General features: G+C 43.3%; 10 protein-coding genes across 22 annotated transcripts; 7 read left to right on the forward strand and 3 right to left on the reverse strand.

Moving 5' to 3' along the window:
- The first annotated feature begins 5,225 nt into the window (after window positions 1-5,225).
- Window positions 5,226-10,472, forward strand: LOC148097328 (uncharacterized). 3 transcript variants are annotated; one of them, XM_087832609.1, is made up of 4 exons: window positions 5,226-5,553; window positions 7,551-7,901; window positions 9,504-9,806; window positions 10,323-10,472. In XM_087832609.1, exons 1-4 carry the CDS (start codon window positions 5,382-5,384, stop codon window positions 10,367-10,369), a joined length of 873 nt encoding a protein of 290 aa, XP_087688735.1. In that variant the 5' UTR covers window positions 5,226-5,381; the 3' UTR covers window positions 10,370-10,472. The 3 variants fall into 3 exon arrangements, with proteins under 3 accessions (XP_087688735.1, XP_087688737.1, XP_087688734.1); XM_087832611.1 differs by lacking the exon at window positions 10,323-10,472 and adding an exon at window positions 10,055-10,311; XM_087832608.1 differs by lacking the exon at window positions 10,323-10,472 and having other exon boundaries at window positions 9,504-10,311.
- Window positions 10,473-10,895: 423 nt separating this feature from the next.
- ift57 (intraflagellar transport 57 homolog (Chlamydomonas)) lies at window positions 10,896-15,430 on the forward strand. The gene is made up of 11 exons (XM_006804591.3): window positions 10,896-11,390; window positions 11,906-12,080; window positions 12,242-12,360; window positions 12,453-12,543; window positions 12,856-12,924; window positions 13,025-13,147; window positions 13,383-13,454; window positions 13,767-13,898; window positions 14,036-14,098; window positions 14,324-14,390; window positions 14,480-15,430. Exons 1-11 carry the CDS (start codon window positions 11,236-11,238, stop codon window positions 14,659-14,661), a joined length of 1,248 nt encoding a protein of 415 aa, XP_006804654.1. The 5' UTR covers window positions 10,896-11,235; the 3' UTR covers window positions 14,662-15,430.
- Window positions 15,431-15,606: 176 nt separating this feature from the next.
- Window positions 15,607-30,580, forward strand: tmem71 (transmembrane protein 71). The gene is made up of 11 exons (XM_087832612.1): window positions 15,607-15,812; window positions 18,804-18,872; window positions 20,008-20,066; window positions 20,471-20,513; window positions 20,605-20,814; window positions 22,692-22,942; window positions 23,023-23,217; window positions 23,445-23,511; window positions 24,069-24,130; window positions 26,148-26,197; window positions 26,287-30,580. The coding sequence occupies exons 3-11, from the start codon at window positions 20,036-20,038 to the stop codon at window positions 26,308-26,310; spliced, it is 933 nt and encodes a 310-aa protein (XP_087688738.1). The 5' UTR covers window positions 15,607-15,812; window positions 18,804-18,872; window positions 20,008-20,035; the 3' UTR covers window positions 26,311-30,580.
- A 1,910-nt stretch (window positions 30,581-32,490) lies between these two features.
- LOC148097329 (uncharacterized) lies at window positions 32,491-35,634 on the reverse strand. 2 transcript variants are annotated; one of them, XM_087832552.1, is made up of 4 exons: window positions 35,201-35,634; window positions 34,299-34,396; window positions 34,136-34,214; window positions 32,491-33,978 (listed from the first exon to the last, which is right to left on the reverse strand). In XM_087832552.1, the coding sequence occupies exons 1-4, from the start codon at window positions 35,490-35,492 to the stop codon at window positions 33,152-33,154; spliced, it is 1,296 nt and encodes a 431-aa protein (XP_087688678.1). In that variant the 5' UTR covers window positions 35,493-35,634; the 3' UTR covers window positions 32,491-33,151. The 2 variants fall into 2 exon arrangements, with proteins under 2 accessions (XP_087688678.1, XP_087688677.1); XM_087832551.1 differs by having other exon boundaries at window positions 34,136-34,217.
- A 2,205-nt stretch (window positions 35,635-37,839) lies between these two features.
- On the reverse strand, window positions 37,840-41,541 carry LOC102793218 (uncharacterized). The gene is made up of 3 exons (XM_087832549.1): window positions 41,052-41,541; window positions 40,095-40,155; window positions 37,840-39,074 (listed from the first exon to the last, which is right to left on the reverse strand). The coding sequence occupies exons 1-3, from the start codon at window positions 41,400-41,402 to the stop codon at window positions 38,128-38,130; spliced, it is 1,359 nt and encodes a 452-aa protein (XP_087688675.1). The 5' UTR covers window positions 41,403-41,541; the 3' UTR covers window positions 37,840-38,127.
- Window positions 41,542-45,275: 3,734 nt separating this feature from the next.
- LOC102782815 (uncharacterized) lies at window positions 45,276-50,751 on the reverse strand. Its single transcript, XM_087832550.1, has 4 exons — window positions 49,914-50,751; window positions 48,667-48,782; window positions 47,925-48,051; window positions 45,276-46,809 (listed from the first exon to the last, which is right to left on the reverse strand). Exons 1-4 carry the CDS (start codon window positions 50,173-50,175, stop codon window positions 45,971-45,973), a joined length of 1,344 nt encoding a protein of 447 aa, XP_087688676.1. The 5' UTR covers window positions 50,176-50,751; the 3' UTR covers window positions 45,276-45,970.
- A 180-nt stretch (window positions 50,752-50,931) lies between these two features.
- On the forward strand, window positions 50,932-84,385 carry dnaaf11 (dynein axonemal assembly factor 11). Of its 3 annotated transcripts, none has more exons than XM_087832547.1 (12): window positions 50,932-51,028; window positions 52,241-52,408; window positions 52,709-52,786; window positions 52,884-53,056; window positions 53,373-53,593; window positions 54,272-54,436; window positions 66,649-66,726; window positions 67,763-67,828; window positions 68,318-68,387; window positions 73,681-73,776; window positions 74,199-74,293; window positions 83,973-84,385. In XM_087832547.1, the coding sequence occupies exons 1-12, from the start codon at window positions 51,019-51,021 to the stop codon at window positions 84,157-84,159; spliced, it is 1,407 nt and encodes a 468-aa protein (XP_087688673.1). In that variant the 5' UTR covers window positions 50,932-51,018; the 3' UTR covers window positions 84,160-84,385. The 3 variants fall into 3 exon arrangements, with proteins under 3 accessions (XP_087688673.1, XP_087688674.1, XP_087688672.1); XM_087832548.1 differs by having other exon boundaries at window positions 50,939-51,028; window positions 54,269-54,436; XM_087832546.1 differs by lacking the exon at window positions 50,932-51,028 and having other exon boundaries at window positions 51,269-52,408; window positions 54,269-54,436.
- A 13,647-nt stretch (window positions 84,386-98,032) lies between these two features.
- kcnq3 (potassium voltage-gated channel, KQT-like subfamily, member 3) lies at window positions 98,033-216,144 on the forward strand. Its single transcript, XM_087831232.1, has 16 exons — window positions 98,033-98,197; window positions 98,633-99,080; window positions 188,579-188,669; window positions 189,448-189,574; window positions 190,724-190,896; window positions 191,273-191,446; window positions 192,115-192,225; window positions 193,788-193,883; window positions 194,011-194,105; window positions 194,461-194,487; window positions 200,725-200,924; window positions 201,015-201,120; window positions 205,031-205,162; window positions 205,251-205,346; window positions 205,479-205,566; window positions 207,418-216,144. The coding sequence occupies exons 2-16, from the start codon at window positions 98,767-98,769 to the stop codon at window positions 208,093-208,095; spliced, it is 2,508 nt and encodes an 835-aa protein (XP_087687358.1). The 5' UTR covers window positions 98,033-98,197; window positions 98,633-98,766; the 3' UTR covers window positions 208,096-216,144.
- A 6,428-nt stretch (window positions 216,145-222,572) lies between these two features.
- hhla1 (HHLA1 neighbor of OC90) lies at window positions 222,573-244,823 on the forward strand. Its single transcript, XM_087832070.1, has 14 exons — window positions 222,573-222,663; window positions 222,743-222,799; window positions 224,078-224,158; window positions 225,386-225,469; window positions 226,191-226,274; window positions 226,355-226,438; window positions 226,519-226,575; window positions 227,588-227,668; window positions 227,805-227,831; window positions 227,942-228,031; window positions 230,114-230,656; window positions 235,226-235,382; window positions 236,535-236,617; window positions 244,552-244,823. Exons 1-14 carry the CDS (start codon window positions 222,573-222,575, stop codon window positions 244,593-244,595), a joined length of 1,563 nt encoding a protein of 520 aa, XP_087688196.1. The 3' UTR covers window positions 244,596-244,823.
- Window positions 244,824-246,483: 1,660 nt separating this feature from the next.
- Window positions 246,484-275,496, forward strand: oc90 (otoconin 90). Of its 8 annotated transcripts, none has more exons than XM_087832556.1 (22): window positions 246,484-246,601; window positions 250,807-250,858; window positions 251,149-251,202; window positions 252,071-252,245; window positions 254,185-254,294; window positions 254,564-254,695; window positions 254,888-254,968; window positions 257,192-257,239; window positions 257,884-257,949; window positions 258,534-258,632; window positions 258,715-258,780; window positions 258,964-259,053; window positions 260,286-260,492; window positions 261,080-261,193; window positions 261,313-261,387; window positions 266,075-266,239; window positions 268,652-268,912; window positions 271,645-271,743; window positions 271,825-271,999; window positions 272,209-272,315; window positions 272,731-272,995; window positions 274,786-275,496. In XM_087832556.1, the coding sequence occupies exons 1-22, from the start codon at window positions 246,566-246,568 to the stop codon at window positions 275,108-275,110; spliced, it is 2,802 nt and encodes a 933-aa protein (XP_087688682.1). In that variant the 5' UTR covers window positions 246,484-246,565; the 3' UTR covers window positions 275,111-275,496. The 8 variants fall into 8 exon arrangements, with proteins under 8 accessions (XP_087688682.1, XP_087688683.1, XP_087688685.1 ...); XM_087832557.1 differs by having other exon boundaries at window positions 271,828-271,999; XM_087832559.1 differs by having other exon boundaries at window positions 261,080-261,184.
- The last annotated feature ends 4,847 nt before the right edge of the window (window positions 275,497-280,343 follow it).

Genomic DNA, 280,343 nt, shown 5'->3' on the forward strand with positions numbered 1-280,343 from the left:
CTCTAGGAACAACAAGTAGGCCTGCAGAGCGGGAGCGAAGTGCTCTAATAGGGTGATATGGTACTACAAGGTCATTAAGATAAGATGGGGCCTGATTATTTAAGACCTTGTATGTGAGGAGCAGGATTTTGAATTCAATTCTGGATTTTTCTGGACAACATCACTTCACATCCGTGATGGAAATCTCTGTTCCACCACATCCTGAAGGAGCTGACGGAGACCTGGTGCCTGCGGAGGCTGAACTCCCTGGAAACCAGTCGGAGATGATTTGAACAGGCGTCGTGTCATCCTGCACGGTAAAATGATTACAGATGAAATCATTAGAAACCGTCTCCAGCTGCAACATTAACGTGATATACTCACGAATAATTATGTAACAGTAAAATATGACTTTTGGATACTTTAAGTTCATTTTGTGCTGCTTATTGAGCAGAATTTCGAGCGTACAGGCTGCACATTTCTCCTCTGCAGTTATTTCAGAACTGGCTGCGAGCGCTGAAGGCTGAAACCCAAACGAGCTGCTAAGAAATCTCTGTTTACTAAAATAAGTCTTCATTAGAGCAGCTGTTTAATGTCAGGGAGGTGCAGCTCAAGGTAAACAGACAGCATTCGCATGAGAGGGAAGAAAAACCTGCAGCCCAACGTGAGGTGACAGGTAGAGATGCCTTACAAGGTCAGACAAATCACCCTCAGGACCCTGACAACCGCATCAGCCCCCACGCAGTCATTTACTGCAGTCACCTATCACCCTTTTACATAATATGCAGTGAAGTAATGACGCTGGGATAGTGGTTATTTCTGAGCAGAAAGGCACAAATAGGCTTTCTGAATGACGTCCGGCAGGCTGATAAGCTTCATGCTGGCCCTCAGGCGAGTCATTACCGCCTCGCTCGGGTTAAGCCACGGATCCACCTCTGCCTCTCCTCCCAATTACTCCTCCATCCAGTGCTGGCAAACCCAGAGGAGGAGGCCAGGCTGACATGCTGCCTGGCTGCAGAGGGCCTCTAATCACACCAGAGCAGAGGTGAAGCCTGTGCAAACACTCCTGTTCTGGAGGAGATTCATTATAACTGCAGCTCAGAGGCTCCGGACAATTAAGTGCTGAGGTTAATTTTCCATATGATTCTGAATTTAGCGGCAGTTAATTAATCAGAAATTGCTGAATTAATCATTTGATCATTTACAGGCGTGATTCTTATACAGAAACTCTTTAAAGTGACTAAAACCTGCAGCCATTCAAATAAGACTGTATAAAAAAGATGAACTACTGTGGGTTGTATTCCTGGAGCCAGAGCGACCACGTTTACACAGAGCTGCTCATTAGTGCTAATTAACAGACTAATGAAACTCAAGGCAGTGGTAGTGAAGCACATGCAGCCACCTGTCAATCAAAGTGACCATGAGGCCTGTTACAAAGTTAGTACTTGACAAAATCCCCACTGTACTGTTGCTAGGCAGGAAGTTATCCACAGAGACATAAACTGTTCTTTTATCAGCTGTGAACGTCGGTGTTTATGGGCACCGACTCACTGCTGGAGCCTCAAGTGGATGTTAGAGGAACTGCAGCTTTTACATGTTTCAGGTTTCTGATTGGTCAGAACTTCATGAAGGCTTAAAGGCGCGAGTATCGCCGCTGGACTGTGGTGGGTTATTTTAAGGCTTTTTAATTCTGTTTTAATTTTTCTTTACTGAGCTTATTCAACTATTTTAATCCTTAGAGTCATTTAATTATGTTAAACTTTTTACATGCTTTTAACTATAACTTATTTAGATTGTCTGTGAAGGTTCTCAGTCATCCAGGTCATCGTAGTCAAAGGAGCTTGCAAAGAAAAGCGTCTGGACTTCTTTAAGTTACTTGAAGACGTTTCACCTCTCATCCGAGAAGCTTCTTCAGTTCTAAGGTCAAATGGTGGAGAGTCCCAGATATAAACCTAGTGGGAGTTTCCCCCCACAGAGGGACAAAAGGACCCCCTGATGATCCTCTAATCGCCTGAGTCAAGGTGTGAAACTGGGTGTGGGTCCCAATCAGCCAGAGTTTCGGGTGAGCTCATTGTGAAACCTGGCCCCACCTTATCATGTGATTTCCTGAGGTCAGATGGCCCAGGATGTGAGTGGGCGTTAAGGCGTCTGGGAAGGGATCTCAAAACTGGATTATAGATGGCAGACAGTTGGTGTCGTAAACCACCGCCTCTGTTCAAAGATGGTCGCTCACAGTGGACATAGATGCTTCTTTCACTCCTCCTTCAAACCATCTGTCCTCTCTGTCCAAAATGTGAATGTTGGCATCCTCAAAGAGTGACCTTTGACCTTAAGATGCAGATGGACAGCTGAGTCTTGTCCTGTGGAGGTGGCTCTTCTGTGTTGTGCCATGCACTTGTGAAGTGGCTGTTTGTCTCTCCAATGTAGAGGTCTGGGCATTCCTTGCTGCTGTACAGCAAACACCACATTGTTAAGTCTGTGTTTTGGCGTTTTGTCTTTCGGGTGAACCAGTTTTTGTCTGAGTGTGTTGCTGGGTCTGAAGTACACCGGGATGTCATGCTTGGAGAAAACCCTCCTGAGTTTCTCTGATACACCGGCTACATAGGGGATGACAATGTTGTTGCGTCTGTCCTTCTTATCCTCCCTCGCTGGTGTCTGATCTTCTTTTCTGTGCCTCTTTGCTGACTTTAAGAAAGCCACACGTTTTGAGTGCTTCCTTTACATGTGTGTGTTCCTTCTTTTTCCCTTCAGGCTTAGAGGGAACATGTTCTGCCCGGTGGTGTAGGGTCCTGATTACTCCAAGTTTGTGTTCCAGAGGGTGATGGAGTCAAACAGGAGGTACTGGTCCGTGTGTGTGGGCTTCCGGTAAACTTCGATGTTGAGGTTGCCATTCTCTTCAATGTGCACAGCGCATTAGATTTTTTTTAAAATAATAAATAAAAAAATATTTTTTTATTTATACAGCACCTTTCAAGACAGAATCACAAAGTGCTGCACATAAAATTACAAGTCATAAAAAGATTTAAAAAGAGAAAATAAAACAGGCAAAAAATTAACCAAAAGCAGTTTTAAAAAGGTTTTGAGTTGTTTTTTAAAAGCAGCTGCTGAGTCCACAGTTCTTAATGTTTGGGGGAGAGAGTCCACAGTCTCGGGGCCACAGTGGCAAAAGCTTTGTCACCCTTAGTCCTCCTCTTAGTATTTTTTATAGCAAGTAAGCCCTGATCAGATGACCTCAAAGACCTGCTGGGACATCGGGCTGTAGCAGATCAGAGATGTAGGCTGGTGCCAGTCCGTGCACAGCTCTGTAGGTCAAGACCAGGATCTTAAAATGGACTCTAAATTCAACAGGAAGCTGAGATAACAACGGTGTCACATGTGAGTATTTGGAGGATTTTGTCAAAAGCCTCGCTGCAGCGTTTTGCACAACCTGCAGACGATCCAGAGAACCTTTGCTTAGACACATAAAGAGCGAGTTACAATAATCCAAGCATGACGAAATAAAAGCATGTATAGCAATCTCCAGTTCAGAGCGAGATAAAACCGGGCTTAGCCACATTTCTTAAATGATAAAAACAAGACCGAACCAGAGATTTCACATGCCCATCCGATGTGAGACTCGAGTCAAAGGTGACACCTAAACTCCTGATAGAGGATTTAACATAAAGTGAGAGAGGACCGAGGGCTTCTCTCTTATGAGTGAAGAAATACATTTCTCTCTCTAAAAATGTATTTGATTTTTGGGGGGATTAAAATTGTACATTTTTGCATTTTCACGCTTTGTATTAGTAGCTGATTTTTTATTTACATTACTTTTATTTTTTTATTCATGTTACTTTTTTATTCTTTTATTGCATTTTTATTTATTTACCATCAGCTCAGTCATATATTGCTTTCTTATTATTTGTTTTGTCATATTGAATTAATTTACAGGTTGTGTTTAATGTTTAATGGCTTTTTTTCTGATCTCATCCTTTAAACCGAAACAGAAATAAGCTCCAGATGTTTGCATGAATAAGTCAGGATGCAGGAATGTTTTTACCCGAAATTTGTTGTAGGAGAAATTTTGAGTTTATTCAATCATGCTTTTAAAATGTAAAATGCTGAATTTTAATGAAAGGATAAAGGAGCTACATAAATCTGCCTGATTTTACTTTCCTCTGATTTCCACAGAAATGTAAGAACCTCACACTTTGTCTTCAGCACTGAACACATCTGTGGGACGTGGGTATTGTTTGTACACTCGTATTGTATCCCATCAGAATAAACACCGGCCCCTCTGTGTTGCAGGGTTTTATTCCTCAGGTCGATGGCGTGAAGCTGCGGCTCGCTGAGCGTCATCAGCGATGCAGCAGGCAGTCAGCACGCCTGTCCATCAAACCCGGTCACCGGGGAGCTCCACCTGTGTGCTGCTGACAGACAGGGAGCAGCATGCAGATGAAACAAACGCCCCCTCTCTCTCCACGCTCTGCCTGCTGCCCCACAGGGAGCGAGGCGGTATGAATTATTCACACACAAACACACACATAAGGTGCTCCACTGCAGAAGGTCACAAGGTTTTTAGAGTTTAATATTTATAACGTAGGAACGAAATTTTTATTATTCAACAGATTTTATAAACGAATAATAAAGTAATAATAAAATATTTTAACATTCATAGTCACTATATAATAATAAAGACCAGAAAATGCAGCATTTATTACATCATAGATAAACTGTAAAATAACAGAAACATTTTTATTTTTTTTAAACTATGCATTGATTTTCCTGCGCTCCCAGCCCTCACTGAGCGAGAGGTGAGGTTCATCCTGGACAGGTGACAGAGACAGGCTAACTTACACTCACCAGTTAACCCATGCACAGCTTACAAGTGTGGGAGGAAGCCAGAGAGAACATGTTAGAACCAGGAACCTGGTCCCAGTCACAATCAGAATAAAGAGGGTGTTCTCAGCAACAATAGGCCGTACTTCCTTAAGACGGCACAATGATACAGCTCATCTAATGAGACTTGCTGTCCACCTGTGATTGTTTTACAGCTGTTCAGTTTGCCACAGTAAGGCTGAGATGTTAAAAACAAGGATCTTTTGAATCAAAATGACTTAAACTCTCTCCAAACCTCCAAAGCCTCTTAACATCCTAGCAAGAAATGATCTCTGACTGGAGAAACACTATGACCTGTTAATGAAAGTTTGTTTTCGCCTGGAACTAAAACCGGCCGGTAGGGGGCGATAACGAACGTTTATGTCAGTTTTTCTGACAGCAGGGAGCAACCCCCCACCCCCTAAAAAAATTAAAATAAATAAAAATCCAAATCCAGAAGAAGAAGAACCTCCATTGAGTAGTTGTACTGGTAGAGCCAGCGCAGTGTCTTACTGTAGGTGGAAATTTCACCTGTTGAAGCAGCAATGGCTTCAATTCATCATCTGAGAGAGTTTATCAGGGACAGACTGACGGCTGCTGCTGAAGATATCTTCTCAGAGTTTGAAAAAACCATCGTCCAGTACGAGGAGAAGATGGAGCGTCAGCGCGAACTGCAGGACGTCACCTGGAAGCCGGCGTTAAAGCTCCAGCGGACAGGTGAGTCAGACTGCGCGACTGGAGTGTGTTTGAACCCAGAGAGAGAGAGAGAGAGGGGTGGAGAGCTAACGGCCAGCAGCGGGCGGGCAGAGAGGCTAACGGACGACCTGAGAGCGCGAAGAACAAACTAGAAGCTCGTGTCAGGCACGCATATGTACGGCAGCGTCACCAGAACACGTTACTGTACGAAAAAAAGGCTCGTTATTGATTTTTGTTCTTTCAAAATTTTCCCGCCGTTTGTTGAAAAATCCGTTAAAGTGAACGGGAAGGCCAGAGTAACCAGACACACAAGTTTAATGAAAAACATCAGCTTCCACCTGCCCACGCACGCACAATTTTCCCTCTACAGCCACCATTTTACAATCAAATCGTAGGAAAATGTTTTCTTTCCAACAACGTCTCCATCAAAGCCAACAGATGTATGCTTTCTTAGACTGGAGGCGTTTAAACAAGTGGAGTGCTTTCCCAATGCCCAGTTAACGACTGATAATTTCATGAAGGTTTTTAGAGAAAACGCAGAACAACCTGTTTTTCTCTCGCTCCCCCGGCCACACTTTTAACACCAGGCCTACTAACATTTACATCAGTGTAGAACAGCTTCTTGGGCTTCTCACACTTTTTAAATCAGCCTGACATGATTTATTGTTTGGATTTTATGAGTCGTTTTGTCATAGCAGTACCAAACCCATTTCACAGGCAGTTGGCCTATGCCATCACCATGGCAACACAACAGCGCTCCTCTGACACAGGTGCATGTCATTATCTGATTGGCTGATTTGGCTCTGCTCCCTGTCTTTCGGTGATTGGCTGAAATATTTATCCTGTTTCACCTCAAATCACTGGGCAGCTGATGAAGTACGTCATGTGTGCCACTTTTATAGGTACACCTGCTTCCTCGGTCACTTTATTAAGTACACCAGTGCACAGGGTCACTATTTTGGGGATACTCCTGGCAACTTTACTAGGAACATCCATTGCCACTTTATTAGGTATAGTACTGTGCTAGCCAACCACTTTTTAGGGCCCATCTTCTTTCAACTTTTGTACCCAACCTGCTTATCTCCAATCTTTCAGCAGCAAGCTACAGACCATGTCCAGCACCAGCAACAATCCTGCTGCAGATTCTCCAGAAATTCTTGTATTTACATTTAGAGCTCTAAATGAACAAGCTTCCGACTGTTTATCTCACTTTCTTATGAAACATGATGCTGCTCACAGTCTTTGTTCCTCCTTTGAGTCGGAGTCCAGCCTCTGGGACCACTGCTCTGGAACAATCTCCCACTGTATGGACTCAGTTAAAAGTCTTTTTGCTTCGCGAGGTTTTCTGTTGTGCTTCTCATTGATATAATAGTTATCTGTTTTCTTGGTTTTGCATTCCTGTTAACTGTATTTCTCGTTGTTTTTAATGATTGTGTTGTGCAGCATTAGTGACTCCGTGTCTGTGAAAACACTTTATTAATAGTTACTTACTGTTTCATAACTAAATATTGGTAATTAGTGTATCTGCAGTTAATACTGTGGATCCGTTGGGGTGAGCCATATGTCTAAATGTCCAAGTCATGATCCAAACATGGTCATCATAAACCGAAGAACATTTTTTACATCTATTCTGGAAACATAATGTGTGTGCTGGCTTTGTTGACTGCTTGGTAACACAAATATCTAGACAGTGCACTTAGGCACGGAAGAAATGACCTGCTGAAGTTCAAACAGAGATACTATTAGCATGAGGAAGAGACCTGGATGGTCTGACTGTTTCACAACTCCAGATCTGCATCTCTAAATACACAAAAGCTTGACCTTAATTGAGATGAACTACAGCAGCAGAAAAGCACACCAGGTGGTGTTGTGATGATATAGGAGATATTTTCTTGGCACACTTTAGGCCTTTTAAGACCAACAGGGCATTTTTAGGCACCATCACTTATGTAATGTACAGTAGATGTTTTTTCTGCCCTTACATTAGCAACCTGTGTTTCTGTTCTTTGTCCCAGCAGATCTTGCACAGCAGCACGTCGGCGTTCAGACGGAGATTTTCACAGACCAGCAGGTTTGTGACCAGGAGAGAAATTCCAGTCGGGGCCAGGAAGACCTGAAGGCTCCACAGATTAAAGTGGAAGAAAAGGAAGTCTTCATCAATCAGGAAGGAGGGCAGTTTGCACTGAAGCAGGAGAATGATGCCATTATGATGACACCAACTTGTGAAGAAAGTGAACCACAACCAAAAAGTGACCGGCCCCTCTCTAACAGTTCTGATATTTTCATGTTTGTTAATTCCACATCCAAAGAAACATTCGAAGTTATTAATAAGAGCACCTGGAACCCCGTGGTGAAGATCTACAGGATAGGTGCGTCTTTTTAACACCACAACAAAAACATACACATAGATGTAAATCAGATAGGCTAACGGGGCTAACACAGCTAACTCTGAGTGCTAATAGCATCAGACTTTTTCAATCAATCTGTCAATCAATCAAGGCTTTATTCGCCACGTGCAGGTTGCCCTGCAGTGAAATAGGACACACACAACACAGACATCACATGGGGATACAGGTCGGAGATCGGTAGCGTTACAGAAAAACACTGAAATATACACTACAATGGGAAAGTACAAGAGGAAAAAAAGAGACCTCTACTCATGCTGGGCTCCTGGGAGGATAGCATGAGAACAGGAAACAAAAAAACTCCTCTGCACAAAAAGAAGCACATAAATATCCACAACACAACATTATGGAACACGTGACAAGCCACAGGGTCGGGTGGGGGGTGAGGAGTAATCCGAAGCAAACACAGCAGCCATCCTGCCCAGCGCTACCATTCCAGCGCGGGCTCAGACCCGCCGTGTTCCCAGGAGGGAACAAGCATCGAAGGCATTTGGAAAGGGAGGGGGGATGCATGGAATGGGAAGGAATAGACTAAACACGTTATCAGGGTGTTTTTGTCAGCTCCAGCCTTGCGACCGCAGCTGGCACTGAAGGGGTATCCGTTTTAGAGAACAGACTGTGAGAGAGTGTTCCAGGGAAAAGTAATACAAAAAAACACGAGACTAGACAAGGACATAAGAGGCTAAGCAGGGAAGCTAAGGGAGAGGAGGAGAAAAGTGTGACCGCCTTCGTCAAGAGCAAGAGCAGAAAAAAAAAAGTTTGAAGGGGTTAAGTTTGAAATAAAATCTATCTGATTATTAGAACACCAACTGACCTCTTTACCATCAGGAAAGCCAACAACGAGCTAGACTCTGTAATTTGTACTTCTGCATCCACACAAATACTTGTTTGTTTCTACTAATTCTAAAAAAAACCCTGTTATTTTTAGTCATAATGGTGAGAGTTAAACACCATGTCTTATTCTGAGTCAGAGTTTGGCGTAAGCAACATGAAAGCATGGATCCATCCTGCCTTTTATTGGTGGGTCAGGCTGTTGGTGGTGTGAAGGTGTGGGGGATATTTTCTTGGCACACTTTGGGCTTCTCAGTAGCAGCTGAGCATCGATTAAACACCACAGCCTACCTGAGGACTGACGCTGACCCAGTCTGTCCCTTTATCAGCTCAGTGTGCTGATGTGATGTAAAAATGGACCAAAATCTAATAAAGACTTAAAGGAGTTCTGAAGGCGAAAGGCGGTTAGCAGGGTGTAACTAATGAAGTGGCAGGTAAGTATGTTTGCAGACGTGCTCCTAAATAGTCACATGCGTCCAGTTTTAATCTCAGATATGAGTGAAACGCTTGCGCTGTTGAGTTCTGCATGACTGACTTCTTCCTCTTCAGCCTGTTTGCTTCATGTGTTGAATCATAAACATGATCGGTGGAAACAGGTTAACAGCCCAGCAGCTACCTAACAAGTTACCTGACATATTTACTTAGTGGCCATCATCGTGTCATACCTGTAACAGTATACCTGCTCGTGAGAAGTTTTCCGTCATCTCATTAGTAACCTGTGGTTTGTTCCTGCAGATTTGCCACAGCAGCGTGTCTGTGATGGCATGGAGGTTCTCACAGACCAGCAGGTCTTTAACCAGGAATGGAACTTCAGCCCAGACCAGAAGGACCCGGAGCCTCCACAGATCACAGAGGAGCAGGCAGCAGTCGCTCTCAGTCACCAGGGAGAGCAGCTCGTACAGAACGAGGAGACTGACGCTGTTACGGTTCAGCCATGTTTGGGTCCTCCTGCCCATGAGCAGCCTAACACGGCTCCTGTTAAAGTCATTGATCTCAGCACAGATTCTGATTTGGCTCTGAAAACCAAAACCTTCACAGGTGAGAAGCTGTATCTCTGCAACACCTGTGGAAAAACACTGAAAACCGTGTCCTCATTTAAAAGGCATAACGCCAGTCACACAGGGGAGAGACCGTGCACTCGTAACAGCTGTGGGAGAAAATCTAAAGGCTTGAGAGCTTTAAAAACGCACGTGAAAACACAGCTGATCACAAGCTCGTGTGTAACACCGGTGGGAAAAGGTACAAAAAGGAAATAACATTAAAACTTCACATGCAATGTCACACAGGTAAGAAGACAAAGGCCTGAAACATCTGCTGGAAAAACTGCCCGTGAAACGAGGCTTGATGGGAAAAAGTACGAATTTGTACAGGTTCACATGTGAGATGGTTCAATAAAATTTGGTTTTGTTCTGTGTGAGGCTGCATGGTCATTTCTAGGCTGTGAAATTTCACATCCATGTCATGAATAATGCATATTATTAATCTAACAAGGTAAATTAATGATATGCACAAGAACTGCAGTGGGGGCTCTCTCACCCTTTGTCACCCCATTAGGGGCCTTCCTCCCTCCGCCTCCTGCTGGGATGGGCGGATGTCGCTGAGATGTGTGGCCTTTGGTACGCTTGGGGGCTCGGATCGATCTCTGTCTGCCTCTGGCTCCTGGGATGTTATTGCAGTTTCCCACCCTCATTATCAAGTACATTTGTGACAAAGACACTCACTCTCACTCACTCTCTGTCTCTCACACACCACGAGAAGATTGATAATTTATGTAGCTGCGTATTTTCTCCTTTTTGTGTTCCAGGTGCAGCAGTTGGCGATATATTGTGCATTTCTATCCTTTTATTACATATCCTATTCTTCCCCCACGCTGCCTTAGACACTGTCATACTGTACACCACATACAATAAAATAACTCAAAAATATAGAAATTAACAAAGAAACAGATGAAAGATATACATTAACAAGAGGAGCCTATAGAGAATTTATAGAGGTGGTTTTGAAAAAGCAAAATGTGTTTGGCACCAGATTGTGTGTGTGTGTGTGTGTGTTCAGTTTAGGGGGAGCTTTTAATCTTTGGATATTGGAAATACCGTTTTAAGCACACACTCCAGCCTGCGGGGGTCGCTGTTGCGATGTTTTCTAGCCGACACAAAGAAGCGAGCTAATCTAACGGCAGCATCTAACGCGGCACTGAGAGGATTCAGACTCATTTTATACACCTTTTCTCCAAACTGTGGATATTGATACAGCTTATAAAAGAACTGTGACCAACGACTGAGTTTAAACCAGTGTTTAAAATGTTATGACGAAGTCGCTATCTGCTAACGTCAGCTAGCCGCTTAGCTGGTTAGCTTTCGGTTGCCTGACAACAGAAGCCAAACAAACACCGCTAGCAGGTTAGCAGTGCTAATCTGCTAAAGGTGCTAGGTTTTTACATTTTCCACGCAAACGTGAAACTTGCAGGATGGCTGAGGACGGCAGACGCGGCGACGAGGAGGACCGAGGGCCCGGAGCGGCTTACCGGGGGGTCGCAGTGATGGAGAGCCTGCTGGAGAAGCTGAATGCACTCAACTATGAGGAGGAGGTTCTGGGCAAACACAACATGAAGAACCTGTCCAGGTGAGAAGCGCATAGTTCGGATGTAAGTACGGTGTCCTTTTTAGGATTTAGAAGCAGAAAAAAACAATCGAAGTGTGTAACTAGTAGTAACTAGTCACACGTTTACAAAAATATAATGAGATAAAAACACAGACACGTCCTAAAGCTAAGTGATTGTGTTGTTCATTCATCCCTCTGGTTGGAGGAGAGTGATGGAGTTCAAGGATGATGTTGAGGGTTTGTGTGGCCTTGGCATTGTACTGTACTGTCAAAGCTCTGAGCCACTGAAGCAAGGATGAGGATAAGAGTGCTCTTCTGCTATTGATTCATTTGTTGGGACAATGCAGCGTTTCAGTTCTTGATCTTTATTCTGTTATTTTCTGTTGATTGATCGATCAACCCAGACAAAGTATTGCATAAGAATAAAATGAAATCCAGGCTTGTTTTCAGTGTTTGTGCTGATTTGATTTTTGCACTGATTTGATTTTTGCACAGTGAAGGAAAACCCTTCAGTCCCCTCTGCTTTCTCCGTGCAGGCATTACTTCGTCTCCAGTCCATACCTGGCGTCTAACCCCGGCGAGCAGTTCTACATGTTCACCATCATCGCAGCGTGGCTCATCAATGTGGCGGGGAGGCCGTTTACCGAGCCGCAGGAGTACGACGAACCCAACGCCACCGTGTCCAACATCCTGGCAGAACTGCGGGCCTTTGTGAGTCACACAGAAAGAGTTTAGAAGCTGGAAATGAGCTTTGGTATGTCTGGAGTTAGTTTGTTTGTGCTGTGATAAATCTGACCGATTGTGTGAAGGCGGGAGCTTCCGTTAAACAAGAAGAGTTTGACGCTTTTTAAAGTTCCTCCTCTGTTTTTCAGGGTGTTAAGGTGGACTTCCCGCCCTCCAAACTGAAGTCGGGCTCAGGCGAGTACGTCTGCTTCGTGCTGGACCGACTGGCTGAGGAGGCGCTCAGGAGGAGAGGCTTCACCTTCAGGAAGTATGCCGTCTGTTTTCTTCTTTTCGTCAGGCTGCTTTTGTTGCTTCTGTGTTTATAGAAGTTTGTTTTACTTCTTTCTGTCTCTGTTTCAGGACAAACTACCCATCAGAAAACACAGAAGAAGAGTCTGTGGTGGAGGACGACGCCGAGCTCACGCTCAGCAAAGTGGAGGAGGAGCTGATCGTAGGTGTTCGTCTAACTTCCTCTTCTTTTCCGTTCGGCACACTTACAGGATGAATCTGTTTTTACTGCGGTGGTTTCCTGCACCTCTGTCAGAGATCACCAAACACTGAGAGGAAATCAGGGAACAGATTTCAAAATAAAACATCCTCACACTTTTATTTTAAAAACATTTTATTACAAAATATTTCCCTCGTTTTATAAAGTCCATCACACTTTAGAGCAGAAGTCATAATCGAGTATATTGTCATGACCATGTTTTGGGTCGAGCCATGAATCGTCTTCACATCTCATGATTGTTTTCTGTGTGACCAGGATGAAGGAGACGAGGAGGAGGAGAACGTGATGGACCTGGAGGCTCTGAAGTTACGAAGCACTCACACTGTGAGATCACCTCAGAATAAGATTACATCATAATTTCCACTTTCACGCTCTCGCGTTCGCTCCGAGCTTTGAACTCGCCGCGGCGTCTGTTTTCTGGCAGGAAGCTGAGACGTCCTCCAAACCCGACGAGATCCTGGAGTCGACGGTCGACGCGACGGAGTGGAACCTGGAGGTGGAGCGAGTCCTGCCGCAGCTCAAAGTCACCATCAGGACCGACAACAAGGTAGGCGCTCGCCTGGCGCTCGCCTGAGGTGTCGGAGCTTCCGCCAGATGTGAGATGAAGTGAAAGACGCTTCACTCTGCCGGCGCTTCACACTCGTCCAGAGTGATCGTAACAAGCTTTTGTTTCTGTATGAATGACTGAAGGCTTTGAAGGTTACCTGCAGTTTCCCAGCATGCTCTCTGGTTGGCTGTCAGTGTTAGTGGCTCTCACTCTCTGGTCTGTGTTGGTCCTGCAGGACTGGAGGGTCCACGTGGACCAGATGCACCAGCACAGAGACGGGATCCAGTCCTCACTCAAGGAGGCCAAGGTGCGTTCACTGACCCGCTTCATCATCATGTCATGTCCTCCCTGCAGCCTCTCACTGTCATCGGACGGGACGAACAAGAAGTATTATTTTATTTCAGTCACACATAAAGAATATTATCAATCGGCCAGCTTTAATTAAATGAACTAAATCAAACAAGAAGAAGAAACAGATGTTTCCATGTTCAGCGAATCTGCCGTTAACCACAGAGACGAACATCCTGAGGACTGTTTCAATAATTCTGGAGAAAGATGAAAACAAAATAAGTTCATGGAGTGAAACTAAACATGACGTCATTCTTCGTCGTCTCTGCAGAGTCACCTGGACAAGCTGCAGGAGGACATCGGGAAGACGCTGGAGAAGGTGAGCAGCAGAGAGAAGTACATCAACAACCAGCTGGAGCATCTGATCCAGGAGTACCGCAGCGCCCAGGCCAAACTCAGCAAGGTAAACCCGGAGCTGAACGTTCCTGATTCGTTCACGTCATCGCGACGCGTTTGAGTTCACGTTAATTCCAGTTTGAAACTGTCTCAATGTCAGAATGTGTGGAAACAGTCAGTTCAGTAACTCCTGTCATCCTTCAGGCCAGAGAGCGCTACCAGCAGGCCAGCGGAGGAGTGACGGAGAGAACCAGAGTGCTGGCCGAGGTCAGTGAACGCACCATGCATTCACTTTTATAATTAAACAAATAAAAGCGTCAAAGCACAAACAAACATGGAGGAAGAGACCCATCAGTAACCAGTCTGAGCTAATCGCGTAACAACGTCAGTGTTGACTTGGATTGCTTTTAATTAAATATTTGTCTTATTTTGAAATGATGACAGCCTGTATTGTTCTTGTGTTTTAATTTGAAATTCTTCTGTTTGTTTCAGATCAGCGAGGAGCTGGAGAAGGTGAAGCAGGAGATGGAGGAGAAAGGCAGCAGCATGTCTGACGGAGGTGAGGTGAATCTGGTCACAGTGCTCGGTTTTGACTCCGGCGCTGCCGCAGTGCTGACCTCTCTTCTTCTTCTTCTTCTGCTTTTGCAGCTCCGGTGGTGAAAATCAAGCAGAGCCTGACGAAGCTGAAGCAGGAGATCATTCAGATGGACGTGCGGATCGGCGTGGTGGAGCACACGCTGCTTCAGGCCAAACTCAAGGAGAAGTCCAACATGACACGAGACATGCACGCCACCAACATCCCCGAGCCCGCCGCCGGGCTGTTCGCCTAGCGCAGCAGCCTAGACCCGAAAAACCCGGCGAGGTCCGACTCCTCTAAAAGGACCTGAAAGGCTCAGGAAGCTGAAAAATGTCTTCACATCTATTTATAACCAACATATTTTTCCATTTCCTGTAATGGATGTTTTTATGTCTTTCAGGGATTTTTATAAACTTAAAGAATTTCTCTGTTAAGCTCAATGATTCAAATCCATTAATCAGATTGACCACCAGATGGCGCCAGAGTTGCAGATAAAGGGCTTGTTATTGAACTTTTAAAAGCATAGTTTTTATTTTTCTACTAAATATTGTAAACACTAAATAAAACCTTAAAAAACAGAAAATCAACCATTTTGACTCCAGGGAATTTTATTTCATCAGCAGCGGCTGATTAAGGATAAACAGGAAGTTGTGTTTTGGACCTTCAACATAAAACACCTTCACATTAGAATACTTTAAACGTTTCCTGATGAAAGCTGGAACATTTACTGAATAATAAATGTAAGTTTAGGAAACTTTTTATTTATATTGAACTAAACTCTGCGTTTCTCTCTTCACCTGTTTGTCTCTAAATGAGGCTGAAAATTAGAAACCAACTGCACACTGTCCCGGATCTCCTGTCCTGTTTGTGGATGTTTTATCAAACCGATGTTTCAAATAATGAGCCCAAAGCTCAGACTGCAAACTCAAACACACAAACCTTTTTTCTTTTTTTAACTTGTAGACCTGTCAGGCACACAGAAGCCCCACCGACTGTTTTTGTGAGCCAATCAGAAGAAAGTTATCTGAAAGGTTGGACGCTAAAGCAGCTGGCTTCTACACAGAGATCCTCGTGGACATAAAGAAGAAAAGAAAAACCTGCACGAATATATGTTTTATTCAGTAATCATCAGTTTTGCGTAGTTACTTTAAATATTTTTGTTTCGCTTGGTGCTTTTACTTTGAAAACCATACGTGTTTTAATTTGACAGCAGCTGCTGCTTCCTGCGGGTGGGCGAGGCAGAGTGACAGCTGCGAGCTGCAGACTTGTTTTTATCCTCCTGGAGACGAAATGTGAAGGTTTCAAAGCGAAAGTCTAGAAGAAAAAATACGCAAAGGAAAAACGAAAAAGGTTCAGCGACCGGAAGAAGATTTTTCTGGACAAAAAAAGGAGGAAAAGTGATCGGTGAGTTGAGCTTCAGTCCCGTTAGTTTCTCTTTGTCTGTTTTCTGCTGCTGATCCGACTTAAAACACACAAACAAACTCAAACAGCCGTTTTTTAACGGGCTGGATATTTATGCAAACTTTAATTTCATCCTAAAAGAAAATAAATAAAAATAAACTTGTTTATGTTTATAAAGCTTCTTTTATAATTTCTTTTTATTTACACGATAATAAAAACTGTAATTCCGTTTTCAGTATTATGTGTATCAGAGTAAAATAACACCACAGATATTTTATGAATGATCAGATCACGTGGGAAAACCGCGGAGATCAAAGTGTTTACAGGATATTCTGAAGAATTCGGATCATTTTAAACCAGCAAAGTGTGAAAAAATCTTAAATAATAACCGAACAGCTCAAAGTTATTGTTACAGGAATATGACACAGAAATACTCAACAATGAGGACGAGCAGTGATGAAGCTCGAGCTCATTGTTGTTCCTCGTTATTAACGAAACTAAACAAAAATCCTCAGATTCACATGAAAAGTGATTTTAGAGCTGAAACAGCAAATTGAAGAAGTCTGAGTGTCTGAAGGTGGAAAATGGTTTCTTCCGTTTTTGACGCGTTTTCCTCCAACATCAGCAGCTCCAGCACAGACCAGCCTGCTGCTGCAAGGCATGCTGGGAAACACGGGATGGGAAGAATCCATAAAGGGGGCACAGAGGGGGGATTCAGTTATTATTAAATAATTTAGATTATCTTTAGTCTCAATACAGAAACAGGAACATCCACATAACAGCTGAAGCCTTTTTTTGTATACTTTATTGATCCCCGTGGAGAAATTCCTCTCTGCATTTAACCCACTCACTTAGTGAAGCAGTGGGCAGCCATTGGCTGCTCGGGGTACCTTGTTCAGGGGTACCTCAGGGGAATCGAAACCTCGCCCTCCGATCATGGGGACACCACTCTACTTACTGAGCTATTCCTGCCCCTAATGTTAATATTTACTTTTATTAGATCACCATGAAGTAAATATTATATATTATTATTTTAAATGATGCATCAGAAGCACTTTTACAGGAGAGACCAACCTGCTGCTGCAGCGACAGGAAAATATCAGAAACACAAAATACGACGTAAAATCAAACAAAAGAAGGAAAAACGTTCACAGAAGTCAAATGTAGAGAATCATCTTTTTTTAGTGAATGTACTCATAACTGTCCTGATTGAAAACAGTTGAAACTCCAAAGTGAAAAAGAAGAAAAGAAACAAACAGTCACATCTGAAAAGCTGCGACCATCAAATGTTCTTTCATTAAAAATCTCTCTGGTTCTTAAAAAACGATGAAAGCAGTTCAATAAACATCTGCGCTTTCAGCAAAAAGTTGCAGCAGGCAGTTTTCTGATCACACAGAAATCCCAGAAAGAGTTCAGAGGTGCATGAGTTCACAGACTGTCGTCCAAACCTCTCCTCCTGTTTTCAGTCAACATAAACTGAAATAAACATAATTATTTATTTTTGACTTGTTCTGTTTAAACAAACATGCATCCGTGTTTGTTTTCTCTGTCTAAACTCAGCAGAGCAGGAAGGACGACGTGAAAATCAAAGATGCTCCTTTACTCACGCGGCTCGCCACAGCAGCCGCCGCATGTTTGATCTGGCAGCGTTTTGTCCTTCCTGACACAAACCCAGAGGGATCGATCGTAACACAAATCATTATTCCGAGATATTTCCAGATCGGATCATGTAGTTTGACATAAACAGTCTGTCTTTATCTCGGTTTGTACTGAAGCCTCATGGGGAAAAAAGTCATTTTTACTTTTTCCCAGAACAGGAAAAATCTTTTATTTGACTGTTTTTGTTCCTGTCAGGCAGAAGTCGTAAACAACAGAAATAATAAAATGTAAACGCTGCTGTCCAGAGGATAAACATAGAGTCCGAGGCCCACGGCAGGCCCACCAGAGCCTGCAGCCCGGCCCACTCGCAGCTTTGCAGCTGTGCAAGAGCTGTGCAGGAGGAACGTTTAAAATCCTTCAGAGGCTGAAGCAGCATCAGGTTATTGTTTTACTCACAGGCATTACCCAATGTGCACCGCTTAAAGCGCCACGAAGGCGCCACGGCTGAAAAATCTTTGTGACATCACACTGACCGAACGCAGAAAAAAACAGAGTAAAATTTTTAAAAAACATATTTTTCCTCCTCAGTTTCAGGGATGGACAGAAGCATTTTAAATCCGTTTAAACGGTCCAGAGGGGCCTGTTTTTATTGGTTTACAGGTGCTCAGCTGTGCTGTATGTGGCTGCTAGCATCATGGACTGAGAAGAGTTTGACACCCTGTGATAAACTCTTCAGATTATAATCTGCAGGTTTACAGAAAAAGTTGAAAAACATCAGAAATCTTTGGGATGTTTGCGCTGACGTGTAGCAGATGAGGAGTGTTTCTTCTTCCCTCCGAGCTCACGCCGCTTCCTTCTCTTGTTTTGTTTTTGGAGAGCTGAATCATCGAGTCTCGCTGCTGAGTGGACGTTAACCGGACGCCAGACGGGTTTTCTTTTGAATCTTGAGGAGGAGCAGAGAAAGGCGAGCCCCAGGCTCCTCCTCATCTATTCGCTGTGACACAGAGCGCCTCTGTTCACTGCCCAACAGTCTGTGTGTTCAAATCACTCGGCCTGCTGATGACTCCTCTTCATCAGATCCCCCGGGCCTTCATCCTCGTCTCTTGTTGTGTTCTTTTCTCATCCTGCCACGAAGGCTCGTTGTCCATGAAACACGATGTGGGATCCAAATGTGATGATGTGCTTCAGTTTGTGCAGAAGCCTTCGTCCCTCAGAGCTTCCTGTTAAACCATCACACTCACCGGCTCTTTGTCTCTCGTACAGAGACGATAGTGTATACAAACTCGTTTCCTGTTTGCGTGTGTGCACGTGTGCGTGTGTGTGTGTCGGTCAGCTGACGAAGGGTTAACAGGAAGCGTGAGCTCAGAGTCACAGCGTCTGTTTTTCTTTCTGCAGTCTGCTCTCAGGCTGCGCCTCTGCAGGATGTGAGAGAAGCGCTGCAGAGAACAAAGAGCAACTTTAAAGGTAAGGCCTAAAAACAGCCTGTTATAAATATCCTGATCAGTCTGGATTAGATTAGCTCAGATTAGCTCCAGTTAATCCCTCGAGTGCTCAGACTTGCTGAGGAGGATTTTAAAGAGCTGAAGTCACAGAAAGAAAAACAAGATTTCTTTTGGATTTTCTAGATTTTTCTTCTCGTTGGGAGTCAAACCAGCAAAAAATGAGTCGACTAATAAAAACTGTGTGTAAAAGTCTGAGAAATGTCTGTGAGCTCCAGCTCAGATACACAACAACAACTTCCTTTATGAACACACTGTGGTTTACTCAGACTCTCACACGCACAAAATCCTGCAGCTAGAAATACTCACTACACCACCGAGTGCAGATTAATCCACCGCTGAAAATAGACCCCAACAACAGGAACTTTAAATAGAGACAGAGGAAAGATCAAATGTGCTTTTTTATCCCAAAAGTTTGGAAATTCCTGTAAAAACAATAAACACAAGTCAGAGTAGCTCAGACAAATACAATAAAATAAAAGTTCAATAAAGATTACACGAAGAAAGGATCTCAGTTAAAAAGAAACAACAATTCAATTCAGTTTTATTTATAAAGCCCTGAATCACAACAGTTTCCTGTTAAATCTAATAAAGTGAATTATGTTAAAATTTTAATACAAATAAAATCACTATAATTTTTTTTAAATCAATAAAATTAAAAAAAAGAAGAAGAAAATGATAAAGTAAATGATAAATACTATTGTAACATATATCATAAAATAAGTAAGTATATATATGTTTTGCATAAACACAAAAAAAGGGAAAAGTTAACGTAATAATATGAAGTTTAAAAAGTAAAAAAATCTGATAAATGTTAAAATAAGTATCGTTTTTAATAAGATCCAATAAAACGTGATGTAAAAAGTGTCTCTATAGAGTAAAACCAGAATAAATTCACTAAATCACAATAAAAATAATAACAGTGTCTCGCTGAAAGAGCAGCTGTCAGCTGACGGCGTTCAGTGTGAGACTGGTCCGAGGTCAGGAGGGTTGGAGAGGCGCTCTCTCTGCTGGTTTTGGCCTTTCATCGAAAAGATTTGTTAGAACAACATCTGCCTGTTTCTCACCGACAGCTGTTTGGTTTCTCATGTGCTCCGCAGATCCTCGGACGCCGCTCTGCAGACAAACATGGCTCTGTTCTTCTCCGGCGCCGTCACAAGTACGTCACCGACATCACCGACCACGTTCACCAACACTTTATTTTTATTCTGGGACTTTATTACGACATTGTAGCAAATTTTCTTTGTGCCTATTCGAACTGTTCGAACTGTTATGGATGTGAAAAACGATCAGAAACCAAACTAAAGCTTTTAGCGACTCCACAGATCTGATTTGAGCTCCTCAGACGAGCTCCGTGCAGCACTTTGCTGCCCGTCTGTCACATTCCTGCTCGGCTTTTATCTTCATCGAGTCCTCTGAGCAGATTTACCCAGGAATGCCCTGTGCCTCTTCATGCTGATAAAAGTCGTCTGTATTTAGAAACCACTGTGTGTGTGTGTGTGTGTGTGTGTGTGTGTGTGTGTGTGTGTGTGTGTGTGTCTGATGGTCTTTTCTGCCGCTCAGGTTCTCCAGTCAAGCGAAGGTTGAGGAACAGTCACTGTCAGAGGTAAAAGCATCGTTTATTTCCTGTTTCTGATGAACGTGTGAAGTCTCAGCAGGAGGAGTTTGAAAAGCCTTCGCTGGTCTCTCTCCTGCAGCCTCGACGTGTCTCTGCTCTCTCCCGACTCCTCCTACATCTGCTACACCTCAGCGCACGGCAGCGAGCCCTGCTGCTGCCGCCGCTCGCCACGCCTCCTCACCAATGGATACTATGACGTGACCGAGGACAGCTTCTCCTGGGACGGCGAGGGCAACGTGTCACTGACGCCCTGCAAAACCAGCGTCTCCTACAAGGAGAACCTGCACAGGTGAGAGCGGCAGGTAGACCAGGAGGCTGCCATTTATTTAGACGGTTTTTACCTGAGATCTGGAAGCAGAAAAAACTTTGTTTCAGCGAGCTCGCTCGTTCCACGTTTATGCACAAGTAAAAGTTGTGACTTTTATTTTGAAAGCGAACTATCTCAATTTCCTGTTTGTGTCACACTTCTTGAAGTTTTACCAACGCTCAGCTCGTAGTTGGAGTGTATTTACAGACAATGCAACACTACAGTCGGTCACTTTCATTCAAACTACAACCGCAGCAAGATGCTAGCAACCGTAGCCAGTAGGGGAATGCACGTTTTCCCTAACAACAGTTGGTTGCCAGGTTGTCACTGACCAGTCTGTGTTACTGGGGCTTTAACAGCCATTTTCCCAGCGACTGTCATTAACCTCCAGCAACCACTCACAACCGGTTGGGGATTTTATTCTTTATGAATCGTGGTTGCCAAACGGTTGCAGACCAGTCTCTAGGCCTGTGTGACCAGGTTTTATTCATTGATCCGACTCTGCTACCACAGAGTAGCTCGTCTAACTTTACGGACGCTACAAACATCACTGTTGTTTGGTTTTCTGTTTTTATTTACCTCCAAAGTGAAATCAGAGCTGTGCCTTTACATGCAAACTAGCAAGCTAACCTCCTGCTATCTCAAACTTGGCTGAACTCGTAAATCTTCTTTTTTGTGAACACCTGGATGTTAAACTTTATTGAAACACATGGATGAACAGTCCCAACAGCTTTTTGGGATTGTGGAAATCTGGACTGTGTTTAGCTCAAACTCTGCCTCAGAGTTAGTTTGATTTTATTAACCAAAGGAGAGTTTATACCAAGAAATGCAGCCTGCGTTTACTGCATTTTACAGCATCACAAGAAGTTTAATGTTGCTAACGTTTTTGTTACCAAAGACTGAGAAAAAGTCTTTTTACATGTTTTTTTTGGAGAATATGATCGATGACATCAGCTGCAATTACAGAGCTGAGAGAACCGGACGCCAAACGCTTTGTGACATTCGCCAAACGCTTAACAAAGTTTGGAAAAACCTTTGTTCCATAACATTTTCCTCCCTTTGGTCCACACTCAGGATTATTTTACATCAGCAACAGGAACATAACATCTCGTGGTCGTACAAATGTGTGACAGCTGTTAAACACACACACACCTCTTTAAAGCGGTGAGCTCACCTCCAACAGCCAATCAGAGTGAGCCGTTCGGCACATGTCGGGTAGGTTTTAAAGCTGTAAATACTTCAGACCTGACATCAGCTGCTCTCGGGGACCAGGGTGTGTGATGTCATTGATCACTGTTGCTAGGAGACCCCATGTTATTGAACACTTCATCAACATGAGAAAAGCGTCTTTGTTCTGTTACATGAACTCTGTGTTCACAGGTGGAGCCTTGATGTGTTTGCAGAGTTCATCTCTTAATAACAACTAAAAGTCTTATTTTACTTTAAAATTCGATTAAATGTTGTTCCTGACGTTTATTTCCTGGTGTGCAGTCAGACAGAGCGGGCCGCTGCGCTCAGATTTGGTCACTTCCTGTTGTTTCTAATCACATTGTGGTTATTTTTGTCAGGCTGTGGTCATTCTCCGAGGAAGTGTTTCCACACTCGAGTTGCTTTTGGTCACTTTCTGCACTTTAACCCACTTTGTTGGGTTTGAGGTTTTTTGTTGGGGGTCTCGTTCTTTAGCTCTTTGTGGATTTCTTTGTTTCACTTTGATGTTGTTTTATGTCATTTTGTTCATCTTTTCTGTGCAAAGAGACACAAATTTCTCAAAATGACAAAAAACAAAGTTCAAAATAACTCGGAACATGCCGAAGGACCTCAAACCCACACACGTGTCTGAACACTCATTTTTCCTTCAGGGTTTTCCGGCGCAGGCGGCGACCTCGCAGCTCGCTGGTTCGCCTGCTGAGCGATGTCACGGAGAGCTGCCAGTCGTGGCTCGATGAGAAAGTCTTCAGAGGTGTTTTCGGGACAGGGAACAACTGGAACCAGAAGCAGGAAGTTGACCTGGACTGGTCCAGGAGCAGCCCCGATGGTCCGGCCTGTCTGGACGAGTCCTGGTCACCGTTCAACAGCACTGAGCTGGAGGAGAGCCGCGCCTTCACGTACGGTGGGTAACCGGCTGCTTAAAGGGCGAGTACGCTCAAGTTAACTTGGACAACAATGAACAATGATTTTTTTTTCTTTCAGACTCCACTGAGGTCCCGACTCCTCCCGACAAAGAAGCCCCGCCTCCAAATCTCCTGATCCACGAGGAGATTTGCTCTGAGATCTGTCAGTCAAAGGAGCGTTTCACCCAGTCGCTGGGCAGCCTCTCCGAAGTCCCGCCTCCTTCACCTTTCTACACCAACACCTGCTGCTGTCAGGCGTCACCTGAGCCCACAGGTGAGCCGCAGGGTCTCTGACGTCAGAGGCCTGCAGAGACTCGTAGCAGCCTGCTCAGATCCAGTCTGAATCTCTGTTTTCACTCATCTCACTCGACTTTAATGCTGAAGGAAAAACATTTGATGATTTTTATCTGCAGAAACCACCAAAGACACAAAACGAACACCCACGATCTCCACAAGCTCGACCTCTGTTCGCCTCACCTGTTATTCTTCTTTCTGTTTCAGGGTTCACGATGAAGGCCCTCCTCCTTCTCGTCTTCACCGTCTTCATCTTCACAGCTCTGTACTCGGGGTGAGACCTCAGTTCCTAATTTAGTTTTTTCAGAGCACTTTGATTGTTTGATCAGCATGAACCAAGAAAATCTCTTTAAGTCTCCCAGAAAATCTTCCTGAAGCCGATCGAGGATCTGAAAATGCCTCGTCTGTCCGTTCAGTTTAGTTTAGAAAGCTGCAGCAGCTAAATGCATCATAGAAGCAGAAACACAATTTATTTATTAAGGGTTCTAAAAAGTGCATAAAAGTTAAAAACGTGTTTGTTCCTCTTATTTCTGAGTGAGGGGCGCTGCACACTCATCAACCAATGAGAATATCCCATTTTATGTCCTTAAAATAAAAGTGTCAAAATAAGATGCATCTTTTTAAACTAGTGACTGAGCCTATAACATGGTCACAGCTTTCCCACAGTTTTCTAAGTAAGTGTCGCCCCCTGGTGGCCTTTAAAAAGAATACGCTCAACACTGGCTTCATGTTTCAGACCTGAAGCTGCCTCCATGTTTTGTCCCGCCTACAGAAACGGCGTGATCTTTCTGTGTGGAAGTGCCGATGTGTTCAAAGACCGTTGTTTTGCAGGTGTCTGTGGTGGAGTGCGACTGTCACGTCGACCGTCTTCATGATGATCACAACATGTATGCGTGAGTATCACCGACATTCCTGTTCAGAGATTAAAGATCTTTTGTCTTCGGGTAACAGAAACTCAGTCAAAGGTCCAGCTGTGACTCGTGAATTATTCAGTTTGCAGAAGTTTATTTGGCCCTCAGTGCAAATCCCTGTTTTACAGTCACACTGGTGTGAATGGAGCCGCTCTTCATCACTACAGGCTGTCTTTAAACAGAAATAAGACGTTTGTCTCCCTCTGCTGGCAGTGAGAGTCATTACTTTACTTGGATGTTTCCGCTGTACTTCCAGCTCCCTGCTTTGGCTGTTTTTTGTAATTAATGAGAAAGTTGTTTTTAAATGCTGCTTGAAAACTGCAGCTCACTATTTGTTTCAACCACTGCTGTTGGAGCACGAGTGATACCAGTTTGGCCCAGTTTGGCCTTTTAACTTAAACTGGTTATAAAGACAAAGTCTTCAAATATTCACATTTAACTTGTTTATGACAAGCTGGTAATTACAGCTTCAGACCTTCGTTCTTTTCCCAAATACCAGCTTTAAGTAGAGCTGGGCGACAGAACGATAACGATATGTGTTGCGAAATAACTTTTTCTCGATAGAAAAATTAAACTATTGCGATAGGCCTCATCTCTCTTGGCCTCTTAAAAAAAGAAAGAACAGCCAATCCAAATTAAGTAGCGCAGAGCCGAACCAATCACAGCCGCAGCGTCACGTCACGTGACTTGTTACATGCAGCACAAGTGCCAAGCCGGCGCCGCACATGTGTATTTGTTTGGGAAGCAGCCGCCGTGCCGCCCGGGTAATGGAGGAAATGAGTGTGCTGACTAGAGAAAAATCAACCGAGAACGTGACTGAAGGTTACCGAAGAGAAAACAGATGATGGTTCCAACGCCGGAGAGATTGTCGAACGGTAGAGCCACAGAAGTTCGGTAGTGTGAAGGTATTTCGGCTATTTCAAGTCAAACAGAGTAGCGCGCACTGTAAATTGTGCCGAAAGCAAGTCTGGAAATACAATAAACCGGTGCAAGCTCAATCTCTGACTGGAAGCGCTAATTCGTCATTCGGCTTTTGTCAGACTAAAGTAACTGTTAAAACTGTTTGAAAAGCTCAGCTATACAACAAGGAGAGATTGAGAATTTCCTTTTAGTTCTCAGTTTATTTGATATTGACAAAAGTTAGTCAATTTTGTCTGTTCTTCTGTAAAACAAACTAATATTTATTTTTAGAATTAATATTTTGTTTCTAAGTGGAATTGACAATTTAGTAGTTTTGTTTGTTCTATTTTGAAACTTAAACGCTTTAGCGGCTGCCTTTTGTGTAGTTTGCAATATTTGCCTTTATTTATCTGAAACAGTCTCATGTTCCTTAAGTACATCTACCCTGTTGAACTTATTATGGGAAATAAATATTTAAATCAAAACAAGCTGCTGATTATTTCACATTTTACTTGTGAGCAACGGCACATTTAAATCTTACAAATATAGTTATTTGACTTATATCGTGATATATCGTTATCGCCTGAAATGAAAAAAACATATAATGATATGAAAAAATCTTATATCGCCCAGCTCCAGCTTTAAGTGTTTAAAATTTGTAAATAAATGTATCAGCTGATTGATAAGAGGCGTCCCACAGACTGAAGCAAAGGACAGACGACTACATTTCTCTACAACTGTATTATTTTTTATTATATAAAATGATCAGTTTGTCTTCCAAAAAAAGCCGAAACGACTGCAACTTGTTCAAAATCCAGAGAGACGAATGCAGTTTGTTAGCGATATTAATACTAGCAGTTATAAAAACCAGCTTATGGTAAATCATTACAGTGTTGTTTGGGTTACATCGCTTACTTTTGGGGTCTTAAAAACACCATTGTCCTGTAATAAACCGAATGAATCCTATTGATTATAATATGAACTAATAAAAGTAAATCTGGTGCAGTTTTGCTCTGCAGCTACTTTTAATCTGCCAGCAGAGCACGAATCTGATTTTGTTTTTGTGATTTTAACACGTCACTGCTCTCGTTTCTTTCAGTCCTGACAAAGTCGGGCCCGCTGGGCGAGTGGAGGAGGGCGAAGACGGAGGTGAGTCTGAAATCAGAAACTTGGTTTCTCACATTTGAGCCGCAGAGGAGACAAACGAGTTTTAACGGCTGCCACTGATTCGGTTTCAGGACATCACGTCGAGAAACGAGTGAGGAAACGCGTCTGGAGAACCTGAAGGAGGAGAAGGCGAAAAGGTCGGACGGGACTCAGCAGAAACGTTAGATTCTGACTATTATTTCACTTTATGTTTGCATGTGAGGTGCACAAAATAATCTGAGCTCCAGAAAACATTTTAGAGCAAACATTTCTCCTTTTAAAACAAAAATCACTCCTTAAAAGAGGTTTTTGTATTCACATTTTTAAAAATGTGTCATCTTTACATTGAAATGTACACGCAGAGCAGGAGGCTGCTTCGTGCTTTTAGTCAGATTTAAGCCATGAAAAAAAGTTGTTATTAAAGTGTTGGAGCTCAGTGGCACATGTTAGTAGTTTAGCAGCTTAGAAAGCTAAAAACATTCATATCAACTCAAAATGTAGCCGATGTATTTTAGGAGTGTCTTCTTTCTTTGGTTTGTAGGTGATCTTGGCTTTTTTGAGCGTTCCAAAGTGACCAAACGTCGGACGTTTAATGTCTGCAAAACATTTTCAGGGTTAAAGGGCAAAAATAAATAAAAATAAGAGCTGTGACTTTTTATAAAAACCAAATGCACAAAAATCACCTGGAGGCTATAAAAGTGCCATTTTTTCCCTCCAGAATAAACAGAACGAAGAGTTTTACTACAAAATAAAATACCCACAAACACAGTGAGTATTTTCACATTAAAGTTCAGCTCAGATTTTATTGTGAAAGCTGGATTCCTGATCATTTTACTGGTACAAAATACTTTCTTACATCTATAAAATCATCGCCAGGTTTAATTTGCTGACATTGCTTGATGACAGGTCAGTGGGCGGGGCCATAGTGTCCAGTAAATCATCCTGATTGATCACAGTCAGATAAATGGGAGCTTATGAAACCAGCAGAGGCCGTTAAAGCAAACAGACCTCCAGAAGGTCCTCTCAATTCTCTGCCGGACTCTCAAACAGCTAACAATCATCTACTTTAAGAATCTTCTCAGGACTGTTTTGAGCAGGGGTGTCCAACTCCAAGCCTCAAGGGCCGGTGTCCTGCAGGTTTCAGATTTCACCCTGGGTCAACAAACCTGAATCAAATGATTAGTTCATTAGCAGGCCTCTGGACAACTTCAAGACATGTTGAGGAGGTCATTTAGCCAATTAGATCAGCTGTGTTGGATCAAGGACGCATCTAAATCCTGCAGGACTCCGGCCCGTGATGCCTGGAGTTCCCCACCCCGGGTTTAGAACATCTTTAGCTGGATGAAGAATGTCGAGAACAATATTGAGGCTTCTGGGCTTTTTATAAACCAATAAGTTCCTTGGATGCCTGCTCAGACCTCCACAAGAACTCCTGAATCCTCCTGAAGCACTTTGAATCTGCTGCCTTCCAAACCTTCCTTGGACAAGAACCATCTCATAGCATAGAGACACATTTCCAGGATCTGGCTTACATCATTAAAATGCATCCGTACCGGTATTGGGCCGTTGTGCTAAAAGACACCAGCTCAGGTCCGTTGCACAGATCCGGTCCAGAACTTAAGATGGATCTAGCCTGAATCCGGGCCAAATATATTTGATCTGGGTTATTTAGGTAACAGTAGTGTCCATTATGCATTTGCTGATCTCTTGGCCACTAGAAACCATGTGAGGTTGTTACAGAAGGAAAATTCTCACATTTAATTTGCAGTAAACGCTTGAAAATTGTGTGTATTTAATGTTAAAGAGCTATTTTCAGATAGTTATTCTCTGCAGCATTTTGTGGTAAAACTCTTCCGCTGTTAGGTGCCTTCAATCAGCCAGCAGTGCTCACATGCTGATAATAATAAAGGGAACCCTGAGATGCTGTTGAAACGCACTGACAGATGTTGAACGGAGACAGAAAGGTGAGAAACGCAGATAAAGTTCAAACATTCTGCCTTTGAGTGGTTTCTTTCACTGCGTTTGTTTTTGTCTGATTCTTCGGAGACTTTAATGTGGTACAAACGTAATCCGTACAGGTCGAAGGTCAAATGTGTTATTTATGACCTGGTTACACAAACACATATAAAGCTCTTATTTTTAAAAGCAAATCTGCCTTTATAAGGAGCAATAATTCCAGAAAATGGAAGAAACAATAAGCTGGGAGAACGTTTGTGGATTTGGGAGAGATCTCTTAAAGTCAAAATACTCGCTGTAGAAGCTTTGTAAGAAAACCAAGTACTGTAGCGCTTTACGAGATGTTTTGTCTTATAAAGTTTTTAAAAATTAAATCATGTTTGGGCCTCAAACTACGCCAAGAGTGAAGAAGGAGGAGATGATCTCTGCTTTGGGTCCTCCAGCAGCACAAATCAGCTCCTCTGGTGTGAAGCCGAAATGTTTGAGTGATAAAGTTTGTGGAAACTGACTAGCGGAGCAGAGAAATGTTTAACTCTTCATGTTCAGATCATTTGAAGCCTTTAGGATAAAAAAAGAAAACAACAAACCTCATCATGCTGGGTTATGTCACATGGGAGCTGCATTAGCTAATAGAAATGTGATTCTAACGTGTACGTGAACATCTGGGTTTTAGATATAACTGGAAAACTGAGACCTAATCCTGAAAACTATCGAGATCAGACTATTATCTAGTCTGTTAGTTAAAGTAGTTAAACACCAATCTAAGGTGTAGATCCACACCTAGATTGCTATAATAAGACTCCGGCTGTGAATTTTTCACTAATGCTAGCAAGCCATAAACACTGGAATCTTTTCCACTGACAACGTTCCTCATGTGACGTGAACTCGGCATCGCATCTGTAGCATGAAGGGTTAAAACAGTCACACCAGATGAGGCACAGAAACCCAACAAAAACAGCCCCCAAAATAGCCACGTTGTTTTACTTTTGTCTAAGATCTGGTTAAAATCTGGATAAAGAGTAAAAGCAAAGTTGGCATCAAATTTTTAGTTCATGTTTCACTTTTCAACAAAATCTCAAGGTTTTTTAATGCCTGCAATAACGTTTACAACAGTTATTTTCGACTTGGTGGGACGTTAACAGCATAACTGCGGTGAATCCTAAAAGACGCTAAGCTAACAGCTAGTACTCTTATCAGCCAGGAAATGCTAAAGCTAACAGCCCTCTTTTACAATTTATATTATATAATTGATAAAGGTAAATAAAACTATAACTAGATACAGACAAACTAGCTAGTTTCGAGAACAGACAGTTGTAATGTTTATAAAGTTAATAAGCTATGGTAGTCCTCCTTTTTAGCTAATCACGCACTTAGCGTTCATCGCTAATTGCTACCAGCACAACTAAGGGAGCCAAAGTTTCAAGGTGTTCAGCTCTGGTGTGACTGAATTTTTGTGGTTAACTCTCTCCCTGTCTTCATAAATCAGGAATTATTGTTAATTAATCCAAGTGCCAAATTTGTTTAAAGATAACATTACAGGTGATGTATTACCACATGTACTTTATCAATGAACAGCAATCAATATGTCGTACTGATATTTTTAATACTGCTCTGCTCAACTTTGAATTTAAAGCTGCGCTTAATACTTTTTGTATAAGAACCGTGGATCAAATGATCAATGAAATCTTTGTAATGTTAAAGGTTTTGCTTTTAATGTTGTAAATTCCACCATTTAGCTTCTTCTAAATCCTAGTTTTGGCTTTATGGTCAAAAATCTATATTTTCCAGGTGGTGGAGGAGACCAAAACAGAGCTAAAAATGCAACTCCAGAGATTGTTTCTCTGTGTCTGCCCCCTGTTGGCCAAATATCAGTCAGTGCAGCTTTAAATAAACAAAGTTCATGTTTTTAATGGTGTTCTTCTAAATATAAAATTTAGAGTAAAAGACAGAAAAATCCTGAGGAGGAAAATAATTTAAATAGATTTAAAGACAAATTTTACATTCTGTGTGGAGCAGCTACTAAATATGGAGTTACTGTTAATGTAAATAGTTTTGTAATTTCTATAGACTGCACTTATTTTCAAATGTGGAATTCTTGTAACAGCACTTTTTTTTTTTAAATTGTATTTCATCGTACTTTAAGTCTCTGGAAGTTAAACTGTAAAATTTCACCTTAAACAATTCAAATTTAATTTGAACTTCAAGCAAAGGAACAAATTCTGAATGTATACATGTGAATCAGTGTGAAATCAGATGAAATGATCCTTATTTCTTACAGTGTGGATCGCTGTGTTTCAGTCTGCAAATCAGCCTTTGGCCTGTTGGTGGCGCTGTGCTTTGAGAATGAACTTTTACAGTATTTGGGATTTTGTCAGCTATATTTAGTCTCGGCTAAGGTGAATGTTTATGATCCATTAAACTATATTATAAAGACAAACTGTGTATCTGTATTTTTCTTGTTTTAAATGGATTTAAATTGACGGTCATGGATTTCAGGTGTGAGTAGTCAGTTAACACCTGTTCAACAGCTGAAACTCGTCACTCGGGTGATTCCTTTTGCACATAAAGTGTTGAGTCTTCATTGTTGTGTGTTTTAATGTGTTTAGACTGAACCTGAAGCTGCAAGCAAAGCCCGAATACCTGAGAACTGTCAGAGAAACAGCTAAGAAATAAAACTCACAAGCAGGAATCCATCATCTTCCACAGATCTCATCAAATCTACTCGTGTCCATCCATGCTCTAAGTTTAAATCAATTTGAGAACTTTCGTGGGTTCTCAAGTTAACTTAAATCGGTCTAACCTTTTTTCTTTTTTAATGGCTCCAACAGGAAGTGGCCATGAGCTGCAGCTGCTCAGCAAAACATGGAAAACTTGGGGATCGTGTGATGGTCCGATTGGCAGCTTCTGAAAGTGATTCGGGCTTTTTAGTTTTTGTTAATGATTACATCGATGGTGAATGAACTCAGATTTCTTCAGTATCACTGGCTGGACCTTCACCCTGCAGCGAGCCTGAAATCCTAATCAAACAAGCTGCTACCTTAAGGTGAACGTAGTGTTAATATAGTCAAAACGTTTGTGCTTTCTTTTTTGGCTCTTAATGGGACCAACATTTATTAAGATTTTGGTCCCAGTTTTGTCATGTTAAAACTGAGACGCCTAAAGGATCAAATTTCAAGTGATCAGAATAGTTTAAAACAAACAGAGCGCTCTGATTTTAGCAGCTGCTTTTATTAAAAATGATAAAAAAGGAAGTTTGTTCAGCGTTTCTTCAGTTACACGTCAGTCACAATGAAACTCGATGTACAGTCATAAACATTTGTTACCTTCACGCAACCACAGGCTAGTTTCACACATGAACGTTGGATAAAACACCTGCTACTGAAAAACCACAAGACTTGTGAAGGATTATTTTCAGTCCCTGCCCGGTGACACCATGACCACTGAAATTTGAAACAGGAAGTAGAGGTTCCACAGAAAGGTCACCAACCTGACACGTCGCTAACACAGACACAGAGAACCATTGACATTCACAGCTATGGGCTCTTTAGATTCTCCAATAACTGAACGTCTTTGGATTGTTGGGGGAAGCCACGCAGAAAGCTCAGGTGTTGGAGCTGATCTCAGGATCTGTAGCCTCTTTAATCGCTCACAAGTTCAGGGAAAGACTATTGTTTACTTGGCCTGTTGTATCTAAACTTCACTCAACAGTCGGCGACCTCTGGACGTCACATGGGCGGCAGTTTAGAGATGGAGGTGAGGAGCTCCACCTAGATCTACTGTTCCTACATCTGAGGAGGTGACACAATCGGCATGCCTCCTCGGCACCAGAGGATCCAGAGGAAATCAGAAATTCACTTGATATTTATCCTGGGAGCGTCTCAGGAAGAGCTGGAAACCATTGCTGGAGAAACAGTCTCAGGTGCTCTCCTTAGCTTGCTACCACTTTGACCCAACTTCAAATGACACAGTGGGATGGATTTTTTCTTCAATGTAAATGTTTAATGGAAGTTTTAGGATAAAATTGCTTCAAAACTGTATTTATTTAGTTTAAACGAGTTCCCGGCCCAGCCAGGAGGCTGTGGCGCCCACTTTGGATTCACTTGTTAAAACAGTTTTGAGTTTAAATCAAACATCACCATCCACTAAAAACGTTTCCCCTACAGTTCAAAGTCTTTTTCCCCTCATGGAAGTTTCATTTGCTCTTGGCTGTTACCTTTTTCAGTTCAGGATCTTTTGAGTAGTTCTTTCTCTGCAGACGTGACCAGACTTCAGTATCCATCCACTTTATCCAAACAGAGCTGTTAGCTTTGGATTTTGTGGATTTGCTTTGTTTTTACTGGCAGAGTGCGACAGCTCCTCGGGCTTTATTTGGGTTCAGCAACTTTACAAAGACTGAAACTTCTGAAAGTACGATTACATTTTGGTTTTAGGTTAGTAAGCATGGACACAGTTAACTGAAGCTGAGTTTTAATTAAACATGACAACCTTGACGCCCAAGACAAATACTTGATGGACACAAAGCCCTTCCTTCTGTTACCTGGGGTCAAAGGTCAGAGTTTAGACAGAGAAGCAGATGCCTCCAGCTCCTCTGGGGGGACACTGAGGAGCTAAAGACTCATTTATTTAGACTGGCTTTTAACTAGATTTGTGCTGTATGATCGATTGTGTTGTTTTATGTACATAGTTCTTATCTGGTGAAGAGTGCTAGATAAAGTTATTATTAATATGAAGACCTAATCTGTCAGGTGTGTCCTCACCTGGGAAGAAGAGCAGACTAAGAGCGACTCAGAAGTCTGATTAAAACTGGAAGCAGAGGCCTGAAATCGAGCCGATCCCGGCGGCCAAACTGTCTGCTGCTCCAATGAAACGCGTAGAAACGTACGCAGGTGATCCAAGAACATCTGTTTTGTGTTCAAACATACACGACACATTTTTACAGTAGGTCACGTGTTTCTGAGACGACCTCACTGCAGATATCTGCAACGCCGCTTCTCCCAGCTGTCACTGCACGGCGCCAAACCGTTTCTCCCCTGCGTGGAGCGTGATGTGGCGCCGCAGGTGGCTGCCTGATATGAACGTCTTGTTGCAGTACGAACACCTGAACTGTTTGCAGTCCGTGTGGACGGTCATGTGGACCTTCAGCGACCCCGACTGGGCAAAACGTTTGCCACAGTGGACGCAGCCGTAGCGTTTCTCGCCCGTGTGGACGCTCTGGTGGCGTTTGAGGTTGCTGGAGTCTGAGAAGCGTTTACCGCAGAGCTCGCAGACGAACGGTTTCTCGCCGGTGTGGACCCTCATGTGGGTTTTGAGGTTCTTGAGGCAGGCGAGCTTTTTCCCGCAGCAGTTACAGACGAACGACTTTCCCCCGCCATCCTCGCCTCTGTGGCTTGCCGCTCTGCTGATGGCATCCTGTCTCCACCCGCCCCTCCGGATGAAGGAGCGATGTGCTCCTGGCGTCTCCTTCCTAACAGGAAGCTCGTCTGCAGGCACCGCCCTCTGCTGGCTGCTCTGGAAACCTGCAGGTCGCTCTGCTGCAGACAGACTCGCCTTGCTGAGCGGGAAGGTGAAGCTGCCACCTGAATTGGACGCCGATGAGCAGCCGGCCTCCGCTCCCGGAGGATTTTGGGTGGTGTGGGAGCCATGCTGAAGCTGCGGCTCAAATATCAAACAGTCGTAGCTGCTGGTTTCTGACCTCTGGGTGTTCTGGACAGAGGTGGAGGTAGAGCTGACTTCCCCGCTCGTCCACGAGATGCCACCATCGTTTGCTGCTTCCTGTTTGATTGCAGCTTCTGCCTCCACCTGTCCCTCGTCATTGTGACAGAAACTTTCTGGAGATAAAAAGCAGAAAGAGTTGTAGCCTCTTAAACAGCTTAAACTGGACACCATCGCGGTTTAGATCTGTTCTGTATGAGCCAGCTACAAACTAAAAAGACTACACTGAGTCAAACAGGAAGTAAAAGGCTCTCTTCAGGTTCTTATACTCACTGTCCGGCTCAGACTGGGACCAGGATACGCAGTCATCGTCCTCCACTTTGATCACAGCAGCTGTGGTAACATCTGCAGGCTGCTGGATTTGGAGGAGAGAGGTTAAACAATGAAGAGTGAGGGAGGAAATCCTGCTGATGCTCCTCCCACCTTTTCTACTCACCGTACTCTGTGTGGTTTCCTGTCTCGGCTCTGCAGGCGAGTTGTGGTCTCTGCACTGAGGCATCGCCTGATTGGACACTCTGGACAAGACTACCTCACCTGCAGGAAGTGAGTGAGGATGGCGTTTAAAGTTCTGAATCATGTACAGCTGTAAATGTTTTTTTTTTTCTGTGCATTGCTGCGGTTTTATTGTCCTTTATGTCCTTTTTCTTCTGCAAATTGATCTACATCAGTTCTTTAAGATGTAGTTCTACTGGGTTTTGGGTCCAGCGAGCGTGGGGACCAATCAGTGATATCAATTCCTTCATCTTCCAGGAAGCGCCTGCATACTCATCGCATGAGGCCGGGGATTGTCGTGCACCAGGAGGAACCCAGGACCCGCTACTTCAGTACAGGCTGTGACAGCGGGTCCATGGATTGCATCCCGTTACCTAGCAGCAGTCAGGGTGCCGTTGGCTAGCCAGTAGACATCTGTGCATCCCTCAATGCCTCCCAATACCATCACTGACCTACCTAAATTTTGGCACAAAACCTTTTCACGTCTATCACGTGTGCTCAGGGTGAGCCTGCATCTGCCAAATCAGGTATTCTATGGCTGGAGGTGTTTTACTTCCTGTGCACACTCTGCAGGTAGGGCACGGGGATCGCCTCATACTATCAGAAGTGCTACTGACCTCTAAAACTAATGGAAAAAGTCAGAAAAAATAATAAACATAAAACATTTCTTTTTGTACTCTACCTGTTGTTTATTTCATTGACACCGAAGCAGCAGGAAATGGTTAACAACCCGTCTGTTACCAAACTGACCGCGTCACTCTGGTCAAAAAGTTTTCCTTTCGTTTTTACAGTGTAGTTGCTGTGAATTTAGAAGTTAACGGTCGGTTACCTGTCACGGTCGGTTACCTGTCGCGGTCGCGTTCCTCTTCAGTTCGGCTCGTGCGCGGCCGCTCGCGTGGAGCACCGCGCTGCCGCTGGCGGTAACCGCGGCTCGCAGTGCGGTCGCTCGGGCGGCCCGCAGCTCCATGAGGCGCAGTTTCCTCCGCAGCACCTCGTTTTCTTTGCGGCTCCGCGAGATCTCCAGCTGCAGCACCGAGTAGCCGCTGTCCACGAGCTCGCAGATCTCCGCCACGGCCGTGTTGGCCAGCACCTCCATGATGGAGGCGAGCTGCGCGTGGAAGGCGGCCGCGGGGGACATTGTCCAATCCAGCGCGTGCGTGTATCCGAAGCAGAACGATCCACACCGCGGGCTCGAGGCAGGACCTTGGACTCCACCGTTAGCTTACCTGAATGTAGCCGCTCACCTGATGTGCGCTCTCCGATACAGACCAGGAAGTGATGGCGGGGGCTGGAATTAATCCACAGTGCGCATGTGCAAAGTATCATTTTACTGTTTCAAGCAAATTTCAGGTATGAAAACGTCCCAATAACTCCTCGTTTGATTGTCCTTCTTAGGGAGATGAAACCTGTATCAACTCACGTTTATATTTTATTTTAAAATTTATTTTATTTGTTGTTTTTGAGAGTCTCTTGTTCGTTATAAAAAGAAGAAAAGAAAAAAAGAAATGTATGTTTTTCTACCAGAGCCGGTGTTCTAGTCTTTTTGCTCCGGTACCGCCTTCCCCATTTTAATAAGCGTGTCTAACCATCAAATGTAAATGAATATAGTAATTATTTAAGAGTAAAAGCTATATTAAACAAATACATGTGTGAAAATGTGATTTTAAAAACAAGCTTTTCTGTATAAAATCACAAAATCAAACCAAATCAACCAGTAGTCTAATTTCCTGCTCACTGATAAAGCCATAAATATTTATTCCTACAAATTGTTTTTACAAAGAAGAAGGAAAAAACAAAACAAGCGATAACGAGGTTCTCAAGCCTGAAATGGTTAGTAGAGAAGTTCTCTGGATTTAAATACCTAAATATACTTTGTTTTAAAAATAGTTTTAATGTGAGAAAATGAAGGCAGACTGTGAAGAAATGACACGTTGTGTATTGTGTTGCAGAGATATCGACTCAAACTGAACTGTACTTTCATGTGGCATCACTTTGTACCACAACATTGTGCCTGCAGTCAGTGAACTTTTATTTAACCACATAATGAAAAACATATTCTTATTTACAATGACAGTCTGGGAAAACCGCACAAACATTGCACCTTGCTGTGAAGGCTTTTGATAGTTTCTGCAAATCCTGATCCACATTGAACAAACTCATTATTATTTACACATGAAATAAGATGCAAAACACTTTTTAACCATTTTATTACCCAAACATTAGACAAACTGTCATTCAACATAAACCGTATCAACAATACTTTCTGTGAAACAACTTCCAATATGTGCAGCAGACTTTGTAACAGCACAGCTTTTAACTGATGAACATGCTGCTCTTATTTTAGCTAAAAAGCCAAAAAAATGTGTGTAACAGCTTCCTGGAACCTTTTTCTTTTGTCCAACAAACGCAGAAATGTTAACAAGAAAACAGAAAATTATGAACTTAGAAACCCTAAATATTATAAGTGGTTGTTTAAATTATTCAGAATGAGATGTTTTTTATCTGTTTGGGTGTTGCTGCACGTGCAGATGTAGCTACATGTCAACACAAAGATTAGCTTGGTAATACTACTCCATGTAAACACATTAATCAATACAAACCTGGCTTATGGATGAGCACGTGTAACATGCCTTGTGATTCTTGTTAGAAAGGTTTCTTTCTGTGTCGCTCACGTGTCCTGTTCATGTCTGTTAAAATAACTCAAATTGTCAGTATTTAAGGTAAAAGGAGCTGAACTTAGTGATGTGGTGACAATTTAAGCAGCTTTTAGGGTTTAAAAAAAAAAAAAAAAAAAGCATTTTGGAGTACAAGGAAAAATTGCAGTTCCTCTGATGTCCACCGGAGGCTACTTCAACAGTGAGTCAGGCTGCAGTTACCGTAGCAGCCTGTAAACATGTTTTGATGTTTACAGGCTGCTACGGTAACTGCTACAAATATGGTTCTAGTCTCTATTGACCGTTTGAAGACTAAGAGCAGCATGGGGGGTGAAATATTTCAAATCTGTTAAGGCTTTAAGTTAAGGACGTGGACAGTGTTACAAGACGGATGTAGCCGACGTGACTTCACCTCTAGCAGACTCATGTCCTGGATAATTTTTAGAATGATCCAAATCTAGAAAACTAACTCGGTTTTATTGAAAATGAGCGACTGGGCCTATAAGTCGTTAGGGATGTCTTTACAGAGGTCAGGTCACAGGGCAGTTTCCACACAGACTTCTACAGGACCAGGCAGCTACCGCCCCCTGGTGGCATCTTAAAAATGCAGGTTAAGGCACTTCTGCATTAGCTGATAACTTTGCACGCTACCCTATAATCTAAATATGGTCACTTCCAGTTTCAAAAAGCGGAGCCTGTAGTGATGGCGCAGTTTCCATGTCCATCTTTTATATACAGTCCCAGTACCATCACGGCCAATTCATGTTTGTAGCGACTGCCGAGCTTTTTCTTATGCACAAGAGACGTCACCCGAAATAAAGACAACAGGGCTGATATAAAAAAGATCTTAACTGGTTTTTACAGGCAGATTTTAGAGATAAGATGCATCAGATTCAGTAGCTGAACGACATGTGGGCCAATCACAGAGACGCAGACACGTGAAGCACGTTAGATAAACTATGGACAGATTTGATCTCTTATGTTTTGAGATGTTAGAGTGAAAGAATAAAAGATGATAAATTTAAGTAATAATTTAAGTTATAAAAATAGTCATATTAGCTGATGGAAGCACAAAATAAATGTTTTTTTAAATGTTCGTAAAAACCAGCATTTGGGCATTTAGGGGTCGCTCGGGACGTTCGGGTGACACTTCTTCATGTGCAACTTGAGGCTGTATTTGACGATGAAGCTCCGGGAGCAGAGCCTGCAGGCGTACGGCCGCTCGCCCGTGTGAACGCTCAGGTGCGACTTCAGGTGAGCCGACTGGGTGAACTTCTTGCCGCACTGCTCACAGCTGAACGGCCTCTCGCCCGTGTGGATGCGCATGTGGACCTCCAGGTTCTGCGACGTGGCGTACGTCTTGTTGCAGAGGGAGCACACGAAACGCTTCCCTCTGCCTCCCGCGCTCGGCTGCCCGTTGCAGAGCTGCGGCCGCCCCGCCTGGTCCCTGTAGAGGGCAAAGTTCATGACATCGCCGCCGTCTTCGTACTCGAAGGCAGAGCTGCTGGCTTCGGACAGCTGGCAGTCTGTGGGGGTCGAGCCGGAGACGCTGAGCACCTTCAGCCCAAAGGCGTCGCCATCCGCGTTTCCGTCTTGGTGAAACGCAGTAAAAGTCATCTGACCCTTTGACTGTTTGGGCCACCCTGGGTCGACGGTCAGATCGAGGTCTGCCTGGTTTGACGGAGACTCGATCAGAGCGCCGCTGCTAAAATAAACCGGCCTGTTGGCGTTCGAAGGAACCAGCGAGCACTCCTGAACCAGATGAATGTCGGGGTCCATCTGTGACGAGTACGACACAGCAGATTCGCCAGGTTCCATCTCGACCTCGTCGTCAAGCTGCTCGGGACATCCCGGCTCACGATCGGGAGAGTCCAGAGTGTAGACGGACACGGTCTTCTGCGTCCCTGCTGTCAGGTCGGATGTTTTCTGTGCCAGCTGCTCAGACGATGACCTATTCTCCGTCTCCAAGCTTTCACGCCAGCGCCGCTTTGTGCGCCGGCTGATGGGAGTCGATGTGATGCCCTCTCTGGCTGCAGGCGCCACCCCATCAGCTGTTAACTTAGTACCTAAGAAATTATAATATAAGTTTTCATGATAAGATTCAATGCTGTGAAATGTTGAGCATCAGAACATCACGTTCTCATCCCAAAACCTAACATACAACAATATGTTACACTTTCAGAAACATGAGAACTGTTTGGAATGAATCTACAGATGTACACTAACTAACAAGATTAAGGTTGTGGTTAGGTTTAGGGCTGGAATACATGGCTGGAACGTGTGTTAACACAGGGAGCTTCGTTCTGTTGGATTGGATCCACAATCCGACACGTATTACAGGAACGCTCCTATGGGAAACCTCGGGACAAATTGTCGGTATGCTACACGTTGGTAATGAGAACGATCTCATCAGGACAAATTAGATGAATATCAGCTGTGGATGATGAGCCCGGAGTATTCTTGATGTTGTTGATGATGTGCCGTTTTTAATTTTTTTGTAAGTATTATTTATTTTTCTAATTTAATGATTTTCCTCCCTGAGAATGACATTTTTATTTTTAGGAAGTTGAGAAATCACTCATGCCTTAACTGACAAAGAAAGACTCCCATCCTCGTTCTCACAGCGCCAAATCCAGCTCATTAATCTAACTCTGATATCAGAGCAGTGCATGGTGTAAACTGATACATGTCATACATTTTAAAGGAGACAGAAAAATTAAAGAGGAAAAATGAAAGGAAAGAAGTGAAGTGACCAGATATCACTCCTTAATTCTTTTTTTCCTAATAGAGCATTATAGAAACCCGTAGCCATGACGACTACACTCTGGTTGGTAATTTATTGATGTGTTTCTTTACTAATGATTGTTTGTTCCCTGCGGTGCGTTCGAGTGCAGCAGATTTTTTATTACTTTGGAATTAAATTTTGAAGTTTGGGTGTAAATAACCGTAACGCTACAGCTCTGCAGAAAGTTTTACAGAGACGTTTCTGCTTTTTTCTCTCTGTTTTAAATTGTTCTGGAGCATGAACACAACCTTAATCATTGTTAATAAACACACAAAAGATTTGCCGCAGGTCGTTTACTCACCTTCCTCAAAGACGTCGTTACTGTCCGAGTCCTCGTCTTTAATCAGCACCACTTCTGGAAGCTGCAGACGCAAAAGACAACATTAAAAGGAGACGATTAAAATACAGTTTTTATAGAAACACAAACTAAAGAAGAATAAATGTTTCTGGAGTCCTGATTGGCTGACTTATCATTGGGATTCATTTAAACTTCAGTATCTCAAATCTTCAGTTAGAGATCATGCTCTCTCTCAAACTGCCCTCAGGCTTCAGGCCTGATGACAAAACAAACACGTCAGGCTGCACTGAGCATGTGCAGAGATAAGACCGTTTTCTCCTTTTGTTTGGAAAAGAAAGTTTGATGGCATAAACCTGTTTGTAAAAGTGAAATTAAATCTGTGGAAAACACTTCTTTTTAAGTGCTGATTAACTGTAAGGATGAACTCGAGGTTTATACATTTTGGTTTTAATTCAAGTGAAATAAATGAAAACTTTTAAACTAGTTTTAACTTTAAATTATTTCCAAAACTATTCTGATTATTACTGCAGTAATTATTAATAAATTATCCTCATTTCAGAGAATTTTCAGATTTGGGCGATTTAAAAAGAACACATGTTGTAAATATCTTCCATTTATTGTCAGATTAGATAAAACATTGAGTTAAATATTTAAGCATTGGCACAAAATATCAATAAATTAAACGATCATCTGAGTTGTTTTGAATACTGATTGCAGATTGATTCAGTTCATTTTATTAGTCATTATTGTTTATAACAAATACCTGTATTTGTGATTACATACACGAAAGTTTCCGGGACATTTCTTAGGTAATTATGTCATTCAGACAAAATGTTATTTATTCCGTTTTGTGAGCCGACTGTATTACACTTCCGGCTCTAACCTGCGGTTGTTATCATTGCTCTCTGATGTCTGCCTGTTCCCGGGCTTCAGGTTGATTCAGACCCGCAGAGTGCTCACCTCGTCCCGCACCGCTCCAGCCGCGGCTCCTCGTCCGTCACCTTCCCGCTGCTGCTGCGTTGTTCCCGACTGCTGCGTAGCCTCCGCCGCCGGTGAGACCTCCGGTCCATCCGCATCCGCAGCCTCCCTTCCTCCTCCTCCCCCGCTGCTCCCCCGGACCACGATTGACTCGATGAGGTGTAGCTTCTTCTTCAGGTCCTCGTTCTCCTTGTGGCTCCGGGTGATCTCCAGTTGCAGCACCGCATAGCCTTCATCCACCACCTCGCAGATCTCCGCCACCGCCGCTTTGGTCAGCGCGGCCATGATGACGGAGAGCTGCTCGTGGAGAGCTTTGCTGCTTAAACCGGACATCCCGACGAACCAACGGAACCCGAACCGGACCACACGGAGCCGCAAGGTGGGCGCAATGTAGCCGCGAGTGGAACCTGTTTGGACTTTCAACCGTCGGCAAGAGAAAAAAGAGAAAACGGTTCCTGCAACACTTCACTTCCGGAACAACACCGCTGCCTTCAGAATAAGAGCCTGTTGTTATCCACAGAACTACATTAAGAACGCCGTCAGTGAGCGACTGCTAACGGCAAGAAAACAGAACAGAGCATGCGTAATTAAACATTGCTAAGGGTTTAATGTAAAAATAGAAAAAAAGTGCGTTTTCAGGCTGTTAAAATAGTACAAGTGAAAAGGTTTAAATAAATAAGAAAAAACTGTCTATAATGGTAACAATGAAAAGTGCGGATTAAATAAAATAATAAAACTATTATTTGTAATAATAATAATAATGTAATTGTAATAATGTAAAGCTAAGTCGGTAGGAAAAAGAAAATATACAATAGACTTTTTAAAAAATTCAGATAGTAAATTGGACAAAATAATCATCAAAAATTAAAAAAATTAAAGCTGCAAGCAGCGTTATGAGGGTCTTTGCACCCCGGCATGTCGAGCCACGCCAAACACCTACAACCAGCACGTCCGATCTGATGTCACATTGATGGAATTCATGCATTTAACCACCAGCTAACATTTCATCTCATTCAATCATGATTACAGTCGTCCCACTAGGTGGCGCTCTAACCATTACTGACAAATGACATACCAAACATTTCCGAGCTCGAGTCTCATCATGCCTGCGACGTTTGGGAGAGATTGGACATGGTGTTTTTGAGTGACAGCAGAGTACTGCTTTTTGGCGAGTGATTCAAACTCTAAGTGCTGCCATGACCACCCCGTTTCCCTGAACGGAAAAAGCTTCGCAATTTAACATCACAAAGGTCTTTAGATGCCACGCACTGCAGATCATTCCAATCTGACGAAATCCCTTAGAGGAGTTCGTCAAAGTACGGTGCCTGAAAAGAGGGGAAAATGTCGCCAAAATTACACATTAATTTTAAAATGGCTGACTTCCTGTTGGATTTGGGATATTGCTCCAAGAGACTTTTTTGTACATCTTGATATCTTCCATAAGCTTACCAGGTTTGAGACTCATACATAAAACACAGAGTAGGGGCTGATGATTTGAAATTTTGTAGGGGGCGCTGTGGAGCCATTTTGCGCTATTCAATGAAAAGGATCAAATAACAAGATAGCCCTGATCAGATTGGAGGGGTGCGCCAAATTTCAACACTTTTTAAGCTTTCCAAGCCCCTCAAAAGCCACTTCATCTTTCATGGTGAACTGCGTTGCCACCAGGGTGCGCCGTTCAGTTTAAAGTCACAATTGACTGACCAAAGATGAAGCTTATACGACCAAATCCCAAGGAGGAGTTCGCAAACGTTCGAGGCATGGAAATGGCAAAATTAGAGCCAAAATGTCATCTTCACGTCCAAATGGCGGACTTCCTGTTGGGTTCGCGTCAATGGGCCCACAGACTTTTTTGTTCGTCTTGGCATGGTACACATGTGCCAAATTTCATACATGTAGCTCAAACGATGTGGTCGTAGGGCTGCATTTAACAAGGCATAGGTGGCGCTCTAGAGCCATTTCCCAGTGCTCATATGTAAAACCATTAAAATACAAAATTTTTCACCAGACCTGGCATGTGTGCAAAATTTCATGAGTTTTTGAGCATGTTTAGGCCCTCAAAAAGGCTCTTGTTTTGCCTGAATAATAATAATAATAAGAAGAAGAAGAAGAAGAAGAAATGGAGCAGATACAATAGGGCCTTCGCACTCTCAGTGCTCGGGCCCTAAATAGATAAAATTCTTTTGAAATAACAAAAATGCAAAATGACACTGACACAAACTCATAAAAATAGAATAACTAACTATAAATATAAAGATTCAAAGTAAAACTGGAAAATGTATGAACTCAAACTATAAGATCTAATAGAAGAGGCTGGATTTTAATCATCTTTAATTTATTGTACCATTCCTTGTATTTATATTTTAGTCTTTAGACATGTTCATGAAGACTCTGCTTTTCATCCAAGAGGCCTCTTCAGTTCTAAGATAACCGGCTGTGTTTCCCGGGTGTTTAACCCCTCGTCGGTTCTCTGCCCTTCAAGGTTTACCTGAGGGTGACCTGTTGAGCATCCACCATCATGCTGAGGTCACCTGAGGCAAGATGTGAGCGCGGGTTGATGATTCAGCTGTACAGCTGCATTTAAAGGAGGAAGCCAGCGTTCACATTTTGCAGTTTCAGAGGAGTGAAGGAGGTCAAGTGTCCACTGTGATCCACCATCACTGAACGGGATTGGTCGCTTAGGACATCGGCTCTCAGGACACGACAAGCGTTTCCTCAGGTGACCTCAACAGCTCAGGACTCCGAGTCCATTTGGGTTGACCCTATCCTCAGTGGCTGAGAACCTGCAGACGTATTTATATTGTTTATCATTTTGTTTTTTTTCACTTGTGTAAATATGAGAAAGAATAGAAGCCAATTAAGATTCAAGTAAATGCGATATAAACAGAACAGGCGTAGGACTGTAAACATAAACAAACTGATATTCTGTTTGCTGTTCAGATCCTTGAAGCATTTTGAAAACGAATGATATTTTTGCTGAACTGCTTTGAGGCGTGTGTGTGTGTGTGTGTGTGCGCGCCACTGTGTGAATAATTTAAAGACAGATTCTGGTTGTTTTTATTAGAAGCTGCAGGCTGAGCTGTGGAGCTGTCAGTTTGAACGGAGAGCACGGTTCAGACTCCAAACACACAACAAAGAGAAAACGCTGTCCTCTGATTGGCTGCCAGGTGTCGCCTCAGAAAGCAGAACTCCAGGTGTGTTAACCTGCAGGTAAATCAGGGATCGTTTAGTTTTCCTAAAGTAATGAAGACAAAATGAAATCACAATAAAATGATTTATTTGACCTTTGACTTACATTTATCTCAATTTTGACTTTTTAATTTGTTTTTATTAAATGTTTGTAATATTCTTAACATTATTTACTGTTTCACTTCATTTTGGTTTTATAGTTTTTAATGGTGAAATTCTTCAGTTTTAACATCTCATCATTTTCATCTAATGTAAATATGTCATTATATTTTTTAAACTATCTTTTGATTTACTTTTGAATGTCATCGTGCTTTTTCGTGATACTCACATCTTATTTTGAAAAACAGAATTTTTATGTTTTCACTTTAAAAAAAAATTCTCATTATTTTATCATCTTTAATTTATTCTCAATTTCAAAACAATCTTTTACAAAGTTTCATAATTTAGACATTTTAAGACAAATAATGTCTTAAAATTTCAACTTTGTAGTTTTGAGTTTTTTTATGTTAAACTGAACTTTTTTCTTGTCATAATTTTGACATTTTTCTCTAATATTTAATGTTCTCAGGATCTAGAATTTAAAGTTTTTCTCACATTTCAGATGCTTTTTGCATAATTTTGACATCTTATAATTGAACTTCTTTTCTGTGCTCACATTGACTTTTAATTTTCTTATAATTTGTACTTTATACATATTTTTATAACTGGAAATAATCAGTTTTTCTAGTCTCACTGACCCCTCAAAGCACTTGAAAATTGAATTATTTTCTAATTTTAACACATTATTATACATTATAAACTTATATTAAGTTATGAGATCAGACTGAGAATTCCTAATCGATCGACTGAACTAAACAGCAACTGTATTTTTGTGGTTCTTTCTCTGATGGATCTTTTTTTATGTCCACCTTAAAACACCGTCGTTAACAGATGACCATCACGTCCAAAATATGAATGTTCTTGCTTCCCTCAGATTTTGCACCTGAAACACGAGCAAAGCAAAGAAAATGATCAATGTGAGAGCGCACACTTTTATTTCCAGATATACGCCAAACAAAGAATATTCACATGCTCCATCCAAACGCCGGTTCTTGATCTTGAAAACAATCAAAGGGAACCTGAAACAGGGTCGTGTGTGTTTGTAAGAAATGAAGGATCAGGTCAGAGGGCCTCGTTTAATACAGAGGCACATGGTTACAAACAGGTAAGGCCTGAAAGACGACAGCAGTCAGAGCTATTGATCAGGTCTGTTCACCGATCAGCCACAACATTAGAACCAGCTCGTGCTGCCACGGGTGCAGCGGGTGGAGGTCCTCAGTGTTTTGTGGAACTTTAAGAAGAGTTTGCAGACAGAAGTAGACGATGAGTGAAGAAGCAGGTGTGAAGCGGATAAGTTAGATTTTGACGGTGACTGATCCACAGTGAACAGTTCCAGGGTTTCTCCTGTGTTTCCTTTGTTTTTACTCTGTTGCTTGGCTCCTCCCATGTCGTTCCTCCACCTTCAGGCTGGTCAGATGGCAACAATAATTATTCTCGTTTCTAGAAATGTGCTGCGAGCTGAACAGCCGCTGTAATCAGAGCGTACACGATGGTATTTATTCAGGGAAGCCTGTCAGGAGTGTTTAATGTTTTGGCTGATCAGTGGATATAAAATCAGTTTCCAATCAAATGTCTTGAACTGAGTAACAGCAGCGAGTTCTCCGGTAACCGGGTTAAAAGACCGCGACCGCCTGCTCGCCTTGATGGTGCTTCTGCTGGTGGATCCTCAGGTTCTGCTTCCCGGCGAATCTCTTCCCGCAGTGCTCGCAGGCGAACGGCCGCTCCCCGGTGTGCACGCTCTGGTGCGTCTTCAGGTGACCCGACTGCGTGAAGCGCTTCCCGCACTGAGCGCAGCTGTACGGTCGCTCACCGGTGTGGACGCGCACGTGCGTCTCCAGACTCCGGGAGGACGTGAAGCACTTGCCGCAGTAGCTGCAGACGAAGCGGCGGTCCCTGCTGTAGCGGTTGAGCTCTAGAGCGTCCAGTCTGGAGCCACCGAGCGCCAGCGCCAAAGGGAAACCGCCGGCATTTAAGTCAGACGGTTTGTCCATGAGCGTGGGACGCTGGTCCGGCTTCAGGTACGGCCGGTGAGGGACGGGCACCATGCTCGGCAGGCCCTGATTGGTCCATGATGAGCACAGATCCAGCTCTGAGTCAAAAGGCAGTGAACTAATCAGGGAGACGCCACGCTTCAGCTCCGAGGTCCCGGGCAGCGAGGCCGGACTTCCTCCTGACTCAAGCAGGAACGACTTCCTGCTGTGAGCCACAGACACAACGCGGTCTTCCGACTCCGACTCCAAGTCAAACACGATGTCCGAGGAGCAGCTTTCGACGCCCCCTGCGGGCCGCGGGGAACCGGGCGTGCTGCGGGACTCGTGATGCGCGAGTTGCTCTGAGATTGCGTTATTATTCTGGTCCCACGGCCGAAGGTCGGCGCAGGTTGTGTTTGAGATCCTCAACCGAGGCGCGCCCTGCTCGCTGTCCTCCGTGTCTGATGTCGGCACCTCGGTCCCTGCAGACACACAGAGGAAAACTGAAGTTCAAACGGAGCAGGTCAGGAATCTCAGGAATGTCCGCCTCCCCTGCAGCAGCGCTGCAGACCACGCCCCGCCACACACATTAACCTGGTAAAATACATATTTAAGCTGAATTTTGCAAATATCTATTTTACTTTTTTTAGCAGCATAGTATTTTTTTTTCCAATTATTTTTTAAAAGTCAGGTCAAGGTATGAGGGCGGCTCACAACAGTTTTTATTTGCTGGATCGTTTTAGTTCAGCTTTGCTTTTGTTATGTTTCTTTAAGAGTTCAAAATGTGTTAATTACATAAATAAAATGTATTTTTCTCTGTAGCACTTCATGGATTTCATAAGCAACACACCTTAGTTGTTCACACAAAGCATAAAGGTAAAAAAACAGTATATACAGTGTTATCTTCATTGTAGATGTCATAAAGTATTTGCGTCTCCCAGAGTTTTTGTTTGGGTGGAAACCGAGTCCAAATGGCTCTTTGAGTGTTAAAGGTTGCTGACCCCTGGTATAAACAGTCTGTGGCTGTTACTTAATACTCATATTTACATTTCTAATTATTTAATTTATTTCATTTTCTGATCATTTTTAAATTTAGAATTTATTTAATCTACTTATGTTTAATTTCTTTCAGCTGTAAAACTGAATTTCCCAACTTTAGGATAAATAAAGTAGATTTTATCCTTGAGGTAAAATAAATACATAAATAAAGTCTTGAAAAACAAATAAAAAAAATAATTACAATTTTATTTTTCATTCATCAGAGGAAAAAAAGCCCATCCATTTACTGCTGGCCTGGCCCCTCGCTCTTATTTTGAAAGTTTAAACTGACTGGACTGCAGTTGGTTTGATCTGATTTTGTTTCTGCTGCTTTTATTTGGTGGAACTTTGCTGCTAGTTTAAAATATTCACTTATTGATTGTTTTTTTTTTACTGTAAAGATTTGACACGTGAGTTTTAGCATTTTTAAAGAAGGAACTCTGTGATTGTTGCTCTTAAATAATAATGCAATTAAACTAAATCAATAGACACACTTAACATCCACACAGTATCTCTGAGCCTCCACCTGGAATCAAATACATTTTGCTGGTTTGCTCACCGTCCTCACTGATAAGCAGCTCGTCTGTTGTGGCGAGGTCAGATTCAGCTTCCTCTTTTGGTGTTTCCTGTTTTATCAGAACAACATCCTGTTCACTTGTCTCCTCTGCAGCTGCTGTCGAACCGTCCTGACAGTTAGAAAAAGCAGAGCTGTAGTAAATGTTTGTGACAGTGACACATCTTCTGCTGTTCAGAGGAAAAAAGTCAACGCTGTGCAGAAAACCGGCCTTTTGTCCGGAGATGTTCTTCCTGCTGTTTTGTCTTTGATGTCTCAGGGAGACTTTGTTTCCTCGGTCTGTTTCCTCTGATTCAGGGAGACCTGCTAAGTGTGGCCTGATTACGCTGAAAGCTTTTTAGCGACTTTTCACATTCATGAAAAAAGGTTTTTCTCTAAATATCCAAACTCACTCCATTTTCATCTTTTTATCAAAATCTCTGCAAACTTTATTACACTTTAGACCTTTTCATTATTTTTTTGATGATTTATTTTAGAGGAAAACTTTAGTGCAGCTGACGTCATTTAGTTCAGCCGTTTGTTTTCAAATCATTCAGAGGGAAACAGAAAGCTTCACTGAGCTTACTGCTGAGATTTTAATTCTAATTTGATTAAAAAAACGACGCTACGAGGCAAAAACGCTTCTGAAAATTAAAAAGGAAGCCCCTCCTCGTGTTACACATTAACATCACATCGTTATTTGACCGTGATCGGGTCTGCTCAGAGCTGACGTGGTGGGAAATCTCACCTCTGTGTTTGCAGGACTCGCCTCCGCTGTCACCTCCAGCACCGCGACACGTGCACATCGTCTGAGGTTTGACGCCTTCGGCTGCTTGGCGCTGACTCCAGCGGGCGAGGCGTGATCTGAGAGAATTTTAAAAAACACCACAAACACAAAAAAAAGGTCTTTAAGTGAATCAGGAGACCGAGAAACACAAAACACAGGATCCACTCCTGTCTCCGTTTTGTGCTGATTTTAAAACTGTGAGGAATTTAAAACTTTAAAGGTTTTAAAGTCACATGACTGCGATTGAATGCTGCATCTTTCAGACCAAACATTGCACACGCAGAGAACTTAAACTTAATTAATCTTTTTAAGGGATTTGAATGAGACAGTGGCTCTGTAGTTATCAGGTTATTTAATAAGATGAAATATTCTCTATTTATCCCAGGAGCTGGGAACTTCTAACAAAGCAGCTAAAATGTTAAACAACAGTGGAAAAGATCAATGAATCACAAATATGACAAAACAATAACAAAAAGAAGCTCAATTAAATAAAAGATGAAATAAAAGAGGTCAATACCTGAAAAAAATACAGTAAAAAAGTGAACAAACATCTTTTATACTTGTTTTATACTGGGTCAAATTGGTTTTATAAGGCTTTATAACTGTTTATACAGGTTTCATACTAGGTTTAACTGGTTTTATTCTGGGTTTATAATGGGTTTATAACTGGTCAGCTGCTGGTTGAATCATCAAACAGCAGCTCCAACTCCCAGCTTAGCCCCCCAAATATCAAAGTCAGTAATTTTGGTAGCGTTAAAAATAAAGTCGTTTAATAAAATCCACCTTTAAATCTCAAGATCGTTTCTGTTTTTCTAGTTATGACTCGTATTTTCTGCGTCTTTTATACCATCTCTTTATTTCGGCTGATGGAAGCAGCTGGAAAGTTTGGTTCATTCAAAGTGGGACTGGTAAACGCATTATCAGTGCTTGGTTTACAGTGAAAACACCCGAATAAAGTGTACACCGAGTGCAGTGCTGACTTTGATTTATAAGCCGAATTTATACATGACTATTGGAAAACATCACGCGGAGACAAAAGTGTCTGAATCTTTGACAGGGCAGTGAAAAAACGCCTTTTAAACTGTTTTTCAATGGAGCTTGGTTCACGTCGCTCTGAAACGCGCTGTGAGCCGGAACACAGGATGTCTCGCGCTCGAAACATCACCGGGGTCATTGACCTGCAGATGACCGAAAGCCTGAAAACTCACCCGGGGTGAAATCCAGCAGCCTCTCGCAGCCCTCCTCCTCCTCCAGCACGGCGGCGCTGCCCCGGTGACCCCGGGCGATGATGGACTCAATTAGCTCCAGTTTCCTCCGCAGCGCCTCATTCTCCTTGTGACTGCGGGTGATCTCCAGCCGCAGCACCGCGTAGCTGTCGTCCACCAGCTCGCAGATCTCCGCCACCGCTGCTTTGGTCAGCGCCTCCATGATGGACGTCAGCTGAGAGTGAAACCCCGTATAGCTCGTCATGTTCAGCCACCGAGAAACGACACCAGCCGCCGAACCGCGAATTAAATCGACATTAACAAACGCTGTGGACTCAGCAGAGGAGCGACGGCCCGCCCGTTTTCACGCTGAGAAAGGGTTTTTTTCAAACCCGGTGAAAAATAGGATGGATGCTGCGGAGCACCGACCGTTTTTGTTTGGAACGGATCCGTAGTCTCTTTAGCAACTTCCGCCAGAACTTTCAAAATAAAAGATCAAGATCTAGCCGTGCTAGGTTCAAGTATACATTATAAATACCAATTTCCGCTTAAATATATTACCTTTGATATAATTGTTGGATTCCTTTTCGTATTTTTAGATAATCTTTTTATTCAAACATAGTTAATGTATATTTGTGTCTTTAAATATTTTAAATGTTCCAGTTTTAACAATATACATATTAGCTATTGCTCTTTGACATTATGCCCCAGTATGTCTTTGTACTACGATTAGATATCAACTGAGGTTGAACATAGTGCTGTAAATCATCATCGCAGCCTTACTTTACCCAGGTAAGTAATTAACAACACGTGTTTTTTTTTTTTAGTTACAGTCGAAGAGCCTAGCAAAATGCCTCTTCAGATAATTAAAGTAACCACATTTCAAAGTTAAACAGCAGCACACATCTGAAAAGATCTCAGCATTCCTATTCGTGAATGTCCGCGCCTCTGTCGTGTCAGTCTTAAAGTCAGCATAGGGCAATTTCAAAAAGCACTGTCAACAATGTAACTTCATTTAGTCCGTTTGGAGTGGTGCATTTTACCACAGCACTCGAACGCAGCAGCTGCTGTTTGGTTTCCATGGCAACGGTTGGCCACAGCTAGGACGATGGTTTACAGTAAGTGAAAAAAATAGAGGCAAAAATACACCATTTGTTGTTTCAATGTTCATAACTGACAGTATAACCGATTTCGTGGCCTGTCCGTGAACTTGTGTTGTTTTAAAACCCGCTTTGAACCGGTTTGTGCCGGGTATGAACTCACGGGACGGTCACGGCGGTGAAATTCAAGTTAGCATGTTGTTAGAAAACTTATTTAGTATTTCCAGAGTGTTAGTCTGTGTTAGTAGAAACAGTTCAGTTCTCTGAATGATTCAAAATATATATTCATCTGTCTGTCAGCAGTTCGAGTATTTGTATACCGTGATAGTTTGAAGACACTTAAAGGAGACTAGAAATATATTTCAGAATGACAGAGAGTTTTTTAATTATGTTCTGGGTTTCTCAAACATCACAGGTGCATGTTTACAGGGAACTAGAGCAGGTATCAAGATTGTGATACTGGGTTAAAAGTTGATTTGGTTGCAGCTTAAATGTGTTTTTCTAACCCTGAAAGTTTCTGATGAATCTAAAAAAAATTAGATTTTTTTTTAAAAATGAAAAAGTCCCAAATTTCAGCCCACTCTTATGTACTCTAAGGGCCTGTCAATCGTTAAATATCCATAACTCGAAGTTAAATCTTTGAATAAATTTATTATACAAAAATCAGCTGACTCTGAGGGGGGTCAGGTGGATTTTTCTTTCCAGATTAAGATCCTCTTTACTTTGACTACATTGCTAAATTAAATATAGTGTTATTTTTATGGTGCTAAAAATAAGAAGTTTATTTATGTGGGACAGGATTGCTCTGAGTTTTCGTGTTTTAAAAAGTACTTTAAGCCACGTGACTTAACAGGCACGCTTTAACTTAACTTGAATTTATGAAAAAAGAATTCTGTTTTTGTACATTTAAGCTTTGAACACTTTTTTGGCCATGAAACTAAAGACATCCTAATTATTAAAAAAAAAAACCCTGACTATTTCAGGTCATCAGGATCCTGTTTTTAACCGACTTAAAACCAAGTTTAACAACACACATGACTATTTAGTTTTATTTTTCTAATTAGCATCTACTATAAATTAGTATTGATTGAATAATTTGTGATTAGAGATTGAGCAAAGCAGGTTAAACCAGCCTGCAGCATTGATTCTCCCCAACACCTCCTGACCTGCTGAGAAGACGTTTTTATTAGAAATGGCTTCAGATGACGTTCAAAGGGAAATCTGTTTCAGTCACAGAGGATTTGATCCGCCGGCGCGCCGAGCACAATGAGTGTGAGATCTTCTCCCTGGAGGAAGTTTCTCTGCATCAGCAGGACATCGAGAGGATCGAACACCTCGACAGGTGGTGCAAGGAGCTGAGGATCCTCTACCTGCAGAACAACCTCATCCCCAGGATCGGTGAGACGGGCCTCAGTGTGGGTAGAACCCTTTGAAGAAAGAAATGACTGCATTTTAGTGTTGGCTTGGTCTATTTACTGAAATATCACCAGTTATTATGAAAGTCAGGTCTTGAGAACAGTTGTGGTATTTATGTTTGGGCCACTACTACTTGGGCGGAGTTTAGCTGACATCAGTCAGATGTTAGATGTGCTGTCACATCATCTTACCAAGGAAAACATTCACACAGATGCTTTTGTTCTCAAAAGTCATCAGCTGCCTCTACAGGAACTTTGTGATTTTGTGTTTTTGTTCGTTTAGAAAATGTTGGCCGACTGAAGAAGCTGGAGTACTTGAATCTGGCCTTGAACAACATTGAAGTCATTGAAAACCTTGAAGGTCAGTGCATAGCGTATGTACGGGCTTTAATTCAGCGCTTGTTTTTCTGTAAACATGTAAACATGTCGCCTTTCTGTTCCCACTTCCCGCTCATCAGGCTGTGAGAGCCTGCAGAAACTGGACCTGACGGTGAACTTCGTGGGCCGCCTGAGCAGCGTGGAGTCCCTGAGACACAACATCCACCTCCGAGAGCTGTTTCTGGTGGGGAATCCCTGCACGCAGTTCGAGGGCTACAGGCAGTTTGTGGTGGCTGCACTGCCTCAGCTCAAGGTAACGTCTGAGGTGGATCCTCGTCTACATCCAGAGAGGTGGAGGCTGCTGTTATTTGTTTGGGTTTTCTTATTTTTTTACTTATGATTGAGGCAGCTGAGCTCCGTATGGAAGATTCTGATGACAAAGTATTTGATGAAAAAGTGTGTGCAGAGCTGAGAACACTTCAGTGAAAGCAACAGCCAGTGAAGCTCCAGGAGAAAAACGTGTGACAGTCGTTTAAAGACCACTGAAAGCAGTTTGGTCGTCAGGCTGTGAGCTTAAACCCTGATGGAGGTTCAGAGTTTGAGTCCCAGCTCTCGCTCTGTGTCCTCAGAGTCTGGACAGGACGGAAATCAGCCGGTCAGAACGAATCCAAGCCTCGCAGGGTCTGGAGGAGGCAAGGAGGCGCGTCGCTGAGCAGGAGCAGGAATACCTGAGGAGGAGAGCTGAGGAGAAAGAGGAGGCGAGGAGGAAGGAAGCAGGAGTTGAGGAGGAAAAGAAGGAGAGGAAACCAGGCTTTGACGGCCGCTGGTACACCGACATCAACAACACAGTGTGAGTGAGAAGATAAATCGTTACTCTTGTACAGAAAGTTTCTGAGATGCTGCAATTCCAAACTGCAGTGAGACAAGATTTCACTTTTTATTAACGTCCCTGCTAATACGCTTGATTATGTTGAACAAATCTGGTCTCACACAGCAGAATATTCAAGTTAAGTAAGTGAAATTGTTAAAATCAGGAGGAAAAAAAGGGACAAATATGTTTGCTGTGTGGACTAGATTTGGCTTATGAGCCTCTAATTGGAACCAGTCACTCTCACTGTCACTGCTTTACACTTAGAGATTTGTTTTGGAAGATGCTGATTTTTGAGGCTCAGACTGCAAACACTGTGTCTCCTTCAGTTTCCTGGTCCCTGAGGCGGACTAAAGCCCTCTGACGAGGATGTCACGTATGTAGAGGCGCTCTAGGCGGTCAGAGGTGTTGCTAGCTGCGATAGAGAGCGTGAAAAGTAACAATAAGTGATGATAACATCTTAAAGTCTTTCTAAACCTATAGGGAGTCAAGCTCCAGGACCTTTACTGTCAGTGTGCAGCCACAGCAAAATTACTGTTATGGAATCTTCACGTGATCCATAGCAACACTTACAGGTCACCCTGATGAGTTCAGGTGATCGAAGAGTCTAAACTGTCTTTACAAACTCAGTGATGACCTAAGACCTTCTGGTTTCAGCTGTCCAGAGTCAGAGAAGGAGAACCAGGAGTTGAACGAGAACCCAAAGAACCCGGAGGAGGATGAGGAGCAAAGGGAGCGCGAGTTCTGGCACACACCGTGCAGCTTCACCCCCGAATCTCGTCTGGAGGCTTACCGGCACCTGGAGAAGAGGCGGGCCAAGGAGAAGTAAGTGCCGTGAGATCTGAGCACCACACTGACTTATTTACTAAACTGTTGTAATGAACTCGCTGGTTAATCAGGCTGTATGAAATAATGAGGTCAGTAAGGCCCAGACAACAAATATGTGCCCTGTACAGCTACAAACTTCTGGGGGGGAGTGCATGGAAGAAAAAAACACTCTAAATTAATCTTCATTAATCAAAAACATTTACTTGTGTGATGTAAAACACATGCTCACTTTAATATGGTGTTTTTTGGTTGCAATTCACTAGTTCAGCCACCAGATGTCTCTATAATCACACCTGAAAACTCCACAGCAGCCGATCCCAAACGGTGGGATTTCTGTGCCGGTCAGAGATTACTATTTGTCTGACTGGCTTAAATTAGAGGCGTGGCTTATATTTAGAGGTGTGGCCCTTGTGTTTGACAGGTATGCTGAGTGTAGCTGCTGGGTGTCTGGTAGGCCTCAGGTCTGCTTTTGTGCACTTTTTGTAATTACCCTCATGCGCACGTTTTAACTGAAACTTTCACCATTAGGGGGCAGCACTTTGCTTTGTGTTGTGTGCCACTGTTTTTAACTCTTCTTTTTCAGCCGTTCCCGTTTTCATCAAGACATTTTCTTTTTCATGTTACTCTGTTAGAAAAGAGCGTGCTATTAACAGTGTTGGGGAGTAACGGAATACATGTACCGCCGTTACGTATTTAAAATACAAAATATGAGTAACTGTATTCCGTTACAGTTACAGTTTAAAAAGGTGGTATTTAGAATACAGTTACTTTGTTGAAATAAATGGATTACACGGCGGTACTTCCCTGTTTCATATTGTGGCGGGTCAGGACTGTTTGGGTTTTGTTTGACAGCTACGTTCTGTTGTTCCAGGTGGCAGCGTTACTGTTGCCATGGTTACAGGGTGACGCTCTCTCTCTCTGCGTGTTTCCTGGGTGAGAGAGGCCTTTTTGTTGTTGTTGTGCTAAGCTAACAGGCAGAATGCTACAGGTATAGCTCTAAAGAATGTAGCATCATAGGCAGTGTAGTCCGTGCTGCAGGGAGAATGGACTGCCATACCCGTTATGTGTCTGTGAGCGAGGGAGGGAGAAAAAGGAAAAGTACGAGCTGTCATCGAGCAAAAACGGGAGCTGGAAGCATGTAAATATAATAATAACCACTGCAGCCAAGAAGAGAGCCTGACGAGCCCAGTTGTAAGTAAGCTATTAAGACTCGACTGTACACCGTGTTCGTGTTTTCCTCCAAAAACAATAAGTTCTGTTGGAGCAGCCTTTCAACACCTCTCTCTGTCTCTGCTAGCAAAGTTGACCCAGACAACAAAGTAAAGCTAGTTTTCAGCTACGAGCCGACACAGAACCCACCGTATTAGCCAGAGGTCACTTTACTACGGTTCGGAGCCGCGGACCTTCAGTAACAGTAATAAATCACAGCAATAGTACATTCATGTAGTTGTAAACAGCATGATAATATATTAAGTAATCCAAAGTATTCAGAATACGTTACTCTCATTGAGTAACGTTACAAAATACATTTTGGGGCATGTAATCTGTAATGGAATACATTTTAAAAGTAACCTTCCCAACACTGGCTATTAATGACTTTCCTCTTTAAATAAAGGTTATACTGACTCGCTGCACCACCTTGTGGTACAAAGTAAAACTATAAAACAAGTACAGCCTGGCCTTAGTTCAGCTTCAGGCAATCTCTCTTCAGCACAATACAGAAAAGCTTTGAACAAAAGTCGTAAAGTCATAGCTGTTGTTTCTTCATATCCTTTTGAAGCTTTTAAATATTAAATTAATCACAGAAGTTTCACAATAAACATATTTAATGTGATTATCTAGTTTCCTGTGCAGTTAATGGTGCTAACAGACCATCATCCTAGTATTCTGTCAGGAGTGTGTGATGCACCTGTGCAGGCTGTAGACGCAGCTGGTTGCTCAAGCTGATAATTTAGCTGTTCCGACCTCGTGTCCAAATATCATCACTTCCAGCTAAAAAACGCTAATGTAGACGCTTCAAGATGGGTGATGCCACGATGGCTCCGCCCATCATTTATAAAGACTTACTAAAACCTTAAAACAGGTGGAAGAGTACAGCTGTCTGGAATGCAGCTGCTGTCCACAAACTTTTGGCTGTGTTGTCTTTTTTTCTGTGATGTTGACTTTGTTAGCCGTTTCACCAGGACAACACTTAATGTATTTTGAGTCGAGGATGGCGTGAAGCAGCATGAATCAGAGATAAATACATTGGCTGACGGGCAGGATGAGTCTGCGGTCCAGCTCGGACCGTCGGGTTAATGAGGAGCTCTCAGACGAACAAAGTGTTCTGTACCTGAGGCGAGGCGGTGGCGTAGGAGAGACGAGCGAGTTCAGGCGGTCAGGGAGGATTTTGTTCTGTTGTGTTTGTGACGAATGACTCGGCCAGTGAGCTCGAAGGTGCCAATAATCCTGAGTGATTTACATCCAGGTGTCAGAGTGGGACTGACTGATGAGACTCAGTGGCGACTGTTTACTGAAATCTATCTAAAAATACCGACCCTGAAGCCCCGAAGCCTAAATATCCAACAATCAGGCGTTAGAGGAAGAATATTCTAACTAAAGAAGTTTGTACAGTCTGCAGTGTCACAGCTTCTGATCTGTGCTGCTGCACATTTAAAACTGCAGCTGGAGGAAGAATGAACAAAGAAGAAAAAACCCGAATTCAAACACGAAGACACTTTAACATCTACAGCAAAGTGTGCAGTGGAGTTAATAAAGAGAAACAGGAAGCTGCACTTTCACTGAACTGTTAGCATGTTCGCGAAATTAGCAGGTTTATATTACAGGTTATGTGTAATGTTGCTGACTTTAATGAACACTTTCTAAACTGATGGATTATATACTTTTTTTAATTCAAGCGCTGACTTTTGGTCCTCTGAACATCTAATTTAAATAAACTCTTTGAGTTAAAGCTGAAAGTCTGCACTTCAGTCTTATCCTGAAGAGGAAACAACATGAAAAACGTCTGTCCAGATATTTATGGACCTAACTGCATGAATGTAGATGTTTGATGTCATTTACAAACGATAAGGAGCATTTAGAGTCTAAAATGTCCAGTTTTCCAGTAAATTATTAAGTTTTAGGGATTCATATATTCTGTATGTAAAGCATAGACTGTGTTTACACTGTATACTCGGTCTGTGAAGGTCAAGCTGCCCAGCTGCCACACACTCTGCAGACTAATGACTCACACTAAAGACATAACTGGGGCATTTTGAGGGGTTTCAGGGCAGATTTGTTGCTGACGTGTTCGCGGTTTTGATGTCGTGGATGTTGTTGATGTCAGACGGCTGTAGAGCGCGAGCCGGTGGTTCGTCACGTCAGTCGTGTGGGTGAAATGACGGCGGTTTGAGTCCCGTCAGTTTCAGAGCTGACAGCACAGAAAAATTAACTGTGTGAATACTGAGCTTCCTTTTGTTCTGCTTTAACTTCCTGTTTATAGATTTTATTCTTTATATGATATAATATATTATATATATTTATATATGTGTGAACATGGACCAGAGCTACGGTGGCCCCGAGAGGTCAAATGTACTGGAACTTAAGAAAACACCAGCAAACAGAAAAATACTTCAAAAGCAGACAAAACACAAACGAAATAGAAAAAAACAACAAAGTGACGATGAAAAACATGAAGGATGGAGACACTGACGATTCATCAGTGTAAAGTAAGAAGAAGCTGCAAGGTTGTGTGTGTTTTAATCACGTGATTCATATAATACTGTGTTTACTATTAGCTGTTTACTGTTAGCCTGTCGCTCATGGAGACGGTCCGACACGTTTTTGTCTCCCCAAAAACACTTCTGCTGTGTTTTGTGTGATTTTGCAGCATTTTAGTGTTTGCTGGTGTTTTTTTTTAAGTTGCAATGGATTTGACCTCTCAGGGCCACCGTACAGCACACTTTTTAAACACACTGCGGACAAATTAAAGTTGCAGCTCTCTCTGTTTGCTGTTAGATTAAGGCTTCAGACTAACTGCTGATAATGGCAGAGGCGTGCTTGTAAAGGGACTTTGATTTCAGGCACCTGTGTTAATCTGATGAGCTGTGATTAGCTGATTGTACTCGAACTCTCTTTAAAATATAGCTGCTGACTGTTTCCTTTGCAGTGGTCCGACTCGTCTTCTGCTTGTACACCAATCAGATTACAGCGCTGGTCTGTCATGAGTCTAATTATTTTGCTGTAATTAGTGCTCACCTGTAAGGTGACCCTCTTACCAGGGTGTTAATTGAGTATGTGTAGTGTGTTAAACATCTGCTTCTCAAAGTGTCTATGTCTTAAACACACACACACACACACACACACACACACACACACACACACACACACACACACAGAGTTTCCCTGTCAGTATGCTGATATCAGCCTGCAGCTGTGAGGTTTCCCTCACTGAGAGCAGCCCGGTCAGAGGCCCAGAAATGCTGATTATTTCAGTTTACAGTGAACGCTCCTCTGTGGGAGAAAAATGGTGCAGATTAGCTGGAAAATCACAGATTTTTGTGACCGTGTGTGGTTTGTGTTGCACTTTTTACGACTTCATTACAGCTTTGTGAGTTTTTTGCAGCCAGGTTGATGTCTTCCATGTGAGAGAGCGGCGGCAGTCACAGTCTGCTAGCACCAAAGCAGTAGGACGGAGGTTTTCAGTGCAGCATCGCGTTCCCCTTTGTGACTAACTTTACTCTCCGGACTGCCAGCAACCTTCAGCAACCACTCTCAGGTAGTCAGCAAATACACATCAGTTTGTAGACTGGAGGTTGCCAGCTGGTCTCCACGCCTGTCTCCCTGTGAAGACCCTGGACGGGGCTAATATGTGCTGGAGAGCTTGTGTCTCAGCTGGATTGGGAACAGGATATTTGTCATCCTAGAAAAATCAGAGGAGGTGGCTGAGGAGAGTAAAATCTGTCCATGTCTGAATAGAGATAAGCAGAATAAAATGGATGAATTGATGGTAATAAACACTTGGATCTGTGTGATGTCACTGAGAGCGGATATCCCTAATATGGTAATCTGAGGCACACAGCTCCGCCTACTTTTAGTTTGTGTCTTCTTTTAAGGATATAGACACTTTAATGATGTTTTCATTCAGTGCCTCTGTGTTTAAAAAGATTGTCCTGTCTGTCCCCTGTGGAGCGTTCACCTTCCTCAGGTCCTTGCAGTGTCCTTGGGTGAAGGTTGAATTCCTCTCTTTTCCTTCCTGTTTGCAGTCATTTGAAGATCGTCGTGGTTTGAGGAATATCATTTTCATTCTCGCTCTTCTGTGTTTCCATGATTCGGTCTTGTGGAGGCAGAACTGTAGCTGTGATTAGAGACCATCCAGATAAACTTGACATGTAACAGACGTGCAGAATAATAAACACACAAAACCTGCTCCTCTGGGGTCGCTCCGAGCTTCCAGTTCACAGGGCGATGAACCCTGCTGCAGGCTCTGAATATTAAATCACCACCTCTGGTCACCAGGAAACATTCAGCGTCTCTTAGAGGACAGAAGGCCAAAAAAGCTCCAGTGTTTCTATTTGTCCACCTGTTCATTACAGTTAATATGCACGTAAACATGTTTGTCACATGGTCATTCCTCCAACTTTGTTCTCTTCGTTTACTTTGAAGTGACGATGTGAAAAAATGCAGATGTTACAATGACAGTGTGTCTTTTTCATTCTTTGGAGTGTTTCAGAGATATAAGTCAGGATTACTGCCAATAAAATAACTCTTCCAGCCAGCATCATCAGCAGGATTTAAATTCATAGTATGCTCGTTACCCCCGAGATCTTCAGCCTCGTAAAGAGATGGAGGAGCTCAGCGCTGGCATTAGATCTGTGCAGATGCTGCTATGACAGCCTCCGTGGTTCAAGTTAGCAGAGCCTTTAATCCTTACATCACTGTGCTTATTTTTATAAAGCCTTAAAGATGAAAAGTACTTTTTGTTTGCTAATTTCTGAGCTATTTAATCACTAAATAAGATGCAAAATAAGCACTGATGTATAGGGCTGCCACAAACGATTATTTTGATAGTCGACTAGTCACCGATTATTTTTGCGATTAGTCGACTAATCAGATCATCATCCATTGGACGTAAAACGTACAGCTTATTGCACCAGCAGCATCTGCTCTTATATAACTATCATTAGCTTACAGCTTTAAGTGTTTAAGGTATGTGCTAACTAAAAATAAAGACAAGATGATAGTTTATTAAATTTTAATGACATTTGCAGATTGTTTCAATGGAGTTTAATCTGCTTGACGTTTATTCAGCTGTGTAAAAACTATAACTTTAATCTCAGCCAAACCGATTTACTCAGGAACAAATAAAATACTGAAAAAAGCCAAACAATAACATTTTTAAGTTATCTAAGTGACTTATATATCATGTTTAACCTGAGTAGCGAAAGACGGCGGTGGGTTTGAAGCCGGGAGTCCGGTGTTCTCACGGCTCTAGTGAGCCTAGCCCCCGGCTAGCTATCGAGCTAGTGGGTAACAGACGTCTCCGAAAACGTCGGAGCGCTTTTGAAAATATGTGGTGTCTTGATAAACTGAGCAGATATTTGAGGTTTACACAGCTACATTCTCAACTGAAAATATGTTAAACGTTTATTTTGTGACCCAGAAAGAATAATAAGAGTAATATTAAAACTAACTAGCTGCCGCCATTGTTGGAAACTGAGCTGGGCTGCGCTATGAATTCTGGGACCAGTGTTGCCAACTCCTCAGTAAGGAAAATCGCTATTGGCTGTCCTAAAAGTCGCTAGAAGTCGCTAAATGACGTCATCACCTAATTTGCATAATTGGTCATGCTAACGTAATTGTAATCTATGTTGTTGGAGAGAGAAATAACATCGTGAAAGACACATAACGTGAGTAAAAAACGTCCTAAATGCAGTTAGAATTTATTTAGAACTACAAATTAAATTTCTTTTAGCAATTATTGTTTTTTTAATGTCACAATTCCAACCCTGCTCCTTTACCCGGGCTTGGACCGGTAAAATTGACCCGAAATAGGCACTCTGGTGGAGTTACTTTGTGTGTGTGTGTGTTTATAAGTAGTTTTAAACCTTGTGATCCACAAAACAGCATAAGAGTAAAAGAATAAAAGAAGAACTGACTGTGTTACAGCACCCGCTGCTTCTTGAGAGTAAAAGCGATATGCGCTTTCACGTCTTTTTTTTAGCGACTTTTTGTAGAAAAAAAGTCGCTAGGGGGTCTGAAAACTCGCTAAATATAGCGACAAAGTCGCTAAGTTGGCAACACTGTCTGGGACAGCTTCCTCTTCTTCGGGGTTTAACGGCAGCTGGCATCCTTGTACATGCAGTGCTGCCATCTTCTGTTTCAGTCCGTTATTACACTCTTAAATCCTACTACTTATTCCTGCGTCTTTTGTGATCTTACAAAGCTTCAAACGACGTCGACTATTAAATCAGTCGTCGACGATTTTGATAGTCGACTAATAGTGACAGCCCTACTGATGCAGCACCTCATGTAATCTGAGAAACAGACAGGCTCTGTGGATTCTTATCAACATAAAATAAAAGCTTTTCTATCCAGTGAGAGAAACTGTGAGGTCTTACTGGATAATAAGTTCCAGTTTTTCTGAAAATCTTATCAATAATTTCCTCTGTGATCTTAAACAAAGAGCTGGGTGTCGTTTCCAGGCGGCACAGAAACATCAGACTTTGTGTTTCAGTAAAACTTGAGTTCTGTCGTCGTGGCTCCTGTGACGTAAACAGAGGAGAATATATCTCAGGATAAAACGAGGTTCCACAGCACTGAGGCTGGTCCAGGATCAGTGGATGCTGTAATAAATTGGCTGTTTGCACTGCGAGGCCTGACACATCAGCTTTACTTGGTCATTTTTCCTCTTCAGGCAAAGGTTTAAAAAACCTTTCTATTCACCATCCGCTCGTCTCGCTGACCTGTGGACGCAGCGCTGACTCACAGCGTTTAGCTTTCATAACACCTCGAGCCACAGAGTCACAAACAGCTGAGCTGTGTATGACGAACACTGTGGAAGTGTCCCGCTGCTTAATCTCTGCCCACGGGAAACGCCTCACATCAGCCCAGAGGTGTTTCAGCGCGTCGGGCTTCTGTCACATCCTCGCCTCTTCATTTGTTACGTGAGATGTTAAATCTGCACAGTCTTGAAATGTATGCCGATAAATATAATCGAGACGGTTGGATTTAGAAGATGTGAGGTTACACCTGTGGTGTGATACAGGTGATGGTCCACCTACTTGTCCACATTACAGCAGCATCCCTGGCCAGCACGCTGTCCAAGCAGAAAATCAGGTTGACACGGCGTTGCCGTTTTTATCGCCTCCTCACGCACGGCTGTCAGAGCGCGCTGACTTGATGCGTGCAGTCGGGCCGTCACCGGATTGTCAGGAAAGATGAATTTCCTGGTCCTGAGGTGGATTCTGCGATAAGGTCAGCCGGGAGACGGGCCCACGTTAAATGACTGCTCTGTTCGTCTGAGAGGAGGGAAAACACCACACAGAGATGCTGCCTGGCTGGTGTTTATTCACGACAGTATAGACAGCCCTCAGTTTGTTATTGACCCTCTTTTAGCCTCTTTCATCTCCTCCAACTCCACAGGGAACGAGACCGCTAAATGTTTTCTGCTACAAGCAGTTCACTGTCAGGCTTTTCTACCTGATGCAGGTCAAATGACGACTTCAGAGCAGTTAAAGTGAACAAAACAGTGATGCTGAAACCAGATATCTAAGATCACTGTTGTCTTTTGTTCACAGAGTAAAGCAGTAGAGTAACGACACTGTGTCTGCGTTTAGTTTGCTCCAAATAAGAAAACACAAACACCTAAACGTTCATTTTACAGTTCAAACCTCAAACTGAACACATCCAACCATCCGTCCGTCCGTCTTTTTCCACTTCCAACGAATTTGAATTCAATTCAGTTTTATTCATATGGTGATAAATGACAACAGTCAGCTCAGGTGCTTTATATTCTAAGGAGCGACCCAACAATTTAAAGTTACCTTAAAATATAGATCTGCTTTAGCTGTATTTGATGGAAAGCTGTTGTGTAATCGTGGTCTCTGGCTCTCACAGCTCCTCTGTGATGGATGACTTTGCCCGTGTGCTGTGTGTCACTGTAACAGCAGCAAACAGATGTTGGGTTCAGAGGTGCTGCAGTACCTTACTCCTCGTGGGGACTGCAGCTGTGAATCCGGCATGGATTTGGACTTCTCTGCGGGCTGCACGGCTAACTGAGCGCTGTCTGAACAGATCGCCCTCAGCTCTGGAACTGTCAGCTCTGACGTCTCCATCACTCTGCTGTTTGACAGATGCACCCTTAAAAAGATAGAAGTTACGGGTTTACAGCTCAGGCAGCCACACTGGGACCTTGACGAGTCGACAGTATCTGGCATTGAGGGAAAAGCTGCCGTTTGAACGGAAAGTGATGGAGATGCTCATTCTGTTTGGATAATTTCTGTCAGCCTCACCTCAGACTAACACCAACACATCCAGGAAGTGACTGAAATATGAAGAAAGCAGTCATCACTTTGGACTCCAGTGGAAGTCAGAGTCCCGCGTCATTAAACCCCGACTGATGCTGAAGGAAAGCCCAACATGAAGCTCTTAGAGTCTAAAATCATCACTTTCACACTCACTTTGAACCATTTAGGGATCCTGAGTGGAAGCAGTTTGTGGACCAGAAACAATCAGATGGGCCAAACCAGTAAAACTGTCTAATCAGCTATAAAAACAAACCAAGAAGATAAAGCCTCCATTTATAAAACTAACAGTTAGAGCACTGTCACAGAGGCAGCATTCACCCTGTCTCTGTATATTCACACATTTCAAGGACCTGCTAAGCACTTCCAGGAGCTCTTTGAAGTCTGCGTGACCCATGTGACGACCTCGCCTTCTGAACCCGCTGATTCGACTCTTACAATTCGAGGGCCGTCACACAGATGACCACGAGGCTTCTCCACAGCTTCACTTAGACTCATTATCGCTCGCTCCAGCCAACCACTCCAATAAAAACCATGACCTGACACCCTCCGGTTCAGCACATCGAAGCCTCCTCAAGCACGCCGTCGCCCCTCTCTCCTTGGCTGATGTACGGCTGCGGAGGTCACGGCGGCCGACCCTCTGCAGAGCGCTAAACACTCACCCACCTGGACTGCTGACAGGTTCATCTGCTGCTCGGTGGGCCTAATAGACGGGCTGATATGAGGTGTGTGTTTCCCCGTCAGCGCTCGTGTCGCCGTCTGCTTCTCGCAGCTAATTGAGCGACCGGTTGTGCGGCAGATGGTGATGAGAGCACACCGAAGCGACGACTCTGTGACTTTTCTCAGTCTTTAGTTTTTCCACATCCAGCCAAACAGTCCTCAAACTCTGTCATTTAAACAGAAAGAAAGGTGATAGATTTGAATGTGGCTGTATTACATCCTTATTACAGCTCTAGTTTTACTTAAATTAACCAACTAGTATTTATGTTACTGACCACTTTCAGTAGTTTCTTTTTTTTAAAACATTATTTATATTTTAAGCAGGCTAATGCATTTAATTTGTTATATGTAACTAATGGTATCATTTCTTTATTCATATATGTGTAAAACTAACATTTTCCTCTGCCATAATTTCAGCTTCCGACCTTTATTTGTAATTTTAGCTTACAGCTACTGTTAAGCTACACTTAGCAAACGTTTTTACAGCTAGCAAAACATTTAGCTAATAATTTCCAATTTTTTATGTTTCATTTGGTGATGGTTTTAGCTAGCTGTTTAAGTGTTTAGCTATTTCATTTCTTTATTCATATATGTGTAAAACTAACATTTTCTGCCATAATTTCAGCTTCCAACCTTTATTTGTAATTTTAGCTTACAGCTACTGTTAAGCTACACTTAGCAAACGCTTGTACTGCTAGCAAAACATTTAGCTAATAATTTCCAATTTTTTATGTTTCATTTGGTGATGGTTTTAGCTAGCTGTTTAAGTGTTTAGCTATTTCATTTCTTTATTCATATATGTGTAAAACTAACATTTTCCTCTACCATAATTTCAGCTTCCAACCTTTATTTGTAATTTTAGCTTACAGCTACTGTTAAGCTACACTTAGCAAACGGTTTTACTGCTAGCAAAACATTTAGCTGATAATTTCCAATTTTTTATGTTTCATTTGGTGATGGTTTTAGCTAGCTGTTTAAGTGTTTAGCTATTTCATTTCTTTATCCGTATTTTTAACTGGCAAATTCAACTTATGCGCTTTTTCACAATCTTATGTAGTTATTTAAAATTTTTATACTTTATGTTTAGCCGCTAATTTAATTTCTTTATTCATATTTTTAACTTCCATAATAATTTCCACTTTTATTTATAATTTTGATGAGCTATAACCGATGTTAATCTGATATTTCTGTATGAAGCTAAAAGTTTTGTTTCAGTTTTCAGGACAAGTGAAGTGAATAATTTGTTAGCAAGCACCTTTTTTTAAAATCACACTTTTAGAGCTTTTATATCATACCTTGGGGTGGCTGTAGCTCAGGTGGCAGAGCGGATCAGCCACTAACCAGAAGGTCGGTGGTTCAATCCCAGGCTGCTCCAGTCTGCATGCCAAATATCCTTGGGCAAGATACTAACCCCATGTTGCTCTCTGATGCATCCATCGGAGTGTGAATGTGTATGAATGTTAGCTACTTAGCACTTAAACTTAGAAGTGAATGGGTGTGATTGGGTGAATGAATTAGCTGTATAAAGCGCTTTGAGTGCTCGGACAGAGTAGAAAAGCGCTATATAAGAACCAGTCCATTTACCATACCTGTTTGAACCGTTCATTCTTTTGCCCTTTTATAATGCAGCTACCACTTTTTGGCTCACGCCTCTTCAGGCTCACTCAGATTAATCTGTAGTTTCTTTTTTTTGTTGTTGTTGTTTTTCAGATTATTCCACATAATCTTGCTTGGTGTTGAACCTGCAGGGGTTCTTCACCCTGTGTTAGGCAGGTTAAACTACGTTCATACTGACTTCATGGCTTTCAGCCTACGCAAACACACTCCATTACACGTTATATTTCTTTTTCTAACGATGCTCCTGGAGGGGAGGGCAATCTTTGATCTCCAACGTACTATGACTCCAGGTGCTGTCACCTGTAAGTCCACTGTTTGAACACCCTGACTTCATTTGTGATCTGCTCACACTGCGCTGTTTCTCTGCAGGGGGAAGGAGAAGGAGCCGAAGGCCCCGAGGACGCTGATCACTGCTGACGGACGAGTCTTGAATATCAATGAGCCCAAGTACGAAACAGAAGCAGGTTTTGCATCCTCACCGTGATGGCATGTTTGTTGCAGCAATACATGACAACTTCAAGATTTGTGGTGCTGCATAGATGATTGGGATCAGATCTTTAAGTATAACATTTTAAAGCCCCGACTGATCAACAGGTTAAATTTGTATTTTGGAAACGATTATAAAGGAAAGAGCTGCAGGTCCACAGTTTCTATACAGTTCTTCTTCATATCTGTCATGTTTTTACTTTGGCTCAGTGAGGCAGGTGAAAACTTATCAGGTGCTTTATCTGGTCCACTTCCTGTCATCCTGTTGGGGAAAAACATGAACGCTTGCAGGCAACCCGCTCCTTCTCCATTATCCAAACGGTTTATATCATGAGCAAGGCCACAGGGGTCGAGGCCTTAAAGCGCGCCTGATTTCATTTGTAATCTGAGCTGAGGACACACTCGGGTCAGGAATATATGCTTTATGTGATATATCACCTTACTGCAGCGGGGCGACAGCACGCCGTGCTTCACTGCAGCCCGACTCGTAGCAGCCAGCTCAGTAAAGATGTACCCGAGTGGCCGGGAACGTCACATGCTGCAGACACAAGTTCAAGCCATAAAATAATGTGAGTTTGACCAACCTCACCGTCAGGGTTGTCTCACAACATCCAACTTCAGAGCAAAAAGAAACACATTTACAGCCTACTGCAAAAAAAACCAACAGTTTGGGTCTCCACAGCTAATTTTCTCCTTTTTAAGCCCGCATGGTTTTAACTAAATACCCTGTTTGGATTTTAAGTTGATGTCTGTATCGCAGCTAGAATCACAGGACTGGAAGGCACCAACAGGAAGTCTGCTGATCGGACTTTATCTTCAGTCGTCTGTCACTTATGGCTCCAAAAATGAACATCGTGGTGACAAAAACTCTCTTTGAGCTTTCATAATAATTTATACAGTCTGTGGAGGCACCGTGTCGATAGCAGTGTTTACATTAAGAATCAGTGTCATGTGTCCTGGTTTGAACATCTGGATTGTTGCTCTGTGTTGTTAACAGGCTGGATTTCTGTCTAACAGAAGATGAAGAAAACAACACGATTATCTTGGACCTGGAAGTTTACAGGTAGGAGCACAAACTCTCTGCAGCTTCATTTATCAAAATTAAAAACGAATCATGTCTTAAACAGGGGTTCAAATGGACTGAGCGAACAGACCTGTGTTTATCAATCCATATTTAATGGTGAGACGCAGAGTTACTCTCAGTTTTGTCAAATAATATTGAACCTTAGAAATCGATAAAGGAAAAAGCTGTACCTCGTTTTATTTTGAAATATAACTTCTTGCTGTAAATGAGATCTGTGTCTGGTCACGGTTTGTCTTCGTGTGTGTTGTGTAGCTGGTTTCTGTCTAATGTGGTGGCTGTTTGCACCAAATCCGATTTACCGCAGCCACATCGAGTCAAATTGATTTAAACTGTGGTCGGACCTCACGTTGGGAAACCATCACGGTGCTTCTTTCACAGAGGATGTCCGACCAAAACTCTCCACCTGATCAGCTGATCAGCGTCTGTACCTGTCTGTGTTTATGATGACTGACCTTCCTCTTCTCACAGACACATGGACACGTCTTTGATCGATGTGGACGTTCAGCCGTCGTACGCCAGAGTCAGCGTCAAGGGAAAGGTGCGCTGTAAAGCTTTTATTTTTATACTCAGATTAACTGGTGACCTTTCAGATTAGGTGATGCCTAATTTGAAGTTTAGCCTGTGCGTAGTTTTGGCTGCACACTCTGAACTTTACAACAAATTAATTTGGGGCTTTTTCCATCATAAAGGGCAGCAGCAGCCACTTAGAGTCAGTCATTGAGTCTTTGTCAGCTTGTTAAGTTTGTTGTTCAGACCCTCACTCACCATCGTTTCCATCATCCAGATAGTCACAGTCACAGTTACGTTCACCTTACTCGTACCTGATTGGACACTTTTTCCCGTCAGAGCTGTCTGAATACTTCGTGGCGTAGATTCGTCAAAGAGCTGGAAACGTTCCTCAAACATTTTGGTTCATATTTTTGTGACGGCATCACAAAGTTTCTCCAGATTTGTCAGCTGCACATCCTTAAAGTGAATGTCTCGTTCCACCACAGCCCTACACTGCTCTGTTGGGCTGAGACGTGGTGACTGTGGAGGCCATGTGACTACTGTGAGACAGTCAAAGAGAGATGCTTTCAGCTTGAGCATAAAAATAGCCCCCACCTCACGACACCAGCAGCAGCCTGAGCCTTTCATACGAGGCAGGTTGGAGCTTTGCTTTCATGCTGTTGGCACCAAAAATCGAGATTCATCACATTCAGAAACGAATAAGAAAATGATTCAGTGCAGTGAAAACATTTCACAGCCAACTCAGTACAATGTGAAATTTTTACCTGGACAAGTGTAAGAGAATCTTATCTGTCCAAACTCTGCTGTGCATCTTAAAACCAAAGAACAGTGAATAATAATAGTAAATATTCAGAAGCAGCTCTTTGTGCACAGTTCTTGGTCGGTGCCTCTTAGATTGGTCGTTTTTTCCCATGTTTGTCATCATATTTAATGTTCATGTTTCTGTGTTTTTGTGTCTTGGTCACTTCCTGTTCGAAGGATAGATTCTGACGTGACTTCCTGTCTTTGTCTTTGCTCCTACACCTGCTGCTGTTTTCACCTCGATCTTCAGTCAGACCTCTGAGTCTTTGTCTTTCCTCTGGTTGTTCACTTTTGTTTGTTACCGGCTCGTGTCCTCAGAGCTCCAGACTCCACTTTCATTCTCCTCTCATTCACACTGGAAGCAGGCCAGTTTAACCACAGACTGCTGCTGTCAGCCAGTGAAGGTCCTTGTGCTCAAGGGCACTGCGACAGTAGTTCTTGATGAAGATTTTCCTAAACGTATTTCCGTGTTGCTCTGGGATTCAAACCTGTGAATTTTGAAGGCTCTAGGAGCACAAACAGGAACAAATCAGCAAATCGTTTCCCGTGTTGCTGAGTTGAGGTAACTGTGCACATGTTACTTGCAGTTTGAGGTGTTTGTACTTACTGCAGATATCTGTTGGCCTCTAAAGTTTACAGGAAACACTTACCAAGCAGTATGTCCTGCATAGTGCAGCTCTGATTTCTCACAGTGAGGAGTTCAGAGACTGCAGGCAGCAGCAGACTCGCTGCAGGCCGACACCAAACTGTAGCAGCTCCCCTTTCAGCAGCACCACAAAGCCAGAGAAGGTCTGAGATGAATGCACATGTTTCTGTCTGCAAACAGAAACTAAGAAGTTTTCAAATTCATTCGCTGATGAAAAATATGAGAACTGAGAAGTTGGTGCTTCTAAAATCTGTGTGTATGTTTACAGTAGCTTCATATTTTGACATTGAGGTGACTGGCAGAGGTAGCGTAAGTGTAAGTGTGCAACATGTTTTTACTAAACCAGAGTAACACAGCTATTTACATTAAAAATCTACAATGTTTTTAAGGTTAAGTGTTGGGCGTGTGGGCCCAAGCACATAGTTTACATACAGAGCTTTAAGGTTGGTAATAACTCTCAGTGCTTCACCACAGACCCAGCATATGAAAGCATTGAAGATGCACATGTATAAATAACATGTTCATAATCCATCACTGCCACGAAAGTGCAAGAAAGAAGTTTCGTTTTCATCTCAAAGGACAGACCGACTTTCATTTACCAGTTGAATGTGACCTGAAGAAGAGGGTCATCGGTATTAATTCCTAAATACAAAGAGAGTTCTGAAAAAGTTGGAACGTAAATAAAAACAAACTTCAATAATATCCAGGATTGTTTATATATGTAAACATATATAACATACATCAAATATAGCAGTGGCCCTGGAACCGAACCCTGTGGCACACCTGTAGTTATATTAAGCATGCTAATGTAAAACAAAGGAAGAAGAATAAAAACAGGAAGACAAATGTTAAAAATACAGGTAGCATGTAAAACTGTAAAGGTGTGTGGCCCATATCATCATGTAACACATGGTGCAGTGAGGAGCTCACCCAGCTGCTATAAAGTAGTAAAAGTGAGACTTCTGACCAAACCTCCTCGAGCTCTTCTCTTTTTCTCTTTTTTTTCCGCTGTGTTTTGAAACACTGCCTGTTAATGCAGAGATCTGTCTGCAGCGTGGAGGATGTACGGACGACTGACTGCTGTGATGTTGCTTGTTGGGAGCAGCGGGAACGTGTGATAGATGGAGGAGCAGATTCACAGAACATAACAGGCCTCCAGAATCTGCTGAATCATCAAACCTATGTGACGTCGGCATTTTTGGAAAGAGTGCTCTGTTCAAGCACACACCTTTACGATCAGTAATCAGTCGAGTCTCCTGCAGCAGAAGCGGAGCCGCTGCAGCCCTGCTGGAGGTTTCCTGCAGTCTGACAGGTTTATTGTGACAGGAGCCCCCGTCCTGCGCATCCACCGCATTTTCTCCCAAGTGTTCCAAAGCTGCTAATTTATTTATGTTTTTAGGAATTGATTTCTGAGGGAAACAGTTACTGCACATGTATTCAGTCATATGAACAACAGCATTTGTTCAGTTCATTGAGATTTGAGTGAATTCATTTATGCACAGCTCAGGCTGTCTGGACTCTGACTGGGTCATTGCAACACTCTGATTCTTTTCTTTGTAGACTTGCTGCTGTGCTTGTGATCATGCCGTGATGCATGACTCACTTTGAGCCGAGCTTCATATTTGACTCTTTAATCCTTTGGCATACAGAGGAGTTCATGGTCAACTCTGTGACTGCGAGGTGCTCGAGTCATCAGCCTCCTCCACCATGCCGACAGTCTGTCCTGATAACTGTTTGGTTTCCGAACATCTCCACTTTGTCTCGTCTCTTGTGGTTTTTTCAGATGCAGCTTCACAAACCTAATCTGTGCTGACATGTTGATTTTAAAGAGAAGAGGCTTTCTCCCTGTAACCCTTTTTCTGTACTGCCATGAACTCTTAACATGCAGAGTTCTCGGGTTTCTGCTGTTTCTTCGAGCATTGCACGCTCTAACCTTGATAGTAGTTTATTCCAGTTCTGTTTATTCCAGCAATCCTTTCCTGTGAAAGTAGTAAAGATGTACGTTAGTGAGCTGACCATGAACACCTCAATGACCTGAACCAACATTTTAAAAAAGGGCCAAGACTCCTCCACAGAGACGTGAGCACTAGGGATGGGTATCGTTTAGGTTTTATCCGATACCGGTGCCAAACCGGTACTTTTGAAACGGTGCCAGTGCTTAAAGAATGGAGAACACAAAATTGGTCCAAAAACCTCTCATGTTCAGCTGTTTTTTTGTAAAAAGATAACAATGTTAGACTTTTCTGCAGCTATGGGGCATATATGGTATCACTCTTGGCTGGAAGCAGCTTAAACAATGGAAAAAACACAAACTTTGTCCAAAAACCTCTCATGTTTAACTGTTTTCCACTTTTTCTTTGGTCATTTTAGCCTTTTTGTCCAGGGTGAAGGGAGTATCTGCCATCAAACAAGAAGACAGCCGCATGTAGCTATGATGATGTTTGCTAGTTCACCTTACATGCATTAATGTAATAACGTGGTTAGCCTACTCAACGTAAATTACACACGAACAACATTAAGCTACTCACGCAGAGAAGAACGGCTGCTGCTGCATCATCATCCTCATCATTTCTGCTACACTGGCAGGGCTACGGCTACACCTGCAGTAGATGTGCTCGGTGTGAGGTCTCGCAGCAAGCTATCAAATACGGCGCATTTCTCGGCTTTAAAAAAAACGCTATGCGTCGCCAGGTGTTTCATCAGATTTGAGGTGTTACCTCCTTTGACAGCATCACAGTATCAGCTTAAAGCACTTGTTGCAGCTGCTGAGTTTGCATCTTTTGCTGTGAAGTACAGCCAGACTTTTGACCGCTTCGCCTTGGGCATTTTTAATCTGTAGCTCTGCTCTAAAAGAACGTACGTACCTGGACCCGCCTACTATCCTCGGAAACGTAAAATGATTGGCTAGAATCTAAAGTGTATCACAGCTCAGGAAAAAATAAAGCACCAAAATGTGCGCTGCTTTTCGGTCTGGTTACTACCGTTTATGTCAGATGGCACCGGATACCGGTACCCATCCCTAGTGAGCACTGATCACATCACTGTCAGTACTGAAAAAGAGAAGTTAAAGTCATTCCTGCTGCAGGTGCGGTGGACTCAGTTTTTCTCACGGCTGCAGAGAGTCCTGTGAAGACTTTTCTCACGTCTTCAGGGAAGACTGTTTACAACTGCAGCCGTCGTTTTCAGCCGCAGATGTTGCTGCTTTGCATTGACTTCTGCTGCTTTAATCCTGGTTAAACAGCTGTTTCACCACACGATGAACTTTCTCCCCTCATGAATTCTGAGCCCTGCAGCTTCTGAGTTCTTCTTCTCGCTGCCAGACTCCTGAATGTCATGGCTGCACTTCAAGCTGTTACAGTGTTTATGGATGGCTGTTGTGTGCCAGAGGTCGTCCTGATTGGACGGGCGGGGTGATTTACGCAGTGATACATCAGTCCGGGCTTTTAAAATTCGTTTTTAATACGAACTCGTTGAGAAGAGCGGGGAGAATTGACTGGAGGAGCCATCTGTGAGGAGTGTATATCACATCAGACACGTCTCACACTCTGCAGCTGAAGAGTTTTCCTCCTCAGTGTGGCTTTCCTCACATTCCCCTCATAATCAAATTGAATTAAATGAAAAAAAGTCCAATTTTATGCCCGATTTGTCGTCCCACACGCTTGATTCTGGTTTCCACAGGCTTCCTCTCCTGTGATTGATCGCCGCCGTTCTGTTTTGGAGCTATTCTGGTCACTCTCTCTCGAGTCCTTTCTGGAAAGCGTACCTATAAAAAGACCCACTAATGATTAAAGTCATTTGACACGTTGGGATGGCGTCGGTGCCAGATCAGCGCATTAATCTTACTAATTAAAGTTGTGAATAATTTACTCTGCAGATATTTCAGGTGGTTCTGCCGGCCGAAGTGAAGCCCGACAGCTCGACGGCTCAGAGGTCCCAAACCACCGGACACCTCCTCCTGACAATGCCCAGGGTACGTACAGGTACACGTCACACCTGAGCCAGGTACGGGACGCTGCAGCAGGAAGAGGTTAAAAGGCTGCTGCAAAACTTCACAGAGAACTTTTGAGATGTTTTCTGAAAGGTTGGGACGCTTTGTAAAAAGTCAGATTACAGTGATGTTACAGTTTGAGTGCTGATGATTGACTGTGTGTGGACCTACGACTGTTCTTTTTTCACTTCCTCTGAAGATCAGCCGTGTTAAACTCAGAGTTTTAATAAAGAAACTCTTTACTGCGTCTGTAAGAAGAGAAACAGGTGCTGATGCTGCAGCATCGCAGCAGCTGCTGCTATTAATCCTCCATATGGCTGTTAAATCCTGCAGCAGAGCGCCTGTAAAGAGTTCAGAAACCAAAGACTGAAAGCTGATTGCGTCGTCTTTTTCTTCTTTTTCAGGCTGAAGGTGAAATCAAAGTGACGAAGACCGTCCCACGTCCACCCAGAGCGCGTCAGAACAGACGCAGCGGCGGCTTATCGGAGGATAATCAAAGGTAGCTTCATCGCACAGACTCATGATCACACATCCACACAGGAAACAAATATTAACCTCCAGTTTCTTTTTAATAATCTTTATGATGATTGAAGAAAGCAAATGCAAGGATGGAATAAAACATTAGAGATAAAGAGACGTAACTTTAAGCACCGCGACAGATGAAAACAGAAATTCAACCTTTAACCTTTGGTGTAAAGTGCAGCGCACATCAGCGTTTCACAAACTGAGGCCACGCTGGGGTGAAGTACTCCTGTGAAGGTAAGTTAGTATTTTTAGAGCACGTTTGAAAAACACCTTTAAGAACCAAAGTACGTCAAACGGCTCAACATGAAGGGCAACAAGAGACCAAGTACTGAACATGTGCACGGTGGTGTCTGCAGGCTCGTGTTTACACGTGACTTTATTAAACATCAAGTAAAAGAAGAGATTTACCAAACAGCTCCTCCAAAATAAAACATGTTTATCATCGGTGAAAGGTCTGGACTGTGCTGTTATAATAACTGCAGGATGCCTTTTAGCTTCCTGATGGAAATAAAAACATTATTGTCTTAGTTTTGCTGTGTGACTGTCCAAAGATTTCGATTACCATTAAACCAGATGCTAAAGATTCTCAGCAGCCGACTCAGTTTGCGAGTGTCAGAAGGTCTAATAGGCAGGTTTATCTGTCTGTCATCAGCATAGAAATGAATCACAGCTGACAGAAAGGCAATTCAATTCAGTTTTATTTATATAGCACCAAATCACAACAAAAGTCGCCTCAAGGCGCTTCATAGATACAGAGAAAAACCCAACAATCATATGACCCCCTATGAGCAGCACTTTGGCGACAGTGGGAAGGAAAAACTCCATTTTAACAGGAAGAAACCTCCGGCAGAACCAGGCTCAGGGAGGGGCGGGGCCATGTGCTGCGACCGGTTGGGGTGAGAGAAGGAAGACAGGACAGCAGACTGACCTCCTTTTGTCCTGTCTTTCTTCCTTCACCCCAAACAGTGGCCGCCCCTCCCTGAGCCTGGTTCTGCAGGTAGTTTCTTCCTGTTGAAAGGGAGTTTTTCCTTCCCACTGTCGCCAAGTGCTTGCTGATACACTGTATTGAGGTTTTCTCTTTAATATTGTGAGATCTTTACTTTGAGCACCTTGAAGGAACTGTTTGATTTGTGATTTGATGATTAAGTGAAATTTAACTGGGCATTAGTTTCTTAAACTGCAGGAATAATGTTATATTCTATTTGTGATGGTAATAGATGATAAACATAAAGAGGTGCAGACTGCAGGCTGGTTTGTGTTTGTGTGAATGAAGTCGAGCATTGTTGGCTGTGGTGTTAGTCTGAGTGCGGCCTTGAGTTTAAAACGCACATATTTAAACACCTCTGGCTCATCAGGCCCCCGTTGTCCTGATTACAGACGCCTGTTGTATTTTAAACACTGAGCGTGACTCATTTTATCAGCCGCGTTCATGACGGCGCTCTCCCTGCTCGATGACCGTGTGCTGGGCGGAGATAACCTTGACCCACACGGCATCATTACACTGTGAGGAAGCGAGGAAGAGGATTCTCCACAGTGAAACGTGTCTGTGCTGCTGGGCTCAAATCAGCAAGCAGCTGCTGCAGACCACCAAACTGTGAATGTGACCCAAATCCCTCTCTGAGAGAAAAGAACAATTACAATTATTTTTGGTTGAATTGAAACCATTTTTGTCCTTTGAAGCACTTGGAGCTGGTTTGGCTCCCCGTTCTGGTGACACACCGCTGTTACACTTTTTAATCATTTTATATAAAGTTGAAGGAACAAACCTGAGTCAGTAAACACCTTTTTCATATCTTGGTCTTTCTTGTCTCTATTTAAAAGCCTCCAGCTGCCCTCGGACAGCATCTGCATTCCCCTCCTGTGTTTCTGTCAGACAGTTGGAGACCCTGAACTGTGTTTGTGCTGTTTTCATGCAGTTTCTATTAAATAATATGACTGTTGCAGACTGTTTGAGAAGCTTGTGCTTCAGTAAAAATCACGATCATATACATCAGGAGGAGAGCGGGTGTATTTTTACTTTCAGTGTATGAAAGAGGTGTGGTCACAGCTGAAATATACACACCTACAACTACAGATACAAGGTTTGTATTCAGATGTTTCAGTTCTTTAAGGTGATTAAAAATTCTGCCCTTCAGTGTTTGTGTGAGATTTAAAAATGAGGAGATGTGCAAACTGAGGAATGAGGCTCCAACAGAGCAAGATGGCCATAAAGGTCCAAAATGTGTGTAGATCATCTTTTATATACAGTCTATGTTCTGGTCAAAGCTGTGAATTTGTAAACGTGCAACTTTAAGAGTCAGGAGAGAAGATTTGGAGTCTTTGTGTTTGTCTCATCTTCTCATCTTCAGCTCCTCTTCCTCTGTGAGGTGATGAAGCTCTCACTGAGGTTGAGCTCAGCTTCACCTCTTTATCTGCATGCTCTCTCTGCATGCCTGGAGGTGTGCTCTTCACCACCATCATCATCATCATTACTGCTTTATGACAGAGAGCTGCTTCCTGTCCTTCATCTGTCCCCATCAAACTCCATAAAGAGTCCCAGTGCAGTCCTGGACTCTCGATATAAATGCTAAGGTGACAGGTGAGCTCCGCTGCTTCCTGCTGACTTATTGCATCGTTTCGATATGATAAGGCGTGACCTTTGACCCCTGGGCCTGTAGATTCTGTATTCTGCCTTGGGTGTGCGTGGAAATTGATCTAAAGGCCCTGATCGGGTTTGAAATGGATTTTCTTGATGGCACGAAGCAGCACTAAGTGTAAAATAGACTCAGACATAATCTCAGACCCTCGGCTCACAGCGCCATTGATAAGTGGATCTGAAAGGTTAAAGGTCAAGGTCAGCTGGAAAGCCCAGTCAGGTTGTTATAATAAACTCTATGAGGTTACATTTATTGCAGATAAACAGAATTAAAACAAATTTTTATCTCCCCTCAAAAATGAAGTAATCAGTCTAACAGCTGCTAAATTACTGTTTGTTTCCCAAAATCCAAAGTTCTGACTTCCGATCACGTAAAGCAGAAAAATGTAAACTCTTGATAATTCTCCACCTAATTTGGCAAATAAAATTCAAACATTTTAGGCACCCCAGTAAAGTCTGTGACCTTTGACCCGACATTTTCTTTTCTTATTGTTCTCTTTCTTTCATTACAGTTTTTACTGTATTTCCTTTCCTATCATTGAACCCATAAATGGTGAATCTGGACTGTTACCAACTGAACTGGGTCCATCAAAGCCCCAAAAATCAAAGTCTGGAAATTTCTAGATCAGTATTTGGGAGGTTTTTAATATTTAGGGTTGTTTATTCTCTTTCACATCCAGGCTGAGATCGTACCTGCACTGATGCAGAGGCTGACAGTGTCATGAAACGCTGTGTGGCAGGCAGGAGATGAGGACTCAAAGTGCAGGACTCACAGACTCAGGCAAAGAACTCAAAATCACAGCTTTATTTGCTGGTCACACAAAAACGAGCATACAAAGTAAACTAAGCTAAACTGGGAAACAATGAACTAAAACTCACAGGGCGATCCACACAGCAAGAGGGACGACACGACACTGACTCAGAGAAACACAGGGCTTAAATACACCGGGAAGTAACGAGGGGAATGGGACACAGAAGGAGAGCACAGCTGGGAGAAATCAGGACTGACGAGACAAGGAAGCAAAGTAGGATACACTCACATGAGACACAGACCTTCAAAGTAAAACAGGAATTAGCACAGACGCAAACTAGACTAGGGGAGACAGAGCAACTAAGAAACACAGACAACACCAACAACAAAGAGACACAGAGGGCAGCTAGTAAATACTCAACTAAACAGAATACAAGAAAACCGAACTAAGACACTAAAGAATAAGCTGGGACAACAAAGAGAACTGAGAACATAATACAAAAAACTCAGAGGCACAAGAAACTTAAAACCCAGGACCGTGACAGACAGCTCTCTGATTTAATCTCATTCCTAATTTTCTATTGAAATTTGTCTGTTTTCCATATTTGAAAAGAGGACCGTCAGCTGATCATAACTCACGTTAATCATTTTATTAAAAAAACAAAATTAAAATAAAGGCTGTTTGCGCACAGCGGACTCCAGACTCTTCTAAATGTGACACAGTTTTCATTTCAGTGAGTCAGATCTCTGTCGGAAAAAAGAGTTCTGGATTAAAGGTTGTTCCTCTAAATCAACCTAATCTTTTAATGAAACCTCTCGGGGCACTATGCGCCCATATCTACATGACATGGACCTCCACAGCCGATAGGTGGGCATATTAAAGTAGATCGACCTTCACATCCAGCTCTCTTTTCAGCACAACCGACCGTCTGTCGCTCTCATCCTTCATTATTCCACGACTCTAAGATATTCGAACCTCTCCACACAGAGCTGCTCAGAACATCATGGACACTTCTGCAGTACCACCTCCAGCCGAAACATTTCCGTCCCACATTACATTTACCTTTGTAGTTCAGCACAAGGCTTTTAAAAACTGACTGTAATGTGTGTTTGCAAGCGATCCATTAAAGCCTTTGAATCTGCACTCAGGTTTAAATCATATTTTTGTCTTATCAAAAAAGTCCACATCAGGAAGAAGCTCGCTATCTGCGCATTAACCTCGTCTCTCTGCGTCCACGTGACTCGTTTAGCCCGGTTCTTATCTTAGCGTGAGCCGCTGGGGTTCAGATCAGACCCGTGACATCACCTCACATCCACTCCAAAACCTAATCCTCTGTGGATTGGTGGCCACAGACACTGAACAGAACCTGCTGATGTTGTTACTGTGGCTGAGTACAACTCGATTACATCCCCATTACCGAACTGAGAGTGATAACCCTGCAGGAACTCTGTCCGATAAAAGCTTAGTCATAGTTATTTTCCTGCAGACTTTATCAGCACTCAGGTTACTCTGAGAGCTCATGAACTTCCAAAGTTTCCTGCATTTCTACTCGGGTCTGCAGTATTCACATCTATAAACACTGTGCTGAGGCGTAACGAGGTCTAAACAAATTTGAGGCACACGGTGAGGCGCTGAATGGAAGCCAAACTTGAAAAATACGAAGCCTTGTTTACAGAATCCGACTGGAGATGGATTGGTTTGAGTCCCTCTGTGATCAGTCAAGATATCACAGTATCAGACAGTCCCCTATCGACGTGGCATTGGTGGGGAGGAAGAGCTCCCTTCTAACAGGAAGAATAAAGTGGCAGAACCAAAGTGAGGTGCAGGCAGCACTGGTTGGGAGTCGGCTGGGTCAAAAAAAGCAGAGTTAAAAAATGAGGGAAAAAGCCAAACTAAAAATATTCCAACACGACACAAAACAGCCGACAGCTCTGAGTCCAAATGCAGATTCACTGGGCGTCGATAATGGAGCTGTTATTTCCCAGCAGCTGCTGTGGCTGGTACGTCACTGCTGCAGGATGTTGTGCATGTGGAGCTAAGCAAAGGGGAACTGTAAATTCTTCCACATTATGATCATATTTTTCCAGGTTTGGTTGTTGATGGACTCTGGAAACATCCTGTCCTTACAAACCTGTTTGACCACAATATCAAATGTACTAAACATTCATTTCTGAAATTCGACACGCTTGCTTCCTCTGTCCGAGGTTTTCCTGACGCCGTGTGTTTTCTCTACAGTCCTCTGGCAGCTTTATTCCCCTCTTAATAAACAGGCGGGAGAATGCAGAGAGTAATGAAGGGGCTCCTCTTCCTCCTCCTGCGTCCTTCTGATGTTTGTCAGCTGCTGTGCAGAAGATTAAATTATAGTAGCAACGCTCTTCCTGGAAGATTTTACTAAAAGGAAGCCTAATTATTGGAAGAGCATACTCTCCACAGTGTGGACTGGATGAAGAGGAGACCAGGATTTGGGTTAGTTTGTGGTATTTTTCTTTAAGACATTGAGATTGTGTCTTTTAATCTTTCTGCTTTCAGTTTAACATTTATTTGTAGGTATTATAGCGCGGTGGTTAGCACTGCTGCCTCAGTAAGAAAGCCCTGAGTTCAATTCCACCATCAGGCCGGGCTCTTTCTGTGTGGAGTTTGCATGTTCTCCCCGTGTATACGTGGGTTCTCCAGCTTCCTCCCACAGTCCAAAGACAGTTAGTGTGGATCGGTTAACTGGAAACTCTGACTTGCCCATAGGCGTGAATGTGAGAGCGAATGGTTGTCTGTGTGCTACAAAATACAGAACTAGTTATGAAAAACAGAATTTTTACTTTGCAACAGTCTCACAAATAATGCAATTCAATTTTATTTCATCCATATAGCACCAAATAACAGCAACAGCTGACTGGAGGGGCTTTCTGTTGTAAGGTAAAGACCGAACAGTAATACAGCAAAACCCCCAAAATCAGACAATCCCCTACGAGCAAGCACCTGGCAACAGTGGGAAGGAAGAACCCCCTTTTTAACAGGAAGAAACCAGTGGCAGGTCGGGGAGGGGCGGCCATCTGCTGTGACTGATCGAGGAGGACGGGAGGAGAAAAGGCACAATGTCTTCTACTTCACATTTAAGCAGGGTGATTCCTCTGTGCACTCAGCAGCACAGCAGCCATGGCTAGGACTTTTATTGTGAAAGGGAGAAAAAAAATCAATTTGTGCACACACGAGTGGAACAATTTAGCATCAACTGGTATGTCAGATTAACCCAGTTGTTGTTTGTCATCGTGCGTCTGCGTCCCCACGGTGACGTGTTACATCGCGGTTAATTCGACAAACACAATCAGAGAAACCCCCGGAGACGGTTTGCTGCTCACAGCACATCTGACCGTGAAGCCGGCGTCCTATAAATCGATCTGATGGGTTAATGGACTTGATTGTTGTGAGACGGAGGAGACGAGTTCAGAGGAGGAGCTTGATGGTAACAGATAACGTGGAAAATTGACCCCCGGAGATGAATTTATGGATGCTTGAGTAACAACACTGAACACAACCGTAAACAATGAACACGTGAAGTCAGTTTGTTTCCACAGAATATTTCTGATACACAATGAACAAAATTCCAAATATTACAGTAAACTGGTGACTGATTGTAACCAACTCAAGTAAAGTTGAACCAATAAAATAGGTGAAAAAAGGTGAAATGAAAAAAATCATTCAGGCGTTAATCGATTGAGGATGTTAACAGCCGGGAGACCCTGTGTTGGGTTCTCTTTAGGCCCTGGAAACGTCTCGTTTAGGGTCAGAAGAAGACCGTGATCAGGGTAATAGCGCCCCCTCACAGCTGTTATCCTACTCACAGATACACGAGGAGCCGGGAGTAATCTGGGACATCAGGACACTTTGTTTATCGTGAGCCACACCAGCAGTTTCAACAAAGCGCCACTTATTAACTCTCCGGGTCTGAGACTCATAGCAGAGGTAGATATGATATTAATCTTCTACAGCCAAGGTATTAAACTCTTAAATTTGCATCCGCACAGGTCGGCCAAAAGGAAAATGTTTGTCCTCTGGACACATTAGACATGTTGGAGATGACCACTTGTTTCAGCAGGAGCGAGGCTCTGTGTGATCTAAGACCTAAACTGTGTATTTGCATATCGTCAGAGATTATTTACAGTCTGGGGGTTTATTAACTGAGCGTCACGTGCACTTTGCACCATCGATCACATCTGCGCGAGCTCTCGTATTGATGTTTTACATTAAATCTGGGAACCTGAGTGTTTCTGCGCAGCATCAGCACCAACGATGGCTGATTTATTCTCCTGTTCTCATGAAGCTTCTCAGAGCTGCTGCTGCTGATTCTGAGAACTCTGATATTTTCTGTGAATTTCTCCTCGCGGTGAGGAAAACTATCCTGAGAAAGAGAGAAGTTAATCACAGAGAACTCAGAGGTCAGAACCAGGAGGTAGGAGGACTTTTAGAGTTTCTTTAGCAGACGTGAAGGTAGCTGATGAACTGTCACGTGCTCGATCATCGGGGATGATGGTGGTCTGTCCCAACTGCACATACGCATCACCCTCACTTTAATCCTGATAGTGGCTGGTGCTTCGTTTCTTGGTACAGTCAGGAGTTTTTTCTGCTATCGTTCTTATTTTCTTGCTTTTTGGTGGATTTACCTGCCGGTCAGCAGCCACACAGATGAAAACTACCAGCGTGGGAACAGCAGCGACTGCTCAGGTGAACCAGCTTTCAAACAGCTTGAAGGTTGAACTGATTCTTTGAGGAAATCATTTTCTTTTTGTACGTTTCATAAACTCTACATTTTACTCACCTTCCTGCGTCCATTTTCACTAAGATTTAAATCTAAATCCAAATGTTGAGCATCTTAAAACCATGTTCAGGGTTTTCCGATATTCACTAAAATGACTCCAGACTTACTCTGACTTCCTGTAAGACTCCCGTGGATATTGCTGGAGAATCCTAATGTTGGAGACAAATCCTTTTCATCCACCAGCAGCTCTGTGATTACAGTCTGAGCTTCGCCCTTTTTATTAATGACTTCAGTCGCTGTTTCTCCGTCACCACCTTATCTCTGTACGAGAGGTGAACGTGTTTCCTGACACAGAGAAACAGGGAACGTCAGTTTGTGTAACTGTGAAGCTGGAAACTTTCTTCAACTAAATGAGGAGAAGACTGAAGTTCTTGTTTGTACATAGTGTTATGGAAAACTTGGGTCCACTTGCTACATTTGCAAAACCGTCTATCAGGAGCCTTGGTGTTAGTATGGACTCAGCTCTGACTTTGGATGCTCATGTAAAATCTCTGGTTCGCTCCTGTTTTTATCACTTGAGAAACATTGCTAAGCTGAGTCCCGTTGTATCGCGCTCCGAATTAGAAATTGTCATTCATGCATTTGTTTCATCTCGTCTGGACTATTGTAACTCTTTGTTTACTTGTTTATGTAAAGCCTCTTTGGAGCATCTGCAAGTTCAGAACGCTGCTGCAAAGCTTCTCCACGTCACACCCCTGCTGATCCAGCTGCACTGGCTCCTCGTTAAATTCAGAATCCAGTTTAAGCACCAACATATCTAAGTGAACTTTTACATCCATACATTCCCAGCAGGTCCCTGAGGTCATGTGACCAGGGCTTGCTTGCTGTCCAACACACGAGGCTGAAAACAAAAGGCGACAAAGCTTTTGTGACTGTGGCCCCCAGATTGTGGAACTCTCTCCCTTTGAGCCTGAGATCTGTGGACTCAGTGGTCGCTTTTAAAAAACAGCTAAAAACTCTTTTTAAACTTGCTTTTGGTTGATTTTGATTTTTAAGTTTTAGCTTCTGTGAAGCACTTTGTGGTTTTTATCTTGAAAGGTGCTGTATAAATAAAGTTTTACTTACTTTACTGTGTGTGTGAACATTTCTACACTCACACACTGCATGGATCAAATGTCAGGAGCTGCTGGGCCTCAGAAACATCCCGTGAAGCTCCTGGTGTGCCGTGTTTGTGCTGATGTTAATGGAGCTCTGCAGGGATTCATTATAATAACCGTTCTCACAGCTGATCCAGGGAAGAGAGCATCTCAACAGCTGAGCAGCACAGTTAAATTCATTGACCATCCTCTGATAAATGTTTGTAGAGGCTGTGGGACCAGCTGCTTGTTTCCAGTTCTGTTGTTTATTTAATGTATTAATGAAGGAGGCCCGAGGCGCTCTCTTTCTCTACACCTGTGTCTTTCACGAAGCTCTCTTACTTATTTAAGACCTTCATAATTCTCCTTTATCTCCACAGGAAAAATAACGTTCCTGAGAGGCTCGAAGTCGACCCGAGCAAGCGCACAGCCGTCGACCTCGCCAACATCGTGCCACGCCAGATCGCCAAAGAAGGGCCGATGGAAGCATCCAGACCGCCACCAGCCGCCGAGGATCACTTCTCTGAAGGGTTCGTGGACGACCCTGATGTCCCCCCACTCATATAAGAGCACGAGGATGAGCTTATGTAACACTCAGACTGTATGATAGAAACAAAGACGGGATATTTCCTTTAAACGGACCTTTAGATTTCCTCTGACCTGCAGATGTGTGCAAATGAACCACTGCAGAGTTCCTGATGTCTCAGCGTTTAATAAATGACCTTAAACACATATTAATGACACCTGGACATGAAATGTAATTAAAGCTGTGAAGAGGCAGCTTTCTCTCAAACTCTCTGCTCGTTACTGCAGCAGGGCGAGGCCGAAACGCTGGCACAGCTTTACTGAAGCAACGCAGCATCACACTTCCTCACTACGAACATCGTCGTCTAATTCTGCGTCTCCTTTGAAACGATGCATTTGTTAAAAGCCAGCCCCGTTAGGAGGGTCGAACAGAGACGCCGCTGCTGGTCTCCCTCGAACCCTCGTGTAGATTTCAGCCTGAACATCAATCGTCTGAGTTCTGCCTGTGGCCTGGTTGCCGTCTTGGCTGCCGTTGTGCGTTGCCCTGCTGTGTTTTCTCTTTTGCGAGCTCAGAAACTTGCTCGCTCTCTGCGCCCGGCTTTGATCAGAGAGCCTCTGCTTCGTGCCCAGAGGACGCCGGTCCAGGCATATGAAGCTTGTTCATCTCTCCTTGAAGTCTCCTGGGTCTCTGCTTTCCTCTGAGTTGTCACCCCAAAAAGCTCGGAGGTCACGACTCCTCCTCCTCCTCCTCCTCCTCCTCTGAGCGCCGTTACAGCCGCAGCGCCTTGAGAACTCATTTTGGCGTTGGACCATTTTTCCTCCCGACAGCCTCGCTCGTCTTTTATCATCCAGCCTTCTATATTTGGACCCGGTGGCTCGAGCCAGCTGGGAGATTTGGATGTTTGTGGAGCGGCTGCAGGAGGAAAAGCCTCTGTGATGCCATCTTCGATTTGAGTTTTTAATATAAGGACTCATTGTTGTTCAAACACATGTAAACTGCAGCGAACAGACGCCTTTAATGAGCCTCCTGGACCACAGTCGCCATACTTAATCATAGGTTTCGCTTTTATTTCAGTTCAAACTGAAAGTTTTTTATGTTTAGGTAACGATGTAATGGATTTCTTATTAAAACAAGTAACTAATCTAACTCAGTTTCTTCCTGAAGTGAAAACATAAATATGTTTACTGGGTTTCCCTCCAGCCAATCATCATCCTCTAATGAAATCTTTCACGCTGCTGTTTAAACATTGAAACACGACAGCTTGGAAAGTTTCCACATTATTTTCCTTTGACCCAGATCTGCGGTCTGTGCTGCACTCACGTCGGCTTCGCTTCATTAATTATTGATCAATGAGCTTCCCTCTCTGTCGCGTGGCCGTGCAGACGCTTTCTGTTTGCGCTCACTGTTTTTTTCCCGCGTGATGAAACAAACCAGCACCGCCGCCGGCCTCTGAAATACGCCCTCGAGGTTCAGGTCACTGGGAGAGTTTTGCGCGTCAGTGGGAAATGCTCCATTAGTCCCATTTAACAGCTCGTTTAGCTCCTCGTCGTTATCGCGGCTGAAGCGTTTCAGTGTTTCTGCCTCTCCTGACTCAGGTGTGTTGTGGTTAGCTGGTGTTCGATTGGTGGATGCTTCCTCCGTGATGGAGGTCTGAGGCAGCGGTCGGCTTCTTTCCTCTGTCTGTATCATTGCTGCTGCTGCCTGAGCGTGTTCAGGCTGTTATCCGTCATCTCTGCAGGTAAAGGTGTTCCTTTGACTTCCCTTTTCTCTATTTTACTCTCATTTGGAGCAGAATTTGTAAATGATTAAAATGAAATCTGAAACTAACGAATGGCATCATAAACTCATGTGGAGAGAGTTCACAGAGGTCATAAATCACGGGAGAAATCAGGTCATTTCAATTTTTAATGCTTGCCCTTCATTGTCCAGCCAGAAGAGTCGCCCCCTGCTGGCCATTAGAAAGAGTGCAGGTTAAGGATTTTCATGAGGTTGTTGTCATCAAAGTGAGAAATAGATGGAGATGGATCAATAGCCTGATAGACCACTGTAAAGATGCTGGAAAAGACAAAATGCCAAATAATCAGGCCCCATCTTATCTTAAAGACCTCGTAGTACCACATGACCTCATCAGAGCTCTTCGCTCTCACACTGCAGGTTTACTTGTTGTATTTAAAGTAGGATGGGAGGCAGAGCCTTCATTTTTCACCTCTTCTGTGGAACCAGCTTCCAGTTTGGATTCAGGAGACAGACACTATCTCTACTTTTAAGATTAGGCTTCAAACTTTCCTTTTTGCTAGTTCGGGCTGGACCAGGTGACCCTGAAGCATCCCTGTGGTTATGCTGCTACAGGCTCAGGCTGCTGGAGGACTACCCATGATGCACTGAGCTCTTCTTCTTAATAATTCTTCCTCTTAATAACCTCAATAATTAAAGTACATTAAAGCTGTGCTGTTATAATAAAGTAAATGTACTAAGTTACATCACTGAGTCGGTCACATTGGTTCACGTTGTTCGGTGCATGAAGCGGGGCGGGCTGTGGGGCGGGCTGTGGGGCAGGTTGTTGTTTTTTAGTCTTACAATCTGAATTATGAGCTCGTGCAGCGCTGGATTGTTTGTGACAGCAGTAATTGTTTTTTTACTGAGCAGATGGTTTTTAGTCCTGCAGATGTCAGAGCTGCAGATTATAGTCAGTGTCTGTGTTTAGTGTTGACCTGTGGAGTATATATATGTTTGAGAAGAGAGTTGTTTTTAGCTTTCACCTCCTCTGCCTGCCTGAACCTCCCTCCTGTTTAAACAATCCGACCAGAACCAGAATGAACCAGATTTTCTTGCCGTCTGATTAAATTCAGAGACACAAGAACTCGTTTCTTATCTGTCCGAGCTCCATCGATTTTTGTCTGTTGCCATGACAGCGGATGGTCCCGCTCGTTTTGTGAAAGCAGCACCGCCTCATCGCTTCGACCCGGGTCAGACGGTACTGACTCGTAACGCTCGCCGTTTCCTTTCAGTCCGAGCCATCAGACTTCCGATCACGCTCGTCTCTGAGCGTGAAGAAAAGCCTCCAGTTATTTTTATTCGTCTCCTCAGGTTTTCTTCTTTTTCCTGTATTTTATAAGTGCTACATGTCAGGTTTCAGCATTTCAGCCTCTCTGAACTCTCTGCTGCCGAGTCCGCTCAGTGCTTCGTCGGTGATGTTATCACGTTTCTCCTTTCACAGGCCGTAAATAACAAATACAATACAGGAAGAAGAGTTTACAGCCAGAAAAATCAGATATTCTGGCACAAATGTGCCACAGATCCCCCTTATATGGCAGATGTCAGGTGTGTTTATAGCACATATACACTTTTTTGGTATATGTGTCCAACTGCTCGTTAACACTAATATCTACTCAGCCGGTCACATGGCTGTGTGTTTGGGTATAGGGGCATGATCAAGACGACCTGCTGAAGCTCTCACTGGGACGTTCCCACAACCATCTCTAACAGCCCCCCGAAAAAAGGGGGAAATACCCAGTGAGCAGCAATCACCCCGAGCCTGTTGGTATCCTTTATTTATCCAGGTAAAGTCTCACTGAGATGAATCTCTAACTCAAATATTTAGATGTTACATCCATGCTGAGGAGCATCTCTGAACAGGCAACACATCAAACCTTGAAGCGTGGGTTAGGGTTAGAGGCCCACAGTGGAGGAACACCCTGCAGGTGGTTGCATCTCAGCTTAATTACTCCATCCAGTCACTCTGCGGGGTTACGTCCTCGCCGTGCGGCTGCACGCAGAGCCCGGGGACCCAGTGAGGAGACTGGATGGTTTTATGTGGCACTGGTCTGAGAAGACATTGGTCTTTCCTTCTTTGGGTTCCCTCCCTCTTCACCTTCTTTCCTCTCTGGGATGAATAATTTACTGGTTTCCTCCCTCTCGCCATCTCTGCGCTGCAGCGAAGGGCTGATGCAGAGCGGCGATGCTCGCTCTGCAGCCAGTGGGAAGCTCTTTATTATCCCGTGAACGTCAAAGAAGGACTCTTATGAAACTCTCCTCACGGGAATTGTTGTCCATAAAGTGGACTTCCACACTTTTCCTTATTTCCAGTCATACGTGTGCTGTTCCAGGGGTGGATGCTCACATCAAACATGGTCCAAATTTCAATTATTGAGGTTACATTTTGTACCTGTACCTGTTCTTACCTTCTGTTCGTGGGGGGCAGCCAATCAGAAGACAGCTTCCTTGAAGGAGGAGGAGCTAACTGAGCTTCTTTCAGGCAGAGAGCTGCTTTGATGGATCCAAAATAATCTCAGGAGCAGCTGCAGGTGGAGCCTTCGTCTGATGGGCTCCTCTGGGTGGAGGAGCTGCGTTGTGTCCTCCACACTCAGAGGCCACGCGGTGATTTATTGGATTTATGCTGAGTCGTGAATCTCCTGGACCGCGACTGAAGCTCGGGGCCGACAGACAAAGTCGTTTTTCACGGCGGTTTGATTCACGACGACCTCAACTGAGCGAGCACTGAATCACAGGGCGGCCTCACGTGTTCGCATCACGGAGGTTAACACACGCCAGAGCACCATCACCTCTCGTGGACGGAGGCGCGTGCAGTCGGTTTTATTACTTAGTGACATTTAATTTATGTGCTAATGAAAAGTCTACAGCACATCCCTCACGGATACAGCGGCGCTTAAAAGGATGATTGTCTGCTGGTGGGAGCCCGCTCCTCCCAGCCCCGAAACAAACTGGGTCACAGAGCTCGTGGAAACTTTATCAGCAGCAAAACGAAGCGAGACATCAAAGTCGAGAAAATCTATTCTGTGAGACACGTTTAAAGTCTCATTTTGATCTCTTAGAAAGCCAGACGGCAGCTTTTAGTTACAGCTGATTGGTTTATTAAAGGTGGGCGTGGCCACGCGTTGGTTCAGAACTGGTTCAGTTTCCTGCACTCTGAAGCCGTGAACGCTCAACATCAGTGCCGCCGACTGCAGCTGTTGGCCGAGAACACCCAACCCCACCCTGTGGGTGAAGCACAGGCCTGCATCAGGAGCATGTCCACAAAGAGATGAGTGCACTGTGGTTATAAAGAGATGGAGATGGTCACATTTAAACGATGCTCAGCTGCTTCTAAGAAGGCCAAGAAAATATCTCCACAACTTTGCAGCACCAGCCTGAACCGCAGAGATGATGAAGTTACTAACAATCCCAGTTCTTCTGAAAATAACCTAAATAAATTTATCCATCCATCCATCTTCCTCCGCTTTATCCGAGGCCGGGTCGCGGGGGCAGCAGCCCGAAGAGGAGACATGGGCCCATCCTCCCGGATGATCTGATATCGTCGTGTTGGTGTTGTTCCCAGATCATCATGAAAATGTTGTTCCAGGTTCAACATTGCAAGTGACCAATCACATTATTGTGACGTTATTCTTTTGCGCACCAACCCATTCGTGCATTTATGAAATTCCAATGTTGCAAGGACAATATCAATTCTGCTTAGCGTTTATTAAAGGGTTAGGGTCCGTTGATCGGCGGACAAAGGCGGTTTCTCGCAGCTTAAGTACAGTTTTTTGTTTTACGCCGGTTTTTCCCGAAGTCGCAAAAGTATGACATCACAACATTCTGATTGGTCACTTGCAATGTTGATCCTGGAACAACCTTTAGTATGATGATCTGGGAACAACACCAACACGAGGATATCAGATCGTGCCATCCTCCTGCAGGCCCACCACCCGCAGGAGGCGCCATAGGGGTCGGGTGCATTGTGTGCCGGGTGATTTTCCCAATATGTGTATTAACCTCCAAACTGCAGTTCCTGTGATCTCCACTTGAGGCAGTGAGTCAGACCCGCACAGTTAAATTGACCAACTTTACAGCAGAAATAAACGTTTTTTGGTCAGTAATTTAAAACAACAACAGTCATCATTGTCCACATAAAGCTAAATAAAGTGACTCTGCTCAGTCCCCCCCCCCCCTGCACATCATGCAGCTATAACACAGCAGCCTGTAACACCTTCAATTATTCAGCAGCTGGATTTCTGACAAACGCCTTGCTCAGCGTCGCCGTGGGTGGCCCGAGGTCTGCGAAGGCCCGAGCATATGATCCACATCATCTTCATCACACCAGTCAGCGAGCCCTCGCGTCCTGTGGAGGGGGACCGCTCCATCAGGGTGGAAATACTTCATCAGCGAGGACAGAGGCCATCACTCAGGACGCCATGCCAGCAAAAAAACCCTCTCACTGCACAGGTCACCCGTTCAAGGCTTTTCCTTTAATTTGTCACCGCTCCACAGAGACAGACTGTGAACGTACAGTTTTCCTTATTTATGACAGAAGTCTGAAGAAGAGTGGGATTGACCCGACTTCCTCTGTTGATAAAAGCGAGCAGTTTGAAACGGTGACGTGGCTTTTCAGCTTTCAGCCTGCGGCGTGCTCCATCGCTGTTAGAGGTGTTTTCATGGAGGACGTGGGAGGAAAGAAGACGTAACAGGTCCATTCTGGAGGTCTCTGTGGGCCCGAATGCTGTGCGGCTCCGCCTCAGTGCCTGCAGCTCTCAGGCATGAAAGCTGAGGGGAGGGTGCAGAATAAAACACAGAAGAACGCCTGCTGCACCTGACAGGTGACGAGTCCAAGACCCCGGAGGACGGCGGAGACGTGGAGCGCACGAGGACGTTTCATATCAGGTTTGTCGTGAAATGCAAGCTGCTCATCTGGAAACAGCCTCAGCGTGTTTCTGGATTCAGCTCAATTATTTTGACTGTAAACAGGCAGATGTTCACCAGGCTGTGACTCGTTACAGCGTTACTGCTCAGAAAGTCTGAGCTTCAGTTTCCACAGTTAAACTTTTATTTTAGTCTGTTCGCGATTCATTAGCAGGTGTCTGTCTGAGCCAACTGTACTCTTTATGCCCAAGCTAGTGTCAGCTGATAACTCCGCCCACCCGTCCAGATATGGTCAGTGTGTCACCGCCAACTGCAGACTTCCTGTCATGCATTAAAATTGTGCAGCCTCATCTTGTGTGTTCAGATTCAGGTTCGTGGACCCAAAATGAGGATTTTCTGCTTCTAAAGCACAACAAAAGTCCACATTTGGAGGCAGCTTTCCTGGTTTCTATGGCGACGTGTCTCTACTGGATATCAAAGGATCTTAAAATTGTCTGCTGTTAAGATACTTTTCTTACAAACTCCACTGACTGACGTGAAGCGGTGACAGTAAAGTTACTGCTGCCCGAGATCCGTGCATTATGTTCACCTCAGTATCACATCTGCATCACATCTGTGTCACATCTGCATCACACACAATACATGTTTGCTCTCAGCTTGACGTTTATTTCTTGCGTAGCAGTAACTCTAACTCCGTCTTTGAGTGTGTTTAAATGTTGAAATGTACAATACTGATGGTTGGTACAGGTCTGGACATGCTTTATCTTTCACTATTTCCTGTATTTGATAAGAAGAGTGAAAACTCGCAGCAAGAAAACATCAATGACAAAAAGAGGCAGAGCTGAAGGTGCTCAGATGCATCAGAGGGACAGCTCAGGTGGAGAGGTGAGGCTGATATGTTTGGACATGTGCAGAGGAGGGAGAGCGGAGGCTGCTGGACAAAGGATGATGAAGATGGAGTTGGAGGAGAAGAGTTTTTATTAAACTTGTCTCAGATAATCAGAAGCATTCACCCCAGACTTTCAACCACTGCAGTACACGCTGATAGAAATATCTAAAGTGACTTTTACAGTAACAGTTTTTATTATTACATCTATTAAACATTATGAAATGCTCCTCTACATAATGTGTAACACTAGAGAAAATATTTTTATTTTAAATCCTGAAATCTGCAGGATCTGCAAATTGTTTCTTTAACTGCAGCAGGTGTGGAGTTTATTTGTTGAGGACTTTTATTGTGAAATGCAGGAACAGGAAGAAGGCTTTTTCACATGAGTGCAGAAAAATCTGAGTTTCTAATCTGGTTCCAACGATGTGATGTAGCAGCAGCCACAACGCTCACATCTGGACCTGTGACATCACTGCAGCTATGTCCATCTTCTACATACAGTCTGTGTGTGGAGCCATGTTTAAAGCGACACATCTGCGTTTTATTTTACTTTAAACGATGCGTCCAAACATTCGTGCTGCAGGGCGCTTCAGCAGAAGGTTCCCACCATGCTGCTGCATCATCACAGTAACTCCAGCTGTCAGCCCGCAGGACGGATGGTCTCTGCTCGGGGATGGCGTGCTATTCTGAGCCTGTAAAATTACACGGATGACAAATCTTCTTCCATTCACGGACGCAAGTATTGATCGGAGCCTTCGTCCATCACCAGACACCTCACACCCACAAACTGACACTCGCAGGGAGCTCCTGGCTGTGAACAGGAGGTCACAGGTTTGAATCCCGCAGGCAGGAGAAGCTTCTGAAAAGGCCTCGCTGTTTCCTGAAGAAGATTAGAGCAAAGAGGCCGTAATTCACTTCACTGGAGGGTTTAATGGAGTTGAAAGCTAAAAAAAGGAAAGACCATCAGGAAAATCCATTTTCTTCTAAGCTTTATGGTCTGATTCCCATCTGTCCACGCGGAGCAGGGAAGCAGCGGGCCGTCCTGGACAGCTGCAGTCAAATTATTGCTTTTTCAATTACAGACTCGTTCGGCCGGTTTTCATACAGATAATTAGTCAAATCCGACGACCGTTACCAATTAAGCAGAAATACTAAAGGCCACCAAGACGTGCAATCAATCTATTTTAAGATTGCTCTGTTCTTCTGGGTAAATCCTGTTAGCCTTTGTGTGGTCGAACACAGGACTCCTTCCTGGAAAGAGCGGCTCTGACTTGCACATCCACATTTCCACTGCAGATATTTCCAGGATCCGAGCCTTGGTCGTGTGTCTGCGTTAGTGCACGTGCAGGCTGATGCATCAAACAGCCGAACTGCGTCATCGGAGTTCACATTTCCTGCTCATTTCATGATCATCACGTCAAATGACCTGAAAGAGTCTGAACGCCGCAGAGCTCTGACTTTGTGCTCTTTGAAGGCAACAACGAGACGTGTGTTGTGTTCTCAAGCTTACGGCTCTGTAGTGGACAACAAGTAACAACTACAACCTAAAAATCATAAAATAATTTAAATCAAAGATTTCTTAGAAACAACATTTAAACCAGAGATGTGGAAACAAGTTTCACTGGTAAATCCTGAGAAACCTGAATATAGGAAAAAGAAGCAGTTTCAGCAGCGTGCCCGTGTGTTTGCACGTGACGCAGTGATGCTGCTGCAGGAAATGAGAGAAATCTCAGCACGACTCTCTGGGCATCAAATTTTAGAAATGACAGAAAGGTTTTGTTCATTCACAGAAGACGTCCTTTATACTGTGACAACAGCAGGTAGAAAAACAAATCATTGAATCGCTTATTTAAAATAGTATGAGGACGAGGTCTGTGTCTGTAGGAAAAGTTGTAAAAATGTAGGAAATTGCCGTTAAAAGTCCAAAATTTCTGCCCTCCTTCAAATTTCCAACACCGTCCATCCTGATTGGATGCTTTGCCGGGCTGATTCTGGCTCCCGAGCCTTATGTTTGACACCCCAGAAGATGTTTTTTTGTTTCTTGTTAGTTTTCTTGTGTCAGTGTTGTATTTTAGTTTCTCCTGCTTTTACTTTGAAGGTCAGGAGTAGCTCTTTATCCCAGATGCAGTCCCGCCATTGCTGGATTGTCTGTTTTGTGTTTCCACCACTGACAATAAATAAATGAATAAAAGAATAATTGCCAGTGTAACAGGGTCATAAATCATTGTTATAATCACACAAAATGTGTCCTAAACCCCCAAACTGTTCCTTTTATACCTGACTTTTAGGACCTCCAAGCCTGTAGTTATTATCAGTTAGAGCCCCTCCTCATTCTTTTCTTCTTCTTCTTTGGTGCAATCCTATAAATACAGTGTACCCCTTTTGCCTCTCCCCTTTTCTACAATTCCCCTGTGGGAGAGGTGGGTGTCATTTCTTTCCAACACTTTAAAACACACATATAATGCATATTTAGCCACCTGGATGTTTCTGATTGTGATTTTAGTTCAATTATTGTCATTATTAAGCCTGTTTTTGTTAGATGTTATAAGTGTGTAGTATGTGTGTATCATAAATGGGTTTTAGGCGCCATAAATGCTAGCATGAATATATACTCCTTGCTAGCTTGGAAGTTGTGGTGGGTTGAGCTAACCCTCTTCCCCACTGTTTGTATTTGGTCGTAGGAGCTGGAGTGGGCAAATTATTTACTTGGAGGTCTTTCTTTCTTTTACCTTTGTTATCAGACACAACGCAGAATCACACCGGTTACACCAGGCGTAGCCAAGTTTTTATCTCAGAGAACTTGACATTTCTAATGACTTTTTCAACTTCAACTTATTTTCTCAGAATTTTCAGCTGGACGTCAAAATTCTGGGATATGAAACGTATGGATGAATTCACTCGTCCTTGTCTTCATCACTTCATCCAGCCTTCCTGCTTCCACCTTATGCACTTCTGTGTTTCTTTCTTGTGTAGTCCAGGCCGTGCTCATCAGCGTGTAAATAAACCTCAGTCCTTGTTTTGTAGTTTTGCATGCAGTTAATCGTAACAGTGTAAACGTGGCTCCTGCATTAGTGGTGCCTTCACACATGTACAAGTTGACCTGAACGACAAAGTGATGTCTGAGGTATCAAAGTGTCCTCTTGTTATCACCTCTTCTCACTTATTATGTCCTCAGGCCAAACCTGCAGCTTTATATATTTTAGAAGTGGATCCATGTGGGACCAGAATCATTAATATTCAACACTGACGCCTGCTTCTGCTTTCAGAGGAACTTCTCAGCTTTTCTGCAAAGAAATGTAAAAATCTGAGACGAGTCAGCAGATTCGCGGCGTCGGTGATGTGCAGAGAATCTCAGAGTAGACAGCGGGAGACGGCGGAGGCTGAGCTGCAGAGCCGATGACACATATGGACGTTCACGCGCTCCTTCAAACACCTGAAAATCTTTCTGAATCGGCCTTTGTGATAAAATAAGCTCACAGTGTAAAAAAACGATGCGCGTTCTCACACAGGAAGGTGACTAAGCTCATAAAACACTCTGCTCATGCGTTCTGATTGGTTAGTTAAGGATTCAGGACAGGAAGCCTTGTGAAGATTAAAATGTTCACTCATCTGCTCACCATGAGAAACGAGTCCCTACCTTTGTTTCATCCACTTTTGCTTATTGCTAAAGCTTTTATTTTGGAATCAGGCTATGCTGTAGCTTCACTTAAACTCTGGAACTGTCTGCTCCTTCAAATTAAGACGTCACCAACATCTTTAAACCTGCGTAAAGACACAGCTGCTCTGTTTTATTCCATTCAGCTGTGCCGCACTCGTGCTGTTTTTATATGTGCTTATGAATAACCTGACCTGACACGACTTCCCTGGATGGCGCCTCTTTTAAAAACAGAAGAGAAACTTCCACGTGTGCAGAAGAAGCAGCTGGTTGTGGGGGCTGAAGGCGATGCTCTCAGGAAGCTGCTGCTACAAACTCTCTGCAGCTGCTGACTTCATGCTTCAAATTACAATGGCAGATGCTGTAAAGCAGCTAATGGTGCCGTAACATATCGCCGACTCACAGAAAGGTGTTTTATTATGATAGGATCTGCCGCCGTGCGGCCTCGTGAACACTCTGTGGTTCTCTTTCGGTGCTGTTTAAGATCCAGCACACATTTCAAAAGGTTTGAGAATCAATCATCAAGAAGCTTTACTAACAGGAGGTTAGAGCATTTAAGGTGAGAAGTGGTCAAGGAGAGGGATCCAAATCAGGAGAGATGGAAGCAGAAGAAAATCCAAAAGGCATCCACAGCTGGGCAGCCAGGGAAGGCAGAAAGTCCAACACAAGCCGAGAACACAGAAGAAGCACAGGAGCGGCGGCTCCAACACTAAACAACTACACTGAGAGCGAGTGTGTGAAGTGAGACAGGTGGAACAGGAACAAATCAGAAGGTAAAACGGATTTCAAAATAAAACAGGAAGTGTTCCTGGTGACTTATTACGTTCTTCAGTAACAAATCACGCTGTGTAGCTGCACGGCATCGTGCATTGTGAACGATGAGCGTTAAACTCCAAACAGATGGTGGAGAAGAAAAACACTTAAAATGAAAATGATGTTAAATATGAAAATATCAACACTACAATAGATGTTCACATAGTTTTAAAATACGGCAAATTAACATTGAAAAAAGCGCATTGTTGTACATTACAAATAATACACACTGTTCTACAGTTCATAACAACTATTTTAATAAAATAATAAAACAACACCTCATCCAGCAGGCCACCACCTCCACTGCCTCCTTTCAATGTGGAGCAGGCTGCAGTCTGAGCCCCTCCTCACTCTGAGGAGCTCATCCACCTTCACAGGAAGCTAATTTCTGCCACTTACATTTAATCTCGCTCTTTTGCCTTTTAAAATACAGAGCAGGAACAGGTCTAACAAAAAGATGCTCCCTACATGTTTCTACAGCAATGTCGGAGCTGCAGCGCCATCTGGTGGCAGGTGGTTACATTGCATTTAGGACACAACAACTTTGGCATTTGGGCATCAGTTTAAATATTAATTTGATTGCATGACTAATACATCAGGTTCTGACCGGGGACAAAAGGACGGTTAGTTTCTAGTCGACTAGTTGTGCACATCACTAGAAACTCAACATCACAACAGGAGAAAAGAAGGAAGACGGAGATGAGAGATAATGAGGGAAGAGGAAATGGGCGGGGCCTAAACACAGCTGATCGTTATTAAGATAACCACAGCGCAGGCTACCAAAATAACACAGGAAATAAGACAGCCTGCCTAACACAGAGGAACAAAAGGAAACGCAATAATGTCTAAGAACAGCAAACTAACAAATCAAAGATCACCTGAAATGTAAGAGCTGGATAATAAAACACGACTGTCTCCAGTTTTTTATGTTCTTATTGTGTTTCCCGGTGGTTCTTGTTTACATTTGTCTTAAAACCACTGAGTGTTTTCTCAGTGTGAACGCTTTGATGGAAAAGGTGAATTTGATCGCTCTTACCTCCCTCTGTGCTCTTTCAGCATTAGCTCATCAGCTTGTGGCTTTTAGCGTCTCTGTGAGATTGTTTTAGGTCTTTGTGGTGATTTGGCTTCAGCAGGTGGTTGTTTTTGCTTCACTTTGAAGACTTTTTTTTTTTTTAGTTTTCAAGATTTAAACTGATTTGCTGTGTTTTTTGCTTCGTTGGTTAATTTATTATTATTATTTTTTAGTTATTTTTGTCTCCTTGTGGATTTTTGTTCTCTTTGGACTCAGTTTTGTGGGTTTGTTGCTTCTCTCTGCTTGTTTTCTGCGTCCTTTCATTCTTTTATCTATCAGGCAGCGCCTCTGACCCCTCCTGGCCTCTGCGCTGAAACACGGAAAACAACAGCTGACGCGCTATCGCAGCCATACGGGAGATTTTAAAGACACTTCATTCTGATTTTATTGAATTTTTACAAAAAGTCCAACTTCTAGAAAACGTAAACCCATAAAGCAAAGGTCAGTGGTGAGATTTGCGCTTTAAATGATGTTTCTGAAGAATCTGAAGTCCGCTCCGTGTTTCCTGTTGTTTAACCCTTTAAGGAGCGGAAGCGTCGTCTTTATGTAACTCTGTTTTTCTGTTTTGCCTCTGAAATAAAGAGCCAGTTTCCCTGCACATGCATGTGCGCACAGGCGCGTGCACTTCTACATGACTGTGCAGATTGTCGTGCGCGCGTCTGCATCTACCTGTGTTTACAGGCGCGTTTCCCTCCTGAATACGCGAAGGTGGACGCTTTCTTGAGCGCGTGCACGTATGCATGCCTGGATGTGTGAGTGCGCGCGCTCGGGGCGTTTGCGTTGCTGCTGCTGAAAGCCTCCCTCTCTCTCCCTCTCTCTCCCTCATCTTCCTCCCTGCTGCTTCTCCTCCGCTTCAGTTTCAGTATCGACCTCCTTCGCGCAGCATCTCTGCTCTTCATCCTCCGTCTCCATCCTCCCCCTCTTCCTCCTCCTCCGCCTCAGCACCGCTTCCTCTGCAGGTGGATGGAGGCTGGGAGCCCCGGAGACAGAAGCCATGGCCGGGATGCGCTGCCGGTAGGGCTCGGTGGTGTTAGCGCGCTCTGCTTTCCCGTGTGTGTGTGTGTGTCGCCAGGTCTTTGTCTATCCCGTGTGTGTGTGTGTGTTTATGGGGGAGTGCTGGCTGTTTGGGAAGTGGGCAATTGTTGCTCTATTTGACAGATTATTGATTGACGGGACCGCCCGGTGTGATCAGGTGTGTTTGCGCCTCGTGTCGCGTTACACGGAGACTGTGTTGCCGGGAAAACGCGCTGTTTTTGCGCATTAGTGGGTTTATATCCCACTCCGCGTCGGCCTCACCTCTCCGTGTGTTCTCGTGGTGATCAGCGCGTGCATGTTATGCGCGGTTTTTACGCACATTGTCCTCGCGCTGCTGTACCAGATGCCGATGCTCTCCCGTAGTAACGCTCCGTTTCTGTCTCCTCTCCCTCCATCACTCCTCCCGTTCTCCAGTCACACTGCTGAGCACCTCCCTTCGCGCCGGGGACCACATCCTTAAATGACCCGCGGCTGAGGAGAGGGGGGTGTCTCCGGATCCAGCGCCCGGATCATGGCATGCTGCCCACACCGGGCATCCAGCACTGACCATGGGGCTCCGGTCCAGGACCGTCGTTAGCGGCTCGGACGAGCAGAAGAAGCCCTCCGGCGCTCCTCCCGGGGACTTACTGGACCAAAGCACCACAGGAGCGGACAAGGATGGCGCCCTGCTGCTGGTGGCTCCGGGCCGGGATGACTACAAGCGGAGCTCCCAGGGCATCGGCATTGGGCTGCTGGCCAAGACCCCCCTGAACTACGCCCGGCCGGCCAAGAGGAATAACATCCGCAAGAGGAAGATCCAGAACCTGATCTACGACGCGCTGGAGAGGCCGAGAGGATGGGCGCTGCTCTACCACGCGTTCGTGTGAGTATCTGAATGAGGAGAGAGAGCCTCCCCTCGACTCTCCGTTCGCACTTTGTTTCAGCAGTTTTCAGGCTTTAATGAAGCTGGTGAGGCTGTAACTTAATTTTGCTGCTGGAAATGAAAAGCTTCCTCTTGTATGTCGCTGTAGCTGCTGGTTATGTAAGCGCTCCGCAGGCTTCAGCTGCTGGATCGTTTCTCTGGTGTGTGTGTGTGAGAGGTTTCACCTGTGCAGGTATCCTGTTTGGTGGATGGGTTTAAATCTCCTCTGAAACCACTTAAACCCACAAGAGTTACATAAGTGGAGCTCCAGCAGGTGGCTGATGGTGCTGAAGTGTGTTACCAAACTCTGAGCTCGCTGTGAGCGGAGGACTCGGTCAGTGATGGTCCGAGTGACCGTTTCCCGTGCAGTGTTGGACTTTTCTGCACAACTTACAAAAACATAATCACGATTATTCAATTCAGTTTTAAAATTCAGATCACAATAAAACAAAACAAAACTGCATAAATGAATAAATGAGACTGGATTTTGATTTGTGATGGAAATATTTTTATTTATGTAAAAACACAAAAACCAGGCAGCAGGTGAGTCATAGTGCTGCTGAGCAGGTGTGCTGAAAAGACGGCCGACAGTCGGACCGATTCCTGTCCAGAGAAAAGATCCCAGCGTGCACAGAGGCCTCAGCATTAGGGATGGGTACCGGTACCGGTATCATTACGGTTCTGACATAATCGGTAGTAACCAGACCGAAAAGCAGCGCACATTTTGCTGCTTTATTTTAAGTATGGTTATTTACGTAAGGTGAACTAGCAAACACCATCATAGCTACATGCAGCTGTCTTCTTGTTTGATGGCAGATACTCCCTTCACCCTGGACAAAAAGGCTAAAATGACCAAAGAAAAAGTGGAAAACAGCTAAACATGAGAGGTTTTTGGACAAAGTTTGTGTTTTTTCCATTGTTTAAGCTGCTTCCAGCCAAGAGTGATACCATATATGCCCCATAGCTGCAGAAAAGGCTAACATTGTTATCTTCTTACAAAAAAACAGCTGAACATGAGAGGTTTTTGGACCAATTTTGTGTTCTCCATTCTTTAAGCACCGGCACCGTTTCAAAAGTACTGGTTTGGCACCGGTATCGGATAAAACCTAAACAATACCCATCCCTACTCAGCATCCTGCGGCTTCTGAGGCGGCGAGGCTCGTTGGTTTGAAGACATGGACACAGATTTGTTTTTCATAACAGATTTGAAGCTAATATCTTTCAGGAGGTAGCTTCACATCTGCAGCCAGATGTGCAGACTCTTCAGAGGGGATGTGTCACCGTGGCAACTAAGAAAAGGTGAAAACCACTGTAGATTAACGGTCTCTGGGATCTTTCTCTAAATCTGAGCAACTAGTTTAATTTTCTAACCATAACCAACTGGTTTTATTGCCCAAACATAACCAAACCATTACTCTTAATGATGATTAATAGCAGATCAATCAATAATCTAAATCTGTCCCAGGGGGGAGTTGAATTGAGGTCTCTGGTGTGAGTGGCGAGATGATTCCCTCCACTGCTGAAGTGCAGATTCAGCTGTTGCAGCTCGTGGAGAGGCAGCAGCTGCATGAACTCTGTTCTCGTCCTCCTGCTTTAAGAGGCGTCTTTGGTTTTAAAGCACTTCCTGTAGTTTTGAAATCGCTCCGATGTGACGAATCTGATTCTTGCTGGGACTCGACTTTGAGTCAAGAATCTACTACATTACAAAACATCCACATAGACCCTTTCATGTTGTTCCTGCTGAGTCAATGTGACAAAGGTGTAACTTTTGTGTTTGCCTGCTGCCGGTGTGGGGGTCAGAGGTCAGAGTTCTGTGTGACATCACGCCGATCAGGGAATAACCCGATTAAATGTGGACACGCTGACTTGATCAAGTCCTGGATCGGACAGGTGTAAATGTGTTTCTGCGTTTTGGGTCTGTTGCAAACATATTTTTGTGTTTTGAGGTCAAAAAGGTATTTTACCGTCATTGAGCTGCGATCGAAACCTGAAACGTCGGCTCAAATTTTTGTTTGGTCTGCAAACATTTCCAGGAAAACTGTTGGATCTCCTTCTTTTTGTCCTCCTGCACACGGTGTGAAGAATGCTGCTGACTGAGATCACAATAGTGCGTGATGGTCATTTAAACTCCCAACTCAAAGGACTCAGAAGATGAATTTAATTTATGTCTAAAACTGCGTTAACAAGCTTGTGAAACCAACCTTGCAGTGCTGCCTCTGTTTGACTTCACTGCAGGTTTTCGTCGTGGTCACGTCTTCAGGCTTTTATGTTGCCAGTTTGAAATGATTACAGGTTTTACTTTTCAAATTTGCATCACTTTGGGCGAAAAGCGACCACCCCGCTTCCTAACCTGTAACAAAGTGATCTTTGTTGTGTTTCGATCACATGGCTGTGCTGATCCGGGTTAATCTCACCACTGTAATGGGAAGGCTGGTGTAAGAGTCTCGCTTGCTCTTCATTCGTAAGCGCAGCTCTGTTTGAATCTCATTGTACTGCAGTCGGCACCTCCATAAGAAGGAATTTGTATTTTCAAAGCTGAGGTCTTAAACTCGTCTTTATGAGCCTGTGAAACATCAGAAAATGTGTTTTATTCATTAATAATCTGTTTACAGTCAAGAAGCAAACGGATGGTTTAGTTCTTGTTAAATCCTTCAGCAGCAGACGACTGAGGCGGTTACTTTAGCTTCTCAGGTAAATGTTGCCACACTTGGAGCTGCAGATGCTTCCTGGGAAATCTCCAGATTCCCGAGCAGCAGGAAGCTTCTACATGAATAACCTAATGCTGAGTTGTGGCTGTTTTCAGGTTGCGTAACAGCGTCCACGAGCTGTAAAAAGGGCCTCGTTTTAGTTTGGGTGAAGGTTTCACCTCACCTGAATCCAGTCGAAGCTGACTGTAATAAATATTCTGCATTTCTCGGAGCTGTCGACCTTTTCTTTGCTCCTTGTTTGGACACACTTCAGCTCTTGGGTCTCACGGATGCTGACAGAACGACAGATGATCGCAGCTCCAGGAAAACACCTTTTGTTTGTTCTCACAATTCACCGTTGTTCCGAACGAGAGCTTTTATTTAGCAGCCAGAGGTGCAAACTCAACAGCTGCAGCCACAAACAACAAGAAAGCACCGGCTGGTTTCTTCTTCCTATTGTTTATTTGGCCAAGATTACCTGATGGATCAGTGAAGAAATGACTCATTCTCTTATTTATTCTCGTAGCTGATGTGAATAAAAAATATTAATATTTGGGGCTAAAATATTCACTAGAAGTCCAGGTTGCCCTAATTTAACAATATGAAACATGATTTTATTCCTGCTGACTTTCTATTACATAATCCTTCATTAAAGGATCTTAACCCTCTGGTGTGCTCAGACAGATGGTCCTGGCTGAGAGTCTGAACTCAGGGGGAACCCGTCCTCCTGACTCCAGTTTGTTTTTGCTACTATGTGATAAAACAAGAGACTGACTCGTGGCGAATCTCGTGGTCGACTGGCAGGACGCGTGCTTTCCCAGCAACACGACATATGCATCTCCCAATATGGCCGCTCCATATGGGCGGCTGGTGTCAGAGCAGGAAGTGACGTGTGAAAAAGGAAAGAAGGGGAGCTCTGGTGTTGCGGGTGGTGTGACAGGAAGTGGTGAATACAGAAACGGTGGACTGAAACATGCGACATGTGACTTTACATAAATGTGAAGACTCATCAAAGGGGCAGTTTGAAATTTCAGGAGTAAGAATAATCCAGGTGTTTGGGATTATTGTACAAAGTAAACAACAATCAGATGTCTCTCCAGTGACTCGGTCATCTTGCAGAGAGGCTCCGCCTCCTCCCTCCTGGTCCGTAGCTGCAGTCCTCGTTATGCTGCAGACGGTTGGATCAAAACACTCGCTGCAAGCCTGAGATTTCCATGTGAAGCTCCGTGTGTTGGAAACCAACACGTTGTCCCGCTGTCACGAACATGGACTACATCACCATGACGATAAAGCCACCAGTGAAAATAGTTCCCAGCATCCTTTTCTTCCTTTAACCAGCTGCTTGACATTCAGGAACCTTGAACGTTTGTAAATGTGGGACTGGCTCTGCATGTTGGAGTTGTTGATGTCAAATGAAGCTCATAAATTAGAAAGCGAGGAAACTTTGCCTGCAGCGAGTCGCAGATGAAGGAAATATTGGTTTCAGTTCAGGTCACCAGATCGATTTCGTTCGATTTCACGTGTCGAACTTTGATGAAACAAAACTTGTTTTCATGTGTTTGATCAGCTGACTGATCCATGACTCTGGTGGCCTTCAGCCCTGCAGACAGGCCGATGTCATGGAGGGTATCCATGGTAACTGTGGTGAAACCCGCAAACTTGTGCTCGACCAAAACGCTCTGTGTAATGAGATACCAATAGAACTACATTAGAATAGGATTCTGTTAGATTTCCTGCCGTATTTGGGGGAAACTGTCTTCTTTCATCCAATCAACAGAAAAGGAAAAAAGGAATTTACCTGGCGTGACATTAAAACCTAAATTTTATTCAGTGCTGGAAAAACGACTCACTCACGTCATTTAAAAAAACCCATAAACATGTTCTCTGTAACAGTCGGCCATTTTTGATGTTCACTGGTCTCTGTTGTTAGTTGATGTTGGGAATGTGGCAGCGTAATAGATGATGTGTAAGACGGATTCAGCTTCCGAAAAAGGATCTGAGAGTGAAAAACTCAATCTATCATGGGAATCCCCCGGCAGCCTACATCTATTGCAGCATAACTAAGGGAGGATTCAGGGTCACCTGGTCCAGCCCTAACTATATGCTTTAGCAAAAAAGTTCAAAACAAGTCAAGTTTGAACCTGGGACTCTCCAACATTTAGTTTTAGATCTAACGAAGGTTCTCAGAGGAGAGGTGAAAGGTCTTCAAGGAACTTAAAGAATTCCAGCTGCTTTCTTTCAAAGCTCATCAGACTACCATGACCTGGATGACTGGGAACCCTTTTTTCTCATTCACTGTGTGCAGTCCCTCTGGAGTCATCCCTGTTGGAACTTGTCAGTAGCAAAGGCCTGAAAGTACAAAAATGAATACTGAAGAGGGCTTAAAAACATTCCTGCTTGAATTGGAAGGGCGATTTAAGTCTATCCTTTCAGAGTTCCAGAGTTAAGCGCAGGCTTCCTGTGGCTCGTTGGTCTAGGCGTATGATTCTCGCTTTGGGTGCGAGAGGTCCGGACGAGCCCCCTTCACATCTCAAGCTCTTAGCTTCATGGAATTCTTTGGCAAGTTACATTTCTTCCGGGGCATTGTAAATGTGTTGTGTGCCAAACCTTTCAATGTGATCTGTGACACCAATTTCCATCCATCCATCCATCTTCATCCGCTTTATCCGGGGCCGGGTCGTGGGGGCAGCAGCCTAAGCAAAGAGGCCCAGACCTCCCTCTCCCCAGCCACCTCCTCCAGCTCATCCGGGGGAACACCAAGGCGTTCCCAGGCCAGCCGAGAGATATAATCTCTCCAGCGTGTCCTGGGTCTGCCCCGGGGCCTCCTCCCGGTGGGACATGCCTGGAACACCTCGCCCAGGAGGCGCCCAGGGGGCATCCTTACCAGATGCCCAAACCACCTCAGCTGGCTCCTTTCGATGTGGAGCAGCAGCGGCTCTACTCTGAGCCCCTCCCGGATGGCCGAACTTCTCACCCTATCTCTAAGGGAGATGCCAGCCACCCTTCGGAGGAAGCTCATTTCCGCCGCTTGTATCCGTGATCTCGTCCTTTTGGTCACTACCCACAGCTCGTGGCCATAGGTGAGGGTAGGGACGTAGATTGACCAGTAAATTGAGAGCTTCGCTTTTACACTCAGCTCCCTCTTCACCACGACGGACCGGTGCAGCGTCTGCATTACTGCAGCTGCAGCCCCAATCCGTCTGTCGATCTCCGGCTCCCTTCTCCCATCACTCGCGAACAAGACCCCGAGATACTTGAACTCCTCCACTTGGGGCAGGACCTCATCCCCGACCCGGAGTGGGCACTCCACCCTTTTCCGGCTGAGAACCATGGCCTCAGATCAGTGACACCAATTTGTCTTTCTAAAATAACGTTTTTGATTTTGTGAAGGAGTCACTCTCATGACTCATTGAGTGATGCCATTGACTGCACAGTCCCTTTCATGCAATCTGTATATGTCACATTTTGAGATTGCCTTGGAAACCTTACTGGGCAGGTACTAAAAAATACATGTTACCAGGTACTATCACCTAATGGAAACTCTAAAGATCGAACTGAGTCAAGTTAAGCCAAGCTAGGTAGGTGCAAGTGGAAAACGGCTATTAGAGATCACAAAGTCTGATTGAAATTGAGGCCATTCAATTTCGGTGTAAAGTCTCATAATGGTTTTACCCGAAACCTCTGCTGATAATTACCCACGCCTTTTTTCACACCTTGGCTCATGTGATGTGTTTCATAGTTGGTCAACGACCCTGTGATTGCAGAAGGTAAAACAGCCGTGAGCCCCTCTGGAAACACCTTCCTGAGGAGTTTATGGTCCTAATCCCTCATTTCAGGTCATATTTAGTCATTCTGGCTGGTTAGCCAATCAGCATGTGGCTTCATAATCAGCTTCTCCCCTCACTCATCATACCCGGACTTCCAAACGCTAAGATGGCGATTTTGAAACGCTCGTTTTTACAGACCGATAGGTGATGTCACTGCGAGTGCATCTATGGGGCGGATACGAATGGCGACGAGGCGACCAGCACAATCGTTTAATGCGAATGTGTCACAGATGTCGACCAGCTGCTGGTTTAAAGCTCTGCCGCAGCTCACCGGGTGTTAAGTGTCTTGCTCAAGGGCACTTCAGCTGTTGGGGCTGACAGCAGGGGAAGCATTACTCACACACTTCACCCACAGATTCTGATGCATAGGCAACACTTCAACGTGACACATGTATGGGGAAGTGGGACGAGGATTAAAGAGCAGAAGCAGATGGATGGACTGCGATAAAGAAAGAGGGGAAAACGCAGACACGAAGAGGAGGATCCGCTGTCGGAAAACCACAAAAACACTCAGAATTCGACCTGCTTGGGACGTTGCGTTTAGTCGTGTCCTGGAAAAACTTGTTGTGGCAGGTCTGGTAACAGAAAAACAAACATTTATTAATTTTATGTCAAACTGCAACACATTCAGGTTTAACACGTTATGCACGACTGTAGCCGTTGGTGTCTAATGTTGTTGTCTAAGCTTCGCTCATGTAAACACTGCAGCCTGACGTCACCACTCGATTACCTGCAGAACTTTCCAAGCTTGATGGAAAATGGTGCCTTTGTCCTTCCATGTAAAGGAAGAGTTTTGTCTCCTACAAACAGTCTGAGTAATGTTAACATGCAGAACCGTGCAAAGGTTTTAGACTCACACCAACCCGAGAAGCATCAGGTTCTCCAAAATAACCAAGTCTGAAAACAAGTCAAAATAAAGATGGAAAATAATCTCAACCAAGTCTGGTACCTATTCCAAAACAAGTCCTTTAACCAAGGTGAGAATAAGACGGAAAAAGAAACTAAACAAGACCCAGCTAAGGTGGAGTCCAATTATAAACAAGGTCTGAACTTAAGTTCAATTCAATTTTATTTATATAGCCTCAAGGCGCTTCATAGATACAGAGAAAAACCCAACAATCATATGACCCCCTATGAGCAGCACTTTGGCGACAGTGGGAAGGAAAAACTCCCTTTTAACAGGAAGAAACCTCCAGCAGAACCAGGCTCAGGGAGGGGCGGGGCCATCTGCTGTGATTGGTTGGGGTGAGAGAAGGAAGACAGGATAAAGACATGCTGTGGAAGAGAGACAGAGGTTAATAACAGATATGATTCAATGCAGAGAGGTCTGTTAACACATAGTGAGTGAGAAAGGTGACTGGAAAGGAAAAACTCAATGCATCATGGGAATCCCCGGCAGCCTACGTCTATTGCAGCATAACTAAGGGAGGATTCAGGGTCACCTGGTCCAGCCCTAACTATATACTTTAGCAAAAAAGTTCAAAACAAGCCGAGTTTGAAAACAATCTAAAATAAAATCAACATGAAATCTAGTTCAGCGGTCCCCAACCTTTTTTGCGCCACGGACCGGTTTATGCCCGACAACATTTTCACGGACCGGCCTTTAAGGTGTCTGATAAATACAACAAAATAAAACTAGTACCGGTACCGAAAAAAATGTATTCATAACACACATGAAAAGACCCAGGAAAACCGAGTAAATGATAAAAACGATAACAAAATAACGCCGAAAACCGATAAAAAACATACATTTCACACCTGAGCCTCAACTTTCACGGACTGGTACCGGTCTGAGGCCCGGGGGTTGGGGACCGCTGCTCTAGTTTGAAAATTTGAAAGCAGATTTGAAACATTTAAATCCAAAACACCTGAAACCAGTTTGAAACAAGTCTAAACTGAGCTTGAAACCAGACTTAAACCAGAGCAAAGCCGGACGTGTGGCGTGTTTGGGAGGAAGCTCTAAACCAGCTCAGCACTCTAACCTGTTTGTAGATCACTGGGCTGTTGTCCGGACAAATATTGATCTGATTTCAGTTATTGACGAGTGAAAGCTAATCGTGGCTCATCTCTGGACTAAATGCTGAACGTGACTCAGGTCCTTGTTTCTGCCTCTGGAGGCGACACTGTGAGCAAAGGTTGCAGCATCGGACCGCAGCTACCATCACAGAGCTGAAGTGATGTAATACCCAAATTTTGGTTTCCATAACAACGCAGTGGAGAGAGTGAAATCGGATCCAGAGTGGAGGCTGCGAGCCCGGGCGAGCGAGCATGTGTGAAAGCAGAGAAAGAGAGCGAGGGAAAGGCGAGATGTTCGACATCAGCAGCTTTGGTGGCAGGTCGGCGGTGATCTTTGGCCTCGGCCTGCCAGGAGGGCTCCGTCCCACAATGCACTGCTGTATGCATCTTTCTGTTTGATGCCATGCTCGCTCTCTCACTCTCTCTCTTCACTTCTCCTGGATTTTGATGTTTTCTTTTACTGGAAAAGCAACGACAGCAGCAGCGTCTGTGGGTGGAAATCATCTCATCGTGCTGTCAGTGTTTGATTTTCATGCTTTCATATCGAAGGATCACACGCCGCTCTGCAGGTGGAGGCCATCTTGCAGCCCTCCTCCTCTAAACTCTGTCAAAACCGTGTAAACGAAACGAGCAGCTGATCCGACTGCTGCAGTTTAGACCAGGATGATGGACGCAAAGGAGTTTTCACATATTAGGAGAACTTGTGGGCTGCTTTTCTGCTCCAGCTCATCCAAAACCTCGTCTGTGTTTCCGTTTCCTGACGCTGAGCCGTTTCCCTGCTTTTCAGTCGAGCAGCTCTCACAAAGCTGAAAACCACTCAGTGTCACATTAAACTAGTGTTTACTATCATTTTCTCATACAGATGTTTTCAAACTGACTCAAACCTGAAACTAGGCTCCGAATCAAGTCTGAACAAAGTTTAGAAAGAAGTTTGAACCTCGGAGCTTGAAAAACCTTTAATTTGAATAAAATACTATGTGACACACAGCTTACACCGTAGATGGTTAAATGGGTGATGCGTTCTCCAGCTCGGCTGATTTGTGTCAGACTGAAACAAAAGGAAGATGACGAGTTTCCATCTAAATCTTCCCTGATTTTTGCTGAACGTGCAAAAGCTATTTTTACCCTGGCAGGAAACTGCCGTGCATAATTATCTGAAACCTCAGCAAATTACTGTCTGAATCCAGGCCAAACGAGATTAATGTCGCACTTTATTGGCACATCGGTCTCTCCCGGTGCAGCCGCCGTCCTCGGTCCTTCGTCAGAGTGAAATCTCATGTTTTAGTAAAGACATCCACAGGCAGAGATGTTTGCACAACGAGTGAAACGTCCTTGTAGAGGGGAATAAACGCACCACTGCTCGTCATTCATCTTCTTAAAATGCTGTAGGTTGGGACCAGATCAGGTTTAATTAGTCGTGCTGTAGTTTTAGTGCTTTTATTTTGGTCGCAGATCAAAGTTCTGTGCAGGAAAGCTGTGACCCGGGAAAGACTCCAAGGCTGATTAGAAAAATCTTCAGCAAATTCTGATTTGAGAAAGCTTTCCATCAATCTGCTCAACCAACAGGAGGTCGTGATGAAGTCCACAGTGTGTATTTACAGTAAACAGCAAGCGTGATTGGCTGTAAAGACGTCACATGACACCAGCTGCGTAAACACAGATGGAAGATTCATACTTTACCATCCGGCATACTTTTATTAATATTTATAGATAAATTCAACCGGCTGGAAACACAGGAAGTTGCGAACTGCGAGAGCAGACCAACACGCCACGAACAACTCGAACAAGAGACACGCCCTCGCTGTTAGCGTCCTCGTGATACGGTGCACTGCTGCTGACGGGTGGTGTCGTTATCATAGCTTGGCCTGTTGTCACTGAACACATTTATTTGTGTATTTTCATGTTAATTCATTCGTCTTCAGAGAAGTAGAACAGGACTGAATGCTTGGCTGCCGGGTCCGTGGCGTCCGCGTCCACAACACGGTCAAATCCAGGCTTCAGGGAGCAGCGGAAAGTAGCCTGATACTAGGGGTGCAAAATTCACGGTTCGGTTCGGTACTTTGGTGTCACGGTTTGATATTTTTTCGATACAAAAAAAAATGTTCATGCCTTTTTAATTTGTCATTTATTAAAATTATAAATATATATTTTAACTAAAAAGTACAGTTTTTAAATGTAATGTTGCTGAAACAACAAAATAATAATAAAAATAAATCTGATTGAGAAATCACTCATCTTTGGAAAAGAGAGTTTATTACAGAGAAATGTCTCTTTCCAAAATAAAAGCTATACTATACGCTTCTTCTGGGCTATATTCTCAGCAGCATATTAAACATATCAAGTCCCCATAAGGAGAATCATGTGCTAACGGCTGTCTAAATGACTCGGCTAAAGTTTGTAGCATGCGTGCTTGTTGTTTTTGTCTGCTTCCACTTGTCTTTGCACGAGGATGATGTCGGAGTAAATGTGCAGTCATATTCGTTGTGTTCCCACTAGTGCTGTCAGCGTTAATCTGAAATGACGTTAACGCCACAACACGGCAAATCTCCGTTAACGAGCTACTACAGATTGCCCCGTGCGTGGGGCTGGACGGCCAACACGCTAACGAGCTAACTGCGCTAACGAGCTAACTGCGCTAACGAGCTAACTGCGCTAACGCAGTAGTTCCCACCAATGTAATTGAGCATTGCGTGGCACATCCAACATACTGTTTTACTTTAGTCCATGACGCGCTTACCTTCAGGGTCATACGTCACATGAAGACCAAAATAGTTCCAAACGCCAGATCTGAATGAGGGTGGGGGAGGTTCAATTTGCCATGTTGCAAGGAGAGCTTAACTTCTGTCTGCTAGCTTGCGCTGCGCTCAGTGAATCTGCGTTCGACTACTCCGCCTAGGCTGCACTGTCGAGCGCAGATCCACTGAGCTCTCAACACAGACAGCATCGTCAGAAGAAAAGTTGATAAAATAAATTAAAAATGTTGTATTGTTCGATACATATGCGTACCGAACCGAAAGCACTGTATCGAACGGTTCAATATCGATAAGAGTATCGTTGCACCCCTACCTGATACATCAGTTTTTACAGTCGTGCTGGTTTCCTCCTCTCAGTGTGAGTGCACCTCCTTTTACTGCTCCTCACACGAGTCTGGGTGGAGCTATCAAGAAGCAGATGAAGGTGGTGGAGTAAATGCTGCAGTTCCTGCAGTAAAAGCTTCCATTAGGGGGCGACAGAGAGCAACAGTTTGCAGACACTCAGAGAAAAGCTGCTGTTGTGGCTAACATGCATGGTGATGTAAACCAGCGGTCCCCAACCCCCGGGCCTCGGACCGGTACCGGTCCGTGAGTCGTTTGGTACCGGGCCGCGAGAGTTGAGGCTCAGGTGTGAAATGTATAGTTTTCAGGGTTTTTATCGGTTTCAGGTGTTATTTTGTTATAGTTTTTATCGTTTACTCGGTTTTCCTGGGTCTTTTCACGTGTGTTATGAATAAATCTTCTTTTTCCAGTACCGGTACTAGTTTTATTTTTTTGTATTTATCCGCGACACCTTAAAGGCCGGTCCGTGAAAATATTGTTGGGCATAAACCGGTCCGTGGCGCAAAAAAGGTTGGAGACCGCTGACGTAAACGACACATTCTACATCTGATCCTGCTCGTTGAGTCGGGATAGACTGATATTGTGGGATCGCTGCGTATCAATTCCCGGTCTGTTCCTCACAGTCAGGACGCTGGGAAAACGTTGGATTAATGCATTCCTACGTCAGTCACCAGAAACGACCTGAACAGGTTTAAGAAAAGATGGCGGCTTGAGTTTAAACACGCCCCTTTTACACGACGTCACTGATCCATGATGTCAAACAGCATCTGTTCTCTTTAATTCTCTTACTGTCTTTGAATCAGTGACGAGTGTTTTCATCGAGTACGTGCGACCTTTTAACGGTTGGTGTGGACCCGTGGGTTAAACCGCCCCGATCAGACGCTCGCTGGCTGAAGCGAGTGGAGTCAGAGACTGTGCGGATAATTAGTGGTGACGAGCGCTCATTAGCAATCAGCAACTCCAAACAGCAGTCACAGCAGACTCCACGGGGTGATTCAGTCATGGCAGACGCATCAGGCGAGCTTCTTTTTAAAGCTCGTCTGCAGCTTTGGTGCTTGTTTGGAGCGAGAGGCTCGGCGCTGCGATCTGAGTGGATTTATGATCTTTTCAGCATCAGGATTCGATAAAGTGTCAGCTGGCAGTTTGAGCCCACAAACTGGTTCCTTTATGGAGGCCGCGGCGCCTCTCGTCCTGTGACCCGTTTAAACCAACCTCGCTTCCTGCGTGCAGTCAATCTGCCAACATCACATGTTGATGACTTTTACCTCGAGCACCGAACACTCGTCGTTTTTACTGATGTTTTCACGCAGGTGGACGGAGCTGACGTGAGAAACGGTGCAGCGATGTATAAATAGGCCCCGCCCCCACACTTACACGTGTGATCCATTTCCAGACCGCATGTTTATTAAACTGCGCTCCTCAGAAAGGTCTGAATCTCCAGAGTTTCTGTGGGAGCAGCCACATCAGTCCAGATGTTCCTGAGAAAACATCTGGACTTTGGAGATTCCTTTTAAGAAATATTTAAAAATCAGACTTTGAACTATTTTCCCAGCCGCCAGGAAGCAAATCTGCTGTGTGAGTCTTTGTTTGACCAGGAAGTGAAACTCTTGAGGTGAAGAATCTCTTTCATGAGACAGGAGTTCTCCTGAGTTTGGGGAAATCATGCAAACTGCACACAGAGGGACCCTGCATGGGTTCAAACTAGAGCAGGGCGATATAAGATTTTTTCATATCACGATATGTTTCAGGCGATAACGATATATATCACGATATAAGCCAAATAACTATATTTGTAAGATTTAAATGTGCCGTTGCTCACAAGTAAAATGTGAAATAATCAGCAGCTTGTTTTGATTTAAATATTTATTTCCCACAATAAGTTCAACAGAGTAGATGTACTTAAGGAACATGAGACTTTTTCAGATAAATAAAGGCAAATATTGCAAACTACACAAAAGGTAGCCGCTAAAGCGTTTAAGTGTCAAAATAGAACAAACAAAAACAGACTAAATTGTCAATTCCACTTAGAAACAAAATATTAATTCTAAAAATAAATCTTAGTTTGTTTTACAGAAGAACAGAAAAATTAACTAACTTTTGTCAATATCAAATAAACTGAGAACTAAAAGGAAATTCTCAATCTCTCCTTGTTGTATAGCTGAGCTTTTCAAACAGTTTAACAGTTACTTTAGTCTGACAAAAGCCGAATGATGAATTAGCGCTTCCAGTCAGAGACTGAGCATGCGCCGCTTTATTGTATTTCCAGACTTGCTTTCGGCACATTTACAGTGCGCGCTACTCTGTTTTTGTCAGACTTGAAATAGCCGAAATACCTTCACACTACAGAACTTCTATGGCTCTTCCGTTCGACAATCTCTCCGGCGTTGGAACCATCATCTGTTTTCTCTTCGGTAACCTTCGGTCACGCTCTCGGTTGATTTTTCTCTAGTCGGCACACTCATTTCCTCCATTACCCGGGCGGCACGGCGGCTGGCTGCTTCCCAAACAAATACACATGTGCGGCTTGGCACTTGTGCTGCACGTAACAAGTCACGTGACGCTGCGGCTGTGATTGGTTCGGTTCTGCGCTACTTAATTTGGATTGGCTGTTCTTTTTCTTTTTTTTTAAGAGGACAAGAGAGATGAGAATCGCAATAGTTAAATTTTTCTATCGAGAAAAAGTTATTTCGCAACACATATCGTTATCGTTCTATCGCCCAGCTCTAGTTCAAACCCTCTCACTGTGAGACCACAGGGCCAACACTTTGACCTGAATCACTCAATCCGCTCAGTCGCTGATCCTGCTGCCGTCCCCGCTGAGGTCCAAACAGTAGTTTTGGGGGTTAGTGTCAGGACGTCTTTAACTCTGTAGATTAAAATCATTTTGTTTTGTTTTCATATTGAATTCAAACCTGTTTTGAGGTAAACCCACAGTTTGCCTTCATATCCATTAAAACAAGGTTGTTTTGGGTGTAATGATGGAAGCAGCGAGGTGGGGGGAGAATCATCTCCAGCAGTCTCACAGGGACATAATGACCCGACCAGGCTCGACGTCTTTGACGACAAGTCGATGGGTTTTGATTGGGAGATGGTGGCGTGCACTTTGACTCCGAGGTCGATTTGCCGCTGACAGAGGCGACGACTCGGATCGTTTCTGCTCCTCTTCGTTCGTTTCCACCGAAGAGTCTGATCTTCACCGGTTTGACAGACGTCGTCCATCAAACCAGCCGCGCGTGTCTAATGCATCACTTCCTGCGAATCAAGAAGAGGTTTTATCAGCGAACGGGAAATGACTTCCACAGAAGTCCATTTATTTGTCTCCTGATTTTAAGATGAACTGCTATTGATCTGGATCTAAGAGGCTAAAAGCATCTTCACATCTCACGACTCAAATTATTTATGTTTCACTTGTGTTTTAATGGCAGATTGAACATGTTGTTGCTTTCAGAGCAGCGTCGTTTCATGGGAAATCACACATTTTACTTTTCTTTCAGTATTTTTTTTCCAGCATTTCTGAGGCTGCTCAGAACAAGTTAGAGCTTGTGAAAGTTCTGCGTGCCGGGCTCATCGTCCGGCCCTGATGCCTTCTGGGAAACAGCAGTGATATGTGCACATGTTCCTCAAAGTTTGCACAAATGTTCTCTAAGTTCTCCAGATGTTTCTCCAGGACGGATGGATGGTCTGTTTGCAGTTTCGTTGACAGCTCGTGGAATAATATGAAGGATTGTTTTAACAATCATGTGTTCAGGTTCAGTCAAGCTGCAGTTTGAAGAGCGTCTTCAGGGCCTGGAAGAGTTGGTCTGTGTGCCGTGGACTCAAAACGTGGGTGAAAAGGAGGCTTTAGCTTGTTTGGAGCAGCCGCCCGTCCCGCGTGCTGATACGACCCAAAGTGCACAGTGACATCGTGCACAGTGACATCGTGCACAGTGACATTGTGCACTTCTGCTAAGGAAACTATGAACCAGCTGCTACTGTGACTTGAAATTATGACCGACCCCAGGCTTCTCTGAGAGGCTGGAACGTGAAAGGTCAGATTTTGCATGGCGCCATTAAAAACACTGAAGTTATTGTATAACAAACATGAACTGATTGCGAGGGTTTGGCTGATTTGGCAGGATGAACGGCGTCTTTGTTGCTGCTCGTTTAGGTCACTGTTCAGGCGATTCAATTCAATTTTATTTATATAGCGCCAAATCACAACAAAAGTCGCCTCAAGGCGCTTCATAGATACAGAGAAAAACCCAACAATCATATGACCCCCTATGAGCAAGCACTTTGGCGACAGTGGGAAGGAAAAACTCCCTTTTAACAGGAAGAAACCTCCGGCAGAACCAGGCTCAGGGAGGGGCGGGGCCATCTGCTGTGATTGGTTGGGGTGAGAGAAGGAAGACAGGATAGTTCAGGCGATTCATGTTTCACGCCCTCGTAGTTAAGTGTTAACGTGTTTGAAGTTTGTGTGGGGGCTGCGAGATGTTCACTGACAGTTAATAAAGTAGGATTTTCATGATTTACATCCAAACATAAACAAGACCTCAGTGTCTTAATTCACGTATTGGATTCGCTCTGTGGAGGCTGTTTGTGTTCAGGGTTTCCTAATGCACTCTGTGGTTGTGGTCATCTAGTGTAATGATATTTATGTCAGACAGATGTTGGAGCAGAGCGAGCGCCGTGCAGCCCGGAGACGAAATGTAAGATCGAGGTTCTCTAAACTCCACATTTAATCAAACGTTGAGTCTGAAAAGTGCAAAAAATGTCAAGAAATGTTATTTTTAGATTTCATTTTTGTTGCTACCATGTGGCCAAAAAGAATCATTATATTAATATTTATGTCTCTTTTCTTCTACAAGAGCTTTTTAATATGTGGAGAAGGAAACAAACTCACAGCCCAACGCCTCTGAAACGGGACGTGAGCGGGAACACGACAGGTCTGCTCCTACCTGCGCTCGTGTCCTGTCATCATGATGTCACTAAGAACTTCACCGTTTCTCTGAGATCATTTGTTTCATCGTCAGTTTGTTTCTCTGCAGAACAAAGAATATCAGCGAGCCGAGCTGGAGGGTTTTGAGCCTTTGTGCCAGAAACGCCACTGAACTATTGATCAAGCGATCGATGGCTTCAGCTCTGGGTGGATGTTACCTGGATGTAGCTCGTTTGTCTGAAAACATCAAAGAGGAAGGATCACTGATCAGCTGGTGTAGATCACATGACTGCTTTAAACTGAGGATTCGCCACCAGTTTCATGTAAATCTGAATCTTTATTATCCAACATGTCCTGATGAGTGGACAGTTCATGGGCAGCTGTGGGGGAAAAAACACCTCCACCTACAGGAAACATGTTTCCCGGTGGAGAATCAGGAGGTCACGAACATAATGAAGCCTTCAGGTGTTGTTTAAGGTGCTAACACAGCAGGAAGGCTCTGGAGTGAATGTCAGGGTTCACTTGGTGCCACATAGCTCACTACATGCTGCTTTTTACTCTTTAAGAACACAACAAAGGAAAAAACAATAACTTTTGAAGGAGGAACGCATCTGAGCATGCTCAGAGCACCCCCAGTATTTGTTCAGATGGCGCCTCGGAGAAAAGAAATAAGAAAATAAAGAAATCTGTCAATCTCACAGTGTCAGCGAGTGCACGACTGCAGAGCTTTAATCTCTGTTTCTTTGGGGCGATTGTGGCTCAAGAGTTGGGAGTTCGCCTTGTAATCGGAAGGTTGCCGGTTCGAGCCCCGGCTCGGACAGTCTCGGTCGTTGTGTCCTTGGGCAAGACACTTCACCCGTTGGTCAGAGGGCCCGGTGGCGCCAGTGTCCGGCAGCCTCGCCTCTGTCAGTGCGCCCCAGGATGGCTGTGGCTACAATGTAGCTGCCATCACCAGTGTGTGAATGTGTGTGTGACTCAGTGTGTAAAGCGCTTTGGGGTCCTTAGGGACGAGTAAAGCGCTTTACAAATACAGGCAATTTTCCATTTCAACAGGATGAAACAGGACGGCTTTGAAATGATTCTGATTAAACAGGATTTAACATGGATTATATTTTGATTTAATCTGTTAATAAACCCAAAGAGAATAAAAACGCTCTGTTATGGTCCCTAAATCCACGACACAAAGCAAACTAACACGGCTGCAGTTCAACAAACTTAATAATAAAAATTATGATTACTCACAAAGAACAATCACGAATAGAAGAAGAAGACGAAGAAGACGAAGATGACCAGGAGGCAGGCACACAAAGGGCCGACGGAGCCCCGCGACGTTTGCTGCTGTGGCCCATAAATCATGGAAGGAGTGCGGCTCAATATTTCATCACTTTAAAGATTAGTGCCAGAGGCAGCTTTGATTATTCTTTTTTAAACCTCCTTTATTTTTGTCTTTGGTTTTAAAATTTTATTCCAGTTTTTTTCTGTTTCTTTTTGTTGCATTTGTGTTTTTCTGTGTCGTTGCTGAATTTTACATGAAAGCACTTTGTTGCTCGACTCGTGGTTCATGCACAGAAAGTCGGTGCTGATGAAGACGAGGGCTTTGCAGGGGGCTCGTCTCCATCGGCACGGTGACTCCACCGTCTTCAGCAGGTTAACCTGATGCTGAGATCTCTGGCTGCACGTGCACACGGCTTTGTTTGGACAGAACTCTGTGGGGATGCATGCTTTCACCCTTTCAGGTGATGGTACCATCTGCCAAGAGGGCAAAGGTGAACGGGCAGCAGGTGTCCATCTTTAGGGAGCTCCGAACAGCCGAGAACTTATGACATCACCCACCTTGCTCTGTTCACAGCAAGGCCATCGGCATCAGCCGCTGATGCTCAACGAGGGCGAAGGGTTTGTCTGTGAAGCTTTAAGGTGTCTATGAATGGACACGGCATGGGAGGCACACAGCGCAGGTTTCTGTGCACCATCGGAGGCCTCCATCAGAGGTCTGATGGAGGCCTCCGATGGACCTCCGTCGGGCCGCTGCAGATGAAACCCCTCGTCGTGCTCTGACGGGTGGCTCAGGCTCAGATTCTGCCTCTGATGTCACATTTGCGTCACGTCAACAATGGCCCCTCTCATCGGTGACTCAGCGTCCGGACCATTTCCGATCCACCGATTCCACGTTTCCGTGACGATACTGTGGCAATTCAGCTTGTTGTCTTCCTCTTGAGCACAATTACACCAAACACTGGAGCAAATTGAATTTCCCTGCTGTTATCAGTGCTTGTACATTTCTCTGCAGCCCCTCGTTGGAGGCTCTCGCTCTGCCACGCTTTATTACTTCCCCTCGCTCTCTCTCCATCCCTCGGACCCAGACGGCGGTAATGTTTGTGGTGCCCGGCGGCTCCAGCGTCCCCCGAGGCTGTTCGCTTCGGGCTGCAGCCGCTTCAGAACGATACCTTCAGGTTTCATTTACGTCAGGCTGTGCAGCAGAACGCTTTAATCTTCAGGTCTGAGCTGGAGTCAAGTTTTTCAGATCAAAGTGTATGAAGTCAGCGCGCCTGTGCTCTCTGACAGTCTGCAGCCGCGTTTCTGTGGATCTGCTTAAAGGCTGTCAGGATGCTGCACAATCACATGTTTTTGCTGTGACGCTCCAAAGTGATTCATTTTCATGTTGTTCACATTTTGATCTTCTGATGATTTCTTGTCCAAAGCTTAACAAACATCCAAACAAACCACTGCTGTGTTTGACGAGGAGACATGTGACACTCCACCCACAGTCTGTCCTGAAGCCTTTTACTGGATTTAAACTCAATTTGTTGCTACAAAGCGATCAGTTTCTCACCATTTTGCATCCCTTTGTAGTCATTTTCTCTCTCTTTGTGGTCCCTTTGGATCTTGCATATATTTTCAGTGACGTTGCATCATTTGAGAGTCAGTTCTCATCCGTTTGGGATCATTTTGCATCCCTTTTGTCTTCTTGTGGTCACCTCGTGCCTCTATGGGGCTCTTGTGCCAAATGATGGATGCAAAATGAATCTTGCATGTCTTTTCAGACATTATTTGACATTCATTTTTCATCCATTTGGTTATTTTTTTGATGAATAGAAATCATGTAGGGGTCCAACAGCCTCTTATTGGAGCCCTGTTGTCATTGTGAGCCTTTCCGTGCTCATTTTGAATCAGTTCTTTTGCATTTATTAGTTTTTCTGCCCTTTTTAATTGTTTGACAGTTGTATATTCATGTCCCTGTGTTGCATCTTAATGCTTTTTGTTTACATTTTTCATCTCTGTGTCTTTCTCATGTCTCTCTCAAGTCATTTTGCATCCCGCTGCAGTCATTTTGCATCCCACTGCGGTCATTGTGTATCCCTTTGCATGCAAAATGCATCTAGCATCTCTGTCTTTCACAGCCTCTGAAACGAGACTCATTAAGCATGTTTTCTTTCCCGCTGTGCTCATTTTGTCTCACTTTGTGGTAATTTGATGCCTTTTTGGGTTATTTTTCATCTCTGTTGACATTTTCAGTCATCTCTTTGAGCTTTCTGTGCCTCTTCAGTTATTTTGTGGTAATTTCCTGTCGTGTAACGATGGTTTTGGTTTAGTGAAACAGTCCGTTTGCTGTTGGAGGAGTCTACTGCTCTCTGAGGCCACGTCGGTGACGAAGGTGACCAGATACAAGCGGAGGCGTTTCACGTTTACGATCCCTCGGAGTGATTCAGTGCAGTTTAGCAGGTGGTTAACGAGGGTTTCTCTCCTCATTTGTCTCCGTGGTGACGGGTGTAGTTTACAGCTTCAGCAGGGGATGCTGGGTAATGGTAATAATGATTTCACCGGGTGTAATTTAGATGAAGCATTGCTCGTGGTTTTATTGTTCACTGGTTCGACTCGTGCGGAGAATTTTTAGGCGATGGGTGATTAAAACAGGGCGATGTCGGGGAAACGCGCAGCTCCATGAATCTTCTTAATGCGATCATCGACTGTGGTTGTGCGTGTTTATTAACAGATGGTGACCTCACAGTGAGCAGCATCAGAGACCAATGGGAGCATTAAACTCCACAAGTTTGCTCAGTTTGTCTTTTTGGGGTGAAAATGATCAAACTGTGGCAGCAGTGAGCGAGCACGCTGGATATTTAGCTGCTGGAGTGTCGGGTACACGCGGCGCTCCCAGTCAGACGGAGCCGACTGCAGCTGAGGTTCAGTGTTGGACTTTATTCATCTTTAATGCATCAGAAGGAGCGCTGCGAACTCTCTCGTGCTCATTTTGCCAGAACCAGACGCTCCTCCTGGTTGGTTTCCAGAAAAATTCATTTTGTCACAACATATAAATAAAAAGCTGCTTCAGACATTCGTGCCTGTTTCTGTTCATCTCATTTAAAAGTCCAGCGTGTCTGAACGGCGCCTCCGGGAGCCCCCGCCCCCTCACAGCAGCCCCGAGACTTCAGCCGTTTTGCATTGTTTGACCACGATTGTGTTTATTTTGGACATTTTGCGTCCCTGCGTAGTAATTCTGTCACTTCTTCATGTCTGTGAACTGTTGCTGTGTCATTTCAGTCACTCTGGTTAGTTTGTGTTTCTTTGTAGTCGTGTTTAGTTTTTCTGTGGTCGTTTTCTGCCTTTTATGATCTCTGTGGAAACTTATCATCTCTTAGGTCCATTTAACATAAATTTGGGTGATTTTGCATCTTATGCATTATTTTTCCCTCTCAACATTTTTAATGATGTCTCTCTTTGTTGTATTTGTGAGCATTTTGCACTTTTGAGTCCGTTTGTATTCTGTGTATTTGTTTGTCATATATCTGCACCATCATTTAAAATAGTTTCTTCTAACCCTCTGTGATCAGAGTCCCTCTCTTTGTCTGTCTCTGCTGTGATTGGATGAGAGCTGGGTACGCGTCAGACAAGTCACTCGTCTTTCTCAGGAACGTTTTTCATTTCATTTTTCTTCGCAGCTCTTTTCAATAACGTCTCATCTTGTGGTTATTACACGTCGCTTTGCGTCCCTTTGAGCTCACGTTGAGTTTTTCTTTGTCACTTTGGGGTGATTCCTTATCTGTGGTGGTTTTGTTGGGTTATCTTGAGTTTGTTCTGGAGAGTTTTTCTGTGTGTTTGTTGTTGTTACTCTTGAGTCTTAGTTCTGATGAATATCTTTGACTGGGTTTTATCATTATTCTGCTGTTCATGTCTCTTTGTATGCTGTTGCTAAGTCGTTGTCATTATATTAGGTGCTGTTGTGTTACTTCCTGTTTTATTTGATTCGTCCTTTGTGTCTCGTGCGTTGTCCTTGGTTTTACTTCCTTTGTCTCATGATGAATGATCAGTTTCACCTGTACCCTGGTTTCTGCAGCGGGCTCTCCTGTGTGTCCGTTTAAGTTTAAGATGCTAAAACATCAGAGTGTTTCTGAGTCATCTCACTTAAACTGTGACCTTCTTAGACTGATCTGAGTTTTCACGTCTTTTTGGTAATAATGTGGCTCACATTGAGAAGTGTTTTGTTCGTTAATCACAGGATTTGTGAAGACATTGAAGCAAAAACTGCAACGAGCTGAAAACGGAGGCTGTGTACGTGCATCTTTTGTTGTTGTTTTGCACCTTCAGATGTTTGTTTGACCTCTGAGGATTAGAAGATGCTCAGGAGGTCCTCTCAGAAACACATTAAAGGTCCCAATGATGCAACTTTAACTCAGCTGATATTCAGACGTTTAATTGTTCCAAATGCAGAAGAAGAAACAACGGTTTCTGTTTATCACTGCAGCTGCTGGCGGGTTAATCTGATATCTGACACACACACACACACACACACACACACACACACACACACACACACACACACACACACACACACACACACACACACACACACACACAGGGATCGATGGCTGCAGGCAGAGCGGTCGGACCCTGAGGAGGATGATCTTACCGGGAGGAGAAAGCGTAGTCGGACTCTGTAAAGGGAAACCCCGTCTCAATCCCACAATCCCTTTCTGCAGTGCTGCTGCTGAATACCAGACCTCCATGAACCCCTGCGCGTTAACACCCTGCAGTAAAGCCGGGGGGTCGTGGTGAGCGAGTCATTAGTGTCTGTAATTTCAGTCCCGCCTGAATCTGCCATGTCAGTGATTTTCACAGACTACCTGAGTCCTCCGGCCTCGCCAGCGTCCCGTAACACGACGGGAACAGTAACCTGCCCCCCACCCACCCCCACGCTGACATTTGTCTGTTTGCTGCTGCAGCAGTTTGTCCCGTGGATCCTTTTTACAAACGGCATTAAAGCGGTTTTAACGTCAAAGTGAGAGCATGAGAATCGCTTTTTTTTTTCTTTGTTAGTCTGAGAACAAAGATGATGACGGGGCAAACCGCTGTAGGGTCGAAGAGTTCAGGGGACGTTCGTCTTTTTTTTTTTCACCACATGAGACAAGCTGGTCGTTTAAATCCATATTAAACTGGAAAAAGCCGTGTTAGTTGCCACCTACTGCAGGTCAGAGGTCAACGAGTCTTCTAAAGGGTCCAAACTGAGGCTGTAATCAGAGTCGGAGTCAGGAAGTGAGACAGAGAGGTTTGATAAATTCAGAGTTTCTTCATTTCTGACTGTCCAGAAATCTAAGAAACGTCGGTGCCATCCAAACAGCAGTTTGTGACCTTTAATCGATTGATTTGTGCGTCTGGATACAAATTCTGTTTTGTTGTTTTTGTCCCTGAACATGAATTTTCATCAGTCTAGTCTCTCTGATCTGTCCTGATTCACGTCCACGTACACAAAATCAATATATTTCACTTTTAAAGGGCAAAAAATAAAAAGTCAACTTTGGGTTTTGGAGCCAGTCGGAGTGACGTCTTTACCTGTTGCTGGTTTGAACAGTTTTATTACATCAAACTTCAATGAGCGTGTCTTTAAGTGCAAACAAACCTCCATGAAGCCTCAGGCTGCAGAAGCTGCACGTTTTTAGGGTTTCTGGGGAATCGCAGTAATTAACTGTACAGCCACAGGATGTAGAATACAATCAGGATCTGCTAACAGGTCATTCAGCTGCATTTAATGTCACAGTATGTAAAATGTAAATGAAAAAAACAGGAAACACTGGTTTTCCTGGTCGTGTTTCCATCGTCCTGCATTTCCACCACCGCACAAATCTGTCCCCAAGAACTTCATTTGCTTTGGATTACAATTAAAACAGCTGTAATTGTTACTGGAGGGGTGAGAACGAGTCTGTCTGCTGTGAACTGGATTACAATCACTGCGCCTGCCCTGGAGAAATAAACAGCCAATAAAACGGAGCAATAATGCTCTGCAGTGTCCTGATACTGCAAATAAACGCTTCTGCTTGCCGTCATGGCTTTTATAGCTCAGTTATTTTTACACCTTTATACGTCTTCAAGTCAAAACGCAGGCTTCCTCCTGTCCTCCCCAGTAATCCAGATTAAATGTCAATCTTTAATTTCCTGCAGCTGGTTGCAAACGTGTGTTGGTGCGTTTGGTAAACTGCACACCTGCCTCAGCGCGAGATAAACTGCACAAGCTGGAGACAATTACCGATCCTCTCCTCCAGCCCGGCTCCCTTTAAAGCTGAGGGATGAGTCAGAGCCTCTGCAGATCTGAACCAGCGAGAGCCGAGCGCTCTGCAGCTCCCTGTGTGGTTGTTGGACAGATTTAGCCTGCGGAGTGGAGTCATCGACAGCGAGCGTGTGCGTGAGGCACGTGAACGCTCGGACAAATCATCTCAAACATCACCACCACAGAGAAGGCTCCGATTCACACTCGGAGAAATCTGCTGCGTCGCTTTACAGCAGGGTGCAGGCAGGGGGCGCTGTTATTGACACGCAGAGGTGCGTGTTTCGCAGGAAACGTTCATAAGAACACTTTTCCCATGTTTTGTTTTCTTCTGTTGGGAAGTGTTAAACTGGGCGTAGCTACAAGCGTTACAAGCTGGAAATACAGACGCACAAACACGTCAATGATTAAAAGCTGACGAGATAAACTAGACGTAGATTAAGTCTGTTAGCAACAACAACTACTCTAGAATCCAAGAATAATCAGTGTCCCTCGAGGTTCTTCTGAAAACACTGAATCATTTTAAAAATATAAACCTGCAATGATAAAAAGTAACACAGATCAGATTTAATGGCTCTAAACTGGAAATCCACCAGATTTTGAAGGTTGACATAAATAAAGATGTTGGCTGTATGTGAGCAGGATGAAGGAGGCACAGCCTCAAACCCGCCACCGCTGCTCTGCTGTGTTCATGGAAAAAGTGGGTCAGGACGACCTCGGGCGCCGCTGACTTCGGGGTACATGATGCAAACGCTCGTGTTTGAGGTGGAGAAGCACCTGAAACAAAGGCAGCAGCCCACCAAGAAGAATCGGTGTGAGAGGAAAGTGACAGACAGTTGGTTGTTTTTTCCATTTGAACACCTCTGATTCTTCAGCACGCAGGAAGCGTCAGGAAGACAGAAATAGCAGTTCAGTCAGTGGGTTTGTTGCCATGCGAAGAAAAACCGACAGGATGCTGCAAATTGGAACAAATGCATGAATAAATAAAGTTGGCACGTTGTTTTCATGATATCTGCCGTTACAGTAACTTTTTTATTTCTAAACTAAAGCAGATTTTCCTGCAGCAGTGATCACGTGACCTGTGGTCAAAGGTCGTGTAAACCGAGAGAGGCTCACAAATACACGTTTGACTCAGTGTTCAGAGGTTGTTTGATGTGCGAGCAGGCAGACTGCTCATGATTTTAATGCATTTATAGGTTTATTGGACGTTCTCAGTTAAATCTGCTGCTGCGCGTCCCAAACCCGTCTGTTACTGCAGGAACATGGCTGCTGAAGGATTTCCCTTCACTGGAATAAAGACCCAGTTAATATTTCTGCCTCTTTGGCCTCCTCCAGTGTTGCTGACATGTTGGGGTCAGTGTTGAGATGTGAAAATCATTCTATATAAATAAAGTTGTTTCCAGGGAGATGATCCGAGACTCTGAAGGCTCTAAAAGTGCCACAGAGCGGCCCGGTGGTTTGTTATGGCAGTAAAACTCTAACTTATTAGCTCATTAAACTCAATGCACCGTAGCTCCAGATTAGATCATCGCACTGAGCGCGCTCAGTGAGTCTTTTCTGTTTCTGACTCACGATTTGGTGTCATTACTCTGCAGGTTGGTTTAAGAGCCAATCAGAGAGCCTCTGTCCTGATGAAGCTGGAGGACGACTGATGGCACCTCAGTTCACCTGTGTGTGTGTGTGTGTGCGTGTGTGTGCGTGTGTGTGTGTGTGTGTGTGTGTGTGTGTGTGTGTGTGTGTGTGTGTGTGTGTGTGTGGTGGTTTCAGCTCTAATTCTGGGTTGATCTAACCTGACAGATGGGAGGGACGCGATGCAGCCCCCAACTTTAGCATTTTTATGCACTCACTGGTGCTTCACTCTTATTTTGAAAGTTTAGCTGCTACTAACCATCTAACCTCGTCCTGGGGGGGAGCAGGTCTCTATTGTTGGGGGGGGACTCTTTGAAATCCGGCTCTCTCCGGCACACGTGGTTGAAGCTGTGTTGTTATCTCTCGTCTGCAAAAGGGTTGCAGTTCAGGAAACACCTGAAGCACAGATTGTTTCCACAGCTGAGCCTCGGTCAGAGCACCTGTTATAAATTAAGATGGCGAATCCATCAAATTGTTGGGAACAGATGGACACACAAAGTACACTTTATAGAAACCCCGCCCGTCCATCCATCCAGCGGTCTAAGCAGAGAAACTCAAACCTCCCTCTCCGGGCCACCTTCTCCATCTCATCCGGGAAGACGCCGTTCCCAAAGCCAGCCAAGAGATACAACTGCTCCAGCACGTTCAGGTTCATGTCCTGCTCCTGGTAGGATTTGCCCAGGAGCCATCCCAGTCAGATGCCTGTACCACCTCAGCTCGCTCCACAGCCCGAGTTTAGAAATCCAAACAACACTTTAATCTTTATCTACATGTATGCATGGCCTCGTTTTTACAGGACGGGTAATGAGCTGCTCGTCTCTAACTTTCTACATTTATCTATGAAGTGTCAGCCAGCAGAGACGTCGCTGGTGATTAAATGTGTAGTCAAACGTCTCCAAAGTGAAAGAAGGAGGTAAAGGTTGGAGAACGCGCGACCCAAATCTTCACCGAGTCATTGTCTTTGTCTCTGACTGTAAGCTACGTCTCCTCAGTGTGGCTGATCCGCGTCTCCGTGACACGAGTAATCCCGTTCGAGCTTCCTGTCAGTGTTGGAGCTGTTGTGCCGTTTACCGCCCTCCCCCCTCCGTCTGATCCATTTTGGAAAGTGTCAGAGTGCGGTGTGATCCAGACGGTGTTTAGCCAGGCTGCTGCTCCCAGACTTGCTTTGAAAGCTTCCTCTGCAGACCTCCAGGCAAAAATTATTGCCCTTCTTTCCCCAGAGTTTGTGGTGCATGAGGCTGATTGGAGACATTTCTTAACTTTAATGCCGCTTTAAGACGTTTTTATGTAGAAGCGCACCTGCCTCCTCCGCCTGAATCACCCAGTGTGTTTCAATGCTGCACACTTTTCATGCTCGTTCCTGTTTTTAAGCCCCAAACGAAAGGAAACAAATCAACACTTTGGAGTTTGGAGTAATCAGCAGAGCTCGGTGTCTGATGCAGCAGCCACCAGCATGTTTAAGAGCTTCGCCGTGGCCAGATTAGAGGTGTTTTTATTAAACCTGTTTAAGTGTCTACACGATAAATCTGGCTGCTACGGTTAGCTTCAGTTGCGTTTTTCTAAACGTTGACCGCTGCTCCTTTATCAGCAAAGAGAAACCTCACAAGTGGCTGTCATGAGAAAAAAATCATGTGTGTGTGCAGAAAGACAGCTGTCAGTTTTATTCAGGGGTTAAAGTGGGTGAAACAATCGCTAGTTAGCCGGTTAGCTTCAGAGGGCCATATCTGCTAAAAACATAACCGGATGTTACATCAGCTCCCAGCGCTGCTTTCTAACCACCGTCGTTATAAGCAGAAGGTTTCAAATGAAAGTAAAAGTCATCATCAGTTTGTCTTCAGTTCTGCTTTCATATCCAGTAATGTTTCACATCCTGGTTAGTAAATCTTTAAAAGCAGCGACTGCAGAGCTGCACGTTCAGAAGCCAGCGTCAGCCTCTCTGTCGATGTCAGCAACACATGCCTCTTTAGTTATATTAGAGATATGACGTTTATTTTACGCTACGAATGAACACAGACTTCCCAGGTAGCACCCATCAGTCTGTCTGAGGTCAGATGAGCTGCAGGTATAACTGAGCTAATCCTCACAGCATCGTTTAACCTGACAGAGGACGTTACACATCTGCTTCTCCCGACAGGACCGACCCCGGAGGGTGAAGTCTAAGGCTTGTTAAGGAGATTCATAATCAATTCATTAATATCATATATTTGATAATAGTTCACACAGTCTGAACTGGTGTAACTCGCATTTTTAAGACCCCAGGTTTGTGATTTTCACTGGAATATTTTCACAGGAAGTCCAGACTTTTATTGTGAAGGACCCGGTGATGCGTTTGTGTTTTTGGAATTTGACTCCTCGGTTTGTGGGGTTTTAGGACAGGAGTGGATAAAGCATCAGCTGACCGAGCACTCGGCTCCAGCCTCAGCTACGCTCTCATCATTTATTGATGCTTCATTTTGCACCATCAGCCACTGCTTCCACCCTTTGTAACTCCATCCACCCCTCCTCACTCCGGGTCATAATGGAGCTTTGTTTCCAGATGCTCTGAGGTTCTTTCCTGAGACATCACTCTCTCTAAAACGCTCCTCGTTTCCTGTTGGTGGCTAAACCTCGTGTGATTGGCTGAGCTGGAGGGTTTCTTGCCTCCTCACTTTTGTGGGGTGAGTGGGGTGCAGGAGCTAGAGCTCTGTGTGTGTTTGCTGACGGCTTTTGTTGTGTTTCCACGATGCTGAAAAGAGCATCTGTGCTTCATGTGACTGATGGTCGTCCTGGTGGATCTGACACGTTTCTGTCGAACCGCGCCATGACACGTTATACTCGAGCCGTCATCATTCCTGAGGCGCCAAACGCGTGGCGCTGCCACGATGTCCCAGGTGACGTCCCAGCTCTGTTGGACACAGGTAGATTAATCTGCTGTTTCGCAAAGCTCCAGCGACACCGCCCCCTCCATCACCTGAAGTGATGTCACAGCCCCCGACACCCAAACCTGGATAAGGAGAAGACGGATGGATGGATTTTCCTGCAGGTTCTTGTGATTTGTGGGGTTTGCGAATAGCGCTGCGGTCTGTGCACCAGGACGCTGGCGTTGAAGGACATCTCGCGCATGTCTTTGAAACTGATATCAGAGCTTCTCCTCTGCACACAGATCCTGCACATCCAAACAGCAGAGTTCTCCAGAAGTGTCTCCAGTCTGCCTGAAAGCTGTGATCTGTTTAAAAAAGGAGATGAAGCTTCTCCTCAGGTGCTCTCGCCGCTAACACCCCATTTCACTTCCTCTAAAAGCGCGTCTTGGTAGCAATTTTCCAAACCATCTTTTCATTAAGAAGATATTAAAGCTTAAATCGAGCCAAAAGTGCTGACCACGGCTTTTTTTCTCCAAATAGTTGATGCACTGAGCTAATTAGCATTCAAGACTCATCAGAGATTATTCAAGTTCACTCTCATTCCTGCTTTTGCACGTGTGCTGGTATTGTTTCTGTGTGCAGGTGTTATCACTGTAAATATATCCTCTCTTACGAATCTTGTGTGACGCCTGTTATTCGACCTGTTCTTGGGATCTCTTCATGCTGCTCCTGATGATGAGCAGCGAGTTTAAGAAGCTCGGTGTCTCTGAGAAGGTGATCGGGGAGACTCGGGGTGGCCTAAGATGCAGGAGGTGTCATCTTTGCATTAAAATGAGGATCATAAGAGGATCAGCGGACGCTGGGAGGACACGTCCGGTAATATTTAACACGCACTGAAGCGAAATCTCCGGAAAAGGGCGAGAAAGGACACAGCGGGATGGCAGAGGGATCAGAGGGACTGCTGACTTCACGAGATGGATTTAAATAAAATGTAATGCTGTTATGAAGAGCAGCACTTCCTGTTTAAGAGGACGAGGAAGTTTCAGTTTCACAGCTGGAATCAGATCCCAGGCTTTAGTTTGACATTCAGAGAGGAAAAGAAAGACGAACATTAACATGTTATTGAGTTATGACTCGCCCGCTGAGCTCTACATGTCTGAATGAAGTCCAGAGACCAACTCACTGGGTGTGGGGGACACTGCTGATGCTGAGCTGCATTTGAAGGGCAAATTTTATTAGACTCTGACCTTCTGAACTCCCTCGCTAAGTAAATATAACCAGCACAATAGGAATGTGATGTAGTGATGGTCTCCTTAGGCTCATGTGCTCAAAAACCTGAGGATAACTGTGAGCAGCTTCTCAGTGCGTGGGGGTGATTTCCAGTTTTTAAGCCCTCCTCCTTTAAAAAGTGGCTCCATCAGTGACTCTTTTATTATCCTTTCAGCTCTGGTTGGGTTAAAGTTTATCTTGGTAATCAGAACACCTTTGCTTCACCTCAGGAAGTTAGAACATCAGAACAAAGAAAAATGATTTTACGACATTAAATTTGATTTCCAGCATGTGAGAATCCATCAGTGTCGAAACCTTTCTCACCTCTTGAAATAAACAGACCTGACACAACACAACCTCCCCACTAAATTAATAGCATCCCTCCTCTTCCTCCTCCTCCTCCTCATGATGTTCGCCGCCGTCTTGGAGATGATGGATGAGGAGCTCGGGACGACACGAGCCGATGCCTCCTCCCGCTCCGTAGCCTTTAAGGAATAACAGGAGGGATAATTAGATCTGGAAAACATTGGTGCTCTGTGTGCAGATGCCGTCTTCTTACTCGCATAATGGGATCTGCACAGAGCAGATGGCACAGAGTGTTTCATCAGAACCACACCCACAGCCCAGATCAGCAGCGATGCAGCTTCAGCCTTAAACAAACGTCTTTATTCTGGTTAAAAAGTGAGAAACGTCTCAGTGATTTGCAGTAAAGGTGGAGCTGCGAGCAGCTGGCTTCTACATGACGACCTCTGATTGGTTAATTGACAAGCTTGAAGCTCACACAGTCAGAAGTGTAGCAGTAATCTGATAATCCTGATTTTACATAAATACACAGTTTAAGGTTAAAGGACTCACAGATGTGCTTCACACAGCTGGACTGTGTCATCTGAGCCCAGGCAGTGCAAAGAGCATCAAATATGTGTCGCATTAGTAATGTATAGATTCATATGCATGCCTGATGCAGTTCTGAGACCACGTTTAGAAGAAAGAAGTTGAAGTAATTCAGTCTCTGTCATCGTTGTGGAGGAATGTTGGCCCACTCTTCCTAAAGTTCACTGAAGTTTGTATTTGATCACTTTGCTCTTTTCTGTCCAAAGTTCATTCTTCCAGAAGGAGACGGTTTGTTTACCTTTTCTACAGCTGTGCAGCTGCATGTTCTTTGTGGAGAGGAGAGAACTTCTTATTCTCCTTCAGTCTTTGTCTTTAACTGAGCTGTAGCTCCTTGATGCTTGTAGTTTTGATCATTGCACCATTTGACGCTGGAGTAAATTTGCACCACTGTGATTTATACTGTGCTGTCTTGAACTTTACATGGTCTGACTTGTGACATTGTGTTAACACACCTGGAAGCTCCTGATTAAACCTCTGCTTTCATAGAAGTGCTCCAACCTGCTGAGCATCAGTTAATCAGATGCATTTGATCAGCAGCAGCCAGCTGCTGTTACTCTCCTGTGAAAACAGAAAGGTCTGTTTAGTCCTGCACAGTTTATCTCACTGATGTTTCACTTCTTTCTAACAGTTTAAAGTTATAAAAAGAGGGCGAACAACAAGCACCTGCACCATAGTCCAGTTCACACAGAATCAGAGCAAACAGGTGCAGATGCCCACTCAGAGTAAATCAGGTGACTTAACTAATCACACGTGAAACTATGATTTTAGGGATTGATCTTAGCACGGTGGCACGGTGGTTAGCACTGTTGCCGCACAGCAAGAAGGTCCTGAGTTCAATTCCACCATCAGGTCTTTCTGTGTGGAGTTTGCATGTTCTCCCCGTGTTTGCGTGGGTTCCCTCCGGGTACTCCGGCTTCCTCCCACCGTCCAAAGACATGCAGCTTGTGGGGATAGGTTAACTGGATAATCCAAATTGCCACTAGGTGTGAATATGCGAGTGAATGTGAGTGCGAATGGTTGTCTGTCCCTGTGTGTTGGCCCTGCGACAGACTGGCGACCTGTCCAGGGTGTACCCCGCCTCTCGCCCTATGACAGCTGGGATAGGCTCCAGCGTCCCCCGCGACCCTGAAAAGGATAAGCGGAACCGAATGGATGGATGGATGGATGGATGGATGGATGGGATTGATCTTTGTGTTTGGTTCAGGTTAAAAATGTGGATGCTGTTTGTGATTGTGATGCTCAGTTGAACGGCTTAATGTGAAAGAAGAATCGAGCATCAGGTGACTGCTACACTCTCGGAGGTTTTCCTTTCTGTGAATGCTGTGAAATATTAGAGCTCTAATGTTCACGTGTGTTGCTTTAATATTGATTAGTGTAGTGATTCCTGCAGGGAAAGTGCTGTCATTCAGGCTGATAGCCCTACTGTGTGTGTGTGTGTGTGTGTGTGTGTGTGTGTGTGTGTGTGTGTGTGTGTGTGTGTGTGTGTGTGTGTGTGTGTGTGTGTGTGTGTGTGTGTGTGTGTGGTGGTCTGAGCATGTGCGGAGCCTGCTGACATTTTCCAGCCGGCACAAACTTTTGAATAATTGATCACAGGAGCTCACCTCGTTCAGTCTGTGTTAGTAGCTGTCAGATGCTCCGTGTCCATCAGCCTGAAATCATCTTTAAACTCAGTGTAAATGGATTTCTTTAATTAAAGAGACTTACTCTGACTGCCTCTGGCTCTCTGGTTTCCTGTGAAGCTTCTGTAGCCAAACACACGTCCTGCACGTTATATACTATTTTTCAAGTTTCACAAGGTGTCCGGAGAAAGGTGAGGGTCATGTGACCGACAGCGATAGCGGAGCTCTGCCTGGTTATAGGTACAAGTTCAAAAATATCAAAATAATGTTTTTGTATTTTATTAAACTGTCACTAGGGCTGTTCGATATAACGACATATCGAACAGCTATCTATGTTTCATTTTACGCTATCGTTTGTTTCGTGGTGTCGCAAAATAAACTGTTTACGGCAATATTTTTTCATGTTTTGATGTCACTGTAGTGGCTATATTTCTTAAAGTTCTTTCTTTCTCTTATATGTAATATAACCACACTACTGACGGACAAGCAACTGTTTTTATGGGTTGTCGTTAGCAACAACGACGGTAACAGCATCGCGTGTCCGCTTGTTCCACATAAACCTTTCGCAATAAAGCTCAAGATCCTGTTGAGACTTTTCAAAATAAACTGAATCACGTGAAAGAGCAGATTATTTACGGATGAGAAGCAAAAAAGACGCCAGGTGCTAAAAAATAAAGCTTCGACTCAAACGTTAGAACAGGCTTTTCCCCGCAGCACGCCGTGTAATAAATACTCACAAAGAAAACGGCGCCGTTACTTATGTCTAAAAATGTATCGTTTCATGCATCAGTTAAAACACTCGACTCCAGCTACATGACGCACAGCTGGAAACACTTCATGCAGGTCGAGCTGCCCGAGATTCACAGAATTTACAGAAAATGTTACATTTTTGTGATTTATATTGTTATCGGGACGATAGATGTCTTATATCGGGATATGAGATTTTGTTCATATCGCACAGCCCTACCTGTCACTATGATTTTATTAAACAGTGACAGATTTCATGTGTAGTAAAACATATATTAATATATTATTAATATTCAGATTAAGCTGAATTAAACTCCACTGTGTAACTAGTGTGTCCCTCTGGCATTAAGTTACTTGATAATAACAATAGCTGCAGTTTTGTTTGGTCGTGCCAAACATTGTAGAAAACAAAGTCTTCTCAGCTCAGTGAGTGAAAATATGCCGACTGTGTTTATTGTGTTGTTCATGTTAAACTGCCTTTGACTAATGCACCGATCTGCAGTAGTTTAAACTGAAACTAACAATCATAAAATAGTAAAAACAGAAAAACTTGAAACACTGTTTCAGATTGCTTTTTTTTTTTTTCTTCTCATGGCTCTGTGTGATGTCACTGAGCTCCACCCACCTGAGGGTCACATGTAGCACTGGACCTGGTTTTTGTTTAGTCTTTAGTTTAGCACATTTCTGCCGTTGGTGATTATGTTCTCATTCTGGACGTCACCTTCGCTCTGTGGCATGGCGGTCTCCTGTTGCTAAGGGAACTGATTAAAAACAAGGGCATGTATATTTTAAGAGGAGAAATAGTTTGATAAATGTTTTTATTTAAAGAGAAAAGAGACCTGATAGTAAACGGGCGTCTCCAGCAGCGTGCGGATGAGCAGGATGGGCTTCCATTAAATGTGGAGGAAGGGGCGGAGCTACACTGAGCTTAACAACAAATGTGTACGAAATATGAGAAATGCTTAAAAGTGATGTAATCACGTGGCTGCCTCTCATTGGTTAGTGGAGTTAAACTGGGCGTGTTAAGTGTATGAGAGTGAAACCTGGGCTCGTAGGTCATGAGGTGGAGGAAGGCGGGTGTTGGTGTGCTGTCGGTCTTTTATCAGCCGCCGCTCGCTCACTTCCTGCCATCAGCTGTCAGTTTGTCTGCCTCTTTGTTCCTTTTCTGTCTCCTCAGCCTTTCATTTCTGCCTCTCACCCCCCTCTGTTTGTTTTCCACCATCTTCCCCAAACCCCCACCTCAGCACCACCACCTCAGCAGCAGCGGCGGCGGCGGCAGCAGCGGCGGCGGCGGCAGCAGCGGCGGTCCTATCTGCTGGCGCCTTTTGTCTTCTTATCATTTTCCTCCAGTCCTCTGCAGTTTACTCTTTTTCTGTTCCTGTGATTGAAGCCGAGAGCAAACGCTGCTGCTCTGCTTTCCACTGCAGACCAGCTCTGCCAGCTTTAACAGAGAGTTTACGTCCTCTCACAGAGTCACACGAGAAGACGGTCTTCAGACGGGTTCAAGATGTGCGTCGTTTAGTTTCAGTGCCCTCAAAAAGGAAACGGGCACATTTACGGTGTGAGTGCCTGTAAGAGCCGGACTCCATCAAGTGCTCATAACGTCGTGAACGTTTATTCTGTTTGAACTATTTTGCTCTTTTATCTCACTGGATGATGTTTGCATGTGTATACACGCATACATGTATTTTATGTTCACGTATGTGTGCTTGTGTGTAAATGTGTACATTTTTATATACGTAGTTGCATGTTTGCATGTACACAAACGTTTTACAAACCTATATGGATGTGTTACAATGTTTCCATAATGTTTTCATGTTCAGCACTTTGGCCGATGTCTTTCTAATGTGCTGTATAAATAAACATGACTTGACTAGAAAGTTTGGAGCGCTGGATACTTCGCAGTGATCACCATCTTGGTGATGTCACAGATAAATGTTAGAGTCCCACTGGTTCTCCAGACTCCTCCCACAGTCCACAGACATGCCTGTGAGGACCTGGTCACGGGTGTGAGGCGGATGAAGTGGTCTTGTGGTCCATGACACCCCCACATCATAGCCACTTTACAGCAGCTGAGAATTTGTAGCAGCAGCTTCCTGGTAGCATCACGTTCAACCATCACAGCCAGCCACTTCTTCTGCACACGTGCAAGTTTGGCAGTTGGCCCCGCCCCTCCCTGAGCCTGGTTCTGTCAGAGGTTTCTTCCTGTTAAAAGGGAGTTTTTCCTTCCCACTGTCGCCAAAGGTCTTGCTCATAGGAGGTCATGTGATTGTTGGGTTTTTCTCTGCATGTATCATTGTGGTCTACCTCACACTATAAAGCTTGAGGTGACTGTTGTTGTGATTTGCTGTATAAATAAAACTGAATTGGATTGAAGTTTGTTCGTCTTTAGCTATGTGCTAATATCTAATGATCAATTTCAGGATATCAATTTTTACAAGTGTGTCGTTATATTAATCCTCTGATTTATTACTGATGGTGAAAACTAACATTAATGTGTGTGTGTGTGTGTGTGTGTGTGTGTGTGTGGGGGGGGGGGGTTCGCTGTACAGTTCCTGCAGAATAGCAGCCAGTTAGTGTACTGTGGGACTGATTTAATGTGGGACTGATTTAATGTGGGACTGATTTAATGTGGGACTGATTTAATGTGGGACAGATTTAGTGTGGGACTGATTTACTGTGAGACTGATTTACTGCGAGACTGATTTAGTGCGGGACTGATTTACTGCGGGACTGATTTACTGCGGGACTGATTTAATGCGGGACTGATTTAGTGTGGGACTGATTTAGTGCGGGACTGATTTACTGTGGGACTGATTTACTGTGGGACTGATTTAATGTGGGACTGATTTAATGTGGGACAGATTTAGTGTGGGACTGATTTAGTGTGGGACTGATTTAGTGTGGGACAGATTTACTGTGGGACAGATTTAGTGCGGGACTGATTTAGTGCGGGACTGATTTAGTGCGGGACTGATTTAGTGCGGGACTGATTTAGTGCGGGACTGATTTAGTGCGGGACTGATTTACTGTGGGACTGATTTAGTGCGGGACTGATTTAGTGCGGGACTGATTTAGTGTGGGACTGATTTACTGTGGGACTGATTTAGTGCGGGACTGATTTAGTGTGGGACTGATTTACTGTGGGACTGATTTAGTGCGGGACTGATTTACTGTGGGACGGATTTAGTGCGGGACTGATTTAGTGTGGGACTGATTTACTGTGGGACAGTTCTCCTACAAATAGAGTCAACATCTCTGCCTTTGTTACCTGTTGAAGCTCGAGCTCGATCTGCGTGGAGATCAGCAGACGCTCTGCTCGAGCATCGTGCTGCGAGTTTTCTTAAAAAAGGATGTTGCTTTTGTAAGTGATTATAGAGCATTACTTTGGTCATAATTCATCAATTTCAAGACCAAACAATAAACGGACTCTTTTACAAGACAACAGTGGGATTGGGAAGCATCTAATGCTTTGACAGCAGCTGGTTTCTGTCCACGTGTGCGCTCACTGAAGGAGTCGTCTTATCTTCTACCTGAGAACCTCAGATAACGCCTCCTCCTGCTTACCCTCGCTCTGCTGCTCCCTCCCTCCGCTTTAAACCCCCCACTGGCATCTGGACCAGTTGCACCGGTTACCAGGCATAACCACGTGATTCGTTGCCAAGGTAACCCCAGCGGATGGGCAGGCGGGGGGTCCTCCATCCTTGGTGGTGCGATCAGTGATGCTTCGTTTCTGAGCTGGAAGGTTTTTTGCAGTTTTCTGCAGCGGCGGAGATCAAAGCCGTCGCAGGATGCACATACATGCTGCTGATGGAGGAGCGGCGAGGTGTTCGCACATAAAACACGGAGCTGTAACCCTCCGCTTCCCCCGAGACAGCACGAGTATGCTGACTCCTTCAATGGCGGTCTATATTTAGATTGTTGGTGGGTGTGCTTGTTCAGATTAATGAGTGTGTGTGTGTGCGTGCATGTATCTACAGCATGATGACACAGCTGTGTACAACAAGGATTCTCAGTTGCTAGGCAACCCCATCCAAAAACACTAAAAATGTGGAGTGTGTGTGCAGCAGCAGGTTCTCAGCTGGAGGATTGTAGAGCATCGATTTGATCCCTGAGAGCAGTTTAGTAACCGTCACCTCTGAAAACAACGAAGCTCAAAGATTGTTCTCATATTTATTTTTATTCACACACACGAGACACAAACAGGCTGCAGAGGAGACACCGCCCTCTGACCTGAGAGGAAAACCCACCCAAACCTCTCCCTCAGTAGAAAACGTTGCTGCAGGTGACCGTACTTCAAACTTTCAAAATAAAGCTCAGGGTTTCAAAGTAAAGCTTTACAGCAGAAATAAATGTGTTCAGAGTCTGAAATAGATTCTTCTCTCTCTGTGGAGGCGTTCATAAGAGCTGGACATGTTTTTTTTTTATTGGATACTGCTAGACTCAAAGTTAGCATCATGGATGCATTGATTGACAGATGTCCCAAAATAGGCGATTTTAGCCATTCGCTGAGTCACAGATCAGGACCTCTTGTTGTGTTTTACGTTATTTTTATCCTCTGTCCAGTATGTTCTATATTAAGATCATTACCATATACATCCACTTTCATTGTAAGTTACACTCATGGTCTTTAACAAGAAGAGAGATCACAGAGAGATTTAAAGAGAATCATTGACTGATAACTTCTCCAATAATTCCAACATGGCAGCGGCCAAAACGCCAAAGTTGAAGCTTTTAAACCACCGTGCTGTCACTTTAATTCAGTCCAGTTTCATTTATGTAGCACCAATTCACAACAGCAGTCACCTCACGGCACTTTATATTGTCATGTAAAGACACTACAGTATTAGATGCTCCAACAATCACAAACCTCCTATGAGCAAGCACCTGACGACACTGGGAAGGAAAAACTCCCTTTTAACAGGAAGAAACCTCTGGCAGAGCCAGGCTGAGGGAGGGGCGGGGCCATCTGTTTTCACCAGCTGGGGGTGAAGGGAAGGAGAGACAGGACAAAAGGAGTCAGAGATTAATAATAACTCATTCTAAAATAACGAGCGGTGTATGAACACATCATGAGTGAAAAAAGTAAGTTAAGAAGAAACACTCGGTGCATGCAGCGTAACTAAGAAGGATTCAGGGTCACCTGGTCCAGCCCTAACTATATGCTTTATCAAAAAGGAAGGTTTTGAGCCTAACCTTAAAAATAGTGATAGTGTCTGTCTCCTGAATCCAAACTGGGGACTGAAAGCTGAAGGCTCTGCCTCCCATTCTACTTTTAAATACTCCAGGAACCACAAGTAATCAGGATAATAAGGTGCTATAAGGTCTTTAAGATGAGATGGGGCCTGATTACGCATCTGTGTTCATGTTTTATCTTTTCCGCAGTTTCTGATGTTTACATGTCAATAAAAATGAAATAATAACACCCACAGCACGTAAGGGCCGGCCCAGTTTGGGACAAGTTTGTGTGGATCAGGGAAAAATGAAATCAGGAGCAGTCGACCACACAAACCACTCTTCAGATATAAGGATGAGCTGAGTACAGAACTGAGAAATGTAGGAAATGCACTGTGCACAGGAGATAAAATGAGATATATTGTAGATTTACATGAAACCATACCTCCATCATGAAGACGTGGTACTGCGGGAACCTTCAGGGACCAGGAATCTGTTTTACTCTCCAAGAGGTCTTTGCTGTAGGAGAGTACTCTTTATAATTACAGGAATTATAGGGGTGTTGCTTCCAGCACTAAACAGCTGCAATTAGTCAAATACTTATCTTCTCTGTTATCTCCACCTCCTTCCTTGTAGTGGAGCAGTTTGTTGTACGGTTGCGAAAAAGTAAAAAGTAGTAATTTGCTTAATCTTCTTCTTCAAACCATGGAAAGAGAAAAAATGTAGCCGTAGCTTCTGTGGGTAAAACACAGGTAATCTCCTCTTTACTGATCGGGCTTGTGTTGCCTCTCTGTGAACTCTTGAACTCTCGACGTCACTGTGAACTCTGAAACTTTCCCTCGATGACCTCCACGGGCCGGCGGCAGGAGTTCAAGTCGTTCTTTTCCCGAGAAAACCTTCCAGTATGTCCCTGCACTGCGACAGAAGCCAAGTTGAGTAATTAGTGGGTGGCGAGCGACCTTGGTTAATTACATCAGTGAGAGCAGAGAAAGTGTCTGTCCAGAGCTCCGTAATGCCGATGTGGCTGCACAAATGTGCTCTTTTAGTTAAACATGGCTCCAGGTTGGATTCTGATGAGCTTTTAATGACGGCCGTGAGGTCAGATCATCATCTCAATACTGATGAGTCAGGCTTTTATTTTTATGAGTTCCTTGTTTTGCAGTGGATGAGTTTAAACCCTGCAGAAATGCAGCAGAATTCATTCTGGTGTATGTTGAAAGGAGGCTACAAAGGAAGCGGATGAACAACATAATAAAGTGATTTCATGGAGGCCTGAGAAACAAAGCATCCAGGCAGGTTTGGACTCTGCGGGGGAAGGAAAGGTCAACGGTTTCAGGAAGGCCAGAATTGTTGGTGAGGAGGTTTGGAGCGTGAGCCAAGAGGAGGAGCGCTGAGTCTGAGGGTACTTCAACAAAGATGCAAGAGCTGTGGAATAAAGGCCAGAGGGCAGAGAGAGGCGGAGGAGGAGGATGTGAGCGAAAGATGAAAATAATGAGTCTGTGAAAGAAGCAAGCATCTCGATCTGACCTATCAAGACATCCTTGACCTTCAAGGATAAATTAGCCTGTGACCTTTTGCATGACCTTTCCGGAGGAGTGGATACAATTGTGTTGTGTCACTTGAAGGTCACAGCAGAGGATGTACTGAGCTTCATAGATGCCATTTCCTTTCAGGTTGCATCTTTTTGTATGAGACTGACAAAACGTTGGCAGAGTCCTAATCAATAAGAAGCTATTCTCTATGTTGTTCTTTGTTGGGTGTGAATTTACTGATATTAATTAATATTTATCACAAGCTATTCACTGGGCAATACAATAAACTGTCTCCCACAATAAATCCATGAGAATTCATTAAAACAAAAAATCCTTGGTGGATGTTAGTGATGAACTGTAGGGTGGGCTTTAAGATGGCGTCTCCAACCTTTTTTGCACCACAGACCAGTTTATGTCCAACAATATTTTCACAGATCGGCCTTTCAGGTGTCGTGGATAAATACAACAAAACCAGTACCGGTACCAAAAAAAAAAACTCATGACACCTGGGAAAAGAGCCAGGGAAACGATTAAAAACCCTGAAAATAGGGGTGGGTGATATAAACAATATACGATAGAAACTATATAAATTTGGCCAACGATAGAGATTTTGACTATATCGCTCTATCGCGATAGCACATGTTGATGATGTCATCAAGCTGCGCCTGTTTTGGTCGAAAGCATCGCAGCGGCTACAACCATTATCATCTGCAAATTATGCTGACAGTCACAGCAAAGAGATGAAGCACTTTTGAAACATGGGGAAAGCCAAAAACTGCGCTTCCTCCACTTCCGTAACATCGATTCATTAATGTTGAATTCTCTCGCAGCTGCTCTGTTCCCATGTTGTTGCAGTATATTAATAACTAACCTCGTATTGTGGATGAATAATCTCAGTTGTTCTCCTGACTGAAGTTTGCCCCGTGTATAGCATCCTGCTATGCGATTGCATTTGTCCCAAACCACCAGAATCCCTCACGTTAACTTTTAATGAGTGGAAAAAAGTTGGCGTTCATCCTCCAGCTTCACTGTGCTAATGCTATGCTAACATAGCTGTGTCGCTAGCAATCACGTAGCACAACATGTTTAGGTGGAAGCTAGCGAGCTAACAAGCTAACTTCCTGTTAACTTCTAACTCCGTTAAATGTAATAAATCCTGTTTTCATGGATGTTAAACTTAATTGTTACACCTGATAAAGCAGCAACGCTGATGATTTAATTAAAGATGAAAGAATTTAGACCGTTTTTAACTCTGTGTTTGTTTGACTGAGCGTATCCTCGGATTCTCAGTCCACTCATACTCAGGACGTCTGGATTCAAAGAGCTCAGAAGACCAGGATGCTCAACTCAAGGCTTCAAAACTTACATATAAGTATATTTATCAGTCACAGTAGCTCAGCTGTTTTTCCCACCTGGTCTGTCATCGTGGCAGATGTGTTGTGGAGATTCCTGTAGAGGTTTTAAGTGGTTAAAACACACGTGTAACACATGACAGGTGTGTGCTGCTCGCATGTGTGATTAATGGTGATTAATGGTGGGTGTGGTCTAATCTCAGGCTAGAGGAGCTTTTTAAAGAATGACAGCTGTTAAAGGCTTGAGGGGAGACTGGTGCGTCTCATTGGCTGAAATTCCCTGATGTTGGTATTTTGCAGCAGAAACGTAACTTTCATTTTAAGAAACATTTTTAACCTGTCCATAAGAGACGGTCAGCTGATGGTTATCCATCGCGTTGGCTCAATGTCTCGCCGCGTTTTGTCTGACAGAGGTCACTATCGTTTGCACCTCAGCTGAGAGGAAGCCTGTTTGTTCTCACATGCTTGGTAGATTTTTATGGGACTGTTTGTTTGCTATTAATACTTTCAGACACTTTTAGTATCTCATCATGTCCGTCTGAGAGTGATCAATAATCCTGACGTGCGTCTCAGATGAAGAGGGCTTTGATGGAAGTCAGGGGAAATTAGAACATGCTTCACAGAGGTGAGGTAGATTGAGTTCATAACATTTTCCTTGGATTGAGTGAAGTGAAGCTGGTTGGAGCTGATGGGAAATGGAAAATGCCAGAGGCGCAGACAGAAGCATGCAATGATGCTGGGAAATAGGCTGCGACCCCGCGATGCTGTGCGATAATTCACCTTTCTGTACAAAGTGAGCAATAGTCCAATTGAGCTCATCTGTAGGCCTGAAATGTAATTTTTAATTTATAGTTTGAGTCGGTTTAATAAGTGTTAGCTTGTGTTTCAGCGGTCACGCAGAAAATAAATGTCAGTGAAAACAGGAAAAATCAATTTTCTTGGATGGCTGCCTCTGATTGGTTGTTACTGTGCACAGTTTAATCTTCGTCTGTGTCTGAGGAGCTGCTGCGGTGCATTCACAGTGTTTAAAGTCGAGTTAGATTAGAAAGCTGAGATGAGGATGCAGACAGGCTGCTGCTGCTGCTGCTGCCGGGGGATTTGTCTGTTCAAACCAACCAGATGGAGTTTGATTCCAGAATAACAGTTTACAGAGTTTCATCAAAGTTTAAAGTTATTTCAGGTCAGGCGTGCAGTAACAGATCCTCCACCCGCCCTGAATGCTTTTAAATGCCCCACACTCGCTCGAGAAACTCCCCACAATCCTTTGCAGCTGTTATTTCTGTGCGTCTCAGACTGGACCGCACCACCATTTCTCCCGAGGTGTAAACCCACGCAGGTGTCCAGCTGCCTGAGACGCCGCGTCAGCGTCTGTAGTGACAAACTGTGCCGGCAGCCTGTGAGGCATTCCTCTGCATGACTCAGTCTGTTTCCTTTATTTTCATCAGAAATGCGAACCTCTCTATAAATACTTTAAAACAAGATTAGCTGTAAATGCACTGCTGGGAATAAATCAGCGTGTTCGTGGTTTCTGATCATAACTTTATGGACAGGCTGTCACGGTGGAGGGTCTCCGGTTTGGTGTCTTTGGTGTTCTCGTGGCTTCATCGAGCAATGACTGGAGTCGTAATGATCTGAGACTTTCTAATCAGGAAGAGGGTGGAGTGCTCACTCTGGGTTAGGAATGAGTTGATGCACCATGTGATGGAGTTTAGGGTGGGCAATTAGGGCCAGGATAATGAGAGAGCTGAGAGAGAAGGCGGAGCTCTTGGCTGGTCGCTGCATCTTCCTGTCCTACATCTGACTGGGAGCTGTGGGTAGTGACTGAAATGAGTGGCAGAGATGAAGATGAAGGAGTCAGAGGAGGTGTTCTGGGGATCTGAGCGCCTCGTGTGTGCAGCCTCTGACAGACTGTTTCAATATGTAATTAACAGAGAAGCCACTTAAACTTAAACTGAAGCAAACGTCGCTCCCCGTCACATGGTCAGACATCCACAATAAAGTTAAAGTTACAGAGTGCAGTCAGTTTAATTCTGTTTTCTCTCCCCTCCTAATTCAAGTGCATAAACCAAACCATGTTGACCATGTAGGACAGACACCCGATGTGTAAAGACGTTAGGCTGAATTACCCGTCGAGCACAGTGCCGGAGGCTTCTCTGCATCTCCTTCCATCAGGGAAACTCGACTGTGCCAACATTTACTTTGGTTTTATCGCACCGTCGCCCTCCTTGCATTTTCGCCTCTTTGGTGAAGGGGAGAACTTCTCGTGTGATAAAACGGGAGGGATTCTTTATATCTCGAGTCTGGAGGTGCTGGCATTGATTAGATTTTGCCTGAACAGCAAACGAACGCCGTCGAGTACTGCCTTTGGCGTACTGCATGACACGAATTTATGTTGTGTAGTTTGCAACTTTGTATGGAGCCCTGCAAGGGACATTGGAGGAAAAAAAATAAAGCTGATCTCGCAAAACTAACTCGGGATCTTGCAAACGTTTTGGCCGCATTCTTTGAAGGTCGCCAGCTCGAAGCCGCCCAGGAGGTCGAGGCACGATGTGCCAGGAGAGCAGTGTTTCCCCCGGCTGTAGTACGTCTCGACCTCCTGTTAGCTTCGAAAACGCCGGAGCACTTTTGCAAATATGTGATGTCTTATAAACCAAGCAGATATTTGACGTTTACACAGCTACATTCATGCCTCAAAATATCTTAAAAGTTTATTTTGTGACCCAGAAAGAGGAATATTACAACTAAGCAGCTGCCGCCATTGTTGGAATTCCTATTTTCCGAGATCCCGAGTTAGTTTTGCGAGATCTCGCAAAAGTTCATCTTAATTTTTTCCTCCCATGTCCCTTGTGGGGCTCTGTGACTTTGCGATTCACAAAGTTACACAACACTGTGGCTTTGCTAACATCTCGTCTCATCTTTGGCCCCTCCCACCAGGATGTCCAGCTTTTACACGCACTCTGTGACAGCACACGATAACCTCGCTCTGACGCGAGAGAGCCGACTGGTATTTTAATGGAGTCCAGCACACTGGCAGCTATGTTGTATTTGACCAGCCGGCTGCATATCTAATTCCTCCTCATGCTTCAGAGCAGCAGCTGCTCTGAGCAACCCGTGACCTTTGCCCTTTATCGGCTTGTTTCATCTTTGCGTAATGCACGTGCAGGAATGCAGCATTGTTCGCAGGAAGTAACAATCTGCTATCATGTTCTGCGCCACCCAGAGGGGAACGCTGCTCGTCCAATTAATAGACAGAGACCACTCCACCTCCCTCCACCCGAGCTCTGTTTCCCCGCTGCCAGCCTCATTACACTCACACTTTCTCAGCCTGGTCTCCTTTTTCCCGTCGAGTCAGACGGCGGAACGGTTTAGCGCGCCGTATCGACAGCTGTGGAAGCGCCAAGCCGATCGACTCGACGGGGGAAAGAGAACAAATGTTAAGCTGCCGATGGCGTCACGTCGACTCTTCCCCCGAGGCTTCACGCAGCATAAAAATGTCCCAGATACTGAATAATTTGATCTGATGGCGCCCTGAAATGTTTTCTTTAAATAGATGATGAAACCAGCTGTGCTGCAGACGAGCTAATTTCTTTCTTTTTTGTAGAAAAATGATGAAACTATGCGAAGGAATGATGAAACAGCTTTACTTTTCCAGCTCGCAGAGGCCTCCAGAACACAGATTTTTAAACCTAGGCCACTAAAATGTAATGAAAGTACATTTTTATGAGGAAAACGTTAATCAGTAGAATGAAAATGAAGCAAACAGACATTAATAATGGCTTTTCTTTAACTGCTGATGGTGATATGTAACGAGTCATGAGAAATGCTGGAGATTGGAGCCTTCAAACAGCTGCATCTTTTCAAGATAACGAGCCAGTCTTCAGGACTAATAACAGTAAAAATAATAATGATCATTATCAGTACACCTGGTACGAGGGTCATTTCCCAGGCAGCAGCTGAGACAGTCAGTGACATGGAGACACAGTGCATTGTGGGAATATCGTGAGGAGCTGAGCTTCTGGTTCACTGCAACAATTTGAGGATTGGGACTCTGCAGACCGTGACCGTGACCTGATGGCCGAGTGTTCATTATTCTGGGCTCTTTACCCATTTTCTGTTTTCCTCCACTTCTACTGACAAATACAGGCTGAAGGTCCCAAAAATAAAATCCCAAGTGCTTCAGTCCAGCTTCACACAAACTCAGGTGTAGATCGAGTAAGTAAAATGTCCAACTTTCTGCTGTAAAGTTGGACATTTTAACACAGAGTCTGGTGGGACTGACTTGCTCTCGGAGCCAGCCTCATGTGGCTGTTAAGTGCCACGAGCGACGTGTCAGTAGGCTTTAGTGCATTTAACTGAGGCTGCACACACCACAGACACGTCGCATCCCCAGGTTGGGAAGTTACACTGTAACACCATGAACCACTTTGCTGTCATCTGTTAAAAGGAGTCTTCAGTCTGTGGGAATATTGGCTGAAAACCTGCATTTGTGTACAAATCAGCCATTAGCAGCCTCCTCTGCTCGTGTTGCTGGATTACGTTAACAAAAACCCAAAACTTAGAAGCACGTTCTGCTGAGTGAGACTCTCTGAGCTGACGTTTGTGACGTCCTCAGAGAGTGTAAGTCAAGCCGAATCTAAAACATGTGTTTCACGTCAGTGTGTTTGGATCTGACTGGGTTTTGACTCTGAGAAGCAGCAGCTTCGTTACCATAAGTGCTTCAGAGAGCTGAGTGTTGCAGCTGTAAGCAGCCACACTACAATAACACACACTGTTGTTTGAACACAATAGGAAGTTGGGGAAATTCTGAGACCTTGACTGCATCATTAGCAGCTTGGGACCAATCCTCAGTAGATGTTTGTTCCTCAGTAGATGTTTGTTCCTCAGTAGATGTTTGTTCCTCAGTGGTGTGAAGGACTCCAAACTGCTGCAGTGAATGAGCCGTGACTGTAGGTTTTAGCTGCTCTTTGTATGTTGGCTCAGAGGTGGCTGTTCATGCCCGAACTCAGACGAGTCAGACACATCAGGGACACGACACAACAAAGCTTCACCTTTACCACAATTCAAATACTGAAATTACTGAATAAGAAATGACGTATAGATCTTTTTACTTTTTTTTCAACACCTAAATTTTCTTTGCTTTTATTTTGATAGATTAGTACTCTATAAAAATCCCTATCTTGAAAAGTTTTTTGTCTTTTACTATAAGAATACGAATTTTGAATTAGCTTTATGATTATTTCCACAAGCTATCAGCTAACATGGACACTGATACCTGCTAACTACCGCTAAGTAACGACTAATAAAACTGGAAAACACCAAAACTGAAGCAGAAACGTTTTTTTTTACCCTCCATTTGTACAACTTTTTTTTTGTACACAAAAAAAACATTTTTGTCAGATAAATCTAATATCCAACAACACAAGCACGACAAGAACGCTCAGGATGCTCAGCTCGGAGACACCATCTAGCTGAGGTGAAGCCAAACAGACACCCAGCTGTGTCGCCATCCAGCAGAGAGGGTGGCTCCACAAACAAAGAGACGAAGAGGCCGCGACTCCTAATGATGCAGACTTTAAACCTTTTTAGAGTTTAAATATAAAATATTTGAATGTTGAAATTATCCATAAAGGCCAACACAGGCTATAAAAACAAGTTTATTTCTGCTGTAATAAACATGTTTGTAGACACAGGTGTCTGTCATTGTTGCCTCTAGTGGACGTTAGAGGAACTGCAGCCTTTGGCAGTATTTTTCAATGATGTTTAGATTGTAGTTTGTTCTCTGATTTAAAAAGAAAAATCAGAGATTTTTTTTTTTAAATTCTTTTAAAAAAAAAAAATTGTTTCATTTGTTTAGATCATAAATCTCCCCTAACAGCTTTTTAGCTGCTCAGTGGAGCAGCCTGAAACTTGAAATCAGCCCCCCTGAGGAGGCCCTGCCGTCTTTAAATCTCTGATTTAACTGATTGTTTGAAGTCGTCTCCTCTCGCAGCTGTTTCTCTCAGCATGAACCAGACTTCCACTTACTCTAAACTAGGTGACCCATCAACACTCCCACCGCTCATTCACTTTTTCTGCTGTCCCTCGACTTTAATCTGTGCCTTTATTCTTCATCCTGTGCATGAGTTCTGTTTGTTTGTGACTCTCAGCACGACTGCATTAGCCGTCCTCCGTCTCCGGCTTCGTTCCTGTCCGTCGTCTGTGTCCCTCCTTTGCTTCCCGCCCACCGCCGAGCCCCTAACGCGGCGTCATTAAAACGCAGAGCACGCAAAGTTCCCCTGTGGAAACGCTGCCTTCTGTTTCTCAGCACACACCACCTTCTCGATCCATATATCTGCCTCTCTTTACTTTTGCTTCCCAGAGTGACTCAGGATGAGCAGCGTTTCATCATCTCGCTCCAGGACATTTTGTCAGCAGGCTGTTTTTGCCGAATCGAACCTTTTGATCCTTCGCTTAAAGAACGACGTGTCGAACCTTCCTGTTCTGACTTGCCCACCTCCCACATCGCTGTGAACTCATTTACTCTGAGAATCACAAAGCAGGAAGCGTCAGGAGCTGCATATAATTAGAAGAAAGCACTCGCAGGTTTTATTCCTGCAGCTTCTTCTGAGTTTGTTGAACTTTGTTTCTCGCTGGCGGCGCGCTGAAAGGCTTCAGAGTTTAATAAGAGAGGAAAAAGCAGGCGTCTGTGTGCTGTACCTGTACCTGCAAGGACAGAGCCAGCACACAGACTTACCCGAGTTATTCCATATAAAATCCGCCAAATCTTTTAATTTTAATTCATTTTTTCTGCGTTTTTGGATGGATTTAAAATTTTGATTCTGCGGTAAAATTCACCTCCAGTTTGTAACCATCAAAGGCCTAAACTGAGCAGCCATCGTGCAGTAGAAAACTGTTAGTACCTCAAAGTGTCGCTTTACTTCAGTTTGACTTTATCTGTGAAAACTAAAGTTAAATGTTTAGTTGTTTGGCTCATATTCATTGAGGACTATCTGTTCGGTTCAGTGGGAATGACACGAGGTGGACTGACTCTCTCAGCTGCGTGCCCAACCACCGACCCCAACCTCCTCCATCAGCGAGGACAACAAAAACATCACCTGTTTGTAAACGTTTCAGCACAGGTGTAGCTGATGTAGAATCTAAATTATATCATGATGTTTCAGTGAATTATCTGATAACAATGAACAAATTATACAGGAAACTAAAAGATAATGTTTTTGCTACGATTGCACTCGCATGCAGCAGCATTTGTTAGTGCCATTCATTTTATTACAGCACGCTGATGTCACTGATGACACACTGCTTAATTCAAGCTGTGCCTCTGTTGCCACAAGGTGCCAGCAGCAGCGTTATAGTGCAATAATAATGGCTTAGAAGTCATTTCGACTGTGTTAGTGCTCCGTGGTGCTGTTTACTTGTGGGTTGCACATCACCAGCTGCTCGTATCTCGTCCTGCGTAGCGTGGTTGTTCTCTGCAGTTTGTTTAAAGTGTTGAAACTGGTTTGTTGTTCCCACTTTTAGCAGGAACTGTTTTCTTGCATATTTTGTAAAGTCCGTTCTTTGTTGGAGGGCTAATGATCGGAGGCTAACACGCTGCTCTCGCCCTCAGGTATGCCTGGGCCTGTGTCACTATGTCATTAATAACACAAGATGATATCTTCACTTTTTTAAGTTAAACTGGTGTTCTCATGGCCAGTATGATGCAGCAGAGGTCTGTTTGAACCAAATGCTTTCTCTTGTTTTTGTCTCCCTGCAAGAAAAACACAAAAAATCGATGTGAAATGTTTCCCTGCAGGTCTAACAGCCGTGTAAAAATACTTCTAATAAAGTTTATTGAATGCTCTTACATATGATTTCACCGTGTCAGTGAAAAATACCAGAAGCCATTATTATTAAAATCTGATCCGATCGGAGGGCAGTTTTTTTTCAGTTGTTTTGGTGATGCAACAAGTGAATCCCTGAAATCCAGCCTGCAGCTAATAATGTGTACAATAACAACGCTCTAAATAAAAAAAGTGAGTCAGCCTCTGACAGGTTTAAAAGCCTCCCGCTGTCACGACGAGTCCCACAGTCCCTGTGCAATGAGTGTGCAGTCTGAGCTGGGAGGCGAGGCGCTGCGGTGCTCAGAGCTTTCTGCTCCTCTAGGTTTATTTAGACTCACTCGGTGACCTTGAGAGGAGCAGCAGCTCCTTTCCTGCCTCTCGTGAAGCAGGTGAAGTATCGAAGTTACAATCATCCTGAGACGACACGCTGCAAAGTCACACGGGAAGACTCTGAGTTTGTCTCTACTTGTAGGAAGTTTTTTATTAGTGACACTGTTTCTGGAAAAAGCAGCAATTCACAAGATTTACTGCGACTAACTTTACTGAATGGGGTCGTTGCTATGCTGCTCACAAAGTTAAGGGAACGCTTGATTGCGACAGTCTGACGGTGAAACTTAGGAAGAATAAACCACACAAATCAAAGTGACATCAGGTGCACTGGAGCGGCAACAACAACACCACGCCCAAAAAAGCCACAGAGGGCTCGGGCTGTGCGCCTCCTCAGATACCAGTTCTGCTGCTGGGCTGAAGCCTTCTCCATCCCTCGTGTAACTCCCATCTCCTGCCGTCTCCTCCACATTCCCGACACTGATGAGAGAGCGGTCTGTGGCCTTTCTTTTGTTTTTTTAAGGCTTGCTCCTGTTGTTGCCTCTTCAGTGCAGCTGTTGTCACTTTGATTTGCACCAAAACAGCTGGAATATATTCCCAATGATTTATTCTTCCTAACTGCAGCAATGATTTCCCGAATTTTAACGAACTTTTGTGAGACTGTGATGATCGAGTGTAGAAATGGGCTGATAAATGACTCCTTCAGTCATTTTGGCTACTCTGAGTCTGTTAGCCGTGGCTAACTGCTAAGGGTGTGGCTCAGTAGGTAGAGCAGGTCGGTTAGTGGTTTGATCCCTTTCTCAAACCATGGCTCTACATGCAGTGGAAGAGTGTGCATGATAGACTGTATTTAAGTTGATAGCTTCAAATATTTTTTGTGCCAATATATTCAGATTTAAGGGTTAAATAATTAATTTAATGTGTGCTGAAAGAATGACTGTGAATCTGATGCTTTCGCGTGACAGTTTTTGATGATTCAGCCTCAGTTTGACGAGCAGAAATGGTCACTTCCCTCCCGACCTGTTGAAGCAGCGCTGCAGCTTATCACATTCTGCTCTGCAGACTCTCGACGGCAGATTTTCCCTGAGAGGAGGAAAGCTGTCGTCTGTGCTCATCAGCTGGGGCGTCAGCCTGCAGCATTTGTTGGAGTGTGTTAATCTGGAAGAAGATGCTCATTCATATTTACAAATGGTGGCGAATGAATAAACCGAGACTTCTGCGCACGAAAAGACCGAGATGGCAAACAACCGGAGCGCGAATCGGTCGCACTATCACAGGAGACTCCATTACAGTCCACGAATAAACAGCCTAAAGAGGCGCTGACAGTTCAGTTCTCTCTGGTCTGTGGTTTCCTTTAACTCACGTCTGTCTGCTTCCACTCCACTAATTACCATATTTACTCCCCGTGTAGCGAGCGGCTCCGTGCTCCAGAAATCACTGCATGGAGGAGAGAGAGGGCCTGCTGCGTTTCAGTCGCCATGGAAACTAAAATGCCAAAAGCAAGAGTGCTTCGTTCTGAGCGAAAGGAGTACATCAGAGGTGAAGAGACCAAACAACAAAAGGAAAAAACACCTACCCTATTTAATGTTCTGTGAGCTCAGAGGGAGAAAATCTGCTGCTTTTTGTGTTTAGTGTCTGAATCTGTGCTGCTGAGTCTCACTTACAGAATCACATTTCTGTTCTGCATGATTCACAGCTTAAATAATCTTATACTGCCCCTGTATGCACCGCCTCAGTTCCTCCTTTATCTGAAACAAGCTGATAAAGCTCCTGTCTCTTTAAGGCCTCACCCCTCCTTAAAAGCCCACTTCCTTCTAATTGGATGCTCCTCGTCTCACTTCCATAAACCGATTCTCTTCCATAGATTCTCTTGTGTTTCTGAAGGCTCCAAAAACAAACTGTAAACCTGCTAAACACATTTTATTTGTTTTCAAAGAAATATACTCTTTGATCTTTGACCCTTTAAAACAAAAACGAATAAACGGTGCAAGTGAAACAAATGGTTAGACACAAATCAATTAATCGTATAAAAACCTTTTCGATAGTTGGCAGGTTTGATTGAAATATAAAACTGGTATCTTTTTCCAAACTGGAGGCAATTTAGCTAAACATAACCCTCAGTACAAGCACTCTGAGAATGATTTTGAATTTAAATTTTGAAACGAGATTTTACTAACAAGATGTAGCCGACCGACAAACACAAGGCGCTCCTACAATAGTGATTTGTCAGTTACATGATCAGGAGCCATAATTAACAAACTTCATGCTTCATTTATTAAGATTCAAAAATAAATACTGAGGTAAAAAATAATTACTAGTTAAGTTTATATGAATGAAGAAGAAAGCTGTTTTCACATAGACTTCTACAGAGTGGACTGCCCCCTGCTGATCATCAGCAAGAATGCAAGTTTGGACCAGCAGTCTATGTTCATCTTTTAGATACAGTCTGTGGTCTTGCCACTATGCAGCCCTCTCAGGAGCATCTCCGGGCACTAACACGGACTGAGATGTTGAAGCTCCTGAGAAAATGATCATCTCCATCCAGAGTGACGACGCAATAAGCATTTCCTCTCATCAGAGTAATAAATAAACACCATGTACAAGAATGGCATGGCTGTGGTAACCATGCACGTAACAACAACAAGTAAACGTCTGCCACCACACAGCTGGAAGCGCTGCAAACCTCTACTGTGGTGCATGCATCACTGCAATCACACATGTTTCCAGATTTGACTGCTGACTGGCTCTTTTGTAGGAGGGACCGCCACAGTATACCGAGCACGGTATTTTGCAGTTATCAGTGCTTTTCTGCAGATGTTTTTTACAAATGATTTATCAAATAAAATAAGTGATCTAATGGTGTGTTCACGCCAACAGGACCATCTCGTTTCAACTCGTTTCCTTATTGGCAAATATTTGTTGGTTTCCAAAAATGTATATATTACATAAATGATAGACACACCACGGGCAAGACTCAAACTTGTGCCCTTTGGATGAAAGTAGCGTGGCGTATGCCCGTGTCCGTTAGTGCAGGAGTATACTGTGCTTTAAGATGTGACTAACAGGCTTACTGACCGTCTGAGATTGTGCTGGCTGGTTAAAGCACCTCAGGAATGTGCTACGAATAAAACATGACACACCTGAAACAGCTGCTTGGGCTTTTTTATTGCAGCCTTGAGGATTTTCCAGTAATTGATCATTTCCTGCTGTCACCACTCTGACTCTGTGTTTGGCATTGAATCTGGGGGAGCTGATGACTGAGCAGGGAGGGAGGCAGCCTCTGCTGTTTGACTGATGCTTTCGTTTCCCTCGACAGAGAACGAATCCTGATGATTCAGTACTTTTTGTTATGACAGGACACTTTACAGTGCATCAAAACGCTGCTCTGCTGCTCGTGTGTTTGGTGACTTTGGTGTTTTTGCTGATAAACATTCAGATGTTCAGGTGAAGCTGAACTTCTGCTGAACTCTGAAGAAAACTGATAAACGCTTGTCAGAGCCGATCGAGCTGATCCAGTTCATTATACGAAGTTTCTGTGACGGTTTTCCTTGTTGTTACTCGCAGGATTGCCTTTTATTTTTAGTAATGCTGCTGGGCTCTTTGCGTTTGAGTCTATTGAGGTCAGACATTTTGGAAAAGCTCTTGATGTGAAACTCTCAGAGGACTCAGGTTTACATCAGTGACTCATGACTGCAGGTGATGTATTAATGATCTCCATCTAATGTGTGCTCAGCTAAACATTTTGCTTGATTCTCATTTACTTTATTTACAATCATATGGCACTTACTGCAGTTTATGGATTTCAGGGTAACTTTGATGAACTATCAGAAAAAAGTTAAAGATTATTTTTTAAGTCTTCTTCTGTGTATCTGTGATTTACTGGTTTGCTCACATGCTAGCTTTTCAGCCAAGGTCTCAGATTTAGAGGTCACCCTTGTTTAAAGGCTCTTGTCTTGTTCTGGCTCTTCAGACTAAATGACGACCCTCGGTGGTGTTAAAGCAACTGAGCTGCATGTGGTGGATTCGGGAGGGCAGACAGCAATAAGAGGAAGGTCATTGAGAATGTGTCTGTATACTCTACCCTCTGTATTAGTACATGATACATACATTAATATCCACAGCCGAGTGTACAGCCTGGCTTGATGCTGTCAAGGTCAAAGGGCCGAATGAGCAGTTTAGCACATTAAAGTTTAGTTTTAGAATCCAACACAGATCACTGGGCTTTGACATTTTATCTGACCAGAAGTCAGAAATTGAAAGAAATGAAGCTAGTAGTTTATGAATTGTAATGTGAGTTAATTAGTACTCCTGTTTGTATTAACTTTCAAAAAAATCCAAAAATTATGGAGAAAAAGCTAATTAAACAGGTGTGAATATGTTACATATTCATTTTATAACTAAAGTGAAAAGTTGTCAACTAGACTTGAAAGGTAGCAATTTAGCTAGCAGGTTACTACTAGCTAGTATGTTAGCATTACTGTTATAGTTAACTGTTAGAGTCAAAATTATTCTTCGTTTTGATTCTCATGACAACATTGTCTTTAGGATTAAACAAATAATAAACTGAAAAGTTCTCAACTAGCGTTAAAAATGGTTAGCTAATTAGCAGCTAGTTAGCTCAACAGCATTAAAGTCAACTAGACTTGAAAGATAGCAATTTAGCTAGCAGGTTACTACTAGCTAGTATGTTAGCATTACTGTTATAGTTAACTGTTAGAGTCAAAATCATTCTTCGTTTTGATTCTCATGACAACATTGTCTTTAGGATTAAACAAATAATAAACTGAAAAGTTCTCAACTAGCGTTAAAAATGGTTAGCTAATTAGCAGCTAGTTAGCTCAACAGCATTAAAGTCAACTAGAGGAATTAAGACAGTTTTTGGATCTAACAAGTTATATTACACAATATATCCACAGTCTCCTGTCACAGAGGTCTTGTTGCACTCTATGGCATTTATAGTAAAAGCCTACCTCAAAAAGAAATGGCGAACACACACCTGTCAACCCTCAACACCTAAACCATAATCCATTTATCCGTTATTTGTGATCATCCTTGTTTTACACGCCACCTTTTCCACTATAGTTTTACAAAGTCTTTACTTTTAAATAACTCCAAACAACAAACTTGGCTGAATTATCCCCATTGAGAACTTTTGTAATTAACCTGCCAGCAGAGACGGAAACTGAATGAGCGCTGGGATGAAAAAGGGATACTGTCATGGAAATTGTCATGTATCTACACCTGGTTCAAGGGACTGATATAAGGAGGTTTGACTGGTTATAGTGACATCTGCAAACTTTATTTGGAGTTGCTAAAATGCAAAAATCACAGATAGTAGAAATAACATCCTCCACTCACTCTGTCTCTGCAGCATAGTAACCTGAACTAACGTCAGTGGAGCTTTTTCCACTTTGAATGACCTTTTGCTACCCTGGAGTCACTGTAGGTGTGTGAAGACCTGGAAAGGACATGCTCGGGACTCAAAAGCACTTTGAATGGATTCTATTCAAGCTAAAAAAGATTTTCCAGCATCTCTTTAAATGTCCTGTTTTTCCACTTCTGAGTTTGAGTGGATTCTTGTGATGACATCTTGAAGGAACCAGCCTGAATTCCCGTCAGAGATAACCTCCACCCAGATCAGTTATCGGCTCCATGTTTCCCTCCACATGTGTTGAGATACTGTCACGGTCGGTGGAGCTGTTGTGTTTTATGTCTCTATAATTCACCTTGATCCCCCAAACATCCAGATAGTGTCTTCACTCTGGGAATACACCCAATAACAAACTCTATCTGCTCCCTCTGAGGCAGTCTGTGGTGATGAATCGGTTCAGCTGCTGAGCCAAAGCCACCCGACTCTGCAGCGCTGAGCCTCCAGGGACGCCTCGGGGTCGCCGAGTGATACCAGCTAATTAATGAGCTGCATAAAAGGTGGAGTTCAACACATCAGTTACAGCAGGATAATAAAGTGATCTCCAATACATGTTAATAACTCCTAAAATAAACGGTGAACAAGCCTTATAAAGACTTAGTTTGGTGCATTTCTTAGTCTTAAAGCTATTCTTTGTGTTGTTGTCATGGTTAATGTACAATAGCTGCTTAAATGCACATTGAAAGATAAATGATTAATAATTTTTAAAAAGTGAAATATATTTAAGTGATTGGCTGTTGATTTAAAAGCAGTCCGATCATGCATTCCAGCTCAAGAGTGGTTAGACATGGTGCTGATTGGGTTCAAGCTTGAAGTCACCATATAAAAAAGAAACCGTACATAAAGTGATCACACGGTGTGCTTTGTCAAAGATGCTAGCATCTCTGAGACGCACCGGGAGCTCCTTGGTTTTATGGCAATACTGAACTTGGCACAAACGTCCTTTTAAAGACAGAAGCTTCAGTTTTATGTTCAAAAAAAGTGGCACCAATAAGCTTCTGATTCTTCTTCAGAACAACTAAATATTTTCCAAAGTCGTCTTTTGAATTGTAAATCCTGACATTTAAGTTTCTAGTTTTAAGGATCACGAGAGGCAGTTTCGGTGGTCTCTGCCAGCCACTCTCTGAGGAGGTGGGAATGAAAACACCGTGGGAAATCATGAAATGTCACCGCAGTCAAACATATTTTATCGCTGTATTGGCTGTGACCTACTTGGGGCATTGTGGGATGCTCTTTAATTGCGAGCATGCACATTTTTAAGCCCCCCGATGTACTGCACGTGTGCCAAGACACGCCAGTCAAAATAGGACGCCCACGAACTCTAATTAGTCATCGTGACGTCACAGATTACAGTCGTCCTCCAAATCCACAGCCGATTTCTGTTTTTCTCTTCAGATTTGGTCTTTTTGACTTCTGCTTTCCTTTGAAAAAGCCTCGTTTTCCCCTTGAAGTCTTGAAACTTTAATTTGACTCATCTGTGACGACAGTCATCGTGATGCGTTACTGTTCTCCATCCTCATTGGTCTGCCTTTAGCCTCTTACTGTACTGTGACTTCATCGTCACGGAGCCTCAGCAGTGCATTTCCATCAGGATTCATCACCAGCAACGCTCTCTGTGGACAACAAGACTTGTGCATTAAGAGAGGATGTTCACTCAGACATGTCTAATGTGAAGCAACAGCTTGGGGAGCTGTGTACTTAATGGATCACACATCTGATCTTTGAAGAGATGCTCTGTGGCTCTGCCCCGGATTTAACCATCATTTTTTTTAAAAAAACTTAATGCACTCAAAATTATGAGACAAACATTTTGTCGCTATGCAGGTCAGAGCACTGATAGGATCAGGTTCAAGTCTGTTTTCATTGAGATGACCTGAAATGATGATCTTACCCCAAACTGAGCAAAGAGTAGTAAATGAATAATGCAGCCTTGTTAATTTTTAATGTAGGGCTTATAGTGATGCTTCATAAAGTTCACAAAGGGGTCACAATCAGCCTGTTTACGAGGATGTGCATCATCATCATCGCTAACCTGCCTGCTGCATCTTTTCCATCAACCTGATCTGTTTTCACACATGCACTCAGTCCTGAACAGAGATGGGCAGTAACGCGTTGCTGTAATCCGATTACTTTTTTCAAGTAACGAGTAAAGTAAGGGATTACTATTGCAAAAACGGTAATTAGATTACCGTTACTTTCCCGTAGGAACGCTGCGTTACTGCGTTACTAAAACCGTGATTTTTTTGCGAGAATGTCTCATGACAGTGACGTAAGCGAGTGCGACGTTCGTGACAACAGCTGTGTGCAGATCAACAATGGATCATATATCGAGTGCAGAGAGAGTATGAGCGTGCAGCGTTTAAAGCGTGGAAGTACTGACCTTACTTTGAGTTTGATTCCATAAAAAGTGACAAAAACATTAGTGTCCGTTGTGCGTGGGAAGAAAACTTCTTTTTACAGCGAAAAAACCCTAAACTTCCAAACAAGCACCGAGTAGCTACGACGTAATGGGAAATTCACAGAGAAACTCGCGGATTCTTCCACTGACCGCTGCACACCTGCACCAGGGTAACCCTCCGCCTACCCCACTCCTGCTTTACAGGTGAAAATAGAGCAACAGGACCGCTAGTCTTTGACTTTATTTATTTTCTGCTGTGTTTTACTTGCATCTATTTGAAAGACTGAGTGTAAACACACAAAAAAATATTATTTTATGTGCTTGAATGTGCAGAAAATAGGTTTAAATGTTAAACTAATTTCTTCCAGTCAGAGAATGTTGCAGATAATTAAATTTTTGCTTGATGCATAAAGTTAAAAGATTAAAACTAATAAAACAAGTTTTAAAAAGAGACTTTTCCATTTGATTACATTTTGTATGATGATTATGCAGAAAAAGTAGAATTGGGCTGAAAGATCTATCACTTTATCACCTATTCAGGTTGTAAATCATGTTTTTAAAAAGTAACTTAGTAATTAATTGCTTTTGAAAATAAGTAATCAGTAAAGTAACGGGATTACTTTTTTGGGGAAGTAATCAGTAATTAATTACTGATTACTTTTTTCAAGTAACTTGACCAACACTGGTCCTGAACCTTTGAGATGATCCATGTGAGAAGATAAACCTTCATAAATAAATGGTCTTTAACCTCCATAATAAGCCACCTGAGAGTAGTGCAGGTAACTGTGAGTCTACAGGCATCATGTTGTAACTACATGGATGGCACACGTTGGTTTGGGACTGAAAGACTGCATCTATAAACTTTACAGGTGCACAGTTCGCTTCACACGCAGCTTTATACAGTTTTATGCTGGATTCACTTCCTGATATAATCCCAGAGGGATTTGCATCCTGGAATCAAACTTTAGTGTGTAAACCACAGCGCTACATAATTAAATTAGCTGAGCGCTAGCAGCTACAGCCACCCTTAATAGGAGGCCTGTCAGTCCAACCTAAATAAAATTCATGTGGATTTAGGGAAAATTCACCCCCCATTCCCCATATGGTTGTTATGAAGGATTAAACCATCCTACAGTCTGTAAATGTTTGTTTCTGCTGTCTTTGGATCAGCAGGTACGTAGTTGTGAGGTTTTGGCACCAAAAGGTGTTCAGTTAGGTTTAGTTTTGGGCTAAATTAGTTTAAAGCCCCTCGTTCGCATCGTTCGCTGACCTGATATCTGAGGTGACGTTTTGAGCGTAAACAGTTGCTATAGAGATGAGACCGGCAGCTCGTCGCTCCTGCAGCGACGTGAGGGCGACGTGACGTGAAGCTCCGCTGCTGCCGTCATCGCCGTTAAGGATTCTCTTTGAGGAAGTTTGAAAGACTTCAAAAACTGTTACACACTCGCTGTAATGTGATTTGGTTTCTTTGCCAGTAAAGGCACCTGTAGCATCACGGGGCCGTCGGTCTCCTCGAGGCCGTCCTGCTGCCTCATGCTGAATCTCCTCCACAGGCCTGATGTTTTAACTTATTCGGATCTGGCAGGATTTAAACCTGCATCTCATTAGCCCAGTTTTTGGGCAGGTTTTTTTTAGCTCTCGATGCCGTGGCTCATCCAGCATGTGAGAGGAATGCCAGTACACGAGCTGATCTTTCCATCTGTGCATGTTAGCTGCAGCTTTATGAGGAGAAATCTCGAAATTCTTCACCAGAATCGGTCAGTTTGTCCAACTGACATGTTCACATGAGACACACTTCATCAGGTTAACATCCAGGTGATAAACTGGTGTTCAAAGGAAGTGTGTTGGGAGTATGAAGCCACAGAGGTAAAAAGGTGATGACCTCACCTCATCGCTTCATCCATAGCGGTGATTATGCAGAGCTGAATGTTTCACTTTTTTAGAAAACCTTAAAAGAAACAGTAGCTGATGAGCTAGTTAATTATTTTACTTCTAATTTGGCTAAATGTTATAAGTCCTCGCCTGTGCTACAGTTTAACTGTGTTTGTGTTTGGAGCTGCGAATCACTAACTTACACGAGCAAACAGATACTCTGGTGGAAACATGAAGAAGGCCTCGCTGGCCAGGCTGGTTTGCCAGCTAACGACTGTAGAGTAGTAATTGCTCTTCAGGGTCGTACAGCTTCTGATAGCTGGAAATCCTTAAGAGTCTTTGTCAAACTTTGGACGACATTTAGCTACGTCCACACGCACACGGGTATTTTTGAAAATGCTGATTTTTCATCCACACATAAATGGCGTTTGTGTCACTGAAAACTGAGATTTAAAAAATAAAAAATCCTGCCAGGCTCGAGGTTTTCCAAAACTCTGCTTTTGCATTTAGGTGTGGACGAGGAAAACAGATTTACTCACGAACGTCAAAGGTGTGCGCCGTTTTTAACGTCACGCTGTGTCCGGTGTTCATGCTCACATGAGATGAATTTCAAAATACTGTTGCTGCTAATCTGACTATCTGCAGTTTTTACACGCTTACATATAACACGCAGTCACTGTCCCTCCATTTAGAAAGGCAGAGGCGTCAGAGTGAACTTTGGACGTGGCGTCTACATTCACAACACAAATCCCGACATCGGTTTAAAATAAATGTACTTTTAAAAAAATCTAATTTATGCATGCATGTATGCATTTTGTTCATTCCTTATTTGTGAGTCTACACAACAGCCAAAGTACTGTCTTTGGTTAGTAACATGTGAGATGATGAAGGCCAGTGTTGCCAACTTATTATTGAGCGAGTTTTCAGAGCCCTCAGCGACTTCTTTTCTAAAAAGCGACTAGCGACAAATCTGGCGACTTTTTCTGGTGTCATTGGAGACTTATTTATGACGACTTTTTGACGTGAAAACGCGTATCGCTCTTACTCTCAACAAGCAGCGGTGCTGCCGTGGCCACCTCACCCGTGCCAAAGCGCTCACAGGCGGAGGATAGTCCTCCCCCAGCTGCTATCAGGGCAGGAGACGTTCTCACCTGTGCATCCGAACGCAAATGAATCGCGCATGAGCGAAGCCGCTGCTCCCACACTGACTGTAACGCAGTCAGTTCTTCTTTTACTGTTATGCTGTTTTGTGGATCATAAGGTTTAAAACTACTTATAAACAAACACTCTCACACACAAAGTAACTCCACCAGAGTGCCTATTTCGGGTCACGTTTGCCGGTCCAGGCCCGGGTAAAGGAGCAGGGTTGGAATTGTGACATTAAAAAACAATAATTGCTAAAAGAAATTTAATTTGTAGTTCTAAATAAACTCTAAATGCATTTAGGACGTTTTTTACTCACTTTATGTCTCTTCCACGATGTTATTTCTCTCTCCAACAACGTAGGTTACAATTACGTTAGCATGACCCACTTTGCAAATTAGGCGATGACGTCATTTAGCGACTTATACCGACTTTTTGGACAGCCAATAGTGATTTCCTTACTGAGGAAGGAAGGAAGGAACTTTTTAGCGTTTACATGTGGAGATATTTTTTCAAAACTGCACGTGTGGACGGGATTTTTTTTTTAAACGTAAACGTAAAATCTGCATTGTCTAAAATAGCCGTGTACGTGTGGACAAAGCCTCAGGAAAACCTTTTAAATACTCTCTGATGATTTTCCTGAACTAAACCATTTTATCCTTTCATGTGTTTCCTTTGACACTTTTTTAACACTATTAAAAACGTCTATAACATTGTTGCCTCAGTGAGCTGGTGTTTACTGCCTGTCAGTTCACGGTCGTTTCATGATGGCTTCCTGCTTCCACACAGAGCCCATTGATCTACTGGAGGAACCTTTTACAGGAGACGAACACACCCTCAGGACGAACACGATGTCTAATTGAAGCGGGGAGATAAAAATAAACTCACACACACACAGGAACAATGCAGATGACACGACTGCTTTCAGTTAGCAGAGCGTGTTTCGCTCTCCGTCAGCGCTGCTGCTGCGTTTTGTTAGAGATTAAATGAATAAAAACTGACTCAAAGCGGCTCAATTAAAACCAACTGAAACATGCGTGCAGGCTTCACTCCCAGCGAGTGTCTGCACAGTCTGGATGGCAGCACTTTTCAGATGTTTTACCTGTCATGTGACATCTCTATGAACCTGGTGGTTTCTGCTAATTAGCTTCTAGGGAAGCAATGAAGACGCAGATAGTGGAAGCAGTGATGGGTTGTTAAAGGTTTGGTTTGACATTTTAACCCTCAGGTGACCACGCTAAAAAGCATGAGTCAGCTTGGAGTTAAATCCCAATAAAACCAGTTCAGTAACTGGTGCAGATCCATTATGGTCACAGCTAATGTGGAAATGGGAGAGAACGCATAAATGCAGCATGTCTTTAAAGCTCGATGACAAACACTACGCCTACTACTCGCATTAACCCTCAAGTCCAAGAACATTTCAGAGACCTCATTATATTTTATACAGGATTTGACTGTATTTGTGTTTTTATACCCATATTATTTGGCAGATATAAATAATTTGTATAAAATCAAACACATCAAACAACCACGTGATTCATTTTCTGTTAATTAGAAACCATTAAGTGCATTACAGGAGAAATGTTTCCTTTCTTTGTCCTCCAAAAGGATCTTTTCATCCCGTCTCTGTACTGGAAACAGTCCTTGGTGATAACTGGTACATGAACGAGAGCTGTGCTGGGATTTAGAGTGGGAAACAAAAAGGCTTTCAGCGTGGCTGCTTGAATTACACGTCCTGACACCGACTTACTTTAAAAACGTAAACATTGTGTTCCCGTCTCCTCCGGGGAAGGAATTAGTGAAACGAGGAACAGGATGTTCTCCACAGGTTAGGAGAAGAAAAAGAGGAAGAGAGGTAAAAATGTGATTAACTGAGGACAAAGATGAAAGCCGGCTCTTATCTGATTTAAAGCGATGGCACTTATGCATAATGTGTGAAGTGGCCCGTCCTCCTGAAAGCGCTGTCGCATGCGTGTGCTCAGCTCTGTCAGGTGTTTAGACCTCTCAGATAATCCAGTGTGTTTTTACTGTCTGCTCTTTGAAGCAGCAGCACGCTCACCGGTGATTTCATCCTCTGCAGGTTGGTCCTCTAAGCAGATTTACGTGATATCATCTGTTAAAGAGGCTTAAGGCTGCTCTGATGATCTTTTTTTATTTAAATCTCTGTTTGTGAATTTTCTTTGGTGGCTCAACTGTTCGTTATCATCGTCTTCTTCTTAACACGAGCCGCTGAGGTCGACTCAGCCGACAGCGCGGCACCAGCAGTGATTTAAACAATGTAAAAGTAGACAAGTTACACATGAACCTGATCCACTGCGATGATAAAGACTTCGACTTAATCTTAAGTTAAATGCACTTTATGCTCATGTAGCTCATATACAGAACCATAAAAAGTAATTAACCCTTTAAAAGTCCCACATCTAAAAGCTGAATGCTGAAAAGAGGCTTTATTGAGCGCTTCGCCTGCTGCATGGCGTCACGCGGGGGCCATATTGGCGTTTTACTGTCAGGTTTTAAATAGTTTGATGAGTCAGTCGATCTTTAAAGCCGAATGTTTACTGCTGTCCTGCAGAAGCGTTCGTTTCGTCGTCGTCTTTAAAAGCCGACAGCTCCCAGAGTTGCAGGTGAATTTTTCATTCGCAGGTAACATTTCAAAGTCATCTGAGGCTCGAGATCGAAGCTGAACTTTTACCACGAAGGTCATTTCAGCTTGTAACCGTGGGGCTGTGATGTATAGGCTGCTGTTTGTAGAGCTGCACGTCCTCTCACAGCGTGTGAAGGCGTGGTGTCCTTTATATGAAGTATTGACTGTTTCCGCTGCAGAGGATCTGTGGGAGATTTCTGAATAATGCAAAATACTTCATGACCTTGTTTCAACATAAAATACGCGAATATCAAAATATTCAAAAACACTTCATCAGAATAATTTGCAAACGTTCTAAAGACGAGTCAGGACGGACCTTTTGTTGCTTTTTGATGTTTCGTATGTACTTTCCCCAGAATTGATTCATTAAGTAATAATTGATTATAAATTATCTGTTAATTGATCATATTCTGGACTTTATTCATGAATAGTTTACTGAGTGGCACAAGTCGTACTTCTTCTAAAGCAGGAACCTCAAAGAGCTAAAAACTGCACTTCCTCTACTGCACAGGTGTTGAACTCCAGGCCTCGAGGGCCGGTGTCCTGCAGGTTTTAGATGTGTCCTTGATCCAGCACAGCTGATTCAAATGGCTAAATGACCTCCTCAACATGTCCTGAAGTTCTCCAGATGCCTGCTAATGAACTAACCATTTGATTCAGGTGTGGTGACCCAGGGTGAGATCTAAAACCTGCAGGACACGGGCCCTCGAGGCCTGGAGCTGGCTCCAAAACTAAGGCTACGTCCACACGTACACGGGTATTTTTGAAAATGGAGATTCTCCGTTTTCGTTTTAAAAAATAATCCCGTCCACACGTAAACGCAGAAATGAAGGAAAACGCTGCTAGGAACATGCCAAAGCAGCAGGTGGCGCTATATTCCTAACCGTGCAGAAATGTTGGCCAATCAGAAGTCTAGAAGCCTCGGTGGGAAAAAGTAAACAAAGCTGGGGCATAGAAGCAGAACCGAGTCCTATGTGTGGAGGGACAGTAACTGTGTGTGTATATGTAAGCATCTAAACACTGCAGAGAGAACAATTAACAGTAACAGTGTTGTAGAAATTTATTTCACCGAAACAATAACGTGGCGCACAGTGTGACGTCAAAAAAGGCGCACACCTTTGACGCTGCGTTTTCTGCGTTTTCTGTTTTTCTCGTCCACACGTAAATGCAAAAACTGAGTTTTAGAAAATATCCATTTTCAGTGACCAAAAACGCCGTTTACGTGTGGACGAAAGGTGCAAACGCATAGAAAAAGGGTACGTGTGGACGTAGCCTAAGTCCCTCCCACCTTCACTCTTCATAAAAGACAAATGGTGCATTCGGCCATTTAGCATCTTTGAACGTTTGCGCTATTGGGGACGTGGCTGCTTTACCTGATGCCGACACAGGCTGCGTTAGCTGCTAGCTACCAGCTAGGCTGCACCTCAGCTGGTTGGACTCACTGTGGGAGCCTCGAGTGGACATTAGAGGAACTGCAGATTGTAACTTTATTCTGCTGCTCGGTGTTAATGACTTGATGTCAGCTGCAACTCCAGTAAGATTCACACCTGTGTGAGGAGTGTGGAGCTGTAGCATTTATCCCAGCATGCATTAACGCTCTTCGCCATACCCCTCCTCCTCCTCCTCCTTCTTCTGTGCTGAAATAATTGAACTGTCCTCCTCTTCCTTCCTGCTCTAAAATATATTTCCTTCCAAAATATTTTTCCTACCAAAGGAGAGGAGACCCCGCCATCCAAGCACGCCCACTCTGACGCACACCCCCTCGCAGCGCACCGAGTGTGATATATGCCCACTGTTATCATGGGAAATAAACTGTTGGAGGAGCTTTTTCACAGGCTGCTCGTGGAGTCATAAAGCTGAGCGAGACGGTGGCGAAGGCGTCTCTCTCTCTCTCTCTCTCTTTCTGTCTGTCAGCTGAGCTCTCAGCACGGCGGGAACAGTTGGGTTCATTTATGTGTGATTACACCCAGAATCCATCGAGCCAGAGTCGGCCTGACCAACTGTCACTGAGGAGATCAGGGTGCGGTTATCCATTTTCACAAGACAAAGGAGTGTAGCGTGTGTCATTTTAGCTCTTTTTTAACATTTAAACTTGTATTAGACACATTTTCTTGACTTTGGAGACGCTGGTTTCATTAAAAAAACACTGTAACAATTTTCTTACTGCATGTTATTTGTAAAAAAACAGCCTGACCAGTGTTCATTGCCTCCATGGCCACCAGGGGGCGATACCTATAGCAGGAACAGGACTTCTGGGCCCTGACCTCTGCAAACCGCGTCCTGATGAGTTTCTCACTCATTTCAGGTCATCAATGAGTAAAACAAGGCTGATCGTGACAAATGGCCAGCTAGAAATTTCCAATAAAAATAAACGCGTAGTGATTGGCTCGCGGTGACTAACGTACAACCGAACAGGCTCGACCTGCTCCACAATCACAGCTTCAGAATGCAAACGTTACGGCGTTAATGTCTCCAGTCGCAGGCTGGAAGTAAAGCTGGGCCTCTGAGTTGTGATAAACTGGTGTTTTGAACTGAAGAGAAACAGCTTTCGTGGCGTTTTCCCACTTCACGGGCGAGGGAAGCGGCTGTCTCCTAGGATGACCTCGGGGCTTCTCAGCAGAGAGCTCTCCGTCGATGCAGGAAAACAGATTCTGCTCGCCTTCAGGATGCAAACCGTGGATGAAATCTAAAAGAAGGATGCGTCCTGGTGTGTCTGCAGCTGTTTGCTCTCACGCCGCAGCGCCTACAGTGTCCTCACAGACGCATTTGCATTGTGAGAAACTAAGTATAGCCTTCTGGCTTTTCGCTGATCCAGACCTCATCATCCTGCCTGACAGCTGAAAGAAGCGCCAGGGGGGACAGACTTGGCACCTCTCGCCTCATTTTCCCAAAGTTTAACTCAATAACCCAGCAGACTGAGACGGAGAAAAACTGAGATGGACCCCGAGCGTCAGTGTCAGGACTCGACACAATCTTTAGTTAAATCTGAAGCACTCAGGAGACTTGATGGGAAGGCAGTCGACAGCTGAAACATAAACTGTGGTTTGGTTCATAAAATGACTTTGAAATGACAGAATTATGTGTCTAAGTGCAGCTGAGATGCATTGACTTCAGGTTGTCACTGGAGGTAAAGCACCAATGACGTTAACTGTCTGTTAGATTTATTAAAGAAAGAGTTTCATGTCGTTAAAATCAGCGATATTAATAACGGCGTTACTTTTTCCAGTAAGGAGTAACAATCTATCGTTACAACGCCGTTACCGTTACTAACAGTAAGTAAGTAAAACTTTATTTATACAGCACCTTTCAAGATAAAAATCACAAAGTGCTTCACAGAAGCTAAAACCTAAAAATAAAAATCAACAAAAAGCAAGTTTAAAAAGAGTTTTTAGCTGTTTTTTAAAAGCGACCACTGAGTCCACAGATCTCAGCTCAAAGGGAGAGAGTTCCACAGTCTGGGGGCCACAGTCACAAAAGCTTTGTCGCCTTTTGTTTTCAGCCTCGTGTGTTAGACAGCAAGCAAGCCCTGGTCACATGACCTCAGGGACCTGCTGGGAATGTATGGATGTAAAAGTTCACTTATATATGTTGGTGCTTGTCCATGCAGAGCCCTGAAGGTCAAGGTCAAAACCTTAAAGTGGATTCTGAATTTAACGAGGAGTCAGTGCAGCTGGATCAGCAGGGGTGTGACATGGAGAAGCTTTGCAGCAGCGTTCTGAACGACTTGCAGACGCTCCAAAGAGGCTTTACATGAACAAGTAAACAAAGAATTACAATAGTCCAGACGAGATGAAACAACAAGAAAATGCGGTCGCGTTACTATTTTTCAACAAACACACAGTTGAAGCTGTGTTCGGCTTACAGCATCAGGTCGACGCGTCTTACATTTCTCGCTCTAGCAATACAGGAACGTAAGTGTTTCAGTCATTTCAGTGTGGACGAACAACTGTTCTGAAATGATTGCAAATGATAGCGTGGACACCTCCTACCCCTACGATGGAAATATTTATACTACATTTGATTAAAACATAGCTTAAAATACATTTTAATCTAATTAAACATGTGTATGGTTAGAATAGCTTAATGAAAATGCAATTGTTGTTATTAAGGTACATTATGTAAAATATATATAATTCATACATAAATACATCTTACCCACTTAAAACTGTGATTAAAAAGTATTTTTTATTTTTATTGTTTAGGGCAGCAGTCTCCAACCTTTTTTGCGCCACGGACCGGTTTATGCCGGACAATATTTTCACGGACCGGCCTTTAAGGTGTCGCGGATAAATACAACAAAATAAAACTAGTACCGGTACCGAAAAAAAGAAGATTTATTCATAACACACGTGAAAAGACCCAGGAAAACCGAGTAAACGATAAAAACGATAACAAAATAACGCTGAAAACCGATAAAAACCCTGAAAACCATACATTTCACACCTGAGCCTCAACTCTCGCGGTCCGGTACCAAACGACTCACGGACCAGTCCGAGGCCCGGGGGTTGGGGACCGCTGGTTTAGAGTAATTATTAATAGTTACATCAATTACAATTAAATCAAAATTCGACTAATGGATTAACTAGATCAATATTTAGAATATAAACATTTTATAATAATCACGCTCTCTCTATGTGTGTGTGTGTGTGTGTGTGTGTACTACTGTATGATCTTTAGTGGTATAATTCATTTAACTGTTAGATAGAAATCATTAATATGATTAATATTGTTTTTATTTGTAAGCATATATTGTGGGAAATGCTTTTAATGTTTTGACAATAACAGAAATCCTCAGTGCAGCTGTGTAATATCACAGTATAGAATATCTCTAATATTGTGTATTTTATTGTATTCTGTTGTTATTCATGCCCACATATGTTAGCAGTTATTTCAGGGCTACAAACCAGAAGAATGAATAAGAAACTACAATTGAAATATATATGAGACTGAAACATTAAAAATAATTAAGACTGTGTTTTATATGCACAGTTGTGTATCTTTGATGATCGGTTCGTCCACCTAATCAATACTTAGTGACAGACGGCGTTACAGACGGCAGACTGTCTGTGAGGACTCTGTTTACTCCGCTCGCCGTCTGCTGCCAACCCGCGAGGAAAAACGCGTCCGCAGCCTGCCACGCCGAACCCTCTCTTCCTCAAACTGACCAATCGTGTCGCACCTCGCGCCGCATTCCGAACCCGCTCACCCCGCAGCACGAGCATCTCCATGGAAACACACACAGACGAGGTATGAGCGGTGATCCCTGACAGGACCGACAGGAGGGAGGAAGGGAGCCGAGCAGGTGTCGCCATGGTGATCTGGAGACGGAGGGATACTCCAGCGCTCGCTGTTGCCATAGAGACACAGAATGCATGTCATCCAATGCTCAGCAGGATAGAAAAGGAGGAGGATTCAGCGAGAAACGCCGATCACTGGCTGGTTAATCAATTAGTTTACTGACTAAAAATCAATCTGATCATGTAGCAACCCACTGCTGACAACCTGCTCCCCAAACCTATAATCACAGCTGTGACCATCACACCAGCTGAAGATGACGTGCTTCCCTCTTTGTGTTTGCACTGATTCATTCTGATGTTCGGGCTTTCTGCTGCGTGAGGACGATTCTCTGCTAACAGCTGTAACTCCGTTCACTCGACACCAAAACATCCTCGAGGAGATCTGACACGAGTTCAGGAGCAAAACTCGGTCCAAAGGTGAAGAACAAGAAGGATGTGTGAGCTGTAAAAACAGGCGCTTTAGATCGGTTTCTTTTTCTTTCATGTTTCATTTTAAAGCCCTACTGTGTTTTCTTTGCTTCGCCCATGTGTGCAAACACGCACACGTATGTTAATTTATCATGTTTTTCTTTCTGTCTTCAATATTTCACTCTATACAGTCAGACAGCATAAACACCAAACAACTGAATAATTACTCCATATTTTCTTTTGATCTCCAAAAGTTGATTCTGTTCTGGACGTAGCGTTTTGTGGGAGAAACGTTTCGTCATCATCCAGGTGACGTCTTCAGTCTCAGCTGACTGCAGGTTTCAATCTTATAAACAGGACATTTGCATAATGACTGAAACCAGCCCACTGAAGGAACAATGGGCTGGGAGGTCAGTTCCTTAATCATAATTATGCAAATTCTCGTGACCATTGATCAACAACCACTGATCAATGATCATGAGTACCATTCACAGAGAGTTGGGGAATGGCTGCAATCACAGCATTGTAAGATGGAGACAGATGTACCCTTAGGCCCCCTCCTCGATTCAGAGATGGTCTTTCCCTTTTCACGTAAATGGCCTCCTTGACTCCGCCCTCAAACCAGCGTTCCTCCCTGTCCAGGATTTCTCCCAGGAAACGCTACGTCCAGATGAACAGAATCAACTTTTGGAGATTTATTTTCCTGGATAATAATAATAATGGATTGGATTTATATAGCGCTTTTCAAGGCACCCAAAGCGCTTTACAATACCACTATTCATTCACTCTCACATTCACACACTGGTGGAGGCAGCTACAGTTGTAGCCACAGCTGCCCTGGGGCAGACTGACAGAGGCGAGGCTGCCATATCACGCCATCGGCCCCTCTGGCCAACACCAGTAGGCGGTAGGTGAAGTGTCTTGCCCAAGGACACAACGACCAGGACAGAGAGCAAGGGGATCGAACCGGCGACCTTCCGGTTACAGATACACTTCCCAACCTGAGCCACGGTTGCCCGAGCCACGGATGATTGAGAATGCATCAAAACATTTTCATTTGATCTTATTTACAAGTTACATATTCATTGTATAAGACGCGATAATCAATGACACTATTAATGTCACTCAAAACGAATGGCGGCATCACGTGTATGTGCCATTCTCATCTGTTATTTTCCTTATAAACATGTATGATAAATAAATAATGCACAACTGTAGAAATCAATGAAAAACAGGAATTCCAGCCAACTCAAGAAAATAAAAATCTTGAATGCACATAAACGCACATTAAACATGACAGCTATTTACAGACGTGTGTACACGAAATGTTGCTGATTCATTTTGAGATCAGCTTCTCAAATTTGTAAGGATTTGACTTTTATACAAAATATCAAAAGCAATAACAAAAAGCAGCAGCTGTGTAATCATCCTGGTACTCAAGGCAGTTTGAAGAGTTGGGGAGCAGACAAGCATACATGAGAGTTTTTATTTTAAATGACCTCACACCCCACCTGCAGTACATCCACAGGCCACCAGGGGGCCTTGGCCCACACTCTGGGAATCACTGGTTTTAATTGTTCTTCATTGAAAGTTTAAACGTCACCAGCAGAACTTTTTAACGCCGTTGAACTGGACGTCTCTGCTGTGTTTGTGCTGTTGGTGCCTTTTGGAGAATTTTAATGCTAAAGATCAGCTGACATCACAGGTGGCCATCTTTTTATTACAGTCTATGTGTCTGTGCACACCGAACTGGAAACCTTTCTGTGAAGCTGTTTTTGTACATACAACTGTTTTTAAGCTGGTTTCAGTGTTTATGTGCTGAGTGACCTCTGCAGTAGAGGTCACGTGCAGCATGTGCTATGGCTGTAGAGATGTCACAGTCCATCATGTGAAGTATTTGTCATTGTTAGAGTTGCTGAGGGTGCACGTTCTCCTGCTTCCTCCTACATCATTTTATGGTAAAAATATGGTACCCTACTTCCCTACATCTGCAGACATTTCCTTTTATTCCTGCTGCTTCCTGCCCACCTGCATCTCCACTGTACTGTAACAGTTCTTCATATCCACCAGGTTCAGGATTAATGCCTCAGAGCGTCACCAGACTGGGCAGCCATGGTCAGATGATCTCCAGTGCTGTCAGGTGGACTTGAGGCTTCTTTGTTGTGTAATGATGGTGCAGTTTGGACTGGGAGTTTGGGAGAGGAGGAGACTGAAGTGTCTGTTAATGAACCTGAACTGTGGCTGCTGAATGATCCTCGAGCTCTTCAGAGGAACGTGGCCTGCTGATTTTTCTTTTATTTACCGGAAGGCTTAGTACCAGCTCAGTGGACTCAAAACCAACATGTTTAACTTTTAAGGTGGTTTGGCAGAAGATCACATCAGGTCCTCGTGCTGTGAGCTGAGAATAGAAATGTATGGCTAGAAGTTTGACTGGAAAACCAGGAAAGCCACGGCCTGGTCTGATGAGGCGGTGTTTATGGCGAGGCTGCAGATTGTTGCCGTAGATTTGGCGTCAGCTCCATTGACCTGAGTTTTTCAGAATCACAGTTTTTTATTTTGTAATGGCTGTTTTCAGCAGGATAATGCAACGTGTCACAGTTCAAACGGTTTTAACGGCAGCGTGAATGGAAAGCTAAGAAACTGCAGAGAAAATGTTTCTTTTTACACGCAGCAGAATCTCAAAGAGAGAATTTTAATGTCAAGAAGTGAGACCTTTGCTTTTATGTTAAACTACACGTTGTGCTTTGGCATCTGTACTGGTGTCATGGTGTCAAGCCTGCTCCAACGAATAAAATAAAATAATAATAAATAATAATAAAATATTAAAATAAAATATATATAATAAATAATAATAAAACATTAAAATAATAAAATATATATAATAAAAATATAATAAATAAAATTACCCAAGAAGTTTCAGGCTCTAAACCATAGACTGTATATAAAAGATGGAATCAAGCCACCATAGTGTCGACTATTTGTTTTGGATTCCACATTTTAAAGGCTCAACATTCGACTTTTCATGCTGCAATATTAGTTTTTGAAGCTTGAAGTAACCATATTTAGAAAAAAGGGTGGAGCGATACGACGTTAACTGGTGCTACATAGCCTGACCTACACAGCAGAGAGCGTCTCATAGGCTTCATTTTTCCAGAGGCTGCAGTTTGACCTGAAGCTAAACAGCAGAAGAAAACGTGGAATTACTCTGATGTAGAAAATGGACGGTTATGTAGCGTAATCTGAGCGATACGTCACCACACTCAGCAGTAGTGTGGAAAGCTGTTTCCTCTGCTAGCATTGCTAACGTTAGCCACAATCAGAGAGCTAATCTGGTAGTTTGGATTGTATGGAAGGCTGTGCACACACAATGTCGCACACTTCAAACTCAGCTCTGAACTGGATTTGTATGGGCAGTGGTCACTGACTCTCACATTCATATATATTAGTCTGAATGTAGCCAACTAACAGAGGCTCTCCACTTTGGTGGCTCTGGATTGACAGAACGACGTCGCTGTTCTCCACAGATGTTGTGGTTCTATTGAAGAGAGGAGAGCCGGAGATGGACAGATGATTGGCAGTTATGACGATGCTGGACCAGCCTGTTGTTGTGAAGGAGGACCTGAGCCTAAAAGTTGTAGATTTACCGGCCGATTATTTCAAGTGGCAGGAATAAGCTTTGTCCATAGAGTGGCTGAGTGAGGAGCTGGATCAGTCGATGCTCAGAGGAGAACCCTGAGTCAGCTAGCTGAGGTGGATCAGCCAGCTGCTTCCTGGATGCCTCAGAGTTGAGGTGTTTCGGTCATGTCCTACCAGGAGGAGGTCCTGGGGGAGAGATTAGGTCTCTCGGCTGGCATGGGAACTCCTCAGCATTGCTCCGGATGATCTGGAGGTGGACCTGAAACTGGGAAAGCTGCAGAGGAACATTCTGCTCTCTTACTCGTGCGTTTGCTCTCTGTCTTGTTTTGATTGATTATTTCCTGTAAATTTCATTTGTGGATCTAATTTGGACAAACACAGTGCATCTGCAGAGCCTCAGATTTAAACTCAGGAGAGTTCACAGAAACATGATGTACTGAACCTTTAAATAAATCAGGCCTGTAACAGCACTTCCTAAATTCCTAAATTGACATTTCTTTTGCTTGAATGCATTTGCACAAGCTAAATTATTGTCCTCAAGCTTTGGCTCAGCTCGCTGCTGCTGCTGCTAACGAGCAGTTTGTTTACACGAAAGTTCGAGTCCCTGATTTATCTTTGTGGGTTCAAGCGATCGATGCGTAGTAGAAAGCAGACGATTGGCTGCTCTGCTGCAGCTGAAACCGGCCCGAGGCGGGCTCCAGCTGTCCACATCTGTCCTCCAGGGTGGAAACCTTTTCCTCAGACTTTGATCCAATACGAAAAACATCTTTAATAATGAGTGGCATTTATTCTCAGCCCACAGAATCAAATAAACACCCACTCGCTTTGTGTTCGTTTGTTTCTGATCAAACTGAGAAATGTTTCTGTTTTTGCAGCATTTAATGTCTTTTTCTTTAATTTAACGTCTCCTTTAATTTAACGCTGCTGGTCTGTAAGTAAACACATTTTTCACTACGACCAGCTCTAAGCATCCACCTAACCCACACCTGTCTCTTTTTTAAAGAACTCATCCTTTCCTTATTTCCTTCTCACCTCCTTTCTTTCTCTGATAAATTCTCCTTTGGCCTTCTTCTTATCCTTGTCTCCTTCCCTGTCTGTATCCTCATTTCATGTTCTGTCCTTTTTGCCTTGTTTCCTTCACTGCTTCTGTCCTTCCTTTCTCTGTATCCTTCAGTCTGACCTTCTTAATTCCTTAACTCTTTTATAACGTTTCTTCTTTCCTTCCCTTCCTATATCCTTCTTCCTTTCCTTATTTTCTTTAGCCCATCTGACCTTTTCCATTACCTTGTTTCCTTCTCTGTGCTTGTCATATTTCCTTCAGCTCTTGTACCCTCTATGTCCTTATTTCCTTTACCTCAACCGACCTTCTTCCTCCTTTGTAATTTCTTCTTTCCTTGTTTCCTTTAGGCACTCTCACCTCTTTCATAACCTTATTCGCTTCAGTGCTTCTGTTTTTCTTCCTTTCCTTATTTCCTTTCCTTCCCATACATGTATCCTTCTTCTTTATTTTCTTTTTTCCTTCCCTATGCCATTATTTTTTCTTTCTTTCCTTACTTCTCTTCTGTCCTGTTTTTGGTTACTTCAGCCCTTCGTTCCTTCCTTCCCTTGTTTCCTTGACTTCATATCCTTACACCTATCCTTGTAGTATAGGAAACCTCGGCGGACTCTCGGGGCTTCATGTCAGAGGAGCGATGCTCACACAGCATGTTCATGTTTCCCAGTCAGTCGTGCAGCTGAAGCCGTTCCATACGTGCGTACGAGGATTCGTGAACATAGACGTGCGTTCGCGTGTTCGCGGGTGTCTAAACGCCGTGCTTACAGGCTCTTCCTCTCACGTCTGACCTCAGACGTTTAGCTGGCGGCCGACGGTGCCGTTCAGACGTCGGAGGCAGCGAGTCGAGCAGCGTTCCGTGTTAATGAGCGCCGCTGTTGGCCGACTCACTCTGATTGCCTACACCTCCGCCTGCCAAGCCTGTAATGGCTTCCCTGGCCTTGAGGGCACTCAGGTGACAAATTAGAGCGTTTGGCAGGCAAAACCCTCGCAGAACCGATGACACGCGCTCCATGAAAGGACCGCCGCTCATCGGAGGCCCTGCTGAATCGCACAGCTGTGGACTGTCGAGCATACGGACCGAATGAAGAGGCTGAAAGGACGCAGAGACAAAGACGAAACGACTCCAGCTGAAGGGCCTGAAGCTGGAGTGGAAGAGGAACGAGGAGTTTTCAGTGTCCTTGCTTTGACTCACACATGGCTCGACTAACCAATCACAAAACAGAAGGTGGGAGCCAACCAGAAAGATCGATGATAACATTTAAATCTGTTTTTAATTCAATGAGCAGAAATATTAAAGTAAATACTTCCCAACAATTTATTTCAAATGTTTAGGTCTTCTGTCCTCGTTTCCTCCTTTCTTTATTTCCTTTCAGTCTCTGTCCTTCTTCTTTTTCCTATTTCCTTTGGCTTGTCTGTCCTTCTTCTGTCCTCTTTTATCCTCGTTTCCTTCACTCTTTCTCTGCTTCTGCCTTTCACTGACTTTTCTGTTTCTTCACCAGTCTAAATATATTCCTCTTCCTCTTCTTCTTCTTCGATTTCTATTCAGAGGTTCATTTCTGCTGCTTCAGGCAGGTACTTGTTTGGCAGCATAGACGAGCGTCTAGTCCGGGGATGTTCACAGATTACTGGAGCTGTTCTCGTTCTTGTTGTCGAACATAAATAAAAGAATATTAATTCAAACAGACACACCTGCAGGGACAGAGCGTCTTTAATTTTCTCAGGAAGTGTAAAGAAACCATCGCCTTATTTCCACTTCCTGTCGGGGACAGCTGGTCGCAGTGACGCGACTCCCCGGCGATGACGTTACCTCTCAGGTTTGGATCTGGGTCGCTGCGTCTGCTTCATAAATCCTGTAAACAAACACAAATGGCTGCTCGTTAAGAAGCGTCTCCGCGTCCCTCGGGACGTCTAATAGCACCATTTGTCATCATCGCGCCATTTTTCTGTTGATTACTTCAAAACAGGCCACGACTGTGACGCCGCGTCTGATTGATGAGCGAGCATCAGCGAATGATTGATGAGCGAGCGATGCCCTTTAAGAACGACCGATCAAACACAGGAAGTATCCGAGTACTTTTACTTCACTAATCTGTACTTTGATGCTACAGCGCGCCCTTCTCTCTGCCTTTCAGTGTGTTCATCTTCCTTCCTTTCCTTTCTTCCTTCTCTGCTTCTGTCCTTCCTTTCCTTATTCACCTCATGTTCTTCACTTCATCCTTGTTTTACTTGTTTCCTACATTTCTTCCTTTCCTTTTTCCTTAAGTCTTTCTGACCTATTTTGTTGTTGTATTTCCTTCATTCCTACTTTCTTTTTCCACTTTGGTTCTTCTTCTTCTGTTTTTCCCTCCCTTCTCATTTCCTTTCATGTGTCCTCATCATTTTTGTGTCTCTTCCTTCTCTCGTTCGTGCTTCTTTATTTGAATTTGACTTCCTCTTTCTTCCTTGTATTTTACATTTATTCTCACAGAGCTTCAAACTTAAAGTCTGATCTGTCCGTTTGATTCTTTGGAGACATTTACTGATTTTACTGAAGTATGACTGCGGCAGCCATATTTGTCTTTCACTCATCTTTCCAACCAGGAGGCAGGGAGGCGTTACTGAACCTCATTTCCTTTGGAATGACCCTAATTATGCGGCCAGGAAATCTAAGATAATTAGCTCTCGGTATTTGAGATTTGGTCCTTAACTTTTCAAAGATGAGGTCAGCGGACTGCGTCAGTTTCCCCTCCAGAGGAAACTGTGGAGAGAAGTGTCAGTGATTTTAAACTGCTGCAGATCTGCATGACTTTATCTGTTGGCCACGTTCACCCCTGTCGGCTCGCTCAGCTCTGCTGTTTGAGGCTTCGATCAGACCCAGCGAGTCGAGGTGATCTGCGTGAGCTGCTCCCATTTCTCCGGCTTTGTATCAGCAGCAGACCCAGAGTGACGGGAGGCAGTTTGACTCTCTGCAGTGACTTTCAGAGATGTTTTATTTACAGCGACCTGGAGCCTCGTCAAGCGGCAGCAGACAAAAACTGATGGTACATTATTTTGGCTGCAGTGTTTTCAGCATTTCTGCCTTCAAACAGAGACTAAATCTCCAAAGCAGAAAGAATAATAAACCTTCACCTTCCTTTGGTAGCCAAATACACTGGAGACTGGAATAACCAGTAAAGAAGCTGAAAGACGAGTGATGGGGCTGAAGTCGATGGAGAGAGCTCGAAAGTGACAGTCAGCTGGTATTCGGCTAAATCTATCAGGGTTTAAAAAATAAAACCCTCTGTGAGGAGTCGCAGAGATCGGGTGAAATGTTTCATTAATCAGTATGGTCAATTAGCAAAAACACGAAATAGCCATGAAAAGAAATCATTTGTTCGTGTGACATCAACTGTCACGTTTTTTTAATGAAGGCACAGATTCGTTCGTTGGATTTTAACAACAACCCGCGATCTTTTAAAACTTGTTTTAAATTAATAAAAATGTTAAAGATACCAAATGAAGCAGAAATTTGTCGGGTGCAGGAGTCAAAACTGTTTCACTGGAAAATTATTAACTCCACCCGACCTTCACCCTCCAAATGTGGAGTTTTTTTCACCCATTGAAAGTGGAAAATATTCATTTTGCAATATTGGAGACAGATTAGTGTATCTGAGACCAGACGGGTGAAAAATAAAGGTTCATGTACAGGAACATAAATCACTAGTTTGGAGGTTGTGACGACCAAACGAACTGCCGATCCATAAAGCTTCCAGTCGAGTTTTGTTTTTATTTTTCTCTGTTTTCCTTCAACACGAGTTTTTTCACGGCGCTGCAGGCTTGTCTGGACTTTTCTAACTTTTCTTTAAAAGAAAGTAGCTTTATCCTGCCTACGTTTGGTCATCTGCAGCCACTTTGCAACCCACCTTTACCTCTGTTTCAGCCTGCAGACCTCGGAGCCGTATTACCAAATATAAATTCTTGCTTATGTTAATAATAACTTTGTTTTGACTGAAGTAGCTTCGTGTTTTGTTAACACTAAACTGCATCTGCAGTTCGTTTTAGACTTTTTCAGGATGAAGTCTCAGACTTATTTGTTTACCCCTCATCCAGCCGGCTGTAGCGATACCTCCAACATGAAGTTTGTTTTTTAAACAACCAAAAATAAAAACAAAACAACTGAATATGTCTGAAGTTATTATAGTCTCGTGGTTTGAGTTTGCATTTAAAGTAATTTCATTTTTTCCGTTTTGTTATTCCCGATCAGTTTTTCCTCCTTTGTAATTGTCTGTCCTGCCTTCACTGGGTTTACCTGTGTTGAAATAATCTCCCCAGTGTCTAATTAGCAACCCCCCTCCTGTGAGCACGCCCGTGTTCCTCCCAGTGCACAGACTGTTTTTGTAGTTTCCAGACGTCTCCTGGCGCTGCTTGTTTTTCACTACTACTGTTTTTTTCTCTTTCTTTCTTCTTTAAATGTGACCAGAATTTTAAAAAATTGCACTATAATCAATTAGAGCTAAAACTAGTGATTGAGACCACTCATAGATGTCATAGATCAATAGAAGGTCATTAGCTCAGAGTTACTTTGAGTTACTTTGGGATCTGGATTTTTTTTTTCCAATGACCAACAGGATTAAGGTGCTAACATATGTACTCTTCCACAAAACATAGATGAGTCCCCCCACCAGGACAAGACCTGCCTGTACATCTGCATCTAAAGGTCAAAGGTCAAACAATCCAGTTTTGATGTAACCAATGCATTTAAAATATACACATTTTAACTCCACATTTCTTAACTCCAGCTGGCTTCTGTTGTCTCAAAGTTGAGATACTCTACCTTATCAAATTTCTGACTTTCAGGTGTTTCTCATCTTCCTGCTTCCCCCTCTTGTCTCCTCATCATCAGCAGCCTCAGTTAACTTATATTTTTTACTGTAAAATAAGCACAGATCACAGGAGTTTTAAGTCACTGAAATGAGTGAACTACAGGTTGCAAAACACTCAAAGGTTGACCTTACTTATCATCTCTACCAGCTAATGTGACTTAGCTTGTAGAGATGATAAAGTGACAGTCTGACCTATCAGATCCCCCGAGATGAAAACCAAGCTCAACATAAGGAGTGTGATCTATTTTTAGGATGAATGATGTCCTTGTTCAAATCATTGAACACTCATAAATCTTTATCAAGCAGACACAGAAGGAGAGATTAAAACAGAGCTCCATTTATCTCGTGCAACCTCTGAATTCAGTCCCGTGAGGCCACTGAGGACTTCATGGTGGGACTGTACGAGTCGATTTGATTGGCGCTTCACAAGGACAGAGAGAAACTCAAAGTCAGCACTCGACTTGAGTGTGATGCATCCAGCAGGTAGATGTTTTCCTGAGTAATCAGCATCATCTCTGCAGCTCATTGACTCCTCGGCTGCTTTAGGAGACTCTCTGATGTGGGTTTGCTGCTGTGGCTTTTTTTAAGCTAATTAAAAAATGTTCCATAATTAGCTTAAATGAATCTGATTAGTTTGACTAATTATCTCATTTTGTTTGCTCAATCAGGGAGTGAGTAAACACACAAAGTAAATGAATCAGAAAAGTCAAACCGGGCCTGTGATTGAGTCGGTGACTGAAGACCTCTTTGTTTTTACAGTAACTAAATGCTAGCTAACATTAGCTTAGACACTACCTAATGGTCATTTATTAATGGTCATCAACAAATAATAGGCCTTTAACACAGCACAAACTCTACATAAAGGCCTAAAAAACAATCACTCATGAGGCTTTAGATAAGGCTTATGTGTGCTTTTGGTAGCAATAAAAGGTACACATGCTAAGGTTAGCCTGCTAGCTAATACGTTGAGTTTTAGCTCAATTTGTCAGCAGGTAAGCTAATAAAAGCACCAGCCAAAGGAAGGAAGTTTTATCCACAAATACTGTAAAAGTTGATCAGAACTCCCAGATCTGAAAAGTGAAGCTAACACGACAATGTTTAAACATGGTTTTTAAATTTGGTTTTTACTAATGGTGATATCAGTAGTCGCTAAAAGACTTTTAGTTATGTTAAGGTATTGCAGGTACGTGACTACTAACAATGTTAATGTTAACTTGTGCATGATTTTGGATGTGTGACAGTCATGGTGATAATAAAGCCCAGGCACACGGGCCTAGAGACTAAAGACTAAAGTCCTACTCGTGCAGTGGGACTTTAGTCGTGCAGATCTACAGACTGGTCATTGACCCCACTGGCAGCCATTTGTCACTAGGGATAAATTTCACCAGGTGGTTGGCAGAAACTTCCTTGTGATTGCTTTGATTGCTAAAATATTGCTGTGGCCCTAGTTTGACTGGAAGCGACAAACTTGTGTAGAAACACCGTCCAGCTACTGTCCAATCTGTAGTGAAACTGAAAATACTGAAGATAAGAAATCTGAACCCTGATTCATCCATCGAGTGATTGGGTAAATAAGACTAGAAGTACCAGTCCATCTACTAATCTGTCCATGGTTTATTCTCATGAAGCTGTCTGGCCAAATAATTTGGCCCTCAGGGAAAACTACAGTAAATGTCAGCAAGGGGGATCATGGGAACAAATCTGACCTTGACCAACACTAATGTCCCTTTATGGTTGTTGTATTTTCTTAGTGATGGAGTTTTCTTCTTCTTCTTCTTTTACTTGGAAAAAGTCTTACCTGCAAAGTCTTTTATATGTAATTAAATACATTTCAGCTGTGGTAACCGTTACAGCAGAGGGATAATACCGTCCTCGTTGGATACAAATTCCCAGAGCTTTTAGCTAACATAGCTGGTGAAAGTCAAGTTGTTGATCATATTTGATGTGCAGCTTAGCAGCACAGCAAGATCCACATCAACATGTTTGAACGTCAACAAAGCCATCAGCTGTCACATTGCTGCGGTTATACGTGGGAGCACCCAAGCACACACACACATGCACAGATACACACCATGCGCCAGTACATCCAGGGGTCAGGATTTCCCCAGTGAAACACCGGGTTCTGCCTGATCAGCAAATCCCAAATGACGGCCTGGATATCTTTTTCCTGTCTCCAGCTGCTGGGCCGTCCTCGGTGGGGGAGGATGGAGGGAAAGGGGGAGGTGCTGGAGGTGAAAGCCATCACTCCCAACATGGTTTTCTGTCAGGATCGCTGCAAATGCCTGTAAATCTCACCTTCTGTCAGCTTTGAGAAGCAGTGTTGAGGTCAGCAGGGAGTCTCCTGGGAGACGGAGCATTCAGGAAAATTAATCCATATTTCAGCATGCTTCCCAGATGAATCAATAAGGGCCGAATGCATTTTCCAAAGTCATGAATAAAGGTGAAGCCCAGTGCTCTAACCAATGGTGAAGGTAGGAGGAGAAGATGTCTTTGTAGATGATAAAGACAGGAAGTGACCCGATTGATCAGTTACTTCATCAGTAAATTGTTGGGTATTATTCCGAATACACAGTGAGAAACCCAAATCACACTTTTCTGTAAAATAAACAGTTAAAGATTAGACTAAACATGCACTTAATGTTTTCAAAGATTAGACCCTCAGACAACAGCCAGTGGACTCATCTCTGTGTAATGGACTCGGGTGTGAGAAAGAATGTGAGACTTTCTGTTTAAATTCAACCCATATTTCCATTACTGTTGTAATTCAAAATCAACATCATCTCCAAAGTGGCGTCTACTGATCACTAGCATCCATAAACAGACTCGTTGTACAGAAAAAGCCTGACAGACATGTCACAGGAAGTAGAGAAAAGCTAAAGTTAGCCAGCTAGCTAAGCTGTTAGCTTTATCTACTAAAGTGTATCTGATAAAATGGAAATTAAAATGATAAAATGGAAATTAAAATTAAAATGGAAATTAGCCAGCTAGCCAAGCTAACAGCTTAGCTAGCTGGCTAATTGACTAATGTGTATCTGATAAAATGGAAATTTGACCCTCAGTGAAAAGCTATGATCAGCATTAGCATGATGTTCAGTTCATCAAGAGATCGCTTTTTGGATGAAACCCTGAGCTGTATTTCTTCTGGCTAATGTTAGCTAACACTAGCTAGCCTGACAATACAGATAAATGAAAAGCTAGCTAACAAACCAAATACAAAGCATGTGACTGGATGAGGTTAGCTAATCTCTATGAAAACCTGCTCTGGAAAACAAAATCCATTTGTAAGTCAAAGTTTCAGGTTATTAACTCAAAATTTTAACTTAACTGTGACTTCATCACGTGCTTTATTGACGTTATACAGATAATCTGGTTATCATGTATGCAGGTCTTCCATTTACTCGTACAGCGTACAATACATACAATATATGATCATGAAACACATCACGGACAACAACAAAACAGGCCACAGCTTTAATGTAACAGTTGTCTTCATTAGTTTACTCTAATTAATTTACCTGGCTTCAAAACCAGGGCCCAACCAGCTGGAGGGTGTTGGGTTCAAACAGCTCATGTCTGCTCACAGGATCACAAGTGGGATCGGCTCCAGCGTCTGTGACTGAACTGGTTCAGAAAATGGATGATTGGATAATTTAACTGTTTGATAAATCAAATCTGATCAATCTGAACTGAAGTGAGTGTCTAATAATAAACTCACCCAAAACTGAAGTGAACTGAAGGCATTTTGTATGATTGGAGTATAACTATCCATCCGACACATTTCAGTATCTGCAGTGGCTTTTTTGAGCTTTAAAACTAAAGGATTTTACCTTGTAGCTGTACTCTACTCCTTTAGTTGGGTCATTGTTTGATTCTGGCCTTGTGACACTTTATTTATCGCATATGTCAAACGCTCTATAAGCTGTCACTAGACCATTTTCTCAAAAGTGCCTCTTCTTAGTAAGAGTAACTTGTTTTTTCAGTTTTGTAAAATTTCATTTCCAAAACAGAAGTTACAGATATTGAAGTCCTAAAACTCCCCGTAACATTTAAGTGAGTCAAAGAACTGCAGCTGTCAGCCAGCAGTGAACACCACGCTCGCTCCGCTCTATAGCAGCACGTCAATGATGTTCGACTGTTTGCAGACGTCTTCCCACAGATCCTCTCATCTCGTCCTTGTGACTGCAGTCATTACCGCCAGTCCTGCTGCTGTCCTTTCCCACCAGTGTTTGCATATTACTGAGCAAATTAACTGCCAGAATTGCGTCGTCGGCACTCTTTATTGAATCTCGTTGGCAAATTGGATGTTAGGAAACCTCAGGGGTGGTGTCAGCACCGGGCATAGCTGAGGATCCGCCGGGCCGACACAGGGAAGGTGGATTAACGGAGAGAGTGGAGTTTAGGTGGGATGACCTCATAACCTGCCACATAACCTCTAATAACAGTAAACCATTCGTCCACATAAACAGATAAACGAATTAAATCTGAACTTTAGGTTTTAGCTGTTTCAATTTTAGTCACAAAACTGAAGGGAACTGAAGGCATTTTGTATGATTGGAGTATAACTATCCATCCTTTTACTTTTGGACACATTTCAGTATCTGAAGTGGCTTTTTTGAGCTTTAAAACTAAAGGATTTTACCTTGTAGCTGTACTCTACTCCTTTAGTTGGGTCATTGTTTGATTCTGACACTTTATTTATCGCATATGTCAAACGCTCTATAAGCTGTTCCAGCCACCAGACCATTTTCTCAAAAGTGACTCTTCTTAGTGTTAATCTCCATCATTTTACCGATTCCTGCAGAGCCACCAGGTCCAGTCCCCTCTCATCAGTCACTCGTGACCTTATCACAAAGAAAATGGATGGAAAGTTTTCTCTATCAGGAAACTCTTGATTGCCAATCACAGCACAGATTGGACGGCATGCTTCACTGATTTGTCCAACAGGAAGCAAATGGAGCTTCCAGGAGCGTTACACCACCTCACCTCATACACACAGACTAATAGTGAGGCTGGAGGTGTTGGTGTCACCTCAGGGTGTATTTATGTCACTTCCTCCTGTGGAAACACTGCTGGCTGTCCCAGAAACAGGACTTTATAGCTAGATGCTTACTTTTGCCACTACTCTCACTGGAACATCAGAAAGCAGGATAAAAATCTGGTATTTCAAAGTCTGTTGTTATGGGTCAGACCTCCTGAGGAAGCCACCTGGTGTGGATATCGATGGACTAGACTGGACTCATTTCATTCACTTGAGCTGGACTTTCTGTCTGTGTGGAGCTGTGGATGATTGAAATGGTAAAGACTGTGTCTCTTCTATTGATTTATCTGTTTAGCTCTTGCCCAACTCAAGACCTGGACTCTTGTTAAACCCGTCAAAGCCATGTGGTCACTCCCGAACCTGTCACGTCTTCTTTGGCGGACTTTTTACCTGCGGATTCAGTCGGACTGTTTGATTTCCGCCCGGCTCCACTCGACATGTCGCCTCTAATGGGCATCGACGGCGCTCTGTGTGCCTTATTGAACAAACTATTTGAAGACGAATAGGAAGCCGGTTGTGTTGCAGATCTGTATCTGTCGGATCATATCGCGTTAACATCGATCTGGTTGCGCTCGCTCCAGGATTATCTCTGTCCTCTGGATAACTTTGAGGAGAAACGCTCCAGTTTAATTCAGAGGACAGGAATGCAGGAAGGAAACGCTGTGAAGAGTCGGAGAAACGTGTGACAGCCACATGTGCAAGCGCTCAACTATCACTGGTGGTGGTCAGAGGGCCCGGTGGCGCCAGTGTCCGGCAGCCTCGCCTCTGTCAGTGCGCCCCAGGGTGGCTGTGGCTACAATGTAGCTGCCATCACCAGTGTGTGAATGGGTGGATGACTGGATATGTAAAGCGCTTTGGGGTCCTTAGGGACCAGTAAAGCGCTATACAAATACAGGCCATTTACCATTTCTTCCAGGTCAATTCGATAAAGCTCTTCAGGCTGTTTGGCTGTGAAATATTGATGCTGTTATGATTGCGAAGCACTTCAGAAACTTCTCCGAGTTGTCGACACCGGCTAATGGCAACACAAGAGGCCATGAATGATTCAAGACTCAGGAATGGAAGGGTGGAGGACTGGGAAAGAATCTAAACGGTGGAGCAATCGATGGCTTTTTGAGCTCCACGCCTACATTTATGTAAACATGTACAGTAAAGGATCCCTCCCCCAAATATCCAAATCCATATCTTCCTCGAGATACTAGTCTTACCAGTTAATTAACTCTGCAGTGGCCAAACAAATTCACTAACAATTTAACCCCACAGAAAAACGGATACAGTTTCCTTTAATCTCATTTTCAACCATTTTTGTGCAACATCGAGTTAACCCGACTTATCTGTCAGTTGAGCTGCTTCATCTTCGTCTGCCTCGAAGCTTCTTTCCTGCACTTATTTTTAGATTTGAACCATTTTACATCAATGACCCTGATGAAATACTGCAGTAAATACTTGATTTGATTAGGCTACAGTAAGTTAAAAACCAAGAAGCCTTTATTTGGACGAATTATGCAAATGATAACATGTTCCAGAGGTTCTTGTTATCAGTGGATCTGTCCCGTGGCTGCTGTGAAGCTCTTGGATGAGTTGCTTTGAAATGACCCCATCACACCCGGGCTGAGAAAGAACAAAATAATCTTTTGCAGAGCTGATGGTGGCGAGTAATGGGCGCTCTGGATAAATGTTAATTGGCTGCCTTCCTGCGGCTGAGTTTGCTCAGCGCAGTTCGGGGTCGTATATCATAGCTGGGCGGTTAACTCCAGTCTACCTGGAAACCAGCCACAGTGTGCTCGACTCTACAGGAGCATTTAAATAGCCATTTGTACGTGTGCATCCAATTAATTTGAGCTCTGGAAGCTAAATATAAGTGTACGAGTAGCCGTACGAGCTTTTTAAAATGCAGCATTAGACCGTGGAAAACTGAATATTTAGGTGGTAGGGCACAGAATGAGAATTAGGGGATTCATCAAGTGGAAATGACAATAAATAGTTTATGCTCTCATTTTATTATAGAGGACAACTAATATGTTTTTATTAAGGCTGAAACAGGAGCTACTGAACTGCAAAGAGAGTTTTTCTTTCCTGTTTTAAAGCTCATCCTGATGTATTTAGCGTTCGTGTCATTAGTCACACAAATGAAGGAGGATTTAACTCTTATAATTACTAAATTTCCTCCAGTTAGCTGAATGTGTTTGATGTTTTTTACTGCACAGGGGGCTCTATTTCATCCACTGACCCACCTTCACCCCTGCCTGTCTTTGTGCCTCCCTCCCCCTCACCTCCAACCAGTCGCAGCAGATGGCCCCGCCCCTCCCTGAGCCTGGTTCTGTTGGAGGTTTCTTCCTGTAAAAAGAGTTTTTCCTTCCCATTGTTAAGTTTGTACTCATAGGAGGTCCTATGATTGCTGAGGTTTGTCTGTATTATCTTGGGGTCTTACAATATTAAGCGCCTTGAATTGATTTGTTGTTGTGATTTGGTGCTATATAAAAAAAAATGAATTGATTTTGGGCCTTTATTCTGTTGTTCAGAGGCTGGAATATGAAGCCTCAAACACTAAAATACTTCTGTTACTCTGTCCTCCAAATGTGAGTCATTCCCCATAGACTCCAATGTTAAAATGTCCCAGCCTGCTGCAAAAACAGATTAGACTCTATGGACAGTTTAACACCTGTACAGGTGGTGATGCATTTCTGTTAAGGGTGTGGCTCCTTTGATTGACAGCCCAGTGTGTTTCTGTTGCATCCAGTCATACTCCACAGTAGAAGATACTCTCCTCTACTGTTGCGACTTGATCAGATGCTGGTATCTTGTTTTTCCCTGCCTTGGTTTTAGGCCTCACCTCTGCTAATTTAAACTACTCCACCTCTGAGTCACATTTGGTGTTTTTAGAACAGTTACCTGTCAATAATATGCCAAAGAAGCTTTGGTGATCAACCTGTTGTGACTTAGCAGCTCTGTTTGTTTTTGTGTTTGTTGCTCACCATCTTAGTTTGTAGTGTAGCTTGCTAATTAGCTAGCTAGCATTAGCTGATAGCCTAGCTCGTCACCTTCTTGGTTTTAGGCCTCACCTCTGCTAATTTAAACTACTGCACCTCTGAGTCACATTTGGTGTTTTTAGAACAGTTACCTGTCAATAATATGCCAAAGAAGTTTTGGTGATCAACCTGTTGTGACTTAGCAGCTCTGTTTGTTTTTGTGTTTGTTGCTCACCATCTTGGTTCGTAGTGTAGCTTGCTAATTAGCTAGCTAGCGTTAGCTGATAGCCTAGCTCGTCACCTTCTTATCTCAGTTTGTTCATTTCTTGCTCCAGAAAACCAAACCAGCTGCTGTTTTATACACTCTGTACTCTCTGTACTTCGTCCTCTGGCTTTCATGAAGCTTCCTGATATTTAAAGTCAGATTACTGCAGCTGGTAAGTTTCCCTCCTGGCAGTGGCCCATGTACCACAGCTGAGAAGGCTTTGCTCCATTTCCTCTGTTTTCTAACTTTAATGTTACTGGTGACTAATCGAGGGCACTGGTGACTCCTATTGTGGATGTTTGTGGATAGTACGTTTTTGTTTTTAAAGTGTAATTTATATTGTTTGTTTGTTTGTTTGTTTGTTTTTTTTGGGGGGGGGGGGTTCATTCAGTTTCAGGGGTAGCAATCATTAACCAAGACATACAAGTCTTTTATGTAATTTTGTCCTTTTTTCTATTGTTTTATTCTTATTGTTATTGCTTATTTGTTTATTGATTCATAGGGATTACTTCAGGCTATGATTTTGCTGTTTCCACTGCAGTAATTGATTCATGCAGCTTGTTTAGAGTTCACAAAGAGTCAGACCTTTTAACACCATCATGTAAACATCACTTGGTGACCTCTGTGCAGCTGTTTACAGTCAGCTGTTACTCATTTACTGTGCATGTTGAAGTGTTCAGCTCTCTAATGGTGACTCACATCCTGCTGACTCACAGGTTCAACATAACAATCACATGAGTGAATAAAAATCTGCATTAGTGTTTGCATGCAGGACCAGGCTGGGGTCTTTACTGACGATGATCAATGATGCTGCTGCAAAGCTGTATTTTTAATAATCATGTGACCACCAGCCAGCGCGTACTCCAGCACAAGGTGAACAAATGTGATAACAGCCTCGCTTTACTTATTACACTACAGGTCCGAGAGGTGATTTATCACCCTGGATGCTGCTGACTGAGTGCTTTGCTTAAGGGCATTGAAAATTGATGCCACCTGTTAGCATGCTAACTGGCGTCATGATAAATACGCTTGAATTTGTTTAATTAATTGTCGTTTCCACCTTAAAACCAAAACTGGCTGATCTGTCTGCGGCGCTGCCCCCAGGCTCTTAAATCCAGCATCATGTCGAACTCTGCTCTCATATTGTTTATCCTGTTCTTGGCTGTTCATATTAAACAGTTATTATTGTACGATATTATCGTATCAGGTCAGGGTGTGTAAAGGAAATCCCCATGAGCCAACAGCTCAGACTGGAGCCGGCTCTAAAAACTCAGCTTCGCTCAGTTTTTTCTACTTCTGGTGCTGTATGATGTCATAGAGAGGGGATATGCCTAATATGGGCATCTCAGGCACAGAAGTCCCACCAACCTGCTGTTCCAATGTGTTGTTTAGGGGCAGCCAATCAGAGGACATTTTTCTTAAAGGCAGAGGAGCTAAGCTATCTTTCTGGAGCTGGACTGAGCAGAATAGGTCTCCTTTAATTGTGCTGCTTCACTTATGCTTTTGTAGTTATTATATTTTAATGTAATGTCCTTTAGATCAGCTCCTATAGTTTTCAAATGTGCTGCATAAATACAGGTGACTTAAACTGACTTTGTTGGTTTGTCCATTGAAATTAACGGCAATATTTTTTCCAAACCAAACCCTTTTTTTAAAGCGCCGTGTGCAGATTTCACCGTAGCAGTGGGAGGTTGTCAGTGAGCCTGCTGGCTTCACAATTATCTCACAATTTGTTTAGTTTAAAGGAAAATTCTGCTGTTTTTCTGATGCTGTGTGGTTAGCGGGCCTGCTCGGTGGAGATTAGTCTCAACTCAGCCAGTTCTGAACGACTCATCTGCCAGGCACACATTCATTATGCAACCGAGAGCCTGCAGTACATTCGCTGACGTTAAACCGATCAGCACGAGCAGCAGGATGAACGCTCCTGCCCGGTTCAATTAAAAAGGCGGAACGGAAAGAAATGAATTTTGCTAGATATGTGCTGTAATTTAGCCTCATTTAAATGAAACTGTGCATGCAGTCAAATGAAAACAGGAATAAACAAAAAAATCTGATGTGTCCTAATAAAATGTTTGTTTAGTATCTACACTGTTGGCTGATCACTGCAGCGTGCTTTCTGTATGTTTATGTCACATTGCTAAACACTACTGTATAATTCTGTGTAAATAATCATTCTGTACAATACAGTAATTTTTAATCTACAACTGTTTATAACCTGCAGAGTTCACATTTCTGTATAGTTTTTCATATTTATATCCTGTTCATAGCCTGTACATACTTATAGTTATAGCATATTCATAACATACTTCATACGTGTACATTATAACATACCATAATAGACCCATTTCTGTAATATACTCACATATCTATATTATTGCTAATATATATTTGTAATATATCTATATCATGGCTAAAGCACTTCTGGATGGATGCAAACTGCATTTCGTTGCCTTGTACCTGTGACGTGTGCAATGACAATAAAGTTGAATTCTATTCTATTCTATTCTAAATAAGACTGTATGTTTTTTCACTTTTAGACTTCATGTTACAGTAAGCAGTTCCAGACCTCCAGTGTTCCTGCTTTTTAATCGTAGTGGTCTCGGTTTAGATGTGTTAAAACATCAAATATTCTCCGTTTGACTTTATATTTTCATTGCCTTGTGATTTCCATCTTTACGTCTTCGTTCCAGTTACAGCTTTAAGTTTTAGTTTGTGTTCAGATGTGTCTCGTTCCCCCTGAAGACTTGATGTGTCCTAAAGGTTCAGTCAGTTCTTCTCTCGTCGTGTGCAACCACAGATTCATGACAACAAATTTAATGAGGATGTTTTTGTTGGGTTTTTTTTAGTCTTTATCCTGCAGTTACTCCTGCAGGTTTGAGTAAATGTGATATAAGCACATTATAATATAATTTACCCCCCCCTGCAACTAATACAGTCAACCTTCTGTATAATTAACTCATGTTCATGTGACTCGTTTACCTGTTAAATCTAAATAATTTAAGAAAAACATTTGTTTTTAGTTCTCCTTCTGCGCCTCATGTGCATAAATTAAAGGGAGATGTAGCCCCCTCTAGTGGTGACAGTAGGACTGTGCAGTTTTCTTCCTGCACTCTGTAGTGTTTGTGCGTCCTGCACATGAGTGTCGTGCATTATTGTAACTGAATGTTTTTCCTCTTGTGTGTCTGCAGGTTTTTAATCGTTCTGGGCTGTTTGATTCTGGCCATACTGACCACATTCAAGGAACACGAGAACGTGTCGGCACACTGGCTGGTCATACTGGTGAGATTTCATTTCTTCATTTATGTTTGTATCAGTTTTTTTATATTGTTCCACTAAACAGAAGCTTTTTTAATGTGCATCATCAGACGCATGTTTCACTCAAATCAGCAAATTTGACCTTTAAAAAAATGTCAAATTCAGGGGTCGCAGAGGGCTGGAGCATAAAATCTGGTACTTGTATCTCACATTTAAATAAACTAAACTCAGCTGATATAAATACTTCACTGTTTTAAAAAATGAATAGTGTAAAATGCAGATACACAAACATTAAAAGGACTGAAATAGGACTGATAGTAATGAGCAGCTGTAAAACATGAGTGAGTAAATCAACAAATGGTTAGAGGACATTTTTTTAAAAAGTACAAAATAATAAATATATTAGATTAAAGCAGGAAAATGTTGATTTAATAAAAGAACTGCCAGAAAATTTACAAGAAAATCTCCAAAAATGAAGCGTCCGAAGGAAAAATGTACAAAATAAAATTGAAATCCAATTTTTGGTTGAAATCATTCCCACCTGGACAGTTTCAGTTTGCCCTTCTGAACAAATCAGAGCTTATTTGGACAAAACAACACTTCAAATATTAAATTTTCTCTCTTTTTAATCTCGTTTGTTGCTCCACGACCGAGAGAGCAGACGTGGAGTGGGTCCAAAACAGGATGTAACAACAAACAAGAGGCAGTAAAACTGAAAGATTTCACTGAATTTGAATCGTTATTGATGTAGCATGCAGCTCGTATCTGAGCGAGCTGTGAATGGGTTTTTGACCTTGTGCAGGAGACGTTCGCCATCTTCATCTTTGGAGCCGAGTTCGCGCTGAGGATCTGGGCGGCCGGTTGCTGCTGTCGCTATAAAGGATGGAGGGGCAGGCTGAAGTTCGCTCGCAAACCCCTGTGCATTTTAGGTAAGGTCATTAAAGGTTTCTGAGCATTAAACACGGAAATCTGCTGCTGAACATCCTGTTTGGTGAACGATGTGTTACTGGGAGCTCGTCAGTAAGGAAGGCTTACGACACGTCTACAGGAGGTTTCGGATACAAGTAAATCAGAGGCAGGAAACTCCAAGCCTAAGTGTGTCCTGCAGGTTTTAGATCTCACCCTTCATTAGCAGGCCTCTGGAGAACTTCAGGACATGTTGTGGAAGTAATTTAGCCATTTAGATCAGCTGTGTTGGATCAAGGACACATCTAAAACCTGCAGGGCCTCGAGACCTGGAGTTCCTCACCCCTGAAATTAATAACGTAGAGTTTGTTTCCGTCATTTTCTGGCACCTGTAAATGTCAACTTCGACTTTCAGTGAGATCTGCAGGAGTGTTTCAGTTAGACCGTACAGAGTGTAAAGGTGGACGCAGCTACTGTGACGTAAATCTTTACATAGCAGCAAGATGTGCTCTGTCATAATGTGTTTTTCTGCAAAGCTTTTTCTTTTACGTTTTCTGGTTTTAATGACAGCAGCTCTGCAGATGAAGATGAAGCGAGTCTCACTATTTTGCAGACTTCTCTGCAGTTTTGGGAAAACTGCTTTTGGATGATGATGATGAGTTTTCGATTTCCTGCAGCTGCCTTGACCTATAAACACAGAAATAGTTTTCCAGGACAAAATTACAGCTTGTGATGCCATGAAAGGCTTTTTTTTAAAGTCACCAACCTTTAAAATCTGATCCAGGCTCTAAAAGCTTTAGACGGCTCCTCTGTTCAACCATCCAGCTTGGTGTAATAACCATCGAGTGGTTACCGAGTGAGTCTGTGTGCAGTAACACGGTGCACACAGGGAATATGTTAATAATACCCTCCAAATATGTTACAGCTAATATAATGTCCTGTGCGGCACTTTGAAGGAGGAAGCATCCACATTAATCCTCCTTGTGTGTTAAAACCATTAAACGTATTAGGAGCGTCTCATCGGCGTCTTTATGTTCGGCTCTTGTTAGGAACTCGTCGTCCCACAAACACGACTGAATCAGCGTGTCGGGTCAGTCTCATTAACCGTGTGAAGAAAGCTTTTCCCCGACAGTCTTTTACTCGAGGTTTTGTCTGCTGTGTTTTCGCCTCAGACATCTTCGTGCTGATTGCCTCGGTGCCGGTGGTGGCGGTGCGTAACCAGGGAAATGTGCTGGCCACGTCCCTGCGCAGCCTGCGCTTCCTGCAGATCCTGCGGATGCTGCGCATGGACCGGAGAGGAGGGACGTGGAAGCTGCTGGGCTCCGCCATCTACGCCCACAGTAAGGTAGGCGTGGACCCGAGCACACTTCCTGCTGACGTGTGAGCATTTTAAAGGAAGTTGCTGGAAAATATAATTATGGAAATGTGCACTTCTCTGGACGGAGACGACTGAAAGTGCTTGAAGTATCGAGTAAAGTGTGGTGAAGATGTAAAGAAACTAAACTGGAAGCGATTAGAAAGTTTATGGGAGTCTGCAGGAAGTGACTCAGTTTTGAAGGCAGCCTCAAGTGGACATTAGAGGAACTGCGGCTGTTGGCTTCATTTCTCAGACCTGGAATCTGCTGCTCAGCTGTGAATGTGTAAATAATGAATTAGTCTTTTGTTGGATTTAAAATAAAATAAAAATCAGCTTCTTTCAAATATTTTCCTGTTTTCTGCAGGAGCTGATCACAGCCTGGTACATCGGCTTCCTGTCTCTCATCTTGGCATCCTTCCTTGTCTACCTGGTGGAAAAGGACGACGCCTCTGTGAGCATGTCTGACCAGGAGAACCCCACGGCCCAGCCCAAAGAGCAGGACTTTGACACCTACGCTGATGCGCTTTGGTGGGGGCTGGTACGTGCATTTAAAAAAAAGAAGCTCCAAGTTTACGACTAACGTGCATATTGTTGAAATTTTGTTGCTGGAAACAAAAAATCCTGTCTTGAATTCTGCAAATTATTTGTCTGGAAATGATTCTGGCAGCTTCGAGGTGAGAGTAGGTTTGGCTGCAGCTCGGTGGACAGATGGTGCCAGGCCAAATCATCAACTGCTAATATTTTGGCTTTAAATCAAATCTGGGATTTCTGCCAAGAGGACAGGAAAAGAATCAGGTTTTAGTTTCTAGTAATGTGCCGGTGGAAAGCCGGAGGGTTTCCGGTGAATCCCGTTTGAAAGCTCGCAGAGCTCTGAGCTTTAATGAGAGCCTCTGGCAAGGGAAGCACCGATGCCTCATTAAAGCGACCGTCCTTCAACCAGAGAGGCCAAAAGTTCACGCTCCGTGACAGCGAGCATCTGCGCCGCCAGAATGTCCTTCAACAAGATGTTCCACTGTCACCGCCTGCTTTTCAGGGCGACCCTCTGACCCTGGGAAACACTGAAGAGCCCTTTAACGGATCGATATGAAGGTCACAGAGAGAGACGAGTCTCCACGGAAACATTACTGCTAAAACGAGGACGCCAAGGCTGTTGTGTCGAATTTTAGTGATTTAATTTAAAAGATTTATCTTCCTCGTGTTTTTCAGATCACACTGACCACCATCGGCTACGGGGACAAAACCCCAAAGACCTGGGCTGGGAGGCTGCTAGCCGGCACCTTCGCTCTGATCGGAGTGTCCTTCTTCGCTTTGCCTGCAGTGAGTGCGCTCTGCTGATGGTGCAGGGTTTCGTTTAAGTCCGAATAAATCAATCAATACATTCTCATGTTAGGAAATCTGTCCTGCTTATTTCAGTATCAGAAAACAGTCAGTTGTCATCCAGCATCAGTTAGTGCCGTGATATCAACCACTGGTGTCACTCGTTTATACACCAGGCGTCCTCTGGTCCCGGGTTATGATGTGTCACTCTCTAACTTCTTACTGTGCAGGGTTATTGTTAACCCTTTAAAACCGGTCAGAGCAGCACGCTCTGTTTTGCGCAACTATTTTTAAATCCCGGTAGCTCTGCAACCACGTGAGCTAGCGCAATAATTTTTTTTGCATATGAAACCGGAGGAGTTGTACTTACATCTTATGCCATCAGCTTGTCCTCGGTCACAGTTTCCTTCCACATATAGCTTTGCAAAAACTGCATAAAAAGCACTTGCAGCAACAAAAACATAATATTCCAGAAACACGCTTTGCCGATCCGATCAGCTGTTTGTAACACTTCCTACGTTGGAATAGACGTAAGCGCGAACTATCGCATGTCCGCCATTACCTGCCCGAAACCGGAAGTGATGTCATTTTCGCGGAAATGTAGTTTTTTACCATATAGTCTCATGAGCCTATACTGGTGTTTTTAAAAGTTATGTTTGACTTCATGACTTTCTGTGTGGTTTCTGGGATGCTTAGGACTCATATTGCACTGCTGGAAATAGTTTATTTTGATGCATATGCTGCTTTTTGATTTGCACTATAATATTTATTTTCGTTTTTCCTGCAGTGTATAAAAATTGGTGTATTTCAAAAATAAAACTATGAAGACACTCAAAATAAATTTCCTGTGGTGGGAAACTATTTTGTGCAACTTTTTTGTATTTACAGTTTTGAGGGATAAGCCTCTTAAATTTCTCTAACTAGAAATATATGTTAAAAAAACAAAAAACGATTTTCAATTTTTTTGTAGTTTATTGAACTTTTTTGCAATTTATGTAATTACTATGCACTTAATGCAGACATATTATTAAAATTTAGGCTATAACAGTTGTATTGATGTATAGCAACTTGAAATGCTCCCAAAAATGGCTCCACAGCATGTAAACATATACTATAAGCTCTGGTGGACTTGGTTCTATGGTAGGTTTTAAAGGGTTAATAAAGAGCCTTATTTACACCCACAGTTTACCGACACTCGACCAAGTGAAAGCAGGTCTCAGTGGGACTCGAACCCGAGCCTCCACATTCTGGAAGCATCAGCGAACATGTGGGTAAAACATGTTCCCACTGAAGGTTATCAGCTGTGATCAGTCCCATGGATACAGCTAGCAGAGCACCGCCCTGCACCTCCTTAATGACCAGGAGGTCATGTGTTTGCATGTATGTGTAAAACATCTGCTCGCGTTGGTCGATGCAGACAAAGGAGGACTTTTGAGCCAAGCTGTGACCTTTTGCTAACCCTCACCAAGATAAAGGCGAGGCGTTAACATTTTGCTCGGCACTGGCGTCCCGCAGCACGACAGGAGCACTGAGCGACGTGTTTTCTGTTTTTATGGCTGCAGGGTATTCTGGGCTCGGGCCTGGCTCTGAAGGTCCAGGAGCAGCACAGACAGAAGCACTTTGAGAAGCGCAGACATCCGGCTGCAGGCCTCATCCAGGTGAGACGCTACCCGACGGCATCTACATCTTTCTGCGTGGTCCAGCTGAGACTTTCTATGTTTCTGGACTCAGTTAAGCTGAGCGCTGTTATAACTTCTGGTTGATCTCCTGTCTTCCCATCTCAAGTCTGCCTGGAGATATTATTCCACCAATCCAATCAGGGAAGACCTTATTGCCACATGGAGGTTTTACGAAACGGTCATCTCTCTTCCCTGTTTCAGGTGAGTACCACTAAACATAAGTTACTTTTAAGTTACCTTAAGTTTGTAAACAACATAAAATATGTTGTTTTTTGTTTGGATCTGCAGATTTAACACTAAGTTGATTGACCTGCAGAGTTTTACTCTTAATTTCTTTGAGTAAGAAGCAAAAAAACTCAAATTAAAATTTTCATTAAAGATTAAACATAAAAGACGAATCAGCAGTTTGCACTATTCTGGAACATCAACCAAGAAAAATGCACTCGTTGTGCTTTGGTAATCCTCTTCTGACTTTTAGTCTTTGTCAAAGGATATTTAAATCCTACGTTACATGCAAATACCTGGTTTTGATCCTTTCCTCTCTCCCCGCCCACAGGAAGGACACCTTGGAGGTCATGGCGAGGTAGGTTACCGTTTGGTGTCCATGCAGAGACACAGTTAGTCACACAGAGCTGTGCCTAAAGTAAATGCTTTCTGACGGGGCTTTAATTAGCCCCACATGCTGGAGAGACTAATGAACATTTCCTAGAATATCTCACCCCGCGCGCCTTTAAATAGCTTCCTGTATTAATTCACCAGTCGGATAAATCTCGGGGCTAATGGCCGCGGGACGCATGAATTTTGAACGCCCACGCGTCCCTCTGCCTCCACATCAGCTGCTTTAATGACATTTAAGCTGAGAGGTTTCTGTGGAAACCTATTAGCGAGTCCATTAGTTGTGTTTCAATTATGAGTGACAGTTTAGATCTTGTAATTAGGGGCTCAGAAGAGGTCTGTGGCTTTGACTTTTCATTTTTCTCCGTCCTACTGAGCGACGTTAATGAGTCTCCACATCAAAAAGTGTTGTGAAACTCTGACTGAGGCTTTCGGTTTGAGGAGGAGATGTGTCACCGCGGTTATCGACATATAATGATGTAATGAGGTAATTTAATCAAAGTCCTGCAAAAGACACGGAAGCAGCACAGACTGACTGAGTGGCATTAGCACATGTGAAGTCAGTGACACCTGTCTGCTCACCCGTTAGTCATAGTCACCTTGGTCTTGGTTGTTTGCATATGGACACAGTATAAAAACAGATCACCCAGTGCACAGGTGAAAAGGTCTCGCCTGCTTTGCACTCGATCCTACCCAAGGCCTCAGTCACGCAGGCATAGAGACCACTCTGCAACCACCATCAACCTCTGGTCACTGGGTTTCTGGAAGATGGTGAAATTGGCTGCAAAGGCTGCTGCACCAAAAACTTCCTTGAGATTGTTTTGGTTGCTGCATCTGCTTGTGTTTTGCATGCAGTTCTGGTTTTTGGTGCACTTCCATGCAGAATACAAGCAGATGCAGCAATGTGACTTTTCAAAGTAGTTGTAGCAGTACTCACAACTTTTACTTTGAAGGCGAACATTGTCTGTTTGAGTTTAACCAATCAGCAAGTCGTTGGCGAGTGTTTGCAGACAAGTCTGCAGCTTTCATGCAAACAATGGCTGAGTGCTAGCAACCAAAGCAATCACAGGGACGTTTTCCAAGCAGCACCCTGTGTGCAACTTCAACTAATGACAGCCAGCAACCTCCAGAAGCCTCTCACTGACCGGTCAGCCTTTCACTGACCGGTCAGTGAAAGGCTGACCGGTCAGTGAAAGGCTGACCGGTCAGTGAAAGGCTGACCGGTCAGTGAAAGGCTGACCGGTCAGTGAAAGGCTGACCAGGGGATACACCTTTCCCCCGAGGACTGGTGGCTCCAAAGGGGGGGGGGGGACCAAGTTCACTGTGATTGATGCCCAGTGTTGGGGAGTAACGGAATACATGTACCGCCGTTACGTATTTAAAATACAAAATATGAGTAACTGTATTCCGTTACAGTTACCGTTTAAAAAGGTGGTATTTAGAATACAGTTACTTTGTTGAAATAAATGGATTACACGGCGGTACTTCCCTGTTTCATATTGTGGCGGGTCAGGACTGTTTGGGTTTTGTTTGACAGCTACGTTCTGTTGTTCCAGGCGGCAGCGTTACGGTTGCAATGTTACAGGGTGACGCTCTCTCTCTGCGTGTTTCCTGGGTGAGAGAGGCCTTGTTGTTGTTGTTGTGCTAAGCTAACAGGCAGAATGCTACAGGTATAGCTCTAAAGAATGTAGCATCATAGGCAGTGTAGTCCGTGCTGCAGGGAGAATGGACTGCCATACACGTTATGTGTCTGTGAGCGAGGGAGGGAGAAAAAGGAAAAGTACGAGCAGTCATCGAGCAAAAACGGGAGCTGGAAGCATGTAAATATAATAATAACCACTGCAGCCAAGAAGAGAGCCTGACGAGCCCAGTTGTAAGTAAGCTATTAAGACTCGACTGTACACCGTGTTCGTGTTTTCCTCCGAAACAATAAGTTCCGTTGGAGCAGCCTTTCAACGCCTCTCTCTGTCTCTGCTAGCAAAGTTGATCCAGACAACAAAGTAAAGCTAGTTTTCAGCTACGAGCCGACACAGAACCCACCGTATTAGTCAGAGGTCCCTTTACTACGGTTCGGAGCCGCGGACCTTCAGTAACAGTAATAAATCACAGCAATAGTACATTCATGTAGTTGTAAACAGCATGATAATATATTAAGTAATCCAAAGTATTCAGAATACGTTACTGTCATTGAGTAATGTAACGGAATACGTTACAGAATACATTTTGGGGCATGTAATCTGTATTCTGTAATGGAATACATTTTAAAAGTAACCTTCCCAACACTGTTGATGTCTAACTGTGTTTATACTTTTGTAATTGTGCTTAATATAGTCAACATGTTAGCTAGGACTTATACATTAGCATTAAAATGTTCAGAAGTGGAAATGAGAGCCAGTTTGAGTTGAATACACACACACATATCTAGAGGACATAATCAGCTAAAAGTTTGATTTCTTAAACTTAGGAAAAACTTTGCTCTTTGATGTCATCTTCCACTGCTGACAAACACATGTCAGAGCCATTATATGAAATGTGCTGTAGTCTTGCTAAACCTGCCAATTGCATCAGCTCGGGTCAGCAGAGGTGGCGTTACAGGCTCATTACAGCGCGGCGTTCTGCTCCGACGCCTCCCGGCCTCCGTGTCCAACACGCTGGATTAAGTTACTGCTGCTAAAAGCTGAAACGGCTCTGATGCACGGGCTGGTAGAGCAGAGCAGAGAGGTCGGGTCACCTGTTCTTAATGGCGTCTGTTTTACAGGCTGAACCGGAGGGTTGCATTACAACGATTACAGTCATTTTGCTTTTATTTGTAGTATTAAGCGGGGACATAATTCAGATGAGACGGAGATGTGGAGGGAGAACAAGAGTGGAAAGAAACGAGGGCGCAGACGCTGAGTGATGAAGTCAAACGGAGTGAAAAGAGTTTTAAGAGCCTTTTAGGATCAGCGGCTGGGAAATTAGCACTCTGACATTATCTTGTTGCGCTGAGCGAAGAGGTGGCCGGCGGCCAGAAACTACAACAGTGCGACGATGTCGGACAAGAGGCCGATAAGCTACTTAGTGTGTGTGTGTGTGTGTGTGTGCAGAGATATTAGACCTTTTTATCTGAGTTTCCAGTGTTACTGTGTGGCCTTTTTAATACAACACTGACACAAAGTTATATCCCATCTGTGTGTGTGTTTCAGAGTGAAGTCAGTTTCATCTTCAGACCTCAGAAACTCACAGTCTGCATGAACACTGCTTTTTTTGTTAGCACTTGGAAGTAACTAAGTACATTTACTTAAATATCTATCAGTTTCAGCAGATGCATGATTCTCCTCCACCATAGTTCAGCTGTAAACTACATCTTTTATGTGACATCTATGTGAACAAAGAACCTTTTTAACAATTTTAGTTTAAGTCAAAGGACTCATCAGTGTCAGATATTCACTATTAAAATGTTTACATAACAAATATAAAACTCTAGTGTACACATGTGCTTTAAGTATTTACGACTGTCCCACGATGCACTCTTTTTCTTGCCCTGTGACAGCTGACATTAGCTGCACTGTGCCTGCAGCTTTAGCTTTAGCTTTACTGATTCCAGAGGCAGCAGAAACAAACACAAAGCAAATCTTTGAGTTCTACCATCAGCCTGAATAATCTCAAAGTCCACGAAAAGAAAAGGGTCAATAAATCCATCAAACTCAGAAACAGACAGGGAATAAACGGGAATGACAACAACAACGAACGGGAAAGGCAGAGCTTTAATGCTCACACAGGAAATGGATATGGGAGGGTGACGAGACAAACAAATGTAAACAACAAAGTAAGGAAGTAAAGAGTTTTGTGTTCAGAGACATTTAATTGACGCAGTAGATTAATAAAAAACAAGTATCAGAGACTGATCAAGAGAATGGTAACAGAAAAACCTCACACATGAAAAACGAACATGTGTCGGACACTCTGCTTATTTTGAGCTGTTAAAATCAGTAGTTTCACTTTTACCTCCAAGTAAAACGATTCCCACCCCTGTAACCTGGTGTATTCCCTTTGTTATCCTAACAACCAGGAAATAAGATCCATATTTGCAATAACTGAAATTATCTTTTAATATCGTCCCGCAGCTTTGTGCAGGTATCATGAACCAACATGTGTGTCTTGGGAAGCCAGAGCTGTGGGAGATAAGGAGCATCGTTTCTTTCGCCTGCTGCGCTGCCTCATTTACACAGATCCACGGGATAATCACGTCCCATTTTCTGCTCTTTATTCGGCCGAGGAGCAGTCAGAAAGAGCTTCTCTCTTCCTTTACAGCTTCCTATTCTGCGGCCTCTCAGCGCCGTAATCTGCCGTCCCTATTCTGCCTCGAGGCCACATAGAGGCTCATATTGTGTGTCTGCTGTGGGAGCAAAGTCGCTGAGAACGCTCCACGTTTCACAGGCCTTGTTTGGGCTGTTGTCGGCTCCGGTTACCCCGCCTCTCTCCCTCTTCCAAGGCACAGGAGTCTTATTTTACCCAGGGAGCTCTCGTCTTTGTGCTGCCAAATATTGTCAGCCATTGGACAGTAAAGGAGACCAATCTCCTCTCAGTTCTTTGAGTCTTCCTTCTGCCAGGAGAGCTGCATTGTTACGTTGCAGCAGCAGACCAGGAGAACTTATATTACACAAAAATCACAACAAAACTGATTGTGCAAAGAATTTCATTAGCATGCACTTGGCGACAGTGGGAAGGAAGAACTCCCTTTTATAGGAAGAAACTTCTAGCACATCTTCAAACCTCCAGACTTAGTCAGGTTCAGCCATCTCCCGAGTAAAGTTTGGGGTGTGGGGGAAAATGAAGAGAACAGGAATCGAGTGATGATCAGAAAAATTATATTAGTATTTAAAGTTTAGAAGAATGTGGCTTTAATCTGAATATCGAGATTTCTTTTCATCTCCATAAAGCAGACAAAGTGATCAAAAAGCTTTGCATTGCAACGTTTGTGCTAAAAGGGGATCACTGGGTTTCTTCCAACGTCTCTATAATTTCTACCATCTTGACATTACCTTTCATAAAGATAAATATCATCATTGCTCCTCACTACAGTGGCTCTTTCATCCCTTATAGCGATATTCTCAGTGCCTAAACTTTTGGCTGCTTTGCTTCTTGAATGTTCTTCGGTGTCTGATCACCCCCAGCTGGGTGATGTGTAAGACTTGACTTGCTGGTGTTTGGTACTCTATGGTCGTGTCCAAATTCATGGGCTGCATCCTCCTGAGGACCCGGCCTTCGCGGTCCACGTGGGCCGGGTCCTCAGAAGGTCGGGTAGGCCGGAAGTAAACGGCTGTAAAATTGGACGGTCTAGCCTTCTGATTAGCGTCACCGCTGTCTCGGTGGAGTTTAATAAACTCGCCGTCTGCTCCTTGCTGTCTAAAATATAACAGGACACTGACGTAAATTCTCGACTGTCTCACACTTCTGTTTAATCAGTTTGACGTTTAGTCAGCTGTGTAAAAACCAAGGAGGAACCCACCCGATGGATTAATAAAGTTTTATTTTATCTAATCTAATAACTTTAATCTCAGCCAAACCGATTTACTCACGAACAAACAAAACACTGAAAAAAGCCCAACAATAACATTTTTAGGTTGTCTAAGTGACTTATATATTACGTTTAACCCGAGCAGCGAAAGTCTGCGGTGATCTGAAAATGATGTACTGGGAGTTGTGCCGTTCTCGGCCGCATCAGTAACCCTCGAGCTCCCGGCAAGCTATCGAGCTGGTGGGTAGCAGATGCTCCGAAAACGTCGAAGCACTTTTGCAAATATGCGATATCTTGATAAACCGAGCAGATATTTGATGTTTACACAGCTACTTTCTCGCCTGAAAATATGTTAAAAGTTTGTTTTGTGACCCAGAAAGATTAGTATGAGTAATTTTAAAACTTAGTAGCGGCCGCCATTGTTGGAAACTGGAGTTTGGCTGGGCCGCGCTATGAATTCTGGGATATGGTAGGCCACGAAGGACACACCCGACCCATCCTTCAAATTCGGGGAAAAGGAGGACGCATTTGTCGGCTGCATTCGGAGGAGTCTACGAATTTGGACAGCCTTCGGCGCGTCGCTGTGACGTAATCGGTCTACAAATGCAGCCTCAGGAGGAAGCAGCCCATGAATTTGGACACGACATTCATCACATGCTTTCTCTTGGTCCATACTGTATTGTTTTCTCGTTTGTCCCTCTTCAGCCAGAAACTGAGTTTACTCGAGCGTGTTCGCCTTCCTAATTCAAGACCGTCCGTGGTGGCAGTAAAGAAGCTGACGGGAAACGCAGACTCCATCGAGGAGAGTCCCTCCAAGGAGCCCAAACCTGGTGGCTTCACTAACCGGGAACGCTTCCGCACTGCCTTCCGAATGAAGGCCAACACACTCCGCCAGAGCTCTGAAGGTTTGAAACCAAAGAAGCACGGATTTGTTTTCCATATTGGTCTAATCCTTTTTTTACTAACGCAAAATCCGTAATGTGTTTTTCTCTCAGATGCCGGAGGTGTGGCAGATCCAGCCTTAGAGGAACGGGGTTTCCCCCCTGACATCCTCCTGGAGGAGATGATCCCTACGCTGAAACTGGTCATCAGGGCAGTCAGGTTAGGGTCAAGAACTGGGCTCTGTGGTCCTTTAAAGTCAGAATCAGAAACTTTATTGTCATTGTCACAGGTACAACGAAATTAAGAATGGTCCCCGATCATTGCATCATCCCTAACAATATCAAAATAGATAGAATACTTAAAATACTAATAAGACGTAACAGTAAAACATTCACATACATGCTTCAGACCGTGCATAGATTAACACAAGAGTGGCGTGATGGACATTTTTTTGTAGCATTCAGATGTGTTATTGCAGTTGGATAACAGCTGTGTTTGAGTCTATTAGTCCTTGCGCTGATTGCCCTGTACCGTCTGCCTGAGGGCAACAGTTCAAACAGGGAGTGGCCAGGATGTGAGGCGTCTTTTATGATGTTTTGGGCCTTTTTAAAACAGTGGATGTTGTGTAGAACTTCCAGTGTGGGGAGAGGGCAGCCAGTGATCTTTTGGGCGGTGTTAATGATCCCTTGGAGTGCTTTCCTCTGAGCCCCTGTGCAGCTAGTGTACCAAATGCGTATGCAGTAGGTTAGAACACTCTCAATGGTGGCTCTGTAGAAGGACACCAGCAGTCTCTGTGTGATGTTATTCCTCCTGAGGATGGTCCTCAGTCATCGTGTATTACTACATTTAGACCCAATCAATTAAAGAGTATAAATTGATACTGATAAGAAGAGACAAATGTCCTATACTGTGATGCGCAGATGGGTGTTATGAACAAGGAAATGTTTTCTGGTTTCCCAGTTGCTTTGTCTTCAGTCAGTGATGTAGACTGACTGTATCAGGACTTTATGACATCACTGTTGGATTGGAGAAAGGAAAATGTTACGAAGTCTCATAAAACCCTGGACAGGTCATCAGTGACCTGCTGGCTGTAAAACACTTAACTGTAGTCACATGGATTAGCTAGCTAGCTAGATTAGCTCCAAACTTACAGACTGGTCAGTTCTTTTTCACCTGCTAAACAAACTGACAGGACAGAAAACAGAACTTTGTAGTAACGAATTCAAAATGTTTATTTACACCTTAAAATATCAACAACTTTTGGTTTCTGCACAGTATGATAGTACGATTGGTCCTCGCTGTATGTGCTGTCTGAAAGCTCAACACAGTGAGCTATGCCAACCACAGAGTGTGGCAGAACTCACACATGCTGACAGTGCATTGGTAAATCTATAGGCCACACAGCTGACATAATGCAGGAATTCAATCTAGTGCAAGGGCCTGCGAGATGAGTGATTAACCCTGTGAAAGTGCTGCTTCCTTCCACTCCATTATATCAGTGTTGAATGGATTTCTGAATAGGATGCTCAGATCTGGAGGGTTTTAGTTTCAGGACCCAAGACTTTCTGCCAAACACTGGAGCTCGTGCAGCAGCAGTAGCTGACTCTAGGAGGAGATCTGTAGGACAAAAACCGGAGCTCAGTGGGCGGCGGTGATGCAGGACTGAAAGATGCTGGGCGTACTATAATGCACCGGACAGAAAATGTCACGCACGGTTTCTGTGAAGGGGGCATTAATTACACATAACTGACAGATGTTTCCTCTGTAACCGTCAGTTTGTGGAGTCCTGTTGTGAAGCTGTTACGTGTTAGCAGCTCCAAATCTGCTGTCATAAAGCTCTTAGAGGTAAAGAGGTGTCACATTTAGTTGCTGGAAGAAAGAAATGGTGTATTGTTTTGTTTATTCATCAACTTGTCAAGCATACTGCTCCGAACTGTTATTGTGACGAGGAAGAAGAACCTTAAGGTAAAGACCAAAAGAAATGGCTCTTTAATACATGAGGACTCATTTGGATCCAGGAGGTTGTAGTGTTGTTTTTTGGCATTTGAAGGATCCAAAAAGGATCCACTTTAAAGGCTTTCTGGAAATACCTACCTTACTCACAGCTCCAGCTTGACACTGCAGTGATGCTTCACAGATTTTTGCAGATGCCACTTGGAAATAGTATAAAAATCATGATGAGTAAGCAGTAAAGGTGCAACGATACTCGTATCGATATTGAACCGTTCGATACAGTGCTTTCGGTTCGGTACGCATATGTATCGAACAATACAACATTTTTAATTTATTTTATCAACTTTCCTTCTGACGATGCTGTCTGTGTTCAGCGCTCAGTGGATCTGCGCTCGACAGTGCAGCCTAGGCGGAGTAGTCGAACGCAGATTCACTGGGCGCAGCACAAGCTAGCAGACAGAAGCTAAGCTCCTTGCAACATGGCAAATTGAACCTCCCCCACCCTGATTCAGATCTGGCGTTTGGAACTATTTTGGTCTTCATGTGACGTATGACCCTGAAGGTAAGCGCGTCATGGACTAAAGTAAAACAGTATGTCGGATGTGCCACGCAATGCTCAATTACATTGGTGGGAACTACTGCGTTAGCGCAGTTAGCTCGCGCAGTTAGCTCGCGCAGTTAGCTCGTTAGCTCGAGCGCAGTTAGCTCGAGCGCAGTTAGCTCGAGCGCAGTTAGCTCGAGCGCAGTTAGCTCGAGCGCAGTTAGCTCGAGCGCAGTTAGCTCGAGCGCAGTTAGCTCGAGCGCAGTTAGCTCGAGCATACGCCCCGTGCTTGGGGCCGTCCAGCCCCACGCACGGGGCGATCCGCGGTAGCTCGTTAACGGAGATTTGCCGTGTTGTGGCGTTAACGTCATTTCAGATTAACGCTGACAGCACTAGTGAGAACACAACGAATATGACTGCACATTTACTCTGACATCATCCTAGTGCAAAGACAAGTGGAAGCAGACAAAAACAACAAGCACGCATGCTACAAACTTTACCCGAGTCATTTAGACAGCCGTTAGCACATGATTCTCCTTATGGGGACCTGATATGTTTAATATGCTGCTGAGAATATAGCCCAGAAGAAGCGTATAGTATAGCTTTTATTTTGGAAAGAGCCATTTCTCTGTAATAAACTATTTTCCAAAGATGAGTGATTTCTCGATCAGATAGATTTATTATTATATTACTTTGTTGTTTCAGCAACATTCAATTTAAAAACTGTACTTTTGAGTTAAAATATATATTTATAATTTTAATAAATCACAAATTTAAAAAGGCATGAACATTTTTTGTATCGAAAAAATATCGAACCGTGACACCAAAGTATCGAACCGAACCGTGAATTTTGTGTATCGTTGCACCCCTAGTAAGCAGATACGTAGGCTGCTCGTGATTGTTTTTGCTATTATTGTTCATTTTGCACCTGTTACAGAAAAGACAAAAGTCACAATGGATGAAGAAGTTGTTTGTGTTTGAGTGAAGCTGTTAAAAGTAACAATTTAACCTTGGAGTGCTTTCAGACCACGAGACTGTTGCATTGTTTTTGTACTTCTTCCTTGGATAACAAATCGACTGTGGTGTGTTTCTATTCAAGCTTTCAGCTTACTATTTGACTTTGAGCAGAAGCGATGAGGCTTTGGCTTGTTGTTGTTCTCCACAGCCTCTGCACTGGTTCAGTTCCCATAATTAGTGTCTCCCAGTAGATAAACTGATAGAAACACAGGATCATATATCAATTTTTGGTTTTCCGCCTTAAATCTATTTAATACTAACATGGTGCCTGTACTTGTGCTTAGTAAATGTGGGCAAAGAAATATGGAGTGAATCTACCAATAATTGATGAGTTTCTGGTGGCCGCTCTTCCCACGGCCATCGGTGGCTCCACTGTGTCAGTGCAAAAGGGGTAAAAGACCGCAGACAAACATTAGGGCCAGTAAATGTAGTGTTGTTTACATCAGATACGTTAATAATGTTAAGATCTAAACCAGTGAAATGCTTCTCATTTGTTTGATTCTTCTTGTTTCCTGACAAACACGTGTCTATACCATGAAGGTAAGTGTGGTAGGTGACGTTTGTTAACTGTCTGATGTTCGAGACGTGTTTTCATTTGAAGTGTTTGTTGCCACACAGGATCATGCAATTCCTCTTGAACAAGAAGCGGTTTAAGGAAACTCTGAGGCCTTATGATGTCAAAGATGTTATCGAGCAGTACTCTGCTGGACACCTGGACATGCTCTGTAGAATTAAATACCTCCAGACGAGGTGAGTTAGTCTTTTACGCATGAGGCTGATCAGTGTGAACGAAGCCAATTTTCTCTTTTCCTCATGCTCATTGTTTTTTTATTTTAAGGATTGACATGATTCTTGCCCCTGGACCTCCTCTCACCCCAAAACACAAGAAAACTCAGAAAACACCCTTTACTTACCCGCCCAACCAGTCACCCAGGTACTGCTACAGAGCTCTAAAATGTTGTAAAACAATTACAAATGAGTATAAAGGTTAGTTATATATATGTTATTTAGTTTTCGTAACAAATGTCTGTGCAGTCCACATCTACTCGATGTCCCTTTGTTCCAGGCATGAGTCCTACATAGCCAAAGCCACATCCATGCCAGATGCGGAAGACCAAAGCATGATGGGCAGATTTGTCAGGGTGGAGAGACAGGTAACAACTAAAACTACTAAAGGCAAATATTCTGCCAAGGTGTTCCTTCTTCAAACAAAGTAACTCTTTTTATTGTTTCAGATAAATTGGTTTGTCCGTGTTACCCCTGGGCTTAGGGTTTGAACCCCATTTAGGGTTCAATGTAATGCTGGTAAAATTTGCTAATTTAGAGAAAAACTGTCACGTTGATGAGACCAGAAACACTGGCAGACCTTTTGGAACAGGACACTTAAATTACTGATGACAATAAAACAAAGCACTGAATATGGCAACAAGATGCTTCAGCTGGAGATGACTTTGAACTAGGGCTGCCACGATTACGTCGACTGAAAATCGTCGACGACTGATTTAATAGTCGACGCTCGTTTGAAGCTTTGTAAGATCCCAAAAGACGCAGGAATAAGTAGTAGGATTTAAGAGTGTAATAACAGACTGAAACAGAAGATGGCAGCACTGCATGTACAAGGATGCCAGCTGCCGTTAAACCCCGAAGAAGAAACTGTGTCCCAGAATTCATAGCGCTGCCCAGCTCAGTTTCCAACAATGGCGGCAGCTGGTTAGTTTTAATATTACTCTTATTATTCTTTCTGGGTCACAAAATAAACGTTTAACATATTTTCAGGCGAGAATGTAGCTGTGTAAACCTCAAATATCTGCTCAGTTTATCAAGACACCACATATTTTCAAAAGCGCTCCGACGTTTCCGGAGACATCTGTTAGCCACTAGCTCGATAGCTAGCCGGGGGCTAGGCTAACTAGAGCCGTGAGAACACCGGACTCCCGCAAATCGTTTTCAAACCCACCGCCGTCTTTCGCTACTCAGGTTAAACATGATATATAAGTCACTTAGATAACTTTAAAATGTTATTGTTTGGCTTTTTTTAGTATTTTATTTGTTCCTGAGTAAATCGGTTTGGCTGAGATTAAAGTTATAGTTTTTACACAGCTGAATAAACGTCAAGCAGACAGCTGATTATCAGAAGTGTGAGATGCTCGAGAATTTACTCCGGTGTCCTGTTATATTTTAGATAGCAAGGAGTTTATTAAACTTCACCGAAACAATCTGCAAATTTCATTAAAATTTAATAAACTATCATCTTGTCTTTATTTTTAGTTAGCACATACCTTAAACACTTAAAGCTGTAAGCTAATGATAGTTATATAAGAGCAAATGCTGCTGGTGCAATAAGCTGTACGTTTTACGTCCAATGGATGATGATCTGATTAGTCGACTAATCGCAAAAATAATCGGTGACTAGTCGACAATCAAAATAATCGTTTGTGGCAGCCCTACTTTGAACAGCAGGTCTATTCAACCCATTTGGCTCAACTGTAGCAAATATTACTAATCATGTTATGCGATTACACTTGCAGTTCTTACTTGATTTCAATTCTGCAGCATGCAGTGACTTCTACAGCGAGACAAAAAGAGTCTATAACCTTCACCACCACCGAACTATCATCCGCTGTTTAACGCTTTACGAGATAAACTGGACCAGGCTTAAAAAAAGAGACTTTCATGGTTCTGTTCTGCTCGTCTTTCCTGTGCTGAGTGTTTCTCTCCTGCATCTGGAGCATTATCGTCATTATTAGTGGTGGTGCAGGGTTCATAATTAATGGTTTTCTTTAGGAAGATTAAACTGTGAAAACACCAAGTTATCAGTAAAAGAATCAACATGATATTTGATATTTCTCATATCTGCAATGTCTTCAAAGGTTTTATCAAACCTTAGTAAAAGCGCTGAAGGGGTTACTAACATTTCTTTACATCATACATTTTGGCCAAGGTGATTGGTAAATAAACACACCTGTTATGCGATCCACTGGTTCCACTGTCTCTCTCTCTCTCAGGTGGAGGACATGGAAAAGAAGTTGGACTTCCTGGTGGACATGCACATCCAGCACACTGAGCACCTGCAGGTGGACTCTGCCGGCTCTGCCCGCATGACCCTGGAGACCTGCAATCCTACGGCGAACGGTGAGATCCGACGGGTTTTCCTCAACTACGCCGAGGCGTTCCCACACATGTACCAGGTGCCTGTCAGCAAGGCGAACCCCTATTATGGCCGTGGAAGAGGAGGCAGAGAGGGGGTGGGGTTGGCAGGAGGAGTCGGCATTGCCCCTTCGGTTCATCAACCCCAACCCCCACCTTCAGCAATCATCCCCACTTACGCCGAGCGTCCCACAGTGTTGCCCATCAGCTCCCTGCAGGACTTGTCAATGGGACTGGGTAGGACCACAGGGGGGCAAGGTGGTGACTCACCGCTCTCCATGCTATCGGTTAACCACGAGGAGCTGGAGCGCTCGCCCAGTGGATTCAGCATCTCTGGGGAGCGGGAAGGGGAGAACTTCTCAATGGGGGCCGGTTTGGCGCCCGGGGACCCTGGCTGGACGAGACCCAGGCCGAGCTACCTGGCGGAGGGGGAGACGGACACAGACACAGACCCTTTCACACCAAGCGGGGGCCCCCTGCCTCTCTCCTCCACTGGTGAGGGATTCGGCGACGCTGTGTGGACCATGCCACCCTGAGAGGAAACAAATTCGGCGCAGATATCCACCACTCTGAGTTAAGATATTAAATTCAACCCAAGCCTCTAAACCCAAGCCCTGGGTCAAAGCCACCGCTGTGGACTGAACGTCTGGGGAGGTTAAGTTGGATCTTATCCGAGATAATCGACCTTCAGAGGCCACCGCAGATCTCATCACGCCGTCCGCGGTCCAGTCAGAGAGCCATGGCACTGAGACTGCCCAGAAAAAAAAAAGGGAAACCACACCGTTTGTAAAGTAAAACTCTGTACAGCGCACTCTTCGCAAAAGTTTAGCTGACATAAAAAAAGAACAATAATATACATACTATATACACCCAAAAGCTTTATTGCTGCAAAGCCAACCGCACTGCATGTAACGCATGCGATTTTTAGTGTAGTCACTGCAAAGTTCAGGATATCAGGAAAAGGAAAAAGAGAACGAATGGTTACGTATACTTGCTATGCCATTTTGTAACACTTATTTTTTTATATGAATACATTTTCATTGTTTTTGCATGGTTTGCATGATAATGCACCACTGTAGGAGTTGATTAGAAGGTGATCCTGGAACCAAAAGTCTCCTGTCTTTAGTTGTTTGGTGAGTGTGTGTGTGTTTGCGTGTGTGTGTGTGTTAGAGAAGAGAGAGAGACTTTGGTAATAAAACCATGGCTAGTTTGCTGGCAGTCATGTTTCACCGTTTCTACTTTTCTCACGTTGCTCTGTAAGGTCTCTGAGGATCAATTCTGTCCAGAAACCAGATTTGTTTTCTGGTCTCAGTGTTTTGTTTTCACGCCACTGTGCTCAAATTGTGTGTCACCACTTTGTGTGAACTGACTATCCACTTGAAAATTTGACTGTGTTTGAAACACTAAATCTGCTGCTTTGTTGGCACATGAATTCAGGGATATAAACCACCTGTGAAGTTCTGCTTCTGCTTGATTAGTATTCAGAGCGAAACTTCAATGCAAAAATAGTGGCTTAAATTTCCAGCACTAAAAAGATAAAAAAGATTCCTACATGAAGGGAGGCACAATATGTCTGTCCCAGTACTCACACTTGTGGTCTTGAAGTAACACAATCTGTTCTTGATGCACATTTCTCCAAAGTTAAGTTTGTAAGTATTTCTAATAACTTTCTGTGCTCAGCTTTTCCAGAGAAAAAACAGCCTTTTTGGAGTAATACTGCATAAATTCAGTTTTTAAGAACTTGGATCGCCTGTAGTTTAAAACTTGAGAAGAACTACTCAAAATGAAGATGAATAGGCTCACTTGATTTTCTCATGTTTCCTTATTAATAACCTTTTCATTGTTATCAAAAAATTGGTCAATGGCGGGTCCTTTGTTTGTTTCTGGGGATTAGCCTAATGTTGGCTAACGCTAGGTTGCTAACACAGACAAATTGCTAGCTAAATATTATCTGGAGTGTATAAGGTAAGCTCGTTCAGGAGGTAAACCTGGTGCTAGGTTGGCTACTCATTTTAAATTGCTTTGTAGCTGATGCCAGATTCATGCAGTGTAGCTAAGTTAGTTATAGTTAACCAGCTATCCTTTAGCTTTCTTGCTAACATTACTGTCATATTCTTCTTTGTGAGGTGTTGTATAGCGTTTTGATAAGGTACCGTCTCAAATCGATCATTCCCAGTCAGACCATTGGCAGAAATGATCTTTGAATATGACTATGATCGCTGCATTGTATGAACACTCATGAGGATAAATTCTTGTACAGTTACGATGACAATTTAGCAGTAAACACCACTTAGCAAGCTAGCTAGTCCAGCTATCTCCTGCTCAGACTGTGAGTCTGAGTTTCAGAAGAGCATTGTTGGGTGGTCCATCTCTTTTTTTACAAAGCCAGTGTGGCTACCGTTTATTGCGAGAAGTGTCACACGTTTCAAATTCAATTTTTTCATTGTTATGGGTGTGGGCCTGCTGACTTTCACTTTCAGCTCTCACAATGCCAGGACATTACAGAAGACACTGCGTGTTTTATTATGTTCAAATACTAAGCACTACTGTTTGAGTGAAAACTACTGTTAACTAAATCAGTGAAGAATAAAGGGGATTCAGAGCATCGCACTTTACGGGGAATCACAAAAACAAACAAACACATTCCTACCGAGCATCTAACACAGGAATAATCAAAGGTGAGATCTGGTCTCCGTTTTATTTATATAACACCAATTTTGTTAGGTAAAAAAAGGGTTTGACACATAGGTGCTGAGTGTTAGTGCAAGTTCAATCAGTTGATTGAGTTCAAGACAAAATTGAGTAGCACTTCAAGTTAAGCTCGTATAGCTAACATTAACTTTCTACAGTACTTGAAAAGAGTGATTAACGTCAAGGGAAGTTAACTATAGCCACGCTGCATGTGTCTGGCATTTTAGCTTTGATATCATTCTGCTCTCACAGTAATACGATGGGCTTGTAGCTGCAGTAGATGATATACAGTTCATACAATAGTGCAACAGAACAGTGAAGGACAGGCTCGCTGCTGTTTTAGCATGCTAAATACACTTCATGGTTTTCTAGATTTTACTCACTAAAAAAAACTTTCTTTTTGTTTTTGGATTGTCTTACTTCTATTAGCCCCTCAGATCATAATAGTAAGATGGTGGTTGGTTGGTGTACTTTCCTGTAAATCAGCTGAGCCATATATAGTATTTGCAGGAGCGATGGTGTACTTGTGTATCTAAGATCCAACAATACTGGAAATTCACCAAATAAATGTGCATTAGGATACTCGTGATGACGTGTGGTTACTGGGACAGTCTTCAGATTCCTTTTTAAAATGTTCACTCTTATTTTAAAGTTGCTTTAAAAAAAGAAAAGAAAAAAAACAAGCAATAATGAAATATTAGCCATGTTGCATCGAATTAAACCACAACAAATTCGAGGCAGTCATGTTCCCAGGTGTTGGATAACGCCGTTTTGTCAGATGCCGCATCTGTGTCTTTCATTTGGCAGAATTGGTCACCAAGAAATAAACCAACCCAGCTTAAAGACCTATAGAGCCCAACAGAAGAGGTGCCAGATTACAGGTTTATTAACCAGCGATTGCAGTTCACTAAGGTAACCCCTATCAGGCCCCTAAGGTAAGTTTAGGCTCAAATAACAGCTTGACTCCAGCTACAAAAATCTCTGATATGGGTTCAGATGTACTTCTTTACACTACAAATCATCTCCTGTGAAAAACGGTGAGTTGGACATATCAGCATCCCATCAAACAGCACTAGTGAAAGACACGTACACGGTTTTGACGTTATTTAGTGTTCTGGGAATCAGAACAGCCAGGAAAATTCTGTAGCTGTGTTTTGTTTCTTAAATACGAATTAAGTAAAGCAAACAATAATTTCCACTGAATTTTAGGTGCGATTTCTACTGCAAAGCTCCAATAAATCCAGTATGGTAGCTAAAAACTGAAAGTTGTAACTCTATGCCGTAGCTCAGAGAACAATAAGGATACCGCCTAAAATTAGCAAACTGAATTTAGCTTTTCTACACTCCAATTAATCATTTAAATTTTAGTTTGAATTATTGCAACTTTAAACCTGCTGTATAGTTCAGTGCTGTGTTGTGAGCAACTCGAATGTCTAGTTACAAACACAGAAAACCTCAAACTGAAAAGAGAAATAAAGGTACGTGAAGGCGGAGCTTCCTGTTACTGATCAACAGGTATTTTTTAAATGAAAACACCACAAAGCCAGACCTGACCACCTACTGCAAATAAAAAGCTTTACAGACGACCACGTATAGGCCTAAACTGCATTTATTACCTTAGACTTAGGACGACACTGATATTGAATGTAATATCTCACAATATGTACACACATGAATTATTATTAATACACAGTTATAGCATGTTCAGGCACCTTCACAGTAAATTGACAGAGGAGACTTCCACACCAGGCTTCGACTCTACAATTCGTTGCTTTGTTTACTTTTACTGTTTCTGACCTAAAAGTCATGACTAATGAACTTATCTTGCATTAATTATTTTTGACATTAACTTTTAACCTCGTTAATTGGACAAAGTTTTGGTTTAGTATCTGTGATGACGAGCCAGATCATTTCTGTGTTGAACTGTGGTTGAACACAGACAGATAAAACACATTTAAGATGATGTTTGGAGGCTGCAGGCTCCTTGCACTGTTTACTGGTTTGTGTGAATCTCTACAGCGAAGAGGGCAAAGTTGGAGCAATTACAGGTTGTTTGTTCTAATATCTCAGTTTAATGAGATGAAACGTCACCCACTGGAAGCTTAGCTTTTTGGCCTCCGCCATGTTGGTTTTTTGGAGGCAGAAGTGACCATATTTGAGGTGGATGTTACCAGCTAAGGCCAACAAACTTGGTTAGACCTCACTAAGCAACCACTACTTGCTGTTGCTTGGTGAAATCGGTCACACAGATGTACCTACTGCTACACCAAAAGGTTGGACGACCAAGGGTTTGGTGAGTGTAGGAGCCATTTTTGGGTTAATACCTTATGTGGTCGGCGGCACGGTGGTTAGCACAGCAAGAAGGTCCTGAGTTCAATTCCAACATCAGGCCGGGGTCTTTCTGTGTGGAGTTTGCATGTTCTCCCCGTGTTTGCATGGGTTCCCTCCGGGTACTCCGGCTTCCTCCCACCGTCAAAAGACATGCAGCTTGTGGGGATAGGTTAATTGGATAATCCAAATTGTCACTAGGTGTGAATGTGCGAGTGAATGTGAGTGTGAATGGTTGTCTGTCTCAGTGTGTTGGCCCTGCGACAAACTGGCGACCTGTCCAGGGTGTACCCCGCCTCTCGCCCTATGACAGCTGGGATAGGCTCCAGCGCCCCCCGCGACCCTGAAAAGGATAAGCGGAAGCGAATGGATGGATGGACCTTAGGTGGTCGCTAGAGGGCACCTTTTTCTGTTTTGTTCATGTAAAGGTAATTAAGGTAGACGCATGTAATCGCCGTCAGGTGTGTCATTAATTGTAAGAAGGCAAACAGTTTGTGACCGCTGCGCTGTTATGTTAAGATGATATGGGAATAAAGACCAAAAAGGACAAGATAAGTACTACTGGAGTTATTGGACTGTTTACTTAATTCATACATATCAGTGACATCGCGTTACCCCCCCGTTAACAACCACCTCAGTGGCTTCAAGCGTAGGCTTAGTCTCTATAGTGAGTGTTTGCAGACAAGTTGGCATTCACTGGTTTCTTTGTGTACACTGAGTGTAGCGGCACCAAAACCCAGTTGGTGCTGGTGTTAGTAGACTGTAAAGGTGCATTGCACAGGCATGGATTTCTGCTAATGAGTGCTAGTAACTAGAATAATAAAACCTCAGTTTCACTCAGCAAAACTGAAGCACAAACCTCTTGGATGTCTTTACGTCATAGTAAACTGAAACCCTGAAGACTCCAACAGCACAAAGAGAGTCCTCAGATCCAGTTCAGTGACTCCAGTTAGCGGTGGTCACAAATATTTTAAATCTTAGAAAAACCTTCGAAAGTATAAATTAAATGCATCTATTTGGAGCCGACCTCAGCTAGAGGACCAACTGTTGGTTTGGTTTTAGTAAAACGTCTCAGCAGGTAGGTTAAAAGAAGCCTGGTGTGGATCCAGCTACCATCTGTGAAATTAGCCAGGTGAACCAAACCCTTATGATTATTATTATCTATTTAGTGTATCGTTAGAGTTGCTGTTATCCTCTAATCCTTAAATTAAAGTCATTAAACTATATATTATATGAACACAGGCATCAGACGTCACCACATATAGATGTAAAAATGATGACAATATCCCTGCAGACGTCCATTCATTGTGCCTCTGAAGCAAGAAGCAACATTCAGAATGACTCCACGCCGTCATTCTTTATTTAGTGTTTCAGCGTCACTTCATCTCCACCGAACACAGCACACGGGATTTTTGAATGTCGGCTGTTTCCTTCTGTAGTGCTTCGTCTTTTCTTAAAACCAGCTCAGAGTGCGGTCCTGCTTTTGTAAAATGCCGTTTTGTAGTTTTTGTGGTGCTTTTTGGCTCATTTACAGATTCAGCATGGTTTCAGCTGCACAGAAATTTTGTAATGGTTCACTTCTGCTTTCTTCGTTATATCTAAAGTTCATTCGTCTTGTTCTGTTGAGGTTTGATCGGTCTCGCTCCAAGCCTGTGCTTTTGTTGCCTTGCACAGTTTAATTTACAGAAACGATTCTGTGAGTTAGTGACACTGCTTCCATTTGAAACTAAAAACTACAAATGGCTTCCTTTCTAAATTTACAGACACCAATCAGTTTAAGAATGTCACACTGGGAACACATAACGACAGCATTGGTACATTTATAGTTTCATGGCAAATTACTGTTAATATGAACTTTTTGTTATTTTTGTAAAAATTTGTCAAAACAGAAAAAAAATAGTCTTCCAGGACGCTGAAGTATGCTGTGAAAAAGTGATGCTAGCAAAAGCAGTTAACAGTCAAATGGAAATATGTCAGATTACACACGAAAAACCTGAAGTTCTTCTCAGGAATTCACAAAATTTCAAATACAGTGGAACTCCGACTTACGAATACCCCATTTAACGAAAAATTCAAGTTACGAAGGCACTTAACGCAATATTTCTGCCCGTGTTACGGCAAAATGCCCGCGTAACGAAGTCCGCTGGCTCTGATTGGCTGAGCCTGGAATGCCTACAATGCCCACAATGCCTTCCGAATCATGTGACAACCCTCTTGGCTTTCGTACTTGCGCTTCGCTGTTCCACTTGAACGACGCCTATCGTTCACTCAAAAGGCGCGATGGGTGCTTCGACTTACGAAAATTTTCGACTTGCGAAAGACCCTCGGGAACGAATTAATTTCGTAAGTCGGGGTTCTGCTGTATTCAACTTGCTAAAGCCGCTGTTTATATCAAGCATGGTGACAATATCACAGACGTTGCAGTTTAACAAGTCGTTTTGTCTACGGTTACATTTATTTTGTTTCTTTAAAACCAATAAATCTCCCATACGTGAGATGATTTTAACGACTTCTGAAACAAGGTTAGCTAAATTTCCGGAGAACCAAATCAGAACCGTTTTATTTAAATAAAATACGTGACTGAATGACTTGTTAAGGACCAGTGTGAGCTGACCAAAGCCATCTTCAGTATCCCTAACCAACTTGCTAGCATTACTTTTCACAGTAATAATAATAATAATAATAACTTTATTCATAAAGCGCTTTCAAACGAAGTGCTGTACAGCTATTTGAAACTAAAAAGATGAAGTAAAATAAATCCACGTTACGTGAATTGAAGACGTCTTGCGTGTTTGAAACGATGTCTGAACATGATACTGTGTTGCTGTTTTGTAGTGAAGGGTTTGTCCTGTAAGTGGCCATGTTATTACTCTGTATGATTTTCCTGCCAAACGTTCTCCAGTCACGTCTTCGGGAGAAACCTCTTCACCTCAAGCAGGAAGTGATTAAACTCTTTGTCCTGGGCAAACATGAAAAGGAGTGGGATTAGAACATCCATTGGTCACCGTTCATTGGAAATAAAAGTTAAATTCTTATGTTTTGGGAATTGTTAGTCACCTCATCTGTAGATGTACCTGGTGGCTGATGAACACTCACTTTAACAGGTGTTCTGTTGAAACAGCTGCCTCTGATACAAAACTGTTCAATAATGTTTAATAAGGGGATTTGAGGTGTGAGTCACTCCAGTGAAGTTGAACCAATTTGCACACTTGGCACCAGGCCTATTTTACTTTGTGTCTCCGTTTACTTTACACTGTAAGCGGACACACGAGTGACTTTGAATGGGTTTTGGTGACTCGTCCCATTACTTTGCCCTGTGAATCAGCCCTTTGCTTCTCTGGCTTGTAGACGAGGTTTAAATCAGCTGATGAGGTCACTGGAGGAGTTAAACATTTACTAACCCGATGTTCTCTCATGTACTCATGGCTTTGTCTTCAATTTGTCTTTTTTATTTTTCTGAATCAGTGTGATGGGATGAAATGAAGTTGCTGACCTCGGGTGATCATGATTGGCTATTTAATTCTTAAAGCTTAAACAGTGTGCTCATTATTTAACAATAAGGGGGGGGGGGGACTGTGTGACAGCTCAGAGCTATTTTTTTGACTTGCATTTGAAAAATCACCTTTTCAGGCATCAGTGCACAGTACAGACTTCAGCCTTATTCTTTATTTTGACATTGCATTTGTCTGCGTAACCTCCAAAACACAAACTCTGATCAACACACATACTGGTGAATTAATGTGATGGTTAAAGTGGATCCGTTCTGCCTTCTGCCAGTGTATGAACGGCCAATCCCTGTGAATTAATGCTGCTTTTTTTCTCTCTGCTTGGGTTTGTATGATGTCACGGAGAGCAGATATCCTTAATATGGCCATCTAAGGCACAGTAAGCCCCGCCCACCTGCTCTTAATATCATTTGTTTGGGAGGGGCAGCCAGTCAGTGCAAAGTTTGCTCAAAGTGGGAGGAGCTAAGAGAGCTCACTGATAGAAGATAAAGGGGGATTATTTTGAACTCTGAATTGTGCAAAGCTACTCTAGAAAAGCCCAAGTATAAAATATGAGCAGAACAGATCCACTTTGTTTTAGCAATTTAATATCTGTTACTTTGAGGATGAAGGATTATTTCCGTTTGAGAGGGTGTTTTTTGGCATGTAACACTGTAACCAATGTGTCTGCACTCTTTGCATTGCAGCTGTTATTCATTTGGTGATTCTGAGGAACAGCACACGATTTTAAACAGTACTCTATGAGTTAGATTTAACAGCCAAAGAGGCTTAAAATCCCCCCACAAACGTAGATTTTGACAAAGTCTTGTGTGTGGAAACACTCTTGGTATCAGTGTTGTGTGTCGGGATTAAGATATTGACTAATTTCACGTAAAAACTGGCTCAACTTGGTACTTGTTGTAGCAGCCAAGTCTTGTAGAAACTGGAAAAATAACTTTAAAATGCTCAGCACATCAGCAAATACTCGATCACGTGACTGTTTCTCGTTGGCTTGAATCTGACTCTTTCCCCAACATTCAACGCCATTAATCGAAACACGTGTGCACCTAAAACGAGCATTTTCTCCACATTTCTGCCCTCACGTGTGCACTTACACTGTGCGTCATTTATTTCAGCTCTCTGTGTGTGAACTCGTCTGCATGTGCATCGATTCTGAATGAAAAGGAGCACTTTATGGCATCCGTGTAGTTAAGAGGGCAATAGTACTCGCTGTGATTATTCTGTTAGGGTTGTATTCACTGTAACTGCATACCAAGCAATGCACTGATCGGCACATTCTGCATAACCTGTAATTTTATGGACATTTTGATTGCTACAAATTATTTGTGCCTTGGCCTTTTACAGTACAGGTGTTTCTTTCAATGCAATTATTTAATTTGGTCGTGCTTTTCTCGCTACGGCTGTCAAAACGCAGCACAAAGCTGTCGGTAATAACTGTGTGGAGGGCTGCATTTACAGGCGTTTATTGCTCAGCGGCCTCGATCTATGGTGGAGCCAAGACTGATAGAAAATCAGCGCAGTAGCTGGTGGGTACTAAATTTTCTCCTCCAAACAGCGGCTGATATTGCTTTTACAGTTCCAGTTGGGGGAGCAGCTGCAGAGCAGAAGCACCAACAATGGAAGAAGACACGCTGTCCACACACTGAAATATTTAACCTGCTAATCTTTTGCTGTTTGATGAAACCTCACAATTTGCAGGGTTTTGATGTGACTCTCAAACTGTCTTTCCAAAATCTTCTTAATCTCCTCCTAAGACCCGAACTCTTTCATGGCGTGCATTCTCTTTGCTCTTTGGGCTGATTGGGACCTGATGAATTGTTTGTTTTTTGCTTTTGACGAAAATGAGAAAATGTAGTATTTTGGTCTAGACAACCTAAAATGTGGACGCCAGGTCCTTGGAGGTTAAATGCAAAATTACATGAGTGATAAGTGTCAAAGCAGGGTGCTGGACACTGTAAAATTTCACCTACAAGATTTCTACTTGCAATTTTTAGCTGATAAGAAGACGATCTATCTGTTGAGTTTAGTGGCTATAAAAGAACTTTTGACCTCCAAAACAATTAGAGATAAAAATTCACACGTTGCTCTGACAAAGTAGAAAGCCTTGCATGCATGTTGCATATGGACATGGCAGTCTCACAGCAGTTTGTAAAAAATAAACTGATTCAGTTTTATTTATATACTGCCAAATCACAACAATGATAAAGGTAAAGACACAACAATAACATCCCCCTTTGAGGCAACAGTGGGGAGGAAAAACTCCCTTTTAACAGGAAGAAAACTGCAGCAGACCTAACCTGGTGTTCAGCATACTGACCAGGACGAACCTTAGCTTAGCTTTCAAGACCAAGAATATCTTGTAAATGCTACATTTAAAAAGAAGTCGATACTCGCTGGTTAGTTAAGCCAGGTGTGACGGACGAAGCCACGCACTCATTGGCTGACGACTTGTAATTGACCGAGTCCTCAGCCAATGAGCTTCTCACTGAACGTGATTTATAAAATAACCCCGAATATTTTATTCTGTATGACCTGAAACTAGAAACCAAAGCTCTAAACTCATCAGGCGTTTCTATAAGACCAGAAGTCTTTCTGCAAACACAGGAGTCGCCCCCTGGTGTCCATTACGCAGAATACAGGTCGAAACAAAAAGAATATATTTGTAAAAGTGCCAAACACGTGCTCGATAAATAGCAAATGAATAAATAAATAAAATCACTTCTGCTTAGAGTCTCGGGCCGTACAGTTCCTGTATTTCTCCCACAGGAACGATGCAGGAAGAAAATCTGAGAGGAGCGACGTCTAAATGCAGCCGAAATGCAGTAAAAACAAAAGGCAAACGTACGTCTGGGAGGTTACTGACAGCTCTGTGCTGGTTGATGACGGCAGCTTTTCTGGGTCAGGAACAGTTCTGTTGTTCTTAAGTTTCATTTAAGGGAAGTTTGGACAACTTTACACTAGTGGCCTTCAGAGCTGTGCATCATTTTTCTCATACCAGTTTGAAAAAAAGAATAAACTACCATTTCTATTCTGTATTAGACCACTTTGGATATTTTGTTTTGATGATATAATATGCAAATGTATTCTTACTTGATTTTTTAATTTTTTTTTGTCTTTTCAATTGCACCAGTTATTAATAAAGCATTGAACTGAAAGCAGACGGTGTGGTTATTACTCATTAGATGGATTTATGCTGCTGAAATCACTCAGGCTGCATCGTTTCTGCACCCGTCGACTCGTTGTTGGTGTCCCTGATATAAAATCGCTGTTCTTAAATGTCCTGCAGCCCTCTGCAGACACGCTGTGTGTCTTTGGAGTAGATTTGTGTGCATTTGCTGTGTTTGTGTGTCCAATATTTGAGGTGATGCATCTGCTTTGCATGTCGTCTTAGTTAACGTGCTTTTTTTATTGGCTGTTTTTTGTCCTTGTGTGTGTCTGAGCTTAGTTGTGGATGTTCCCAGCCCTTTGTAGTTGTTTGATGTCTCTTTGTAGTGATTTTGTGTACTTTTCTGCTTGTTGTGTGTCCCGTCTCTTAGTTGTATCGCAGTACTTTTGCTTCTTTCTTTGTAGTTGTTTTACATTCATGTCTCTTCGTTTTGGGACCAGTTTGCAGGCTTTTGTTGTTCGTGTGCATCGTGTTGTGAGTCTTTGTGTCCCCATTATTATCTGACATTTTTCTGTTTTGCAGTTATTTTTCATCCCTTGTTTTGCATCAGTTTGTGGCATTTTTTTGGCTTTTACTTCACGTGTGCGTTCTTTCGTAGTTGTTGTTTTATGTATTTCTACTGTGTTGGTTTGCACGTGTCTCTGTGATGTTGTTGTTTTGTCTCTTTGCAGTGTTGTTGTTCTCAGGCTTGACTCTCATGTGTGGCCTCTGGCTGAAAACCTTCAGATGAACGTTATTATTTCGCCGAGGCTCCGGCTGTCGCTGCTGTTACTGTGAAGATGGTTTAACTCATTTTTAGGATTCTTATTTTATAACGTTTCCACCCCAGAACACAAACGTCAGTGGACACGTGTGCTGCTTGTTTTTCACTCATTAGCTCGTTTCATTTCGTTCTTGTTAGAATTATGCGCTAAAAGTCTGTTTCTGTTCCCCGGGGGCGGCTGTTCCCAGGCCCTGAGCAGCCTTGACTGCCAGTTAGCGCTGCGCGCCTGAATGTGAACGCCAGGATGGCCAAAGTGCCCGCCGATCCCCCGGCATTAAAGACTCACATTCACTCCTCTCATTCACTGCTCTTCCCCACGGCTCGTATGTCACTCCAGCGGCTTATTATGGCCACTTACCTACACTGTAAGAAATGTCCTTCTAAAAATAAACTCTCCACAGACTCAGGCTAAGTACCAAACCTGATGGGTTTCATCTGGTGTGACTGAAGAAACACGTCAGGTATGATTTAGATTTTTACACAAGTTCAGTAAGTGTCAGTGAGGTGGTTGTATGTTGGTGTGATTCACACATTTGGAGTTCCAGCAGCTTATTTGCAGGATGCATGAAACTTGGACCAAATAAATGAAAAGAGCTTGAATTAGCTCGTGCTAAATGAAAACAGGTGTGAGGAGAGGCCACACACAGCAGCCTGGCCTCACCTGAAGTGTCTGACTAAATTTCCACTGACCTGCCGCTTTACAGAAACAACTGTCCAACTGCTGCCTAACACAAATATATAACCAGCCAATCACGTGGCAGCAATTAGGAATGTAGACATGGTCACAACGACTTGCTGAAGTGCAGTTTTCTGTTGTCATCACCGTCAAACACATGAAGTCGATCTCCAGGCTTTCAGAGCATCCTGCAGTTCCCGTCTCTGCCTTTGGGGGGCAGTGTAGTGCAGCACCTGCAGTTGGATATTTCTTGCAGTGCAGCTGCAGCAGTGAGTTTGGATCAGTACCCGGCCTGCAGCCAGAGCTCGCTGAGCTGTCAGCCCGCTGATGTTCAGAGGGGAGAAAACAGGCGTCGTTTAATCGTTATCTGACCGCCGGTGTGTGACTGCAGGGTGGAGGCTGGTGGAGGCTCCGCAGGGCTGCAGGTGAATTCAAGCAGCAGGTGAGACGTGTTCACTGGTTTTATTTTAGCTGGGAGCCAATAATAATAATAATAATAATAATATTATGGCAGGTCAAGCTATCGAAGAATTAGAGTTTTAAATTTTTGAATGCTGTGAACTTTGAGTGCTGCTGTAAAAACAATATTTTCCTCTTTTTATGGAAACAGACGGTTCACTTTGCAAAGAAAAAGTTTGCTTTGACTTTGATTTGTGAAACCTGTGACTGTGTGTGATTTTTATCTTGCTCTGAATTGATGAGTCAAGAAATACAGAAATGCAGTGACTGAGGAAGACTTTCTTTGAACGCACAAAACACAAATGAGATGCCAAGAAAATTTAATGTAAAAGCTCCTAAAACTCTTTACTGATACTCTGGGGAGCACTGGGTCCACTGGTGGGATTATAGAGTCATTATGACGTCACTGTGAAGGACCAGGAAGTGTTTTTTTTTTTACACAAACCTGACGCTCTTTTAAAGGTGTTTGATGGAGGCAAAGAGTTTACCTGCAGTGTGCAGAGAGGCTGATGTGTTTTAATATCTGCCTGTTTTAATTGTTCATCACCAGATGTTCAGATGTTTCCGGATCTTTAACTTCCTGTAGTTCTCTTTAGCCTCTTCTCTGTTTCCTGCACAGACTTTCTTTACAGAAGAAATGTGTGTTTCATCATTTACCTGGTTAAAGGTTATCTAGACTCACTGCACCACCTAATGGTTTAAATTAGTATTACATTAAAGTACAGCCAGTCCCCAACTCAGCTTCAGTTATTAGCTTTCAGAGCTGCACACAGATGTTTGTGGCCTCATTCTGTTGAGTTTGTTTTGGTGGGGCCACGACTAAGGGTGTAATTCCCCTGTAATCAAACTGAATTTCAATGCATCTGATTTAAAATTCTGATGTAATTATATTTACTTACAGATACTTAAAGGCAGGTACACTACAGAGTGTCAACAACAAGTCAGGCTTTTACAGGAAACAAAGAAATAATGATACTGTAAGTAATTTGAGGTAAGTTTGCAGAAAAACAAACATTATTTCCACAGCTTGCATCATAAATATGCTCCACTCTGTGGGGTTGTATTGTGGAGTGGACTCATGTACTTCCAGTAGAAGTGCAGTGTTCTTACATTTACTTACAGTATAATTATTTGTTTCCTGTAAAAGCCTGACTGACACCCTGTTACATCCTTACTCTCGCCTAGCTTTAAGTATTCGATTACACTGTAATTTCAAATAAAATGCATTAACTCCTGGCTCTCTGCTCTGTTTGTGTGTGAGGCTGATTTCTGCAGAGCAACGTTTCTCTCATATATGAGCTGGTTTTTGCAGCTTACATGAGATGCAAATTCACAGGGTTTGGTGCCCTTGTGCGTGTAGCCCACTAAAAGCTGCATTTTTATGTTGAGTGAACGTTTGCATGCTGTTTGTGTTTGCAGCAGTCATGGCAGGCTCCTGGAGGTTCACACAGCATCCACGCTTCTCTTTCATAATCTGTGTTTCTGCAGTTTTAATACTCCTGCTCGTGAGCCAAGGTAGGCCGAGGCTGTAAAGGCGTTATTGTTGGGTTTAATTATTAATAATAGTAATAACTGCTGTTTTTGTTTCCTCCAGCATTGATCTGCAGACAGCAGCAGGACCGGCACAGGAGAGACTTTGCTGACTCCACCGGTATTTCTCATTCTGCTTGTTCACAAATGCCAAATACGTTTCAATGTGTTGTTTTCCAGCTCGAACGAAAACTTTAAAGACCCACAAAGTACTTCGACTGCAGCGCTGTCACCTAGCAAAAATAAAAACTACACACAGTTGATGTGGAGGCGCACACAACTGGCTTCTGTGTATTTTTACATGAATATCTTTTTAAAGGTCACGACTGTCCACCAGCTACATTCAGGAAACTGTTTATTGAGGTTTTCAGTTTCTGAATAATAAAAACTTTCTGGGTTTGCAGCACAGACGGAGTCACTGAACATGTCAGATTTCTATTGTTTCTTTAACCAGATGATATTTGAATAAGGTTAACACTGGCGCCTCACACCTAGAAGGTCCTGGGTTCGAATCCTCCAACTGGCCGCGGCCTTACTGTCTGTATGTCTCTGTGTGTTGGCCCTGCAACAACACAGTATACTCCCCCCTCGCCCTCTGGTAGCTGGGATGGGCTCCAGCGCCCCCCACAACCTTGATAAGTGGAAGAGGATGGATAGAAAGTCAATGAATACCAAGCTTCACAGCTGGGAAAGGGTGGAGCTCTGGGGTGGTTCACAAGTGGGGGGGGTGGGGGGCAGCAGGAGATGGACAGACCGATCCGTTGTGGTGAAGAGAGAGCGTGGAAGCAAAGTTAATGATTTACTGCTCGATCTACGCCCACGAACAACCGCGAGCTCTGGGTAGTGACCGATAGGATGCAGCTGAGACGAGCTTCCTCCAAACGGTGAAGCTCAGCTAGCTTGGGAACGCCTCGGTGTTTGCCTGGATTTGCTGGTGGAGGTCTGGGCCTCTGCTGAGGAGGCTGCAGCGGTGATGGATGGAGGGCACAGTTGGTCGATGTTAAGAAATCTGTGGAAAAAATCCTCCTTTTTATAACTAAAACTAAGGCTTCCATCCAAAGCTCACCAACTCAAACCCTGAAACGTCCCAGAGGAGCAGTTTGTCTAACGGTAAATACCGTCATCACCAACGCACGCTTCAGAGAAGTCATCAGCTAACATCTGTGAACCTGCTCAGTGAAATGCCGATCAGACTAACTGTTACACTGACCTTGTGTTGTTTAAATAATTGCCCCGCCCCCCCCGGGGACCCATTCCTCTGGGTAACTGTCACTTTTTTCCCTCTTCCAGTACATCCAGTAATTACACTGGCTCATTCTGCTGATGCTGCCGTCTCCATAATGGAGATTACACCCAGAACGAGCTCCCGCTGACTTCACGCTCTGCTTTTATTTCCCAGAAATCCCAGCAGAGCACATCGACCCCGCCGCCATCGACCTCACGCCGCTCGTCAATACTTTAATAAATTCCAGCCACTCGGGTACGTTGTCCTGTCGCTGTCTCTCAGGTCTGAACCACAGAATCACACTTCTGTTTAACTGCAGGGAGGACTTAACATTTAAAGGAGCAGCTTCCCTTCAGCCCAGTTTTAACATTTTAACTCTGATTTTGATTTTCAGGCTCATTGACGAGGTCGCAGCATCGACCCTGTCCTCTCGTTGTTACTGATTATTGCACCTTTCTCCTTAACCCTTTAAAGCCGGTCAGAGCAGCACGCTCTGTTTTGCGTAACTATTTTTAAATCCCGGTAGCTCTGCAACCACGTGAGCTAGCGCAATATTTTTTTTTTGCATATGAAACCGGAGGAGTTGTACTTACATCTTATACCATCAGCTTGTCCTCGGTCACAGTTTCCTTCCACATATAGCTTTGCAAAAACTGCATAAAAAGCGCTTGCAGCAACAAAAACATAATATTCCAGAAACACGCTTTGCCGATCCGATCAGCTGTTTGTAACACTTCCTACATTGGATTAGACGTCAGCGCAAACTTTCACATGTCCACCATGACCTGCCCGAAACCGCAATTGACGTCATTTTCGCGGAAATGTAGTTTTTTACCATCAGGGCCTCATGAGCCTATACTGGTGTTTTTAAAAGTTATGTTTGACTTTATGACTTTCTGTGTGGTTTCTGGGATGCTTAGGACTCATATTGCACTGCTGGAAATAGTTTATTTTGATGCATATGCTGCTTTTTTGCAAATTTGCATCATAATATTTATTTTCGTTTTTCCTGCAGTGTATAAAAATTGGTGTATTTCAAAAATAAAACTATGAAGACACTCAAAATAAATTTCCTGTGGTGGGAAACTATTTTGTGCAACTTTTTTGTATTTACAGTTTTGAGAGATAAGCCTCTTAAATTTCTCTAACTAGAAATATATGTTAAAAAAACAAAAACGATTTTCAATTTTTTTGTAGTTTATTGCACTTTTTTGCAATTTATGTAAGTACTATGCACTTAATGCAGACATATTATTAAAATCTAGGCTGTAATGGTTGTATTGATGTATAGCAACTTGAAATGCTCCCAAAAATGGCTCCACAACATGTAAACATATAATATAAGCTCTGGCGGACTTGGTTCTATGGTAGGTCTTAAAGGGTTAATCATGAGATTTTCATTAGTGAACGCAGTGCTCTCCTGTATGTAATGATGCATCTAAGGCTGCGTAAGCTCACATGTTCGCCTGCTTTGTGTTGCAGGCTCCCGGCAGCTCTTCTCTCTGCTCAGCGTCACGTCCTACAGCTCCCTGGCTCTGCACAAACTCACCCTGTTGGTCTACAACAGTAAATGTTCTCTCCTTACAAACGTCTGCAGACAGGAAAGAGTAACGTGTGTGAAGGCTGCACTTGTCTATACTGCCATCTGGTGGTGTGAACGTGTAGTAATTACACCACCGCACCATCTCTACTCTTAAGACGAGACTTTTTCTTTAATCGTGTCAGATTGTTACCTTTAGGGTCAGTCGTGAAGTTTGATGCACTGGTGAAGGCTGAGAAAGGGAAGAACCCATTATTTTATTTAAAACTGCAAAATAAAGCACCGAGGACGTGTTCTAACATGTTTCAGAAATAATCTTATTTGCCAAACTTTGTTAAGGAGGACTTATTCTGTCACTTTGTTTATTATCTGTCATATATCTCCTGTTCCAGTGGTGGCTGTGTTGTCATCCACTCAGTCGTGAGGTCAGTGTATGGACAGTTTCATAGTTTTTTTCCTGCTGTGGGATCTGTATGATGTCATCAAGAGGAGACATGCCTAATATGTTCATCTGAGCTGGGCAAAGGCCCCGGATGCCCAAGGAGAAGAGCTAAAACTGAACTGCATCAATGCTCAGAATAAGAGGATTATTTTAAACTGTTAATCATGCAAAGCTCTGCTAGCAGAAGCTGAGGCTAACAAGCTGGAAATAAGCAGGTCAGCAGATGTTTGTAGGCGTGTCGTCCTGACACGTCTTAAACTTTAAATCCCTGAATGACTTCTGAACAGTTTCTGTGTGTTTTGCAGTTTCCAGTGTGAGAAGTTTAGAAAGCAGCGTGTTCAGGAGGCGATTCTGCTACTGCGTCACCAACGAGACCAACGACCTAACAGGCAGGAGGATTCGAACGTTCGGCCTCATTTTACGCTTCGTGCAGTTTGCTGCATGTAAACTCGTTTTTGTTTCCCGTCAGACTTTACAGCCATACTGCTGGATGTGATGGGAAACTCTACAAGTTACCTGCACGAGCTCTTTAAATCCTCCTCCATACTCTCAGGTGGTAGATGCTGTTTAAACGAAACGCTATATGATGTGTTTGTGTCCTGGCTAACGGCGTCTTGTCTGCTTGTGTCTCAGTGAGCCAGAGGAATAACTCGGACTGTATCTACATCTGCGTGATGGCCGGTAAGATGGGTATGTGTAGGCCTGCTGTCCTGAGTAAAGTTCTGAGGCCTGGGGAAATGACTCTGCATGCTTATTTTAAATCCTCACAGAGGTCTGGAAGTAGGAACCTTTTCTTCCTGCTCCTGACCCACGTCTAAGACTGACACCCGGTGTGAAACTATAACCTGAAGACAGTTTTTAAAAGCTGAATCTTTATTGTTCTGAGAACAAGCAGTAAGAAATGTGTTGGGTATATTCCAGTAGTTCAGCCGACAGCGTGTTTCCTTTGTGTGTGTCACATTTTTATTTTCTCCTTGATTTATTTCATGGTGAAGCATTTTTAAAAGCAAAAATCAGATAAGATGAGGTTGAAAATGAGGAACTTTTTGTAAATGTTTGTTTTTAAACGTTTAAAAATGAAAGCTCTCAGCAGAATGTGAAGAAACAGTCATGTGACCTTACCTCCATGTTTGGTTTTAAAGAGATATCACGTAAACATCAACAAAACATTTTTTCTTTTTACACTTTAACACAGCAAAGCATCCTGCAGAGGGGTCAAAGAGCAGCAGATCCAAAAACAGTTGATAATCGCAGTTGGTAAAACAGCGCCCCCTGGTGGGGAAGCTTCTGTTATCTTCCACAGACCTCAGAGAGCGATTAAAGAGAGAAAATATATGACTAAACCTTATAAATGCTCCTGTAGTATACCTGAAAAATCTTTCATATAGTGTATAAGGCAATGGTGTGAAACATAAGGCCCGGGGCCCGCTGGACCGCTTTGTAAAATAAGTAAGAGGGCGTATGTTTATTATGTTTTTAACTTTTCATATGTTTTGCAGCACGTAGAAAGCTGAGACATACTGTAGAAATTGCCCCTTTTTTCTTTTTCTAAATGTGTAATTAAACTTTGTTGGTTGGAGTTTCACTGATTGGCCCACGTTGGATCAGTAAGTCCCTGTAAAATGAGTTTAACATCTCTGGGGCTGATGATGATGCTGCTGATGAAGGTGTCTGTCTGAATGCGACGTTGTGTTTTGTCCAGGCAGAGAGGTGCCTGAGCTGTGGGACGTCGGCTCCATCACGCCGCTCTTCAACCAGACCATCGTGGAAGGACCGCACGCAGGTCTGTTTACTGGTTTGTGACGGATTCATTGATGACCAGCAGGTGGCAGATTCAAACAAACACCAGATCAGTGTGGAGATCATTAGATCTTCTTTTTCATTACTTTCTTTTCCCCCACTTTGTCTTTCTGAACCAGCTAACATCTCCTTCCGGCTCCCTGTCGGTGAGTACATCAGGACCTTTAACAGGCCCGTTCAAGCATCTGCTGTCATCAACCAGAAGCTCGAAGAGCCGCTTAATTCTCCTCTTCAAATTGTCTATTTTAAATCTCAGAATGGCACCAACTGCCCACGAATCTGAGTCACATCTCTCCATCTGGGATGAGCTCCATGCTAACCAGCAGAGTCCATTCAACCGCACATGGTGAGTCTCTGCAGGAGGCCGGCGTTCAGCGTTTGGCTCGTCTTCACAGCTCGATCTGTCAGGAAGTTCGGGCCAGACTCGGTTTCCAAAGTTTAATCAGGATTAAGCCGGTTTATCTCTGATGTTCACAACCAAATGTGTAAAAGAAAGAACTGGAAGCACATTTAAAAGGATATGCATGAATGAACACTAAATAAAAGAGATTGTTATTAGAAATATAATGAAGTCAGTCAGATGCTAGGTTTTAATTTTTAGGAGAAATTGTTTGTGTGAGAAATACGAGGAAGACCAAAAAGATCTTTGAGCACACGGAGCGACTGCAGCCATGTTCAGTGTTGGGGAGTAACGGAGTACATGTACCGCCGTTACGTATTTAAAATACAAAATATGAGTAACTGTATTCCGTTACAGTTACCGTTTAAAAAGGTGGTATTTAGAATACAGTTACTTTGTTGAAATAAATGGATTACACGGCGGTACTTCCCTGTTTCATATTGTGGCGGGTCAGGACTGTTTGGGTTTTGTTTGACAGCTACGTTCTGTTGTTCCAGGCGGCAGCGTTACGGTTGCCATGGTTACAGGGTGACGCTCTCTGCGTGTTTCCTGGGTGAGAGAGCGCCTGTTGTTGTTGTGCTAAGCTAACAGGCAGAATGCTACAGGCATAGCTCTAAAGAATGTAGCATCATGGGCAGTGTAGTCCGTGCTGCAGGGAGAATGGACTGCCATACCCGTTATGTGTCTGTGAGCGAGGGAGGGAGAAAAAGGAAAAGTACGAGCTGTCATCGAGCAGAAACGGGAGCTGGAAGCATGTAAATATAATAATAACCACTGCAGCCAAGAAGAGAGCCTGACGAGCCCAGTTGTAAGTAAGCTATTAAGACTCGACTGTACACCGTGTTCGTGTTTTCCTCCAAAAACAATAAGTTCCGTTGGAGCAGCCTTTCAACGCCTCTCTCTGTCTCTGCTAGCAAAGTTGACCCAGACAACAAAGTAAAGCTAGTTTTCAGCTACGAGCCGACACAGAACCCACCGTATTAGCCAGAGGTCCCTTTACTACGGTTCGGAGCCGCGGACCTTCAGTAACAGTAATAAATCACAGCAATAGTACATTCATGTAGTTGTAAACAGCATGATAATATATTAAGTAATCCAAAGTATTCAGAATACGTACTCTCATTGAGTAACGTAACGGAATACGTTACAGAATACATTTTAGGGCATGTAATCTGTAATCTGTAATGGAATACATTTTAAAAGTAACCTTCCCAACACTGGTGATGTTATTGAGCTGTGAATCTCAGCAGAGTGTGTCGCTCTCTCCGTGGTCGAGTCTCGTGTCACATGATTGAGAAACATTAGTTATTGGCTAAAGGAAGCGATGCGTCTGTGCGTCACACTGTTTTACAGCCAGTGTCGTGTGATGTACGTTGTTACCTGTTCAAGCCTCCTGTGCGCTTTTTTTCTTGTTGTGGTTCTGATGCAGGTTGATCTTAGCTTCATATGTTCATTGTTGCTCTGCCTCTGTCCTTGAGACTCAGCACTGGTTTGCGTCTCAGTGTGAAACTGTCTTCCCTGTGCTTGGATACAGCTACCTTCTGAAGGGTGTTTCTTTCCTGTAAAGGTGTGGGGTTTTTTACCATGGAAAAGAACCTGTGATCATCCCCCATCTGGTCTTCTGTGGTCATCGAGCCTTTTTTTAATCCTGTAATGTACTAAAATGTTGATCTGACCACTGATGCTCCCACTCGCTGTCTCTCGGTTTGCTTTGTTTGTTTTTGGTGAAGTTTAATGAAGTAGTTTTGTTGTTTATTGTTGTTGTTTGCTGTTTATATGACTGTATACAGATTACAGTTATATGCATAGGTTCTGTTAAACGTTTAAATTGCATGGACACAGTGGAGAGGTCCAGTTTGCTGAGGTGGAGTCGAGGACACCTTTAAGCCTTTAAGTTTGCTGACTCAGGCAGTAAACGTGTTTATTTTTTAACACGTGGTTCTGTCTTCAGTCCCGTGATGGCTGCGTCCTGCTTTCACTCTTGTGGAGACAGAAAATTGAGCCTATTTCTTTCTCTTGGTTTATCAGCTTCACCAACAGCTGTGGATGAAGCAGCTGCATCTACAGCGAAGGTCACCACAGCTCAGCCGCTCACAACGGCTCCACAGCCTACGACCATCACGCCTCAGAGTTACACTACAGCCGAAACGCCGGAGACAACCCAGCAACCCACGGCACCAAGCATGACCGCAAGAGCTGTAACGACACAAAGGGGGACCACGCCCACTGTGGCATCTTCTCAGAGTGGAACTATAGAGGAAAAAACAACTTTAGCACCAATTACAACCTTAAAACAGCGAACCACCACCGCCGCCGCTCCGACTGCTGCAGCTCCCACCACAGCAGCACCACGATTACCCACGACACCGGGCAGAGCTTCAACCTTCTCACCAGCAGTTAGTCTGATCCGCACGCCGGCGTCTACAAGCACAGCAGCCCCGCACACGACGTCCACAGTTCATCCCACGAGACTTCCACCTGTGCGAGCCACAGCAGGACCCACGGTGCCCAGGAGGACTACAGGGCCTCTGGTTAGAACTACAACTCCCAGCAAGCCGACGGAGAAACCAGGTAAACGATTTGTTCTTTCAGATATTTTAATATGAATTATTTTGAGGAAGATGCTCGTGTGTGTTTCTCAAAATAAAAAAGATGAAATGTGGCAAATAACCAGAATAAAAAATGAATAAAACCAAAACTGCACCAGAGGAATACATGAGAGAAAATCTGGACTTCTTTAAGTTTCTTGGAGACGTTTCTCCTCTCGTCCGAGAAGCTTCTTCAGTTCTGAAGAAGTTCTCACAGTTTTACCTGCTGGACAGGCAAAGATGGCGACGGCTTCACTGTGACCCATGATGACAGCTTGTTGGGAAACATAAGGACAGACGAGTGATTTAATGTCGTTATTGATGAATGGATACGAGGAAATCAAACATGGAGACCTGTGTAACATCACTGGAGCCACAGTTTGACTCCGCCCACTGACCTGCTCTCACAAAGCGACTCTAATCGCATCGCAGCCCTCCTTTGTCATTTCTGGACACACCAGCGGCACTGATTCAATTTCAACCCGGAGAAAGGTGTGCATGTGTGTGTGTGTGGCACGGGAAGCCATGCTGCAGATAGTAACCATGGTAACGCAGGATCGCAGCCTCCTGTGTGAAAGCTTTCATGGGTTTTAAGCTGCAGAGGTTAAAGTCAAATTAAGGCCAAGCGTTCAGCGTTTATCCGTCTGCTGCACTCGGCGTAAACCAGGAGCTCGTTATGGAATTCCATAATTACATCGTGAGGAAAATAAACACTGATTCAAATGTCAACAGTTTCCAGTCGTTAACGTACTTTAAGACAATTTTATGTGACAATGGATTAAAATATGTGAAATGCACATTCACTAATTGAATATTGTCTAATTTGCATAAATAATAATAGTCGATAAAGTTGAGACTGTAGAAAAACAACAAACATCCACTTTCTTACGCTTCTCCAGTTCAGGGCCACGCGGGGCCGGAGCCTTCCCAGCTATCATAGGTCAGGGAGGAAGACGGGGCATACAGAGGCAACGTTCACACTCACTGCATGTGTTTGACTGTGGGAGGAGGCTGGAGAAAACCCACACACTCCCACAGAAAGGCCCTGGGCAGGATTCAAACCCAGGACCTGCTGGGACCGCCTTTGTATATTTTCTTGGATTTTTGAACGGCCGATTATCATGACGTGACGGGCGGCATGGACATTGAAGTGTGTGAATGTAATAACGAGAGAACGAGGTGACATAGGAGCATCTATACAATGGGTGTATCTACTAAAAATCTCTGACAAGTTTGAATCATAGTGACTTTGACCCCAAGGTTAAAATCAGTGGTCAAGGTTTCTGAAAGTCTTGTGACTATGATAAGTTGAGATAGGGCTGCTCAATTAATCGAATTTTAATCTCGATTACGATCTGGGCTTTCAACGATCATTAAAAATGACTGAGCCGATTATTAGCCCCTCCCTTGTGCTTTACTCTCGCGCTGCTCCGTGTGGCAAATCGAGCGCACCTCTCTGCATTTCGAATACGCGTCACAACAATAAGAGGACCTGAGGGAAGCTCGGAAAGCTAAGCAGAAGTTATTTGGAGAGGAGAGTGACTGCTGTTGGTTGAAAAGAGGTAAAAAAACTTCAGTGGTGTGGAAACATTATGGGTTTGGAGTCAGACGTGGATCAAGTAGACACAGTGTGTAAACTTTGCTACAGTGTCGTAGCTGCACCACAGAGCAACACTGCAAAGTTCACTAAACATAGATGTTTACATTTTTCATTTATTTCTTATATTGTAAACATTTGCACTGTCATCAGTATTTGCACTATTTTATATTATTTTTTGACAAGCTTTAAAGTCATTATTCAACACATTGTTATTGTTAAATAAATATCGTCAAATAATTGAGATCTCAGTGAAAATAATCGTAATTATCATTTTTGCCATAATCGAGCAGCCCTAGGTTGAGAACAATGTGATGCAGGAGTTTGATACCACACGTGTCTCCACACGGAGGCTGACGCCGCCGGTGTTTTTATGTAAACGTAGGCAGCATGAATTCAGCATATCTCAGGTTTTGTTTGTGTCATCTGTTCATTCACAGCCATTCTGCGGTTTCAGGACAAACTGGGACAGGAATGGGGTAAATAATGTGACGGTGACGTAAACTGAAACAGGGGATTGTAATCATTGTTACAGTTTGTCCAACAAATGAGTGAGAAAAGTTACAGAAATGTTCTGTTACCAGCAGTGAGTCCAAACCCGGCGCCTGCTGTTGACGTGCCCGGTGCAGCACGTGATGGTTGTGGCTCCTAACATATCAGCTGTGAGGCACTCAGTGTGTTTCTTCACCTTTCCCAGCACAGCCACTAGATGGCAGTAACACCACACTGCAAATAACAGCTGCGCCCCTGATGCTCCCGTCCCCTCCTCTGATTTTTGCCTAGCAACAATCAGAAGGCCGGAGCATCCTGTGCAATTTGTCAGCGAGTCATTAGCGTGCAGTGAAATGAGCGTTTGTCACCCAGCTGCACGTGTCTGAGTGTCGGCCTGTGGAGGCTGATGTTTGACTGACACACACACACACACTCAGGAATGAACGCTGCAAATCAGGTTGTTGTTGCTTTTGTGTTTATTTCTGTTCAAATTAAAATGAAATGAATAAATGTGGAGACAGGAGCTCAGATGAAAAGCATGAGTTCACCTGCTGACTGAAGACTTTCTCCTCTTTACGATGATGCTGAAGAAGGAAAACTGACACTTGTTGGCTGAACTCACGAGTTCACGTCAGGTTTTCAGCAGTTCGTCAGTCACATGACCCTCAAACCTCACGTGCTGCTGTGGGTTCATTGTTGCCTGAAGCCCTCCCGCACCATCACAGCTCCGTGTGTCACCATGGAAACATAGACTGTAAATAAAAGATGGGCGTGGCAGAATTAGAATAATCCCAGAGGAAATTATTATTATGTGGTTACAGTTGCTCCAAGACAGCAGGAACAGTAACTAAGTAAACTTAATATTACAATATGTTACAAAGTTACAAATGTAACCAAATAGCTCAAAGCAGCTGGGACCTTAGCATTTCACCACCTCCATGTTTCAGAGCTGAGTTATCGTTGAGTTATAGTGAGCTGCACACTCACACAGTCATCTGCTAATTAGTGTGAAGTGAAAGACGAACACAATACCAGAATTTTAACTCGCCAAAAGTGAAGCACAGACTTTTTGGATGTTTGCATTAAAACTGCTCCAGAATCGGTCGATGGTTCGGCTTCAGTGACTGCAGTTTAATAAGGAGAGAGACTCTGAGAGAGCTGAACATCATTTATTGAAGCACAGAGTTATAAAATATTAGAAGCTACATCGCAGGGCAGAGCCCCAGCAGCAGTGGGCGGTAGGACGGGACCCCCCGGAGTGTGATGGAGAAGAAGCAGATGGAGGTTTGGATGAGCTGCAGGACAAATGTGAAGGACAGAAGAGCACGGAGGTTTACAGAAGGCTGCCAAGAAAAGTTAGTAAATATGGGAAAAATGAAGCAACACAAACACCAAAAACTGCAGATCTGAGTTACTGACGTGGAGGCGGGGCCTAGCAGCATCTACCTGTCAATCAAAGCAGCCACACCCCCAACGTTAACTTTAAGCTTGATCTAATTGAAAAAGGTGAGTCGTGCAGTTGTGACAAAGGAGGAAACTTCAGAGGCGGGAGGTGTTTCTGCTGTACAGGTGAACATTTTAACACGACTCTGTGGGATTTTGAAGTCTGCCTCGAGTGGACGTCAGAGGAACTGCAGCTTTGGGCACCTCCCTGTCATCACACACCTGCAGATGAATCCATCGAGCTTCTGCTCCTCACACAAACACAGTTCTTAAAATCTCACATCTGGACTCCTCCTACGTATCAGTCCAGCTGTCTGCAGGTCCAAAGTCCACTCTATGTTTCTGTTCATGTTTCATCATGAAGGTCTCCTCTCAGCCAACCCTTTAGTGTTTGAACTCTGAACTTTGCCCCTGCTGCAGAGGAAACTCCTCAGCCTCGGGTTTTTTAGCTTTTCAAGAAACTTTCTTGAAATTTTCCCGACTGACTGCAGCTTCATTCAGCTGGAAACGATTCCAATCAGAGAGACTCTGATGATAGTGTGCATGCCTTCACGTCATCACACCGTCTGTAATATGTTCTCTAAAATGTATGAAAAGCAGATTCTGTGTGCTGACGTTAATCACGCTCCAAGGATGAGCATTTCCAAACCCGCGACCAAACATCCCTGTTGTTGGTTTAAACTTGAATAGGAAAAGATTTTTCCTGATCTCATCGTGATCCTGTTTGCAAGGCGAACAAAAACATGCAGCATGTGGACGAGCGCGCAATTAAAATTCATCTGAATGTATTTGTGTGATAATCAGGAGCCGTGAAGCTGCAGTAGGTCACCTGTGATTAAGCCGCGGCTCCAAACTGCTTCCGTGAGCTTTTAAAGGTTAATTTATGCTATTTTTATTCTCTTTAATGTGACGATCACCTTTGTCTGTGGACATCACCTCCTAATCAGATTTTCTCCTGCAGAACACACAGATTAATTAAGCCGCTTCACGACTGACGTTCTTCTCTCTGTGTGTTGAGAGGCTGTCCCTGGAGGAGGCCGGAGCTGAGCGCCGAGTCCGTCCCCGCCGCCGCCACGACCGTCGGCGCCCACAAGCTGCAGCCCTGCGTCCTCGAGCTGTGCAAGTTCTTCTCCCAGTGCCTGTGCAGACCCTTCAGCCACAAGACGCGCATGAAAAGGTCGGCAAACTCCCCCTGCTGCCTGTAGGCAGCACCGCTGCAGACGGCGCTTTGAATGAGTGTCGCATCACTTATTTCTCTCAGCTGCACTTCATTAGGTGACCACGATAAACCCCGGCAGTGTGAGGCAGACACACACAGGTAGACAGAAATTACAGGGTGAAGCTTTCTGAAGTTTTCTTAACAAGAACGAGTGGCTGACGTCGTTCGTGACAGTTCACAGCAGGTGTTTGTTTGTGTTCTCGATCTAATGAGCACTGCTCAGAAAATGAGAAGAAATCATGCTGGATATGTTCACTGAGAAGGACTGGATGTGTTATTCATGCTGTTTGATGGAAACAAAGATATCAACCTGCTGGATTAAAAAAACCCTGAAAATCAAAGTGAAACAATGTTGCGACAGGTCAGTCGATTTGGCTGAAATAACTCAAAATGATGCTCAGTAGTTTCTTTTGGCCCCCATGTGGTTAAACATGCCTGACATCCCAGGTCTGAGCCGGGGCATCACTCAGCTCCTGGTGTAATCCTTGTGGCATCAGAGGTGCTCTGACTTTTCTTACCCTGCTTGTTTGAGGGTTAACGCCGGTGCCATTCTCCTGGTTTGGGGCTTACAGCTCTTACTACGAGTGATGAAGAAGAAAAGAGCGAGTTACCTTCCCCAGGATGCGTGCTGGAGCCGGGTCAGAGGAAGAGGCCAGACTGTGGCTCTTTGGCCCGATCGCTCAGCAGGTCGGGCTGTGGAGGTGAAGTGGTCTGTGGGCAGCGTTCAGGGTGGAAGTCCTGGTGGTTTAATTCCCCCGCTGCCAAAACCTCTTTTTTCCTTTCTTAATGACACATCTGAAGTGACCTGAGAGGGACACCTCCTAGGTGAGGGGTTTCAGGCTTGTCTTACCTGGTGGAGACCTCCTGGGCAAACTCAGGACGTCCTGAGATTTGTCTGCCCGCTGTTTTGGGAGTGCTTTGGTGTGATCAGAGACCGTCACCACCTGCATGTGAAGACTGTTTTTGCTTTTTTATTTTGAATTGCTCGGACACGTGGCTCAAAACAAGCCTGATTTCTGTCTGTTGAAAGCTGAAGTTCCCCCTCGTGGCGAGCTGACTCTGAAGCAGAAGCTCCAGCTCAGCGCTTCATGCTGTCATCTTGTCTTGCAGGTACTGTGACGACAGCCACCTGTGGTATGAGAAGCACACCTCTGAAGTGTGTCGGCGGGTCAGGAGGGTCTCCTTCTCCAGAAGTAAGTGGACAGCACGAGACATTGACCTGCCGGGCTCTGCTGCTCGAGACTCCCTGTGCAGTAAAACAAACACCTGCAGCAGCAAAGAGTTTGGTCGCCCCGGGGCAAACTGCATATTTTATTGATGTTTGAAGAGAAAAGTCGGTAAAATATGCAGTCGGCCAAAACATTATCTATTGATTTTGTAGGAGTTTGTTTAGATTTTGACCAAGAAACTTGAAGGAAACCTCCAAAACGTTTGAGCTAACAGGAAAGAAAGTAATAAAAAAAATAGACATTCATAGTGACGAACGATTCATGGACAGATGATTTTAAAGCAGTCGGATCACGTATGTTGAAAGGAGTCAGATAAAACAACTGATGTTGATCCAAATCCTGAAGGTGCTGGTTTGAAACTGCAGAGCACTGAGACGTTATTAATGCATTACTGCGTCTCAATTAAACCTTCTGTATTTAATTCATCTCATATACACTGAAAATGTGATGGATCAGACAGTTTTTTTTTCTCTTTGCTCTCTATGATGTCATCTTGTAGTATGAAAACCACACCCACTTTATGGGACAGCCAATGAGGAGAAATTTGGCTCAAAGGAGGAGGAGCAAAAACTCAGTAGCTGCACTGAGGCTCAGCAGGAGTTAAAAGTGATTAATTTAAACAGTTATTCATGCAAAGCTACTCAAGTATCAGCATGAGGCATAAAAGAAACATGTGGAGCTGTAAGTTTAACATGGAAAATAGTGGCTATGCTTGAGGAGTTGGAAGTACAGGAAAGATGTGATCTTATTAAGTATAAACGGTGAACTGTTTCTCATATCGGTGCATTTTAAGCTATGCTGTCACCCTGTGATAGAAGATGAAAATGTTTTAGGATAGTATTCATGTTGTGCTCTTCTAAGCACTGCAGGAAAACCCAGGGATGTTTAATATTCCTAAATATATGGATAGGATGATCGGCGGGTTTCTGTTTGGGTTCCTCGGTGTGGAAGGATCTGCCAGAGATGAGAAGAAGCTAAAACCTTTACTAGGTTTTAATGTTCGAGTGATAACGAGGAGTGATTACCAGAGGATCTCTCAGGCTGCTTTTGTGTTTCATGGTGAGCTGTTGCTCACAAAGAGGAGAAAACAGGGAGCGATAACAGCGAAATTCAGAAAGCATTTAATGACAACAGGCTGACAAAAACATTACAAAAACCCTACAAAGCTCTGCTGACCGAGAACAGATAACAGAACAATCAAATCTCACTTTAATTTTGCTCCGTTGTCACTCGGAGAATCGTTGTCGATCATCTGAAGCTGATCTGAAGTCTGCGTGCGCTCGTTTGTACTTGGGACTGATTAAAGCGGCGATCGGCGCCGACTAGAAATGAAAGGCTGCTGTAGACCAGGAAGATGAAAGATTAATCACCCAACTCTCAATTTCTCTTATTTATGCAGCAAAATGTTTCCACCGTGGAGCCCAGCTGCTGTAAAGGAAAATAGTTTACACATAACAGCAACATGTGGTTTAAACCTGCGCTATTGATAATGGCCAGCAGGGGGCGACTCATCCGCTCAATCAAATTATAAGCTCGGTAAATTCTGAGTTTATGTTCTCAGCACCACATGATGATCATTTTGTAAACTATGGTTTGCATTAGCGTCCAGTAGAGTATGAATCAGGGCCTGCCTGACCGACGTGTTGCAGCATTCCTCGGTTTCCCAGTCAGATCCATTCGTGCAGTTTCTGGGAGATGTGGTTGTTCCGAAGCATCTGAGCTGCCATTTGTGGGTCTTACAGCATTTAGAGAATTACTGCATGTGCGAAAGACGTAAAAGGAGCTTTCTGTGGCTGCTGGTGGAGATGTGTGACATCATGAAATATGGCCGTAGCTTCCAGTTCTGAAACGTGGTTTATGTCTGCGGTGTGCAGAAAAGCCCAGACTGTGTAGACGTCTATGAGAAAATGGTTGTGCTGCTCAAAGAGCGTAAAGAGTGTCTGTCTCAGTAAGCACAGAGAATACAACATGATGTTGATCTGTTGGTTTCTGAGCTGATTGTATATAAAATATGGAGGAAGCATCTGAAATGTCACCCACTGATGTTTCACTCTTAGTGTTTTATTAAATAAAAATACATTTTATTCACATAGAGCCAAATCACAGCAACAGTCGCCTCACCGTGCTTAATATCGCGAGATAAAGACCCGACAATGATGATCAAAATCAAATAAAAAAATCTAAATTTATTTATATAGCACATTTAAAAACAACAGTTTTGATCGAAGTGCTCCACAAGTTAGGAAATAAATCAAATAAGACAAATTTACTGTGGTGGGCGTGGTCTCCGGCACCCTTAAACACGCCCGCCTAGTTAAAAACACGGGGACTCGGGGGTTGGGGTGTGTCGTGGTGGGACAAACCTATGATCCCTGGACCCGCCGAGTCTCATTCACACCATAGAAACCAACCAAATAATCAAAATATTTTCCGTCAGAGCCAGAGTAAAAAGATGGGTCTTTAAACGAGATTTAAAAGACTGAACAGTCTCAGAAGAGCGAATGCAATAGGAAGCTGCTATTGCAGCTCCACAGTCTCGGAGCTGCAATAGCAAACACACGATCACCTCTGGTTTGCAACCCAGACTTAGGTTGCATTAAGAGCATCTGGTTAGAAGATCTTAGTGCTTTTATAGGATTATACAAATGAAGAAGTTCTGTTAAATATCCAGGGGCAGTGTTATTTAAGATTTTATAAGTGAGTAAAAGAATTTTAAAATCAATGTGAAATTTCACAGGAAGCCAGCGTAAGTTAGCAAAACTGGAGTCATATGATGCAATCTGACACCTGATAAAAGGCTGCAGCAGCGCTCTGTACTAACTGCAGACGGTAAAGAGTAGGGCTGAGTATCATCACTGATTTCTAGAATCGATTCAATTCCAATTCACAAGGTCCCGAATCGATTCGATTTGAATCTGGGAAATTTTGACAGTCAGAAATATTATAATTCAGATCAGTACATTTATATATTTTTGTATCTATAAAAAGGAAGCTGACACTTTCCAGACTTTATCAAAGGTGTGAGCATCACAGCAGAGGCCTTTGTGTCAAAGTAGCTGAAGATAAAACAGAAAAACATGAAGGTGATTTTTCCTGTTCTGGATTTTATAAAAATATTCTGCAGTAGATCAAAAACGAAAGAAAACCATTAATCAACGTATGAACATTACCTCTGACGTTACAGCTGTTTTATTAGAGACACAGCGTTTTGCATTTTGTATAATTTTAAAAAGTTTAAATTTGTTCAGTATTGAACAGCAGAAATTAGGTTTTCTTTTCGGAAGTATGTAAACGGGAAAGAAACGTCGGCCGACAGCCTGTAAATAATGGTAGACTTGTGCGTAACAAGCAAGCAAATAATGAAGAAAACAGATTTTTAGATGGGAAACTGTTCTTGAAGAGAGAGAGAGAGAGAGAGAGAGAGCTGTGCATCGTGGTCGAAGCAAAACAGTAAAAGTCAGAGTGAATTCATGACGATGTTTATGTGAAGCGTAGTTTGGATCTTCTTTTGCTGCTGGTTCGGTCAGTATTGTTTGGAGAGACATCAAACTAACAGCCTTAGAATCAGCTCATAAAGGGCGTGAACACAAAGCGCGGAGCCGCCGACAGATCAGAATCAGCGAGCTGTCGGCTTTCAGCCCCGACCGTGAAAAAGGCGACAGCTCACTGATTCTGATCCGCGGGTCACGCTGTGTGTTCACGTCTTTGTGCAGAATCCGTGTTCCTGCTCTCATTTACTGTCTTAGCTGTTTGGTGGTTGTTGAAATTTTGTGAGATTTCACCAGAGATTCTGGCGTTTCGAGCAAAATAAATTTATATTAAAAAATCGATTCAGGATTTTAATGAATCGATTTTACGTTATCCAAGCCAGAATCTATTTTAATCGATGAATCGATTATAAAAACTCACCCCTAGTAAAGAGAGGAGTGAGGGAGGCCTAAATAGAGGGAGTTACAATAGTCCAGTCTAGAGGTAATGAATGCATGTGGTCAAATTTATTTATGTAGCAGATTTAAAACAAAGTGCTAAAATAATCAGATGAGATGAAAACATGACAGGACAAGATGACGGCAATTAAAGGAAACATAAAACCTATTGACGAAGAACACTACACTGAGTACACTGCTGAGCCGTTTTTCCTCAGAATTTGTGGCTAATTATCGTAAACATGGACGCTGAGCTGTTATCAGAAAAGGGTTAAAGCGTGAACACAGACGCAGACATCGACCCGGGAACCTGCACAGGGAGCTGAGTGACGGACGGCAGGGCCTCTAAACGCCTCGCGTGCTTCAAAACACCACGATGAAAATGCTTCACATGAGACGACTCCCAGATCCAGAGGGTGACGTCACAGTTGCTGCTTCCATCTTTAATATACAGTCTGTAAGTAAGGACAGAAATGAAAGGCTCAAAGATGAGGTCATTTTGTAGTTCTATAAGGACTTGTTGTTTCCTGCTTCATCAGTAAAGCTGGTACGAGAGCAGATCCATGTCGGTGCATTTAAAGCACACCGGATAATTGGGAGCTCGCTTCCATCCTTCACCTGTGCTGATGGCGACGTGTCGGCCGTATCACAGCTCATTAGAGCAGCAGCTCTGCAGGAATCTAATGGGCTCAAGAGGTTGTGGAGAGAGTCGCCTGTTTCCTGCGTCTGACACGCCGAACGATTCCAGCGGCAGCCGTCGAGAGGCCTGTCAGCTCAGTGCTCCGGCTCTCATTAGACCTCCGGGTTTATTTTTAGACTCTGATAAACCTGATTAGAAAGCGACGTGAAAAGCAGCGAGGGCAAAGATTAAAAACTCTCAGCTAACAGCACAACGTCGCAGAAGCTCCGGCTCGTTTATGGAGAACAAACTCAGGGTTATTGGAGTTTTATGGGTAAGATTTCAAGCGAGATCGCGTTCATTTCTCCACATAATGCTTGTTTTATGATTAAGATACAGAAAATAATGAAAGAAAACGTGGAAAAGATGAGAGCTCTGCGTCGTCAGTATGATCTGTTTCATATAGTGATCATTTATTCAGTGTTTGAGACCTTTGCTTTAAGCATGTTTGATCATTAATAATTCATCGTTGGTGGATCATCAGAAGGCTTCAGGTGTTCAGGAGGCAGACGGTATCGAACACGATGATGCAACTTTTTATAGCCAGGCTATAAGAACGGAGGCAGGCACCTGCGAGCCTAATCTGAGGGGAAAGTCCTCGTGCAGCTCTCCCCTCGCTGCCTACAGCACCTCCCACAACAACAGCATGCCCACTATTTGAATTATTTTTGATTTAATTGAAATTAAAATCTTTTTTTAAGCTCAGTAAATGCGTCGGGGGTGACCTGCTTCCCTGTGTGGAGGAAGTGTTTCAGCCTCTTGTTCCCACCCTCGGCCACGAGCTGTGGGTGATGACTGAAAGAGTGAGAGGGTGGCTACATCCTACAGAAATGAGCTTCCTCTGTCTGGGTTTTTCAGAGTAAAGCTGAGGCTCCTTTGCTATGAAGAGAGCCAGTTGGGGGTTCGGGCATCTGACCAGGATGCCTCCTCAGGTGTTTCATGTCCTACTGGGAGGAGACGTCCAGGCAGACCCAGACACACTGGAGAGATTGTTTCTCTGGAAAAGCTGGAGGAGGTGCTGCTGCACCCGCAGCCTGACCCGGACTAGAAAAGCAGCAGATGATGGAGCGATGCATGAAGTTACGATTATGGAACAAAATCATTCTGATCGTTTCTTCTTCTGTGATCGAGGAGCCCTGTAGGGAGGCTGAAGGCCTCCATCGGAGGTGGAGAACGAGTCACTCACAGCACTTCAGTGACTTTATCTTTTTATTTTTAAATACTTAAGAAGATAAACCACATTTTTACTAAAAGCTCCTTCAGATAATTGATCTCAAGCTTCAGTTTAAATGTGCTGCTGTTTTTCCTGGACTGGAGACTAGGGATGCAACGATACCAATTTTTTCAAACCGATACTTGGATCTGAGTACTTGCCGATACAGAGTACAAAAACTGATACTTCTACCACACACACACACACACACACACACACAAATGCAATGAATTGGAAGACAGGTTTTATTATATTCTCTGCCGATAAAAAATCAAATCTTAATAAAAATGACCACAAAAAAATTTCAAGTGAAAAATAAGCACTTCTGTTAAATTATTGCAGAGTCTCCACATTGTAATTTAACAAAATATCACTGAACTATTGGCACTGTCTCGAGCTTTCAGAATAATAATAAATAAACACTTCTGTTTATTTATTATATTTCATATCGCAGCTCGAGTATGCTGAGCAGACGGTGCAATCCTATGTTTTCCACGACCGGCAGTGGCTGGTCATCCAGAGCGATAAAATGAGTCGAGCCTCTGTTATTTTAACTGCCCGTGGATTTTCTCTTGACATTTTTCTTCGCTTTTCCAAAACCTGAGTTAAAGTTGGCTGTTCCACACTGCTGACATTTTGTTTAGCCTAGCTACAGCAGCCTCCAGTTTCTCTTTTTTATCTGGAGCCGCCAGTCTCACTCGTCTAACCCTGTGCCTGTTTAGCGCGGGATGTCCCCCTAGTGGCCAATCTAAAAAACTACAACAGAAATGACAAGCCACCCTCTGATTAATGAAATAAGTTAGTATCGGTTCATGGTATCGGTTAACTTTTACGAGTATGAGTACACACACATTTTACAGTATCGGCCCCGATACCTGATACCAGTATCGGTATCGGTGCATCCCTACTGGAGACGACCAGTGTGGAGACGAGAGCTCGCTAAAGCTTTTTAAACCTTTCTACACTCAGGCTCACGACAAAACTTCATGTTTTCTAACAGGTTCTCCTCAAAGTTCGGATTATGATCCCAGTGAAGATAAAATGGTGGAAAACTGTTATTAACAGGAAGGAGGATTTTTAAGAGGTTTGGGATTTTCTTAATCCTGTTCAATTCAGCTCAGTTTTATTTACACAGAAGCCACAACATTACCCAATCATATGAACCCCTGTGAGCAAGCACCTGGTGACAGCGGGAAGGAAAAACTCAAGCAGGAAGAAACCTGCAGCAGAACCAGGATCAGGGCGGTGCAGCCATCTGGGTGAGGGGAGGAAGACGGGAGAGCCACAGATTAATAATAAAATAAATAATAAATAACACTCAGTGCTGATGTCACGATTAAGACAAACTAAAGGGTTTGAGAGGTCATATCAATATTTAAGGTGTGTTCAGATTTATGATGTAGGAAAACATTCCACCTTAAGAGCTGCCAGCAGCTGCCTTTGACTGACTTTGATTCGACACCCTGAACAGTGGCTGATGGAGATGAGGGTGGAGAGACGCGTCATTAGTGTGTAATCTCTCCAAAGGCATGAAAAGAGCTGCAGCTCGTGAACGTGTCGTACTTAAAAGAAGAAGAATCTGTGCAGGGCTGATGCTCGACTCATCTCGAGTGCAGCGACGCTGACGTGATAACGAGTAAATATTTGGCAGCTGGTAATAATGCAACAGTGCAGCAGCGATTAGTTGGGTCTGTCTAATCTTTATCAGCCTGATTGATCCACGAGGAAAAAGTGCAGTCAGTCGCACGCTGGAGGAAGCTCTGCCTGAGCCTGAGGCCTGCTGACGTCCTTCAGGAGCTCAGAGCTCGTCACACTCCGATTGTGTCCGCTGACCAAAGGAACAAAGGGTGTTTTGAGGAGTGCGACCCCTTTTTAACGTGGTATGCTGTGCTTGCCTGCTCTGTAATAAATCCTTCACGTGGTTCTGCTCGTGCGTGTTTGTGGAAACAGCCAACAGCTCGGTTTGTTTCTCTTAAACGCACTAAAATCCGGATCATTCGCGGCAGAGGGGAACGTTCGCCGTAGCTGCTTTTGTTTTGTCGTAAAACTCTGTGACCTGGCTGTAACCTTTCCTCCACAGACCTGAAACAGAGGTGCCTGACAAAGATGTGCAATAAACTGTGACCGGAGAGGAACGAAGAGCCGCTCATCATCACGAACTCCGGCACGCGGCACGATTACGGACGCCAGATCTGAGTCTGCACGGGTTTGGAAACTGTTTACACGCTCACACAGCGGCGCGGCTTCACACTCATCCCCGTTATCTACTCTGTGATTTCATTTACTTTGTATCTCCAAGAAGATAAAAATAATTTGATTAAAACTGGACTCTGACATCTGCAACCCTCAGATCAAATGAAGACTGTGAGGCTGATAAAACAGTCTGACATCTGAAGAAGAAGCTGTAGAAACAGATGTAGGGTTGGAGGTTTGATGTCTGTTAAATAAACGTCTGGTAATTGTTGTGTTTTTTTCTCATTGCTGGTTTTTGGATCTACGTTCAGCCTTAATTTGTTCAGATCAGTCAAAGAGGTTTGAATCGTCTGGACAGAGGAGGGAATTATTTCAGCCTGTCGGAGTCGATCCAGATCTGACTGTTCATGAGCAGAAAATGGTGAAAATGGGACATTTTCCTGTTACTATTAGTTATCAGAAATGAATCTGATAATAATAATAATAACTTTTAAAGCGCTTTCAAACAAAGTGCTGTACAAATATTTGAAACTAAAAAGATAAAAAAATAAAAGCGATACAGGTAAAAGACACAATACAAGTTAAAAACAGTAAAAATTTAAAAACAGAATTAAGACCTGTAAGATAAGGTGAACAAAGTCTTCAGCTTAGTTTTAAAAACCTCCACAGAGCAGCCTGCCGAACATCTTGAGGGAGGTTGTTCCACAGAAACGGGCACGAAAAGAAAAAGCTCTCCAACTGTCTTTTTTCTGGCTCTAGGAACCTTTAGAAGACCAGAGTCCTGAGATCGGAGAGCACGAACGTAAAGGTGTAAAAGGTCGGAGAGGTATGAAGGTGCCGTTTAAAGCCTTGTAGGTGAGCAGCAGGACCTTAAAATCTGCTGAACCTGCCAATGCAGAGATCTCAGTACAGGCTAATGTGCTCAAATTTCCCAGTTCTTGTTAAAATGCGAGCAGCTGCATTTTGCACCATCTGTGCAAAATGATCTAATCAAGATCCTTGTGGATCGGCAGGCTTGGAGTCCGAGGCGTGATCTCAAAGAAAAACCTGGAGTGTCAGATGACAGCCGCATGTCCATGAAGCCTAAAACACCCAGAACAGAGTTATTATAGTTATTACACTTCTGTAGCTTCCAGAGAGGATTCAGTTCTTTAAGTTTGATTCTTTAATTTATTTATTGAAGAGTATTTGTCAGACGTCAACATCTGCTCCACAAAAACTCAAACTGGAGACGTTTTCTCTGCATTTTATTTGATTGTAGTTCGTTTTTCAAGCACATCTGATTGTTTCAGATTTTTAAATCTCTTTATTTGGTTTTCTAGTTTTCCAGTTTTTCCATAAAGATGACGTAGGCTCAGATATAACCGATTACATATATGTGGAAAAAGTTAGACAGAATGAAATTTATGAATATGCATGAAGAATCCACCGACTGTCAAACTGTTTACTCTCAGAGAGTTTCAGTTTTTTAGAAAACAGGAAACTTTAGAGGAAAAAGAAATGATTCTCCTCCCTCCTGACAGATGCACTGCCCACCATCAGCCCCCTGTTATTAAACCCACGGCGATCACGCCTCCTTCCTGCAGGTCATCATTGATCTGAACTCCAGGGGGATCAGATAAGTCCAGGTCGAACCCCAGGTCACAGAGCCGGCCCTCCTGCGGGGACAAAGACCACTCTGTGGGTCCCCCCCTGTCAGGACCCCACCTGTGCTAAAGCCTGAAATACCTGCATGGAAAAAAACCACGATAAGCTCCTGCTCAGGTATCACCTGATAGCCAATAAGAGCTGACCTGAACAGGATAAAGGTGCCCCCCAGCCCAGAGAGATAAACAGTTTTTGGAGCTCAGAGTTTATTCTGTTAGACAACAAGCATTAAAGGGTTCCTGCCCACCGACTTTATGCTCACTGAACAAACCAGAAATCCCACAAATAAGGTAAGAGTTTCTTTGCTTCCTGTTTAAATGTCTTTGGTTTGGTCAGAGTGTGCATGTGTGCATACACATCATCAAACAGCTATAAAGTGAGGACGTATGAGTGTAACAGGCAAGCATAACCTTCATGTTAAGTCTTCAAAGCGCTCAACTTATCGTTGCGTAACGTTGCCTCTGATCACTGGATGTGAGAGCTTAAGAATCCATGGCAAAGGCAGCTGCAGCTCCTCTGGCCTTCAGCCTCTGACAGCTACCACAGCTAACAGAGGCTGATATTATTGAGCATTTTCACTCTAGTCAGAGATTAACTGATGGGTTTTTAGCTTTACACTGCACAGAATGTAAAGAGGTAAAATTAAGGAAATGTTAAAGAAACTGAGAAGTTTTGCACGCTCATCATGAGCATGAATGTCGTGGTGGACTGACTGTACACCAACATCTTTAATGACATTAAAAAACATGACCTTTGATTTTATTTTGGATATTACATCAGTAATACTTGGCCATATATATTTGGCCAGTCTTCTTGGCAGAATTCATTTAAACTGGTTGGTTTCCTGTGACTGACCCAGCTTTCAAGGACAGTCCTTGTCCTGTTGGAACACTTAAACCTGGACACCTCTGTCCAAGTTTCAACCGTCTGGCTGTTGATTTAGTCGTTGTCCTTCATTCTTCCATTTACTTTGTCCAGTGTACCAGTACCACAGGCAGCACAGCAGCCTCAGTGCATGATGCTACCACCACCCTGTGTGACACCAATAGGTTTGAAAGACAGACCTTTACTTCTCCACATTTAGTTCGTATCATTGTGGCCAAGATCTGAAAACTGCTGTTCACGAACGCTGTCCATCTAATCTGACTGAGCTGGAGCTGTTTTGCAAAGAAGAATGTGCAAAGATTTCAGTCTGTAGATGTGCAAAGCTGGTAGAGACAGACCCTAAAAGACTGGCAGCTGGAATTGCAGCAAAAGCTGGTTCTACAAAGTATTGACTCAGGGGGCTGAATAATTACGCACACCCCACTTTGCAGTTATTTATTTGTAAAAAATGTTTGGAATCATGTTTGATTTTGGTTCCACTTCTCACGTGTTCACCACTTTGTGTTGGTCTTTCACCTGGAATTCCAATAAAATTGATTCATGTTTGTGGCTGTAATGTGACAAAATGTGGGAAAGTTCAAGGGGGCTGAATACTTTTGCAAACTACTGTAATTTGCAGCTGCAAATTCACGGAGGCTTCTTTCTTGGTCAGCACGCTCTCGGTCCATGGCGATGTAAATCTCGCTTGAGCCTTGGTTAGTTCCTGAACATCCAGACTCTCCTCTGAGGGTGACAGGGTTTTCTTCCAGATGTTGGCAAAGTGGTGAAACATCAAAATAAGAGAGAAACTGCCAGTCGTAGTTAATCAGGATCACATGAGAAGTTAATAGACCCTTGGCATTGTAACGTCTATTTCAATGTCAAGACATTGTAGAACCTTTAGAATCACTTATTAAAAGATTTAAGTGAGTGTACAGATTTTTTTAATGCAGTAAAGTTATATGCTGTGCAACCTTTGCACCAAAGACATTCATGCTCATGATGAGTGTATATAAACCACGAACTATTTATTCCTGTTTCTTTATAATTATAATCTTTGTAATGACGTGAAATTTTTCAGTGGATTTCTTTTATACAACCTGCATGAATTTTTTTTTTAAAAAAAGTCAGATTAGCCTTTTGTAGTCCATCTTCAGGACTTTGTAGTTTCATCATGGCAGACCCACCTCAGAAAACCACACAGTTCTTTTCCTGAGTCCTTAAACTCTTCTTCACATCCCTCCACGCTGCCCTGGAGGTCATGTGACCAGTGAGACAGCAAATTTGGCTTTAGTGCAGAAAACATCATATATATAAATCAAGTCAAGTCCAGTTTTAAAGCCAATAATGAAGTTATCCTGACATATTTAGAGGAAGTGTGCTCACTAATCCCCTCAATGACGTAAACTAAATGAGAGTACTGATAACAAAAACACGTTTGCTAGCTAAAACCTCAAACACAAATCTACATGTAAATATTTTGTCTCATTTTCAAATGAATATGTCCGACTTAATACTAGAGGAAACATTTAAATAAAGATTAAATAAAGTTTTAAGGGAACAGGATCCGATGCAAAAGTAAACTACAGCAGCTTTTCCTATGAAATATTTCCTGGATTGCACGGTGCCTATCAGCATGCAGCATTTGTTGTTTTTCTGCTGCAGACGCCTTCATCATTGTTGTTGCTCTATTGATATCACTCCATAGATCATAAAAAATGACTCGTCAGTGTCATCTGGAGCCGTTAATGTGTGAGTTCTTGCTTTGAGGTTGTCTGTGAAGGTTCTTTGCAAGCTCCTTTGACTGCTTTGAGGTCGCATTAAAGATTAAATATAAGTGCAATAATGAGACAGCTGACCTCCTGAGAGGCACTGATCACTTCCCTGCTCTTGGTGAAAAATGCTTGAGGCTTTAATAACGTTAATGACACACTTCTTCACCTCATCGAGCAGACGGGAGCCACAGGTGAGCCGAACCGTTTGAAGCTATTAGAAACATTGAAGTACTGAGCAGAGAAGGTGGAGAAGGGTCATCGTCCTTGTTTTTGTGTAGGAGTCAGCACTGTAATGGCATCAGAGTATTTTCAGGTGTTACATACTTGTAAAAAAACGTGACCTCTGTGGTGCCGTCTGATGACTTTGTTGCTGTGATTTGGTCGATGATTCTCACCTTTGAGCGTTTGCAGGAATCACAGCGTCGTTGCTGCTGAGAGCAGCGGTGCAGTAAGCTTCAAACTGTGACCTCTTCTGGTTTTGCAGAGAATTACAGCAACATGCAAATCACAATATGAAATTTACATTTACCATTTAATCAAGCCTGTTTCAGGAAGCAAGATTGGGGATGAGTGTAGTAATCTCAAATTCCCCAGAAACAAGCTGGGATGCTTACACTGACTCTGCACATGCTCAGTATGATACCCCGTATATAAAAGATGCCCACTATGAAATATCAACTTTGTTTTGTTTGTTGGTATTTTGGAGGGAGAAGAGACCATATTTGCCTCAGAGTGGAATGCTACTTTATCAGCTAATGCTAGCTAGCTTAGCTAGCAGTGTCTAGCTAAGCTAGCTAGACACTGCTAGCTAGCTTAGCTAGCAGTGGCTAGCTAGACTAGGCCGTTACTGGTTACCAAAGTAATAAAACAGTCCACTGGATGTAGCATACAACATTACAAGTACACCGACAGTTGAAATATGGTGGCGAACTCTGGTCCAGTGATTCAAAGTAGTGTAAGTGAGGCCTAGCACACAGCTAGCAGCTGCAAGTACCCAGTGATACCTGTCAATCAACGTGGCCACACCCCTAAACTTAAACCTTACCAGCATCCAAATAAATAGGTTGGCATAAATGTCACCCCGTAAAGGTACAGGTGTTACGAAGGGTTAAACTACCCACAGAAACCGAAACTGTTTTTGAACCAGTCCGTTTATTTCTGTTCTGAACACTGGACACACTTTTGAAGCCAGCCTCTAGTGGACATAAGAGGGACTGCAGCTTTTGGTTTTTAAATGTTGAATTTATTTAATTTAATTGGATTAAGGGAGCATATAGTGATCCATAAACACATCGGGAGTGATAGTGGAGCCTATTGCAGAAAAACTATAGGGGATAAATCAGGGTCAATACTATGACCTCAAATGAAAATCACGATTAATTGAACATTTTACCTCGATTTTGATTATCATAATCAATAATCAAACACACACCTTGATAGTTTACCAGGTTTGCACTGTGAATGTGATCTAAAGCTGGCATATTTACTGCGGTGATATGACTGTAACAGATTGGTGGGATTACCTTGGGTCACTGAAACCATTTTTCATGTGATTTTCTTCTTTATGTTTGATGTTGTCTTTACTAAAGATTAAAATTATGTCCATACAACAGAAACAGCATTTTTAACTATAATCTTCATCAAAAAGGAAAGTTCAAAGTCTATTCTTAAAAGTAGAGACAGGGTCTGTCTCCCAAACCCACACTGGGAGCTGGTTCCACAGGTGAGGAGCATGGTAGCTTTTAGAAACTCAGGACCACGATAGGTAAGCCTGGTCAGATTTGGTCTGGTATGATGAGCTTGTGCACCCGACAGGAAGTTGAATATGAAAAAAAGCTTTCTCTGTCTGAACGCAGGTACGAGTCATGTTCCTGATGTATATGTTTCTGCTGTCTGCTCTTCCAAACGGTGAGTCCCTCTGTAAAACTACATTATACCGGTCGCCCCGATATACATACATATACTTTTACCTGCTGACTCAAAGATTATGATAAGGATAATTTACCAATTATTTATTAATTACTAAAGAGTCAGAAAATGCCTTCAAAGCATGAATAAATCTTTGTGTCAGATTAGTGGTTGAGCAGAAACGTTATGTCTCCTTTAGTTTATTCATTTGTGCTGATGTGGTAATATTTATCTTTGGTGTTTTAAAGGTTACATTTATGACCTTAATTGTTTTATTTATCCTTATCCAGCACTTCCCGCCGGCTCCATCTTCTGTCCGGACCCGGAGGCAGATCACATGACTGGTGAGAAGAGAAGCAAACATTATGTAATAAAATGAACGGATAGATGGATAAAAATAGACATAAACAGGACTGGAGGCAGAATGTGTATGAGAGGGTCAGAGGGCGTTACAAACTCTTATTGCTGTGGGGATGAAGGAGCTCCCGAAGCACTCAGATCTACAGTACAGTGAGAGGAGCCATCTGCTGCTCCTGCGCCCACCCAGGAGGCCACGGAGAGAGGGTCTACTTTAATCCGTTGCCCCCCTCTGCCACAGTTTAAGTGAGTCCAGCCTCCTGCCGAGCACCAGGCTGTCGTTAGGCTGTTTGTGGTCATTTGTGTCATGCATTTCTTTATAAAATGGACATTGATGGTGACATGTCTGCTTTATGATCAGTCTCGTCCTCACCTGTGGACCCCCTGTGCTGCATCTTTAAATGAAGTATGGACTCAGGAGTTTTGCTGAGTCTTCGGTGTTACAACATGAGACTTAATTGTAGTGATAAAGGTACGGACTCGAAGCTGCGTTGTGTAAATCTCCTAAACCTTCATGGATCTACAGCAGCAGCAGCGTTCTCGACTTTGATAGCTCAAACAACAGTCGTAGACTTTCTGTGGCATCGTGGGCCGTTGTTGACATCGAGGTCGAGAGGCTTTGATGTTCAGTGCCTCCTATGGTCTTAATCTTCACTGTACCTGCATGTGGAGACCTGCAGTCCAAATAATCTTCCACTCTGTGTGCTTCTCTGGACTCGAGTTACATGCAAACAGGATTATCTATGATTAAATCGCTCTGCTCGCCACCTCAAAGTTTACAGAAGCTCTGCAGGTTCGATCTTCTCGCGGCCTCGGCGTGTTTGTTTATTCACCTTCTGTCGTCTCTTCCTGCAGATTGTCTCGGGCTGCGCTTCACCTGGATACACTCGGTCTTCGATAACTTCCCCTCCATGCTGAGCTTTGTGTCAAAGCTGCACTGTGCGACGGGAATTTGCCCACGTGACCTGGAAGATTATGGCTGCTCCTGCAGATATGTGGCAGCTGGAAACCCTGTGGATGGTCTGGATGTGTAAGTAAGCCTCAGATCGCAGCGGGACTGCGGTTACAGCAGCTGCTGAATTTAAAATACGGCATAATTGAATTCAGAGGCTGGAGGCAGGCAGGTGTGAAGCAGGCTGGGAGAGTCTTCTCTGACCACCCCTCCCATTCCCATGGAAAATATTATTCATTATGCTGGAATCCCTCACAGGAGTTACAGTACAGGAAATGTCAAAATCAAGAGAGAGTAGCTTTAGTGTGGACTGGAATAATAAATGAAACCATGTACTTACTGTAGTACATCTCTCAGGCTGAACACCTTAAAGGTCTGTCAAAGTCATCAAGAAGAGGAAAAAGCAACTCAGGGATGGTTGAAAAAATTTTGAGAGACTTTTCCACCGTTTTCAACTGTTAAAGGTTAGCTTTAGTTAAAGCTTTAGCTAAAGCTAACCTTTAGCAGTAGAAAGGTTAACTTGAGCTAAAGCTTTAGCTAAAGCTAACCTTTAGCAGTAGAAAGGTTAACTTTAGCTAAAGCTTTAGCTAAAGCTAACCTTTAGCATTAGAAAGGTTAACTTTAGCTAAAGCTTTAACTAAAGCTAACCTTTAGCAGTAGAAAGGTTAACTTTAGCTAAAGCTTTAACTAAAACTAACCTTTAGCAGTAGAAAGGTTAACTTTAGCTAAAGCTTTAGCTAAAGCTAACCTTTAGCAGTAGAAAGGTTAACTTTAGCTAAAGCTAACCTTTAGCATTAGAAAGGTTAACTTTAGCTAAAGCTTTAACTAAAGCTAACCTTTAGCAGTAGAAAGGTTAACTTTAGCTAAAGCTTTAGCTAAAGCTAACCTTTAGCAGTAGAAAGGTTAACTTTAGCTAAAGCTTTAACTAAAGCTAACCTTTAGCAGTAGAAAGGTTAACTTTAGCTAAAGCTTTAGCTAAAGCTAACCTTTAGCAGTAGAAAGGTTAACTTTAGCTAAAGCTTTAACTAAAACTAACCTTTAGCAGTAGAAAGGTTAACTTTAGCTAAAGCTTTAGCTAAAACTAACCTAGAAATCTTCAGCAAGTCAAAAACTGCAGGCTAAACTAAACACTCAGTTTTAGACACTTTTTTTCTAACCTGAATCTGTATGATGCTATATGATGCTACAGAAGCCACACCCACTTGCTGGGGCAGCCAATCAGAAGAAATGTCACTTAAAAGGAAGGGTTGGACTAAAGGAGGAGGGGCTTGTTTCTGACACAGCATTAGTCGAGTTGCTGTAGTAAGGCCCAGGGTAAATAAATAAGGATGATTATAAACTGTGAATCATGCAAAGCTGCCCTCACACAGTAAAGGAATAAAAATATGGAGATAGAAATGCGTATATTGTGTCCCATTTAGGGAGGACAAAGCACTTTATTATTGTAGCTCCGCCCCTGCAACAGGGAAGGGGAGGAGCTACCAGTCAGGGAAAGGTGGATATGTTATCTACATAATAAAGTTCTGTACAAAATACTAAATTTGGTCAAATAGCTGTGAGCTCAGAGCTGAATTAATAATTAATAAATATTAAGACTTCTTTTTCTTTTTAATGTTACATTTACAGCTGAAGTCACTTTTTTTATTCATGGGTTACAAAATTAGCTCCTTCATCTCTGTGAAGCTAATCACTGTACTTGATAAAGAACATGTAGCCTCTGTTTCTGTGCCATATTGTAGAAAACATGTTTATATGAAAATAATTATGACTATTTCTCAGATTTAAAAAAAGGCAAAGACTTTTGTTTTAATCCCAGACTCGACGTACTTTTATAATAAGCCACTATATTCCTCTACGCATCTGCAAACACCAGCTATAAGTGTATATGTGAAGAGCTTTTACTGTGAAAGGCACGTGCAGGAAGCACCCCTGCACTGAGCAGGTGGTGTTTCGCATATCGATCGGACCCTCGTCATGTTATTTATGGCTTCTTCTTTTTCCCGGTTTCCGTCTACAGATGCTGCGAGGCTCACCGGCTGTGTTACCAGCACGCTGCCCCCTGCAGGCAGGAGCTGCCGCTTGCCCCGTACAACTTCAGCTGTGCAGCAGCTGCAAACACCAGCTGTGGTGAGACTTACAGTTTATTTTGGGAAATGTGCTTGTTTGCTTTCACACTGGGAACCATCGCAAGACTTTCCCTGCCAACAAAAAACAAGTTTTACTCAAGGTGGAACCAAAATTGATCGTTTTCACACTCGGAGTTTGTACAAAGTGAAAAGAAGCGATACAAAAGTGACTCCTCCGTATACTGACCTGCTGCTCCGACAGACCCGACACAGTAAATAAAGACTGTGGCACTAGTACAGTGTACCAATGTGGCTCTTTCTGTCTTGAAGATGCTGCTGATTTGTGCCAGCAGAGGTTCTGTGAATGTGACCGGGCCGCCATCGACTGCATGACTCAGAGCCCGTACAACTCATCGCTGAGAGGCCTCGCCGACACGTCCTGCTCAGCTACAAATCAAACAGGTGAGACGAAGCGAAGTCGTCTCCAGAGCCAACATCTGGTTTTTGGTTCCTTTGGATGTTTAGTCGCTTCACTCATGTTTTATAAGAAACATATATATTCAGCTTCCTTCAGCGTTCCTGAAACCACTGCGTCTTTCTGTACATCTGCATTACAAGCAAGAAAATAAATCTGTCTCTCTTTAATGGCACCAGTTTGGCAAAATGGGACCAAATCCATGACGCGTGCCGTGGAGGACGAGGAGGAGAGTGGATCAAAATCACTCATCAATACAGGTAATATAAAAATAACTCCAAAGACATAAATCGTGTGCAAACGGGTCTTCAGTGCAATAAAATACTGAACACGCTGTCGGTGAAGCCTCAGTTTGTAAAAGGAGAGAAAAGAAGAATCGACGTCCTGCAAACTCGCTGTGGAAACAGTTTGAGCCACTTAAAGTAAATCGAGGTGCCGCAGACAGTTTTCAGTCACCAGGCGAGCAAAGAGAAACACGGACGCATCCAATTAAGTCTGGTGTTCTTTTGGCAGCAGCTCCTCTGCACACCCACACAGTCAGACCCAGACTCACAGTCCGGCTTTTTGACTCGTTTCCAGCTGAGTTATTTTTACATTTAAAAGCTGGTTTAGGTTTGTGTTTAACACTTTTCTTTGGACGTAACCTCACACCTTTTTTATTATTATTATTTTAAATTTCAGACAGTTCTTTAACATGCATCAAACTTCCAGACTTGGTTTAAAATCGGCTCGATCTGAATCCTAAAACTGCAGTCGGAGATGGTCGTAACACGACAGCAGTGAAGCTCTGTGCTTCAGTGCGCCTTCACATGAATCCTGATATGAAATGGTGAAGTCATAAAACAGCCTGACTGTAAAAAAAACAACTGTTGCACGTAAAAATAACAGTAAAATAAATATTTTAATTCTGAGTGAGCTCTCGTCTCGCTGCTGCTGTTTATTTCCTGTTTCCCCTTCACATTATATCTGAGAGACTTTAACATCAAAGCTTCCTGAGTCATTGCCCAATAACAGAGATCTGTGATGGCAGCAGTGTTGGTCAAGTTACCTGAAAATAGTCATTAGTTGCTAATTACTTCTCCAAGAAAGTAATCCTGTTACTTTACTGATTACTTATTTTCAAAAGTAATTAGTTACTTTAAAAAACAAACAAACATGATGCACAACCTGAATACGTAATAAAGCAACAGACCTTTCAGCCCAGTTCTGTTTTGTCTGTATCATCATATAAAATGTAATCAAATGAAAAAGTCTTTTTATAAATTGTTTTATTAGTTTTAATCTTTTAACTTCATGCATCAAGCAAAACTTAAATTATATGCGAAGGTCTTTGACTTGAAGACATTTGTTTTACATTGAAACCTATTTTCTGCACATTCCAGCACATAAAATAAAATGTTGTGTGTTTACACTCTTTCAAATACATGCAAGTAAAACACAGCTATAAATAAATTAAATGAGTCCTGTTGCTCTTAAATCTATTTTCACCTGTTCAGCAGGAGTGGGGCTGGTGGAGGTTTGCCCACAGCGGTCATGTCAGTGGGGGGATCTGTGAGTGTCACATTCCCGTGGCAGCGTGCTCGCTGTTGCTCAGATTTGAAGTTGAATTTTTCTCTGTAGAAAGAAGTTTTCTTCCTACAGTGAACAGCGGACACTAATGTTTTTGTCACTTTTTACGGAATCAAACTCAAAGTAATCTGATTACTTCCACGCTTTAAAGGCTGCATGGTCGCACTCTCTCCTGCACTCCATATTATCCATTGTTGATCTGCACACAGCTGTTGCCACGGACGTCGCACTCACTTACGTCACTGTCATGAGACACTCTCACAAACAAAATCACAGTTTAGTAACATAGTAACAAAGCGTGCTTACAGGAAAGTAACAGTAATCTAATTACTTTTTTTGCAATAGTAATCCCTTACAGTAACGTGTTACTATCTCTGTGACATTCACGTAGGCCTTCTTGCTTTTTCTGCTTTTTCTGATCTTTGATACAGTTAAAGGTAAAATTGTTGTTTTTTACATCTTGTTTACAAACATTCTGGTTTTACTGGTTTTATTTGCTGAGACGTGGTTATGTGCTTGGTTTCAGATGGTTACTTTGTTTTCAGAAACGTCCAGGCTTAGTGTGGCACAGGTTCCTTTAGACTGATTTCTTCCTTTCCGACAGATTTTTAATTTGGTCTCAGAACATCTTGGAGGACTTTTCCACTCGTCTGTGGATCTTTGGTCTCAGTGTTTCTGTCTCTTGACGTAAAGCCGGATGAATCGTTGATGCTGCGAGGAAAAAAACTTCTGCTCTCTTTCAAGATCTTTCTTCACGACTCTTGCTGTACGTTCGGCCTCGCTGTCCTTCTGAGCGAGGCTGATTTAATCAAGTTTAGCAGTGAGCTCATTAGTCCCGCCTTCTCTCCGGTGTGTCTGACAGAGCTCGCGGCTGACAGCGGTCAGTTTCTCATTAGTTCGACCGTGTGTTTCAGATCTGCTCGGCGGCGTCGAGGACACGGGCGAAGTCTTCAGAGCAGCAGGTAAGTCTGTGTGAAACTCCGAGGGCGCCTGAGACGGCGATGTCACATCGCAGGAAGCGATTGATTGGGCAGAAACGCGGACGGCTGAGTCACACCTCAGCCAATTAAAACAAGGACCTCTGGATGTTTAAGCTGCAGCTTCCTGCCCACATCCAGCTAAAAGAGAAAGAAACCAGTGATTGTTCAGACCTCCTTTCATCCGTTTGTCCAGATAGAGATGTCACATGGAGCCGAGCTGCTCGCCGCCTCAGAATCAGGAGAAGTGAAGTGAAGGATGTTATTAAAGCAGAAAAGTTCAGAAGGAGGTTTTTAAACCTGAGGACGGCCGTCCGTCTGAAACTGAACCCACTCTGTTTAAATTATCTGTTACTTTGATGTCAGGAGCAGATTGAACTGTAGATCTGAACAGGATCAGCAGCACGTCGAGGTCCACACGTTACACATATTCACATCTGTAAAGCAGTGCTTACATCCCTGGACTAAGTTTCTGATCACAAAGGAGATAAAAGAGAATATTGGGCTCACGTTGATCCTGCCGACACAAATCCAAACTGAGATACGAAGCATTAATGTGTTTCCTTCTCTCTGCTTTGTCCGAGTGTATATTTGTGTGGCGAGGCTGAACTTCTCCTGTTTCTCTGCAGATGTTCTCCCAGCAGAAAACACCTCAGAAAGCTTTAATTTCTCCAGCTTGTCCTTCCTGCCAGCAGGTAAAACTCCTGTTTTTATGCTTCGCTTTACTTTCTACAACTCTGCACGTCTCCAGAGCAGAACAAAGTGAAGTTTCAGGTTTTGGAGAGTTTTAAGATGATCGGAGTGCTCATAAAATGGACCTCCCTCCTCTTCCTTTAAGAATTAATGGAGCGGAAACAGATTTAACAATGTAGTCTGATGGTAGCTTTTACTCACTGCCATTTAAAGGTCAGACGTCTACAATCAGAAGCTCCTAATGAAGCTTGTTTTGGTCTTTAACCAAGAGGAAAACAACAATTTTGATCATGATCAGATGTGTGAGAACTAATCGCTTAGAGTGAAGCTTAGCAGGCAGCTAGCAGCTACATACACCCATCAATCTGTCGTTCTAAGACACAGAAATCATTCAGCCTTGATATTCTTCATTTCAGTGATGGCGCCAGCCTTCGTTGCCTTTTGGTTTCCACACTTTTAGAGGCTCAGTGTGAGCATTTCATTCAGTAAATAAAGAAAAATGAGACTCACACATTAAATAAGCCAGAAAACATCTCCCTGCATCTCAAACAGGTGAATGATGAATGAACTGTGACTGTCTCCTCAGCAGGGATGGACCCACCAACCACAGGCAGGGTGGATAACCAGAGTGACACCGAGGCCATGGAGTACAACCTCAGCACTCCAGCGCCGCTGATGCCTGCTGGTATGACCTCTAATTGGCCCTCGAGCCACAGGTTTAACTCGGCACCATCTGCGCGTTATCCTAATATTTCTCATGTTTCCAGAGGAGCTTGAGGAAGGCGCAGAGGTGGAAGAGGCAGAGATGACACACCTGAGTTATATCTCTAAAGGTAACGGTTACCTCGGTTACCTCACCGTCTCCCCTCCATCCTCTCTCTAGTACTTTTCTAGCAAATTACATTTGCTAGAAGCCGACCGGCGGACAGCTTCCAAAGCAGCAGAAATAATTTCCCCGCTGCTCGACTCCTGCTGCTCGATGACTCACTTGGCTCAGACGTTTCCTGCTTTTACAGATCTGAATGAGAGCGCCGCAGAGGAAGCACTCGAGCAGGAAGAGATAAATGGGGATCAGATGACCCACAATCCTCCAGCAATCAGCCGGGGTGAGCCAGAAACACTCGGCGTCTCGATCACGACTGATAAATACAAACGTCCGCCTCGGGCTTAATATAAAGCAGCTCTTTTTATTTCAATGATGCGATGTGCTTTATATGATCCCATAACTGAGCAGTGATTCATCCAGCGTCTAATTCATGAAAGATTTTCTAAATGAGGAGCGTGTCCTCGTCTGTGGACAGAAGAAAAAAGAAAGGAAACTTTCTTGGGTGCAAGTTGGAGCCAGAAAACCTTCGTTAAAGCTTTTTATGTGCAGAGATATTATTAATCATAATCTCACTTTGGAGCACCACAAAAGAGAAACTTTCAACTTCATCCAGTCAAACTTTAAATGGATATTAGTGTCTCTGACTCGGTTTGTGTGCAACAAAACTAAAGTATTTATGCAAGGTGCAGTTACAATACAGATCGCTAATAATCATAAAAGCATAACTGATTAAAAGTGGCTGATTTCCCCCCTCAAAGCCACCTGTGGGCGGCTTCCAGCCCCACAGCCCGCAGGGAGGTCTAAAACCTGATTAAACACCAGCGTCTTATTTTTCACAAGTGTGTTTGTTCCAACTGGGTCTCTGATGAAGTTTCCCCACAACCAAGTTTAAAAGAAGTTTTTTAGCTGCTTTTAAACCACTGATTTCAAGAAAAGCCTGCAGACTGATGCAAACCCTCCTGTTTTAGTTCCCAGCCTCATACGCTGTACAGCCAGTAGGCCCTGATCACATGACCTCAGGGACCTGCTGGCGTACGCTGGTGATAAATGTCGAAATCAGAATCTTAAAGTGGACTCTAAAGGTACTGGAACTTTTTGTTTGAAAGGTGAGTCAAAAATTAAGATTAAATGTTCTTTTTTCAGGAAATTAAGATTCCTAAAAGAAGATTCAGCAAATGTAGCAAGAAGACACTGTTTCTGTTTTCTCTTCACAAGTGGGGGAAATGACCGAACCCTCTATTTTAATAGAGTCTCAGCAAAATCTGCAGGTTAGAAACCTCTTGGGGTTTAAAAGAAACATAGAGCTGAACCTCATCTGCATAGCAGTGACAAGAAATGTTCTTAAAAGTGTCAAAATGTGCAGAAGAGGGAGCAGAAACAACAGGATAGAAACTGCAAAGGCACCAAAACGGAACCTTGTGGCACACCGAAGGCAAGAGAAGTGAGAGAGGACTTCAAAAATACAGACAGAGTATCTGTGATGTGATGATGTTATAATTTTATCTCTTGCAGATTCAGGTTTGCGCGTTCATGGCGAAGAGACGCCAACTGAAGCAGAATCCGAGCTGACCTCTTCACTGAGCTCCGCCGCTGAAAACACACGGGTGAATCAAACGGGAGCATCAGCGTCGCTCGATCACATTTTACCATCGACTCCTCCGAGAACTACAACTCCCAGAGAGCTGACATCAGCAGCTGTGGAAGAATCAGCCGAGACAGGTGATGAAGAAATATTTATCCTTTTATGATGTGTTGATTTTTTTTTATCTCAAATTATAGATGATGCAAAAAGCATTAAAAGGACAGGGGTGTGGTCAAAGCAGGGTCACCCCCACCCCCCATAGAGTTGAAGATTAGATTGTCCATATGAGAAAGTTACAATGAAGCCAAACCAAAGATTGTTTCAAACATTTGTATCTTTAATTATTTGAAGAGCTTTAGTTGTTTGTCCATGACACTGCCCTCTGGTGGCGGTACACATGTACAACAGTCTGCAGAGCTCCTCGTAGGCCCGGTGCACAGCCATGATGACCCTTCATAACATGTTTATGGAGACAGGAGATTCAATCACAATGAAAAAATCAGCACAGCATGATGAATTTTTAACCAGCTGTCAAGTAGTTTGGTTTATTTATGTAGTTTTATTTTTCTGAATTCCTGTGACTGTGGATTGTTTGGGTATTTTTCTTTGTAGGATGTTACTGGCTGGATTGAGATCGTTATATTTTGCTTGTGTGAGACTCTCTTAGCACCAGAAGTATAAAATAAAGCACTGAAATGAAGCTCTTTTGCCTCCTTATTAACAGGTTTAATCTTAGCCTCAATAACAACCACCACGAGTCCCTCTGAGTCATCTGAGGAGGAAGGAAATGGGAAAGAGGAGGAGGACGATGAAGAGGAGCAGGAGTCTGGTGAGCACTGTGAGTTCATACTGTATGACGGGAACTAAAGAATAAATCAGGCCTTTGTGAGTCCCAAAAGACTTCCGTTGGACTCATTGGGAAGTTTGAATATTCATGTTTCTTTTCTTCATCCTCAGTCTTTGATGTGCTCAAAACGACAACAATGACAACGGCAACAACACCGTCAGCCCCAAGGAAAACTCCTCACACAGGTCAGTTTGTCACAGGGGGACAGAAATATCAGCTTTATCTATAAAGAGCCACTGCCAACAATTATCAGACTATGAGACAGACAGTCATCTATGAGCAGCATTTGGCTGCAGTGGGGAGAAAGAGCTTCCTTTTAACAGGAAGAGCCCTGTGGTACCCGCACAGCCCTCTGTGCAGTTAGGAGGAATTCAACTGTTTAAACCAAAACTGTTTTCTGTATCAAGCTGTGAACATCTTTATTTCTTATTGTGAACATGGGAGTCTATGGAGACTGACTCACTGTTGGAGCCTCAAGTGGCCACTAGAGGAACTGCAGATTTTTCCTTTGAGCTATTCTGCAGCTTCCCTTATGAAATTATATCAACTGTTTCATGCATGGTCTATAAAAATGGTACGTACAATTTTGTCATAATATTAACCCTTTAAAACCGGTGGGAGCGGGCACGCTCTGTTTTGCGTAACTATTTTTAAATCCCGGTAGCTCTGCAACCACGCAAGCTAGCGCTATAATTTTTTTTTGCATATGAAACCGGAGGAGTTGTACTTACATCTTATGCCATCAGCTTGTCCTCGGTCACAGTTTCCTTCCACATATAGCTTTGCAAAAACTGCATAAAAAGCACTTGCAGCAACAAAAACATAATATTCCAGAAACACGCTTTGCCGATCCGATCAGCTGTTTGTAACACTTCCTACGTTGGAATAGACGTCAGCGCGAACTTTTGCATGTCCGCCATGACCTGCCCGAAACCGGAAGTGACGTCATTTTCGCGGAAATGTAGTTGTTTTGTTTTTTTTTTACCATATGGCCTCATGAGCCTATACTGGTGTTTTTAAAAGTTATGTTTGACTTTATGACTTTCTGTGTGGTTTCTGGGATGCTTAGGACTCATATTGCACTGATGGAAATAGTTTATTTTGATACATATGCTGCTTTTTTGCAAATTTGCATCATAATATTTATTTTCGTTTTTCCTGCAGTGTATAAAAATTGGTGTATTTCAAAAATAAAACTATGAAGACACTAAAAATAAATTTCCTGTGGTGGGAAACTAGTTTGTGCAACTTTTTTGTATTTACAGTTCTGAGGGATAAGCCTCTTAAATTTCTCTAACTAGAAATATATGTTAAAAAAACAAAAACGATTTTCAATTTTTTTGTAGTTTATTGAACTTTCTTGCAATTTATGTAATTACTATGCACTTAATGCAAACATATTATTAAAATTTAGGCTATAATGGTTGTATTGATGTATAGCAACTTGAAATGCTCCCAAAAATGGCTCCACAACATGTAAAAATATAATATAAGCTCTGGCGGACTTGGTTCTATGGTAGGTCTTAAAGGGTTAAACTTTGACCCTCTCGCTATAAGGATGGCCAGGAAGGATATTCTGTCCTGCGTACTGCGGCGTATAACAGGATGGAGTAGTACACCCTGGTATTTGACAAACTATGACATATGTATGCTGAAAAATGAAGCCTAAGCAAAAATACCAAAAGCTGCAGTTCCTCTAATGTCCACTTGAGGCAGGCTCCAAAATTGTGTCAGTCACTGTAGACTGACATACACAGCAGAAATAAATATATTAACACGCTGCTGCAGAAATGGTTTTGGTCTCTATGAATGGTTTAAACCATTGCACATGTACAGGGAAGGTGAAAGTTTACAGTTTATGCTTATCAATCTAGCTAGTTAGCTTTAGCTGTTGACATTAGCAACCACCATCGTATTCAATTATGGTGACTTGTTATGAAAATCTGCAGTTTTTCAGAATGCTAACAGTGAGCCGTTAAAAATGCAGAGTCCAGAAATCAGTAAGCGATGTCACAGTGGCTGCTTCCATCTTTTAAATACAGTTTGTCTTTTCATGTAATAAAATGAGTCTGTGCGACTCCTTTGTGGGTTTTTAAGTTGTACAACACAGAGGAGGAAGGTGTGACTCTAATAGACGCAGGCACTTCACCGGGAGTCTTTGTCCTTCAAATAAAAGAGAGATTCGGATTTAGACTCTTTCCTCGCCGCTGCTTCACAAACACACCGAGAGCTGCCAAATGGTTTGATCGAGTGTCACAACCCCGCTCCCGGGTAAAAAACATGTAACTACTGAAGTGGTTATTTTCCTCTCCTCGGCGTCTGCAATTACGCAGCGAGGCTTTGACAGGTGTCTGAGGGGCCTCGCTCGCTCAGAAATCACCGGGTATATTTTTAATTCCAAGAAGAAGAAGAAAAAAGACCAATTGCAGCTCTTTTCTTTAATGCCGGCGTTAATCAAGTGGATTGCATTAACGTCTCACTTCTGACAGCCTTTGTGTCGCGCTCTCTTCAGAAGGTGGAGGAGGTGTCAGCTTCACATTAACACCAGCACCACCTCCAGCTTCACAGGAGAGAGGGGAGGGAGGTGTCCGAGCCCCGCTGAAGGTCAGCTTGCTTTTCTTTAGCAACAAGCAGGCGTTTCATTACGGAAACTTTCAGAGGAGGAAAAATCTGACCTTAATGTACAGCGAAACATTCAAGGATGTTTGCTCTTTGGCTGCGTGCTCTTCAGAGCTGCCGATTTTCTTAGTTTGGCTGTTTCCACGTTTCTAGTCCTCATTCCTGGTGAAACTTCCCCAGTTTCCAGCAATTTTTCTCAAACATCAGCCTCCTACTAACAAACATGTACGTTCTCTACAATTTCAGGAGAGCTAGTGAGATGGGAAACAGCCAGTGTGGCTTAGTCGAGGTGCAATTTGTGGGGAAAAGAATCAGCGTGGAGGGTTTTCATGTTTTAGAGACATTTGTGGGCCTGTAGACTTTGAAGCCTGGTGTCTTATTACTGCTGCCACTGTAACAATTACAGAATAATTTAATTTCAACCTGACAAAGTAAATGTAAAAGCACTTTTTAGGTATTTTAAAAGCTACAAGAAGCGAACAGAATATAAAAAAAACCCCAAACAGCAGGACTTTATGTCCAAAACGTTTGCGTCCTTCGTTAAAGAGATGTCAGCTGAAGCTGAACTAAAGCTGGGCTGTACTTTAGTGTAATACCAGTGTGAACCACCAGATGGTGCAAAGTGTCTGGTGAAGACAGAGGCAGGGATAAAAACATTAGTCCACGCACAAAAACACTGAGACACATCGAATCATCTTTAAAACGCTGCCCTCTGGTGGCGAAAGGTTTACCTTCCACAGAAGATCATTAAAATAAGCGCAACACGTTCTCACTCCCAAAGCGTAACATTTTACGCTAGGTGACAAATCGTCAACATATTACGTTTTCGCCTACCCACCACGTTCCTAAATGACGACCTCGGGAAAATGAGGAAATATGAGAACCGTATGGACTCAATCTACACATGTTCGCCCTTTTTCTTCAAATCGCTTAGAAACACGCTATTTAACATCATTACAGTCCTGGTTAAGATCAACAAAAAGGTTATGGTTAGGGCTAGGGATAAGGTTAGGTTTAGGGCTGGAATACAGGGCTGGAACGTCTATTACCGCGGGAGCGTCATTGCACTGGATTTCAGCCATAACCCGCCGCGTACCATAAGAACGCCGAAGGTCTCCTTTTGCGTTCCTCAGGAACACCGCGGGACGTGACAAAACGTCGGCATGTTACGCCTCGGGAGTGAGAACGGGCTGATAAGCGACACTGATGATTGCATTTGCAAAAATATTTAAGTTTTGGCACAAAAGTTTGTCCTTTGCTCGTGCAGACAAACATAAATTATGTTATTTTAACATTCCAGAAGTGCTCGGCCCAGCCGCAGGTGCAGTTGAACTTTAATATCAGAATATTCACAATGTAGCAACACAGCAAGCTGTCAGCATACACATCAGTGTATATCACAGCGAGCAGCGAGCTCCCTGCAGCTTCCCAAAAAACCCTCCTGTTATTAGACTGAAAGTGAACACAGCGATTATTGAGACAGCAGCAGAGGCCAGCTGACCCGTCACCAGCCTATTCATGCACAGCCTTTAAAGCGACTCATTGAAGGAAAAAAAGCTCCGGCTCCCCCCCACAGTGTACTCTTTGTTGTGCAGCTATCTTTTTCCACGCTGCATCACCCACTGAGCGACAAACTTTCTGGCTTTTAATGTGTATAAAACTGTCACCTAGTTTAATATTGTAAGGTACAGACCTGAAAATATCATGGAAATAAACCTGATAACTCAACAATGAGCAGCACTTGGTGTCAAAAACAAAAAAGTCTGTGGCAGAACGAGGCACAGATCAGATCACTGAGTACAGAGAACATAAAAGCTGTAATTACTCACCAACTTTGTCAACTTTGCCCCAAAACAAAGTTCAAAATCAGTGTTTCCTGCATGTTTCACAACATTACGGCTTCATTAATCACGCTGCTTCATGTTGCAGGCTAAATAACCAAAAACAAAGTCAAAGCTACATTTTTACTACGATAACAAACAGAGCGCTACGCCTGTCAGCGCCACAGCGTGGTTGCTTTCTTGTTGCAGCTGCTGTGCAGGTGATCTCTCTCCTCAGTAAGAGAACAAAGCATTACAGTAAAAAAATTAAAGAATAAATAAAAATAAAATTAAAAGAATTTCATGTGAAGGCTCAGACCTCAGCCTCTGCTGGAGTTTGAAGCAGGAGTCGATGTTCGCTCTCTCCAAGTTTAGTGTAAGTGGTCAGGAGGGCTGATTAGGGAGCGACTCCTCACTCTCACCTGCTTCCCAGGCCCACAGATCACAACCAGAGTCACAACACAGGCCTCAACCAGCAGCTCGCTCCCACAAACCAAACCAGCGAGAACCACCACCCCTCCCGACGATTCATCAGAGGAAGATGCCACACCTCCTCTTCCTCTTCCTCCTGCTGCTGCTTTCAGTCTTCAGAGTCGAGGTGAGAAAGGCCCAGCTCGCCCCGCCCCGATGAGGATGAATTAGCATTTAAGCTGACCTGTGGGTGTGAGAATTTAATGACATGTTTGCACCGTCTTTGAAATTTGCATCTGTGTCATGAAATGTCAGGATCACTTCAATCTGCAGGAGTCTGCTTGAGCCGGCTCATCGGTGATGTGTGAGGAATATTTAAATGAAGCGAGGGGAGCCACACAGCCTCCGGGGTGATCTTCACAGCACGTTTTCTTTTTGTTCTGTTGCTTCAACACAAAAATAGTTTTTGTTTGTTTTTAGATTTACAGTTTTGAAAGTTTTGCTTTCAGCCCAGAACAGCGGGGGGTCCACTGAAGAAGATTTCCAAGTTTCCCGTTAAAGACGGATTCTGTGGTGGATTCAGACTGACAGCTTCCAGTTTAGCTAGAAGTGTTTAACTTTATCCATCAGGGTAACTGCCAGTCAAAGTTTAGACTTATTTATTCTAAAGTAAGCCCTCGCCTTTAACCTCTTAGACTCATTTACTGGACTCTTTGCGTTACATTACAAACTGTGACACCATGGGTGCAGTGGGTAGCTGGATTGCTGAATTTACAGCAGGGATCTAAGGCTTGTTTGAGTAATTCAGATTCCTGCTGCCACTACAGGAGATGGACTTCAGTTTTTATGGCTTTAAACATTTATAGTTTTATTTATACAATCTGATATACGAGATCAGTGAAAAACCTCAGCTGTCTGTGTTGTTTACCATCTTCTCAGTGAGACCAGGGCAATGCAAGTTTCACTGTACGCCATTAAATCATTTTCCAGGGTAAAACTGATGAGCTGAACCTGAACTGGTGCCAACTTTGTCGTCTTCCCCCAAATAAAAAACAATAGAAGGATTTTCGATTCAATTCAATTTTATTTATATAGAGCCAAATCACAATAACAGTCACCTCAAGGCAAGCACTTTGGCGGCCAGAGATGGGCAGTAACGCGTTACTGTAATCTGATTACTTTTTTCAAGTAACGAGTAAAGTAAGGGATTACTATTGCAAAAATGGTAATTAGATTATCGTTACTTTCCCGTAGGAACGCTGCGTTACTGCGTTACTAAAACCGTGATTTCTTTGCGAGAATGTCTCATGACAGTGACGTAAGCGAGTGCGACGTTCGTGACAACAGCTGTGTGCAGATCAACAATGGATCATATATCGAGTGCAGAGAGAGTATGAGCGTGCAGCGTTTAAAGCGTGGAAGTACTGACCTTACTTTGAGTTTGATTCCATAAAAAGTGACAAAAACATTAGTGTCCGTTGTGCGTGGGAAGAAAACTTCTTTTTACAGCGAAAAAACCCTAAACTTCCGAGCAAGCACCGAGTAGCTACGACGTAATGAGAAACTCACAGAGAAACTCGCGGATTCTTCCACTGACCGCTGCACACCTGCACCAGGGTAACCCTCCGCCTACCCCACTCCTGCTTTACAGGTGAAAATAGAGCAACAGGACCGCTAGTCTTTGACTTTATTTATTTTCTGCTGTGTTTTACTTGCATCTATTTGAAAGACTGAGTGTAAACACACAAAAAAATATTTTATTTTATGTGCTGGAATGTGCAGAAAATAGGTTTAAATGTTAAACTAATTTCTTCCAGTCAGAGAATGTTGCATGTAATTAAATGTTTGCTTGATGCATAAAGTTAAAAGATTAAAACTAATAAAACAAGTTTTAAAAAGAGACTTTTCCATTTGATTACATTTTGTATGATGGATTATGTAGAAAAAGTAGAATTGGGCTGAAAGATCTATCACTTTATCACCTATTCAGGTTGTAAATCGTGTTTTTAAAAAGTAACTAAGTAACTAAGTAATTACTTTTGAAAATAAGTAGTCAGCAAAGTAACTGGATTACTTTTTTGGGGAAGTAATCAGTAATTAGTTACTGATTACTTTTTTCAAGTAACTTGACCAACACTGTTGGCGACAGTGGGAAGGAAAAACTCCCTTTTAACAGGAAGAAACCTCAGACAGAACCAGGCTCAGGGAGGGGCGGGGCCATCTGCTGCAGGTGAGAGAAGGAAGACAGACTGGAGTAAGTTTCAGCATTTTCAAAGAGGTACGAGTAAAAACAACCTAACAGGACAGATCTAAAGACAGCCACCACAGACCAGAGGTGCACGAGGAGATGACCCTGAATGTGAGATCGACCAAATCAGGGCTGGTAGCAGAGTGGAATCATGGGAATGTGAGAGTAGCTTCCTGTACAGCAGCAGCATTACATGTGCGTGCAGAGGCACAGTGTGGAGCTGAAACCTGTGACTGTTCGAATGCGAGGGCAGACTCACAGTGAGGGGCCGTGCTCCTCAACGTCTCAGTGAGTCAACCTGCACGATGGGATTCCTGCAGAAAGCTGACGGCTACCGTTCTGTCGTTTCAGGTGAAGCGCTCCCAACATCTGCAACAACCACATCTTCGTCAGCGGCTACGGTGAGAACCATCGCAGAGACGACACAGAGGAGACCGACCACCTCCGTCACACCGCGGTCGGAGGTCCACACCCGAAGCACAACAGCAGCGGTTTTAAAACCTCCGCCACACTCCACCGCCGAGGCTGGATCCGAGGAAAAGACCGGAATAATGACGGTCAAACCTCCGAGTGTGGAAGGAGGAGAGGAGGACGACTCGCGGGAGAAAGACGGTAAAGTCTGACTGGTTAAACTTCATAAAATGCAACATTTTCCCCATCAGGAGGCCTTCTGCCTTTCTCCTGTCTGACCTCTTCGCTCGTCTCTGACTCGACAGGTTAAATGAAAATTCAGATGAAATGAATAAATTAAGCAGGTTTTTCTCAGGGGTTCAATAAAGTTAATTATGTTTAACAGGGTTATGGAAGTTAAATTAAGTAATCTGTGACCTGTAGTGACAGCCAGGCTCATAACTGACAGGAACAATAAACATTATTTTAATAATATCGAGGTCTAAGCTGCGAAATAGGAAGAGAAAGATCCCCAAAGGAGCAAACACACGAACACACAGCAAACGTCTAAGTGCTGATGGGGCTGAGAATGAGGCTTTTTTAGATTACATTTGCTGAAACACTGGTTTGTTAAGCTCAGAGGTATAAAACAGGAAAAACATTGTTATTAACTCTGTGGAAAAGACAGATTAACCGACTGCTGTGCAGAAGCAGGTCAATAAATGTAGAAGAATAGTCACAATAAAAAGGAAAATTTGAATCTAATATTTGAGATTTTAAGTACAAAAACGCAGAAATGGGCAGCGTTTTACAAGCAGGTGTGTCGTTACTGTTATTTCTTATTAGCGCTACGCTCATTTCCTTTTACCAGGACGCCACCAAAGAAGAGTGTTTGTAAATGACTGCAGGGTTAAACTAAAGACAGTATAAAACATGGACGGAGCTCCAGGTCAGAAAAATTTAGCCGAGGCAAAAGTAGCTTAAACCTGCATCTATGTGGAGGCCACCAGATGGCGACGGTTAGACACTCATTCTGGGTCATGTTTTTGCAAATAAATTTAGTAAATCTCGGTTGCATTAGAAAAAAAATGGAGGATTAGCATTTTCATTGGCACAAGTCATTAGCCAATGAGCATCAGTGTTGGTCAAGTTACTTGAAAAAAGTAATCAGTAACTAATTACTGATTACTTCCCCCCAAAAGTAATCCAGTTACTTTACTGATTACTTATTTTCAAAAGTAATTAATTACTTAGTTAGTTACTTAGTTACTTTTTAAAAACACGATTTACAACCTGAATAGGTGATAAAGTGATAGATCTTTCAGCCCAATTCTACTTTTTCTGCATAATTATCATACAAAATGTAATCAAATGGAAAAGTCTCTTTTTAAAACTTGTTTTATTAGTTTTAATCTTTTAACTTTATGCATCAAGCAAACATTTAATTACATGCAACATTCTCTGACTGGAAGAAATTAGTTTAACATTTAAACCTATTTTCTGCACATTCCAGCACATAAAATAAAATATTTTGTGTGTTTACACTCAGTCTTTCAAATAGATGCAAGTAAAACACAGCAGAAAATAAATAAAGTCAAAGACTAGCGGTCCTGTTGCTCTATTTTCACCTGTAAAGCAGGAGTGGGGTAGGTTGAGGTTCACCCTGGTGCAGGTGTGCAGCGGTCAGTGGAAGAATCCGCGAGTTTCTCTGTGAGTTTCCCATTACGTCGTAGCTACTCGGTGCTTGTTTGGAAGTTTAGGGGTTTTTTCCCTGTAAAAAGAAGTTTTCTTCCCACGCACAACGGACACTAATGTTTTTGTCACTTTTTATGGAATCAAACTCAAAGTAAGGTCAGTACTTCCACGCTTTAAACGCTGCACGCTCATACTCTCTCTGCACTCGATATATGATCCATTGTTGATCTGCACACAGCTGTTGTCACGAACATCGCACTCGCTTACGTCACTGTCATGAGACATTCTCGCAAAAAAATCACGGTTTTAGTAACGCAGTAACGCAGCGTTCCTACGGGAAAGTAACAGTAATCTAATTACCGTTTTTGCAATAGTAATCCCTTACTTTACTCGTTACTTGAAAAAAGTAATCGGATTACAGTAACGCGTTACTGCCCATCTCTGATGAGCATGCGGTTCAACTGGCAGACCCGCTGCTCCTCAACAAGATGGTGCGAACGCTTATCTCGAGTCTCAGAAACAATCGGGTGATGTTACCATAGCTACGTCCCTGTTTTATAGTGTCCGTGGGACACGTGGACGCACTGCGCCATCTTATGGTAAAAACTGGTATTGCACAAATGTACAGCTCCGTTCTAGCTCAGATTGAGTTGCTCACTCTTCAAACAGCAGATATTTTCATCAGATGACAGTTTGGTGGAGCCGTCTCAAACTAATCCTCCAGAACCTTTAGTGCCAGGTCCTGCAGCCCTGTAAATGTGGCTTTTTAAAAAATCACATCAGTGGATCCATGCCAGGCGATGGGAACACCGTTTTATACTGTGAAGTCTTTAATTCTTGCAGATGTCCAAACAAGATGATTAGGAGTGTAGTAGCACCTAAAGACGTATCAATAAAGTTTAGCGATTTGTAAACTGGCAAAATTACAACAAAGTAGATGAACGATTGAGGCGACTGCCGGTGGGAATGACGGATCCTGCTGGCTGACATGTGAGGGGATGGTAACACATTGGGTGGAGCTTCATCCATTACTGACCAATCATTAGCTACAACGCTTTAAATGTGGAACAGTGCTCCTCACCTGATTATCAAACCGGGAGTTGTGGTTGAAATTTATTTCTGTATTATTTCACTGAACTTCCACAGATCCATGTAAACGTCAACCATCTTTGACTCTGTGCTTCTTCATCCTCTTCTGAAGCTTGCGGCCGCTGCTTGGAGGTCACGCCTTTCTAAATGTACCGTTTCTCTGTTGGCAGACTGGTTCGCTCCTCAGAGGAGGGCGGTGCCGTTCTTCGCCTGGTCCCTGCTGGAGTCTGTTGGGCTGACTGACATAGACCTGCAGCCAGACACCAAAGGTAACCACGGATAGCTGCGCTTCCAAAGTCTGAGTGGAGCTCTTCACTGATGGCTGAGCTGAGATGTTTGCGTCCTCCCAGCAGAATGCAGTCGCTCCTTCAGCGTGTACGCCAGCGACGGTCAGTCCAGGCGGGAGATGCCGGCGCTGGGGGAGATGCTCCACTGCCTGACGGGACGCTGCCCACACGAGTACGAGATGTACGGCTGCTACTGTGGACAGGAGGGCGGCGGTCAGCCTCTGGATCAGCTGGACAGGTGAGCTGTGTCGGGAATAACAATCGGGACTGTCCATGAAGACGCCGACAGCTGCGTCAGGGTTACCCGATTCTCCAAAACAGTGCGATAGTTATCAGCGCACAAATACATCTGCTGCTTTTCACATCCTTCATACTTTCATGGTGTTATGGTCCAAAGTTTAAGTGTCTGAGTGCTGCAGATGACTGACTCCTGCTGGTCTCCATCAGGTGCTGCTTCTTCCATCATTGCTGCCTGAAGCAGATCAGCTCGATGGGCTGCAGGCCGGAGAGGAAGCTCAACGCTCAGATCTCCTGTGAGAACGCGAAACCACGATGTGAGTATGGCAAATCCCTCGAAACCCAAGTCTGCTGCACTGCTGACATCAGATAGTTTCACACCTGATTCTCATATTAATGTAAATATTTAACCTACAGCTGCCACAGAGGAAGAAAAAACACGGTTCACCTTCTAAATCTAGTGAGAAACGATTTCCACTGTGGGGAGGTTCTCTGGTCTTCCTGCAGATTCATGTTTTCTGAAAAGCTGTTTATGAAACTTTATACTGAGCTTCTGTTGGTGTATCCAACATTTAGCTATAATTAATTAATTTAATCCCTGGAGAGCCATGACTTATTTTCCCCTCCAGTATAAATTAGAGCTGATGGGACCTGATGATGTGTGTAGTTGACTTCCTAGACCACTAAAGCGCTTGTCGGCCTCTCCATCTGATCCCTCCTCACTCTGCTCAGGTCAGGGAGTCACTGTGTGCGACAAACTACAGTGCGTATGCGACAAAACCACAGCAGAGTGCATGGCGGCCGCACACTTTAACCACAGCCTGCCGGCGCCGCAGTGCCACGGGTCGACGCCCCCCTGCCGCCGAGCCAGCAGACCCCCCAAACCTCTGAGGGTCTCCCCCCAGTCCAGCGAGGAGTCGAACATGGAGGTCGGGGACGCCAGCAGTGAGGAGGACACGGCTGTGAACACACCTCCACCCCTGCAACCTCCTCACAGGTGAGCTTTTTATTTACAGCAGGAAAAGCAAACGTGTCCGAAAGTGATGATTCAAACTAGAGATGGCACGATACCACTTTTTTATGTCCGATACCGATATCATAAATTTGGATATCTGCCGATACCGATATGATTCCGATATAGTGTTTTTTTTAATCAATAAAAGTTTTTTAATATCTTGCTGCTTTTTGTATAAGTTTATACTCAAGTTTAAATAAACAACAACACTAAAGCTATTCTGTTATACCTGTATGTAAAAAATACACTGCACCCAAAATATTTCATAGTTCAGCAAAACTGATCAATCTAATAAACGTAAACCTGCTCCATCCTCCCTATTCTGGTATTTTAAAGAGTACTTAGCAGAAATATTAAGTAACCTAACTAATAGGGTTGCAAACTCCCAGCAAAAAAAAATAGGGAACCACCCTCCACCTCATGATGCTTAATCAACGTAATCAACTTTAATTTGATGCAGTGTGAAAAAAAATGCACAGAAATAAATTATTTTTCAAGAATAATTAAATAGATTCAACATCTTTCTTCAACAGAACTGCAGACTGCACAGATGGTACTTTCCCAAAGGAAAAAGTACTATAGCTTACTAGGGTCTATTAGACTTAACAGTTACTATATACAGTAATGGACTTCTATACATTTTACATCAGATTAAAACTTTGGATGTAAGATTCAGATAATTATTAAATAATTAAAAGCTCGACATTTTAAATGATAACAAGAAAGAAAAGTATGTCTTTGTGCCCCCTTTTCCCTGTTCATGCCCTATCGGCCCCCCTGGCTACACTTTGCTAGATCCGCCCCTGCACAGTTACGTCAGCTGTAGAAAAAGATCCTGGTGTAGAAAGTAATATTAAATAAATTCTAACAACAGCTTATCAAGCTTAAACGTGCTGCTGTTGTTCAGCCGCTGGTTTCCTCTTTCTGGTGAGAAGTGAGCCAAAAACAAACAAGAGAGACGGACTCGCGACAGAAAAGCCGATCAGCTGATCACTGATCAGTTTCAGGAAGTAGCAGCAGGAGAGAGAGAGAGAGAGAGAGAGAGGGAGGCAGTCGCTCCATATATCTGTTGTTAAGCTTAAGGTGGGAATGCTTTACAAACATTCAGAGATGAACTTACACACTTGCTTTACTTCTCTCAGGGATCACTTCCTCGGAGATGAAATGCTGGTTTGGTAGCGACGCTACAAATACACACAGCCTCTCTATTGCGTGACCACACTGCTGCGACATGCTACGGTTATGAGCCGAGTTACGTCGTGTCGCAAGTTTTGTGAGGTGCTTTTTTGATATTTAATGGATCGGATTACATTTTTTATTTCTCTCCGATATCCGATCCAGTAATTTACGTCAGTATCGGACCGATACCGATACGTAATATCGGATCGGTCCATCTCTAATTCAAACAACTACGAAGATGACAAATTAACAACATTTGGAATAAAGATTTATTGAATATTTCCATGTAATCAAATGGAGCTTCAACAAACACCAACACAAAGTTCTTCCTGTCAGTGCTGTGCTGATTATCAGATCCTTTGATCTTTCAGCTGCTACTTTGTTTCCACTTTTACATCATTTAAAAACAGATTTGCAGACGCTAACGTCAGAAATCCACAAAATGAAGATCTCACTGTTTTGTTTTTTTTAATAAAGGAAATTATATAGATAATTTTAATATATATTTTTTTCCATGCAGTACTGGTCCTAATTTTATATTCTAATATCACAACACAAACAACATGAAATTAAAAACAAATCTCTCTCCGCAGCCATGACAGCTCCCACCTGAAGGACGCCGAGAAGTCGACTCCTTCTGCTGGATCACCCGGAGACGTGACACATCCTCCTCCTCTCGCTCCCCCTCCCCCTCCTGCTGCCTCCAGTGAGGAGAGCGGGGAGCGACCGACACTCAGCGGGGTTCAAACCCAGAACCTGAGGCCGAGTGCAGGGCAGGGCCAGGGGCAGCAACCGGGAGACAGAGAGGAGGAGGAGGAAGAACAAGAGGGTGGAGAAGAAGAGGAGGAGGGGGAAGATGAGGAGGAAGATGGAAAAGAAGAAGAGGAGGAAACAGAGAAAGAAGAGGAGGAAAAATAGAAGCTACGTTCTCTGTGACAGTCGTGATGTTGCTGTGTCACAAGCTGGACTCAACATTTTCTGACATCTTTGATTCAAAAATAAGAAAATCAGTTTGTTTACGTTGATTTTTTTAAACACATGAAATGAATCTGTTGAATAAATGACGGCAAACACGCCTCTCTGGGATCTTCCTCTGATCGGTTCAGAGAGCCGACGGTAATAAAGACACGACGACTCAGCAGCTTTGATAGAAACACTTTAATCTCAATGCACATTTTTCTATTTCAATAGAGGCTTTGTAATGAAGCGCTGAGGCTCCGCTGCTGCCGAGCTTCACAGAAATAATGTGCACTGAACGCTTTATGGTTTTGTTCAGTCGATGAATCAAAATGGAAAATAAAACATGAAACTACTTCCAGCTTCTTACGTTTCCTGCTTTTCTCCGTTCCGCGTGATTGGGAACTGAGAGTCGGATGTTTCTGGAAGTCTCTTTGAATTTCTAAGACCAAATTAATCAAACGTGACAAGATAATCTAAACTCAGATACTTCCTGACTCACTGGAGCTTTGTGCAAGCAGCAAATCCAGGTTTGGGAAAAGTGCAGTTCCTCTTATGTCCACTTGAGGCTCCAGAAGCGGCTGAGGTCACGTAGCTGTAGTTTTGTCATTGAGATGAAAAGTTGAAAGAACAATGAAGGTGAACGCGTGAAGCAGCAGCGGGAGCCTCAGCGCCATCTAGTGGTTAAAACCATCAGTGTGATTGAAACAAAGCCGAGCTATAGCAAGTTTGTCACTGTGAACACGGACGCGACGCCTTTAATCTCTAAAACTGGCACAAAAATACATCAGAAACATAAAAAAGAACATCATCTTCATCGGAAGCTTTTTTTTTTTTTTTGTTCTTGACATTTTACAGCTGGAAAAAATCCATCTTGAAAGGTGAAGAGTTCGTCACGTGACTCAGATCACCAATCAGGAGGGAAACTTTTCACAGCTCCACAGAGATCATTTCATCAAAAATACTTCTAAGATCTGTTTGTACCAAACACACATCGGTGCCGATTTATTTCTGCTATAGTACCAGGTACACAGTGATCAAAGTGCAAACACAACATCATATTTTACCGTAACGGTTATTAACTGTTCGGCATTTTTACTTTAAAGTTCATTAATACATCAGCTGGTACTATTTGAATGATTGCTTGAGCTGAATCGGTTGAACATACCGTCCATTTATCAGAAGTAGAGCGGCTCTTTCGCAGACCGACTGCTCCGACATCATTTACAGACTTCACATCAGCCGGTGTTAAACTTTTCGGCTCAGAAACACAGACTCGGATCCAGATTCACAAAACCTGTCTGAAGGGGAGCTCCTCCGGTACCCACAAGGTTTAGACGGCTTTACTGATACCGCTACCGATGAACGTGTATACGAAAAAACAAACTTCCAATCAGATCCGTGAGCGTTTAATTCCAGTGAACATCGGATTTGACTGAGATACGAATTTTAAAGTAATCTGTGGAAATGCTGGTGCTGTTGAATCAAAATTAAAAGTCGGAATTAATGGCAAGTGCTTGGCTACGATCCCTTGTAGGCGTTATTTCCTGTCAATAAGTTTAGCATTAATTCAGACACGACGCCGAGCTCCTCCACCATCCTGACGGATCAGCTGACGCATTAAATAAAGACATTTTAAATGAGCTCGTGTTATTTAAGCCACTGAACCAGCCTACAGGCTGAAGCAACATCTGCAAGCCGCTTTGCAACCCCCATCCATCTTTTCGTGCTGCTTCTGACTAAATCTGGGAAAAGCAGAGGACTTTTTTTCCAGTATAATTCTTGTAGGACGTTCATCCGACCTCTGGCAAATTGAAGGTGGAATTGGGACAACCGGGCATCTTGATTAACACCAACGTTTGAGGCTTATGCAGATTACAGGAGTTTTCCAGGAGAAGAACACCAAGAGATGGTCTTCAAACGTAGGAGGTCACATATGGGAATACACAGTTTTCCGACTATTTTGGACCCAATTTTCAATGATTTTAGTGAATCTGGAGCCGATTCTTCAACCTTCAATCTGAGAGTTTCAGGTCTGAAGGTTGAGCCTGAGCCGCCACTTAGAGAAAAATAAATCTGGATCTTAACATTAGCAGATTGCACTGATTTACTCCTTTATCAAAAAATAACCAACATCTGGCTCTACATATAATATTCATTCATTTTTCATTATTTTTGAAATGGTATAATAGAATCTACAGTTGAAAAAATAAAAACGAGACCATCTCCCCCACACTGCAACATCCCGCTGAAACCTGAACCATCGAGGTAAACGACAAAAAAACTAGACGAGTATAAAGAATTCAGCATTTTGTCCTCGTCTTAGAAGAAATCTCCCAACCTCTAAAATCTCTGCTAGGCAACAATGATACGTGATGCATAAAATGTACAAAAATATATGATATATATGATATATATACTGCTGCGACGACACATTCATGAGAGGAAGATATCATGTATTCCAGCCACATCTAAACCCGACTTTCCTCTAAAGCCCAACTTCAGGATCCGGCCGTTAAAGAGCTAGTTTAGATTTAGTTTCAGCATTTGATCCCAGTCCCGTCCCTCGGAGGGTCAACGACGATGACTGAAGTTAAAGAGCCATGCAGTTAGTTCATATAATGCATGTTTTTTAAAAGCTATGATTCTACGATGTTAAAGCACGAGAGTTTAAAGCTAAGACATTATGTTGCGTAGATGTGCACAGAGAAAAAACAGCAAGAGACTTTTCTGCTCATCGTTTCCAGTGAAAAGTCTGGAACCTACGTTTCACACAGTACAATGATTAGACACGTAATACTTATAGAACAGATTTAACCTCCAAACAGCCACTGGATTATATCCGGTTAGGGTTTGGTTAAAGACCTTAAGACCTTTCCATTTCTCAAAAATGTGCCTTTTTGGCATTTGGCTACAACAAAACCCTGACCGGGTCGCTGGTGCCCGATGGCTGTTAAGAGGTCAAACCCACCCTGTTGCTGGTTATCGATACGTAAGCGGCAATCGGAGAAGATGAACGTTCAGCAACCGTGAAGGTAAAGAAAAGTAAAGTGGGACTGCTTTGATGTGCAAGGTAAGGGTCACGTTTTATCACCTCGATGCTGGTCGTGGACTTTTAAAAGCCTGTAGTAAGTTTGTAGCCAGACACGCAATCCAACCATCAGTGCTTCGCTTTGTTGCCCACGGTGACGGCTGGTTACTTGTGGCTATCTGGTTCCCTAGGCAACCACCTTGGTAACATTGTTTGACATCATGTGCCAATCAGCTTCTTTTCTCCACCTCCACTGGCAGTCGAAATTCTATCATAAGTTGCTCTTTTGAAATTTGTCTGTTTGGCACACCTGAGTGTTAAAGTGGACCCTACCCCGGACCGGGGTCACTGAACAAGAAGGTACCCGAGCACACCTGAGAAGCTTTAAAATTCCATCTGCAGAAGAAGAACTGATGTGAAATCATTTGAAATCTTAAATTCTTGTTTTTGTTGTAGCTTTGCTGGCTCCAGAGGAAGTGGAGTATAGAGTAATTCACCATAACGACGGGATCACAACGCAACGTTCTGCAATATTCAATACAAACAAATTACAATATGAGCAAAGAAGACTCCCTAAAAATTTGGCATCAGTATTTATGTTGACTTTCCAACGTTTCATCTCTGAATCTCTTCTGCTTCATGTCCTGCAGCTTTCGTGACCCTGGCCTTGCACACATCCAAACAGCTGCACGGGCTCAACTGTACAGATGTGACGCTGCGATGTGATCAGGACAGTCGCACCAAACCTGCACTCATCACGTATCCAGATCGAACATTCACAAACAAACTGCTTGGCCTCGACCCGATGCTGAAAAACGCACATTTACTAACAAAGTTTCTCAGATTTGTGAGGCTCGTGTTGGTGATGATGTCCAGCTTCCAGCTTCTCTCATTCAGAAACACAACCAGCGCTCGAGAAACTAATTTCTCCTTCGCTGACGAGCCGAACACACCAATGAGCTCTGACTGAAAGGAAGCGCCGACCTTCAGCCTCCAACAGCTGCTCGCACCAAACAGAGGCAGCAGGTATCTTCCTCCAGCTGGAGGGATTTTCTTCCCACGCTGAGCTCGGATCAGAGGAAAACACTGATAACCATCTGCTATTACAGATCGCAGCTGCAGCTGCACCACGTACGAATCCTCCCGTTCCCACAGCGCCTCCTGTAACCTGTTTTGGAAATAAATCACGGCCCTGCGATAACTGTTGAAAATGCAAGAATGATTAAATCCTCCAAAATGTCAGTGCTTTGTATCGCCGGGGCTGAGGATGGATATTAATATTAATGCGTCCAGCGGGGAGGTTAACTTTGATGCTGCCGGTCGCTTCGTTTTGGAATGAAAAACTCCACCATATGGCTCCTCGCGGGATACGAACAACAGCCTTTTTAGATTGAGACGTTTTAAAATCAAACTTCTGTGTTTGGCAATGAAACAGCTTTGTTTTTTTAACGCTCCCATCAAAGCTGTGAGCTGATTCGTTCATGGAAAGCAGGCGTGCGCGGGGACCACAGCGCAAAGTCAAGGAGCTGGATCAGATTCATCTGCAGCCAACACGCTTCCTGCAGCTCCCCCTCATATCAGGAAATATTACAAAGCTTTAATTTTACTTACACACAGGCCTGTGATCATAACTGCACTGTTTCATACTTGAGGAATAAACTTCAACTCTTTAAAAGATGCTACATTTGTATTTTTTTGTGATATTTTCACTGCAATCTCTGAGAATATTAACCCCAAATTTTTAGTCCTTTCTAAAATCATCAGCCCCGCCACAAGAACTTTACATGAACTTTACAACAACTTCTCTAAGGACCATCGTCAAAGCCACAGACTGTATATTAAAGATGGACGTAGCTTCCGTATCAAAAGGTTTGAACTCTTTGACAATAAGACCCAACGACGTCAGTAAACACTGAGCTCAGATTGTAGTTTCATTTTATAAATCACGTCCTCATCACTGTAACATTAAGCTGCCGATATGGACGCACCAAAGACTGCAGTTCCTTTCACGGCCACCTGAGGGCGACTCCAGCAGTGAGACAGTCCTCAGACTCTCGTGTTGAAGCTTTCAGCAGATATAAACACGACTACATCCTGATTAGATTAAAAAACTGTTTTTTTTAATAATTCATCTGGATACAGGAGACGTGGTTGCTCTGATCA

Source organism: Neolamprologus brichardi, chromosome 18 (genome assembly GCF_056152115.1).
Source record: "Neolamprologus brichardi isolate AB-2024 chromosome 18, ASM5615211v1, whole genome shotgun sequence".
In the NCBI taxonomy this organism is placed as follows: Eukaryota; Metazoa; Chordata; class Actinopteri; order Cichliformes; family Cichlidae; genus Neolamprologus; species Neolamprologus brichardi.

Bases quoted from the DNA above. Each gene is read 5' to 3' on its own strand.
- LOC148097328 (XM_087832608.1), top strand. From the start codon at position 5,382: ATGGCTTCAATTCATCATCTGAGAGAGTTTATCAGGGACAGACTGACG. The intron at 5,554-7,550 runs GTGAGTCAGACT...TTGTCCCAGCAG, and splicing joins GTTAAAGCTCCAGCGGACAG to ATCTTGCACAGCAGCACGTC. The intron at 7,902-9,503 runs GTGCGTCTTTTT...TTGTTCCTGCAG, and splicing joins GGTGAAGATCTACAGGATAG to ATTTGCCACAGCAGCGTGTC.
- ift57 (XM_006804591.3), top strand. From the start codon at position 11,236: ATGGCTGAGGACGGCAGACGCGGCGACGAGGAGGACCGAGGGCCCGGA. The intron at 12,361-12,452 runs GTATGCCGTCTG...TCTCTGTTTCAG, and splicing joins AGAGGCTTCACCTTCAGGAA to GACAAACTACCCATCAGAAA. The intron at 13,899-14,035 runs GTAAACCCGGAG...GTCATCCTTCAG, and splicing joins CCCAGGCCAAACTCAGCAAG to GCCAGAGAGCGCTACCAGCA.
- tmem71 (XM_087832612.1), top strand. From the start codon at position 20,036: ATGGCTCTGTTCTTCTCCGGCGCCGTCACAA. The intron at 20,815-22,691 runs GTGAGAGCGGCA...TTTTTCCTTCAG, and splicing joins TACAAGGAGAACCTGCACAG to GGTTTTCCGGCGCAGGCGGC. The intron at 24,131-26,147 runs GTGAGTATCACC...CGTTTCTTTCAG, and splicing joins GATGATCACAACATGTATGC to TCCTGACAAAGTCGGGCCCG.
- LOC148097329 (XM_087832551.1), bottom strand. From the start codon at position 35,492: ATGTCCCCCGCGGCCGCCTTCCACGCGCAGCTCGCCTCCATCATGGAG. The intron at 34,397-35,200 runs GTAACCGACCGT...CACTTCCTGCAG, and splicing joins GAGGAACGCGACCGCGACAG to GTGAGGTAGTCTTGTCCAGA. The intron at 34,218-34,298 runs GTGAGTAGAAAA...CTCCAAATCCAG, and splicing joins AGGAAACCACACAGAGTACG to CAGCCTGCAGATGTTACCAC.
- LOC102793218 (XM_087832549.1), bottom strand. From the start codon at position 41,402: ATGTCCGGTTTAAGCAGCAAAGCTCTCCACGAGCAGCTCTCCGTCATC. The intron at 40,156-41,051 runs GTGAGCACTCTG...TTGCGTCTGCAG, and splicing joins CTGGAGCGGTGCGGGACGAG to CTTCCAGAAGTGGTGCTGAT. The intron at 39,075-40,094 runs GTGAGTAAACGA...ATAATTTCTTAG, and splicing joins TAACGACGTCTTTGAGGAAG to GTACTAAGTTAACAGCTGAT.
- LOC102782815 (XM_087832550.1), bottom strand. From the start codon at position 50,175: ATGACGAGCTATACGGGGTTTCACTCTCAGCTGACGTCCATCATGGAG. The intron at 48,052-48,666 runs GTGAGATTTCCC...TCTAACTGTCAG, and splicing joins CGAGTCCTGCAAACACAGAG to GACGGTTCGACAGCAGCTGC. The intron at 46,810-47,924 runs GTGAGCAAACCA...GTGTGTCTGCAG, and splicing joins GCTGCTTATCAGTGAGGACG to GGACCGAGGTGCCGACATCA.
- dnaaf11 (XM_087832546.1), top strand. From the start codon at position 52,213: ATGACGTTCAAAGGGAAATCTGTTTCAGTCACAGAGGATTTGATCCGC. The intron at 52,787-52,883 runs GTCAGTGCATAG...CCCGCTCATCAG, and splicing joins AGTCATTGAAAACCTTGAAG to GCTGTGAGAGCCTGCAGAAA. The intron at 66,727-67,762 runs GTACGAAACAGA...TGTTGTTAACAG, and splicing joins TTGAATATCAATGAGCCCAA to GCTGGATTTCTGTCTAACAG.
- kcnq3 (XM_087831232.1), top strand. From the start codon at position 98,767: ATGGGGCTCCGGTCCAGGACCGTCGTTAGCGGCTCGGACGAGCAGAAG. The intron at 193,884-194,010 runs GTGAGACGCTAC...TCCCATCTCAAG, and splicing joins CGGCTGCAGGCCTCATCCAG to TCTGCCTGGAGATATTATTC. The intron at 194,106-194,460 runs GTGAGTACCACT...CCCCGCCCACAG, and splicing joins ATCTCTCTTCCCTGTTTCAG to GAAGGACACCTTGGAGGTCA.
- hhla1 (XM_087832070.1), top strand. From the start codon at position 222,573: ATGGCAGGCTCCTGGAGGTTCACACAGCATCCACGCTTCTCTTTCATA. The intron at 230,657-235,225 runs GTAAACGATTTG...GTGTGTTGAGAG, and splicing joins CAAGCCGACGGAGAAACCAG to GCTGTCCCTGGAGGAGGCCG. The intron at 235,383-236,534 runs GTCGGCAAACTC...CTTGTCTTGCAG, and splicing joins CACAAGACGCGCATGAAAAG to GTACTGTGACGACAGCCACC.
- oc90 (XM_087832556.1), top strand. From the start codon at position 246,566: ATGCTCACTGAACAAACCAGAAATCCCACAAATAAG. The intron at 257,240-257,883 runs GTAAGTCTGTGT...GTTTCTCTGCAG, and splicing joins CGAAGTCTTCAGAGCAGCAG to ATGTTCTCCCAGCAGAAAAC. The intron at 268,913-271,644 runs GTAAAGTCTGAC...CTCTGTTGGCAG, and splicing joins CGACTCGCGGGAGAAAGACG to ACTGGTTCGCTCCTCAGAGG.